Genomic DNA, 254,680 nt, shown 5'->3' with positions numbered 1-254,680 from the left:
TAAAACAACAAAAAAGCTTATGTAACTTGGAGATAGACCTGAAAACTCTTTTTTCTTTTTACTCAATGTCTCCCCATTCACAATACAGACCGAGGGCAGAGGGCCCGAGCTGAGGTGTATATGGGGTGGGTTTACTCCACTTCCTATTTCTGTAAGAATACAGCCTGTGGTAAGCACCAGGAGGCTGACTTGAAAACACACCCAATAGATGGAGGCTAATGCATTTAATATGCCTGCTCATGTTAGAAAGCATTCTCTCCTTTGAGATTAAGTGGTCACCCCAATTCTGATATCACTTGTCATTTTATTTACAATTTAAAATTCTTTTTTTATGGTTTCCAGAAAGCTTTGATATTACTTTATAAAAATTAGTGTTCAGAGGACTAACCGATAAAAAAGCTTCAAGTTGCCCTGGCTGGGTAGCTCAGTTGGTTGGAGCATCACGTTGTCCTGATACCGGTTGAGGATTCTATCCCCGGTCAGGGCACATATAAGAGCAACCAATGAATGCATAAATAAGTAGAACAACAAATCAATGTTTCTCTCTCTCTCCCTCCCTCTCTCTAAAATCAATGTTTTTAAATTAAAAAAAAAATTTTAAAGCTTTGAGTTAAAAATATTCATTGGATTTATAAGCTATTCAAAATAAAATATGGTTATATGCATTTTTGCTTAATATGTATCACTAATTATTGCCAAGTTTTAACAAATCAGCATGGAATTTAGAAGTCAGCCTTCAGATTGGGTCCTGGCATGGACCTCTAGCATTCCTGTCTGTCATAACATATCCAGAGATCTATCCTAGGTGCATCACTCTTTTTTTTTTCAATTTAATAAATCTTTATTGTTCATATTATTGCAATTGTTCCTCTTTTTCCCCCCATAGCTCCCCTCCAACCGGTTCCCACCCTACCCTCTGCCTTTACCTCTCCCCCACTGTCCTCATCCATAGGTGTACGCTTTTTGTCCAGTCTCTTCCCACACCTCCCACACCCCTTTCCCCCTGAGAATTGTCAGTCCACTCCCTTTCTATGCCCCTGATTCTATTATATTCACCAGTTTATTCTGTTCATCAGATATTTTATTCACTTGATTTTTAGATTCACTTGTTGATAGATATGTATTTGTTGTTCATAATTTTTATCTTTACTTTTTTCTTCTTCCTCTTCTTAAAGAATACCTTTCAGCATTTCATATAATACTGGTTTGGTGGTGATGAACTCCTTTAGCTTTTTCTTGTCTGTGAAACTCTTTATCTGCCCTTCAATTCTGAATGATAGCTTTGCTGGGTAGAGTAATCTTGATTGTAGGTTTTTGCTATTCATCACTTTGAATATTTCTTGCCACTCCCATCTGGCCTGCATAGTTTCTGTTGAGAAATCAGCTGACAGTCGTATGGGTGCTCCCTTGTAGGTAACTAACTGTTTTTCTCTTGCCGCTTTTAATATTCTCTCTTTGTCTTTTGCTCTTGGTATTTTAATTATGATGTGTCTTGGTGTGGTCTTCTTTGGATTCCTTTTGTTTGGGGTTCTGTGTGCTTCCTGGACTTGTAAGTCTATTTCTTTCACCAGGTGGGGGAAGTTTTTGGTCATTATTTCTTCAAATAGGTTTTCAGTATTTTGCTCTCTCTCTTCTTCTGGCACCCCCATAATTCGGATGTTGGTACGCTTGAGGTTGTCCCAGAGGCTCCTTACACTATCTTCAAATTTTTGGATTCTTTTTTCTTTTTGCTTTTCCTGCTGAGTGTTTTTTGCTTCTTTGTATTTCAACTCTTTGACTTGATTCTTGCGGTCCGCTAGTCTGCTATTAGGTCTCTGCATAATATTTCTTATTTCAGTCAGTGTATGTTTAATTTCTAGTTGGTCCTTTTTCATATCCTCGAGGGTCTCGCTAAATTTATTGGCCTTTTCTCGGAAATTCTTGAAAAACCTTATAACCGTGGTTTTGAACTCTATATCCAGTCATTTGTTTTCCTCCATTTCTTTCATTTGTTATCTGTTTCTTTGTCTCCACATTTTTGCTGCTTCCCTGAGTTGGAAGAGTAGCTTTGTGTGGTAGCTGTCCTCTAGGGCACAGTGGCTCAGCCTCCCCAGTTACCTGAGGTGGACACTCTTGGTGCACCCCTTTGTGGACAGTGTGCTCAGCCTTGTTGTAGTTAAGTCTTGGTTGTTGTTGGTATCACTGGGAGGAATTGACCTCCAGGCCAATTGGCTGTGAGGATCAGCTGTGTCTACGCTGGGAGAACTTCTGTGCTGGAGACACTCTTATAAGACAAGACTTGCAAAATTGCAAAAGCCTCTGTGCTCAGCTTGGATGGGGCAGAGTTTCAGGGCGGAGCAGACAGCCTTGGTTTCCCATCATCCCTGCCCTATGAGGCCCCTTAGTCTCAGTGTCCCTCAGTAATCGCTGCAAGCACCTCTGAGAGAAAGCTGCCCTCGAGTTTTGCCTGCTGCCAGACAGTCCATTTTCTCCCCAAATGAGTCAGGGTTCCCAGAAACTTGCCCGGAACTGGAGTTCAGTGCAGTCGGGAGCTTCTGTCTCCCTCCCACTTTAGAAAAGTTTCATAATAGTTTTAAAAGTATCCTGCCAGCCACACACTCAGCCTCCCATGCATTCAGCAATCAGTCCGCTCTGCGCTCGCGTGCCTCCAGACCTCTGCCTTCCACAGCTCCCAAGTCTCAGTGGGCTTTCTCTTTTCCTGACAGTCCAGATTCCCCCCAAATGAGTCTGGTTTCCCAGCGTCTCGCCTGGGACTGGAGTTCAGTGCAGTTGAGAGCTTCCTTCTCCCTCCCGCTTTAGAAAGCCAGCTGCACACTCAGCCGTCCATGCACACAGCCGCCCATCCTCTCTGCGTGCGAGTCTCCATACCTCAGCCTTTTGCAGCTCCTCTAAATCTCAATGTGCTTTCCTCTTTTCTTCTAGTTGTAGAATTTCCACTCAGCCAGCTTTCCTGTGGTTCTGGATGGTGTCCATTTTGTCTTTTAGTTGTAGTTTTCATATTGTTGTGTGAGGCAGCAGTTTAGGTGTTTACCTATGCTGCCATCTTGGTTTCTCCTGCATCACTCTTAATAAACATGTCATTTCATTTATTAAGGTGGAAAATGAGGCTGGTCTCTGAATTATTGATAAAAAGCAAGAGAAGAGAATAACAACTATAGCAATCTGAGGGGTAAAAAGTGTGATTAAAGGTATTTGGAGCACACTAGAATGTTACTCATGCACAGAAAAAACAAAGCCATGTTCAAACATGCAAGGAGAGGGCCAGGACAAAACAAATCCCTTCTCTCCCCCAGCCTTCCACCCTCCCTCCAAAGTCTCCCATTAGCAGAGCCTAATGGGAAGCTGTTGGCAACACAGAAACGTGTTTTGTGGCATTTCCACCCCATGTCACAAAGCAAAGTATGAAAGGGTAAGTGTGGCCAGCAGAATAACAGCCCCTAAAGATGTATACATCCTATGTCACCTCCCATGGCAAAAGGGACCTTGCAGATGGGATTGGGTTAAGAATCCTGAGATGGGGAGTGACCCTAGAATCCCTGGGGGACCCAGGATCATCACAAGGGACCTCATAAGAAGAAGGTCAGAATCAGGGATGTGGTGTCTCTAAAAGCTGGGAAAGACGAAATGATTCTCCCGCGGAGCCTCCAGAAAGAACATAGCCCTACCCACACCTCGATTTTAGGCTCTCACCTCCACTGCTATGTGAATAAACGGGTTGTTTTAAGTCACTAAATGTGTGGTAATCTGTTACAGTGATAATGAGTACCTCATACAGTGGGTCTCAAGCAGAGAAACTGTAACTTAATACATGGCACAAATAACTCTTATTCCCAATCTCATCTTTCATTCTACAACTGTGAATGTTCCATATGTTCTTTCAACATGACTCTGCTCCTAGTACAACACATTGTGGAGTGATCTGACTTTTTTCAGAGAACACCTTTGTGTCTTTGTGTCTGAAACATAGCAATTTTTGTATCTATTTTTCCTTTTTTTCCTCTCTCTCTCTCTTTTTAATATAGTACTTTTTGGATAAGACGATATTCTGAAATTTTATCCCAAACCATAAGTATCCATTTGCAAAACCTCAGGAGAGTTGATTTTGGCATTCCTCACAAAGGCATATATTAACAACAACCACAAGACAGTGAGAAGGGAGGGGGACACTTTTAAAACTATTATGAAACTTTTCAATCATACAAAATATGAAGGGAACAACATTTTGAACACTCATGTATCTACTGCTAAGCTGCATGAAATCCTATCAGTTCACAATACTCTGTCAGATTTCTTGAAGGAACAAAAACATTATAACCCTATTGCTCAGTGGTTAGAGTGAAGGGTCTTGGGTTTGACTTCCAGTCAAGGGCATGTACCTGGGTTGCAGGTTTGATCCCTGGATCCAGCTGGGGCACATGTGGAAGGCAACCAATGGATGTGTCTCTCTCACATTAATGTTTCTCTTTCTCTCTCTCTCCCTCTCTTTCTACACCCCTCTCTTCCACACTGTCTAAAAATCAATGGAAAAAATATACTCAGGATTAACAAACAAATAAACAAAAACCATTATAGAGTTGAAATGTCCTGCATACACCTCCATATTCCCAAGCGTGATGTTTTTTACTGCCATGCCATACACATGGATCCATATACTATATATAACATTACTGTTTCTATATTCAAATTTTATAAACATGCTATTATCCTATACATGCTCCATAATTTGACTTTCTTATCCTTCAACATCTGGATAATGTTAAAAATTTACTGTAATGTTTAATGTAATAAAATAAAATGCCTAAAGAAATTGAAGCAGACAATACACCTTTCAAATTATCAGAAAATAAATACATTCCTCCAATACAGATAATACAGTAAAAAACAGAGAAAAGAAACTTCAAAAATAAGAAAAATGACATAAAATATGTTAGCAGAATTAAATACAACAACATTTATTACATCAAAATAAAAGGATCCTAAAGCAAAATCCATCTGTATGTTAAGAAGAGAGATACAGGGGATTTAAAGAGTTGAAATTCAAAGGAGGTGAAAAATATTACCAAAAATAGACAGATTAATTTTGTTTAAAAGGCAGAGGTAGTGCTATTAATTAAAGCAGACAAAGAGATCACTTCAAAATGATAAAGGATACAATTCACAATGAAGACCTGTCATGAATTATTTCTCACAAATAAAACATAAAACAAAATTTTAAAAAAAAACACAAAAATTAAGCAGAAAAAATAACAGAAGATACTGAAGGAAATTAAGCACAATAACAATAGAAAACTATAAGTTAATTCTCTTGAGCTAATTATCTTTGAATCAGCAATCCAAAGACTATCAGTGTATCTCAACTGTAATTGAAAGAGAATGAGCATCAGTGAAATAACATGGTGTGCATGTTCAAAATACATATGACTGGGCTCTAACTCTCACTTATTAAATCTGAACCACCTGACATAAAATTTGAGAGCCATCCTATCTAATAAAAGAGTAATATGCAAATTGACCGTCACTCCAACACACAAGATGGCCGTCCCCATGTGGTCAAAGATTGCTGCCCCCATATGGACACAATATGGCTGCCACAAGATGGCCAGCAGGGGAGGGACCAGGCCTGCAGGGGAGGGCAGTTAGGGGAAACCAGGCCTACAGGGGAGGACAGTTGAGGGGGACCCAGGCCTGCAGGGGAGAGAAGTTGGGGGAGACCAGACCTACAGGGGCGGGCAGTTGAGGGTGACCAGGCCTGCAGGGGAAGGCAGTTGGGGGGACCAGGCCTGCAGGGGAGGGCAGTTGGGGCAACCAGGCCTGCAGGGGAGAGAAGTTAGGGGGGACCAGGCCTGCAGGGGAGGCAGTTGGGGGAGACCAGGCCTGCAGGGGAGGGCAGTTGGGGGTGACCAGGCCAACAGGGGAGAGAAGTTGGGGGGGCACCAGGCCTGCAGGGGAGGGCAGTTGGGGATGACCAGGCCAGCAGGGGAGGGCAGTTGGGGCAACTAGGCCTGCAGGGGAGAGAAGTTAGGGGGGACCAGGCCTGCAGGGGAGGGCAGTTGGGGACAACCAGGCCTGCAGGGGAGGGCAGTTGGTGATGACCAGGCCAGCAGGGGAGGGTAGTTAGGGGCAACCAGGCTGGCAAGAGAGGGTAGTTATGGGTGACCGGGCCAGCAGGGGAGGGCAGTTGGGGGCAACCAGGCATGCAGGGGAGGACAGTTAGGGGCAATTGGGTTGGCAGGGTAGCAGTTAGGCATCAATCAGGCTGGCAGGGGTGTGATTAAGGGGTGATCAGGCTGGCAGGCAGAAGCGGTTGGGGGCAATCAGGCAGGCAGGCAGGAGAGAGTTTGGGAGCCAGCAGTCCTGGATTATGAGAGGGATCCCAGATTGGAGAGGGTGCACCGGGTCTCTAGTCCTATATAATAAAAGGCTAATATGCAAATCGATCGAACAGGGGAATGACTCAATGCAGGAGCTGCCCCCTGGTGGTGAGTGTGCTCCCACAGTGGGAGCACTGCTCAGCCAGAAGCCGGGCTCACGGCTGGCAAGTGCAGCAGCAGTGGTGGGAGCCTCTCTCGCCTCCACAGTAGCGCTAAGGACCCCTTTGGGGATATCTGCCTGCCAGGTACATTCTGCTGGGGAGTGGGCCTTAGCTGGCAGGCGGACATCACCCAAGGGGTCCTGGACTGCAAGAGGGCATAGGCCGGGCTGAGGGACCCTCCCTCAGTACACGAATGTCGTGCACCGGACCTCTAGTTTATATATATAAAAGCCTAATATGCTAAGTGTCTGAGCGATCGGTTGACCTCCCTACCAGTCGCTATGACGCGCACTGGCCACCAGGGGGCAGATGCTCCGACCAGTAGGTTAGCTTGCTGCTGGGTCTGGCCAATTGGGACTGGGCGAGACTGGCCAGACTTGCCCTGGAGCCCTCCCATGGTCCCTCCCCAGCCAGCTGGCCAGGCCAAGGGACCCCACCCATGCACGAATTCATGCACCGGGCCTCTGGTTGCTTAATATGATTTATTTAACAGACAATCCAGATTCCTAATCAGAAAAGCAGAGAATATACCTGCTTCTCAATATCTATAAAATTAACCTCAATAAATTTCAAAGATTCAAAACAGCAGACATATTCTAAGACTACAGCATAACAAAAGCTAAGAGATTTAATTTAAAAAATAAGGATGAAGGGCATCTATGAAAATCCTACAATTAACATTACACTCTATGATGGAAGACTGCATGCTTTTTCCTAAGGTCAGGAACAAAGCAAGGAGATCTGTTTTCAACACTCCCATTCAACATAGTACTCAAGGAGTGAGCAAGTGCAATAAGACAATAAAAATAATTTATTTTTAAAGAGGGAGAAAGGAGATTTAAATACTCAGAAGTTTAAAAAATATATCCTCTCTCAAAATACTTTTTAGTCAGAGAAATAAAACAAAACTGCAAATATTTTTTTCAAATGATCATAAAACCACATGTGAAAACAGAGCTAAACTTAAGCTCTCCTCTGGTTAAATTCCTCATCTTGATTGCTCCAATGATTCACATCTCAACTTAAATTCAGACTCTCAGAAAGGCCCTATTTAAAATTGGTTGCTATCTTATTATCTACTAGTGTCCTGGTGCACAGATTCATGCACATTGAAAGGAAATTAATTAGAAGAAATATTTTAATATTGCTATTTGCATCTTGCTAATGAAAAGAAAATAGGATTCTACTGAGTCTTCTATCTACCTACTCCAGGAATTCTGTGAGGATCAAATCAGTTGAGGCATGGGAAAATGCTTCACAAACATTTGGCTAAACTGTAAAATGTTTGCACCTGGCTATAAAGCAAGTCAGGTTCCTGGGCTGAAGAAACTCCAAGGAGGCTAGTCACTATGGAGAGGAAGCCGGGCATTGCTATGTGACATCATTACCCGGTGCCCACAACAACCATTTCCGGCCTGGGCTGGGCTGTGGGTCGTGTTTTGTGCCATGGAGTCTTAGCAGCATTGGCTGTGATTTGGTGGGGTGTTGCTCTGGGGTGGTGGTGGTGGGGGCCTGTGTCCCACTTGGGGGAAGCCGAGTGTTGGTTTGTCGGCACCAGGCCCAAGGTGCTGTTTATTTTTAAATGGCCAGTGCGCATCATGGCAGCTCCTGTGTTGAGCGTCTGCCCCCTGGTGGTCAGTGTGCATGATAGCTACTGGTCAGACGAATGGACACTTAGCCTTTTATATATATAGATTACCACAGTATCCTGTTTTTGTGCTCCGAAGAATCTACCAAAATCTGTAATTATTTAATTAAAGTATTTGTTTGCTTATTTAACATCTGTCCCTGCCCCTCACTCCATCATGGATCTGGCTACAGAATATGTAGGGCTTACTACAAAATAAAAATTTAGAGGAGACCCTTTCAAAATTATTAATAATACTGAGATGAATATAGGACCTTTCTGAGAGCAGAGTCTTGGGTGACTGCCCAGGTCACATGCACATGAAGCCACCCTGCTTCCTCACCACTGGAATATGTATCTGTCTTACACACAGCCACATATCACCACAAAGAATTCAGGTTCCCTATAAGTGCCTGTTGGTGGGAGGGAAAGAGCAAAACCGAAAAGCAGTGCACTCATGACACCTCGAAGTCAACAATGCCTAAGAGTACGGTGAAAGCCATAGTTGCTTTCCCCAGGAAACACATCTATGCCCCGACACACACTTTGCATCCAGCCCAATGTGGTTTATGGAGTCCTTAAAGAAACCCATCCATCAACCCAGTAGGGTCTACCCCAGAAAAAGGATCTCTACTGAAGGAAATGCAACCATATTCGTGTGATCAGGTCCCACTTAATTAAAGGAGAACTGACAGGCGGTTTTCCTCCTTAGCTCCAGGGAAAAGGAAAGATTCAGATGTCTTCTGAGGAAGAATTCAGAAAACACAGCTCCCTTGTCTCCCTCCTTTCTAATGTGGCATGGACTTTGTACAGGTTGCTCGAATTCAAATCCAAATTCCACTACTTTCTAGTTATGTGACTTTGGGCAAGTTACTTTACTTGTATTTCTATTTCCCCCTCTGTATCATGGGAATAGGAAGAGCTACTATCCCACAGGTTGTTGAGAGGGTTAAATGAAGAAACATATACATGCTGGAGTGGTACCAGGAATACAATAAGCACCTATAAATGTGAATAATGGCAGTGATGATGATGTGCATCAGCACTCTTTGTCTCTACTCTGGTAAGTACACCTCACAGTTGGGACTTTCGAAGGCCACCAAAGGTAGCTCCATCTCTCCCGTACCAAGTCCTTCTGCATCGTATCCCCATCATCTTGGTATCCACAATATTCCCTAACTGATCAATAAAACTGAATATCCCCTGATGTTTAATTTTTAATTATTGTTGAAACGCTTCCAGAAATAGCAAACAAATAGCAAAAGGCAAAACATCACACATTCCCTGGCTGGTTTGGTTCAGTGGATAGAGTGTCCACCTTTGGACTGAAGGGTGCAGGGTTCAATTCTAGTCAAGGGCATGGCACAAACCTTGGTTGCAGGCTCCAGTCGGGGTCCGTGAGGGAAGCAACCAATCAATGTGTCTCTCTCTCCTTCCCTTCTATTCTCTCTAAAAAATCAATGGAAAAATATCCTTAGGTGAGCATGAACAACAACAACAACAAATCACACATAATCACAGAACCATGACCAGTACACTCTGTTCATTTCTGCACATCTCTGTCCGGCCTTTGCACATGTACATATATATTTCAACTTAACTGGATAGAATTACATATACTATTTTGCACTCTATTTTTCACCTTGCATATATATATATATACTATTTTGCACTCTATTTTTCACCATATATATATATATATATATATATATATATATATATATATATATATATATATATATGTATTTCTTAGGTGAGGATTAAAAAAAATAAATAAATTGACAACTGAAAGAAAAAGTTGAGGAAACCAAGATGGCAGCATAGGTAAGCACCTAAACTGCTGCCTCGCACAACAATTTCAAAACTACAACTAAAAGACAGAACAGACACCATCCAGAACCACAGGAAAGCTGGCTGAGTGAAAATTCTACAACTAGAAGGAAAGAGAAAAGCTCACAGAGAACTGGAGGTACGGCAAAGGGTCTTTGTGCGCGCAGAGAGGAAGGGCGGCTGAGAGCCTGGCTGACTTTCTCTGGCGGAAGGGGGAAGGAAGCCCCCGACCGCACTGAACCCCAGTTCTGACTGCACTGAACCCCAGTTCCGGGCGAGCCCCTGGGGACCCACGCTCTTGTGGGGGGAATCTGGACTCTCGGGCGGAGACTCGGGAGCCGGGAAAGGTGGAAATCTGAAGGCGCGCGCGCGCTACTGCACACAAAGGCCGCAGAGGATGCCACAGGCTTTCCCTAGTGGAAGGGAGTCGGAGGCTCCTGACTGCACTGAGCCCCAGTTCTGACTACACTGGACCCCAGTTCCAGGCGAGCCCCTGGGGACCCACGCTCTTGTGGGGGGAGTCTGGACTCTTGGGCGGAGACTCGGGAGCCGGGGAAGTCAGAGGACTGAAGGTGCGCGCGTGCGCGCAAGGGCAAGGCTGACGGGAAGCCAAGACTGTCTGCTCCGCCCTGAGACTCCACCCCACCCAAGCTGAGCACAGAGGCTATTGCAATTTGGCAAGTCTAATCCTATAAGGCTGTCTCCAGCACCAAACTTCTCCCAGCATAGACACAGCTGATCCTTACAGCCAACGGGCCTGGAGGTCAATTCCTCCTAGTGATACCAACAACAATCAAGACTTAATTACAACAAGGCTGTACACACAGTCCACAAAGGGTGCACCAAGAGTGTCCACCTCAGGTTAACTGGGGAGGCCGACCCACTGGGCCATATAGGAAACCTAGCACACAAATCTACCCTACCAACTCAGGGAAGCAGTGAAAATGCGGCGTCAAAGAAACAGATCACAAACGAAAGAAATGGAGGAAAACAAACGACTGGATATAGAATTCAAAACCACAGTTATAAGGCTTTTCAAGAATATCCTAGAAAAGGCCGATAAATATAACGAGACCCTCGAAGATATGAAAAAGGACCAACTAGAAATTAAACATACACTGACTGAAATAAAAAATATTATACAGAGACCCAAAAACAGACTAGAGGAACACAGGAATCAAGTCAAAGAACTGAAATACAAAGAAGCAAAAAACACTCAACCGAAATAGCAAAAAGAAAAGAAAAAAATCCAAAAAGTTGAAGATAGTGTAAGAAGCCTCTGGGACAACTTCAAGCGTACCAACATCAGAATTATGGGGGTGCCAGAAGAAGAGAGAGAGCAAGATACTGAAAACCTATTTGAAGAAATAATGACCGAAAACTTCCCCCACCTGGTGAAAGAAATAGACTTACAAGTCCAGGAAGCACACAGAACCCCAAACAAAAGGAATCCAAAGAGGACCACACCAAGACACATCATAATTAAAATGCCAAGAGCAAAAGACAAAGAGAGAATATTAAAAGCAGCAAGAGAAAAACAGTTAATTACCTACAAGGGAGCACCCATACAACTGTCAGCTGATTTCTCAACAGAAACTATGCAGGCCAGATGGGAGTGGCAAGAAATTTTCAATGTGATGAATAGCAAGAACCTACAACCAAGATTACTCTACCCAGCAAAGCTATCATTCAGAATTGAAGGGCAGATAAAGAGCTTCACAGATAAGAAAAAGCTGAAGGAGTTCATCACCACCAAACCAGTATTATATGAAATGCTGAAAGGTATTCTTAAAGAAGAGGAAGAAGAAAAAAGTAAAGATAAAAATTATGAACAACAAATACATATCTATCAACAAGTGAACCTAAAAATCAAGTGAATTAAAAACCTGAGGAACAGAATAATCTGGTGAATATAATAGAATCAGGGGCATAGAAAGGGAGTGGACTGATAATTCTCAGGGGGAAAGGGGTATGGGGGGTTCAGGAAGAGTCTGGACAAAAATCATACACCTATGGATGAGGACAGTGGGGGGGGAGGTAAGGGCAGAAGGTGGGGTGGGAACCAGGTGGAGGGGAGCTATGGGGTGAAAAAGGAGAAACAATTGTAATAATCTGAATAAAGATTTATTAAAAAAAAGAAAGAAAGAAAAAGTTGAAACAGAATACCTTTTGACTCACCAACTCAATGAATATGATAATTTTTACTAAAATCCCATTTCCTGTTAGTATGCCCATTTATTTATCTTTTCCAAGAAGATGGAACTCCTGGGGCATAGCTCAGTGGCAATTTCCCTCATTAAAGGTCCCTCTGAGATCTAGATCTCATGGCTTTCATTCAAGAATGTGCACCCTGGAAGTCCTCTTCCCGTCAATATGGCGGGGATATTGGTGTGCGGGCGCCGGGAACTTCTCCGCCTGCTACAGCCCCAGCGGCAGTTATATTATATCTTTAGAATAGAAAAATCCATGAAAAGGACTCTGACTTACTCTAAATTGCAGGCTTCTAAGGAGGTCATATCTTTGAAATGGATGAAGATTTCTAGACCTTCAAGGAATAACTGAGTTCAAAAAACTACTGACAAATAATCAGGATAAACAAAAATAACTATGTGACTAAATAATTGAGAATAATTATTCTTATGACTGTTTAAAATATTGTTAATTTTTTAATCTTTTGTTTCCCAAATATAAGGAAAACTAAAAAGCAGACATTCTGTATTGTAGGAACTAACAAATTAGGAACATTCATTTCACTGTACTCCCAGAAGACAAAGATTCAAAGACTACGACAACCCTGAAATTTTTGTCCATTGGTAAATACATTAATGAAAGACTCTTTCCAACAGTGTTAAAGAGACCTTACCTTATCAGGTACCTGACCATGAATGGACGTCTACCCCTATCTCTGACACTCGCCTTCATCTCAAGGATGAGAAGCTGCCAACTATGGAGGAGGTAGACAGCCATCCAAGATGTCAGCAAGGGCCCTAACCCAGTGGTCAGCAAACTACGTCTCACGAGCCACATGTGGCTCGCGAGCCGCAGTTTGCCGCTCTGTTGACTAATGAGTTTGCCGACCACTGCCCTAACCAGTTTGGCTCAATGGACAGAGCATCAGCCTGCAGACTCAAGGGTCCCAGGTTCGATTCCAGTCAAGGGCATGTACCTTGGTTGCGGGCACATAACCAGTAGGGAGTGTGCAAGAGGCAGCTGATCAATGTTTCTTTCTCATTGATGTTTCTAACTCTCTATCCCTCTCCCTTCCTCTCTGTAAAAAATCAATAAAATATATTTTTAATAAAAGATGTCAGAAAGGCCTGTATGCTCACAAATTGATGCCGCTCAAACCTTGTCCTTTTATCACCTAATTGTTATTGATTGAATGTATATAAAATGATTTTTTTTATATATTTTATTGATTTTTTACAGAGAGGAAGGAAGAGGGATAGAGAGTCAGAAACATCAATGAGAGAGAAACATCGATCAGCTGCCTCCTGCACACCTCCCACTGGGGATGTGCCCGCAACCAAGTTACGTGCCCTTGACCGGAATTGAACCTGGGACCTTTCAGTCTGCAGGCCGACGCTCTATCCACTGAGCCAAACCAGTTTTGGCTAAAATGATTTTTATATTGCTACTAGAGGCCCGGTGCATGAAATTCATGCATGGGGGCGGGGTGTGTCTCTCAGCCCAGCCTGCACCCTCTCCAATCTGGGACCCCTCAAGGGATGTCTGACTGCCCATTAAGGCACAATCCTGATGGGATCGGGCCTAAACAGGCAGTCAGACATTCCTCTCACAATCCAGGACTGCTGGCTCCCAACCACTCACCTGCCTGACTGCCTGATTGCCCCTAACCACTTCTGCCTGCGAGCCTGATCACCCCCTAACCACTCCCCTGCCAGCCTGATCAACACCTAACTGCTCCCCTGCTGGCCCGATTGCCCCTAACTGCCCTCCCCTGCCAGCCTGGTCACCCCTAACTGCCCTCCCCTGAAGGCCTGGTTGCCCCCAACTGCCCTCCCCTGCAGGCCTGGTTGCCCCTAACTGTCCTCCCCTGCAGGCCAGGTCGCCCCCAACTTCCCTCCCCTGTAGGCCTGGTCGCCCCTAACTGTCCTCCCCTGAAGGCCTGGTCACCCCCAACTGTCCTCCCCTGCAGGCCTGGTCGCCCCTAACTGCCCTCCCTTGTGGGCCTGGTCGCCCCTAACTGCCCTCCCCTGCAGGCCTGGTTCCCCCCAACTGCCCTCCCCTGCCAGCCTGGTCCCTCCCAACTGCCTTCCCCTGCTGGCCTGATCACCCACAACTGCCCTCCCCTGCCGGCCATCTTGTGGCGGCCATCTTGTGTCCACATGGGGGCGGCCATATTTGACCACACAGGGGAGGCCATCTTGTGTGTTGGAGTGATGGTCAATTTGCATATTACCTCTTTATTATATAGTATTTACAAAAGAAAAAAGAATGGGCACCCTAGCTGGTTTGGCTCAGTGGATAGAGTGTTGGTCTGCAGATTGAAGGGTCCCCAGTTTGATTCCGGTCAAGGACACATGCCCAGGTTGTGGGCTCGATCCTCAGTGTGGGGTGTGTAGGAGGCAGCCAATCAATTATTCTCTCTCATCATTGATGTTTCTATCTCTCTCCCTCTCCTTTCCTCTCCGAAATCAATAAAAAATATTTTTTTAAAAAGAATGTGGCATAAGCCTACTTCTTTTCAAGTAGGACAGCAGAAGGGCAATGTCTAACCATATTTATTTGGCAGAGTGCTAACAAAATGTATTTTGCAGGGAAGCAAGAGAGCTCTAAAATGCAATAATGTGGCTGCTCTTATAAAAAAGCTTTCCCACAGTCAATGATTTTATAGTTTTTTTTGTTTTTGTTTTTGTTTTACTAGTGTGAGGTTTCTGGTGTGTGACAAGGGAAGAACTCTGGCTGAATGCTTTTCCACATTTTTTACAGCTATATGGTTTCTCTCCAGTGTGAGTTCTCACATGCCTAACCAGGGAGGACCTCTGGCTAAAGCAGCCGTGGGCAAACTACAGCCCGTTTGGCTGTTCTATCCGGCCCGTGGAGCTGAAAGAGCGGAGGGTTCTCTTGCTCTCCCCTCCGCTCCTTTACTTTGAATTTATATTAGTTCACACAAACACTCCATCCATGCTTTTGTTCCGGCCCTCCGGTCCAGTTTAAGAACCCATTGTGGCCCTCGAGTCAAAAAGTTTGCCCACCCCTGGGAAAAAGGCTCTTCCACATTGATTGCATTCATAGGGATTCTCACCAGTATGTGTTTGCTTGTGCAAGATCAGGTAAGAACTCTAGCAGAAGGATTTTCCACAGTCTTTGCCTTTATAGGGCTTTTCCCCTGTGTGAATCCTCTGATGCTGGGTAACAGATGAAATCCTGTTGAAGGCTTTCCCACATTCACTGCACACATAGGGCTTCTCTCCAGTATGAGTTCTCAAATGTTGAGTGAGGGTGGAGCTGTGTGTAAAGGTCCTCCCACATTCCTGACATTCAGATGGTCTCTCTCCTGTATGAATTCTCTGGTGTTCACTCAGTGAATGCCTCCAGTTAAACACTTTCACACACTGGAAACATTCATAGAGTTTCTTCACCACATTAGTTTTGTTATGTATTGTAAAAGTTAGATCATGACTAAATGATTTCCCACTCTCTGCATATGTGGACGTTTCAGTTCTTTTGTGTTGCATAAGGGGACAGTTTTGGCTGAGGTCTTTCCCACATTCATTACTTTCGCAGAGTCTCTGGTCTGTGTATCTCATCTGATGATGGTTTAAGTATGGACTAGCTACCAAACACTCAATATCTAGGTCACAGTCAGGGAAGTGTTTTCCTACAGAACATCCCTGTGATAAAACAAGGTCCGTGTTCAGATTACAGTTTTCCCCAAATTCATGCCGGGCAGTAGCCTTCTCTAGAGCAAATGCCTGTAATTGGATTTATACCACTTCCCTCAAAAGCCTCTGGAGGCCCTAACTGGTTTGGCTCAGTGGATAGAGCATCGGCCTTCAGACTCAAGGGTCCCAGGTTCAATTCCAGTCAAGGGCATGTACCTTGGTTGTGGGCACATCCCCAGTGGGGAGTGTGCAGGATGCAGCTGATCGATGTTTCTCTCTCATCGATGTTTCTAACTCTCTATCCCTCTCCTTTCCTCTCTGTAAAAAATCAATAAAATATATATATTTTAAAAAGCCTCTGGATGTCTTCCTGGTTCTCTCAAGGTGACACATCCCCAGTCTTCTCTAGGGAGCTTCATCATATTCATACCACCAAATGTTTCTTCCCCCAAAACACCTTCTTGTAAATTGACTCTTGGCTTTTTAGTCCAATCTCCCAATCTGAAATTAATCGAGGGGACCAAAAAATAAAAAGAATAAAAGAATAAAACTTCTAACTTAAGAATGGTGGGACAGAAATACCTCCAATATATACAAGGCACATGTGGATTCATGTTCAAGTATCAACTTTCAACATGGGGGAGGGACAGGAAAATGAGAGATGAATCAGTAAGCTGGTGTGCTGAGGACAGGATGCAGTGTAAAAAGTTTGACAATGATAGAAAATGTACAAGGAATTGCTCTATAAAAAAGGGGGGAATAAGAATGTCAGAGAGAGAGAAATAATTATTATCAAGAAAGGAGAGAGGTAAGAGATGTAACTAGAAACACAGATAGGATGGCTTCATGAAGGAAATAGGATGTTCTTTTCTCTGCACCCAAGAGGAGAAGGTGGTATGTGAAAGGTGAGTGTTGCTGGAGGATGAACTGAAGGCATCTGAGAGAGTGCCACCAAGGACCTAGGCCTTCTCCTGATACAATTAGGGCCTCTGTGGAGAGATCTCTGACCTACAATCCCCAAGACACTCCCTCCATCCCAATGGCTCCAGTCTGCTTGGTTCTCACCTGAACAGGAGGCTTGGGAAACCTCCCCTCATCCCCCATCACATGGCTTCTCCTTGTTCCAAGTGAAAGACACCTGTGGCCGAAAGACTGAGCACCCTTTCCATAGGAAAAAGCTGGTGTCTTGAAAGATTTGTGCTGGGGGAAGTGTACCATCCTCAATGACCATATCAGGTTTTTCAAGGCTTCTGAAAGAGACAAGAGCACGCTGGAGAAGTGGCATGCTGACCCAGCTAAATTTTTATTTTCTAAATTAAAATATTGTGAATCTTACATTTTCCCCAAAGACCTATAAGTGGCCAAAAAGCCCATGAACAGATGCTCACCATCATTAGTTGCTAGGGAAATGCAAATAAAACAACAATAAATCCCCACTTCCTAACATAGCTCTCAACACACAGCAGATGTTAGATAAGTGTGACTTGCTGAACATGGGAATGAATAACACTGTCCTTACCCAGTGAGGCCAGGTTCCTGCAGGTCTCCAGCATCACCTCTCTGCAGAGCTTCCTCTGAGCACCATCCAGCAGCTCCCATTCCTCTTGGGAGAAGTCCATGGCCACATCCTGGAAGGTCACTAACTCCTAAAAGATCACATCAGTTCTGCTCAAGAAGCGACACCACCACCCATTTTTACAGGAGGAGGGCTGAGGATGGTGGCGCCAGAGAGTTATATGGGACAGGGTGCAAAGTCCAGAAGTCAGAGTCTATCTACTAGCAACTTGTGGGTCCTAGTCTTTGCTTTATAATCCCAGGGATGTACAGACCTTGAGCCCACTGTTAACATGGCCAGGAGAAACATCACATAGGTCTGATGGAAATATTTTGCCCATTTCTTATTGAACTGGTGATTCTAAACCTGTAAGTATGACATCTCCCCTTGAGAATCATATCCTTGCCTTGCCGGAAGCCAATTCCAGCATGTCATAATTGCAAGAGTTTCATCAAAAGGTTGATGAAACTTGGGGACTCAACAAGGGCTGAGTCACATATGTTATCGCCTGCTGGAATGGCTGAAAGGCATTTCCCCCAAACTTGAATAGGATGATGGTTTGCTGCCAGACAGCTCAGGGCATCTTAATCTACATGTTATTGCCTCCTATTGGCCAAACACCTGAACAGCCATAGGCTATTTCCCAATCTGACAATGCTTTTGTACCCTATCCTTTGAAGTGTATTATCACCACCTTGCCTTAGGACAAATTGTGTTAATAAAAAGCAAGGGTCCTGAGACAAGGAGAACTTAGCTCCTTTAGCTAAAGCTCCTCTGACCCCCAATGCCTTTCAAAATTATCTTTCGTCTCTGGACTCATACTTAATCTACACACAGCCTTTCTCCAGATTGCTGAACCCTTCTTAATGCTGGAACAAGAACCCCAGCATATCCTGTTTATTTAAAAAAAAAAAAGAATCTGTAGGTCTGTGACTCTGCCACTCCATGGTTATGGGACAAATAGGTGTATTGCTGACTTTTCCAGGAAATGGCCTCCTGTTCAATGGGAAGAACCATTTCAACCTCACAAGGTTGTAGTGAGGGCTAATCAGTTCATGCTGGTGAAGCACCTGTTATTGATAAAGTCAGAGACCCTAGAAGCCATCCCTAGCAATCCTGTGCAATCAAGCGGACCGTCATTCCACACTTGAGTTTGGTAGAGACTGGTTCTCTCTGCTGCCATAACTTGGAGTTACACATTGCAAGGCACAGAGGGAGCAGGAAATGGGATTTGGTAGCCCTCCACTGACTCACTGAAATGTGTCGAGAGCATTGTTTGGAAAAAGGAGGGGTGAAGGGGTGGGGTATGATGAATATTTAGTGCCTGGCTGGCTATTGTGGGTGCTAAAAATTACCTATGGAATTTTAAAATGTGAGATCCACCTCCAGGAAAGTGGGTGTGTTAGATGCCCTGGTTGTTTTGGGCCATTCTGACTGAAGTGGGAGGATTTAAAAAAAAAAAAAAAAAGGTGGGAAGAGAAAAGAAAGGGCTCAAACATTTCCAAAAGTGAACTTTGAAGTAGACCCAAAATAGTCAACATTTCTGTTGCTCATTCCCCGGCAGGAGGAAAAAGGGTTAAGTTAGTCCCCAGGGTGGCATAAAAAAAGCAGCCTGTTCTCAGACAGCGCAGCTGCAGCCTCCCCCCGCTGGCCTCATTCCAGCTGGTTTCTTCCAGGTGCTTCAGTGTGAACCCCAAGTCACTCACTGCACGGTTGATAAAAGTAGATTAAAAGGGGAAAAATTGTAACGGTGTTGTATTTTGTGGCTATTGCATGTGATGTATAATAAAATTACTATGAAGTATGACAGCGGACACGGGCATGATGACCAGGACTTTGACTCAGGGACAGTGCAGATCTAGGATGACTCTCGGGGTGTTGGTGCGGGGGGGGGGGGGGGTGGATGCTGGCTGGGTCATCTGGGTCACTTACAAACATTCTCGGGGAAGGGCTTGTTCTCCAAGGGGACCACCTGAAACCCAGCTTTTGAATCCTCTGTATTTCTTTTTTAATTTACATTTTTAAATTGAATTTATTGGGGTGACATGGTTAATAAAATTATATAGGTTTCAGGAATACAATTCTATAACACATCCTCTGTATATTGTATTGTGTGTTCACCACCCTATCTCAATTCTCCTTCCATCACAATTTATCCGCCCTTTATCCTCTTCTACCTCCTTCCCCCACCCACCCCACCCCCCGCTGTGCCACCGGGAGTCACCATGCTGTTGTTTATATCTATGCATTGGTTTTTGTTTTGTTTTTGGTTAATCCCTTTACCCTTTTCACCCAGCCCCTAAACACCCTCCGCTCTGACAGCTCTGTATTTCTGATAAGGAGACCAATTGTGTTCCTGAACTTGTGGCTGCCACCCAAAGCTGCAGGGGAGGGGAGGGGAGTCTGATGTCCCGATGTTTGAGAGCTGCTATTCCCCTCGCCCTTCTGATAGACATGCCTTAGTAAGGCAGTCCCACTATTAAACGCAGCTGTCCCTAGCTTTCAGAAGGCTTATTCAGCCTTAAAAAGGAAGACCACCCTAAGGCCCTCGCCCAGTAGCTCAGCTGGTTTGCAGTGGTCGGCAAACTCATTAGTCAACAGAGCCAAATACCAACAGTACAACAACTGAAATTTCTTTTGAGAGCCAAATTTTTTAAACTTAAACTTCTTCTAACGCCACTTCTTCAAAATAGACTCGCCCAGGCCGTGGTATTTTGTGGAAGAGCCACACTCAAGGGGTCAAAGAGCCGCATGTGGCTCACGAGCCGCAGTTTGCCGACCATGGGGTTAGAGCATCACCCTGTAATGCCAAGGTTCTGGGTTCGATCTCTGGTCAGGGTACATACAAAGAATCAACAAATAAATGCATAAATGGGTGGAATAGCAAATTGATGTTTCACTCTCTCCCTTCCTCTCTCTCTGAAATCAATGTTTTAAAAAGGAAGGAAATTCTGCCACCTGCTACAATGTAGATGAACCTTGAGGACTTTATACTGAGTGAAATAAGTCAGATACAAAAGGACAAAACTGTGATTCCACTCAGGGGAGGTCCCTAGAGAAGTCAGATCCATAGAGACAGGAGGTAGAATGGTGGGAGTCAGGGCCTGGGCGGGGGGGTGGGGGGGGGCGTGCGGAGGGAGAGCCAGCATTTAATGGAGACAGGGTTTCAGTTTAGGAAGATGAGAAAGTTTTTGGAGATGAGCGGTGGTGCTTATGCCACCATGCCATGGTTAACATGGTGAATTTTATGTTATATGTATTTTACCACAACTAAACATTTTTTAAGTAAAGAAGATGGTGCTTTCCTGGGCAGCCTTACCCCCTCTGTGGGCAAAGGTGTCAGACCTTCAGGTCTCAGAGGCACTCCCAGCCTAGGAATGAACACCGGTCTCCAGGGAAAGGTGAGCTGGACACAGTTCCCATCACTCCTTGTGCTTACAAGAAGCTCGAGAAGCTGGACCCAGGCACTCATGTGAATTCTCTCTCCTTCCCCACATAGCAAGGGGGCTCCCTTCTGTAACAAGGAACTTATTCCTGGTATATACACTGAGTGGCCAGATTATTATGATCTCTGAATGCATAATAATCTGGCCACTTAGTAGAGATAGAGATAGAGATAGAGATAGAGATAGAGATAGAGATAGAGATAGAGATAGAGATAGAGATAGAGATAGAGATAGAGATAGAGAAAGAGCTAGAGCTAGAGCTAGAGGTAGAGATAGAGATAGAGATAGAGATAGAGATAGAGATAGAGATAGAGATAGAGATAGAGATAGAGAGATAGAGATATATATTAGAGGCCTGGTGCATGAATTCGTGCATGGGTGGGGTCCAGCCAGCCTGGCCAGGGGGAGGGGACATGGGCGGTTGGCCGGCCTGCCTGCTGGTCGAACTCCTGGTCGAGGGGACAATTGGCATATTAGCCTTTTATTATATAGGATATACACTGAGTGGCCAGATTATTATGCGTTCAGAGATCATAATAATCTGGCCACTCAGTGTATTTTCCCTCCAGACACACTGAATGCCTTTCAGGGTGGAAGGAAGTTCCCACTCACTTGGGGCCAGGGGAGCAGGCACCCAGCAGCCATCCTCTCTTCTTGGTAAAAGGCAGGTTTCTGGACAGACAGAGCTGCAGAAAGATATGATGAAGTCCAGACCCAGGCCTGTCCCCAAACCCCAGAACCTGCCCTCCTCGCAGTCAAAAATCAGTGTGTAACTTTTGACTCCTCAAAAACTTAACAACTAATAGCCCACTGTTGACCAGAAGAAGCCTTACTGATTAAATCAATTAACATGTATTTTGTATGTTATATGTATTCTGTACTGCATTCTCATAATAAAATAAGCTACAAAAAAATAAAATGTTCTGTAAAATTACATTTACAGAAGTGTATGTATTTATTTTTTAAGGCCCATATAAAAGTGGACCCACACAGTTCAAACCTGTGTTGTTCAAAAGTCAACTGGACATCCCTGGCTGGTGTGCTCAATAGTTAGAATGTTGGCCTGTGCACTGAAAGGTTGCAGATTCGATGCCCAGCCCAGGTGGGGAAGCATGCAGGAGGCAACCAGTCAATGTGTCTCTCTCACATCAATGTCTCTCTCTCTTTCTCTCTCTCTTCCCCTCTCCCTCCTTCTCTCCCACTATCCCTAAAAACCAATGGGAAAAATATCCTCAGGTGAGGATTAAACAAACAAACAAAAAAGAGTCAACTGGACAGTCACATTGTAGATGTGAACTTGGGGGGACACCATTCAACCCAGTATAACCTCCTGGACCCACATTCTGAAAGGCTCCATTGTGACCCTCACAGGTGCCCCCACCCCTTGCATGTCTCAGATTCCTCTTCCCTTCCTGGCTTCTCCCTAATCTCCTCCGGACCATCTTCTGCCGAACTGCTCTGGCCCTGCAGCAGGAAGCAGCCAGATGGGCTTGTCCCATGTTGTTTATGAGAAACGGGAACACACGGCCCTGGAAGCCCACAGGAGATTCGAAGCTCCCACATGCCCGCAGGACTCACTTCCCTTTCAGGGAAGAGGCGATTCTGGCACCTCTGCTCGGTGGCTGGGCTCTCTCCCTGAGCAGACTTCAGTCAGGCCCAATTTTAGGAAGAATTCTGCTACGGTGGTTAATCAAGAATCCTTCATCTTCCATATCCGATCACTTTTTGTTTTTATAATGTACTAGAGGCCCAGTGCATGAAAGTTGTGCATGGGTAGGGTTTCTAGCGGCAGCCGGCCTCCCTTCCCCCAACCCCCTGGTTGAACTCCCGGTGGAGAGGACAATTTGCATATTAGGCTTTTATTATATAGTGTGGGGTGCAGCTACAGTGTTTGGACAGGTTCAAGCCTTGGACTGATGAGAGGGCACAGTCCTCTTATGGCCACGTGCAAGTCCCAGCTTGGAGGGCAGAGCCCTCCCAGCACAATTATAGCCAACAGCTATAGTTGTAAGCTTGAACCTATGGTCCGAACACGTGGCCCCAGGTGCCTAAGTGATATAGGCTGCAAGTAAACAAAGCTTGATCAGGTGCATGTAGTTGAGTAGGACTGAAACCCACGAGAATGTTGTAAACATCTTGACCACGCCCTTACTTTGCCTCGTGGCAACTGGCTATAAAATAAAGACACGCTTATAGTCGGTGGTGCTGTCTCTCCGTGAGGAAGCAGCGTCCCACTGAGACCCAGCTTTCATTTTCTTGTCTGTCTTTTCTAAGCCTTTCAGCCGCCCCCACTCAGGGTCACTGAACCTGGCTGAGCTGGCGTGGCACATAAGGCACCCTAGGGCTGAGTATGCCATGGCTGTGCCGGCGCACCACAGTATAGGATTTTTATTGCTTTCAGAGAGGAAGGGAGAGGGAGAGAGAGAGAGAGAGAAAGATCAATGATGAGAGAGAATCATTGATTGGCTGCCTCCTTTATACCTCACACTAGGGATTGAGCCTGCAACCCGGGCATGTGCCTGACCAGGAATCTAACTGTGACCCCTGGTTCATGGAATGATGCTCAACCACTGAGCCATGCCAACTGGGCCATATCTAATCATTCTTGATACCTAATAGGGTTCTCTCAATCCACCCACGCAGGCAATGTTAGATCGCCCTGCCTGTAGCAGGAATCCTGTTAGGTGGTGTAGCCATAATCACCCTGATATTTCCCCTTAGCAATTTTCCATCCACTGACCCCACCTACTCCTTGGCTGTAAGTCCCCACTTGTCACACTGTACTTGGAGTTGGGCCCAGATCCACACTAAGCTTTCTTCTCCCCGTTGCAGGAGCTCCTGATTTGAATCGGTTTCTACTGCTCTGATGCTGTCTGGCTCTGTTTCTGGATGACAAGACCCTGAGACAGCCCTGCTTTGTCCTCGCTCACCCTGAGGGAGCTTCCGCCTGCTCTTGGTGATATAAACAGCAAACCCTCACCCAGACTCCTGAGTAATAAACGGGGGTTGTGTACTGAACACCTCCTGTGGGCGTGACCTATATTCACAGATCACCCCCTCAGCCCTAGCCGGTTTGGCTCAGTGGATAGAGCGTTGGCCTGCGAACCGAAGGGTCCCGAGTTCAGTTCCAGTAAAGGGCACATATCTTGGTTGCAGGCTCCTCCCGGGCCCAGGATCTGGTCAGGGCGCATGCAGGAGGCAACCATTCGATGTGTTTCTCTCACATCGATATTTCTCTCATCTTTCCCTCTCTCTTCCACTCTCTCTAAAAATCAATAGAAAAATACTCTCAGGTGAGGATTAAAAATAAATAAATAAATCACCCCCTCAGACACAGACAATCAGCATAGGGACACCCCAGGAAGAATTCCTGCAGACAAGACATATGGATGTGAGCTTCATGACTGGTGAGACTCCAAGGAGAAGGAGGACATCCACAGAGCTCCAAGTCATGCCCCCAAAATATTTATTAATTACTCTCATAGTTTAAACATGTGACTGAAAATTCTTCAATACACCTTCCTCCAGGAGGTGGGTCTAACCTCCCTCCCTTCAGGGTGGACTGACTCAGTGACTGGCTTCCAATGAACAGTGCAGATAAAGGGGAAAAGACTAACTTTGTAGTGGAGACTCCTGACAGGCCCCACCTTCCCCAGGTGATCAAGGTTAATATCATCAGTGATGTTGTGAGGGCATCAGGTGTCCTATATGACATGAGGAGGAGGGCGCCTCACCTCTGGAATATCTTCCCCAGAACCCAGAATCTCAGGGTAATCATAAGAAAACATCAAACTCAATTTGAGGGGCACCCTACAAAATCCCTGACCACGGCTCTTCAAATGTGCCACGGTCATGAAAGACAAGGAAAGACAAAGGCACCATCCAGGTTGGAGGAGCCCAAGGAGATATGACGACTAAATGTTACATGGGATCCTGCATGGGCTCCCAGACCAGACAAAGGACGAGTAGAAAATATGGTGAAATCTGAATAAAGTTTGTAGTCTAGCTAACAGTAAAGAGAACCCAAGTTAATGTCTTAGTTGGTTTATTTTAACTTTATCATGATAAGAACACATACAATGAGATCTATCCTCTAACAAATTGTATGTAAACAATATATCACTGCTGACTATAGGTACAATATTATCCAGCACATCTCTGGGCTTATTCACTGACATTTTATGCCTGCTGGTTGACAATTCCCCACCCTCTTCCCCCTAGCCCCTGGCAACCACCATTCCGGTTAATGTCTTAGTTTTGATAAATGTTCAACAGACATATGACAACATCCTCAATGTCATTAATCATCAGAAAAATACAAATCGAAACTACCATGAGATCTCACCTCACGCCTGTCAGAATGGCTATCATCAATAAATCAACTAACCACAAGTGTTGGCAAGGATGTGGAGAAAAGAGAACCTTCGTGCACTGTTGGTGGGATTGCAAATTGGTGGAGCCCCCATGGAAAACAGTATGGAGGTTCCTCAAAAATTAAAAATAGAAACTACCATATGACCCAGCAATTCCACTTCTGGGTATTTATCCAAAGAAACACACTAATTAAAAAAGATATATGCACCCCTATGTCCATTGCAGCATTATTTACAACAGCCAAGATCTGGTAGCAACCTAGGTGTCCATTTGTGATACATATATACAGTGGAATTTAATAGGTCATAAAAAGAATGAAATCTTGCCATTTTCGACAACATGAATAGACCTAGATGGTATTATGCTAAGTGAAATAAGTCAGAGAAGGACAAATGCCATATGATTTCACTTATATGTGGACTCTAAAAACAACAGAGAAAATGAGTAAACAAAACAGAAACAGACCCATAGATATAGACAAGCTGATGGTTGCCAAAGCAAAGGGAATAAATAAATAAATAAAAGACCCGGCTGGTGTGGCTCAATGGTATGAACCAGGAGGTCACAGTTTGATTCCCAGTCAGGGCACATGCCCAGGTTGCAGGTTCAATCCCCAGTAGGGGGTGTTCAGGAGGCAGCTGATCAATGATTCTCTCTCATCATTGATGTTTCTCTCTCTCTCTTCCTCTCCCTTCCTCTCTGAAATCAATTTTAAAATTTTTTTTTAAATATTAGCCCAGCCAGTGTTGCTCAGTTTGTAGACTTAGGGGTCCTCAAACTTTTTAAACAGGGGTCCAGTTCACCGTCCCTCAGACCGTTGGAGGGCCGGACTATAGTTTAAAAAAAAAAACCATAAACAAATTCCTATGCGCACTGCGGGCCCGGGACGAGTCGGCTGCTAAGCAGGACAGGCAGCGGCACCCGGCGGGCCGGATAAATGTCCTCGGCGGGCCGCATGTGGCCCGCGGGCCGTAGTTTGAGGACGCCTGGTAGAGCATCGGCCTGAGCACTGAGGGGTCTCAGGTTTAATTCCTGGTCAAGGGCACGTGCCTGGGTTGCAGATTCTTTCCCCCTCGGGAGGCAACCAATCCAGGTGTCTCTCTCACATTGATGTTCCTCTCCCTCTCTTTACCCCACCCATTCTCCCTCCCTTCCACTCTCTCTAAAAATCTATAGAGAAAATATCCTTGGGTGAGGACTAACAACAGCAACGAAGAGATATTAACATTTGGGGATGCATTCCCAACGGGGTGCTGTCACTGTTAAGGTGCTATAAATGGGTTCTTGGAGGGGAGGGAAGAGGGAAAAATAACTTGTTCTTTTTATGTATAAAGCACATATGTACATACAGTACATAAGCAGTATATACATAGTATGTCTGTTGTCATGGGCTAAATAGTGCCCCCCCCCTCCATTCACATGTTGAAACCCTGACTCCCAGGATGTCAGAATGTGGCTGTATTTGGCCATGGGGTCTTTATTCCCTCTTTGCCCTTGAGACTTTAAATTGCAGTTCGTGGCAATGGGTCCAGGATTTCATCCCCTTCCTAGCATTTCCAGACCAACTGTCTCACCCTTGCATGGTCCAGTGGACCCTCCTCGCTCGTGGTTGATGTCAGCGGTCCCCTCGGCGTACCTCATTCACCCAGGCCTGTGGTGCCTGGCTCATGATCTTCCCTTTCTGTCTTTTTTTTTTAAGGGGAATCTAATCCCCCTTTTTAAAAATAAAAGTAAAAATCCAGACTCAATGAAATGTTTTATTGATTTTAGAGAGAGGGGACTGGGAAGAGAAACAGCCGTGTAAGAGAGAAATATTCATCGGTTGCCTCCCCTACGGGCCTCAACCGGGGTAGAACCGGGGTAGAACCGGCAACCTAGGTGTGTGCCCTGCCCCCGGAGCGAGGCTCCAGCCAGAGGCTCCAACCAACGAGCCACCCCGCGGGGGTTCATAATCTCCCCTTTCAATGTTCAAACCACCGAAACGCACGTTCTCCACAAGAAAGTCCCAATGAGGACTTCCTCGCAGGGAAGTGGGGAGGCTGGTGAGCTCGGGGTCAGCTGCTCGCATTCGGTAGCAGGCGTGTGTGGACGTAACCGAGCGAACGCTGGGTATCCCTAGAGTCACAATGCTGAGTGGTAAAGCAGGGTCTCCCTCTGCAATGTGGCCATGGAGCCAGGTCACCTGCTGAGGGGGGCTGTCCTGGACAGTGTGGGGTGTTGAGCAGCATCCCTGACCCCCATCACTCGATGCCAGGAGTACCCCGAGTCATGACAACCACAGATGTCCCCAGACATGGCCTAGTGTCCCCGGGGGGTTAGGGTCACCCTCACTTGCAAACACCTGGTCTCGCCCAAGAAAGGAGCCAGAGAGTCCCCCTCTGCCTTTAAGAGTAGATAGTTTCCTCCACTTCCCTTTGATGTTCGATCTCTGGGGACTCACTCACTTCCTAACAGTTTGCCCCCGCGGGTCCGGACTCGGGATCTTTTTCTCAGGCCAGACTCTGCCATGCTGGGTGCTGGGCGGCCTTGGACAAGCTGTCAGCCTCTAGGACTCTCCTCTCTGTCGCCTCCAGAGTGACAGGTGGCGCAAACCCCTCCCGCCCCGCCCCGCCCCGCTCCGGTCCACCAAAGGATTTGCGCGGAACCAGGATCTGGGTCCGAACCGCCCCCGGCCACCTATGGCCTCGTAGCCCGGACGCGGTGTCCGGCCCCTGCGGCCCCAGGTGTGGGCGCAGGTGGCTCTTAGGGCGCCACTGGGTCCCGCGCGTCCCGCCGCAGTGGAGGTGCTCCATGCAGCCTGCTCTGGGTGCCCTTCCCTACTTTACCCCGACTGACGCCCCCTTTCCCCTCGCCCCGCCAGCCCCCAGTTAACTCACGCCGCCCCGCAGCAGGACGGGTGCGCGCGCCCAGGCACTGCGCCTGCGCACCACAAGGCCGCACGCAAGTCCCTCTGTGAGCAGTGATTGAGTCACAGCGCCCTCTCTTGGGCGGAGATATCTACGCCTGTGGCTGCTCACATCCACTGCCCCGAGCGCAAGCACCTTCTGTGCTTAAATAAGGGAGAAAACGCAATGTATTTATAAAGAAACACTGGTCACCTGCCTCCCGAAGGCACCCCCACCGGGAATCAAACCTCCAGTCTGGACATGTGACCTGACCCGAACGGAACCCTCCTCCCTTTTGGTGTATGGGTGCCACTCCAACCAGGCGAGCCACACCGGCCAGGGCAAAACGCAATATATTTAGCAAAATGCCTGAGACATAAAGATTTACCATTAAAACAATAATCATTTTTATTACAATTTATTTGAAAATTATCATAAGATATAATCCATGTCGGTAAATTGTTTTAATGATTTTATTAATATATTAATCTATGTTAATATTCTGTTAAAATAATAAAACTACCATAATTGGTTTATTAATATATTATATATTACTAATTATACTAATATCATATAATTAAATATAATATATAATAAAATGTAATCATCTAATAGGATAAAATCATTTACTGATAAACTATATAAATATATAATTACATATTATCATTGAGCCAAACCATGATGTGTTCTCTCTCTCCATTTTTCTCTTGCTTTTTCTTTTTTTAAAAATATATTTTATTGATTTTTTTACAGAGAGGAAGGGAGAGGGATAGAGAGTTAGAAACATCGATGAGAGAGAAACATCGATCAGCTGCCTCCTGCACACTCCCTACTGGATGTGCCAGCAACCAAGGTACATGCCCTTGACCGGAATTGAACCTGGGACCCTTCAGTCCGCAGGCCGACGCTCTATCCACTGAGCCAAACTGGTTAGGGCTCTCTTGCTTTTTCTCTATAGGGATGGGCAACGGTAGGTTTATAGTTGTATGTGAAAGTTTATTCTTCTACTATTTTTTATTAATTATTGTATTATTTGTATTAGAGCTGTAAACCTACTGTTGCCAACCACTGTATGCACAGTTTTATATATGCAGTAGCTCAAGCCCTCTGCTGTATGTTTTCTATTAGAGAAGAAATGGGGTCCCTCTGAAAATTGGGAGATGCTGACAATGCTTCCTCCATCATAACAGATGATCTCTTGGCACTTGATGGTGCTTTATATGAGATATAATTATAAACATGATTGTGACTTTGTCCTATGATCAACAGGTGCTCAGGCAGAATAGGTTAGGACCCTTTCTCAGTTACCTCTTACCTGTTGCAAGCCTAGATTGGACATTTTGTCCTCAAGGGACTCTGGTTTAAACAGAATAAACATCAGGCAAAAGGCTCTGAAGGCTGGATGAATTTGTGTACCATATGGCATAAGCCAACTCAATAATAAGCATAATGTGTGTTGTGGGATGAATGTTTGTGTTCCCCCCAAATTCATAACTTGAACTCCTAATCTCCCATGTGATTATGTTAAAAGGGAGTTTTGGGGGATGTGATTAGATAATGAGGGTGGAACCCCGGTGATGAGATTAATGGCCTCATAAAATGGGCCCCAGAGAGCTCCCTCTCCTGGTCCACCATGTGAGGAGGACACTGAGAAGTCAGCTGTCTGCAAACTGGAAGAAGTTTCCCACCAGAACCTGACCATCTGGTACTCTGATTTCAGACTTCCAGCCTCCAGAATTGTGAGATACAAACTGTGTTGTTTAAGCCACCTAGTCTATGATAATTTGTTATAACAGCCCAGAGAGACTACAATGTGTTAATTTTCCAACATAACTTTTTTTGGTCTGATTTTTCCAGTCTCAGCTCATGATGTGGAAGATGCAAAGTGCTGCCCAGATTCTCCTTCAGGACTAAAGGGCCTATTTCCCTTCCTGGAAATGCTGCTTTCAGCCTTGCTCAAACAAACATAATAGCAAAAAGATTTTTGCACCCCTATGTTCATTGCAGCATTATTTACAATTGCCAAGATATGGGAACAACCTAAGAATCCATCAATAGATGATTGGATAAAGATTATGTAGCACATATGGGTGTCCCCCAAAATGTATACATACTTTACCAGCTGATTCTATTACATTTTGAAAATGAAATGTATTGTAACAAACACTGCCTTTATAATTATTCATAGAGTGTATACATTTTTGAAACACCCTGTATATACAATCAAATATTTTTTATTTTCTTTATTGATTAAGGTATTACATATGTGTCCTTATTTCCCCATTGCCCACCCCCACCCCCTCCCATGCCCTGACCCCCTTGGTGTCTGTGTCCATTGGTTATGCTTATATGCATGCATACAAGTCCTTTGGTTGTTCACTCCCCCTTACCCTCACCCTCCCCTACCTTCCCTCTGAGGTTTGATGGTCTGATTGATGCTTCTCTATCTCTGGATCTGTTTTTGTTCATCAGTTTATGTTGTTCATTATATTCCACAATTGAGTGAGATCTTGTGATATTTATCTTTCTCTGACTGGCTTATTTCGCTTAGCATAATGCTCTCCAGGTTCACCCATGCTGTTGCAAATGGTAGGAATTCCTTCCTTTTTACAGCAGCATAGTATTGCATTGTGTAGATGTGCCAGTTTTTTAATCCACTCATCTGCTGATGGGCATTTAGGCTGTCTCCAAATCTTGGCTATTTATACAACCAAATATTACTTGGCCATAAAAAATAATGAAATCTTACCATTTGCAACAACATGAATGGACCAAAAGGTATCATACTAAGTGAAATAAGTCAGAGAAAGATAAATACCATATGATTTTGCTTATATGTGGAATCTAAAGAACAAAATAAACAAACAAAACAGAAATAGGCTCATAGATACAGAGAACAAACTGATGGTTGCCAGATGGGAGGGGTGTTAGGGGGTTGGGTGAAAAAGGCGAAGGGATTAAGAAGTACAAATTGGCAGTTACAAAATAGTCACAGCATAGTGTAGGGAACTAGTCAATAATATTCTTTTAAAATATATATATATTTTTATTGATTTGAGAGAGGAAGGGAGAGGGAGAGAGAGATAGAAACATCAATGATGAGACAGAATCATTAATCAGCTGCTTCCTGCACGCCCCCCACTGGAGATCAAGCCTGCAGCCCTGGCATGTGCCCTTGACTGGAATTGAACCTGGGACCGTTCAGTCCTCAGACCCATGCTTTATCCACTGGGCCAAACCAAACAGGTAGTCAGTAATATTCTTTTTTTTTTTTAAAATAAATCTTTATTGTTCAGATTATTACAGTTGTTCCTCTTTTTTCCCCCCATAGCTCCCCTCCACCCGGTTCCCACCCACCCTCTGCCCTTACCCCCCGCCACTGTCCTCAACCAGAGGTGTACGATTTTTGTCCAGTCTCTCCCGAACCCCCCACACCTCTTTCCCCGAGAATTGTCAGTCCACTCCCTTTCTATGCCCCTGATTCTACTATATTCACAAGTTTATTCTGTTCATCAGGTTTTTTATTCACTTGATTTTTAGATTCGCTTGTTGATAGATATGTATTTGTTGTTCATAATTTTTATCTTTACCTTTTTCTTCTTCTTCCTCTTCTTAAAGAATACCTTTCAGCATTTCATATAATACTGGTTGGGTGGTGATGAACTCCTTTAGCTTTTTCTTATCTGTGAAGTTCTTTATCTGCCTTTCAATTCTGAATAATAGCTTTGCTGGGTAGAGTAATCTTGGTTGTAGGTTCTTGCTTTTCATCACTTTGAATATTTCTTGCCACTCCCTTCTGGCCTGCATAGTTTCTGTTGAGAAATCAGCTGACAATCATATGGGTACTCCCTTGTAGGTAACTAACTGTTTTTCCCTTGCTGCTTTTAATATTCTCTCTTTGTCTTTTGCTCTTGGTACTTCAATTATGATGTGTCTTGGTGTGGTCTTCTTTGGATTCCTTTTGTTTGGGGTTCTCTGCGCTTCCTGGACTTGTAAGTCTATTTCTTTCACCAGGTGGGGGAAGTTTTCGGTCATTATTTCTTCAAATAGGTTTTCAGTATCTTGCTCTCTCTTCTTCTGGCACCCCCATAATTCTGATGTTGGTACACTTGAAGTTGTCCCAGAGGCTCCTTACATTATCTTCATATTTTTGGATTCTTTTTGCTTTTGGGTTTTCCTGCTGAGTGTTTTTTGCTTCTTTGTATTTCATTTTATTTGACTTGATTCTTGCGATCCTCTAGTCTGCTGTTGGATCTCTGTATATTATTTTTTATTTCAGCCAGTGCATGCTTAATTTCTAGTTGGTCCTTTTTCATATCCTCGAAGGTCTCACTAAATTTATCGGTGGTTTCTAGAAAATTCTTGAAAAACCTTATAACTGTGGTTTTGAACTCTATATCCAGTAGTTTGCTTTCCTCCATTTCTGTCATTTGTGACCTGTTTCTTTGTCTCCACATTTTGGCTGCTTCCCTGTGTTGATACAGTGGCTTTGTGTGCTAGGTATCCTATAGGGCCCAGTGGCTCAGCCTCCCCAGTTACCTGAGGTAGACACTCTTGGTGCACCCCTTTGTGGGCTGTGTGCACAGTCTTGTTGTAGTTAAGCCTTGATTGTTGTTGGTATCACTGGGAGGAATTGGCCTCCAGGCCAATTGGCTGTGAGAATCAGCTGTGTCTACAATGGGAGAACTTCTGTGCTGGAGACACCCTTATGGGGCAAGACTTGCTTCAGTGGGGCTTTGGTGCTCACTGAGTCTGTCCCCTGAGTGTGTCCCTTATGGATCTGAGGTGTTGGAATCTGGATGGTACCACTCTGACCCCTGGGTACACTGGCTCTTGGATCTCCAAGGAGGTGCTAATTTAGCCTCTGCCTGAGGCCACCCAGCAGGAGCTACAGAGAGATCTGCAGATTCCTCTTCTTTGTTTGGGTTTTGGAGGTGCCCAGATGAGGCCTAGCTGTGAAGCAATACAAGCTGCTGTGGGGCCTTGGCCCTTCTTTTGGATGTTCTGGGTCTCTCTGACCCAGCTGCAGTTTGTTAGGTAATTTTAGATTGCAAAGGGCCAGGCCATTCATATGCAAAAGCCTCTGTGCACAGCTTGGGTGGGGTGGGGTCTCAGGGAATTAACAGGGCTGACCTTCAGCTCTGCCTTAAGAGGCCCCCGGATCTCAGTGTCCCTCGGTAATCACTGCAAGCACCTCTGAGAGAAAGATGCCCTCGAGTTCCACCCGATGCCAGACAGTCCAGTTTCTCCCCATATGAGTCTGGGTCCCCGAGTCTCGCCCGGAACTGGAGTTCAGAACAGTCGGGAGCTTGTGTCTCCCTCCTGATTGAAAAAGACAGCCGCGTCCTCAGTTGCCAGCCCTTTCTGCTCTCGCGCCTCCATACCTCTGCAATTTACTTCCGCAGCTCCTGTGAGTCTCAGTGTGCTTTTCTCTTTCCTTCTAGTTGTAGAATTTCCACTCAGCCAGCCTTCCTGTGGTTCTGGATGATGTCCGTTTTTTCTTTTAGTTGTAGTTTTGAAGTGGTTGTGCGAGGCAGCAATTTCAGGTGTTTACCTATGCCTCCATCTTGGTTTCTCTCTAGTCAGTAATATTCTAATAACTATGGTACCAGGTGGGTATGTACTTATCAGGGGATCACTTCTTATGTCATATAAATGTCTAATCACTATGCTGTATACTAGAAACTAAAGTAATACTGAATGTCAACTGTAATTGAAAAAAAATTAATTTCAAGAAAAGTACAAATATAGTAGTGTATTGAGGTTTCATAATAAATGTAAGAGTAAAAGGCATGACAACAGTAGCCTGAAGGCTAGGAGGGGAGGCATGGAAATGTACTATTGTAAGGTTTGTTTACTCTACATGACGTCTGTAATAACATGTGTGACAAGTTACATGTAGGCTAGTCTCCATTACATAATCTCTAATGAAGCTAACAAACTAGATAACAAACCAAAGAGTCATAGCTAATAAATCAACAAGGAAATAGAATCATAAAATATACTTGGTTACTCCAAAGAAAGGCAGAAAAGGAGAGAAACTGGAGTGAATAGAATACAAACTTAACCCTACTAAAAATCACATTAAATGTTTCATTTCATTTAATTTTGCATAAATTTCTAAAATATTTATGTACACCAGAGAGAGAGAGAGAGAGAGAGAGAGAGAGAGGTGGAGGGGAGTGGTAAGAACCTAAACTAAAGCAATAGCCAAGGTCTTGAAGACATTCTCCTACATTTGTTTCTAAAGCTCTAGTGATTGCCTTTCACGTTTAGATTTATGACCCACTGAAATGGATTTTTGTGTATATGGTGTGAGGCAGGGTTCCAGATTCAGTGTTTTCCATGGACAGTCTATTCACTGAAGAGGTAATTCCACACCATTTGCAGTGATGCCTGTGGTGCAGATCTCCCATGTGTGGGTCCGTTTCTGAACATCTGTTTCTTTTGCCCCATCCTTGCACCAAAACCATGCTTGCTTACTCACTGCAGCTTTCCAGAAGTCTGGCTGTCTAATAATGTTTGTCCTCCAAATGCACTGTTATTCAACATAGTCTTGGCTATTCTAGCTTCTTTATATTTTAACATAAACTTTCTAATCAGCTAGTCAATTTCTACCAAAAAAATAAGTATGCTGAGGTTTTCATTGGGGTTGCAATGAAGATATAGATTCATTTGGGGAGGAGTGGACACCTTATGACCCTTCCAGCTCCATGAACACATTCCATCCCTCCATTCACTCACCCTTCTTTGATTTCCTGCAACAATATTTTGAGTTTCAATGTAGAGCAGCTGTACATCTCTTGTCCAACGTATTCCTAGGTGTTTGATGCTTTTGATGCTGCTATAAATGGTATCTTTTAAACATATAAATATTTCCTTTCCTGAGTACTTACAGCTAATATATAGAAACTAGAGGCCCAATGCACAAAATTTGTGCAAGGGGCTCCATCGCTGTGGCGGCTGCCTTGGCCCCCGCTGCCACGTCGGCCACCTCTGCCTTGGCCCCTGCCTCGGCAGCTGGGGGCCTCTGCTGCCTCTGCCTCTGCCTCTTCTGCCTCAGTCTGCCTCTGCCTCTTCTGCCTCAGTCACTGCCTGCTGCAGCTTCATCCAGAAGGACATCCAGACGGACGTCTGGTCTAATTAGCATATTACACTTTTATTATTATAGATGGGTAAGAGTGTTGGACACTTCACCAAAAAGACATGGATGGCAAATAAACACGAGAATTTGCTCAACATCACTTGTCATTAGGAAAAGGCAAAGCAAATCCATAATGAGAGCTTACTTCTCATCTATAACAGTAGCTCAAATCCACTTACAGAATTTACCCAAGAAAGGCAAAAGCGTGTGGCCACACAAAGGTCCACAACAATTTTATTCATAACTACAGGCCCATTGCAGGAAGATTCCTGCAACAGGGCTTCCTGCGGCGGTCTGCTTCCTTCCCTTCTCCCCCGCCCCTCTTGTTTCCCTCCCTTCTCCCCCGCCCTGCCTGTTTCCCTCCCTTCACCACCACCCCACTTGCTTGCTTCTCTGCAGCTTCACTCCCTTCTGCAGCACTTGGCTTCCTTCTACGCTGTCTTCAGTCTTTGCTCTGAGCCTGGATATGCAAATTAACTGCCATCTTGGTTGGGTTAATTTGCATACCCGCTCCTGATTGGCTTGTGGGCAAGACTTGTGGGCATAGCGGAGGTATGGTCAATTTGCATGTTTCTCTTTTATTAGATAGGATAGTCCCAAACTGCAACCAGCCCCAAGGCAACCCAGATGAATGAATAAACACACATACCTGTATAATGGAATACAAGTCTCTGAGGAAAAGAAATCCACACGAACACATCTCGGAATAATTATCCCCAGCACAAGAAGCCAGACGAAATCAATAAGTAAAGAGGCCACCCTGTGTGATTTCATTTCCATAAAGACAGAAAATTCAAATAAGTCTATAGAGACCTGGGTGAAGGGGTGCTTGTGGGGAGGGGTCTGCAGACAGGCACAGGGAAACTGGGGGTGACACGTGTATCACCTTAATCGTGCTGAAGGTTTCATGAGTACTACCGTGTTTCCCCGAAAATAAGACAGTGTCTTATATTAATTTTTGCCCCCAAAGACACGCTAGGTCTTATTTTCAGGGGATGTCTTATTTTTCCATGAAGAAGAATACGGTACACATTTATTGTTAAATGAAAATAAAGGAAATTTATTACCTGTATACGGTATGGTAGTACGGTAGTTGTCAACACAAACCAGACAAACTGTGAATCCTACAGTATCAAGAATTTACTCATTTATTCAATGACAATCATGTCATCATCTTCTGGAACATCATCATAACAATCCAATTCCTGAATTTCCTGGTGAATTTCTTGTGACTCCATTTCTTTCAGAATCAGTGGACCAAATCTCATGTTTAGCAATAGCACTGTCTTTAAATGAGTACTTCTTGTCAAGGTAGCCTGCTCGCAGTGCATTTGCAATGCAACTGTCAGTGATTTTTTCCCATGAATTCTTCACCCAAGTCACAACTTCTTGCAGTTTAGGTTTCACAAAGTTTCCATGCTGATTTCTCTCCATTCCATTTTCAATGTAGTCATTAATTTCCATGGGTAAATTGTCTTTGAATGGCTTGTTTATTGCAATATCAAGAGTCTGGAGATAGGCCGTCATTCCTGTGGAAATCATTATCTGATCTATTTTTCTTTCGTGAAGAAATGTCTTCATGTCTTTAGCGCGGTGAGTGCTGGCTGCATCCCAGACTAGCAGACCTCTTTGGCTCCCTCGTATAACAAGCGGCTCCCTCCCTTGCATTAAATCGACCCACTTCCTTATAACTGCTTGTGTGGCCCAGGCTTTTTCAGTTTCAAGAATAAAAACGCCCAAAACACGTTCAATCTTTTCCTTCTTGCCCTTAGAAATGATTAAAGGTGGGATTTTAGTACCATCCAGACGAATTGCCAAAATACAGGAAACACGTGCACTTTCGTAAGCAGTGGAGGGAATGTACGCCAAGGAGGCACCCCGCTGTTCAATTGTTGTTTGAGATGATTGGCCCATAAACACTGCAGTTTCATCCATAGCAATCATGTTGGAAAGATTGTATTTAGAGAAGTCAGCATCATCAATAAAGGACTTGAATGCAAGTGCTTGCTTAATAACTTGAGTATCTTCCAACCTAAACAATGTTGTAGATCTTCTTAAAGACAGTTCACTTCGCTGAAGGAAATTATCCAGCCAGTGTTGTGATGCTTTGAAGTCTTCGGGGGCTATGTCAAACTGTGGTGCCATTGCAAGGGCAAATTCTTGAATCTGAGCCCTATTCACAACCAAAGCCTTTGCTCTCCTGTCAACAACCCATTCACAGATCAGGTCTTCCAGCTCGGAAAATAACGGTTGCCGACCTGATCCACACTTGCGCTTTTTAGCATTTCCCTTGTCCACTTGTTCAATGAGGTTACCATACTCTGCTCGCCATTTTCGGGCCAATCGGATACTCAGCATCTTCTCTTTGCAGAAAGCAGTAAGATTTTGGCCCCAAGAGTCTTCCACGATTCCTTTCTTGTACTCCACGGAGTAGCTTTTTCTTTTTGCGCTCATTTCTAGGGGTAAAAAAAAAGGAATTGGGGTATCAAGGTGGGGGAGGGGGATCACTCAAAATGACACAGGGGGGATCAGAGGGGGGAATCAAAATGGCACAGGAGAATCAGAGGGGGGATTACCATTTTAGTAACCCCTTTTGATCCTCCTGTGTCATTTTGATTGCCCCCTCTGATCCTCCTGTGTCATTTTAAGTGATCCCCCTCCCCCCACCCCTGTGCCACTGAACACCTTCACCAGACATCCCCCCCTACCCCTTTATCAGACATTTACCCCCTGGGGCCTGCCTGGGGACTGTCACTGGGCTTGCTGGGGCCTGGATCTGGGCTGGAGCAGGGTCTGCCACTGACTGAGAACCTTCAGTCATCATGAAGGCGGCCGCGAGCATCAGGTAGTGTCACCAGAGACAGACCAGCACTCACCACCTTCGCCGCGTCCCGTCCGCTCTAATCCTCCTGTTCTTCTACACGCATCTGCGAAAGTCTCCTCCTCTCTCCCGCCCCGCGCTCACCGCTCACTCTGACCTCCGCTCCGCCTCCACACAGCAGTGACGTCAGGACTCCGCGTAACGTCACTGGTTGCTAGACGCCAGTTGGGGCGGCCCTAGTGACCAGTTTACAGTAAATTAATTTTCATTCTGAGACAGAGCCTGGGGTCCTTATTTTCAGGGGGATGCCTTATATTTCACTCAGAAGGAAACCTGTAAGTAGGTCTTATTTTCAGAGGATGTCTTATTTTCGGGGAAACACGGTAGTATACAGAATGTCAAAACTTATCACATTGTATCCTTTAAGAATGTAATTTATCTTATGGAGAATTTACTTCCATACGGCTATTTAAAAACATCTGCATCCCTCCTCCCAGACCTGACCACGGTTCTGAGATCATTTGGCTCAGCCTAGATGAGAAGTCAGGAGTCCGGGGCTCCCAGCCCGGCCATGTTTCTGATTCCACAGTCTGGGTGAGTCCTGCCCCTCTGTCTCCTCTCCCGCTGTCTCCCCTGGCTGAGGGGAGGGGAGGGCGGTCTGCTAGATCCCTCCCAGACCAGAACAGATGCAACTCTCCCAAGTACTCCTGCACTGCCCCTCCAGCCCTGATTACCTCACCATTGCAGATCTGAGAGACAGCCATGCAGGGAGAGCGGGGGAGTAAATGGGGGAATGGGGAGGGTTGTCCTCAAAGGCTCCAAGAGGGCAGTCTGCCCTGACAAGTCCAGCTTCAGTTTCTGCCTACTCAGGGCAGGGACAAGGTCAAGAACAGAACTCTGGGTTGCCACTCAGTCTTAAGCACAAACGGGAATTCATTTGGCTCCTAATGGTGACCTTCGGGGGTCGAGATCAGGTAGGTGCACGGATGGCATCCTGGGGAGGCCCCTCACCGCTCTGGTTCCTCTGGGCTGCTGGCCTCACTCTTCAAGTGGCTCTGTTTGCCCAACAGCTTGTATTTACCCAGCTTCAAATCCAGTGAAAAAAGACTTTCTTTTTTCAAACAGTTTCGACAAGTCACAGTCCCAACAGCCCAGCCCTAATGCACTGTTTGTCCACCCATGAACTAACTGAACTCTGTGGCCGGGGAGATGGCCCACACCTAGACAAGTAATCTCTGGGTGGGCTGAGTGGGCCCTGGCCTCATGGGCGGCAGAGGGCGGGATGGAAGGCCCGCAGGAAGACTGGAATGTGAGGATGAGAGAATGGCATTGGCCTGTGGCCCTGCACAGTCACGGTGAACTCGGTGCCCTGGAAGCCATGTGGGCCCCGTCCGTGCTGGAAGCCCACCCAGGACCACACTCACCCAACAGTCTACTCTGAGACTTGAACCCAGACCCCCTGCTGCCCAGGTCAGGCTGGACCCCCTCCCCGCACCACCTGACAACATCAGGGTTGAACGCAAATGTCACGAGATGACTTTGCTTGTGCAGGGACAGAGAGCCGTCCTCACCAGGAAGGCCCTGCATAGCCATCTCTTGCTGGCTGCTGGCTCTGGCAGGCACTGTTGGATGAGGACACTTGGAAGGAGTGGATGCTGGCCCTGATCCTGAGCTGGCCCACCTGTGACAACCTGCAGGGAGGAGGAAGATGAACCGGGGTGTACAGAGCCCAAGTGTTGGCACACCTGCTGTGAGTCCCACTGGCACCACCTGCCCCTTTCAGGGGTGAAAGGAGTGAAGCTACTCGAGCGCACCAGCGTCCTGAGTGCGACAGGGCTGGAGAGAACCTGCTGAAAGATCAAAGCTGAGTGCACATGAAGGCCGGCGTGTGGGCACGACTGGCATGGACGGGGCAGAGATGGGAGGCCAGCAGCCTTAATACCTGACCCCCTGGAGCAGCGATTTTCAACCTTTTTCATCTCATGGCATACATAAACTAACTACGAAAATTCGAAAATTCACGGCACGCCAAAATTGTTTTGCTGATCTGACAAAAAAAAGATGTAATTTTGTTTCATTCACACTGGATGGCTATTGTGTCGGCTGCTGCATTTTTAAATTTGACAATCTAAGGGAAAAGAGGTGAATCCCCCTACTAAATAGTCAGGTATTGCATGTTTAAAAATTCCTGTGGCACACCAGTTGGAAATTGCTGCCCTGTGGGTTGAAGGCCATCCACCAGGGCTACACATGTGCCTTGCCCCTTTGTGCTCAGGTTTCATCAAATCCCAACCAGCAAGTATGTATAAAAATGTTACAAACAGAGAGGAAACCAAGATGGCGGCATAGGTAAGCACCTAAACTGCTGCCTCGCACAACAATTTCAAAACTACAACTAAAAGACAGAACGGACATCATCCAGATCCACAGGAAGGCTGGCTGAGTGGATATTCTACAACTAGAAGGAAAGAGGAAAGCTCACGGAGAATCAGAGGAACAGCAAAGGAGGGCTGAGGTACGGAGACGAGCACAGAGAGGAAGGGCAACTGAGTGCCTGGCTGACTTTCTCTGCCAGGAGGGGGAAGGAAGCCCCCGACTGCACTGAACCCCAGTTCTGGGCGAAACCCTGTGGACCCAGGCTCATACAGGGGGAGTCTGGTCTGTCAGGTAGAGAGAAAGGCACACGGAGACTCAGAGACTCGGAGACCCGGGGGAGCCGAGGCAGGTTTGGAGGCACGCGCATGCGAGTGCTCGCAGAGAAAGCTGAATGCAGAGGTTGCCGCAGGCATTCCCTAGCGGAAGGGAATAGGAAGCTCCTGACTGCACTGAACCCTAGTTCTGACTGCACTGAACCCCAGTTCCGGGCGAGCCCCTGGGGACCCATGCTCCTACAGGGGAATCTGGACTGTCAGGCAGAAACTCAGGGGAGTCGCGGAAGGAGGCGCGCGCGCAAGGGCAGGGCTGACGGGAAGCCAAGACTGTCTGCTCCACCCTGAGACTCTGCCCCATCCAAGCTGAGCACAGAGGCTATTGCAATTTGGCAAGTCTAATCCTATAAGGCTGTCTCCAGCACTGAACTTCTCCCAGCGTAGACACAGCTAATCCTCACAGCCAACTGGCCTGGAGGTCTATTCCTCCCAGTGATACCAACAACAATCAAGACTTAACTACAACAAGGCTGTACACACAGTCCACAAAGGGGTGCACCAAGAGTGTCCACCTCAGGTTAACTGGGGAGGCTGAGCCACTGTGCCCTATAGGAAACCTAGCACACAAAGCTACCCTACCAACTTAGAGAAGCAGCGAAAATGTGGAGGCAAAGAAACAGATCACAAACGAAAGAAATGGAGGAAAACAAACGACTGGATATAGAATTCAAAACCACGGTTATAAGGCTTTTCAAGAATATCCTAGCCCTAACTGGTTTGGCTCAGTGGATAGAGCGTCGGCCTGAGGACTGAAGGGTCCCGGGTTCGATTCCGGTCAAGGGCATGTGCCTTGGTTGCGGGCACATCCCCAGTGGGGAGTGTGCAGGAGGCAGCTGGTCGATGTTTCTCTCTCATCGATGTTTCTAACTCTCTCTCCCTCTCCCTTCCTCTCTGTAAAAAGTTAATAAAATATATATATAAAAAATAAAAAAAATATAAAAAAAAAAGAATATCCTAGAAAAGGCCGATAAATTTAGCGAGACCCTCGAGGATATGAAAAAGGACCAACTAGAAATTAAACATACACTGACTGAAATAAAAAATATTATACAGAGACCCAACAGCAAACTAGAGGAACACAAGAATCAAGTCAAAGATTTGAAAAACAAAGAAGCAAAAAACACTCAACTGGAAAAGCAAAAAGAAAAAAGAATCCAAAAAGTTGAAGATAGTGTAAGAAGCCTCTGAGACAACTTCAAGCATACCAACATCAGAATTATGGGGGTGCCAGAAGAAGACAGAGAGCAAGATACTGAAAAACTATTTGAAGAAATAATGACTGAAAACTTACCCTACCTGGTGAAAGAAGTAGACTTACAAGTCCAGAAAGAGCACAGAACCCCAAACAAGAGGAATCCAAAGAGGACCACACCAAGACACATCATAATTAAAATGCCAAGAGCAAAAGACAAAGAGAGAATCTTAAAACCAGCAAGAGAAAAACAGTTAATTACCTACAAGGGAGGACCCATACGATTGTCAGCTGATTTCTCAACAGAAACTATGCAGGCCAGATGGGAGTGGCAAGAAATATTCAAAGTGATGAAAAGCAAGAACCTACAACCAAGATTACTCTACCCAGCAAAGCTATCATTCAGAATTGAAGGGCAGATAAAGAGCTTCACAGATAAGAAAAAGCTAAAGGAGTTCATCACCACCAAACCAGTATTATATGAAATGCTGAAAGGTATTCTTTAAGAAGAGGAAGAATAAAAAAGTAAAGATAAAAATTATGAACAACAAATACATATCTATCAACAAGTGAACCTAAAAATCAAGTGAATTAAAAATCTGATGAACAGAATAAACTGGTGAATATAATAGAATTAGGGGCATAGAAAGGGAGTGGACTGATAATTCTCAGGGGGAAAGGGTATGGGGGGTGCAGGAAGAGACTGGACAAAAATCGTACACCTATGGATGAGGACAGTGGAGGGGAGGTAAGGGCAGAGGGTGGGTTGGGAACCAGGTGGAGGGGAGCTATGGGGGGTGGGGGGCGGGAGGAGAAACAATTGTAATAATCTGAACAATAAAGATTTATTAAATTAAAAAAAATGTTACAAACATCTCAAAACACAAAAGCTCAGTCCTTTTATTTTTTTAATCCTCACCCGAGGTCACGTTCATTGGTTATTTTAGAGAGAGCAACATCGATCTGTTGCCTCCTGCACACACCCCAACTGGGGCTGGGGTATTAAACCCGAAAGCTAGGTATGTGCCCTGGCTGGGAATCACGCCCACAACCCTTTACAGGGACAATGCTCCAACCAAGTCACCCTGACCAGGGATTTCTAAATGTTCCAGGTAACCTCCACCTTCCAGGCACAGCCCTCTTGGCCACACGGTGCTACCAGCTCTGGACAAGCCCAGCCAAAAGAACACTTGCCCCATTGTCCCAGAGTTTAAGATACAGATGTGGGTTCAGGGAGCTCTATGCTAGGTCTACATAAGGGGGGACGCCACAGCAGGGCTGGTGAGGGCGGTCGGGTGAGGGGCAGGCAGCTGTCCCCACTAAGAACAGGCCACCTGGGCCTTGGGAAGAAGGGTCAGGGTGCTGCCTGACCCCTCGCTCCACTGACTGGTCCTCTTTGCAGAGGGTGGATGGGGGAGCTGGAGGGAGCAATTCAATGGCAAAAGGCAGACCCCTTAGTCCAGGGAAGAAAATGGACTTTTCAGATCAGTTGAAGAGGGGACAGCTATCCATCCTGCTCAGTGATGGAGGACCCTTTCCAAATTCCTATTGCAACCAAAATGACCACTAGGGCATTTCTGAAGAATTACTGGAGAGCCCAGGAGGCCATCCTTCCTCGTGGTCCAGACTTGGCCACATTGCTAATGGCCAGACTGAGTGGCAAGTAGGACAGGGCACACCTGTCTTTCAGTCCTCAAGGTCATGTGGACAAGAAAGGGCTTCCAGCAGCTGTGTCCTAACAGAAACTAGCTTCTGTCAAATTGCAAACCCAGACTGGCCACCGGGCCAGAGAAGTCCAGCACGGGACTTACCACGGGCCAAGGGCAGACAGCGGCTGCTGCACACAGGTGGGCAGCCTCAGCCCCATATTACCCAGCGCTGCACGGGGAGGAGGATTTTCCCAGAATCGTGCTAGGTGAGAGGTTAGCAGGAAAAACTCCTCTTGGTGAGCGACCCTGGCACCCCAGCTCCACACTCCCCACCCCCCTGCTGCAGTCACTCCAACAGCTCAGCGGTCTCCCAGTGACCCACACAGGTCACAATCCAGAATGCTCCAGCACAGACAGAGCCGCCTGCAACTGCCCATGTCCCCCAGGGCTGATCGCCAGGTCAGGGCTTAATGGGAACTCTTCCTAGGAACCAACATCGATCACAAGTGTGAAAACCAACGTTCCACTCTTCTGTGGCAGAAAGGACAGGCATCAGAGAACAGACCAGCAGTCTCTTTTTTCCTTTTTTTTAATGGATGAATTTCAAAGAACCCATTCCTTTCCTAGGACAAATTACCAGGTAGGGAGTATATTAGTGCAACAAAGAGGAAGGCTTGACCGGACACAAGCGCTCCCCAGACATCTTGAGGACAAGCTCTCTTCAGCCCAGGCTGGCCACTGAGGGGGGTCATGGACATTGGCTATGAGAATGACCAGAGAGAATGGCCCCTCTCCCACCCTCCCTGGGACGCTGAGGTGGAGGCCACCATCTCCCACCCTGTTTCCAGGCTGGGAGCTAAGGCACCAGGGCAGTGGGAGCTAGAGCCCCCATCCAGGACTGGCAGGACCCCCGGGCGCATCAGCAGGCCAGCAGCTTGCTGCCCTCCACCTGCAGGCCTTTGCTCAGGAGAAAGGCGTCTTGCTTGGGGTCACGACCCAGGAAGAGCTTCAGCATGATGCTGGCGTCCTTGGAGCCACCTGGTCTCAGGATGCAGCTTCTGTAGTCCAAGCCGACCTGCAGGGGGGGAGAGGGGCGGGGCTGGTCGAGGGTCCTCCAGCATCTCTCCCGGCTCCCAGGGCCCTATGGGTGCCCACATCAACATCACGAGGGAGTGTGTGCTGACACTTTGATGGGGATCTCAGAACAAGTGTGCAAGTGTGTGTGTAAGACTGAATGTGCACACAAGTATGCATGCAGGAACCCTGTCCTTCAGGATAGGAGTGGCTGAGCCTCTGCTGTGACTACACAAAGGGCTGGAAAATTGGCTGAGCCCCTAGCCCTAGAGGGTCTCAGGTGGAGCCCTGAAGAGCCAAAGGAGGCCCAACTCTGCCCCGGTGCCCTGCCTGCCAGGGATGGCTGCACAGGCTCGCAGGCCCGAGGCCAAGGACAACTGCTCTTGGTCCTAGGCCGTGGGGAGCATCACTGGAAGTCCCTCCCGCACCTTGCCATTGAGGACGCCCTCCTGCTTGAAGCGTGTGTGGAACATGTCCATGGAGTACACCTCGCTCCACAGGTAGCCGTAGTACTGTGCGTCGTAGCCGCCCGCCAGGTGGCCGAAGGTCGCAGGCATGTTGGTCCCTGGGAAGACACATGAGGCTATTGCTGTGCCCTGACCTGGTCCGCGACTCGCCCTAGTAAGAGGGGGTTCCAGGGCAGCCACATCAGAGATACTTGCACCCGGAAGGGGGAAACTGCCCTGACATTTCCAGAAAGCAGGGCCAGGTGCCTTGACCAGAGGGCTCACCTGCAAGCTGCCACCGCCCAGGGTTCAATGTTGGGAGACCCTGGGCTAAGTCAAGGCTCGCCCACACAGCAGAGAACATGTGTCGATTAAAACACTTTTGAAGGGTTTTTAAATGCTCAAGAAACAGTAAACCAATGCAACACTATCTACATTAAATCTCAATTACCTTCATGTATGTTTATTGAGTGTGCTGATATGTACATACGTACAAGGACACACAGGCACAGGGAGGATACACATCAAAACCTTGTCTACTGCCCTAACCGGTTTGGCTCAGTGGATAGAGCGTCGGCCTGCGGACTGAAGGGTCCCAGGTTCGATTCCGGTCAAGGGTATGTACCTTGGTTGTGGGCACATCCCCAGTAGGGGGTATGCAGGAGGCAGCTGATTGATGTTTCTCTCTCATCGATGTTTCTAACTCTCTATCCCTCTCCCTTCCTCTCTGTAAAAAATCAATAAAATATATTTTAAAAAACCCAAAAAACAAACAAAAAAAAACCTTGTCTACTGTCATCCCCAAGGTATGAGATCACTCGTATTTTCTGCACCTCCCAGGCTTTTCACAAAGCCATGTGTGGGAGGTCGCCCCGAGGGAGCGCAGGAAGGCACTGTGGACGTGGAAGGGACACATAACCAGTGAGGAAGGATGGAGTCACCCACACCAACTGCCCATCAGGCTCCACACTGAAGCCAAGGACCTAGGAATGCAAAGCAGAAGGGAGGCCAAGGGGCACCTGCTTCACTCGGGTCAGCTGGACTTATAAACTGTCCCAACTCCCTTCATGCAGCGCTAGGTCTTTTCTGACCCAAAGGACAGAGACCCCCTACCTAACCTCTAAGGTGGGCCAGGCCCACAGGTAGCTACCTGGCGTGGCTGGGACCCCAAGGATCTCCTGGCAGAGGCGGGAATACTCCTCGGCTGGCTCGGCAGCCTTCTGTGTGTGCAGGGCCTGGTCCACCTTGGCCAGGACGATCTGGCGCAGGTTGAAGAGACCTAGTCAGGAGGAAGGAGATGGGAGGCTGGCACCGTGCTCTGCCCAGCCCTCCAGTCGGGGCGGCCCAGTAATCCCCGCGGGCATACCCGGGCCTCGCAGGCTGCAGCCTGGGCACCAAGAACTCCCCTTTTTTCCCTGGCCTTGGGGCTGAAGGATAGGGACTACAGGTGGTCCAAGGGCTGGCCGGAGCCTCACAGAGGCGGGGAGCATCAGGACACACCTGTGTTGGCCTGCCGGGACTTGATGAGCTTCTCGAGCAGCTCCTGGGGGATGGCGCTGCCCGTCCTGTAATGCTGCGACATCCGGAGCAGGGGCTCCTTCTCCCAGACCCAGTTCTCCAGCATCTGAGAAGGCGCCTCCACAAAGTCCCGCTCCACATGCGTCCCGCTGAACATGGCAAACTCCGCCTGTGGGATGAGGCAGAGAGCCCGGAATGCCAGACCCTGCTTGGCCAGCTCCCATCCACCTGGCTTATCCAGGCACACAGGTACACGGCACACCTGGGTGGGTGGATGACATCCTAGGCGGGGCCTTTTCTCCCCCCTTCCCCCCACACTGTGAGGCGTGGTCGAGGATGGGGACTACCGAGTTTCCCCGGGCAGCTGCTGGCTGACCTGTCTCAGCCAGGGACACAGGGAGGCAGAGAGCACCCATGTTCCCTGCTGGTCACCCAGCTTCCCTCTCCCACCCACGAAGCCAACACTCTTAAAAAGCCTGTACCCCAAAAGGCCAAAGCCTGGGAACAGTGGAATCTGATGATAGATGTTGGAAGGTACACTGTATTTTTGTCCACTTTTGTGTGTCTGAAATTTTTCCTGAAAAATAGCACTTGATCCAGTGCAGCCAAAACCTGGGTCTGGCAGCTAATCAGCCAAACAAGCTGCTGAGAGATTTAACCAGTTAAGTGCCACGATATTTTGAATTTAATTAAAAAAGGTCCGCCACTTGTGTCTATAGACGCTTATGGCAGTTAACTGGTTAAGGAGTCCTACCCTGGCCCTCGGTGAGGCAGGGAACCTGAGAGAGGAGGACACCTGGTCATATTCATAGTGGTCCAGTCACACACTGGAGTATCACTCAGCCATGAAAAGGAGTGAGGCACTGACACTCACTACAACATGGATGGACCTTGAAAACATGATGCTCAGTGAGAGAAGCCAGATACACAAGACCACGTAGTGTGTGTCCATCAATGTGATAGGTCCCGAACAGGCACATCCAGAGAGAGAGAATGGATTAATGGTTGCCAGGGGTTGGGGAGGGCGTGGACAGAGTGGGGAGTGACAGCTAATGGGCAAGGAAGATCTTTTGAGGGTGATAGAACATTACAGAACTGGACAGTGATGATGGCTGCACAGCTTGGTGAATTGACTAAAAATCACTGAGCACCCAGTTCCCACACACTCCCATTTAGCCCCTAAGTACACTTTTGCTATCAGGAGAAAGGGCTGACTGTGTGAGAGGGGCCAGAGACAAATGCCATGCGCATAGCTGGGTCCCGTGGCCTGGACACCAGGCTGGGGGCCCAGAATACCCAAGTGAGTCCTGTCTCTGCCACTGAGGGCCTCTATGGGGAAGTTGCTTCAACTTCCTAAGGCTCCATGTCTGCCCCTCGCCCTCCTCACTGGGCTCAGTGAGTGTGCACTGAATCCAGAGCCACCTCTCACTGGGCTCAGTGAGTGTGCACTGAATCCAGAGCCACCTCTCACTGGGCTCAGTGAGTGTGCACTGAATCCAGAGCCACCTCTCACTGGGCTCAGTGAGTGTGCACTGATTCCAGAGCCGGCTCTGTGTCTGGGTCCTGCAGCATGTGCTCTGGCTATCATTGCTGGCTTTCACAGGATCATGCAATGTTCCTTAATGTGAGCTAGCAGGTGATAAGGCTGGCATGAACACTACACTAAGCATGTTACATATGTATATTATCTTCACTAACCTAACAGTTCTCTGAGAGCTATTATGGGCTGACTGTGTCTCTCCAAAATTCATATACTGGAATCCTGACCTTCAAGACCTCAGAATATGACTATGCTTGGAGATGGGATCTTTAAGAGGTGATTAAATGAGGTCACTAGGATAGGCCCTAATCCAATATGACCACTGTCTTATAAGAAAAGATCAGGACACAGACACATTTAGAGGGTCAATCATGTGAGGACATGTGGAAAAGCTGGCATCTACACACCAAGGAGAGAGAGTTCACCAACCCTGCCCACACAATGACCTCGGACTTCTAGCCTCCCCCACCAGGACATCAGACATTTCTGTTGTTTAAGCCATCCGTGGGGCTTTGTGATGGAAATGAATACAACAGGGTATTACCCTATCCATGGTAATGCCACATGAAGAATCCAACACGGAGAAAACTGCCTCTAGACCCACTAACCACCAAGCGCAGGTGGGGCACCCCTGCCCTTCTTCCCTGCCAGCCCCTGGCCCCACACCCACCTGAGAGCAGAGCTGGTGCATCACATGCCCAAACTCATGGAAGTAGGTCTCCACCTCATCATGCTGCAGCAAGGAGGGGGCATCCGGGGTGGGCTTGGTGAAGTTGGCCACCATGGCTGCAATGGCGATCTGGCGGCTCCCGTCCTGTCGCAGACATCCAGGCTGCAGGCCAAAGCAGGCTGCATGCCCATACTTGCCTTCCCTGGGGATCATGGGGGGAGGGAAGGGGCAGGTTCAGGCCTGGCTGGGGGTCTGCTCTGCTTGCTACCTGGCCCTGAGGGGTAGGAACCCCAGGCTGGTCCCCAATTCTGCCACTCCCTGACCCTGCATCCCTCAATCAACCCACTTGCCAGAGGAGGCTAACAGACACACTGAAGAGCTCTCAGCAGAGGAGGGAGTGCACACATCCCCAAAGGTATGAACACTCCTGGCCCCCGACCTTCCGCTCTAGCTCACACGCACCGGGGGTAGAGGTCCAGGTAGAATTTCCCGATGACCGTTCCTGAGGCCGTGTCCCTCACTGAGTACAGCTTCACGTCTTCGTGCCACACAGCGGCGTGCTCCTCCAGGGCAAAGGTCAGCCCCAGCAACTCCTGGTAGATGCCCAGCAGCCCCTTGGTGACCACCTGCATGGGGAAGTACTCCTTGAGCAGGTTCTGGTCCACGCTGTAGCACGTCTCCTCCACCTGGTTCATGTAGTAGCGCATGTCCCAGGCATTGATCCGCCCATCGAAGTCCAGGCCCCGCTTCTCACACTCGGCCTTCTTCAGCTCCAGGATCACCGCCCGCTCCTGCTCCCCAAGGGGCTTCAGCTTCTGTGCCAGCTCGTCTGGGGGTACAGAGAGGAAAGGCAAGGCTACCTCCCTGCAGCGGGCACACCAAAGCTGCCCATTCTCACCCCCACCACAGCCAACTCCCAACAAAGGCCTTGGCTTTCTCCAGCTGTCCGGGCCCTGGTGTCCCATGTGGGAAGGATGGGCCTGAGACAAAAGCTCGACTGAGGCCAGCACCATATCAGCCACAGCAGCCCCAGGAGAGAGCATAGGTCTCGCTTTCACAGGGGGAAACAACAGCCACATGTGGGCCACTTATCCAGAGCCTCACACCCCGAAGGGCAGAGCAGGGCCAGTTGCAGGCCTCGCCTCAGAGCCCCAATGCCCAGCCGTGAGGTTAGGACCCCTCAGGTCAAATACAGGGGCCAGAGGAGTCACTGGGACGCCCACCGCAGGGTGGACAGGATGGGCTCTCAGAAGCACCATTTCGTCACAGTCAAGAACAGCACACGGGAGGCGGAGGAAGGCTGGTTACCTAGGAAAGTGGCCACCGTCTGGCTGGTCTTGGCCATGTTCATCTCCAGGACGTAGTCAGCGTGCGTACTGAAGCCCAGCAGGCTGGACTTCTGGGCCCGCAGGGTCACCAGCTCCCTGAGGATGGCACAGTTCTCCTGGAACCAACAGGTGAGCGGGCCTGTGGGTACCGGTCCCACCTGTGGGGATCCCAGGCCAGCACCCTGCTTCCCTAACGGGTCTCAGCAGCTGCAGGGCTTCTCAGGCCCTGGCTGGCTCAGCTCCGCACCTGCTTCCCTCCCTCCTGCCCTCGGCCTGGCTCTCTACATACTTGTTTCTGTCCTGACACACGAGCTATCGGCCCTCGGCTCCTTTTGGAAACACAAAGGGTGTGAACCATGAAGGGTTCTGAAGCCGAGTGGAAAGCAATGAGGGGCCGGGGCTCTCCAGGACGGCCTCCAGGAGGCACTGTGCCCCCCACCAAGGGCCTGGTCCAGGGCTCAAGGCTGCACCACATCTCTACCGGCACCTCTGGGCAGCCAACCCAGCCAACCAAGCTCATGGGGCCAACACAAAATGAAACCCGTCTGATTCACTTGCAAGGAGAGACAGAAGTCCATTCAGAACAGAATACTCACACTGGCACGGTTGGTACACAGGAAAATAAATTACGACTGGGAAATTGAGTGGAGAGCTTCCAGTCACATAAGGGGACTCAAGGCTGGTGGCCAGTAGTGTCAGTCAGCATGCCATGTCCCCTGGGACCTGGAACTCTGCCTATTCCTCCTCCCAACCCCCATCCCCCCACCCCCGGCCCCGCTCTGCCTCTCAGGTCAAGTCTGGGGGCCAGGATGAGAATGATGACAAGGGGGTGCTAACCCCTATCCAGTCCTGAGCTGGCAACACTCTAAATTCACTGCTTAGGCAGGAACATAGGGGACAGCTGAAGAAAAGAGGGCGTCGGTGAGAGAAGCCAGTTATTTATGTGGGATTTATGTGGGAGCAGATGCACCACAGAAGCAGGATGAGCTCGGGACAGACGCTCTAACCCCTGCTCTGATCCGACAGAACAGGCCCAGTGCCTCCCAGTTCCAGACAAGACTGTTCCAAGGACAGAGCCCTGAGGCGGATCCCCACAGCTAGACCCTGGCACCGCCTTCTCACCTCCTTGCATCGACAATTGAAGGCTTCCTCCACCTTCCTTCTGGTCTCAGGTACATGGCATTTCTTTAGGAGAGGAAAATAGTGAGGATACTTGAGAGTGACTTTGAATTTCTCATCCTCAGTCTTTTCCAGAGAGTTCAGGAAGTCCTCAGGAAGCCCTCCTGTGAACCACATTGGGGGTTTTTAAAGACCAGTGCAGACACGGTGGGAGGGCTGAGCTAGGAATGGGACCCAGCAGCCCTGACTATGCCCCCACTAGGCAGCAACACCCCCTTCTCAGTGGCCTACACTGCTGCGACAGCCCCCACTCCTGACCTGTCCTTCTATGTTAGAGAGCTGGGTGCAATCCCCGCGGACTAGCACCTTCAGGGTTCCCACCTCACGGGAAAGGATGGAATGAGCCTTGAACATCTTGAGTCAAAAAGAAGGTGCTCGCCGAAACCGGTTTGGCTCAGTGGATAGAGCGTCGGCCTGCGGACTGAAGGGTCCCGGGTTCGATTCCGGTTAGGGGCGTGTGCCTTGGTTGCGGGCACATCCCCAGTGGGAGGTGTGCAGGAGGCAGCTGATCGATGTTTCTCTCTCATCGATGTTTCTAGCTCTCTATCCTCTCCCTTCCTCTCTGTAAAATATCAATAAAATATATTTAAAAAAAAAAAAAAAAAAAAAAAAGAAGGTGCTCATGCCCAGTTGGTGTATCTCAGTGGTTGAGCACGGACCTATGAACCAGGAGGTCAGGGCACATACTCAGGTTTCGGGTTTGATCCCTAGTATGGGGCATGCAGGAGGCAGCTAATCAATGATTCTCTCTCATCACTGATGTTTCTCTCTCTCTATCCCTCTTCCTTCCTCCCTTGTCTAAAAAATCAATAAAACGTATTAATTTTTAAAAATGGTGCTTAAAGACTAACAGGGATATGGCATGCTTGAATTGGCCCTTTAAAGTCATACTAGGACAATCTTAGCATCAACATAAATAATGACAGCAGTAGACCATAACCCATTGAATAAAATAGGATCTACAGTCCACACTGATATAGATAAACCAATCAATAAATGGGGGTAAGGGAAAGCTCTGACTTATGAGAAAATCAACTAACAAATGTACAAAGATTGATGGAGTTAGTCACCCACCCATGGGTACTACAACTGGTGGGTGGAAATGTGATGGGCAGTGGTCTCAAAGCTTCTCTTGAGAAATGATTGATCATGAAGGGAAAGCTGGTAATTTTACAATGGCAACATCTGGCAGACAATCACCTAATCAAGTAATTAAGATTCATGGGCAGGGAGGGAGCAGTGAGGGGGAGAGGAAAGGATATGTACAGAAATATAGAAAGAGATACGTTGTCTGTATTTTGGTAAAATAACACCAAGTATCCCTTTTGCAAACAGAAAAAAATAAACAAGTGCCACAATCTTGCTCAGCCAGACCCGCTGACAGGGCCAGACCCTGCCAAGCTGGCCAGACATGTCCCAGCCACTGCCACCAGCCCCACCCCGCGAGACATGGTCTCTGAGGCCAGGCAGGGTGAACAATCATCTGCTCCACATGCCGGGGATTCAAGCTGCCCACACAGGAGGCCAGAGGCCAGTCTGACACAGCGAGGCCCTCAGGCTGGACAAACTGAATGAGAATGAGGGGAGGCAGAGCGTAGTGGTGATCAGTCTGTAAGTCCTTGTTCTGGGAATGCGTGTCCATGGGTCTCTGTGTAGAGCGGCCACCCTCAGTGAGGACTCTGCACCCTGGCCACCTCCAAGGCAAAGGCTACTGGACTCACAGAGCCGGATCTTACGTAACATGACGCCACACTGCACGACACACAACTGGTTAGGATACACAGCCTCGTCAGAGGCTCTCACAGGCTGCAGACAGCCACGGGCCTGGTTTTCAAAACTGTCAATGTTGGGAAAGATGGGGGAAATTGCAAAAGGCTGAGGAACTGTTCGACAGGAAAGGAGGCTGACAGGACACCAAACTAAGTGGATCCCGGATGGGAGAGAGAGCACCCTGCGGAGAGCTGACGTGGGAACCTATCTGCACTCTGTTCGATGCTGTTTCCCGAGCGTGACATCTACACCGATGACGCAGGAGAACACCCTCTTCCTGCTGAAGCGCCACGAGGCCGACAAGAAACTCTCAGAGGTTCAGGAATAATACACGCACAAGCATCAGCAGCGGCGGGGAAGCAGAACCCTAGCAGAGGGGAGGACGGGTGAAGTGCGCAGGGTTTTCCACAGCACCATTCTCCTAACTGTCCCAGAGGCGTGAAACTTTTCAAAATAAAATATTCAGGAAAAGGGAAGTGGAGAAAAGAGTAAAAACTAGAAAGGCCACCTAAGCCCCAACCCTTCAAAATTCCCATGTACAGCCAGGCTTGGGAACCACTGATTCAGTCTATCCCCTTCATTTTGTAAGACTTTAAAAAATAAAAATAATAAAGAGGGCTGGGTGTGGATCTCAGGTTGATGTCCCAACAGACTCAGTGGCAAGGCTGAGACTGTGCTCCCACATCCTCACCAGGCTCCTGCCACTGCTTCAGGACATCTCCCATCAGGGCCAGAATCTCAACAGACAGAACACGGCCCTCTCCAGAAAGGACCTAGAACTGTAGATTCCAAAACACCGAGTGCTCCAAGTGAAAAAACCCCCTTGCCCTGGGTGGCAGGACAAAAGCTCAGCCTCCGAAGGAGGAGGCAGTGGTCCTGGAGGGTCTCCCCGAGACCATGCCCCTGAGGCTGGCTGTCGACATGGCTGCCTTCCCCACACAGCCCTCCATGTACCCAGCTCCTCTCGTGTAAAGGGCAGGAAGGTCGTGTCCTCATTCAGGTTCTTATTGAAGTCAATGCACAGGAGACTCAGCTTCTTTTTGATGCCTTTGATTTTCTGAAAGAGAGATAAGAGCCATGAGCAGGGAGCACTGCCATTAAGATACCTTAGGGTTGGGGCTCCCACCGACAGAAGAGGCAGACAAGGTAGGAAAAACAGGAGGTTTTCAACACAAGCACCTGTCTGCTGCACTGAGCAACCTCATGACGCAGGGATTCTGTTTGGGTCCCCAGCCAAAAGCCTTCTGGACCCTCCTACCGAGGAATTATCCCCAGAGTCCTCAGCCTAAGCTTTTGGACATCCTAACAGAGTTCAATGTTTGTCCTTTCAGGGTCCATCTGGTTTTTAGAAACAGTTAAAAACTGACCCCTCTGGGTGAGGGAGTGACACAGGGCACAAAGGAAGCGCCTGGGCCCAGGGTGTGAGTCCGCTGGAAACCCCAGGGCTGCCTGGCATGGGGAGAAAAGAGGGAACGAGGGTGAAGGTAGACGCCACCCTTATCAACCACAGGACCGGGAGCAGCCTCAGTTCCCAGCTGGAAAACAGGGGACACCTCTCTCTGTGATATTGTGACACAATAAGAAATGTGCATTTGGACTTGGCTCCTAAAACCCTTGGAATTTGCTAATTGAAAGAGGCCCAGGGGCACAAAAGTGACAGGAGCCCCTTGCAACCGCAGCTGAGTTTATGTTAATGAGTCCACTTCCCAAAAGCCCCAGAATCACAGGATGGATCAAATTTTTAGTCCCACCTCATTCCCCACCTTCTGGGAGGGGTGAGGGGCTGGAGGTTGGAGGTTGAAATGTCTCCAAGGGCCACTGATTTAATCAATCGTGCAAATGTAATGAAAACTCCCAAAAGGACGGGGCTCAGAAAGCTCCTGGGGTTGGTGAACACATGCAGATGGGGAGAGAAGTGCATCCGGGGGGGCATGGAAGCCCCAAGTCCTTCCCCTTACCTTGGCCTTTGCATCCCTTCTATCTGCTATTGCCGAGTCATAAAATTTTATACTAAACCAGTGATCCTGTGAGTAACGGGTCCTCTGAGTTCTGCCAGCCACTTTAGGAAGTTAATCTAATCTAAGGAGGGGTCATGGGACGCTCCAATTTATATCACAGGTCTGAAGTAGGGGCAGGCCTGTGGGATTGAACCTGACCCTGCGGAACCTGATGCCTTTCCTGGTAAATAGTGTCAGAACAGAGTTAAAGTGTAGGACACCCAGCCGGTGTCAGAAAGTTCCTTCATGTGGGATCCTCACACGTCTGGCATCAGCAGGGAAGCGTGCTGTAGCACTGTACTGAGGGTGGAGGAGACACAGGAGCAATGAGCTTTTCCTTAATACCATTGCAGCCAACGCATGGAGACAACTGAATAAAGTGGGATGCTGGGAGGTGCCTGATTCAGCCTGCAACTCTCTCCTTCGCTGACCCTGAGGAAGCCCCCCATGACCCTGGAGAACTGAGAGCAGGGCAGGTGCAAAGAGAGAGCTGCTCTAGACAGATCTCCCCCCAGAGTTCAGGCAGCATTAGGCCAGAGGATGGGTCCTCAGATGTGTGCGGGAAGGCATGTCCCCCCTCCCCCACAGCTGGCACTCACTTCTTGAGTTTCCTCTGGCAGGTGGAGCCCATTCCTTCGGCCAAGCTTGATCAGTCGCTCCAGGTACCGAACTGCCTCTGGCCTCAGTGAGTCCTTCTGAACTTTTTCCTAGAATAAGAAATCAAAGTTCTATTTTCAGTGAAAAATCACAACAGTGCCAAAGGCTGAGAGGCAGCAGAGAGACTGGCTCACTCAGATGTTGGTGTGGTTAGGTAAAATAGTGCAGCCACTCTGGAAAAGTCTGGTGTTTTCTTAAAAAGAGAAACGTACAATGACTGTATGACTCAGCAACTGCCCTCCTGGGCATTTATCCCAGAGAATGAAGCCGTAAGTCCACACTGAACCTGCACCCAGATGCTTGCTCACGCATGGCACAGGTTGAGACCAGCCCAGAGGGCATGCAGCAAGTGAGCACTTCCAGAGGAATAGTGAGCGGACAATACCCTGCTTCTGAGGTTGTCTTGGGTCCCACAAAATGATACATTGGGGAAAATCAGACAATGTGTAGATGAGGCCTTTTTGAATCATTTCTCACAATTGCATGTGAACCTGTAATTGTCTCAATAAGAATTTCAATAAAAAAAAACAACAATACAGCTTGTGCTTCCCCAGGCCTGCACCTGCACATGCACCAAAGCACACTGATCCTGAGGCCGACGTGTCAGCACATTTAAAGGGAATGAACGAGCCCTAGCCAGTGGATAGAGCGTCGGCCTGCGGACGAAAAAAACCTGGGTTCGATTCCGGTCAAGGGCACATACCTGGGTTACAGGCTCCTCCCTGGCCCAGGCCCTGGTCAGGTTGCCTGCAGGAGGCAACCAATCACTCTGTTTCTCTCACTAGACAGTTCTCTCTGTCTTGCCCTCTCTCTTCCACTATCTCTCTAAAAAAAAAAAAATACAATGAAAAATATCCTTGGGTGAGGATTAAAAAACACCAAAACTCACAAACACAAAAGGGAATGAATGAGCTGCATGAAGAGTGTGTGTAGTCACCTCTACCAGCCCTCCGACATCAGCAGTGAAGTTCCCACTCCTGCTGAGAGGAGCACCGGCTGGAGATGGAGCCCACACTCGTGCTGTGTCACCAGCACAGGTCACTCGAACTGGCTCACCTCACGAGGGAGATAGGACATTATCTCTGAGTAACACCCAGCAAGGTCAGCAAAGTGCAATGACATGGTGGATGTGGGAAAGGCATAAGGAGTCCTAGGATTTTCATACCGTCTTTTTTTCATTTCTCTCCATTTGTCTGTCATTTTTTATTTATTTATTTATTTATTTATTTATTTATTTATTTATTTATTTATTTAATATATTTTATTGATATTTTACAGAGAGGAAAGGAGATGGATAGAAAGCTAGAAACATCGATGAGAGAGAAACATCGATCAGCTGCCTCCTGCACACCTCCCACTGGGGATGTGCCCGCAACCAAGGTACATGCCCTTGACCGGAATCGAACCCGGGACCCTTCAGTCCGCAGGCCGACGCTCTATCCACTGAGCCAAACCGGTTTCAGCTTTAATTTATTTTTTTAAAATATATTTCCTTATTGATTTCAGAGAGGAAGGGAGGGGGAGAGATAGAAACATCAATGATGAGAGAGAATCATTGATTGGCTGCCTCCTGCACGCCCTCCTACTGGGGATCGAGCCCGCAACCCAGGCATGTGCCCCTGGTTGGAATTGAACCCGGGACCCCCCAGTATGCAGGCCAACGCTCTATCCACTGAGCCAAACCGGCTAGGGCTGTCTGTCATTTTTTTAATGATTTTTTAAATTGTGGCAAAATAGACATAAAATTTACCACTTTAACCACTTTCAAATGCACAGCTCAGTGGCATTAAGTCCATTTACACTGCTGTGCAGTCATCCCCACCTTCCATCTCTGAAACTCTTTAGTTTTCTGCCCTTTAAAATCGGGGAGTGCCTGGCCAGTGTGGCTCAGTGACTGAGCGTTGACCCAGGAGCCAAGAGGCTGCCAGTTCGATTCCCGATCAGGGCACAGGCCCAGGCTGCCGGTTGGATCCCAAGTAGGGGCCGTGGAGGAGGCAGCCAATTGATGACATGCCCAATGCCGTGTCTTCGCAACACCCTCACCTGCAGCCAGACGATCCTCTGGTACACGTCCTGCCTCATGCTCATCTCCACGTCAAACTCAGACAGCTTCTTGTCTGCTTCTGTGCTGGCTGTCCGAATGTCCTTGGATGGAGAAACGTGCTGGGGGAAGTCAAGGATATTCCTTTGAACTAAAAAGGGGAGATAATGGGACAAGTGTGAAAAAGGGTCCCGGATGGAAACTGGCAAGTGCTGACCTCATACCCCAGGCACAGAACTCATCCCTATTTGTTGATTTGTTCTGTGAACATTCTCCACACTGAACCCTGGGCTAGGCACTGGAACAGAGAAATGTGTGCTGTCACCCATATCCTCAGGATCTCATAGTCCAAATAGAAAGAGATTTAGCTCATGATACTCCATGTCAAGGACTGTAACAGGGAAGTATGACAAGACCAGGAGAGGTTGAAGGGATTCCATTCTAGAAAAAGAGCCACAGCTGCTGATGGCTCTATTTTATTTTATTTATTTTTCGTATTGATTTTAGAGAGAGAGAGGAAGGGGATGGGAGGCGGAGGGAAGAAAGGAAACAGACATCAATTTGTTGTCCCACTTATTTATGGTTGATTCTTATTAATTAATTAATTTATTTATTTATTTATTTTTAAATTTTAATTGATTCCAGAGAGAGAGAGAGAAACATTCCATTGTTATTCCACCTATCTACGCATTCATCAAGTGATTCTTGTATGTGCCTTAACCAGGGATTGAGCCCGCAACCTTGGCTATTGGGATGACGTTCTAACCCAGGGGTCCTCAAACTTTTTAAACAGGGGCCAGTTCACTGTCCCTCAGACCGTTGGAGGGCCGGACTATAGTTTAAAAAAAAAAAACTATGAACAAATTCCTATGTGCACTGCGGGCCCAGGACGAGTCGGCTGCTAAGCAGGACAGGCAGCGGCACCCGGCGGGCCGGATAAATGTCCTCGGCGGGCCGCATGTGGCCCGCGGGCCGTAGTTTGAGGACGCCTGTCTAACCAATTGAGCTACCTGGTTAGGGCCTGATGGCTCTATTTTAAATCCATAATTTTATAATTTACAGACCACAATTTTATAATTAACACTAGAGGCCTGGTGCACGAAATTCGTGCGGGGGGGGGGGGGCGGGGAGAGGGGGTCCCCTCAGCCCAGCCTGCACCCTCTCCAATCTGGGACCCCTCGGGGGATGTCCGACTGCCCGTTTAGGCCCGATCCCCAGGACTGGGCCTAAACCAGCAGTCAGATATCCCTCTCACAATCTGGGACCACTGGCTCCTAACTAACTGCTCACCTGCCTGCCTGCCTGATCTCCCCTAACTGCTCCCCCTGCCGGCCTGGTCGCCCCGACTGCCCCCGCCCCCCGCCGGCCTGGTCACCCCTTACTGCCCCCCCTGCCGGCCTGGTTGCCCCCAACTGTCCCCCCACACTGGCCTGGTCGCCCCTAACTGCCCCCCCGCCGGTCTGGTCACCCCTTACTGCCACCCCCTGCCGGCCTGGTCACCCCCAACTGCCCCCCCCAGCCTGGTTGCCCGTCACTGCCCCCCCCCACGCCGGCTTGGTCACCCTCAACTGTCCCCCCCTGTGGGCCTGGTCGCCCCACGCAGCCTGCTGCTCCGTCATTTGGTCGCCCCTCACTAACCTCCCTGCCAGCCTAGTCGCCCCACACAGCCTGTTCGGTGGTCCGTTCGGTTGTGATGGTTGCTTAGGCTTTTATTATTATAGATTCACACTTTGTTAAACAGAGAAAAAGGGAGTGGCTATAAGAGCATAATTTTAACACAGACCCATGTGACCAGTAATTCTGTCCTTAAGTGTCCACACACAAGAAACAAAAACACACATCCACACTGAAACCTGTGCACACCTGTTCACAGAAGCAGGATTCATAATAACCACAGAGTGGAAACAACCCACAAGTCCACGGACAGGTGAATGGATATACAAACATGGTCCACCCACAGGGAATATTACTCAGCCATGAAAAGGACTGAAGCACTGACACTCACTACAACATGGGTGGACACAACATTCAGTGAGAGAAGCAGACACAAAAGGCCACACAGTGTGGAATCCCATTTATGTGAAATGTCCAGAACAGAGAAATCCAGTGATAGAGTGGATTCCCAGTTGCCAGAGGAGGGGGATGGGGCTTCTTTTTGGTGTGACAAAAATATTCTAAAATTAGATAATGGTGATAGTTGGACAATGCTGCAAATGTACTAAAAACCACTGGAATATATGCTGTCAATAGGTGAATTATACGGTATAAGAATTATATCTCAAAAGAACGATTTAAAAAAAGCACACCCATGCCGAAATCGGTTTGGCTCAGTGGATAGAGTGTCGGCCTGCGGACTAAAAGGTCCCGGGTTCGATTCCGGTCAAGGGCATGTACCTTGGTTGCAGGCACATCCCCAGTGGGAGGTGTGCAGGAGGCAGCTGATCGATGTGTCTCTCTCATCGATGTTTCTAACTCTCTATCCATCTCCCTTCCTCTCTGTAAAATATCAATATAAAATATATATAAAAACAAAACAGCAACAACAACAAAGCACACAGTGCATTGGGGAGACCTGAATTCAAATCACAGCTTGGTCACTTCCATGGTCTGGATGCAACTCATTGCACCATGAAGACCTCTGAGGGCCAGATAAGGACTGACCTGCTCAGCTGACTTGTATTAAACAGTGGGGCCCTGGGTGGACCTGCTGTTGGCTGCCCAAGAACAGTGAAAAGCACAGAACCAGCATCTGGGTTTGGGATTGGCAGGTTGACATGCGCTGAGTGCAACCTTAAAACAGTGCAGAGTGAGGGGTTAATCTAGGCAGCTGGCGTGGGAAGAGGGGGCTAGGGAAGGGGTTCCTGTGATCCAGAGCAGTCTGACACCCAGCAAAGCAGAGGGTGAGAACTCCAGGCTAAGAGGGGAGGGAACCAGCAAGTGCAAGGCCTTGTGTCCGGCAGACAGCCCAGGGAGGGAGGGAGGGCTGGCAGTGCAGGGCACTGAAGGCCACATCCAGGACTTTGCCTCCAGAAGCACCAGGAGTCAATTTTAGTTTTCCTTAGAATTACTTGGGCCACTGAGTGGAGATGGGGTGGAGTGACACCTAGGAAGTGGGAATTAGCATCCTTCGACCTTCGAGTACCGCTTGTGAGAGAGAAGAAGGGGAGACTGAGGCCCATCTGCCCAAAGTGGGGAAGAGGAAGCAAAGGCAGGACGCAGAGCCCTCACCCCTCAACACCAGCTAAGCTGACACAGTGAGGCCTCCGGGATGCGTGAGAATCCTCCAGCAGGGATTCTCAATGGTTCCCAAGAAAACGACTTTTGCTCAAGATTTGGGGTCAGGGGGTTTCCTGGCTCAGGACGCTTCGCCTTGAGACTCCCCTTGATCTTTTGTCCCCACACCGTCATCCTCTACAAAGGGGGCTCCAGGAAGCAGATGCTGTATCTATTTAACTGAGCACCTCACTCCTCCCAAAGGAAGCAGACAGACCCTAAAGAGGAGAGAAGCCAGCTAGGGGCCGGCATCAGGTTACCCAAAGCGCAGGGAGGCCGTGGGGAGAAGAAAAGCAAGGGAGCCAAGTTGAGTTCTCAGAGAGAAAACAAACACCTCCTGGGACTGGAAAGGAGGGAGAAGGGCTCCAGTTTCAAGGCAGGCACCTGAGCCGGCTCTCAGAGAGGAGTGCTGCTGTCCCCTCTGGGTCCTCAGATGACGTGCTTGTGAGGACGGATCATCCCAGGTGGCCAAGTGGAGCGGGGCGCTCATGGGGATGGGCCACACCTGCCGGTGCCTTTACCTTTGTCAGCACCTTTTGTCCATCACCACCCCAGGGAATGGGTGGCACCACCCCAGGTAAGGGTGCAGGAGCTCCCTGCCTGGACCCTGACCTGGACTTACCTGTGTAGGACACCTCCACGTCAGCCAGCGCCTTGAGTGTACTCTCGTAGGACACATCTTCAAACTTCAGGGAGCCCACCTGGTCGTACACGCACTTGGTCTGCTCCATGAGCTCCGTCGTGAGCTCCGCTATTTGCTGGGCACTCAGGTCCCATCTCAGGTAGTTCACCACGGAGCAGGGGGCTGCCTTGTCCAAGACATCTGCTGTGCAGGCTACACAGAGGACAAAACACCATACTAAGCATCTGCTTCATATCCAGAATTCCAGAATTAGGGTCAGACTAACTGGGAGGGTGGGGGGGGCAGGGGGGACACTAACACTAGTACAGGACACTAGTTCACAGTGTGGGATGAGTGAGGGGGGTGGTGAATGAGGGACAGGAAAGGACCTGTGTCTCTCTGCAGATGAGCAAGGCCCGAGGGCCTTGTGAGGATGCACAGGTTGAACAGTCCTCTAGAGAAGGTGATTCTGCTCCCCAGGGCACAATGATGCCTGGGGACATTTGAGGTCATCAGGACCAGGAGTAATGCTACTGCATCGAGTAGGTAGGGGCCAGGTAGGGATGCTGCTCAACACCCCACAGTGCCCAGGACGGCTCCCCACAGAGAGCGACCCGACCCCAAATGTCAACAGTGGTGAGGTGGACATTTGGTGTATACCTGCATTTCACTCAAAGAATACATTGATTACATGGTGCAACTCCAGGCCTCCCTGGATGTAATATGTGACGTGTGCACTGTATTACCTTTCTAAAATAGGGGGAAACCCTGATTACTGAAACACCCCTAGCCCTGAGAGCTTTTGGATAAGGACTGTGGTCTGTACTAACAGCAATCACTTGACAACTTCCGTGTAAGGTTCAGAGTGTAAGATGTTTTGTACTCTTTCCCTCTCTGAATTCTCAGACAGTGCTGTACTCTGCATTCCATTTGCCTATTTTATGGGTGGGAATCCTGAGATTAGGAGAGTTCAAGTCTCCTGCCACAATGATCCCATAGGCAACAAGTGCTGGAGGTGGGGTTCACGCCCACTGTCTGATTGTGCTCCCACACTGTGAACTAGTGTACTGTACTCACCTCACCTTTGTAAATCTGTACATCTGGTTGTCAGGTTTCCCTGTCCCCTCTCCTCTACTCCACCCTGCACACAGGATTCAAGTTCAAACCTTTCATCAAAGCCTATACCAGGGGTCCTCAAACTACGGCCCGTGGGCCACATGAGGCCCACCGAGGACATTTATCTGGCCCGCCGGGTGCCGCTGGCTGTCCTGCTTAGCAGCCGACTCGTCCCGGGCCCGCAGTGCACATAGGAATTTGTTCATAGTTTTTTTCTTAAACTATAGTCCGGCCCTCCAACGGTCTGAGGGACAGTGAACTGGCCCCCTGTTTAAAAAGTTTGAGGACCCCTGGTACCCACCTGATTTTATACAGCCCATGAACTAAAGGTGATTTCACATGGGAGGTGGTATGTGGCAGCCAAGGCTAAACCATGTGCGCCCTTATATCGCAGTTTGCTGACCCCTGGTCTACATTGTCCAAACTCTACTGAGTCCTGTATGGCAGGTTTGGCCAGCTGGTTTTACCAGCCACACTTTCTTCAGTCTCCAGGGCCTTCCTACAGCTTGTCTTCTCTGTCCTGAGCCCTCACCCTGCCAGTCTTCCCTTCCACATTCCTTTCTCAGAAAGACCCTGTAGATCTGGAATGGCTACACCTGTCCCAAATTACTTGTTGAGTTCATGGATAGATTGGGTGTGGAATGCACCATAAACAAGAAGGGGTTGCTCCAGGAAACACCCAGCTATGCCTCATTTTCCCCTTCTGGCCAGCCAGGAGTTGAGCAGGGCCAAAGTGTCCTGGACTCCCCCTCTTGTGAACACTGGGGACCTTTGCAGGGTGCTGCTGGCTCAAACCTGTGTTTGGTATCTTTGGGGTAGAGTGTTTGAACAGCACTATCAATATTGGGGGCTGGGCCCTGGCCGGTTTGGCTCAGTGTATAGAGTGTCGGCCTGCGGACTCAGGGGTCCCAGGTTCGATTCTGGTAGGGGGCATATGCCCGGGTTGTGGGCTCGGTCCCCAGTGGGGGGCATGCAGGAGGGCAGCCAATCGGTGGTTCCCTTTCATCGTTGGTGTTTCTTTTTTTTTTTTTTTTAAATATATTTTATTGATATTTTACAGAGAGGAAGGAAGAGGGACAGAGAGCTAGAAACATCGATGAGAGAGAAACATCGATCAGCTGCCTCCTGCACACCTCCCACTGGGGATGTGCCCGCAACTAATGTACATGCCCTTGACCGGAATCGAACCCGGGACCCTTCAGTCCGCAGGCCGACGCTCTATCCACTGAGCCAAACCGGTTTTGGCAATCGTTGGTGTTTCTATCTCTCTCTTCCTCTCCTTTCCTCTCTGAAATCAATAAAAATATATTTTTAAAAACCATGAAAAAAACATTGGGGGCTGGGTCATTCTATGGGGTGGGGCCATTCTGGGGTGCTGAGCAGCATCCCTGGCCCCTCACCTACTCTATGCCAGGAGCATTCCCAGTCATGACAACCACAGATGTCCCCTGGCATTGCCCAGGGTCCCCGGGGGTGGTACAATAATCCTAGCTGAGGACCAATGATATATACTAAGAGGGAAAAAGGAAAGCCTTTACATCAGCACAGGTCAGATTTTTTCTGGTCAAAAGACTGCTGCGAACTTTGGAAAAGTCTTTCTGTTTGCAGAGCATTTTGAATTTCAGAAGTGCCAAAAAGGGATTGTAGGTCTGTATTAAATTTGGTGGTAAAGAAGGGCTCCAGAAGCTCAGGAAAGTTGGGAGATCCACATGAGCTGGAAGGTCAGGAAAACCTCCTGAAGGAGGTAGAATTTGAAAAATTTGAGCAGACGCATTCATTCCATAAATGTTTACTGATTACCACCTATGTGCCTGGTCCCCAAGCTAACAATCCTCCAGTGAACAAGGCAGACAACATTCTCTGCCTTCTTGAGTCCTCCATAACCCTAGCTGCAATTACTATTAATGCAATTATCATCATCACCATCGCAATGAGCTGGAGAAAGAACTGGGAAGGACAGGCGGGCAAGGAAAAATTCCAGGAGGCAACACACAACAACCTGGGCGATTTTCTAAAATACCCTAAACAGGTCATATGGCTCCCAATGAAAACCCGTCCATAGTGCTCATTTGCCTTTAAAATAAAAGCTGTAGTCTAGCCAAAATGACCTATTACTCTCCAAATGTGTTACCCGTGTTCCTGCCTCCAGGCTTTTGCCCTCAGGGTTACAGCCAACTGGGACGCTCCTGCCCAAGGTCTTGGCAGAGAGCGGCTTCTCCCCATCCAGTCCAAGCCGAAATGCCACCCCCTCCCAGAAGCCCTCCAGGACTGCCCTCTCTAAAAAAGCGCCACCAGCCCCTGCACTGACTGACCACTCTAAAGCCCTCGCTTGCTTCTTTGCTTGCTGAACATCTGTCTCCGGCTCTGGAACTCCGTCTAGAAATCATGGTCTCTCCCAGAGTGCAACCCCGGGCCCGACCCGTCCTTAGCAGAAGCCACGTGAAGTTGGCTGAATGAGTGAAGCGCTGGAAAAGCTGGTTCATTCATCTGCCACGGAGGGCACGCGGTCCCGGGCTCGCCGACACCTCTCCAGGGCCCCGGTCACTCGCGGGTCACTGGGCTCCGCTCTTAGGCCTAAGTCCCGACCCCCATACGCACGAGAGGGTGCAGGGGGCTCCCGGATCCCGCTAGCGGGGCCGCACAGAGAGGTGGCCGGTACCTGCAGGGGGCTTCATGGCGGGCGGGTGTGCACTGTGATCCTCTCCCTCCACCTGGTCTGCGTTGGTTTGCCTCAGCCGCGTACGCCAGTCGCCTCCGTCCGCTCCGTGGACGCGGTGGCGAGTAAGGCACCCACCCCCGGGCGGGGCCCACTGAACGCTGGGAGGAGGGTATGGCGCAAGCGCGCCCCACTCAGCTCATTCCACCCGTACCCTGCGCGCGCGCACACACAGCGGGAGAAAGACAAACGAGACAGAGACAGAGACAGATGGCTGGCACCTCTAAGCCTCTGAACGTTTGCGGCTCTCTGCTGGTACTTTGCCTGGGCTTCTAGTCCTGGAATTAATTAGTACTGCATCCTTTCTGCCATAAAAGAGAAAAGAAGAGAAAGAAAAGAAACCTAAGCAAAAAAAAAAGAAAAAGAAAGAAACCTAAGCAATTAAGTATCACCAAGGAAGCCTCAATAAACGGATCCAAACTTCAAACAATAGGTATTTTGGAACAGCGCAGTAACCTGACCTATATCTAGTGTTGTGGGTTAAAACAAACAAACAAAAAAATTGAACTGTTTAAGGCCTCCAGAAAGAAAAATTTATTAGAATTAACCTTGCAAAAAAAGAAAGAAAACTTTCTTTTATTTCTGCAGAAGAATTAAAATAATCCAGGGTGATAAAAGTTCATACATCTTAAATAGGATAAAAATGAATCGGGAGAACACTTCTGGCAACTTTTAATATTAGTGGTGGGCAGTTCTGAGTCATCCTAGGGAATTTCTCATCACTCATTCTCTATTAAGTGCACCGAATTTAATTCTACTTGTCTTCATTTTTCACTGTTCCCTGTACCTGAAGTGTTTTTCCTCATCCTCCAAATCCACATTTTTTTTCCTTTACTATTTTTACTGCGATTTCATTATCTTTTTTTTAATTTATTTTATTTTATTTTTTTTTCATTTTTTTAATTGTTTGAAGTATTAAAAATAGTAGTACATATGTCTCTTTTTTTCCCCCATTGACCTCCCCCCACCCTTCCCTTCCCCCTAGTACATGCCTTTACCTGCCCCCCCCACCCAGTGTCTTTTATCCATTGGTTATGCTTATATGCATGCGTACAAGTCCTTCGGTTGATCTCTTACAGCCCGCCCCCCCCCCCACAAAACCTCCTCTCCCTTCCCACTGTAGTTTGACAGTCTGTTCAATGCTTCTTTGCTTCTGTATCTATTTTTCCCCCTTTTCTTTCCTTTAAAAAATCTTGCCTCTGCAGACTAGAAATAAACATATAATAAAAAAAAATGTTTGAGTCCCAATTTCAATGTCCAACAGTTCTGATTCCCCGTTTCAATGTCAAACAGTTCCTTATGTGTACATGTCAGCAATGATATCTGGATGGTGGGCACATGGTGGCAATGCAGGTCCGACCCTCTCTGGTTTGGTCCTAGGCAACCTGCTGCGAAGCACAGCTGCTGACTGCTAGCGTGGCAAGGCGTCGTCAGCGTCTCCCATCTCTGGACTGTTTCTCCTCTTGTCTTCGTGGTTGGAGCAGACCTGTCAATTCCTCTCTGTTGCAGGAATCCACATGGTCTTGGAGTTGTTTTCTGAAAATATACAAACATATTCTCGACCGAAAGTTAATAAAGGAATCTTTTCTATATAATTGATTTGTGATCCTTTTTATTTTTGCCCAAACGATTTTCCTTTGTCTTATTTAGACACCATGTGTGTTTTTCATAGGTGTCTTGCTTTATCGGGGGATCTCTGCCCTTCCCAGCTGCAAACTGTCTCACCAGCTGCGCCTCCTTCGCCAATACGGGCTGGATTCCACTCGTTTCAGCTGCTCCCTCTATCTGCTCCGGGACAAGGCTCAGGACACGTCCGTCTATTCTGCCGCCATTTTGTCTCTCCCAAATCCACATTTTAAAAGAAAGGCCCTCCCTAACCATCCTGGCCAACTTATCTCCCCAATCACAACACCCCATTTTTCTTCAAATCGCTTGCCATTAAGTGAAATTCATTAATTTATGTACTAGTTTACTAGTACATAATCTGTCTGTTGTAAGCAGTTAGACAAGGGTAGAGCAAGGACAAAGGGCCAGGTACAGCAGGTCACCAGGGTGGAAAGCCCAGACAATCAATTGTAGGGTGGGACCTCGCCCCACAGGGTGATTTTTCCTCCTCTAGCATATCAATGGTCAAGCGGTTTGGACCCCCTGACCTTTCCTCCCTGGAGATAACATCTATGCCTCAGTTGTATTTCAGCTTCAGGCCCAGGTAAGCAACAAAACCAGGCGTGGCTGACCTCAGGACCAGCAGCATTGAATAATGACCTCCTGACCTGGTGCCTGCCAATTGATCAGTGGAGAGCACAAACCTGAAAGGACACACCTGAAAAACTGCTGAATATTCTATTGAGATCTTCCCCTGCGACCTCCCCTAAACTCTCCAACCTTAAAACTCCAGTGCACTCTCCCTCCAGGGAAGCACACCCTTGCCTTTCCCTTTCCTCTCCCCTTTTATCCCAGGTACCTTACCATTAGCTTCCTCACTCCCAAGTTCCAAGGGCCTTTTCTTTACCTCTATAACTTGTTTCCTTAAGCCCATTTTTTTCTGGAAATTACTTATTTTTTTTAAAAAATATATTTTATTGATATCTTACAGAGAGGAAGGGAGAGGAATAGAGAGCCAGAAATATCAATGAGAGAGAAACATGGATCAGCCGCCCCCCGCACACCTCCCACCGGGGATGTGTCCACAACCAAGGCACATGCCCATGACCAGAATCCAACCCGGGACCCTTCAGTCCGCAGGCGGACGCTCTATCCACTGAGCCAAACCGGTTTTGGCTGGAAATTATTTCTTCTATCGCTGTGATTTACCAAATAAGTGTTCTCTTAAAGTTTGGGTGTTGGCTCTGAATTCTTTGCTAGCCAAAACCAAAGTACCAAGGTTGCTGAACTCAGGTTTGGCCTGACTCCATGGGTCAGATACCTGATGCCATTCCCACCGCCTACAACACGTCCACCCTGATTCTAAATAATGAGAGCACTTTGCTGGTCTTTACAGTTAGCTTGCAATAAATATTTGTTGACTACTAGGCACCTGCTGTGAACAACTTCTATATTCTCTTAAGTCTTATGGATTGAATGAACGAAAGACTGCATTTGTGGGTGAGTGGGTGAATGGGTAGATGAATAAATGAGCAAAGATAGTGGGTAACAGTTGCTCGCATTTACTGAGCGCCAATAATGGCTCTGGGCGCCAGAGACCAAAACACAGCTGCACCACGTGGCCCGTTCGGGACCACGTGACAGGCTCCACCTACTTCCAAGAGTCCTCCACTGTCCCAACAAGCACCGCTTCACAATCCTGATTTCCGGTCTTCATTCGATCGCAGAGGTCAGTTGCCCTAACGACCCCCTCGTTCCCGCCTCTAAATTGCGTCACTTCCCCCACTCCTGCTTGGACAATTGACGCGCCTGCGCAGAATGAAATCCAACACGAGCTGGTTCCTTCCGCGCAAGCGTCTCGACTAGGGGGCGGGGCCGGGTGGCGCCGCGGTGCGCAGGCGCAGCCGTCGGTGGGTCGGGGTTGAGTAGCCCGAGAGGTGAGTTGGGGGCTTGGCGCTCTGGTTCCGCGGCTGGGGCCTTCCCGAGCTACGGGGCCCGTAAGGGAAGATCGGTCTGGGGCTGTGGTCACTGCACGATCCGCGGGGTGCTGTGTGTGGGCGGTGCAGAGGGGAAACTGAGGCCGGGCGTCGTCGGATTGTCCTTCACCAGCCCTGGCTTCCCTCTCCTGGACCCCAGGCCTGGAAAATACTGGTTCGCAGATCTGTGGGTGGAAAGCGGGAAGTAAAAGCGTCCCGCATGTATTGATCGCTCGCATGTACCGTACGCTGCTGTACAGAGAAACGGTCCTTTTAAATCGGGCTCCTGTTCGTGGGGCTCAGGTCGGGGCTCCTGTCCCAGTGCCGCTGCTCTCCAAGTGGGTGACGTTGGCCTGTCTTTTGACTTCTCAGCCTCAGTTTTCCCCTCTGTAAAACGGGCATTGTCACAGCCCCTGCTTCGAGGGCGAGGGGTTTGGGGAGGGTTCAAGCCACAGGGCCCAGTGGAAAGTGAGAGATCAAATTGGTTAGCAGTTAGTCTTATTTCACACTTAGGGTCTTCTGCATATTGTGCTAGAAGCAGTCTAAATCTGGACTTGAGGACCCGCTGCACACCTCTCCCTGGCTGTGTAAGCTTAGAGAAGTCGCTTCCCCTCTTTGAGCAGCACATCTCTTATAGGGGCTGTGGAAGTATATGCCTCTAGTCTAGGGTCTATGTGAGAGCATTCTTTAATCAGGTTCCTGGTACTTGCTCACTAGAGATGAGTGGTTTTTGTTATTGAGTGTCAGAACATGGGTGTGCAACCTGTGTCCCCGAGTGATATTCCTATTTCTTTTGTTTCTTTCCCTGATTATTTGTTGAGTCTAGACCAGTGATTTTGTACACACACACCCCCGGGGGAGGGGGGTACCACAAATGGGGACATTTGTGGTTGTCACAACTGGGGTGCTCCTGGCACCAAGTGGTTGTGGGGCCAGGGATGCTGCTCAACCCACACAGTGCCCAGGACGGTTCCTCAGAAATTATTGGCCCCAAATGTCAGCAGTTAAACCCTACCCTAGACCAGTGGTCGGCAAACCACGGCTCGCGAGCCACGTGCAGCTCTTTGGCCCCTTGAGTGTGGCTCTTCCACAAAATACCACGGCCTGGGCGAGTCTATTTTGAAGAACTGGCGTTAGAAGTTTAAGTTGAAAAATTTGGCTCTCAAAAGAAATTTCAATCGTTGTACTGTTGATATTTGGCTCTGTTGACTAATGAGTTTGCCGACCACTGCCCTAAACCATTGAGTGATTCTTGAATAGTGGGGCCTCTGCGGGGGTGGGAGGAGTGTATCCCAAGAAATCATATGCAAGGTTTTGTGTGTGCACCCATTTTTGTAGGGAGCAGAAGGAGTACTTTGGAGGTAGTCTCAAGTCAGACTACTTGAGCTTAAAACTGATTTGTGTCTTAGCTGGATGACCTTGAGTGGTGCCCTTATCTCTCTAAGCCTCAGTCTTTCCTTCTGTAGAATGGGAATTAGGTAAAACAACTTAGAGTCTCAGCAAACAGATCAGGGAGCCAAATCCAGCTGAGGCCTGCTTTTTGTGGCTTTTTTGTTTTGTTTTGTTTTGTTTTGTTTTTAAATATATTTTATTGATATTTTACAGAGAGGAAGGGAGAGGATAGAGAGCTAGAAACATCGATGAGAGAGAAACATCGATCAGCTGTGAGGCCTGTTTTTAAAATAAAGTTTTGTGGAAACACAGCCACGCCCAATGGCATACACCTTGTCAGTGGCTGTTTTTGCATTATAATAGCAGTGTTGAGTTGTTGCCACAGAGACCCTGTGGCTTGTGAAGCTGAAGGAATTTACTCTGGCCTTTTTTCAGAAAATGTTTGCGGATCACTGAAATAAACCATTGCATGTACAGCACTTAGTTCAGTGCCTGGAACGTCCTCAGCATTTTTCACCTGAGGTTTATATATCAGTCTTGACCTGGAAGGGCGAGTGACTCTAAACAGTATTAAGCTCTGCCCCAGGTCAAGAGCTGCAGTCTTACTTGATCTTACGTTTTTATGGCCAAGACCCAACTTGGGCTGAGGTGGGAAATGCTCAGTGATGGCTGAAGGAATAAAGGGGATTGTGAGCAGGTAGGCACAACCAAAGGTCTTCTACTGATGAGGAAACTGAGACCCAAAGAGAACGACCTCCCCAAGGAACCTGGTTGTCACTGTTGACAGTGACCTCACATTTTCCTGAGTCCATCTGGATCAAATGCCGCCAAGTGCTGGGGTTAAAAGGAAGTTGGTCTGTCCAGTGGCTCACAGTCTGCTGGCTGAAGACAGGCCTGGAAAGAGCCTGCAGGAGATGCTGGACCAGAGGTGGGAATAGTATTGGGCTTTGCTGGGAAAAGAAGGTGTCTAGCTCTCTCTGAGGAGGCGACCTTGCAGCTTGGTGTCGAGGGAGAATAAGAGTTTTCCGGATGGATCAGAGGAAAGGTGAGTAATGGGTTTGAGTGTAGCATGGAGGGTTTGGGGCCCAGCGGGTGACACACCAGTGCTGAGGCACACACTTATTACATTTCAGGGAGCTTTGGAGGGTTTATAAGTATGCAGGGCAATCTAGTGGCATTTTAGAAGAAAACTTTGGGGAGTGAACACCAGTTCTAGCTTTGGAGCAGCCTTTCTTGGATACCTGCAGTATCCTAAGGTGGGTGGGAGAAGCACCCACAGAAGTGGTGGGCCATCCTTCAAAAAGTGGGTGCTTCTCCTTCTTAAGGTGTGGGGTGGGTCACTCATTTTAGTAAGGTTTGTAATTTTTTCCTTTTATTGATCAGTCTTGGGCAGGGAAATAAAAGGAATAGAAGTTTTTTTGTTGTTTAATGAAAAAGTAGACTGAGAGCTAGAAGGGATTCTGAAGGCGCCAAAGAGGAACTGTCTCTGGGACAACACCCCCCCACACACCACCACAGCCTGGGGCATCGCCTGCTCACCCTTACCAGGCTTATTCTTGTACTCTGTGCCCTGCTCTGTGCCCTGGTGGTGCTTTCTGAGAGCTCATACAGGCCTCACTGTTAGGAGAGAGTAGGTCTTTGAGAATGTTGTCCTGCAGCCAAAGACCTACAAGTTGTGATTGTTCCAAAGACACAGAGTGCCTAGTAGCCATCGAGCAAAAGTGCTGTCCCTGTGTCAGGCTGAGCCCTGCTCTGTGAGGAGCAGAAAGTTAGTTCATCTCAAAGCCATGAGTTAAAATCAAATGTTCACACTGTTTGCTGTCCTCCCTGCTCAATGAGGTGAGAGAAGAGGCAGCAGTTTTTAGGGACCACCTGTGTCAAACACTGCCCAGCCCTCTGCTGTGGACCCACAATCCCTTTTCTACATTTCCAAAACCCAAGTATTCAACACACAGAGGATTTCCCAAAGTTTGTAGCAAAATCATTTGGCCAGAAAATCTGACCTGTGCTGACCTAAAGCCTTAATTTTCCCCACTTAGTGTCTAACAGTGATTTTCAGCTGGGGTGGTTTGGCCATGTCTGAGGACATTTGTGATTGTCACCACTTGGAGGGGGGGTTGCTCCTGGAATTGAGTGAATGGGAGCCAAGGATGCCCCCACAGAGAATGACCCAACCCCCATGTCAGCAGTGCTGAGGGGGAGAAACTCTGCATTAATTATTTGGGAAAATAGTGAATGTAATCCCTGCTCACACTAGACACCAGTATAAGTCCCCAATGGTCAGACAGTATAAACCAGGATGACCCCAGCATCTGTGTGTCACCCCCCCTGCCTCCTCCCATTCAGGCTGTGCATTTAAATGTGTGCAGCCTCCTAGGACCTCAGTAGTCAGATGGCTATGGAACACAGTCTCCTGGGATCCATGGAATCCCCTGACCCGGGGTGTCTTGCCTGGGATGATCCTGCTCCCACCCCTAGCTCCCAGGGAATATTAGATGGATGCCAGGGATGCTGTTAAATATCCTGTAGTGCACAGGAAAGTTCCTCACACAGAAAGTGCTCCACACATTGATAGTGCCTGGGTGGAGAAACCCACATTAGGTCGCTGAATTCTCAACATTTGAAGACATTTGTTACCCCATTTTATAGAAGAGGAAAGTGAGGGCATCGACTGGGACTCTCAGATATGACACAGGGACAGGGAAGGCAACATGTAGTTGGCCTTGGGTAGAATGGCTGGACCTAAGACATTATGGCTCCAGGTCTTGTTCTTCAGGAAAAAGGGATGCTCTGGCCCATCATCCATACACTGGCCCAGGACAGGCTCCAGGGCCCCTGACTTGTTGACACTGGGTGTATGGGAGGAAATCACATCAATAGACCAGGAGAAGCCTAGAGGCAGGCAGCAAGAGTTGCCTTAAATTACTTCAGTGGCGGCAGGAGGGGTGGGAGCAAAGGCCCTGAGATAGAAAGGGTCTGAAGCATTGGAAGAACTGAAATGAGTGTGACTTCATTTTTTCCATTTCCTCAACCTTCAGTGTCAGCCCTTCGAGCCTCAGCTCCATCCAGGAGTGCAGGAAACAGTTTTGCCAAAGATCAGATTTCTTTTTTTATTCTATTCTTAAGCAAACAGCCGACGCCACCAGGAACCTGCTCATTTCCCTGAAAGGGAAGCAGGTCCTCTCACCCCCACACACAACCCAAAACCCAGTGTGAATCTCACATGACTCAGTGCTGGCTCCTGAGGGTCGGCAGGGGAACTGTGCTCAGAAGTGGTGCCCAGGACTCTTAGGCAAAGTCCAGCCGCTCAGCTGTGTGTTCTTTCTCTGCCACCTGTTGAACTTGTGACCTGCTCTGTAAGGCCCTGGCACACCTCCATCCAGTTTGCCATCATAGTGCTGGAGGAAAGGGTGTCAGCAAGCATAAAGGCCCAAGTAGTAAATACAGCTTTGGGGGCCACAAGGGAAAATCAAGTATGTTACTATGTAGGCATTTACATATGTAGAATACAAAAGCCATTCTCAGCTGCGCAGGTAGCTGAATGTGACACTTGACCCGTTTTAGAACAGACTATGCAAAAGGATCCGGGTCCTGCGATCTCAGAGGTTTATATCCTAAGAGGAGGACCTTTGAAACAAAGTTTCTTAATTATAGTAAAATAGACATAAAATTTACCATTTTAACTATTTTTTGTTTGTTTTGTTAATCCTCACCCAAGGATATTTTTCCCATTGATTTTTAGAGAGAGTGGAAAGGAGGCGGGGTGCAGATCGAAAAACATTAATGTGAGAGAAACAAATCAATTGGTTGCCTTCAAGCTGCACGCACCCCAACTGGGCTGGGATCAAACCTATAATCCAGGTGCGTGCCCTTGACCAGGAATCAAACCTGAGACCCTGTGCAGATTGACACTCTAACCTCTGAGCCACACCAGCCAGGGCTAACTACTATTTTAAAGTAACAGTTCAGTGGGTGTAAGTACATTCACATTGTTATGCAACCATCACCACCATCCATCTCCAGAACTTTCTCATTTTCCCAAACTGAAATTTTAAGAGAGAGAGAAACATCGATATGTTGTTCCACTTATTTATGCATGCATTGGTTGATTCTTGTATCTGTCCTGACTGGGGATCGAACCCCTAACCTTGGTGTATTGGGACAATGCTCTAACCAACTGAGCTACCCAGCCAGGGCCTGCCTCTGAATTTGACTCCCCTAAGGACCTCCTATGAATGGAATCACATAGTATTTGTCCTTCCGTGTCTGGCTTATTTCATTGAGCATAATGTCCTCAAGGCTTATCATGTTGTAACATGTGTCAGAATGTCCCTTTAAAGCTGGATAATATTCTATGGTATAGATCAGCGGTCGCCAGCTGGTGGTCCACGAGGTCCCAAAGGTTGGCGACCGCTGGTATAGATGGAGCACATTGTGTTTATCCACATTCCTCCATCAGGGCTTTGGAGTTCTGTCCACCTTTCAGCTACTGTGAGTCATACTGCTCTCTGTCAAGAATATGTGTAGAACAAAAGCATTTTGGGCGTTTGTGGCAGCATGTCTGTCTCCTTGGGTTTAGAGGCCAGCAGATGGCCAGTTTGTTCTCAGGACCCTCCAGCTGGGGATTACGAGTCACCTTTTGGGACTTCACTGTCTTCAAAACAAGCAGGTTGTGGTTGCTCTCCATGGGCCCCTGTGTATTGCCCCCAAGATCCTCTAGCCCAGTGGTCGGCAAACTGCAGTGTGGCTCGCGAGCCGCGGTTTGCCGCTCTATTGACTAATGAGTTTGCCGACCACTGCTCTAGCCTTTTGTCCTCCAGGCTCTGGCCCATCCTGATCCCAGACCTGGGTCCAGGGATGCTCTTGGGCCAAAGATACTGCTTAGTAAAGGCTCATTGTGTCCAAAAATAGAGGGGGAAACTCATAACCATCCCCCAGGAAGAGCTTTCCAGGGTGTCTGTAACTTTCTGTCCAACTACAAGCTCTCCAACATAGCTATTTTAAGTTTGTCCCCTTTTTAGAAATTGAGATGTAATTCACATACCATAAAAAGTAGTAGGTTTTCGTATATTCACAGAGTTGTGCAGCCATCACCATGAGTTCCAGAGCATTCCATTACCCCTGAAAGCAGCTGAGTCCCTATTAGCAGTTACCCCCCAGCCCCTGACAACCACAAACTCCCTTCCTCTGGATTTGCCTGTTCTGGGCATTTCATAAAAATGGAATCACACACAGTGTGGCCTTTTGTGTCTGGCTCCTCACCTTTTAAGAAGCAGTTGATAGATGAGGTTTTCCCGGTACCACAGACAGAGAGCTCGTAGCATGGCCAGCATCACGTGCCTTGACTGCCTTTGCACCACAACTTGTAGGTGCCAGATGCTAGCATCAGCTCTGTGTGCTGTCGGCCCGCTTGTAAAGCCAGGGTTTAATGACTTGCTCTTCTGATCTCTGGCCAGTGACGGGTTAATGATGATAGGGTCAGGAGGCCCACTCCTTGATTTCTAGGGGGCATAAGCTATTCACCCCTATTCATACCTACTGGAGGTATTTCAAGGGACCAAGATGCTTTACACTGTGGCTCCCAGCCATGCTGAGTGGATATGAGGGGCCTTGGGCAGCAAGTAGGTCCCCATCCCGCTCTTGTGTCCTGTCTAAATGGGAGCAATGATGCACCTCGGAGGTCACTACACAGTGGAAGTGAGATGTGCTGTGTAAAGTGCCAGGCGCATCACAGTTGCTCTGGTAGCAGACTCCTCACACGTTTCTTATTCTCACCCAGGCACTAGGGATATCAGGGACTGGTCCCTCTGTGGGGAGCCGTCCTGGGCTCTGGAGGGGGAGGGGGTGGTGAGCAGCATCCCTGGCCCCACCCACTGAATGCCAGGAGCACCCCCAGTCATGAGAACCACAGATGTCTGTAGATAAAGCCCAGGCAGTACAGCACAGTGCAGAGGAACCTGGGAGGCCTGGGAAGGGATCCGTGCCCTGCAGGGCCTGCTCAGGCTATCCCATGATGCCTGTGTCACCCCTCATGTGCCTCGGAAACTTAGGGTTCACAGACCTCCAGGACTCCAACCCATGCGAGGCAGCCCTGGGGAGCCCCAGGCTGTCTCCATCTAGCCAGTGAAAGGGTGAAGACCGCCAGGCCCAGGGCTATGTTGCCCTCCTGTGAGAGCAAGGATGGACTGCAAGGGGTGCTCCACCTACACACATGCCCAAGAGCAGGGGCTCTGAGCCTCATTGCTTCAGTGTCTCATCTGTGAAATGGGATTGTTAACTTTTTACCAGATAAAAGTGGCCAATGTGGTTGGGTGTGGGACACACCTTCTGCAGAGTCCTGCCTGGAGTATGACCGCTGAGTAGGTGGAAGAGTGCGTATCTAAGCAGCCCAGTCCTCATCCTTTTGCCTGGGGTCTGCAGATCCTGAAAACCCCTGGGTGTCATCTCTTCCCATCTCAAGATGGATAACAAGAAGCGCCTCGCCTATGCCATCATCCGCTTCCTACATGACCAGCTGCGGCATGGGGGGCTCTCGTCGGACGCCCAGGAGAGTTTGGAAGGTATGCATGGGCCCCGGGAATAGAGTCTCCTGTCTCCAACTTCGTGCCCCCACTGCCTCCTCCCACTCCTGCTCCTCTTCCTCCCCACCTCCCTTTCTTTCATCGGAGCCTAGAACTATTACAGGATGGGTATGATAGGTCAGCACACTTGTCCAGCCATGGACGCTGCTCCTGTCCTGGTTTCACAGCCAAGACTGCCGAGCCCTGAGCAGGCACAGGACTGAGCTCTCCGGCCTCCTAGCCCAGTGCTCTTCCTCCACCACAAGGGTGCCAACCCCCTGTCACTTTAGGGCAGGCCTTCTATAGGCGAAAAGGAGGCATCAGGTGGCCACAGGGCTCTTGAGTAGTTCCTGTCTGTCCCACATGCAATTGTGTTGCCCCTGGAAGGAGCCCAGTTGTGAAGACTTGGGCAGGGGGTGGTCTGGTCTTAAGCTTTGGGTCCTGGCTGGACTCCTTGGAGGTTCAGCAGAATGTCCCCGGCATCTGGATCCCTGAATGGCACTCCAGGCTGGGCTCAGCTCCGCAGCTTCCCAGCAAGGTAGCACAGCAGTGTGACCCCACGGAGAGCCCCATTGGGCAAGGACAGTAACTTCCCCCACATTTCCTTGCTCTCAGGGCTCAAGGGCATGTCTGTCTGTCCTGAGTTTCCCAAGGCTCTGGGCTGACAAGGAAGAATCCAAACCAGGGTCAAGGGGCACACACTACACAATATGCTCCAGGGTCTCTGCCAACCCACTTGAAAACTAAGCACGAACCCTACCTCCTGAACCTCGGTCATAAACTCGGGTACATTCAGAAGAAAATATCTGTGTTCCTTGCAGTTGCAATCCAGTGCCTGGAGACCGCCTTCGGGGTGACATTGGAAGACAGCAACCTCGCACTCACTCAGACTCTTCCAGAAATATTTGAAGCTGCCGCAGGCAAGGTGAGCTGCGGGGCCGCCCCCATCACAGCCGAGAACAGTGAGAACAGCATGGGTAGCCAATGGTTCCGAAGCAAGTCCCTCCTGGGTGAGGGAAGTGGGGCACCTGCATTGTGGGCACTGGGCCTGGTTCCTCTCTCTCGGAGCTCAGAGGCCCCTGACAGGGAGGAAGGCTCAAGGAGACGAGTTTGGAGAAGGAGGAGGACAGCGGGATTGTCACCTTTTTTCTTTGGGGCCAGGAGATGCCACAGAACCTGAGGAGTCCTGAGGGAACCCCGCTTTCGGAGGAGGACTCGGCGGAGGCAGAGCGCCTCAAAACTGAAGGTGAGAGAAGGGTTCTCTGTCCCCACTGGCACTTCTCCACCTGGACTCCAGAGGCGTGAGAAGGTGGGGCAGGCTGATGCTCTGAAGTCGAGGTAGAGGTGCTGTTGGACAGTAGACGGCAAACCAGCCTTTGAAGACAGGAGTCCAGGTGGGGATGGCTTTTAAGAACACAGATGTATGTGGAGAAATCATAGCCTCACACACAATGGGTGAAAATGTAAGCAGTGCAGCTGCTGTGGAAAATGGTCTGACAGCTTCTCAAATAGTTAAACACAGTGATCACATGGCCCAGCAAACACACATGCCCACAAAGATTCTTGTACACAGATGCTTACAGGAGCACAGTTCATAGTAGCCAAGAAGTATAAACCACCCAGATGTCTGTCTGCTGGTGAACAGATACATACAAGGTGGCCTATCCCTGCACTGGGTTATTACTCAGCCATGAAAAGCAATGAGGCATTGACCATGCTACAGCGTAAATGGACCTTGAACAGATGACACTCAGTGAAAGAAGCCAGACACAAAAGGCCACATAGCGTGATTTTGTTTATGTGAAATGTCTTGAACAAGAAAATCCACAGACCTAGGAAGTGGGTTCATGGTTATCAGGCTGGGAGGGGAGAATTGACTACTGATGAGGACGGGGTTACTTCTCAGGGTGGTGGAATGTTCTGAAATTAGATGGAGGTTATGGTTGCACAACTCTGAATATACTAAAAAGCCACTTAATTGTACGCTTTTAAAGGGTGAGTTGTGTGGTATGTAGATTACATCTCATTAAAATTGGGCTCTATTTCTGAAAAGATGCAAAAGTGACAGTATTTGAGACTTATGTCCCTAAGTACCACAATCAAAGCAGTGACAGCTGCCATCACCAAGTGCTGGCTCAGCCAGCCCCTAAAGACACTTGATGCAAACCGTACCCCCAAGCCTATGCCTGAGTGTTGCATCCTGGCCCCCGAAATCTCACACCTTCAATTAGGAGCTGAGAATGACCCCTCACACCCCCTCAGGTCTCTTATGAACAGCCAGTGTACATTTTTTTCTTTTTCTGTAGGAAATGAACAGATGAAAGTCGAGAACTTTGAGGCTGCTGTGCACTTCTATGGGAAAGCTATCGAGCTCAATCCCGCAAACGCCGTCTATTTCTGTAACAGGTACCTTGCCAGGCCTTTTTGGAGGGCAGGCCAGCCAATCTCACATCCTGGCAAACAGGCTGTTGTACTGTAGGTTACTGATTGCCCCTACTGCAGTCCCAAATACACATAGTGTCAGCCGGTCAGCGAGCTGTCAGTCAGAGTCGATAGTGACATTTAAACTAGGTGGCACCATTCTCTACTCAGATGTGGGGCCAAGAAAATAACCCACAATTTGGATACGTGCACATGCTCGCGACAGCATTGGCAACCATGAGGAACTGCATCTGGCCTGTACTTTTTCTTTTTCCTTGTTTTTAAAAAATTAAATTTATTGGAGTAACAGTGGTTAATGACATTATATAAGTTTCAGATATAGAACTTTATAATATGACATCTGTATACTCCATTGTGTACTCACTACCCAAAGTCTAGTCTTCTTTCTGTCATAATGTATTTGACCTGGCCTGTGCTCTTTTATTTACTTACTTATTTATTTTTATTGATTTCAGAGAGGAAGGGGGAGAGAGAAACATCAGTGATGAGAGAAAATCACTGATTGGCTGCCTCCGGCACACCCCACTCTGGGGATGGAGCTTGCAACCCAGGCAAGTTCCCTGACCAGGAATTGAACCGTGACCTCCTGGTTCACAGGTTGACGCTCAACCTCTGAGCCATGCCGACCGGCTTGGCCTATGCTTTTAAAGGAAAAGCCAAATTACCTGTCACATAGCCTCACTGTACGGAATACTGTGCTAATGAGAGGGACTGAGGGGAGAGCAGGAGGCGGAATCGCACCATCGGTGTGGAAGCCGTGGAAACACAGAGTATAGAAGACGCCAGAAGCATGGTTGCCAAAGATTGTCCACATCACCTCTGGGTAGAAGTGTTTTTGTTTTTCTTTAAACTATTTTTTGGGGGAAGTAATTCTAGATACACAGAAAGTTGCAGAGGTACTTATCTGGCAACATAAAATGGGCCTGAGCTTCACCCAAAAGGAAGAGCCTCCATGGCGGAGCCCTGGGACTGTGGGTTCAGAACCAGGTCCTGACACTGCCGGTCTGCTGTGCAGCATTGGGCCACACCCCTCCACCTCCCTCAGCCTCAGTTTCCTCTGGCAAATGGAATAGCACCCTTCCCCCAGCCCCCCCAGCACCATGTCAGAGCCCACATACCCCTTCACAACCCCATACCCACCCTACCTTACAGATGGGGAAACCAAGGCCTATCCCCAAAGGCTCATCGTAGGTGACCAGTGAGGGATACAACTCTGAACGCCCTGCTTTGTTTCCCCAGAGCCGCCGCCTACAGCAAACTAGGGAATTATGCGGGGGCCGTGCAGGACTGCGAGCGGGCCATCTGCATAGACCCATCCTACAGCAAAGCATATGGGAGGATGGGGTGAGTGCCTGGGCAGGCGCCCCTTGTGGGGCCGGACTGCCCCTCCCTCTGCATCCACCACATTCCTCCTCTTCTGATTGTGTGGAGGGTTTTCTATTCCATTAACCACCTCTCCAACGCCAGCAGTGGGTTCAGCCATTCCATTCAGTCCCGACACCACCTACCTGGAGTTAGACCCCACTGGTGCAGGGTTCAGCCCCACTTCAGACACCAATCACAAGTTGTCACCGACCAACCAGCTATAATAAGGGCTTCCAATGACCCCCCTCCTCAGGATTGACAATTCCCTAGAATGACTCACAGAATTCAGGAAGACATTTTACCTATATTTACCAGTTTGTTAGAAAGGATACAGATGGAACAGCCAGATAGAGGCACACAGGGTAAAATCCAGCATGGTCCTGCATTTTGGGTGCCAGAGCCTTTGTTTCTGTGGAGTTGGGGGTACACCACCCATATGGCACATGGATGTGGTCACCCTCTTTAGGTGTGATTAGAAGGGGCTTATGAATAACAAAGGACACACTGACTCAGGAAATTTCAGGAGCTCTGCCCGGAGCAGCAGGGACAAGGACCTAATACACATCTTTGTCTGACCACCCTGGCCCCTCGGCATTCCATCCTTTAGGCCTTCAAAGCCCTTGGTATTGGGTACCACCACTAGGACACAAGTGCATTTGAATTATAATGTTCATCTTCTTAGTCCCTCCTCTGACCCCTCTTGTGTCCTCCACTGGAGCCCAGACTGGACAAGGAATGGTGACAGTGACATGGAGACAGTTTGAGGTGTGGGGACTGAGGGAGGGGCCAGAAGCTCCTGGGGCCTCTCGCCTTCATCCCCAGCATCTCTCCCCCCAGCCTGGCGCTCTGCAGTTTGAACAAGCACGCGGAGGCCGTGGCCTACTATAAGAAGGCCCTGGAGCTGGACCCTGACAACGAAACATACAAATCCAACCTCAAGATAGCGGAACTGAAGCTGAGAGAGGCCCCCAGTCCCGTGAGTCCCCTGGGAACAAGGGGTGTGCTTCTGTCAGGCAGAGCACAGGGCAGGCCAGGCAGACGCTCTCACAGCTCACAGGCTGAGGGCTGGCTTGACCTGTGTGCAAAGCATGTCTGGGCTGTTAGGGGACCTAGCATTTGTTTAATCGGGTATGAGATACACATTTGGGAATGCCTGTCAGGGAAGAAGATGTTTTTATTCCCACAGAGCCCCAGAAACAGAGAGAACATGCTGCAGCGTCACACGGGGAAGCACCAGGGTCAGTCATGAGGTGAAGGAAGAGGGGAAATGTGGACCAGAGCCTTTATTATGATTTCATGAGAAGGAAGGGGTGATGTGGGGGGAGCAGGCTTAGGTTTTACTAGTTTGAATAATTCCAGCGGTCTCTGGGTAGAGGCTAGCCCTAACTGGCACCTGGCTCTGGGGTGACTAGAGCAAACGGATAGTGGCTGAGTGTGAGAGCCTCATAGAGAAGGGGATGGGAGTGAATAATGGGTTGCCTGACTTGCATTTGAAAGGTGCACTCCTAGGTGAATTATTGACTGTCTCTAGGAATTGGTTACCCCGAGGAGGGCCCATCCATCCATGGTCTGCCAGGCCTCAGATGTCAGAGCATCAGAAAATGAAAGATGCAGTTAACACAGTAGTTTTCCCTAGTGATGGACGGTGGGGCTCCTGCTTTTTATGAAGCCGAGAGAGCATCTGTTTGAGCTAAACACCTCTTAGAACTCCAGATGGGCCCCACATGGGGTATTCTCTCAGTTCCTGGGGCCAGTATCATCTCCCTGTGTCCTGATGCCACTAACCAGTGCTTTCCTCATTCCCACAGACAGGAGGGCTCGGCAGCTTTGACATCGCGGGCCTGCTGAACAACCCAGGCTTCATGAGCATGGTAACTGCCCTCATCTCCCCCAGCAGCGTCCTCGCCCATCACCTGGGCCTGCCACAGCACTGCCTGCCATAGACCAGGGCCACTGATGTGGTACCGTGGACAATGGGGCTGGGGTCACTCTGGGATGGGGGCCTGCCTGGGCACTATGGGGTGTTGAGCAGCATCCCTGGCCCCACCTACTCCGTGCTAGGAGCCCCCCCAGTGACAACAACCACAGATGTTTCAATTGTTGTCTTGTGTTCCCTGGGGCCAGCATATCCCCAAGAGAGACACCCCTCCCTCCCATTATTGAGCCAAAGGACAAATTAGATCCTACCTCTCTTGGCTGAATAACGTGGGAAAACTACGTCCCCGCTGCCCAGCATGGTGTTCTCACAAGGAGACAGTGATAGTGATAGGGCCACGCCTGCAGGTTCAGATGGGACACCAGAGCACTAGGTATCCCACTGAGAGTAGACTCCCCGTTGTGACCTGAGGGGGCTGGTCCCTACACACACATGCCCATTTCTGAGTGATCTTGCTCAGCCTGAGGCCACACTGCTTGCCTACAGGGCCTCAGGGTGCAGGGTCTCAAACTGTCTGGAAGAGAAAAATCCTCAGTACACTGAGGAGCATCTTGCCTCCTAAATTCAGCATAGGTTTACTTTCATTGTAAGCCTATGCCGCAGCAAAAGCCAGGGTCTTTGTTGATGGACAGGGATGAGTACCCGCACTCCAAAGGCACCTGGCTCAAGGACTCAGACTAATAGCAGCCACGCCTTTTGACTTCAGCCACCCAGCCCCTGCTGGTTTGTGTACTTTGACTGGCACGGCCTGGGCCGTGCAGCTTTTGGCAGAGCTGAATGGTTGGAGCAGAGACGCCCTGAAAGCTGACAGCACTTAACCTGTGGCCCTTCACAGAAAGTTAGGCAGCCCGTGAGCAGTGGTCTAGCAGGAAGCTCTTCAGTTCCTACCCCCCTCTCCCTGACCTGGGTTCTGAGGAGATGTCCTCAGTGAGCTGTGAAGGCTCAAAAGTGCCCAGTGCAGTGTTGTTTACTGATAGAGCAAAACGAGACTGCCTGGCTCTCCTAATGTCTTGTGACCCAAAAAAGATCTAAAATACACACACCCAGCAAAACCTAAGGTGCCAGCAAAGAAAGGATAGGTGCCCTGGAGTCTCCTGAAATAAGGGTCCCAAATGGGATCAAAGTGGTGAAACGTGAGTCTCATCTCATGGAGGAAGAAATGGGGTGTAGGGGAGAGCAAGTACATGGGTGACATACTTGCTGTGCTGGAGCAGGAGAGCCCAGGGTGCATGAGAGGGAACCTCAGTCGGAAGCTGTCCTCTGACGATCGGTTTTTTTTCTTCAGGCATCAACCATGATGAACAACCCCCAGGTTCAGCAGCTGTAAGTGACAACCCTTTCCCCTGGGTCTTGTGCTTAAATCTCTTTTTGTGGTAAAACACATAAGATTATTGTATTAAACCATTTGGTTTACATCTCAGTGGCATTGCATGCATTTAATAGTGTCATGCAGCTATCACCACCATTGAGTTCCAGAATATTCCACCACCCCAAAAGAAGCCCCATCTTCATGGTAGTCACTCCCCCTCCCCCCAGTCCCTGGCAATAACTAACCCACTTCCTGTCTGTGAATTTAATTTTTCTGTTCTGGAAATTTCACTTTAAGTGGAATCACACACTGTGCGATCTTTGGTGTCACAGACATTTCTCAGTGTCACTTGGGGGCCAGAGTTGTCCCATTGAGAATCAGTGTCTTTAGGGCAAAAAGCCATTCCTGGAAAAGCGGATGGAACTTACAGGGCTGCCATCAGGGAGAAGGGTGGTGACACAGGACGTCTCTTGCTAGCAGAGGCCAAGGGCTGAGTGGAGCCACTGTGGGACGGGTGGGCTGGGCCATCCTGTCTAAGTCCTAGGCTCTCTTCTTGCAGCATGTCTGGGATGATTTCCGGCAGCCACAACCCCCTGGGGACTCCTGGCACCAACACTTCACAGAATGACCTGGCCAGTCTCATCCAGGCGTAAGTACACCTGTATAGTGGAGACACAGTGGGCAGGCAGGGACACTCCACGTGGGAAAATGAAAATCTCAACGCTGTGTCCTCCAGTGAGTGGGCACACTGCCCTTGAAGGTCACATGTGGGGACGCATGAGGAATGCTGGGGGACATTTCAATGTGATGTTTGGAGAAGCTGGCTGGTATCCCAGCGAGCTGAGCCTGGCACCTCTCTCACAGGGGCCAGCAGTTCGCTCAGCAGATGCAGCAGCAGAACCCAGAGTTCATTGAACAGCTTCGAAGTCAGATGCGAAATCAAACACCCAGTGCCAGCAGCGATGACCAGCAGGAATGACCGCTCACGTGAGTCTCCTGGCAGCGGGGGAGGAAGAGGGGAGATGCAGGTCCCCTTCCAGATGTTTCCACTGAATTTTGCTCCTCCCAACTCCCACTGAGAGACATGGACTGAAACCTCACAGCTTCTGGAAGAGCTGGTCCCTACGTGTGTCTACAGGTGACGAGAATAGGAGGTACTGGCAGAGTGCTTTTCTGTGCACCTGCAGAACGTGTCCTGGTGGCCCCAGTGGATGCGAGATGAGGTGGGCAGGGGAAGGACAGATCTGTATCTGCCTCTCCTTCACGCCCAAGTGTTCTACCTGGTTTTCATGATTTTGGGGTTTTATCTTGTTTTACTGTGAGCAGATGTTACATGTACACTTGCTTAAAAATATACTCGGAGGGTCCCTGGAGACCTTGGCTGGCTTGGTTAGCTGTCCTTGGGCCCCTGACCTCCACCCTGTCTGTCTCCAGTGATTCTGCTCCCTGGGTACAGGTGGCAGGTGGCTTTCTTTATTTTGTTACCTTCCTCCTCACATTTTTATATTAACCATGATTTTTTAAAAATATATTTGTATTGATTTTAGAGAGCAAGGGAGAGGGAGAGAGAGATAGAAACATCAATGATAAAAGAGAACCATTGATTGACTGCCTCCTGCACACCCCACACTGGGGATCGAGCCCGCACCCCGGGCATGTGCCCTTGACTGGAATCGAACCTGAGACCCTTCAGTCCGCAGGCTGATGCTCTATCCACCAAGCCAAACTGGCTAGGGCTTAACCATGATTTTTTTTAATAGAAAAATGTAAAGAAAAAGCACAGAAAACAACTTTAATCTTTCCATGCAAAGCAACGAATGTTAATATTTGGAGTATACTTTTTCTTTCCTTTTTTTTGCCTTAATTTTAAGACAAAACATAGGTCAGTTTTGTATTTGCTTATTTGTTGGAACTTTATCCCCAAAGTACTTTCACCGACATTCTCACGTCTGGGCCCCAGAACCACCTGTGAGGATGACCGTGCGGTTTCTGTGCTTACGCAGCAGCCACAAGCCACGCAGGCAGATTGAATTTAGATCTCACCAGCTGCAGTGATGCCCTCTTGAATCGGGGCGGCTGCCTGGCTGACCACCGCATGTCTTGTCCTTCCAGCCATTCCAGTGCCATCGGGTTCTTCCCAGCTGACTGGAGCCTCCACACGTTCTGCCATTTTCTCCCATTGGATTGCCAGAGAGGGAAAAAGAAAAAGACATTGGACCTGCATGAGATGGATTTTTATGCTTTTTATTTTTTCCTTTCACCCTCACCTCCCTTTTTGTACTCCCTTATGGCTCCCAAACCCTTCTCGAAACAGAGCCAGCAAGCTGTGAACGCAGACCAGCACCAATCTCCAAAAAGCCCAGTCACTAAAGTATTTTCTAGAATATTCCGGAGTGGGGATGGTCCTCGGGGGTGTTCTCCGAGAAGTGACCGGTTTTACGTCCAGCTACGTCCGAAGCCTGAAGCCTCTCTTTGAGTCAGCCTTGGCTGCCTGGACGAGCTCACTGCCAGCCACGGTCTGGGCACCAGTGTCCGCCAGACCCCCAGACCACAGGCTTTTGCATGAGGAACTTTAGTTGCAGGTTCCTAAAGACTTTTCATTTACCTGCGCCTGTCGGGAGCGGGACTGTCTTGGGGTGCCTAGGGCCAGCTTTGGGGACAATCGAGCATTTTGATAGATGTGCTTTTCACCCCTTTTGATCCTCCTTCCCCAGTACTCACACCCGACAGACCACGAGGCAGGTGATCATGACCTTCGGGCCTGGCCCCCAAGCCGTCCCAACCTGCCTGTGTGTTCTGGCCCATGGACTCCCAGCGGGCTCCCCCTCCTGTTCTGGGGCCCTTGGTGTCCCCCTCCTCAGCCTGCAATTGCCAAGCAGGCCAGAGCTGCTCCAGGGAGGGCAAACACAAGCCAGGGATGGGTAGCCTGCCTAAGGTGCAACGCCACCATGGACACCCCTGCATTCCCTGCTTGGGCAGGGTCTCAGGGTGAATCTGCTGAGACCCTGTGCTGACAGCAGTGTTGGAGGCCCCCTGGTGGTCTGCAAAGTTGACCCATTGCCGTGTGTCATAGGAAACTAGTAGGAAGAAGGGCCACCACCCGCCGCTGCAGTCATCACTTGGATAGCAAGGTGGCCCTAACTCTTGAGTGCTAGCCATGGTGACAAGAGTAATGTGTGGGGAATAAATAGACATTGTGACCTCTGCCCGTCTCTGCATTGACCTCTCGGCACCACCCCTGCTCTCCCTGCCTCAAGTTTCTAGAACCCCAGAGCCTAGAGTTTCCACATCATCCAGGACATAAGGAATAACACACTGCCTGATATGACATGACATGACTAAGCTTTTCTTGTGCCAGGGTCACAGATGGTTCCAGAAATGGCAAACCTCGGCTGTCCCATGTTTTTCCCTCACCCCTGACCACAATCACACTCACACACCCACCATATAAGTGATGACCTTAGGGGTAAAGCTAGAATCCTAGGTTCTCAGGGACAGTAATATCATTGTTCATTGCTTTTCTAGTATGTTCTCACAAATTTCACCATTCTGTAACCCAAGGACCCTCCCTCCCATAGCTTCCAGGGGAGAGACCTGGCCCTAGGCAGAAAGGAGCCCAGGAAACTTCCAGGCTTGTCTTGGCACCAATCCTAGGGTTTCATCCCCAAACATTTGTGGATATAGAAAGCACTCCACAGTCACTACATAAACCTTGCATGAATTCTCAGCTCCTATTTACAACATTATGTGGTAGGCACCATCATACCCATTTCACAGGTGAAGAAACAGCTTTGACTCTCAGCTCACCCAGCCCTTGAATGGCTAACCTGGTGCAGTGCGACCCCCAGTTGCAGGTCCTATGCCAGGAGTGGCTGACTGAGGACCCCACCTCTATGTGAAAGCTGCCTGCTTCATCCACAGATGAAGGCTCAACAGTGGTCCTCCCACAAATCAGAAAATCACAAAGTACGACTGCAAATCAGCAGCCCCAGGGAACAGTGGTATGGACAGTGAATGGGGAGGGGGCAAGAATGAGGCCTGTGCCTGTCTTACAGGGCCTTCACCAGGGGTGAATCTGTCAGAATCACTACTGTCATGACTGGCGGTGCTCCTGGCATCAAATGGGTGGGGGGGCCAGTGATGCTGCTCAACACCCTGCCGTGGCCAAGACAGCCCCTCACAGAGAATGACCTGGCCCCAATGTCCACAGTGCTGAGGGGAGACCCTCCACTATGGCAATGTGTGGCACCTCCTACTCCAGCCCAGCAATATCAGCAGCTGGGAGCTTGGTAGAAATGCAAATCCTTGGCCTTCCACCGCCAGACCTACTGATCAGAAACTCAGTGGGTCCCAGTCATCTGTGTTTTAACAAACACTCCTGATGATGCTGATGCCCACCAATCTAGAACCATTGGTTGGGTCTATGCATTCTGAACTTGTTTAGCCAGCCCCCTATGCATTCTGCATTTAAGATAGGCAGCCTGATGTGGCTCAGTGGTTAAGCATAAAACCATGAACTAGGAGGTCATGGTTAGATTCCAGGTCAGGGCACATGCCGGGTTGTGGGCTTGATCCAGTAGGGGGTGTGCAGGAGGGAGCTGATCAATGATTATCATTGATGTATATCTCTCCCTCTCCCTTTCTCTCAAATCAATAAAAGCATATAAAAATAGTTTAAATAGGAGCCCAGGTGATTCCGAGCCACATGTTTGGAGAACCCCACTTTGAGAAACACTGGTGGGAACTTGAAAATGAGCCATACATTCCAGAAGCATCTACATGTGCCTTAGGTCTTCCCAGATGATCTCCATTCCTTCCTTCCTGTGTCCTTCACTGGACGGCCTTGCCCAGCTGCTCCAATTGTACCCCAAGCCATAGGAAAGACCCAGAAACTTTCTTGTTTGGAACTGCTAGCTGAGTGGGAATGGAAAAAAAAAAAAAAAACCTGTCAACAATCTCATCCAAGAAGCCAGTGTCTTCTGTGTGATTTGACAAGTGTGTCATGATAATTACTGCTCCATCCCACATGAGTTAGAAATAGAATATTTCTGAATATGCCTGTCAGAATTGCATTGAACAAAAAAAGAAAAGGCAATTAAATAATGGATTTGGCATAAATCGTGACCGAAAAGGCTTCCAGGAGTAGGATGTGCCTAAGATGTAAGGCAGGGGCTGCTACCATAGATGGAGTTACGAAGGCTCTGTCCTTTCCCATCTCCACAGTTAGCAAGTCTTTCCTGCAGGCTAGACTGTAAAACCCCACCCAGATTAAGTCCCAGGAAGCAACCAGAAAGAAACAAAGTATATCTCACAGAAGCAGGATTCTCAGCTGGGGGCAATTTTGCTCTCCAGGAGACACTAGGCCATGTCTGGGGACATCTGTGGTTGTCACAACTCGGGGTGCAGGAGCCGCCACAGTGTCAGCACTGCCAAGACTGAGAACCCCACCCGCAGGTACTGCCAGAACACACGACCTAGATAAATGTGTCAAACTAATGTTCCAAACCATTTTGCCATCAGCAAAAATTTGTTCACTGGCTCTAGAGTGCCCTTGTAAATCTTTGCAGCAAAGATTTCATCCCATCTTGGGTAACTTGAAAACCCCAAGCTGACGGCTTCCCCTACCCCAGTCCTCCCTGGTGCAAACTGATGATTTCAAAGTTGGAGCAAAGATGGAGCTCTCTGAATGTGACCCTTGTAGATAAGAAGCTGAGGCCACCAGGTGGCACACCAGCTCCACAGCCTCTCCACCACCTAAATCCTTGGAGAGGCACACAGCATCAGGACCAGAAAGATGCCGAATCTAATCATGAAACTACCTAGGTTTGGGCCTAAAAATGATTCAATTCTAGGTATTAATGTGTGGTTCTAGAGCTGGTTTTCCTTTCAGAGGTATAAGTCCTTGCAACCAAGGACGTCTGCTAGACTCTGTTGTGGTGGGACCACCATTCAGAATGTGAATCCTGCCGCCTGGCGTAGCTCAATGGTTGAGTGTTGACCTATGAACCTGAAGGTCACGGTTCAATTCCCAGTCAGGGCACATGCTTGGGTTGCAGGCACCAACCTCAGTACGGGGTGCGCAGGAGGCAGCCGATCCATGATTATCTCTCATCATTGATGTTTCTCTCTCCCTCTCCCCTCCTCTCTGAAATCAATAAAAATATATATTTTAAAAAATATGAATCCTTTCAGTGGTGAGGTTGGAGGATGTAAACCACAAATTCTGCTCAGCTCATAGCTGTTCCTAAGTCTTATAAGCTCTGGTAGATTTGGGGAATCCGTTCTGTATTCTCTCTCTTTTATTATTGTGCTTAATTTTATCAAAATGTAACATACATACATGAAAGTGCACACATTATAAGCAAACAGCTCGATGAATTTCCACAAAGGGAACATACCCATGTCATTAACACCCAGACCAAGAACAGAACTTAACCAGCCCCCCCTATCATGGCCCCTCCAGTCATTACCACCCCAAAGGGCAACTGCCCCATGTTCTATGCTGCAGGTTAGTTTTGTCTGATTTTGAAATGTACACAAATGGAAGCTATGAAAGATAAAACTATAAAGATTGTAGAAGAAAATATATGATTTGGGATAGACAAACTTTCTTAAAGAGAACACAAAGCACTGATGGTTAATTTTATATGTCTACTTGGCTAGGTTACATTATCAGATATTTGGTCAAAATCCAGTCTAGATATTGCCAGAAAGGTGTGTTTTAGATGAAATTAACATTTAAATCAGTCGACTTTCAGTAGAGAAGATTAGCCTCTATTACGTAGGTGGACTGCATCTAATCAGTTGAAGGCTTCAAGAGAAAAGACTGAAGTTCTCTCCAAAGAAGAGAGAATTCCGCATCTAGACTGGATCTGCAACATCAACTCTTCCTTGGGGCTTCAGCCTGCCGGTATGTCCTCTAATCTTCAGATTTGCCAGCCCCCAAGACCACATGAACCAATTCCTTAAAGTAAATCTATCTATCATCTATTTCCCTTATTAGTTCTGTTTCTCTGGAAACCCTGACTAATTCAAGCTCTAACCATCATTTTTTAAAAAATCGACAAATTGGCCCTAGCTGGTTTGGCTCAGTGGATAGAGTGTCAGCCTGCAGACTCAAGGGTCCTGAATTCGATTCTGGTCAAGTGCCCAGGTTACGGGCTCCATCCCCAGTCGGGGCATGCAGGAGGCAGCCGCTCAATTATTCTCTCTCATCATTGATGTTTCTATCTCTCTCTCCCTCTCCCTTCCTCTCTGAAATCAACAAATTGAACTGCACTGAAAGTGAGGGAAAGGCAGCTTGGGGGAGATAGAATAGGGTAAAGGGGGGCTAAATGGTGATGGAAGGAGACTTGACTTGGGGTGGTAAACACACAATACAATATACAGATGATGTGTTGTAGAATTATATACCTGAAACCTATATAATTTTATTAAGCAGTGTCACCCCAATAAATTCAATTTTTAAAAAGTGGATTGAGCATCGTCCCATGCACCAAGAGGTCACTGGTTCGATTCCCTGTCAGGGTATATGCCTGGGTTGCAGGCTCGATCCCCAATAGGGGGCGTGCAGGAGACAGCCGATCAATGATGTTTCTCTCATTGATGTCTCTATCTCTCCCTCTCCCTTCCTCTCTCTCTAAAAAAAAAGAAAATCAATGAAATCATATACACACACACACACACATATATATATATTTTTAAGTGAGAACAAACGTGAGCCATTGAGTGGGTTAGTTTTGTGTTTTACATTTGTAATATATATTTGACAAAAATATAAATTACTCCCATGCTCTAACCAACTGGGCTGGCTACCTGGCCAGGGCTGTCACTTATCTCTTAAGCCTGTTCATTGTGTCCTTCACTGTGGGAAATTTTTTAAATACTCACACAGTCAAATTTTTTGGTAGTTTTTCTATCATACCTTCCCATACACAAGTCTTGGAGCCTAGGACTCTTTCAAAAATATGTCTTGAATGAATAAAAACCAAACACTTATGCAGATCATTCTCTGAGCAGCCTGGTTCTCTAACTAATCATGAATAAATATTGCACCTCCTGAATTCTTCTATAGGAAGGAGTCATCCTGTGGGCATTTACTTGGTGTGCTATTATTACAAGTGATTATTTTTGTTGTGAATTATGGAAACCAGAAAAAAAAGTCAAGGCATTTTGTGTCTAGTAATAAAAATGGCTACCACCTATTGCATGCTAATCATAAAGCAGGCAGAAAGTGGCATCCAATATTAAAAACTCACAGCCATCTCATACTTTACTTCTGCAAAACTGAACTGTCTTTTGACACTTCCAATCTCTGTACCTCTTCCAGTCATTCCTATTTTAGTGAACAACACCAGCAGTCACCCCTGACACCTCCCCCGCTGCAACCCACCCAGGCAAACCAGGGCCAAGTCCTGTCAATTCACCCTCCAAGGTATTTCTCAAATTCATCCACCCTTGACAATGCCTTCATCTAAACTGGCTTCCATTCTTGCCCATATGATTTTTAATGGGTCTCCCTGCTTCTACTCTGGCTCCCCTACAATTCAGTCTTTCTTTACACAGAAGTCACAATAACCTTAAAACATAAATTGGATGATGACCTTCACCTGTTTATTTTATTTTTATAGTTTTTAAAATATATTATTATTTTAAAAATATATTTTTATTGATTTCAGAGAGGAAGGGAGAGGGAAAGAGAGATAGAAGCATCAATGATGAGAGAGAAGTATCATTGATTGGCTGCCTCCTACATGCCCCTTACTGGGGATCCAGCCCTCAACCTGGGCATGTGCCCTGACCGGGAATCAAACCATGACCTCTTGGTTCATAGGTCTATGCTCAACCACTGAGACATGCCGGCCAGGCAGATTCAACATATTTTAACAGAATCGTTTGGTTATTGTGTCAATGCTGCCAATGGGTCAAGTCAGATGAAGACTGTGAATTGACTATTGATATTTTTTAGATGGAAAGAATGGAATGTTGCAAAAAAAAAGCTTGCTTTACTTCCCTATAAAAGTTACCAGACTTATGAAAAAGATAATTGCATTCATTTGTTAACTAAAATCTTATTGTCAGCTTACCCTGAGCCAGCCATGGGAAGAGATACTAAGAATAAGGTGGATAGCCCTAACCGGTGTGGCTCAGTGGATAGAGCGTCGGCCTGCAGACTGAAGGGTCCCAGGTTTGATTCCGGTCAAGGGCATGTACCTTGGTTGTGGGCACATCCCCAGTGGGGGGTGTGCAGGAGGCAGCTGATCGATGTTTTGCTCTCATCGATGTTTCTAACTCTCTATTCCTCTCCCATCCTCTCTGTAAAAAATCAATAAAATATATTTTTTTAAAAAGAATAAGGTGTATAATGCTACAACATGGATGAAACTTGAGGAAATCATGCTCAATGAAATAAGTCAGACACAGAAGGTCAAATACTGTACGAGGAGGAGTCAGATCCATAGAGACAGAAAGTAGATATTGGGTGCCAGGGACTGGGGGAGGACAAGGAGGCTTAATGTCTGGGGTGCAGGCTCAATCCCCAGTAGGGAGTGTGCAGGAGCAGCCATTCAATGATTCTCTCTCATCATTGATGTTTCTATCTCTCTCTCCCTCTCACTTCCTCTCTGAAATCAATAAAAATATTTTTTTAAAAATATATTGGATCTGTCCTGGTTGGTGTGACTCACTTGGATGAGTCTTGTCCCATGCACAGAGAGGTCACTGGTTCGATTCCTGAAAAGGCCACATGCCCGGGTTTCAGGTTCAATCCCCGGTAATGGGCATGCAGGAGGCAGCCACTTGTTTCTTTCTCCCTTTCCCTGATTCTCTCTCTAAAAAAATCAATAAAACAATGGAAACATATCTTTAAAAATAAATATGTCCCAGTTTGGCTCAGCGGATAGAGTGTCAGCCTGCAGACCAAAGGGTCCCGGGTTTGATTCCAGTCAAGGGTACATACTTTGGTTGCAAGCTCCTCTCCGGCCCAGGCCTTGGTCAGGGCTCATGCAGGGGGCAACCAATCGATGTTTTTTTTTCTCACGTTGATGTTTCTCTCTCTGTCTTTCCCTCTTTCTTCCACTCTCCCTAAAAATCAATGAAAAATATCCTTGGGTGAGGATTAACAACAACAACAAAAATATGTCAGATCTGTCACATCTCTGATCAAAACTCTACAATGATTCCCCAATTTCCCTCAAAGTCCTTTTAATACCCTTTAAGGTCTCCTTTTTATCTCCAAATACACTTCCCCACCTCGCTGTGTTTTGGCCACACTGGCATTCTTATACACTCATGCCTATATGTGTATGTCCATGTGAAATGCCATTATCCACTTGACTAACTTCTTCGTATTCAAGTTTTTGCTCAAATGTCTATTTATGGCATCTTAAATAGAATTCCACCACCCTTACTGGGCTCTATTATTCTAGAGCAAGTGTCACCTTCTGATATAATTCTGTTTATTTTGTTTATCCATTATTTTCTTTGTCTTCTCCTAGAATGTAAGCTCCAAAAGGGAGATCTTTATTTTGCTCATAGATGTTCTTCTAGAAAAGGTCCTGGCACATAGTTAATGGAGATGTTGAACCGATAAATTTTCTTCTTCTTCTTCTTCTTCTTCTTCTTCTTCTTCTTCTTCTTCTTCTTCTTCTTCTTCTCCTTCTTCTTCATTAGCAAAGGTGGACATTTATTTGAAGAGCAAGTACAGGCTCCCACGTGGGGAAGGAGAAAGAATCTCACAGCACAGACTCCCACGTGGGAGGGGGAGAGAGTCCCCTAAATCTGCTTCTTAAGCCTACAAAAAGGGCATCAGCAGTGAGGACGCTCAGGGAGGGACAGTCTCCTGTAGGAAATCGTGTCCCGCAGATGGCCAAGGCTCAATCTGAGCGGGATTCAGCACCAAGTGCCCCTGGACAGCTCTGGAAGCCAAACCCTGCCGGAACCGTTCTATTGAGGTTGTAGTTTCCCACCGGAGCTGCCCGGGGCTGTACCTACCGCTTTAGAGGAAACTACTTTTCCGCGTTGGTAGGAGAGGCGGAGTCTCAGGATGAATGGCAGACATTGCAGCCAATTAATGGGATGTCTAGGCCCGCGGTGCTTGGGAAGGCCAATAGGCAGGGGCGTAGGCGGGGCGTGAACTGCTCCTCGCCGACCCGGGCCTCCACCCGGGGCGCCACTGTAGGGTCTAGAGTGGACCGCGCTACGTTTGAGCGGCGGGAGGCACTGGCGGGCGGGCCTTACGGAGGTATGTGTGGGCCGGGGCGGGCCGGGGCCGGGGCCGGGCCGGGGTCGGGCCGCGGCCTGGGGGCGGGGCCGGGGCCTGTAGGAAACTGTCCAGCCCGTTAACCCAGGCCCGGCAAGGCGTCTGCCCTGGCTTCACCTTTATCGGCGAGATCTATGTGATTTGCGGTGGTTCCACCTGCAGAGCGTGAGTTGTCCCCTCTGGGGACATGTGAGCCTCGTCCTCCGCGGGGCGCCTGGTGCCTCGCGGGGCATACTGAAGGCGCTCAATACGTGTTAAATAAATGAATGAATCGTCCGGTTCTCCGCTCAGCCCTTACTTTGAGAGCGTCGAGGCCACCCTCACCCCCACTCCACAGACTGGGTCATAGGGACTCCTAGCAGATATTTATTGGCCGCCTACTGTGTACCTGGCTTTGGGCTGGGGAAAACAGAGTCGCTGTCCCCACAGATGTCGCAGGCGAGGGCCAGTGCGGACATTCCAGAACTTAAATTATGTAGTTCTCTGTAGCACATAAAATGCCAGAAAAATGTCAGGCAGTGGGATGGGAGAGACCGCCAACTGGTGGCATCTGAGCTGAGACCTGAAGAGCTCACTGAAGTGGGGGTTTGGGCAGTGAGAACTGGGAGGTTGGGCGAAAACGTGAGGACAGGGGAGCAGCCAAAGGTCCCTCATACTGACGGTGACATTTTCAGGTCCAGAGGGAAAACTGCTCCACGTTGGCTCATTGAGTCATGTAAAGAAGGCCACATGCTTCAGCACATCCATTTGTTCAGCCAGCCGTTACTGAATCTCTGTTGTGCACCAGGCCTCTGGGTAGGTACAGGGGATACAGTTTAGGGTGGAAGTCGGCCAGGGGAGGCCCTTCTCTGGGGTCCTGGAAGTAGTGACTTGAAAGACAAGATGTCATTGGAAGGTCATAGAGAGAAATGTTCCAGCCTGAGAGTACACCCCACGCAAAGGCCCTGAGACAAGAATGGACTTGGCACATAATAGAGACCACAAAGGCCAGAGTGAGTGTGGTGAAGCAGGAGCTGATAGCCTGGAGCCTCAGGGTAAAGCATTGGGATTTTGCGTGAGGTCTGTGGGGAACCAATGGAACAACACCATCTGATAGAACGTTCTGCCAACAATGGAAACATTCTCTGTGCTGTCCAATATGGTGTCTATTAGACTCGCATGATTACTGAGCACCTGAAATACAGGTAGTTCAGCTGAGGGGCTGAATTTTACATTTTCTTTACTTTTAACGTAAACAGACACATGTGGCTAGTGATTGCTGTATTGGACATCGCAACCATGGATAAGTTTATGCAGGAGGCAGGGATGTGTGCCAGGCCTGGAGTGGGGTGAAGTATGAGGGGGAGGAAGGCAGGATGGGCTTGGTCACTAGATCTGGTCAGATAATCCAATAGCTGATGTGATTGTCCCTGGTGTTTACAGTGACTGGACTGAGGCATGAGCCCCTGGTAGCACATCGTGGGACGGGAGTGTGCATCCACACATGGTTTGGCCCTGCAGTGACCATAGCAGCCCAGGCTGTCACCATGGTGAAGCTGTTAGTGGTCAAAATTCTTTGCATGGTGGGCGTGTTCTTCTTTATGCTGCTGGGTTCCCTGCTCCCTGTGAAGATCATCGAGACAGATTTTGAGAAGGCCCACCGCTCGAAAAAGATCCTCTCGCTCTGCAACACCTTTGGAGGTGGGGTCTTTCTGGCCACCTGCTTCAATGCCTTACTGCCTGCTGTGAGGGAAAAGGTAAGAGCTCCCTGGATGGTCTCAGCCATACAATGCCAAGGGTCTCTGATGCTTTTTCAGCTCTGACCCTGAATTTGGTGGGAGCCTTTACACCAAAGGGTGATGGAAAGTAGAAAATGAATTTGCTGTGTGACCATGAGTTGGTTGCTTTTCTTTTCTGAGCCTTCCCTGGTAAACATGGGGTTTAAACTAGACCTGGGGCTCCTAACCGGTGGGCTCATTCGTTGTTACTTAACCAGACCATCTATCCCTGGGAGCATACACTTTGTACTGAAGCTGGCAGTTGTGGCCTCTCTTCAACTCTTGTATTAGTCAGCTACTGCTGCGGAACAAATGATAACAAATGTAGCATCTTAAAACAACACACATTTATTATCTCACAGTTTCTGTGGGTCAAGGTTTGGACACTGCTTAGCTGGGTCATCTGCTCCAGGTTCTCAGGAGGCAACGATCGAGGTGTCTACTGGGCTGTGGTCTCATCTCAGGGTTCAACTAGGGATGGGTCAATTTCTAAGCTAATGTAGTTGTAAGGTGTGTTGTCAGACTCAAGGCCTAGTTTCTTCCTGACTGCTGTCTGAGAGCTGCCCTCAGTCCCTTGTCCCGTGGGCCTCCCCAACATGGCTTCTTGCTTCATCCTCAAGTTGCAACCTGTGCCTGGATTTCTGACATTCAGATCTGTGAGATGATGCTTTTGTGTTACTTTATGCTACTAAACTTATGTTCCTTCATTACACAGCACAGGATAGTCATACAGTTGGCATAGATGTGGTTAAATTAGAGTCTTGTCTGACGGCTTCTGCACCCTCAGTACCACTTTCAGAATTGCCCCCATTTCTTGCATTCCCACTGTATCACCCCTTCTCATCCTCCTACTTCACATCTGGCCTACTGTAATGGCCTTACTCTTCTCTATCCCCCTTCAGTGCACCTGGCCCTTTCAGGGTCCTCCAGAAACCACTCCTGTGCTGCATCCCTGCCCACAGACTTCCACGCCTCATCAGCTCAGGTCCCTCCCAGCCCTCACCTAGTCGTGCCACAGGAAGAACAGTGCCACAAGCTGTGGCTTTTGTGTGTCTGTCTTGTCTTTTCCAATCCATGTTTATCCCTCTGGATGTAGTTTGTGTTTGTCATGAGCTGGTCTTTCCCCCAGTGAGGCACATGCAGGCCTCCATGAGACATTTAGCAAATGAATGAAATGGCTTCTCAACAGAACTATAGCCTTCTGCTGCAGTAGGGGTTCCCATCCAGGGGTCACTCTGCTCACAAGGAATATGGGGCCATGTCTAGGCACATTTATGATTGTCATGACTGGAGGTACTCCTGGCTTCAAGTGAATGGTCGTCAAGGATGCTGCTTATCACCCCACAGTGCCCATGATGACCCCCACAGAGAATGGCCCTGCCCCAATGTCAACACCTCCCCCAACAAGTTATGACAACCAAAATATCTCCAGACATTGCGCTTCTCCCTTGAGAGCAGGATCGGCCCAGTTGAGAAGTCTGTGTGTGTGTGAATGTGCATGTACAATCACAGGTTGTAATGAAGGTTGTGAGGGAAAGAAGAGATTGGGGCAGTAAGCAGAGACTGGGGTACCTGGTTTAGATAAAGTACTTGGAAATTATATGTAAGCCAAGACCCAAAGCATGAGCCTCCATTAGCTGTGAGTAAAACTGAAGGAGGAACATTTTGGACAGAGCTGGAAAGAGCTCAGTGTGTGCAAGCATCCTTACAAATGCAGGGAAAATTAACCTGTGCTTCGAGGGGTCCACAGCCCACTTTGCTGGACAGTGTCTAAAACTGCATTATCCAGTGTGGCAGCTGCTTGGCATGCCTGGATAGTCAAGTTTCAGTGAGTTACAATGAAGTACAATTCAATATGTTAGTCCTCAGCTGCGCCAGCCATGTTTTAAGTCCTCACACATAGCTAGTGGCTCCCATATTAGACAGCACAGATAGAAAGTGTATCTAGAACATTCTATTGAATGGTGCTGACTCAAGGGATCTGATGGGTGTCTGAATGTGCTGGCAAGCCTTTATCCAGGAAGTTGGAGTAATGGGAAGACCCTGGAAACAGAGCCCCACCTGGATTATATGGAAGCAAACCCCATGCAGGTATTGGGGCCAGAAAGGCTGGTTTATATCACAGAAGTGGAGGCCGGAATTCCTAGATCAAGGTGTCAGCAGGGCTGGGTCCTTCTGAAGCCCTGAGGGGGAATCTGTTCCATGCTTTCTCCCAACTTCTGATGGTGGCCGGCAATCCTTGGCTTCCGACACATCACCCCTTATCTCTGGCTGCGTCATCACATGGAGCATCTGCATGTGTGTCTGTCACCTCTGTCTCATAAGGATGCCTATCATTGGATTAAGAGCCTGCTCTAACTCAGAATGACCTCATCTCAAGATCTTATCTTATGTGTGAGTTTCTTGGAGTGGCAAAATAAAACACCACAGATGGGGTGGCTCAAACAACACTTATTCTATGCCAGGGCTGGGGGCTGGAAGATTGAACTCAAGGTGCTGGCAGGGCTGGGTCCTTCTCAGGCCTCCCTTTTCTGCCTCTCTGTGGTCCTGGTGTCTCTTCCTCTTCTTGGAAGGATGCCAGTTCTATTGGAGTAGGGCCCACCCAACAGCCTCATTTTAACTGAGTCACCTCTTTCAAGAGACTCTCTCCTAATATGGTTAGTTTTGAGGTACTAGGGGCTTAGAGATTTGAATATATGAATTTTTATTTTGGGGGAGGACACAATTCAGCCCTTAATACTTTACATATATCTACAAAGATCCATCTTCCAAATAAGGCCACATTCTGAGGTCCCAGGTTGATGTGTCTTTGGGGGCCACAATTCAGCTCTCTCCGGTGAGGCCTCATGACTCCTTTATTATAGGGTTTTTGTTTAATCCATCAAGGATGAGCCCATCACCCCCTCCCCTTTTACTTCTCATATGAATTGGGTATGTCTGTGCTTTGCTAATTGAACAGTGATGTCAGATGAGCCCTGTTGCATTGGGTCCCTGCCTCTGAACCCCTCTCACCTCTCTCTCCCTCCCCTGTTCCCTCTCTCACATCCTCCGCTCCAGCTCCAGAAAGTTCTGAGTCTTGGGCACATCACCACTGACTACCCACTGGCAGAGACCATTGTGATGTTAGGCTTCTTCATGACTGTCTTCCTGGAGCAGCTCATCCTGACCTTCCGCAAGGAGAAGCCGTCCTTCATCGACCTGGAGACCTTCAACGCTGGCTCAGATGCTGGCAGCGACTCAGAGTATGAGAGCCCCTTCATGGGGGCTGCGCGGGGCCACGCAATCTACATGGAGCCTCACACCCACAGCCACGGGCTGAATGTCCAAGAGCTGTCACACTCCAGCCCCCTCCGCCTCCTCAGCCTGGTCTTCGCTCTGTCGGCTCATTCCATCTTTGAGGGCCTGGCCCTGGGCCTACTGGAGGAGGGGGAGAAGGTAGTAAGTCTGTTCGTGGGTGTGGCCATCCACGAGACGCTGGTAGCTGTGGCCCTAGGCATCAACATGGCTCGGAGCTCCATGCCCCTGAGGGAAGCAGCCAAGCTGGCCATCACCGTGAGTGCCATGATCCCCCTGGGCATCAGTATTGGCCTGGGCATCGAGAGTGCCCAGGGAGTGCCCAGCAGTGTGGCCTCGGTGCTACTGCAGGGTCTGGTAGGTGGCACCTTTCTCTTTGTCACCTTCTTTGAGATCCTGGGGAAGGAACTGGAGGAGAAGAATGACCGCCTGCTCAAAGTCCTCTTCCTCGTGCTGGGCTACACCGTGCTGGCCGGCATGGTCTTCCTCAAGTGGTGAACATCCCATTGCTGTCATTATCTATCTTGGTCCCCCCATCCTGCTGGAGTTCTCAGAGAGCCCCCAGGTGGAAACAGGCTACATTCCCCAGCTCCCTCTCCCTGCATTGGGGAGCTCAGGCCCCCAGCCACTGCCTGCACACAGAGAGGCTACCCAAGACCAAGCTGCACCCTAGATTCTACACCCCCAGCCTCAGGGCAACCCTATTGTAAAATACTTCTCTTAAAGGTATTTACCAAAGCTGTGTGGCCATGTCAACCTGGGCGTGGGGATCTGGCAACTCACATGGGAGGCAGGGCAGGGCATCCACATGGGGTCAGACCAAGATCCTTCCCACACCACACACAAACTGTGGACCAGGACAGGAGCTGTTGGAGGCTCCCAGGCCTCTGTCCTCTGCCCCCACTGGCTCTGTTGCTAACAGAGGAGGCCACTAGCATGGAGTGTCTGTTCTGTGGTTAGATGGGGCAGCTCTGTGCCTCCTGCCACCCAAAGCTTTGCCACTACAGGGACAGGCAGGGTCCTGGGTGCCTCAGGACTACCGTCTCCTCTGCCTTCTGGTGCTGCCCTCCCCCACCCCCCCCATGGGAAGGTTGCCCTACTGGGAGTTGGGGCTGCTGGGCCAGGGTGAGTGTGTGGGTTCCCTGAAGGAACAGACCCATGAGATGTGCTGGCAGGGCCAGGCTGAGAGATGTGCGGGCAGGGCCAGGAGGCAGCTTGGCTATTGGTTCACAGTCCCATGTGTGCCCAGGGTCTCTGGAGTAAAATGGACTCTGCAGGTTGTGGGGCAGGGGCCAAAGACTTGGTTCCCCTCACCAGACACAAACAGAGGAAGCCAGTCCCAGGTGGTGCAAGAGAGCAGAGACTAACTGCCGAGTGCCTGGCTGGTACAAACCCTTGGTGCTATGGCAACCTCTCATTAGCCTCCATTGTTGTCCTGGCAACCTGGGGCATGCCTGGGGAGTGGGAATGGGACGAGCCTTCCCTGGGGGATTTGCTTGGCCTGGCCTGGAGGTGTGGTGGGAGGATGCTTGGGCCTGGTGACCTGGGCTAAGTTCTGCCCAGCCTCAGCTTCTCTCAGCTCTGTCACGGGCTGTTAGGGCCTGTTTGTTATACCTTCCTGCTTCCTGACTCAGCTGGGAGGCTCAGGGCCAAGGTGTGCGCCTTTCCGAAATCTCAAATTGCCTTCCTGTGTCCACCACTGCTAGGAAAAGCTGCAATAGGGCCATTTAAGTTCCCCAACAAGGACAGGTCCCTCTTCCCGTTGCCATGGACTCAGTGAAGCCCTGGTCATCACACTCGCCAGGTTGGGGACTCCAGGAGCATACTGTTGCTAATCCAAAGGTGGACGCCTCAGGGGCTGGCCTGCTGCTACCTGCTCAGCCCACTAGGCACAAGGTGCAAGAGGGCATGACCTTCACAACAGCCCTGGCCACAGCCTCTGTTACGAGAGTCTGGGAGAGCAGGGATGTGTGTTCCAGACCCTTCTCCCTCCCCCTCTCCCCACTTTTACTATATTGACTCCTACCCTGGTGCTGTCAACATATTGGGCCCATTTCTAGAAACTTCTATCTAAAACTTACCAGGGGCCCATCTCCCAACCCCACATGGTCTGGTCCTGATCTCAAGCCAGGAAAATGACCCTGTGCGTGTGGGAACATCATCCTCTGCAGCATCCTAAACCTGATGCTGTGGCTTCCACCTGCCCCACTTCACCCAGGAACTGGAAGGTTCCAGCAGGGTGGGTCACCATGGAGCCACCAGATTCTGGAGTCTGCCTTCAGCTGGGGGGATGGAACAGGGCAGGGGATAGGATAGAGGCATCAGGGCCTGACTTGGAGGTGTGCAAGGATGCTCCCTCATAGGGAGGCTCAGGGGCCCCTGTCCCCATGAATCCAGTGGGTAAGGGGCCCCAGCTTCATGTCCCTTACCCCATCACCAAAAGTGCACACAGCAGGGTCCCTGTCCTCCAAGCAGCTCCCATGCCCACAAGGGGAACCTCCAAGACCATGTTTCCCCTTACTCTGAACCAGCTTCCAGACTAGCAGGCCCAGGAAGGGCATTGCCACACCAACAAGGAGGGAAATCCCCAAGTGTCCTCTGCCCATCCTTCAGTTCGACATCACTGTCCCGGGTCCTGTCATCCTTGTCTCCCCAGCTTGCCTGTGCCTATCCTGCTGGGTTGTGGCCACTCCCAGATGCCCTCTCCCTAGGGTCCCACCAGTCATAGCAAATGTGCTTCTAGGCCCTGTGGTGACACTAAGGCCCTGAGATGTTTGGGGAGCAGGATTGTAGGAAAGGACATGGCCTGCCCCAGTAGCTCCTGAAGGCTACCCCTACTGCCTACAGTGGGGTCCAATGCCAGGAGCCACCATGAGTCAACCAGCTGCAGGGGGGGATGGTGTCTCTCAACCAGTGTGGGTCAGCTTTTCCCACTTTGGCCAAGGATCAGAACATCTCCACAGTGAGGTAGGAAGAGTGGTCGGCCCATCTGGCAGAGGCTAAAGAAAAAACATTCCTGAGGTCTACCTACCAATGGTGGCCAAATCCTTCCAGGGTCTTCTGAGGCCAGCTCAGCAGCTCCACCCCCACCAGCTCTGACAAGGGAGCACTGCCATGTGGTGGCAGGAGCTTAGGCTTGAATAAGACTGCAGGTCGGTTATCACCTGAGGCCCTGGACCAGCACTCAACACAAAACAGGACATTGGCCACAAAAGGCTTCATCCATTTCTGCGACTTTTGACATCAAGGAGACGTCACATGGCCCTGGGACGCAGATTCCTCCTCAGCGGTCTCAGTGAACTCTGGTTTTTAATCCAGGTGATTCTGCCCCCAGGGACTCGGGACCATGTCTGGGCACATTGGTCATCACAAAAGGATGCTGCTGGCATTGAGTGGGAGTGGGGGGTGGTGGGGGAGGGATGCTGCTCAGCACCCTACAGTGCCCAGTACAGCCCCACCCCAGAGAGTGAACCAGCCAAGGCCTTCCACAGTCTGCCCTGCATAGGGGCTCACAGCACAGGCGACAGCTGGATGGAGTCAACTGGGTTCCCCTGCTTGATCTGGAGACAAAAGAAGAAAATTAGAAGGCAGCATCTAGACCTCATGGATTAAATCAACCATAATAACAGTGTGTCGGGACTTCTGTTGTCTGCTGTTTGTGTTTCTTGTGGAGAAGTTATTATCACGGGGCGGAGAAGGGAGAGCACCAATTCATGGGCCTGTCTGCATCTTTAGGGCCCCCAAAGCAGGCAACAAACGGAATGGTGTTTCCCAGCACACAATACCTTCAGACCTGCTCTGGCCAGCAATAGGAGAGGGGCGTGCACCCCAGCTGCCCAGCCTGCGCCCTCTCTGAGCTAACTGCCAGCTTCAAGAAAGAGCCAGTGACCGACCAATCTGGCCTTCCCAGAACCACCTGTGGGTGGGGAAGTGACTGAGGCTCCCAAGGGCAGAGGGGAGCTGCTGTAGGGTGTGTGAGTGGTTCTGTGAAGACCCTAAAACCCTTCTCTGGGCTGTCAGGGTGCTTTGGCCAAATTGGATTGGAGCAGGGATATGCCCTCTGTCCCTGCCACCCTCCAGGCCTCCACAACTGCCTGGGCAAGAACAGCTGACCTGGCAGGCCTTGGTGTTCTGGCTGAGGGCTGAAGTGATTGCTGCATGCCTAGCCAGGCAGGAGAGAACCGGGTGTGGCAGGTGGGCAGTTCAGAGCCCTGGATTTTTGGGTGCATGGGAGACACTGCTGAGGTGCTGCGTTTTGAGAAAAGTACACAGCCACCACGGTTGACAGGTCCTCTCCGTTGAATGACCGGCTGAGCCCCTTGGGCCCCACAAGCTGGCTGCCTGAGCAGGGTCTTCCCCTCAACACTGGAGTGCCAAGTCATTCACTGTGGAGGGCTGTCTGAACATGGATATTGAGCAGCATCCCTGGACCCCACCCTCGTGGTGCCAGGAGCACCCCCAGTATGATAATCCAGGTGTCCCCAGACTGCCCAGTGTCCCCTGGAGACAGGATTGCCCTGGGAGAGATCCAGGGAAGGCAGCTCACATTCCAGGGAGGCAGACATGCTACATCAACATGCGATCAATATCGGGGAGCAATAAGAGGCCCAAAGACAAAAAAGCAAGGTGAAAGGAGGCGGGACAATTTTAGCAGTGTCAATTTTAGCAACCTGGTCAGGGAGGAAATCTGTGAGGGCTATGTGTGAGTCACAAGATGGAAACTTTTCCAGCAGGGGCCAGGCAGGTGGCTTTCATCAGGACCCAGCATCTTCCACCCTGGGTTGGGGTCCAGCTCCTGCAAATCCTGACCAGCAAAATTCAGGCTCATGGATGCCAGCCCATTCATTTTTCCAAACTGGTTTTTGGCAATCTCCTTATTTTAAAATGCTGACACCAAACTTAAAAACAAATGAAAACCTTGGTGGGCCAAACTGCATCTGTGAGAGGCCATTGTGAAGCTCAGCCTCTGCTTTGCCTGCATGATTGCATTAGTCCTGGAGTGCGAGAGCAGAGAGCAGAGAATTCGACCCAGCTGCCTCTCTCACACAGGCACCTATGCTGGGCTGGAGCGGAGGGGAAGGGTGGGAGTCAAGGGGTAAATGAGGTAGCATGGCCCCTGCCTGGAGCATTGAGGCAGGGAGAAGACCTATGGATTGCAAGGGCAAGAGAACTGGGGCTGTGTAGGTGGACGTCTGTCCCTTGCAGTTGAGAGGACTTCTGCAGGTCATGGACAACAGAAGGCCAGGTGCCCGACCCTGAGCCGGGACTCCAGAAAGCCAGAAGGCTGGGTTGTGGCTTCAGAGCCCAATGGAGTTGCAGCCTCAGTCCAGCCTCTTCTCAGATGGGCCACCTCCAGTGAGCCAATTGCCTTCTCTGCACCTCATGTACCAGAGGGGGCACAGCTGGTGACTCCCCCATACACATCTCTATGCTCACGGCCTATGTTGAAGGTGGCCACAGGGGAGGGGGTACTACCGTCCTAGTTTTGGTTGCTGGGGTGGGGATTGGCCTCTGTGCCCTAGGGAGAATGAGGAGGGGACTCTCGGGCCTGTTCTCCCTGGCTCTGGAGGCTGAAAGCCTGGCCTGAGAGCTATAAATAGCAACTGCAGAGTGGCACTGCTGCTGTGCCCACGATCCTGTGTATGAGTCAGCCTGTCCCAGCCTGGGATGACGCCTGCAGGAGCTAGAAATCGGCCGGAGGCCAGAGGCCCAGCCCAGCACCAGCCGGTCACTCAGGAGATGAAGGCAGGCAGGCCATTAGCGTGGTAGGGAGCTGGGCTGTTGTTTCAGCCCCTGTGTGCCCCGCAGCCCCATGTAGATCATCCCAATTGCTCCCAGCAACCCTAAGAGGCCAGACAGCAGTGATCCTCATTCACAGATGGGGAAGCTAAGGCTCAAAGGGGCACTTGGCTGGGACATGGTGATTCAGACCAGAAGTCAGCATCTGTCTGCCCATATCTGGCTGACAGCATCCTGAGATGAAGGGTGGGGCCAGTCCACCCTCTGAGGCACCCCACAGGGTGGAAGACAGGACAGAAGGGAGGTGTGCAGGGTTGGGAGGAGATGAGAAACTATGAGGACTTTATTCATAAAGAGACTTGAATGCCAGGCAGAGAAGCTGGACCTTGACATGGAGGCAAAGGGAGATAAGACCGGTGTTAGAGGAGGGGAGGCTCATGTTGAAGGCTGGGAGTTGAATGCCAGAATGGAAGAAGGCTGGTGAGTGATCCTGGGAAGCCAGAAAGGAAGCTGGTGAGACTGTCCAGGTAAGAGAGGCCTAAGGATGCAGTGGAGGGGCTGAGTCTGGAGAAAGGGGGCCCTTCAAGTCCAGAAGAGTCTGCCTGAGCCAGAGCCACAGAAACAGTGGGTCAGCAAGAATCAAGGAACCAAGAACCAGAGGGACTCTTCGGCTTCAGCTGACTATCTGCTCACACACCACATGATGGGGAGCTCACCACCTACCAAAGAGCCTCTTTCATCTTCCAACTGATCTGACCCCAGAAAGCCCCATCCTTGTGGGACCCTAGTGTCTGCCTCCCCATCAAGAGCCACCTTCCTTTAACAGGCTTGGTGCCTGGGGCTGTCTCACACACACCCCTGGCCTGGCCGCTTCACTCCAAGGTCCTCTGAGATGAGCCTCTGCTCATCCTAGTGGGTCTTCAGGAAGGCAGGGATGATGGCATCTTGTGAGCTTAAACAGGCACACAGTCATGTCAAATGCACGGACACTTCTGAAAGACGCACGTTTATTCTCAGTTATGTCTTTGAGGAAGATAATTATTTTCATACTAGAAAACCAAAAAACAAAAACAGTCCATTCCCTCTAACCCCCTTTGTTCACCTTCCACCTTCAAATGGCTCCACCAGATCCATCAAGGGCCCACCTGCCATTCTCCCGCCCTGGTGGATTGCCCTTAGGTACCATCCCAGGTGGAGGCCCTCTTCACTTCCTTTCTGTCTCCCCCTCCAACAAACCCCTGGGATGGGGGAGTTGTTTCCAGTACATCCCCATTGCCCCAAACCCTCTGGGGCTCCCTCTACCTTCTCACACATCTATTGGGGTTTTTTAAAAATATATATTTTTTATTGATTTCAGAGAGGAAGGAAGAGGGAGAGAGAGATAGAAACATCCATGATGAGAGAGAATCATGGATTGGCTGCCTCCCGCAAGTCTCCCACTGGGGGTCGAGCCCACAACCCGGGCATGTGCCTTTCACCGGAATTGAACCTGGGATCTTTCAGTTCGCAGGCCTACGCTCTATCCACTGAGCCAAACCGGCTAGGGCTATTTATTGTTTTTCTTTTAAACTTTTGTTGAATTTATTGGGCAACATTGGTTAATAAAATTATATAGTATTTATTAGTTGATTGATTATTTATTTACTCCACCAAAGTACCTTTTCTGGAGCCGGTTCCTGTGCTGGACCAGGACCCCCACCAACCCCAGGGTGTCCTGTCCCCCTTATTTACAGTTCTGCCAGTAGCCCTTTCCTTTTGTCTCCGGGGTGACTTCCACTCTCTCCCCTTCATGCCCAGGACCTGGTTTTCCGAGTGACCCTGAACGCGCCAGCTCCCACTCAGGGATCCAGAAGAAGCAGACCCCACCTCCTTCACCGGCATCCTAGTGATTTCCCGGGTGTGCGCGGGAGGGAGTCCGGGCGGGGCTACACGCTCTCGGGGCTTGGCGGGGGGCCTCGGGCTGAGGTCCAGGGCTGGGGATGCGGGGTGGGGGTCTGGTGCTGGGAGCGCGGGGTCGGGTCTGGGCTGGGCTGGGCTGCGCGCGTGGGCGCTGGGGCGCAGGGCGGTGGTGACCTTGGCCGGGGGCGCGGGTCCCTGGGGAGGGGCGGAGCGCGGCGCCCGGCGGGCGGGCGGGCGGGGACGGCGCGGGCACGGCGGCGGCTCGGGCGGGCGGCAGCAGCAACGGCGGGCACGCGGGGGGCAGCGGCGCGGGAGCGGACACGGAGCCGGCCAGCAGCAGCGGCGGCGGCGCCCCAGGGACGAGCGCCCAGGTAGGCGGCCGGGTCTGGGGCCGGGGCGCGGGCCTGCTGCATCCCACTCGCCTGGCCCGCGGGGCCCTACCCTGCGCGCATCTCCTTTGTCCGAGCCCCACCCTCCCGGCCAGCCTGAGGGGCCGGGCCCTCCTCCCGCCCGGCCCAGTACCGGAACCTCTCCCCAGTCCACTGTGCCCTGGCCGGGCCGCCCTCCGTTCCCACCTTGGACAGCTCCCTCTCCGCGTCCTCCCTTCCCCCACAATACCCACAGGGCGCCCCCACGGCCAAGCCAGCCCCTTTCCAGTCCTCCTCAGACCCGCTGTCTGGGTTGGCCGTCCCACTCAGCCAGGACCCCTCCATGGGGAGCCACTTGGGCCCTGGGCCTGTCTCCCCCCACTGCTGCCCGACTAGCCCTCTGGTCCTCTCCACCCAGTCAAGCCCCTCACTCAGGAGCCTTCACTGGTCTGGCTCCCTCCCTTACTACTTAGATCCTCCTCTGGCCAAAGGGAGCCCCTGGGCTGGCCCCCCTGAGTGTGTCTCTCCACTCTCAGCCCCCTAGAGCAGGCCCTCTCCCACCAAGCCGCTCATAAGTCCCTGGTTAGACCCCTGACCCCACCCCCTACCCCCCAATTTAGGCAAGTACCTCCCCCAGGCCCTCCCCTGGGTCCAGCCTGCTTTCTTGCATCTAAGGTTGCTGCAGCTTCCCTCGTTGGGCTCTGGGGACCTAGGGCTGGGCCGATTTCCTCCTGGGGAGTCTCAGGGTGGGCTGCTCTGCACGGGAGGGGAACTCCCAGCTGTGAGGCCAACCAGGGCCAGTTCAAATCCTGCTCTGCTCTGCCACCTCCCTGCTCTGTGACCTTGAGCCAGTGCCTCCCCCTCCAACCCTCATTGCCTGAGACCCCCTCCCCCACTCCTGCCCTGCAGGAGGTGAAGGTGGTTTTCAAATGGGTGCCTGGCATGGACTAGAGGTGACTAAATGGGGGCTCCTAGTCAGAGATCCCAGGCCCCAGAGGGGCCTCTCCTGGAGATACCCTACTGACTGGCCTGGACCCCTGCCAGGGGGTCTGCACCCAGGACAAAGCTAGGGCTGGGTGTGGGGCAGCAGAACTGATTGTCACTGGCCACACCAGGTCCCCAGGCCAGTTGTGGTGGTGCCTGGCTGCACACTGTGTACCCATCCAGAAAGAGCAGTGACTGCAGAGCTGGCTGGCACCCCTTGCCAGCCCCCCACCGAGTGTCCTCTCTTGTGGAGCACTGCCATACATGTCACCATGTCACCAACATGCCTAGCAGCCAATCATGAGTTAGTACTGCTAAAGCTCCTGGGAGTTTGGCTGGCACATAATTTATGGAGTATGTGCCGGCTATTACTTTTATTTTATATCTTTTTCTGACAAACCTGGTACTTTGTGATCATTCAGAACGTGCCTTCCCAGCCAACTACAGGCCAAGTGCTTCATACTCTGAGCTCCTGTGATCAATAATCCTGATCATCCACCCTTATAGAAGGTTTCCTTAAGCCCTGCTTAAGGGCTTTCTCCACCTCCTTCACCGGCATCCTAGTGATTTTCCCTGCAACTCTGGGGAGTGGGCACTGAGTTTCACAGAGAAAACTGAGGCTCAAAGACACCAAGTTTACCTGCCCACATTCCTGCCATCAGGCTCACATCATCGGGTCTTACACACACACACACACACACACACACACACACACACACACACACACCTAGGGAACTTGGCTGAAGTGAGGAAGGAGGAAGGGATGGGGTCTCTCCTGCTCTTTATAAAGAAGGATACAGATGCTGGAGCCAGGCCTCCTGTCTCCCATGCCCATTCTAGGGCTCCTTCACCTCCATCGCTGCAGGAATTGCTATGCATTGTGACTTCCCAAGGCTGATGGACGTCTCTGAGCTCAGGAGAGGGAGAGATGATAAGAGGACCCCCTTCTGGGCAGCTTTGTGCCTGTGAATATGGATACATTGGACCTGAATGGGAGGCCAAGGCAGGCAGACCATGGTCTGGGTACAGAGTTTACGGAGCAGGTATTTTTCTCTTTGGCCTTAGTTTTAATTTTCTCATCCCCAATCTGGATGTGCATCTCTGCCTTTCAGGGCTGCTTATGGGGAATCAGTGTCATGATTTGCACATTGGGGTTCTGGATCCTCCAGCATTAGGATCAAGCTTATGGCATGAGAGCAGGAGAATGGCTTTAAAATGCAGGTGCCCAGGGTCATGGCCCTGGCCAACTGATTAATCATTTCCAGGGCTGAGGCCCTGCAAGCTGCATTTTAAAGATGCCCCACAAGGTTGAGGAGCCTCTGGGCTGATGGGAGAGCAGGGAGCCTGCGATTTTTGGAGAGAGGCACCATGTCACCCACTTTGCAGAGGAGGAAACTGAGGCTTAGCAGCTTGCCCAGGTCACAGATCCAGGCCTGCTGGCTTGTAGGAGCCCACGGCTAAGCTGAGAAGAGAGGGAAAAGCCCATGCAGCCTGGGTGAGTGGCTGGGGGAGCATGCATGTGGGGCAAGGAGTCACCTTCACTTCTCTTCCAGCCCAGAGTCCCCTGGGAAGGAGCTTAGGCCCCAGATTTTGTTGAGGGGAAAAACAGAAGAGGGGCCTGGCTCTGAGCCTGCATGCAGGGCAGAATTGAAAAGTCAGCTAAATCAACCAGAAGGGCCTTCCCAGGACACAGGAGAAAGGCCACCTCCTCTGAGAAGCCTTCCCTCCTGCCCCCAGACCTAGAGCTGTTCCCTCCAGGTCAGGTGGCCTTTTGCATCTGCCACTCCTCTCTGTACAGGGTCAGCCTGGGGTTCTGGCAGCTGGCACAAGCCCTCCTGGCTCCGACCTCCACCCCCGGCGTGGAAGATGCCTGAGCAGAGTAATGACTACCGGGTGGTGGTGTTCGGTGCTGGTGGTGTGGGCAAGAGTTCGCTGGTGCTGCGCTTCGTGAAGGGCACATTTCGAGACACCTACATCCCCACCATTGAGGACACCTACCGACAGGTGATCAGCTGTGACAAGAGCGTGTGCACACTGCAGATCACTGACACCACAGGCAGCCACCAGTTCCCGGCCATGCAGCGGCTATCCATCTCCAAGGGCCATGCCTTCATCCTGGTCTTCTCCGTCACCAGCAAGCAGTCGCTAGAGGAGCTGGGGCCCATCTACCAGCTCATTGTGCAGATCAAGGGCAGCGTGGAGGACATCCCAGTCATGCTGGTGGGCAACAAGTGTGATGAGACGCAGCGGGAGGTGGACACCCGTGAGGCCCAGGCGGTGGCCCAGGAGTGGAAGTGCGCCTTCATGGAGACATCGGCCAAGATGAACTACAATGTCAAGGAGCTCTTCCAGGAGCTGCTCACACTGGAGACACGCCGGAACATGAGCCTCAACATCGATGGAAAGCGCTCCAGCAAACAGAAGAGGACAGACCGCATCAAGGGCAAATGCATCCTCATGTGAGCCTGGGATGCCCACCTGCAGACAGCCCCTGTCCTGGCCCCTGTTCTGGCCCCATGCCTCTCCCCACACCATCCTGCAGCCACTGCCTTCTCCTCCTCTCTCCATCCTTCCCCAATTCCCCTCCTCTCTCTCCCTCTCACTTCCACTTCTCTGCCATCCGCCAACATTCCTGATGGGGACTCCGAGGCCCTGGTGAGCCCTGCAGGTCTGGGGCTCCAACCCAGCTCTGTTGCATCCCTCTGCCTTCTGCTCTGTCTCTCTGCCCCACCCTCCTATCTGTACCCCCCAAAGCCAAGTGCTAGAAATGGCCCCCTTGATCTGCACATGGGAAAATGGGGAAGCTGTCTGTCCCTGTGGGGACTGAGGACACTGGATTTTCCCATCTCTGCCTGTCTCTGTTTCTCCCAGGACCCCCATTTCTGGTCCTTTCCTTTGGGTGCCCCCAGCCAGACCTGTGCTGCCCCACCCATTAGATCACTGTGAACTTGCTGGGAGGGACAAGTTGAAATGCACAGGAACCTTAAATTTTGTTTTCTCCTACTTGGTGTTTAACATACACTCCTTCTACTCCCCACCTCCATCCCTCATGACCTCTGGCCTGTGCTCCCTGCCCCAGGTCCTTGACCACCACTCTCATGTCTCTCTCCACAGTTGGGGGGGGGGCGTGGCTTGCAGGATGGACCTCAGGCCATCAGGCAATAACCACAGGGCCTGTAGCAGTGCCCTCCCAGCCCAGAACCCCACTCCTCTCCCAGCCTGGGCCTGGGGTGCAGGCAAGGGAGGCCCAGGACTGGCCAATGGCCACAGCACAACTTGGGGACTGCCTGGTGTAAAAATGGGGGGCTTTCCTGGACACAGCCTACAAAGATTGGCACAGCGCATCACCACTGAGCCCTAGGCAGGGGTCTGGGGTGCTGGGTGGGGTACCTGGGGCCCTGTTTAGAGGGGTAAGGCAGAACCCTGCCTAGCCCACTTCCTCCCACCACCTGTACCCTTAAAGGGGGACCCCAGGAAGGCTTGTGTCTTGCAGTTGGGGTGTCTCTGCAACCATGAGATTCTGAGTGTTTTGGTGTACATGTCTAGGTATCTCTACACTCTTGGGACTGTGTCTGACAATGACAGGCTAGGGTTGGGGGGTGACCATGGGATGGTGCATTTGTGCAAATTGCTGTGTAGGGGCCAATGTGTCTATATATGTGTCTGTGTGTGTGTGTGTCTGTCACTGGGGTGGTATGCGCACGTGACAGTCTGTGTATTTAATAACATAGGGGTGGGTGGTGGTGTTGTTTACAGGTCAGGATATTTGTGATGTATTACAGCATGAGTGTGGCTGTAAGTGCCTGTGTTTTCGGGAGTGAGTGACGTGATTTATTGGAGAGAATCTGTGAACCTGTTTTGTTCTCACTGTGTCTTACGCTATAGCAAGGTGACTCTCAGCTAAAAAATCTGTATCAGTCAGCTACTGCTGCATAACAAATGACCACAAACTCAGCAACTTGAAACTACACACATTTATCATCTCCCAGTTTCTGTGGTTCAGGAGCCCAGGCATGGCTTAGCCGGGCCTTCTGTTCGGGGTCTTATGAGGCTAGATCAGAGTGCTGCGCAGGCTCCAGTCTCCTCTGAAGGCCTGCCTGGGAAGCACCCACTCCCAGATCCATGCTTCTCTGCAGCTCGCAGTTCCCTGCAGTTGCAGGACCGAGCACCTCAGTTGCCCACTGGCTGTCTGCGGGAGTTGCCCTCATGTCCTTGCCCCTTGGGCCTCTCCCTGGGCCTCTTGCACCATTGGGTGTCAGAAAGCTGCATGTGTATGTGCTTGTGTGCTCGTGTGCACGCTGAGACTGAACTGTGCATGAGGGAGAGAGAGAGAGAGAGAGAGAGAGAGAGAGAGAGAGAGAGAGAGAAGAGAGAGACAGGCCATGTGGAGAGAGGGAGAGGAAAGAGAGACAGGCCATGTGGCTGTCCAGTCATGTGACCACATGGGACTATTGTAGATAAGAGGGACGGTTTGTGTCCAACTTAGTGAAAGAGTATTTATTTTTCTCTTTGTTCATGTGACTGCTTACTCCACAAATGTTTATGGGACACACTATGAGAGAGAGGGAGTGTGTGTGTGTATGTGTGCGCGTGCACTTGTGACTGACAGGCACATGGATGAGTCCATGGAAGAGTTGGTAGCATTCTGTCTGATTACAGCTGAGTCCCCTTATCCTGTGGTAGGTCCAGGACCCACCAGCAGCTGGTGTTGCTCCCTCCCCCATCCCGGGAGTGGTTCCTGGGCCTTGAAGGTGCCTGAGTGGGTGAGGCTGGGCACTGGGTCTGCGGCCCTTTCTCAGGGACACACCCTGATAGCACAATCTCCCTGGGGCCCCACCCCTCCAGGCTTCTCCTGCCTCAGGCCCTGCCCTGACCCTGGGGACTAAGAGGTTCTGCAGCAGGAGGGGGCAGAGCCTGCCCTGGCTATTGGCCTGTCCTGCCTGGGTATCCTTGGGTCTGGGGACCATGCCAGGCCATGCTTGCTGTAATCCTGTTTCTGCCAGTTCTCCCCCTGCATGTGGGTACTCCCACCCCCATTGTGGGGTCTGTGTAGCATTCGCTCTAGAAATAGTCTTTCCTGCAATAAAGAAGTGGATCCTACATTCCCACCAGTGGTCCTTCTTTGGGGGGGGGGGGTCAGCTGGCCATCTGTAAAAGATGAGGACATGAAGGATGGGGAGGTGAGGGATGGAAGGGGTGAGGGACAGGGGTAAGTAATGGGGATGAGGAAGGGAGGGGCTGAGAGGTGGGCAGTGAGAGCCTTGTGGGTGTAGGGAGGTGAGGGATGGGATGTGACAGGCAGAGAGGGCCGTGAGGAAGGAAGGAGAGGCAGGAGCAATCTGGGCTCCAGGGCTTCCGCCTGGGCTTTGAGAACACTGGCCCTGTGTAGCTCTGGCCCAGGCTCCTCTGCACACGTTACCTGGGACACCTTCCCTGGACTTTCTGTGAACTTGGGCAATTCCCCTGCAGGGCTCACAGAGCGGGTGAGTAGGGGTGCTCACAGATGCCTGGGCAGGGGGACTGAGCAGGGAGGGACTGCCCTCCTCCTCACCGCTCCCACCTGCCCCATGTGACTTCTCAGCCTCCTTCCCACCCATTCAGACTAGGCCAGGCAGGTGTCTCAGCAGGAAGAGATAAAGTCTATTCAGGGACAGACTGGGAAGAAGAACTGAGACACCATCCATTCATTTGTTCATTCATTCATTCATCCAATATGTAATAGGCACCCACTATGTGCCTGGCCCTTTCCTGGATATTGGACACAAAGCAATGATTGACTCAAACCCCAGGGTCCCTGCCCTTTCAGAGCTTATAACCAACTGGGGGAGAGGACATCCCCCATACACACACCGAAGAACTGAATCGGGTCATTTCAAATACATGCTGGGAAGAAGGGAAACCTGGACTCCAAAAGTGACATGGGGACAGGAGTCCAGGTGGTTAGGAGGCTAAGCTGACTCAGGAGGTGACATTGAGCTGACACATGAAGGTGAAGTAGAGGGCAGCCCGAAGAGAATGACTTGGGATAGAGCACCAGGCTGGGAGAACAGCATGTGCAAAGGCCCTGAGGCAGGAACCAATGAAGGCCAGAGTGGCAGGAGAGGAGTGAAGGAAGGGTGGTAGCCAAGGAGATCAGAGAGGTAAGCAGGGTCAAACAGGGCCTAGTGTGCTGTGGGAAGAGTCTGGGCTTTTATGACAAGGGCACTGAGATGTCATGGGAACATTGTGGTCCCCATAGGAGACCACACAAGCCCTGATGCCACCACACTTATTTCAATCAGTTGAGGGGAACAGACAGGCATTAAAAGCCCCATCTTACCTGGAGAGGAACCCACGGGGCTTTGGTTTTCCATTTGCTAAAAGGCCCAGAGCTGTTTACAAACTTATAAGCAGGGCCAGGACTAGGTGAGGAGTGCGAGACACTCAACATGGGTGCAAAATTTAAGGGGTGGGGGGCTTGCCAAAAATCTCAGCCATCAAGAAACCTATATTTTTTAAAATATATATTTTTACTGATTTCAGAGAGGAAGGGAGAGGAATAGAGAGATAGAAACACCAATGATGAGAGAGAATAATTGATTGGCTGCCTCCTGCACGCCCCCCACTAGAGACTGAGCCCTCAACCAGGCATATGCCCTGAACCGGTGACCACTTGATTCATGGGTTGACACTCAACCACTGAGCCCACACTGGCCAGCCTTAATGCACTATTTAATGCAAAGGAAGCTGTGGTGAACAATGCATTAATCTTTTAGATAAGGATAGGACCTGACAGGGCCCGGGCTAAGGAAAGGCAAGGACGATGGTTTGCACAAGTGCAGAACCATATTTTGTCTTTCTTGAAAAATTTGGTACAGTATTTTTGTTCATCCTGGATTATTTCAGCATTTAATTTGAAATTTAAAAATATATCATTAATGTATAATATATAAAAATATACCCCTTGATAGCAAGGAATTTGAGAAAATGCTTCACTTGCCTCACCCCAGTCCTGGCCCTGCCTGAAGCTGTGCACCTAGCTGCTGCAGGAATCACCAGACCTTCTGATTTTTCAAAAGCACCTGGAAATCTGGATTTCTTTTTGTGAATTGCCTGATTTTTTTTTTTTTTTGTAACAGAGGGACACAATTTAATGATTCTACCTTTTTGTAGTTTTTCTTTTCTTTTTTTTTTTTTTTACAAGTCATGTGCCATAGCATTTAAACAATTCATCTTTTAAAAAGTACGTTTACAACATCAAAAGAAATCGTCTGATTTTTAAATGTTGGCAATGAATTTAGAATTTTTAAAGGCTGTTTGAACTACATCTCACCCAGGGACCATGTGAGCTTGAGACCCTGTTCAGACAGTAAGCCTGGGGAGCCACTAGTTTGCGACTCTAGTTCAGACAGTAATTCCTCTGAGGATATGTAGGCTGGGGAGTGAGATGGTCCCCCAGGCACTTGGTTCTCTCTGTGGCTGCAGGGGAGGTTCCTACTGGGATGATAGGAGCCCTGGGGCACCCAGCTGGGAGGCGGGCAGCTCTCAGATCACAGAACCTCAGTGTTACACCAAGCTCCTCAGGCCCAGATTATGGTGGCTGCATCCTCCTATGTAAAAAAACTCTTCCCTCCATGAGCTCTGGATGCTTTTGGAGACATACTAAATGTTTTCTCCAGGGGAGCGTCTTAAAAATGCACATCCCTGCCGAAGCCGGTTTGGCTCAGTGGATAGAGCGTCGGCCTGCGGACTGAGGGGTCCCGGGTTAGATTCCGGTCAAGGGCACGTGCATTGGTTGCGGGCACATCCCCAGTGGGAGGTGTGCAGGAGGCAGCTGATCGATGTTTCTCTCTCATCGATGTTTCTGGCTCTCTATCCCTCTCCCTTCCTCTCTGTAAAAAATCAATAAAATATATTTTTAAAAAAATGCACACCTCAGGGGTCCAGGTCCCGCAGGATTCTGGATCATTCCATAAGGAAAGAGGTCATAGGAAATTGAGAAATCCTGGAAATTATGAGACAGGCTTAGGCGAATGAACTTTGGTTTAACCTGAGACTCAATTTCCACCTCTGTAAAATGGGGATTTTATCATTTCTCTTCTAGCCTTATGCAGAGGGTACAACAAAAGGGAGCATTTATTATTAGTGTCCTGTAGGTCACGCGACTGATCAAGAGGGGACATTCTTCCCGCTCTGCAAGCGAGCCCCAACATCTAGGATTTGGAATTCGAACTCGAGCCCCCACTCGGGATTCGAACTCGCGAAAAGCATCACGCCTCCTTGGCGTCACCAAGTCGCCTCTGGAAACCCGCGTGTCGCCCGGCCCGAGTCCCACACAGTGCTCTATTTGCTTATTAGCATAGCCCCGCCCCCCCGCGCGGTACCCGCTCTCGGGTGGCCAGCAACGGTGCCATTCAGCGCTCCGCCTCCAGGCCCGGCTCACGCCCGGAGCCCCGCCCCCTCTCCTGCGCGCAGCCTACTCCGCTGCTCACCCTGCGCCTCGCCCTAGGCCGGGCTCCCGCCGCCGGGGCCCACGATTGGCTGCGATGGCTCCAGTGCTCGCCCCCCGCTCGTCGGCCCCGCCCCCAGAGGGGAGCGAGCGCTGGCGCTCGGGGCGGCGGGTTCGGCTGCGCAGCGGGGCTGAGTCGGCCGCGGCGGCCGGAGTACAGGTAAGGGCGCGTGCGGTCGTGGTCCCGGACAAGATCCGCCGCCCTCATCTCTGCCGCTGGGGGGCGGCCGGGGCGGAGGGTAGGCTCGGGCAGCCCGGGGTGGGGGTGGGGGGCGCAGAGAGTGCTCCCGTTGGCTGCCGGCTTGGGGGTCGGTGTCTGCTGAGGAGGGCGCTGCGGGACTGGAGTTGGGGGTCTGGGCTAGGACTGGGGTCGAGGTCAGCTGAGGAGGTGACTGAAGTTCAAGTCGAGGTTAGCTGGGGAGGGCATTGGGGGTGAGGTTGGGGGTCGAGGTTAGCTGGGGAGGGGATAGGGTTCGACTTGAAGGTGAAGGTTATTTGAGGAGGGGGCCGGGAGTTTAGTTGAAGTGGAGGTTAGGTGAGTAGTGAGCTGGGGATGGAATTGTGGGGTCGAGTTGTCCGGGAAGGGTGATGGAGGAATATGGGGTTTGGGTGAGCTGAGAAGGGGCCAGAGGGCAGAATTAGGGAAGGGCTGAGGGATGGAGGTGGAGTCAGCAGCCCCTTTTAGAAGGGGTCGGAGGGATGTGGAGTTAGGAGTGCATGGGGTGATGAGAAAGAAGGTGGGGCCGAGTGATGGTGGGATAGAGGGATGGCAGGTGTTTTGTGGGAAGTTGACTAATCAGGGGGAAATTGGGTGGGGTCTTCGTTGGAACTCAGTTATAAGGACTGTGGAAGGGATTGGTCCCCTCTTTTTTTGCGGGGGGGGGGGGGCGCTAATCATTTGGTGTAGAAGGGAGGGAGAGGTGGAAACCCCTTAGCACCAGTGAGCTGGAGGAGTTCAGCATACTTTGCGAGGTCTGTGTCTGGGATGTAGGGTGCATAGGAGAGCGTCTTGGGAAGCAGAAAAGGCTGGTGTCGGTGACTGAATTCTCCAGGAATTTTTGGGCTCAGGAGCGAAGAACCAAAGTGGGAGTTTTGGGGACAATGATACTGAGGGATGTGGGCAGCACTTTGGCACTTTATTATTCCTGGGTAACGGGGGTTGCTAGGGGGTGGAAGGTGGGTGGGAGAAGACAGGCTTGATGAGCAGCAGGGAAGAGAGGGCTCCCACTCTTGCTAGGTGTCAGCGAGGCAAAGGCCAGGTTCACAAACCTGATTCTCAGATGCCAAGGTCTCCCCAAGATTAACAGTGTATCAGACTCTGGCTTGGCCAAATGGCCTCTGGGAGTTTTTGTTTACTCCATAAGATAGGAATAACACAACAGTAGCAGGCACCTCATAGGACCACTGGGGAAGTCAAAGTCAGATGAGAGAATGCATGCACCTAGCACACTCCTGGCACATGGCGAGGCTACGTGCAGCATTGATAATAATGTTCTAAATTAAGGTATTTTTTTGGGGGGGAGGGGAGAAAGGTGGGTGGATAGAATAACTGGGTTGTCAGGGAGGGAGGGAAGGAATCAGAGCTTGACTCCAGTTCTTCAGCCTTGGGGGTGCACATAAGAATCACTCCTTGTGCTTTCACACAAAAATCTGCTAAAAGAAAAAGAAGAAAAGTCCCTATTGTTAAAAGCGAGGGGGGGAAATACCAGAAAAAGAAGAATCTGTTTGAATCTGATGCCAGGAGATTCTGAAGGTTTGTTAAGGAACAAGCATGTCTACTTAAGAGAAGGCTGCATGGGACATTCCAACGTAGGTGTCCCCCACAGGAGCCATTCGGATGTGTGCACCCGAAGGAACTGTTGGGCCATGATTATCTACCCTGAGAGACCTGGGTCCTTCCATAGGCTCAGCTGCCTTTGGGGCGGTCCTGGGTACTGTGGGGTGCTGAGCAGCATCCCTGGCCCCCACCCACTCGATGACAGATCACCCCCAGTCATGACAACCACAGATGTCCCCAGATGGCACTCAGTGTCCCCTGGGAGTAACATTGCCCCGGGTGAGACCCCCTGTTATAAAGAAAACTAAGTTGTTTTCTTCTTTAAAAACCACATTCTTACCTTTGATCCTTAGGAAGTTCAGCCCAGATTTGGGGGTTGTTGCTATAAGAGGGAAAAAAAATCACACCGCTTTTAGAGAATTTTAGAAACACTGACCTCTTTCTAGGTGGGTCTTTTGTGCGGCCTTTGACCACTTAGACTGATTTTGAATCTGGGATTAAGTAATCTATTCCAGTCATTGAAAGATGCCAAAGTGTGCAATCTGCTTCCTTGGTTTTGACCTAGAGCGTGAAGCTTGAGTTCTTCAGGGAATTCTTGGTCTTCAGTAGGAAAGATCCTGTGACCGACACCATTGTAAATCCTGGGCCCTATTGTTTGGAGGGAAAGACAACTGAATGGGAAGCATCCTGACACACAGACAATTCAGCTCCTTGTTTACTGAATGGAGGCATTTCCGTTCTGGTCCACCATGTAGTAGTGTAAAAAGCTTCTTCCGTTCAAGCTGTTATCACAGGTTTCTTCATTTGCACCTGTAAACAAATAATCGTCTTTGAAACCGTATTTACCAGATCATTCATATTCTTGAAACTCCGTTGTAATTTCTTGCATAATTTCTTACAAAAGGGTCGGTGGGCCTGCCCTCCAAGACTTTGGAATTTTCTGGAGCTTTTTTAGGGAGGCAGGTGCCCAGGACTGTTGTGTGATTGCTGGATATTGATACACTTATTCTCCCCCTTCCTTTGTGTCTTAACTGACAACAGCAGCTATTGAAGCTTTGTCTCCCATTCACCCCTGGTTGGGTTCTTTAAGGGCTTGGCCTGGGTCCCCTGGGTCCTCTAAGGGATGGCTCCTGGAATCCCAGGTCCCTGCTGATGTTGGGGAGCTTCCCTCTGGTTCCACTGTTTCTTTTGATAGTTCTGGACCTTGATTTTCATCCCTTCTATCGTGCGCTGCCTTTTGGCATGGCCTCCCACTCTTCAGGGTCTAGAGAAAAGTGTTCAGTTGCCCAGGAGACTTGGTGACCTGATGGGAAGCTCAAAGATGCAGTGACATGTCCCAGGCAGTCTCTTCATCTTTCTCCTCCTTGACCACCCTGCAGATTAGCTGAATTCTCTCAGTGTATTTTGTCCTGCCAGCGGGTGGGCAGGAGGCTTTGTGCAGCTCTGAGACTCTTCCAGAAATGGCTAATCGTTCTCCTTGAATACCTTACAAAGGGGAAAGTCATTGTTTTTTACTTTTTTTTTTAAATTGAGGTACAATTTCCATATCATAAAACTCAGTCATTTTAAGCACATAGTTTAATTTTTTTGGTAAGGTTTATCAAGTTACACAACCATCCCCCTAAACCCATTTTATTTTATTTTTATTTTTAAATGGCACCTTTGTTATTTTTTTAAAAATGTGTTTTTGTTGAGTTTTAGAGAGAGAGGAAGAGAGAGGGGGGGGAGAGAGAGAGAGAGAGAGAGAGAGAGAGAAACATCCATTGGCTGCCTCCTGCATGCCCCCTACTGGGGATGAGCCAGCAACCTGGATGCCCCGACTGGGAATCTAACTGGCGACCTTTTGGTGCATGGGATGATGCTCAACCAACGGAGCCACACTGGCCAGGGCTCCCTGAAGTTCATTTTATAACATTCCATCCCCTCAATGAGGTCCCCTGTCCCCATCAGCAATCACTCCCCCTTCCTCCCCATCTTCTCCCCAGCCCCTGACAACCACTAACTCACTTTCTGTCTCTGGATTTGCCTATTCTGGACATTTTATTTATTTTTTTAAAATATATTTTATTGATTTTTTACAGAGAGGAAGGGAGAGGGATAGAGAGCTAGAAACATCGATGAGAGAGAAACATCGATCAGCTGCCTCCTGCACACCTCCCACTGGGGATGTGCCCGCAACCAAGGTACATGCCCCTGACCGGAATCGAACCTGGGACCCTTGAGTCTGCAGACTGACGCTCTATCCACTGAGCCAAACCGATTAGGGCAGTGGTTGGCAAACTGCGGCTCACGAGCCGCGGTTTGCTGCTCTGTTGACTGAGTTTTCCGACCACTGTCATATACTACCCTTTACCTCTTTGCACACAATATGCCACAATTGCCTAATCCTCACAGCTTCCAACTACACGGTAACATTTAGTCTAGGCCAGTGGTTGGCAAACTCATTAGTCAACAGAGCGGCAAACCGCGGCTTGCGAGCCGCATGTGGCTCGCGAGCCGCATGTGGCTCGCGAGCCGCAGCTTGCCGACCACTGGGTTGGGGCTATTCTGGACATTTTAAATGAATGGAATCACATACTGTGTGGCCTTTTGTACCTGACTTCTCCCACTGAGCATCATGTGTCCATGGTTCATCCACATTGTAGCAAGTGCCAGTGCTTCACTTCTTTTCGTGTAGATGGACACATTGTGTTTATCCATTCATCCTTGATGGACATCTGGGTTGCTCTGCTCCCACCTTTAGCATTGAAGAATCATGCTGCTATATAAATGGCTTTTTTTTTTCTTTTTTCTGGCAGGCAACAGCCCACTAAACTGAAGCTTGGGGGTGTTGTCTGGTGTCAGCCCTCTGGATTTTACCTCTCTCTCTTCTGCGTTTCTTTCCCTGAATTAAGTACTTCACTCTCTTACGCAGAGCATCCCGGCTGCTGGGTCAACTTCCAGTCCTCCCCCTTCTGCTGGGTCAACCCCACATGACCAGGGTCTGCTCTATGACACACAGATTGGTTTGTCATTTCCCTGCCACTTTCATCAACTTGTCACCCGCTCGGCAAAATAAAAATCCCTCACAGACTTACCTGACAAGGGAGATACCATGGTCACCAAGGCGATTTTCCCAGGGAGAGGCTTATCCATTGCACTCCCGAAGCGCTGACCCCTGTGATTCCCCAAATGAGGGAGACTCAGCTGCGTAGTTTGTGGTGGTGGGGACTGTGTTCGAGCTCTCCCCTGGTTTTCTCATGTTACAAATGTTCGATCACGTAGTTTTCTCTGGTTGTGGATCAATGCTAATCTTCTAACTAATAATTTTTTGTGTATTTTACTCTTGCCATTGCCTAACTTTTTATAGTTCTTAACTAATTTATTTTTTTTTTGGTATGGGGGGAGAGACAGTAAAAAAAAAAAAGAAGTCCGTCATACAGACACAGCCTTCCTGGCACCACGGGCGTCGGCCCCCTGTACCTTTCCTGAAGACCTTTACTTTGATTCCAAGCACCGTTCCCTGCCACTCCCCCCGCTCCAGCCCACCCCACCCCACTGCATGCCCAGGGTTTCTGGTTGGCTGGGTTGTTGTCTCCTTTGTCTGAAACCTTCCTTCCTTCCTTCCTTCCTCTCCCCAACAAAGGCTGGTTGTGTGCCTATTTTAAGCATCAGAACGTGTGCCAGGCGCCAGGAGCACCCTGTGAATACAACGCTTGTGTGCACACAAGGGGAGGTATGGAGACAGGGGACCCAGGGCCATTCTGTTCCTGGCCCAGCTTTCTTGAGTTGGGGTCCCTGAGGGTGATGGAGATGGGATCCCAGGCCTATATATTCCATCTGTATTTTAGGTACGGATGGCGACAATACGTTTTTCAGGGGGCAGAGAGGTTGGGGATAACACCTGTGCATAGGACAGATGTTAGGTAAAGAGACCTGAGAGAAGCTTAGCACTGACAAATTAGCCAGAGGACAGGTGGGGGGCACAGCCCTGTGTGAGCACCAAGTGGGGGCTGGGTCTTTCCCTGTCATCTCTTGCAGGGTCTCCCCCTGGATATTGTTGACCTTGGGGCTTGGTCATTCTCTGTGGGAGGCAAACCAGGGAACGGTGGGGTGTTGAGCAGCATCCCTGGGCCCCCTCCCACTTGATGCCAGGATGTGGTGCTGAGCAAAATGAACTGATTTGCAGAAATTGCTGCCTTTTTTGGAATTTCTGAAAGTGAACTCTTTGGAGATGATAAAATAGAGACAGTTCATCTTTGGTGTCTGTCAGTTAGTTCGTTGCGAGTGTGCTGTCGTCACTGCGGGCTTGCGTGTGTGCACATGTGTGGTTTCCTGCTATTTCTGTGCTAACACGAGGAGGGACCTGGGCCAGAGGCCAGGGGAACCAGCTCTGCCTCCTGACAGTCACTACTGGTCAGATCTCTTGTCCTTCATTGTCAAAGCCATGACCCCTGCCCTTGTCCCCTTAAGAAACTGCCCAATTTGATGGACACACAAAGTCAGGAGGAACCAGAGATGGGAGGTGAACCCAGCCAAGTCCATGCAGACATTGTGCTGGAGAGACAGGCTGTGACTGGGAGGTCAGAGAAGAAGACCCAGTGCCACCTGCCTTCTCTGTGTCTGAGTGACTTTCTGGGGCCCTGTAACAAAGCACCACAGACAGGGCGGCTTGAAGCAACAGAAGTTTATTCTCTCCCAGTTCTGGGACCCAGAAGTCCGAGGTCAAGGTGTCACAGGGCCAAGCTCCCTCTGGAGGCTCCAGGGGAGGGTCCTGCCTGCCTCTTTCAGCTTCTGGTGGTTTCCAGCATTCCTGGGCTTGGAGCCGCATCTCTCCAGTCTCTGCCTCTGCCATCACACGGCCTCTCCCTGTGTGCCTGTCAGAGAGACCCAGAGTTAGATAGTTGTCAGCATGGTAGAAACAGATTCATTCAGGAGTTCCTGCAATGGGGAGAAGAAAACTTAGTGTAGATCTGGGCTCAACTTTGAGTACAGCGTGGACCCGTGGGGACTTATAGCCAAGGAGCAGGTGGGGTCAGTGGGTGGAAAATCACTAAGGAGAAACATCAGGGGGATTCTGGCTGCACCAGCTAACAGGATTCCTGCTGCAGGCAGAGTGATCCAACATCGTCTGGGGGAGGGTAGGGGGTGAGGACCCTGATTAGATATGAGAGTGGTCAGATATGAAAGATGGAGGGTTGAATGATCAACCACCTTAGCAGAATTCTTCCCAAAAGCTGAGGCCAAGTTGAAAAGTGTGTCCAAATCTTCCTCTTCTCTAAGGACACCCTATTCAGTATGATCTCACCCTAACTTGACTACATCTGCCAAGACCCCATTTCCAAATAAGATCCCATTCCCAGGTACCAGGGTTAGGATACAGGCATATCTTTTTTTTTGGGGGGGGGGGGGCACAGTGCACTGCCCAGAAAGCAGTTGCCTGCAGGGTGAGATTCAGATTTTCCGGTGCCATGTGGTCCCAGTTGCCAAATGTTCTTCCTTTTCCTCCATCCCCCCTTTCTCCACACAAGAAAAATAAAAATTCTCACCATCTCACAGAAAGTGGGGGGTGGGGGGTGGGGGGAGAGGAAGGGACCGTGGGAGGTTGGCCAGCCACGAGAGGTGGGCTGTGGGAGCACACTGACCACCAGGGGGCAGCTCCTGTGTTGAGCATCTGTCCCCTGGTGGTCAGTGCAGTGTCATAACGACCGGTTGACCAGTCAAGCGGTCCACTGGTCGTAAAGGTCACTTAGGCTTTTATAGAGATGGGGGTTTGACTAAATCAGGTCTCCCCTCTTGCCCCATGGCACTGGAGAAATGGGTAGATAATATCTTTGGGGGGGCCACTCTGAATACTGTGGGATACTGAGCAGCATCCCTGGCCCTCACCCTCTTGATACCAGGAACACCCCCAGTTGTGAAAACCAGAGATGTCCCCAGACATCACTAAGTGTCCCCTGGAGACAGAACCACCCCAGATTGTGAACCATTGGGTGAACTATTTCTAATGAGAATTTATGATTGCATTAAAATAAAAAATACGTTTGGTTTTAAAAATAGACTTTATTTTTAGAGCAGTTTTAGGTTCACAGCAAAATTGAACAGTGGTACAGAGATTTCCTCTTTATCCTGTGCCCTCACACTTGCACACCCTCCCCCTTTATCAGCGATCCCCACCAGAGTGGACTTTTGTTACAGTTGGTGAACCTGCATTAACACATCATTACTCAACATCATAGTTGACGGCAGGGTTCACTCTCTGTCTTCTACATTCTATGGGTTTTGACAAATGTATAATGACACATATCCATCATTATAGTGTCATACAGAATAGTTTCATCTCCCTGCACATCATCTGTGCTCCACCTGTTCATCCCTTCCTCCCCCTTATTTTGTTTTTATGGACAAAGCAATGAGAACAGCATAGTCACCTCAAGTGCCTGTTGGGAAGTTGTAACTCGGCATGCTATTGAGTTTTATATGAATTATTCTTCCCCCTTCTCCTCTCTGTAAAAGAGTGCTTTCCAATAGAAACAGGATTCAAGCCTCAAACATCATTTTAAATGTTCGACTAGCCTCATTCTGGAAAAACAAAGCAGGCGAGACTAATTTTAATGATACATTTGACGTAACCCAGTATATCCAGAATAGTATCATTGCAACATGTCATCAACGTAAAGAAGGTGTAAATGACCTTCTTTCCTTTCTTTCCTGTGAAGTCTTTGGAAACTGGTGTGTATTTGGCAACTCATAGATGTTTATTTCTCAGAATGAGATGCATTCCACATGCTCAATTCCACATGTGGCTGGTGGCTGCCATGCTGGATATGGGAGGTGTAGGCAGTGAATAGGGGAAATTTGAGGAGAAAAATAAAATCTCTGGAGGCATAGTGATACAGTTTAGCATTTGGACACCTCAGGGGTTATATAGAGCTACGGAAGTATCTGCTGGTTAAAGTGTAGATTGAGAATCAGAGCATCTCAGAAAGTCAGTTCCAGAAAGGTCCCCAAGGTCGTCCATTCCAGGGGCGGCATGGCCCATGTGGCAAATTCAGCTCATCATATAAAAACATTTTTTATTTTTTAATAGTTTGTTGATTTTTATTTTTTATTTTTATTTTTATTTTTTTTATATATATTTTATTGATATTTCACAGAGAGGAAGGGAGAGAGATAGAGAGCTAGAAACATCAATGAGAGAGAAACATCGATCAGCTGCCTCCTGCACACCTCCCACCGGGGATGTGCCCGCAACCAAGGTACATGCCCTTGACCGGAATCGAACCCGGGACCTTTCAGTCCACAGGCCGACGCTCTATCCACTGAGCCAAACCGGTTTCGGCAGTTTGTTGATTTTTAAAGAGAGAGGAAGGGAGAGGGAGAGAGAGATAGAAACATTGATATGAGAGTACAACATCGATCAGCCTCCTCCTGCATGTGCCCTGACCGGGTATCGAACCAGCAGCCACCTGGTGTTCTGGACGACATCCAACCAACTGACCCACACCGGCCAGGGTTCATCATTTACTTTTATATGGTCCCTGGACTGAGGTGGTTTTTACATTTTTAAATGGTTTAAAAAAATCAAAAGAATTATATGAATTGTGACACATAGAGATTAGAGTTCTTTTAGTTTCCAGAAATAAAGTTTTATTGGCACAAAGCCAAGTGCATTTGTTCACCTGTTGCCTGTGGTGGCTTTCATGCTACCACATACGAGACCATGTGGTTCTAAAAGCTGAAAATATTGATTCTCTGGCTCTTTTGAGAAAACGCCCGTTGATGCCTCTGGTCCAGCATACTGAGGCCCAGCGGTTTCAGTGTTTCATTCTCACAGTAATATTTCTCTCTCCCTCTCCCTTCCTCTTACTCTCAAATCAATAAAAGCTTGTCCTCCGGTGACGATTTAAAAAAATGAGTCTGGTATTTGATGAACTGTGGCATCTCAGTTCAAAAATAGATCACTTTTTAAAATGTCAGTTATGCCTATTATAATGTTACTTAAAGACATACAAACATAAAACTGTATACCAGTAAATGTCTTGTGCTCATAGCTTTTATACCATAAACTGAAAAACAAACTAGTAACTCAGTAAAGCACCAGCCACCCAAAGGCATATGTAGACAGATAACCTTGGCGTCAAGTAATAGGTGTTTTTTCAACAGTGTTCCAAGGCACAGTTTGCCAGGTAGACCATCCATCCCTGAGTGAGGTTTGAAAACCAGCTGAAGACTGTTATAGTGAAGACAAGCTTTTCCTTTAGCTGGAGCCCAGGAGGGTCTTGTTCAACACCAGCTGAACTTCGAATTGCCTCTCTCTCTCTCTCTCAAGAGAGAGAGAGGTGGGGAGAGATAGACAGATAAAGGAGGGAGGGAGAGAGACAGTGAGAGAGGGAAAAGAGAGGAGTCAAACTATTTTTAAACAATAAAAAATGGTAGAGAGAGAGATAGAAACATTGACATTGATCAGCTGCCTCTTGCACGTCCCCTACTGGGTATTGAGCCTGCAACCCAGGCATGTGCCCTGACCAGGAATTGAACCAGTGACCTCTTGGTGCAAGGGCTGATGCTCAACCACTGAGCCTCACTGGTCCGGCGAAACGCCTTTCTCTTTAGTGAGAACTGACAGCTCACCAGTTCTTCCTGTGGGCTGAGTTTTAAATATTTGCAGCAGGGCAAGAAATGGAAGATTTTTTTTTCTTCACATTGTTACTTAATGAAATGTAGAGTTGCTTTTGACTTGAACTTTGGATGGTCGATAGACAGCCGGGCGTGATGGGAGGAAATGGGGCTGGTTGGGGTTTGTGGATGGGCTGGGCATTTTTTTTTAAAAATATATTTTATTGATTTTTTTACAGAGGAAGGGAGAGGGATAGAGAGTTAGAAACATCAATGAGAGAGAAACATCGATCAGCTGCTTCCTGCACACCCCCTACTGGGGATGTGCCCGCAACCAAGGTATATGTCCTTGACCGGAATCGAACCCGGGACCCTTCAGTCCGCAGGCCGACACTCTATCCACTGAGCCAAACCGGCTAGGGCGGGCTGGGCATTTTTTTATTGTTTAAAAATAGTTTGGCTCCTCTCTTCCCCTCTCTCTTCCCCCCTCATTCCCTTCCTCCTCTGTCTGTCAGTCTGTTTCTCCCCATCTCTCTTCATATCTGTCTCCCTGCCTACCTCCCACCCTCTCTTTCTCTCTGTCATTGAAGTGTTCTAGGAGTCTCTCAGAGATGTGTAAAGAAAACCAAAGTGTGTCCATGGTGTCCACAGCTTCAGAGCTGTGTATGTAGGTTTGTAGCGCAGAAGGACCAGGACCCAGGTTCTGGAACCTCAGATTCCAGTCTTGGTTCTGCCTCTTGTTTCCACTGTGGGCAGTGTCCCCTCTTCTCCCCTTCCCTCTCCCCAGGATAAGATTGCATCTGTACCCATCGCTCCGCTGTGTAATGCTGAACAGCACCCCACGTGAGCGTCTCTGAGGAAGGTAGTGGACTGAGTTCCTAGACCTGTCTTTTATTTTATTAATTAGCTTTTTACTTTTGGACTCACTTGATATGTACAGAGGAGTTGCAGAGGCAGTACAGAGTTCCCGTGTACTCTCCCCATGTTAGCATCTTACGGTCCTTTCCAGGGCGCCTTTGCCACGCTGATATATTAACACGGTCCCATTACTATCAACTAAAGTCTGTACTTTATTCAGATTTTCCTCTAATGTCCCTTTGCTGGCCCAGGACTCCATCCAGGAACCCCGCCCCCCCATGTGACATTAGTCATCATGGCTCCTTAGTCCCTCTGGGCTGTGGCGCTCTCCGACATTCCTTTCGTGCCTGGACAATCATGAGGACAGGTCAGGAGTTTTGTAGAATGTCCCTGGATCTGGGTTTATTTGGTGTTTTCTCGTGATAAGACCCTAGTCATAGGTTTTGGGGAACACGGAGGTGAGGTGCTATTCTCATCACAGCCTATCAGGGGTCCTGACACCCAGATGACATCACCCTTAGGATGGCCTTCACCTCCTGGCCCAGGCAGTGTTTGGGGAGTTGGAAACTCATCATTTTATATATGTGGCCACAGACACTGCAGGGTCAGGAGAAACAGCTTCATCTAGTTTGAGACACATGGGTCCTCCCTGTGCCAAATCCACGTAAGTATGTGTGTGGGGGTGGGGTGGGGGGAGGGGCGGGCTTGGATGATCCCACCTCTGGTGACCGAAATAAACTGGACTTGAGTGTTTTAGCACGTGTTGCATAGGTACCATGTGTTAATAAAGGAAGAGCTTTATTTATTTATTTATTTATTTATTTATTTATAAATGTATTGATTTTTTACAGAGAAGAAGGGAGAGGGAGAGAGAGCCAGAAACATCAATCAGCCGCCACCTACACACCCCCCCATTGGGGATGTGCCCACAACCAAGGTACATGCCCCTGACTGGAATCGAACCTGGGACCCTTGAGTCCACAGGCCAACGCTCTATCCACTGAGCCAAACTGGTTAGGGCTAAAGGAAGAGCTTTATATCCAGGGATACGGTTGTGACTCAGGTGGCCCAAGGCTTGGAAACCATGTGACAGCAGGGGTGCCCCTGCCCTGTCTCCTGGTCTGCCGCCTCCCTCAGTGACGACCCTGGATCTCTGGCGAAAGGAGAGGGTTGCTGGAAAGCAGGCTGTCTTGTGGGCAGGTATTTGGTGTGTCCTTTTTTTTTTTTTTTTTTAATATATTTTATTGATTTTTTACAGAGAGGAAGGGAGAGGGATAGAGAGCCAGAAACATCGATGAGAGAGAAACATCGATCAGCTGCCTCCTGCACACTACCCACTGGGGATGTGCCCGCAACCAAGGTACATGCCCTTGACCGGAATCGAACCCGGGACCCTTCAGTCCTCAGGCCGACGCTCTATCCACTGAGCCAAACCGGTTTCGGCTGGTGTGTCCTTTAAAAGTGAAACTGGACAGCCAGGGGTCATCTCCCTGGAGAGGGGGCTTTGGTACACTGAATGGGACCCTTTGTTGCATGAGGCTTGTTCCTCCATGGCCTCCTTTTACTCAGCAAAAATGAAAGGATGTTGCCAGATGCTGGGTGTATGGGACTGTCTCCTGCCATGTTGCCCACTCCCTAGGGCTAGAGTCCTGGTAGTCAATGGATCACACGCCAGACATTGTCTCATTTACTTCCCATCTCCCCGCCACCCCACCCCCAATCTCTGTACTCAGGGCAACATGAACTCCCTACTCACCTCCTTGTGTCCACTTCTGCTCACTCCACTTTGTTCTGTTTTGTGGTAAATTACACGTAACATTAAATTCACCATTGTAGTCCTAGCCAGTTTGACTCAATGGATAGAGCGTTGGCCCTTGGACTGAAGGGTCCCAGGTCCGATTCTGGTCAAGAGCACATGCCTGGGTTGCGGGCTTGACCCCCAATAGGGGCCTTGCAGGAGGCAGCCAGTCAATGATTCTCTCTCATCATTGATGTGTCTGTCTCTCTCTCCCTCTCCCTTTCTCTCTGAAATCAATAAAAATATATTTAAAAAAAATAATAAAGCAGTCGGAAAGCTGAGCCGTTGTAAAACCTGCCCTGGTCGTGCAGTGAGTACATGGTGACTCCAGGTTTCTAATAAAAAACCAACCCATTCCAGTGCTCTTTCCAGCTTCCCCCATCTGTGTCCCCACCTGTAAAATGGGGAATGAATAAAACTTAGCTCTTAGTTATGTCAGGTACAATATGAGGTAATTGCTTGATCTGTGTGTGCAATTATCTGCTCCACTGGTTTTCATCAGCATTGTTATTCCAAGGTGCAACGCCCAGCACCCACATTTCTGACCTTCTACGCCATACTCTCTCCTGCAGACTCATTCCTGTAAGACCGGGGTCTCTCCCTTGGCATTGTGGACTCAGGCTGGGTCATTTTATGTGGGGCTGCCCTGGGCACTGTGGGGTGTTGAGCAGCATCCTTGGCCCCCACCCACTGCATGCTAGGAATACCCACAGTCGTGAGAACCTCGGACATCACCCAGTATCCCCTGGAGGCAGAAGCTACCCCCCTGTTGTATGCAAAGGGATCAAAGCCAAAAAAAAACCACAAAACCCACTTGGAATTTTCATGTGACGTCCCGTTGACATGTCAGAGTGAAACTCAAGCACCGCTCAGAGCTCGGACTGCTGGAACGTTTTGTCTTTAGATGATGTTCCCAAATCTTCTTCCCTAGAAAAATTCTCAGTAGCACATGTGGAAATGTAATTAGCGGCCTTTTTCCTCTGTGGTAATGACACAGATTTGGGTCTGTAATAAAGAGGAACGAGTCCCTTTAGACCTGAGGGCCAGACTGGGCAGGGTCCCCCCAGGAGAACCACCTGCTGAGAATCAGGGCAGGTTGTTCTCCATGGGGGGCTGTCCCAGGCATGTTTGGGTATCCAGCAGCATCCCTGGCCCCTACCCACTCAATATCAGGAGCACCTCCAGGTGTGACAACAACATATGTGCCCAGTGTCCCCTGGGGGCAAAATGGACCCCCTTCCCCTCATTGAAAATCCCTGTGCAAGGAATGTAAGTTTGAATGTAAGTTTTCCTTCGTGCCCTATAGGACCCTAGGAAAATGTTTTCCCTGCAGTTCTTTGCATGTCTAGACCCACACATGTATCAGTTTAGGTCATGGCTGTCCTTCAGAGCCGTCCTTGGAGAGGGGCTGTGCAGGCTGATAGTTCTGGTCTCTAACCAGCTTGGTTTGGTAAATAATGTTCACAGCTTCTTTACCTCTGAGTGACCTGGCTGGCATTTCCTGTTTTTTGTGAATAATATTGAACGTGGCCATGGCACTCTCCCTTCCACGTGGTCCCTAAGCCTCAATTCTCATAGAAGCCAGACTCCTGTTTTCTGTGATGTTTGGGGGATTTAATTAGACCCCTCTGGCGGAGAGCCCATTGTGGGTCTGTCTCCTAGAACGTGGTCTGTTTGGTTCATTTACGAACATGATCAACTGTTAGGGGGGTTGCTGTAGCTGATGGTATGTGTGAGGAATATAAAGCAGTTTGCAATCACATAGCACTTTCCATGTGTTAAAATATCACCAGTCCCCAGTGTGTAAAAATCTGGTTTGTTATCTATTCTCATCTCAACCAAGGGAGAGGCGTTAGGACAGTTCTGCTTTAAGGAGAGTAGTATGATATATATATAACGTATAGCATTGTTTTCTGAATCAGCTTTTCCTTTAGGGGATACACAACAGCACAGCTTTCAGACCCAGTAACGCAGAAAATATGCCTGGTAGTATATATGCCATTGAGTATGAAACTCTTGGGTTATGAATGTTCTCGAAAAATAGCTCTGTTTTCTTCACCACCCCCAGTCTCACATTGAGCAGGTGTTTTCTCCTTTTTCTGTCACCGTGGGAGACCTTGCACTTCCAATAGTGTTGCCATTGTGATGGCCTTCAAGCTGGGCTGCTCTGCTTTTGTATATTTCAAATGTGCACATTTGTATGTTCCTAACGTCTTTCAGATTTTTATCTTTTGAGGGTAGATTTGAATTTGCGAAATAGCCTACATTCGTCTGCTAATGCTGCATAACAAATCACTACACACAGTGGCTTGAAACAACACGGTTTATTGTCTCACACAGTATGCATGGGTCAGGAATCTGGGTCTTCCGCTTGAGGTAGCTTAGGCTGCAGTCAGATTGTCTCCTAGGCTGCGGTCTTATCTCAACTTGGGAAGGATCCACTTCCAAGCTTGCTCACATGGCTGTTGACATGGTTTAGTGTTTCATTGGCTATTGACTGGAGGCCACTCTCAGATTTTTGGCTGTTGGCAGGTGGGCCTTCCCAGCATGGAAATTGGCTTCATCACAGGAGCAAAGGAGAGAGTCTTCTAACAAGATGGGAATTACATTCTCGCATTAAGATAATCATGGAACCCTGGCTGGGTGGCTCAGTTGGTTGGAGTGTCGTCCGGACCGTGGCGGGTTTGAATCCCGGTCAGGACATTCGAAGTTGTTTCGGGTTTGATTCCTGGTTGGGGTGCATATGGGAGACAACTGATCATTGTTTCTCTCTCACATTGATGTTTCTCTCTCTCTCTCTCTCTCTCCCTCCCTCTCTCTCTCTCTCTCTCTCTCTCTCTCTCTCTCTCTCTCTCTTCCCCTTCCTCTCTTAAATCAATAAAAACATATCCTTGGGTGACAATTTAAAAAAATGTTAGCTATTTAAAAAAAAGATAATCATGGAAATGATACCCCATCACTTCAGCCATATTCCAGTAGTTAGAAGCAAGTTACAGGTATCCCCACATTCATGGAGGTGATGACACAAGGCCTGAGGACCAGGAGTGGAGGGGTCATAGGGGGACTATCTTAGTGTGCCGTCTACCTAGCCAACAGTCGGTCACTCAGTGGTAGATAAGGTGGATGGCTCAACAGGAACGGGGCCGGCTTTGGTTTAAAGGGAGATATTATTGCCAAGTCACAGGGCTGTATTTCTCAAGTATAAGATTTCTGTTCTCTCTGAAGGCAGTTTCTGAGGATGTCATGAGATGACATACTGTTTTGAAAGTTGAAAGTTGCTCAGGGTGGCTCTTTGAAGGGAAGGATGCCTGTTTAATTTTGTCATGATACACAAATTGGATTACCTTGCCTTGGATCACCTGGTGTGTCAGTGGAGAATTAGAGACCAACCTTCGTGTGTTAGGAGGGGGACTTGGGATGGGATGAGAGGGCAGGAGGCATGCGTGGAGTAGTCCTGGATTTGGAGTCCCTAGGGTATGGATTGTGTCTGGGCTATGCCACTCAGCAGCTGTGTGACTTGGACAAGTCACTTAACCTCTCTGAACCTCCATCTTCTCATCAGCTAAATGATGCTAAACTTTAGCTTGCTAGATTGTTTAAAGACTAGGGATAATTTATAGAAAGTGTAATAAATGCAGTGTGGGATCCTGGAACAGAAGAGGGTCATTAGTGGAAAAACTGAGTAAACTGTGGAGTTTAGTTAATAGCAACATTGATGTTTTAATTGTGACAAATGTATCCTGGTTCTGTAAGTTGTTGTTAACATTAGGGGAAGCTGGGTGAATGATATGCAGGAGATGTCTGTACTATCCTTGCAACTCTTCTGTAAATCTTAAATTATTGCATAGTAAAAAGTTTATTAAAAAAACACACACACACAAGAAGACTTTATTTTTCACTTTAAAAATAAGTGATAAGTAATAAAAGATAATAGCAGTGTTAAAAGATAAGAGAGCGTGGACAGGATAGAATAAAATGGAATTATCTTTCTCAACAATAGTTTATTAATGTATTTTCAAGAACCTTAAAACTATTTGATGCTCTCCAATCCCATATAGTATCTCTAAAAATAAATACTTAGGGATACATTAGTAATTAGAGATAAACATAAAGATATTCATTATTTTTTAATTTTTTTATTAATTTTTATAGAGAAAGAGGGAGGGAGAGAAATAGAGAGATAGAAACATCGATGAGAGATAAATGTCATCGATTGGCTGCCTCCTGCACACCCCCCACTGGGGATTGAGCCCACAAGCTGAGCATGTGCCCTGACAGAGGATAGAACCAGGACCTCTTGGTTTCTAAGTCAGCATTCAATCATTGAACCACATTAGCTGGGCTCAGCAGCATCTCTCTATATATAAAAGCCTAAGCAACTGCTTGACCTTTTGGCCGTTTGACCGTTTGACCATTCGACCGGTAGCTATGATGTGCATAGACCACCAGGGGGCAGACGCTCAATGCATAGGCATGGAAACATGGAACAGACTGATGAATCTCAGAAGGGAGCAGGGAGAGGGGAGAGGGGAGGGCGGGAAGAGATTAACCAAAGATCTTATATGCATACTAGAGGCTGGTGCACTGATTTGTACACCAGTGGGGTCCCTCAGGGATCCACTTCAGGGATCAGGCCGAAACTAGCAGTCCGACACCCCTGAGGGGTCCTGGATTGCAAGAGGGTGCAGGCCAGGCCGAGGGACCCCACTGGTGCATGAATCCGTATACCGGGCCTCTAGTTATTTATAAAGCAAAAATTGGGAGCAGTCCAAATAGTCAATAGTAAGGAAATGGGCTAATCAGTTATGATACACCTCAGTGTGAATATATGGGCTGCCATGAGAAACCATGTTTTCAAAGAAAGTGCAATGATATGAGAAAATCCAATGATAGAATGTTACTAATAAAAGCCTAGGTGGTCCTCATGCCATCAGACTGTGATGCCCTCAGGCCATCACAATCCATCACCAGGAGGCGGGACTCTGGGACTCAGAGCGTTGGCCCCACAGGCAGGACTCTGGGACTCGGGGCGGGGTCCCGGGTCTCCCGAGATTTCGCGCTCTGGGTCACTAGTGTTAAATAATGATAGAGGCCAAAAAAATGCCTAGTTGTTTTCCTTTCTTTTTTTAAATTTATGTTTTTTATTGATTTTAGGGAGAGAGGAAAAGAGAGAATCATCAATGTGAAAGAGAAACATCTATCAGCTGCCTCCTGCATGCCCCCTACTGGAGATTGAACCTGCAACCCTGGCATGTGCCCTGGCATGTGGTGACCTTTTGGTGCATGGGGTGAAAACCTGCTGAGCCACACTGGCCAGGGCCCTACTTGCTTTTCTTTTTTAAATATGTTTTATTTGATTTTTTTTTTTTTTAGGGAGAAAGGAAGGGAAAGCGATAGAGATATGGAAACATTGATGAGAGAGAAACATCTATTGGCTGCCTCCTGCATGCCCCCCCACTGGGGATCAAGCCAGCAATCCGGGCATGATTCCTGACAGAGAATCAAACCAGTGACCTCTTGGTTCATGGATCCATGCTCAACCACAGAGACACACCAGCGGGGCCCTAGTTGCTTTTCTTATAAAGTTACTTTCTGAGGCCTAAAGCTCAATGTTAAAAGCTTTAAGTTTGCTTTTCTAGAAAAGCTGTGGCCAGCACCCAGTAAGTTATATGTGGAGGCATTTTGTATGGTGCTTGCTTTTTGGGGTACACAGGGTCCTTCTGTGGGGTAGCAGATGAGGTGGCCTGTTCATTGACTGCATGCGACTGCACTGCTGCCTGCTGGGAAGCAGATTCCTAACACTGAGCTCCTCGTGGACTTGACCTTCACAGAGCAGACATTGGATGGTGAACATGAACATGAATTGCTCTCCTACCTGGGTCTGGTGGCTCATACACTAAATCCTGTCCACAGGCCTTGGAGCTTGACCAACCCAGCAGTTTTTTAACTTCTAAAAAATATGTCATGACTATATATTTATATTTATTTGATGGTCACTTTTTAAAATAATATATATTTATTTATTTTTACAGAGAGGGAGGGAGAGGGATATAGAGTTAGAAACAATGATGAGAGAGAAGCTTCAATCAGTTGCCTCCTGCATGACCCCTACTGGGGATCGAGCCCACAACCCAGGTACATGCCCTTGGCCGGAATTGAACCTGGGACCCTTCAGTTTACAGGCCAATGCTCTATCCACTGAGCCAAACCGGTTAAGGCTGATGGTCACTTTTGAGAACAAGGCCATTGAATTTGGAAGACCAATTAAGACTTTTTAACAGCAAATTATAAGGAAATTATGAACATCCTGCAGTGTGTTATGGCAATACAGTTTATAATTTGCAAACTTTTCTTTAAAATATATTTATCTTGGAGAAGTTTTGGATTTATAGGAAAGTTACAAAGATAGTACAGAGCTCCCATCTACCCCACACCCAGTTTCCCCCATTATTAACATTAGTGTGGTACATAGGTCATATTAATGAGCCAATATCAATGCATTGTGATGAACTTAAAAAAAAAAGCCCACACTTTATTCAGATTTCACTAGCTTTTCCCTGATGTCCTCTTTTTATTGCCAACATTTAAAAATTAGGAGATTGTACAATAAAAACTCGCAGGATAATTGGAGTTGCTGATGACACGAGGCCACCTCCTGCGTGGTGGCAGAGCTGGCCCTGGAGCAGTGTTCCTTTCCAATGAGCCAGGTGTAGTCTCTCCAGGGCCCCACACTGCTGTCATCTGCCTGCCCTGGGGCCCACCTCAAACTCATGATCCCGGAACGGGCACCAGAGCTCAGCACTCACCTCCTCGGCCCTCAAGGGGGAGAATTCCTGTGCAGAGCTCATTCCAAGCTGCAAATCAGAAAAACATGTTGGAATGCAGGTGAGCACAAGTCACCTGGGAGCATTTTATGGTTAGTGTGAAGGACATGGGTGGCCATGTGACGCTCAGAGCCACAGGCATCTAGGGATGCTGGGAAGGGGCTGGGAAGCTGCTCAATCCCTTAAATGCCCAGGACAGCCCCACACCGAGAATGACCTGGTCCCAAGGTCAGCAGTTCCTGGGGGAGAAAGCATGGACTAAGGTGACCTGCAGAGGAAAGAATATTCTGTCATTAAAAAAAAAATAATAATCAGAATTGTGTGGAACTACAAAAGACCCTGAATAGCTAAAGCAATGAAAAGAGAAATGAAGCCAGAGGTATCACACTACTTGACCTTAAATTGTACTATAGAGCTACAATAATCAAAACAGCATGGTATTGGCAGAAAAACAGACACACATGCCAATGGAACAGAATTGAGAGCACAGAAATAAGACTACATATATGTGGGCAAATAACTTTTGACAAAGGAACCAAAAACACACAATAAAGAAAAGAAAGGTGCTCGCTTCGGCAGCACATATACTAAAATTGGAACGATACAGAGAAGATTAGCATGGCCCCTGCACAGGAATGACACGCAAATTCGTGAAGCGGTCCATATTAAAAAAAGAAAAGAAAAAAGAAAAAGTCTCTTCAATTAATGGTGGTGGGAGAATTGGAAAGCCACATGCAAATGAATAAAACTAGATTGCAGTTTGCCCTCATGTACAAAAATTAATTCAAAATGATCAAAGACCTAAATATAATATCGGAAACAATAAATTACATAGAAGAAAACATAGGTACTAAACTTATGGACCTTATTTTAGTGAACATTTTATGACTTTGAACCCAAAGGCAAGGAAAGTAAAGGCAAAAATAAATGACTGGGACTATATCAAACTAAAAACGCTTCTGCACAGCAAAAGAAACCATCAACAAAACAAAAGGCACCCAACTGAATAAGAAATTATATTTGCAAGTAATAGGTCCGACAAGGGGTTAATATAAAGAAAATAAAGTATTCATACAACTCAACACCAAACAAACAATCCAATTGAAAAATGGGCAGAGGACCTGAACAGACACCTCTCCCCAGAAGACATACATATGGCCAACATATATGAAAAGATGTTTAACTTCACATCTTTTAGGAAAGCTGTTAGGGAAATGCAAATCAAAACTACAATGAGATATCACCTCGCACCTGTTAGTGTGTTATGGCAATACAGTTTATAATTTGTTAGAATGGCTATTATCAACAAGATAGATAATAAGTGTTGGAGAGGCTGTGGAGATATAGGGACCCTTGCTTGGCTGGCATGGCTTAGTGGTTGAGCATCATCTATGGACCAGGAGGTCACAGTTCAATTACCGGTCAGGGCACATGCCCAGGTTGTGGACTCGATCCTCAGTGGGGGCGTGCAGGAGGCAGCCGATCAATTATTCTTCTCATCATTGATGTTTCTATCTCTCCTCTCCCTTCCTCTCTGAAATCAATAATATATATATATATATATATATATATATATATATATATATATATATACTTAAAAGGATTCCTCATTCACTGCTGATAGAAATATAAGCTGGTACAGCCACTATGAAAAACAATATGAAGTTTCCTAAAAAAATTAAGAATAGAGTTACCATATGACCCAGCAATCCCTCCCCTGGGTATCTGCCCAAAAAACTCAAAAACATTTATTTGCAAAGATATATGCACCCCTATATTCATTGTAGCATTGTTCACAGTGGCCAAGACATTGAGACAACCAAAGTATCTTTCAATAGAAGACTGGATAAAGATGTGGGACATAGATACAATGAAATACTACTCCGCCATAAGAAAAGATGAAATACTGCCATTTGTGGCAACATGGATGGACCTTGAGAATATTATGCTAAGCGAAATAAGTCAGAAAAAGCTAAGAATCATATGATTTCACTCATATGTGGGCCATAAAATGGAAACGGCATAGACACAGACAACAGTATGGTGGTTACCAGAGGGAAGGGGGTTGGAGTAGTAACGGGTAAAGGGGGCCAAATACTAGTATATGGTGATGGGAGACGATTTGACTTTGGGTGGTGGGCACACAATGCAGTATATAGATTATGTATCATGGAAATGTACACTTGAAACCTATATGATCTTAACCAATGTCACCCCAATAAAATTAACTGAAAAAAAGAATATTCTGTGAGTTTCAACATCAGGACCCACAGCTGTGCCAAGGCCACTGGGCTCTGGGAAGATGAGCTGGTGCAGCAGGGCCTGGCCTGCTCAGCACGTTTTACCCTCCGGAGGCTGCAGGGCTGACCTTGCAGAGTCAGGTGAGCGTGGTTCCCAGAGCAGCAGAGCTCAGAGCAGAAGCCCCCGCTCCATCCCACGGGAGAGCGGGCCTCGCTGACAGCACTGCCCACACAGCACCGGGGCCTCAAAGGCAGATGGGATGCTGTGCTGTCAGCCCATCTGAAAGGCTGGGGTGGCCCTTCGTGGGTGGGGAAGGGCAGACCACCCAGCCTGGCTGAGTAGGGGACCCCAAGGTGAGCCTCCTTTACCAGAACCAGGGGGAACAGGCTAAGTTTGTTTCGCTCCCAGGGAGGCTGCCTGTGTTGTCTTCATTCCTTCAGTAAAATATTCACTGAGCACCCAGACTGAGTCTGAAAAGAAAACCCTGCAGGGCCTGAGGTGGTGATGTTGATCTCTCTTTATGAGGAGTCCACAAATTTCTGTCAGGGCCAGAGAGTAAATATTTTCAGCTTTGCGGGCCAGACACACCCTGTCACTGCTACTCAGTTCTGCCTTTGTAAGCATGAACGTGCCATAGACAGTATTTAAGTGAATAGGCATGGCTGTGTTTCAATAAAACTTTATGTACAAACGTACATGGTTGGCCGGATTTGGCCTCTTGTCTCTTACAGATCAGCCTGGCCCTCCTCCTTCCCAGCTTGTGCGCTGGCTGCACACTTGGCAGGCATTGGTTGAGTGCCACCAGGCGCCACGGCCTCCTGAGTGGATGCACCCCATTGTCCAGATCTGTCTGGGTGTCCCGAGGCTTCCTCCAGCAGCAAGGGTCTCAGCCACCATGGCTGGTGCAGGAACCACTCAGCCACCTGTCTTTTCTCCCCCTCCTCCTTCCTTTCATAAGAGCAAACTTCCCCGCTCATTAGCATATCCTGTTATTAGTGCCTTTCTTTCCTGGGTTATATAATGCTGTCATTATTAGATGCTGTCACAGGGACTTCATGTTCCCTCAATCATACTTTAAAGCATTCTCTAGCTTACAAAACTAATTGCCTGTTGGCGCTCCCTTCTTTGCTTTTTTTTAAAAATAAACTTTTATTTTAGAATTGCTTTAGAGTCACAGAAAAATTGGGAAGACAGTATAGAGTTCCCATACATTCCGCACCCAGTCCCCACTATTGTTAACATCATACATCACTCTGGTACATTTGTCAAACAAATAAACCAATATTGGTGCGATCTTATTAACCAACATCTATGCTTTATTCAGATTTCCATCGTTTTCCCCTAATGCCCCTTTTCTGCCCCAGGACTTTACCCAGGACCCCACATGGCGTTTCTTGTGTCTCCTCAGGCCCCTCTGGGCTGTGATGGTTTCTCAAATTTTCCATATGCAGAAACCAGTTCTTACTCTAGGGATGGGTGATAAGGGGACCTGACCTGTGGCGATTTTGCAGATGGGAAACTCCTATCTAGAATGATATGAAAATTTTGTTCAGCCAATTTAGGTATTTTGTTATTTATTTATTTTTCTTTATTTCCATCCCCTTGCACCCTCTTCTTCGGCAACCATCAGCTGGTTCTCTGTATCTATGAGACTGTTTCTATTTTGTATTTTCATTTATTTTGTTTTTTACATTCCACACGTAAGTGAAATCATGGTCTTTGTCCTTCTCTGTCTGACTTATTCCACTTTAGCATAATGTCCTCTAGGTCCATCCATGTTATTGCAAGTGGGTAAGATTTTATCTTTTTTTAAAAATATATTTTATTGATATTTTACAGAGAGGAAGGGAGAGGGATAGAGAGCTAGAATCATTGATGAGAGAGAAACATTGATCAGCCGCCTCCTGCACACCTCCCACTGGGATGTGCCCGCAACCAAGGTACATGCCCTTGACCGGAATCGAACCCGGGACCCCTCAGTCCGCAGGCCGACGCTCTATCCACTGAGCCAAACCGGTTTCGGCAAGATTTTATCTTTTTTATGGTTGAGTAATATTCCATTGTGTATGTGTATCACATCTTTTATTTATTAACATATTTTTATTGATTTCAGAGAGGAAGGGAGAGGGAGAGAGAGATAGAAACATCAATGATGAAAGAGAATCATTGATTGGCTTCCTCCTGCACACCCCCTATTGGGGTTCAAGCCCGCAACCCAGGCATATACCCTTGACCGGAATCAAACCTGGGACCCTTCAGTCCGCAGGCTGATGCTCTATCCACTGAGCCAAATCGGCTAGGGCACATCTTTTATTTTTATTATTATTTTTAAATCCTCACCCAAGGATATGTTTTTATTGATTTTTAGAGAAGCAGAGAAACATCAATGTGAGAGAGGGCACATACCGGTTGCCTCCGGTATGTGCCCTCAACAGCGATTGAACCTGAAACCTAGGTATGTGCCCTGACCAGGAATCAAACCTGCAACCTTTTGGTCTACAGGATGACTCTCCAACCAACTGAGCCATCCGGCCAGGGCTCACATCAGCTGTTGATGGACACCTATGTTGCTTTTAAGCATATCTTGGCTATTGTAAATAATGCTGCAGTGAACATAGGGGTTCATATATCTTTTTGAAGTAATGTTTTTTCTTTGGGTAAATATCCAGAAATATACTTGGTAGATGTGTGTCAGCTCTAATTTTAGTTGTCTGAGGAACCTTCATGCTGTTTCCCATAGTGGCTGCACCAATTGGCAATCCCACCAACAGTGCATGAGGTTCCCTTTTCTCCCCATCTTCACCCACCTGGCTGTTGGTTGATTTAGTGGTGACAAATTTAGATATTTTGGATGCCCTTTGTAGTTAGAGTTTTCTAGATGGTTGATAGAGATGAGGTATTTACTGACAAAGACAGGCGACGGATTTTTCAAGGGGATGGGGAAGCAACAGCTCTCTTTATACTATATGTATTTATATATATTTTATTGATTTCAGAGAGGAAGGGAGAGAGATAGAAACATCAATGATGAGAGAGAATTATTAGTTGGCTTCCTCCTGCATACCCCCTACTGGGGACTGAGTCTGAAATGGGCATGTCCCCTGACCAGGAATTGAACTGTGACCTGTGACCTTCTGGTTCATAGGTCAATGCTCAACCACTGATCCCTATGACCTGGGATCTAATTTCAGGATGAGAGAGTGGAATGTCTGTCTGCACAGGTCCTGGATATGAGCATTTGTGGCTAAAATATTGCCATTTTTTATAGATCGCAAACTTCAGCCCACTAGGAGCTGAATCCAGGCTACCTAGTTTTGTAAATAAAGTTTTATTGGCACATGGCCACACCCATTTGTCTACGACAGCCCTGTTGAATTGTAGGGACAGGACTGTGTAACTTGCACAGCCAAAAATATTTACTGGCTGGCCCTTCATTGAAACACATTGCTGGGCCTCGATCTTGTGAATAAAGCAGGTCATGGAAGTTCTAATACAATAAAGAAGTTCTACTATAAAAGTTAATATATAATATATGACAAAGTCCTAACAATAAAACAATGATGTGCTATTAACAGTATCTCAGGCACTGATTTAAGCATTTTGTAGATTTTCCTTTAAATCCAGAAAACAAACTTGTGTGGGAGGTGCTGCCACCCTCTCCATGCTACAGATTTGGAAACTGAGGGATGGAGGAGGGAGGAATCGTGAAGATGGGACAGACAGTACACCACCGTGCTCCCTTTCAGGTACAAGAATATATGTCCGCACCCAGCCCCTCCTTGGGATTCAGTGTAGCTGTTTTAATTGGGAATGAAGAGAGAGATCTGTTTTCCTTCATATTTTCTTTTTTTATTGTCCAAAATTGTTCCTCTTCCCAATTAGTCACCTGTCCCTTCACAGTCTCAGATGGTGGGGGATACTGCCTAGCATGGTGAGGTAATCTTGTCCCCAGGGACCTGGGTGATATCTGGGGACATCTGTAGTTGTCACATGGGGTGCCCCTGGCATGGAGTGGACGGGGGTTAGGGATGCTGCTCAATACCCCACAGTGCTCAGAATGGGCTCCAAGAGAATGACCCGGCCCCAGTGTCAGCAATGCCAAGGGGAGAGATCCTGCATTAATTATTTGGGAAAAAATTGAGGCCAATCCCTGCTCATAGACGACACCAGAACAAATCCCAATGGTCAGACCATGTAAACCAGAGGAACAACCTCCCCAAACCCCCCATATTACTAGAGGAGAGTCAGGCCAGCCTATAAGGCACCAAGAGCATTGTCCTACTCGGCCTCCAGAGACCTTTAACCCCTGGGGTCAAGATCACTGTGCCCATTTTCCCTGTCTGAGTCCTGGCCAAGCCCGCAATCAGCCTAGTGGTGTTGGAGCAGGGTGTCACTGCCCTGGCCCCCAGGTGCCTTCCCTAGTCCCCAGGCTCTCCTCCCCCTTCATCTGCAGTCAGAGCTAGTCAGGGTGACATATTTAGATGGTTACTGTGGTGATGAGTGAAGGCTGAGGTAATAGCTGCAGTGAGTGCATAAAAGCCAGCGCTGTTTCCATATCCAGCTCCAGCGAGATGAGGCACTCCTGCCACGTGCGGGTGGGATGGCAGTGTGGGAAGGGAGGGGTTCATATGTCCTAGTTCACCCACTCAGATCTCAGAGGCAGGATCTGCAACCTGGGTGGGGGAGAGCTGCCTGTTGCTGGGTCCCTGGCAGTCCCTGTCATGAAGGGCCTGCTTAGAGCAAGGGTTCTCATCCAGGGTGCTCTTGCCTCCAGAGGACACTAGGGCATGTTTGGGGACATCTGTGGTTGTCAGGACTAGGGATCAAGTGGGTGGGGATTCAGGTATGCTGTTCAGTACACCCCAGTGCCTGAAGACCCCCCGCCACATACACACACACACACATAGAGTGCCTGGTCCCCATGGCTGCAGTGCCACGGGGAAGAACCTTACTTTAGGGGAAAGGTGATAGAGGCCATGGATTTATTCAGTTTCAGTAACTTGGTGCTGGCATTGAAGTCTTGATAATTTGTGAAATCCCAAAGGCTTCACTTTCTTGCCCTAGTTGTTCTACAACTCTCCTCTCATTGAGTTTACCAGTCCCACTGGGCTCTGTGTCTCTCCAGGTTATTAGGGCAGTAGAGGTTGAGAAAACAGAAAAATGAAAATGACATTGCTATTCAGTGCTTGACATTAGAAAAATGGAATCGCTGACTAAATGTCTACATGGAGATGCCAGGTGAATCAGTGCAGATGTTGATGTATCAGTTGTCTATTGCTATGTAACAAATGCCCCAAAACTTTTATTACCCCACAGCTTCTATGGGTCAGGAGTTTGGAAGCAGCTTAACTGGGAGGCTTGGGCTCAGAGACTCTAGGGAGGTTTCAGAACACGTGTCAGCAACTCCTGCCTTGTCTGAAGGCTCACCTGGGGCTGGAGGAGCCACTTCAGGGTGGCTTCCTGATGCAGTTGTTGCTGGGAGGTCTCATCTCCTCTCCACACGGACCCCTCCACAGCACTGCTTGACCATCCTCACAATGTGGTAGCTGGTTTCCCCAGAGAGAGTGAGGAGGAAGTCACGACTTGGTCGCAGAAGTGATGTGCTATCTCTTCTGCCACATGCAAATGTCACACAGACCAACTGTGATACAGTGTGGGATGAGGCCACACAAGAGCATGAATACCAGGAGATGGGTCATAGGAGACTGGCAAGGAACTAGCTCTGAAAATAGTCAAATGTGACATTAGTTTATTTGTCAAATGTTCCTAAAGAAAGAAAAGCATACCACCTGCCATCGCCAAGAAATGCTATGTGAAGCGATGGATTTAGTGATTTCACCAAGAAATGGCAGTTGTTGGTATTTTGAGTGCAGGCCATTCCCAGGGCATCCTGGATAGAATTGCAGTTTCTGGAACCATCTTTGGGATGCCTTTTGTCCACCTAGCTGTTTTTTATTCTTCTCAAAGTTTGGAGGACAGTCACGGGGTGGGTGGATGAGAGATATGTGTCCAGTGTCTCCTTTCCACGTGGTGTTGGGGCACAAGGAGGAAGAGGGGCCTCGCGAGAGCTTCACGCCAGGAGGTGAGAGGAATTGAATCTCCCTAACTAGGAATGGCAGGAGGAACAGGTTGAGCCTCAGGCTGGATTGCACAGAGCCTCATCAGTAAGGGGAGAGTGAAGAGGTTGTCTCCTGCTCTGCACCTTACAGAAGGCAGCTCCTCACTGCCCAGCAGATGCTTTCCATTGGCCAAATGGGACTGGGCAGTCATCCACAGGAGGGTGTGTGGGATGATTCTACTGGGGCTTTTCTCTGATATGCCCCTGGGGCCCCCGTGGTTCCTGGAACTGACATGGCTCTGGTGTCAGTCCAGGCCTGAGTGGTTAGGAGATTTTGATCCTCCCATACTATATTGTTATGACACGGGCAGGGGCTTGGAGGAAAAGGGAGGATATCCATTTGGCCAGGACTGACCTAGCTTCTCTCTAGCTCTTTCTCATCACAGCTGTTGAAGAAATCAGCTGGTAAAATGTGAGTGCTTAGCAATCATCTGGCCTAAGATGGGCTCCCTCCCTCTTTCCTCTTAGTTCTTGATGTAACTCCTAATTTATCTGTTCAAGGCCCTCTTTTAATAAACTACTTTTTATTTCTTTATTTTGTTAATCCTCACCCGAGGATATTTTTTCCCTATTGATTTTTTTAGAGAGAGTGAAAGTAAAGGGGAGAGACAGAGAGAAAAACATCAATGTGAGAGAGACACATTGATTGGTTGCAGGGATCGAGCCTGCAACCAAGGTACATTCCCTTGACTGGAATCAAGCCCAGGACCCTTAGGTCCACAGGCCAACGTGGTATCCACTAAGCCAAACCAACTAGGGCAAATAGACTACTTTTTAAAGTAGTTTTAGGTTTATAGAAAAGTTGAACAGATATTAACAGAGAGTCCCATATTTCCACACTCCTCCTGCGCGAGCGCGCGCGCGCACACACACACACACACACACACACACGCACGCACACATTTCCCCGTTATTACCGTCTTGCATTGGCTTGTTAAAACTGATGAGCCAATGTTGATGTATATGTGCAATTATATATGTTGATATATATTACAAGTGCAATTATAATTTTGAAGACCATTACTTAGCAATTATTGTGACCCTGCTTCATGTTTGGGACCTTCCACCAGAGGGTTCCAGCACATGAAAGCCACCATCGTTGTGTTTGCAATGTTATTCTCTGCTCAGAAAACTAGGATTTCTCTTTTGGTAGCACAGGAAGCCCTCTGGAATCTGACTCCAGTTCATGGATCATCAAACTCTTTCTGTAAAGGCCAGAGTGTAAATATTTGTCTCTGCAGGCTGAATGCTCTTTGTCACTACTACTCAACTCTTCTATTGTGTAAAAAGAACATGTAAATGATGAGGGAAGGCTTTATGCCAATAAAACTTTATTTACAAAAGCAAGCAGTGGCCCGGATTTGGCCCACAACCAGAGCTAGCCCCCCACCCCTGCCGCTTTAGTTCATCCTCTTACCTTTATCTAACATTTGTTATCTGCTGGGCCCAGAATTGGGAAATAATTAGGAATTCATGCCTGGGGCCTCTCTGGCGTGGCTTCAAGTCCTGGCTGTGCTTGCACATACCTTGAGCAATTTTGAATGCTCAGTATGGCTCAGTGGTTGAGCGTCAACCCATGAACCAAGAGGTCCCTGGTTCAATTCCCGGTCAGGGCACATGCCCTGGTTGTGGGCTCAGTCCCCAGTAGGGGGCATGTGGGAGACAGCCGACTGATGTTGCAATCTCTATGTTCCTCTCCCTTCCTCTCTCTCTAAAATCAATAAAAACATATTTAAAAAAGAAATGAATTGTGCCTTTGCTTGCATGCTCAGTGGTTAGAGCGTCAGCCCACACACTAAAGGGTCTTGGGTTCAATTACCGGTCAAGGGCATGTACCTGTCCCATCCCCCAGAGTGTGTGCAGGAGGCAACCAATTGATATGTCTCTCTCACATCGATGTTTTTCTCTCTCTCTTTCTCTCCTCCCCTCCCTTCCACTCTAAGAATCAATGGAAAAAATACCCTCTGGTGAGGATTAACAAAGAAGTGAATTACAATAGTTATTATAACTAAATGTATATATATGTGTGTGTGTGTGTGTGTGTGTGTGTATGAAACATTTAGCACAGAGACTGGTACATATGTGTTCAGTAAGTATTGGGACTTTTAAAAAAATGTATTTTTATTGACTTCAGAGAGGAAAGGAGAGGGAGAGATAGAAACATCAATGATGCAATGATGAGAGAGAATCATTGATCGGCTTCCTCCTGCACGCCCCAGTGTTCCATATTTTTTGAGGATTCCTTTAAAAAAATCTCGCATTATGTTATTAGTTAGCTAATGCTGCATAACAAATTATCCCAAATGTAGTGGCTTAAAACAACACATTTCGTATCTCACAGGGTCTGTGGGTCAGGAATAAGGTGTTGGTTTAGCTGGGTCCTCTGCTCAGGGTCTCTCACTGGTTACAGTTAAGGTGTCAGCCAGGGCTGGGGTCTCATTAGAAAACTCAGTGGTAGAAGTTGCCAATTCCCAGCATTGTGGCTGTTGGCTGGATTCAGTTTCTCTGGTCCTTAGTTCTTCTCTGACTACTGGATGGAGGCCACATGGACTTTGCCTGTGTTGCTGATTGCTTCGTCACAGCATGCAGGCTGAGACAGCAGTTGAGTCTGTTAGCTAGGCGAAGGTCACAGTCTTGTGCAGTGTAATATCAGAAGTAATGCCCCCTCACCTTTGCCAGAGTCACTGTCCCCACCAACACTACAGGGGAGGGGATGAGACAAAGGTGTGACCACCAGTAAGTGAGGTCATGGGACCAGGCAGGCAGTAAACAGTTTATTTCTATCTTTTGTTCTGGGTTACAGGAGTGCTTCTCACAGAGCACTTTCTGTGTGTGGTGAGATTTGCATTCGTGTTCAAATTTCAGTCTTTTTCTCAACCCCCAAGTAGATGGTCTTTGCTCTTTCTCAGCGGAGAAAATGGAGCCACGGGACGTAAACACGCAGCCATGAGGTGCCATGCCAGCACTCACACGCTTCTGCCTGACCCACAGTGCCATGTGGTGCCGTCGTCTTTCCCAAACGACTCCTGCCATATAATTAGTGTGGAATGCTGCTTTTCTTCCTCAGAAGAAACCAGTGTTTATGAGCCACCCTGTAGGAAATTCTCATAACACCGACATACTGTGTGTCTGTCATACGCTGGGGCTCCTGGAGGGCCAGCACCATTGTGATATCCTCATCCGTCCCGCTGCCCCAAAGAACCAAACTCACCCTATAGAGAATACACAACTTTTAAATATGTTTTTAAATTGATTTTAGAGAGAGAGGGAGGAAGAGAGTGTGAGGGAGAGAAACATCAATGTGTGAGAGAAAAACATGGATTGGCTGCCGCCTTCCTGCGCACTCCCTACTGGGGATCAAGCCTGCAACCCTAGCATGTGCCCTTACCCCTGACTGGGAATCGAACCAGCAACCTCTTGATGCTCAACCAACTGAGCCACACTGGCCAGGGCGAGAGCACACAATTTATAGGTGTTAATATCTGACAGGAATGACAGGGACGGTGTGTCCCTTTTTTGCTGCTCCATGAGGGTGGGATCAAACCTGGGGCTCAGGTGTGCCTCAGAATCTACCCAGGGGCCCCTGGCTTCAGGATTGATGGGTTAAAGCCCATTCCATCCCACTTTGGCAGCCCACAGGCCCCCCTGCCCCCCAGTTCTCCATGAGTACCCTTTTGCCCCACCCCTTCCGCAGCCCATGAGATTAATAACAGGGTCCTGCCCCAAAAGGGATTTACCCTTCAAGATAAGACAGCAGCTCAGGAAGCTGTAGTGCAGTGTTTTTCCCTCCTCCCGACAGGGTACACTGGGCAGCATTTGGGGACATCTAAGGTCCTAATGATCTCGGGAGCCCGGGCATTAGCCGGGTGGGCCAGGAATGCTGCAGCACCCCACAGTGTCCAGGACGGCCCCAATGAGAACAGCTGCCCCAAATGTAAGCCTGAGGAGAGGGATTCTAAAGGGAGGGAGGGCAGCATTTGCATACAAGATGTTGGTTGTGCAAACCCTTTGAAAAAGTTCTGGTAGCGCTTGGCTGGCATGGCTCAGTGGTTGAGTGTTGACCTATAAACCAGAAAGTCACGGTCCCAATCAGGGCACATGCCCGGGTTGTGGGCTCGATCCCCAGTGTGGGGCATGCAGGAAGCAGCCAATCAATGATTCTCTGTCATCATTGATGTTTCTATTTCTCTCTCCCTCTCCCTTCCTCTCTGAAATCAATAAAACATATTTTTAAAAAAGTTCTGGTAGCTCTGATCTAGAGAAATAGGTTGTGATTTGCTGGCTTCCTGCCTAGATTTGACATCCTGGGTCAGTGGTGGCTGGTTCCTCAGCTCCTTACTGGTGATGGATTCTAAAGGGTCCAGAGCAATCAGATGCCTCCAGGCCTGTGTTGCTTTATCAGGGATCCCCCTAAGCCAATTTCACAGCCCTATTTTTGGCAGTTTCGGACATCCAGGTTTGGGAACTCAGGACCCGGTCACCTGTGCCCCTGCCCACCACCCAGTGCTTGGACACACTAGCTGACAATCTGACAAATCTATTGAATCCTTTCTGAATTATAAGGAAAACAGAAATTAATTATCAGGAAATTAACGAAGGAAGAACCTCAAGTACTCTTGGTTTGAGATTGTAGTTTTTGTCTTCCCTTTTCAAGGTGACAGATGACATAGCTGAAGTCTGCAGCTGAGAACTAGCCAGCATCACCGGCTGGCTGGAAGCCAAGCCTGCGCTCACCGTGCCCTGTGCCCGGCCTATAGGAATGCAGTGGGGTTCCCAAGTGTCAGGGCCATTTCAGGCCAGGTTCCAGGCAGGAAGGGGCCCAACCTCACCCAAGTCTAGGCTCGGCCTGGTCTCCTCCTGCTCCACAGGCTGTTCCCTTAGCACAGGCTGTTCCCTTAGCGCCGACTGGATGGCACATAGTCCGAGGAATTTCTGAGCCCCTCCTGAGGGCAGGCTCGGTGAAAGCTACTGGAACCGCCATGCAAGCAAAACATATGAGATCCTGCCATTTGGGATCTTGTCTCTCTTGGGAGACTCAACTTTGAACCATATGATGCTGATGGGCACAGGGTCTCTCCAGGGGCAGTGGCAGTGTCCTGGGATTATATGGTGCGAGGCGTGCACCCTCTGTAAATATCCTAAAAGCTACTGAATCGGACACTTTAAAAAGGTAACTTTTATAGTATGTGAACTACACCTCAATTTTTTAAGTATATTTTTATTGATTTCAGAGATGAAGAAAGAGGGAGAGAGAAACATCAATGATGAGAGAGAATCATTGATTGGCTGCCTTCTGCACACCCCACGGGATTAAGCCCGCAACCCTGGTATGTGCCCTTGACCAGAATTGAACCCAGGACCCTTCAGTCCGCAGGCTGGCACTCTATCCACTGAGCCAAATCAGCCAGGGCTACACCTCAATTTTTTACAAAGGATGTGGACAGTGGGGCTCATCGTTTGTAGGAAGTGCTGCCTACAAGAGTAAGCGTGAGTCCTTCCCAAGGGCGTTCTTGATCATCATGGTAAATGATGCCGGTTTCCTTGAGGATTTATTTCTCCCTCCCAGCACCTGGGATTTTCTACCCAGAGTGTTCGTTATTTGTGTCTGAGGTTTATCTGCCCTGCCTCGTGGGCAGTTCCTAAGGGCAGGGTCTGTGTGGGGTTTGCAGGCCCCTGAGCACCCTGCTGTTGCCGTCTTGAAATTTGCACTAATTTTTGAACCAGGGGTCCCACGGTTTCATTTTTTCACTGGCTCTGCAAATTCTGCAGCAGGTCCATCAGAGAGGTCCCACTTCCTCTTTTCACTGCTGACCCTTCTGGGGGTGGGGGATTGGGATTCACTCTGATGGGAAAGTGAAAGTCCAGCGGTTTGTCTGGGTGAGCGAGCCCGTGAAGGTCATGGGAACAGCCCGGTGCCAGCTGGTAGAGCTCACAGCCTGCCATTTCGTGGCCCCGGGGACAGAGCATCAGGGATGTGTTTGTCCAGGCTGCTCCCTGTCCTGGCCCAAGCTGGTCTGGGCCAAGGGCAGCAGGGGTGGAGGTCACCTCACTGCTCAAGTCCAAGTCCAAGGGCTCAAGGACCACAGCCAGCAGCTGGTGTCTGCAGGACCTGGGGACAGGGAGATTTGCAGTTGGTAGATGTGGAGGCAGAGTGAGAAACCATTTAAAAATGATTCATAAGACATCCATGTTTGCAGCAGGACAATTCACAACAGCCAAAAGGTGGAAACAGCCTAAATGTCCATTAGTGGATGATGGATAAACAATGTGTCCATCCACACAGTAGACTATTACTCAGCCATGAAAAGCAGTGAGGCACTGACACTTGCTACAACATGGATAGATCTTGAAAACATGATGCTCAGTGAGAGAAGCCAGACACCAAAGGCCACACGGTGTGTGATTCCATTTATGTGAAATTCCCAGGACAGGCACATCCTCAGACAGGAAGTAGGTTAGTGGTTGCCGGGGGCTGGGGAGTGACTGCTGATAGGGACAGGTATCCTTTAAGGGTGATGAAAATGCACTAAAATTTAATTATGGTGTTGGTTGCACAACTTTGTGAATATACTAAAAACCACTGAATCATGCACTTCAAATGGGTGAATTGTGTAACATGAGAATTATCCTAATATATAAAAAGCCAGGGGCCATCACGACTGAAACAACCAGATGGACAACCAAACACAGGCTGCGTGGGGCGACAAGGCTGGCAGGGGGGTTAGTGAGGGACGACCAAATGACTGAACAAGCAGGCTGCATGGTGCAACCAGGCCGGCAGGGGGGTTAGTGAGGGACGACCAAATGAATGAACAGCAGGCTGCGTGAAGCAACCAGGCCGGCAGGGAGTTAGTGAGGGATGACCAAACGACTGAACAGCAGGATGCGTGGGGTGACCAGGCCAGCAGGGGGGTTAGTGAGGGACGACCAAATGACTGAACAAGCAGGCTGCATGGTGCAACCAGGCCGGCAGGGGTGTTAGTGAGGGACGACCAAATGACTGAACAGCAGGATGCATGGGGTGACCAGGCCAGCAGGGGGGTTAGTGAGAGACAACCAAATAACTGAACAGCAGGCTGCGTGAAGCAACCAGGCCGGCAGGGAGTTAGTGAGGGATGACCAAACGACTGAACAGTAGGCTGCATGGGGTGACCAGGCCAGCAGGGATGGCAGTTGGGGGCAACCAGGCCAGCAGGGGGACAGTTGGGGGAGACCAGGTTGGCAGGGGGGTAGTTGGGGGTGACCAGGCCGGCAGGGGGGCAGTTGGGGGAGACCACGCCGGCAGGGGGACAGTTGGGAGAGACCAGGCCAGCAGGGGGACAGTTGGGGGCGACCAGGCCGGCAGGGGGGCAGTTAGGGGTGATCAGGCAGGCAGGCAGGTGAGCAGTTAGGAGCCAGCGGTCCTGGATTGTGAGAGGGATGTCAGACTGCCAGGGATCGGGTCATCAGACATCCCCTGAGGGGTCCTGGATTGGAGATGGTGCAGGCTAGGCTGAGGGGACACCCCCCCCCCCCCGCCCCATGCAAGAATTTCATGCACTGGGCCTCTAGTATCTCAATAAGACTGTCTGAAAAATGGTGCCCAGTTAATTAGTCACTGTTTCCTGGTTTTGATAATGTCCCTTAGTTGTGTAAAGAGCTTCCATCTGGGGAACTGGGACTCTTTTTTACTAACTTTGCAATTTCTTGTGAGTTTTTAATTGATTCAAAAATAAAAAGTTGAAGGATCATATACATACTAGTAGATACTAGCTAGTAGTTCCTGCAAGGCTGAGGCAAGTCTTGGCCTCCAAGTTCATGGGCATGTTGTTCCAGCCCTTTCATCTCTCATCTCTTCCATCCACTGCTGCTTGGTAGGAAGTCCCCCGGGTACCCCTCTTGCCCCAGTGCCCCAGCAGTTCTTGTCCTAATTTGCAGCCTAGAAGAGCAGATCCTGTTGGATAGATTCTAGCTTCAGGATCCCAAAGAGCTTAGGGCATTCCTGGAGCAGTGGCGCCATCTGCAGGTGATTATGGGTATTTCAGTTCACCATCCTGGCCATTTAACTGACAGCAAATTAGCCTAAGCTCAGAGAAAGGAAACAGCACTTAAAGTTTTTCATTGAGTTGTTTTGTTAAGTACACTTTTTATTTTAGAATGGTTTAAGATTTTCAGAAGCGTTTCAATAGTACAGCGAGTTCCTTTCTATCCATCGCCTAGTTTTCCAGTGGTCACGTCTTCCATAATCATGGGTCATTGTGACAGCCAGGAGACAGACAGGTACATTCATGTGAACTCAGCTCCACTCTATTCAGATTTCACTAGTTTCTTCTCTTTCTGCCCCGGGACCCCATCTATGACCCCACAATGCATTTAGTTCTTACAACTCCTTTGGCAAATCTGGGTACCCTAGGGCAGTGGTCGGCAAACTGCGGCTTGCGAGCCACATGCGGCTCTTTGGCCCCTTGAGTGTGGTTCTTCCACAAAATACCACGTGCGGGCGCGCACGTACAGTGTGATTGAAACTTCGTGGCCCATGCGCAGAAGTCGGTTTTCGGCTCTCAAAAGAAATTTCAATCGTTGTACTGTTGATATTTGGCTCTGTTGACTAATGCGTTTGCAGACCACTGCCCTAGGGCAAGAGGTTGACTCAGTCTCCCCTTCCTCCTCCCTGGGGACCATGAGGTTCAAATGATGCAGGTGAATGTCTTTTGTAAACTCTAAAAGGGCATGTAAACATCCAATCCTCTCATTTAATTTCATTTTGGAAATTTATTAGGGATAATGTCATCAATCTCTAATTACCTCTCTTTCAAAAAAAAAAAATCCTCACCTGAGGATATGTCTATTGATTTTAGAGATAAAGGAAGGAAGAGAGAGAAACATCGATGTGAGAGAGAAACATCCATTGGCCGCCTCGCATATGTACCAGGACTGGGGATCAAACCGGCAACCTTTCAATGAACGGGATGGCACTCCATCCAACTGAGCCACACCAGCCAGGGCTCTCATTGCCTTCTCAAATCTACCCTCTCTGCATCCTGAAGCTTCCTATTTGTGCTGCCCCAGTGCCTGACAGAGTGACCCAAAGGCAGGACTCCCAAAATGATTTTTTACTATTGTCTACTCATGAGCTCATGACTCTTCAATGCCAATGTCCACAGTAACACCCAAATTTTTGGCCACATGATGGCCAACTAAAGTCTTACGTTTTTCTTCCAGGGAGCGGACTTTGGTTCCTGGAACCTCGGCGCTGAAGACAGCTCGGCCTTGCACACAGGTTGGTGTCATGATGTTTTTCTTTTCTCTGCATTCACACTTCATGGATTAGAGTTAAGAGGTTGGTTTGCCGTTGGAGCATGTGTCCTCAGCTGTGCATGCCTGACTCTTCTCTGAGGGTTTGTCCTTTCCGCCAAGAGTGCATGGGAGCCTGGCTGGTGTGGTTGAGCGTCGACCTATGAACCAGGAGGTCATAGTTGGATTCCTGGTCAGGGTACATGCTCAGGTTGCGGGCTTAATCCCCAGTAGGGGGCGTGCAGGAGGCAACCGATCAATGATTCTTTCTCATCATTGATGTTTCTATCTCTCTCTGCCTCTCCCTTCCTCTCTGAGATCAATAATTTTTTTTTTTTTTAAAGAGCACACGAGAGTGAGGAATGTCTTCTGCTCTTGGGCTCCAGTCACCCATGAAGTAGTAGGGGAACATGGACTGGTCCCAGTGCACCCCAGGATGGGGTCAAGGCAGAAAGTGGGCAAATGTGCTAGCCTGCTTTCAGCGGTCTTAGCTTAACCATTGACAGGAACAGTGCTAAGTCACTAGATGTGATGAATATCTGAAACACATCACCCACCCTGGCAGACTGGGAAACACCACAGTGGCTTCAGGAAGGTTCCTTTTTTTTTTTGTTATTAATTCTCACCCAAGGATATTTTTCCCATGATTTTTATAGAGAGTAGGAAGGAAGGGGGAGGGGGAGAGAGAGAGAGACAAAAAACATCAATGTGAGAGAGACATATTGATTCGTTGCCTCCTGCATGTGCCCCAACAGGGGCTGGGGATCAAACCTACAACCCAGGTATGTACCCTTGGTTGACCGGGAATCAAACCCAAGACTCTTTGGTGCTCGGGCTGACACTCTACCCACTGAGCAACACCGGCCAGGGCCAGGAAGGTTTTTAACAAGTTAGGAGCAAAGCTAAGGCTCAGGTCTTGTTCTCTCTGCTCCTCTGTTTATCACTGGTCTCATTCCCTAAAGGATTTTGAGTGGCTTGTATAATGTGGGAAGAGGAAATAACATAAAAATTAGTTAGAGACTGCTATGTGCTCTGGGCTACCACTTGCTTGTTGTATTTACTGTAATTCTCTGGTATGTTTCCAGCCCCATTTCTTGCTCCTTCTTTTTTCATAAATGTCTTTGCTATTCTCATGGAGTTTTCTCTTTCATGCAATCTTTAGAATAAAGTTCTGGTTACTAACAAAAATTCTGATGGCATTTTGATTAGGATTGTGTTATTGATAAACTTGAGAGAGATCTGATGTCTTTATAATGTTGGCTACTCCCATTCAGTGTGTGTATTTGTATAAAAAAATGCTGGGAAAGAAGGCAGACCCCAAAGGCAACACATTACGATTCCATTTAGATGAAATGTCTAGAGGAGGCAAACCTGTAGTGGTTGCCAGGCCTGGGGTGGGAGAGGTTAGTGTGAAGGAGCACCGGAATCTGATGGGTGAAGGAAAGGGTCCAGCACTGCGTGGCAGGGGCGGTCACACAACTCCACCAACTCACTAGAAAACCTTTTGAGGTGTGCACTTCAAACGAGTGAATTTTACAGAAGGTAAAGTGTACTTCAGTAACATTAAAACATAAATATTTTAGCCCTAACCGGTTTGGCTCAGTGGATAGAGCGTCAGCCTGCGGACTGAAAGGTCCCAGGTTCGATTCCGGTCAAGGGCATGTACCTGGGTTGCGGGCACATCCCCAGTAGGGGGTGTGCAGGAGGCAGCTGATCGATGTCTCTCTCTCATCGATGTTTCTAACTCTCTATCCCTCTCTCTTCCTCTCTGTAAAAAATCAGTAAAATATATTTAAAAAACAAAAAAAAACAACAACAAAAACCATAAATAGTTTAGCTAAGCCAGAGAGAGAGGCTGTTCCTGAGGCCAGAGACCAAAAGCGGAAGTTGGAGCCTGGTGTCTGCCCGACTTGTTTACGCTCAGCCTAGGTCCAGAGAAGATGTAAAATGTAACTCCTGTTTCACAAAGTTGCCGACCAGAGGGGAGTTTGGTGAACTGCGTGCAGGTTGTCGGGCAAGATTATGGCTGGTGTATGGTCTTTGCAGCGCGTGGACCAGCAAGCCTCCCTCATCCGCTCTCTTCAGTGTCAATGTCACACTGACTTCCTGTAAAAAGAAAGTGGAAATTCAGGCATGTACAGAGAAGGCAGTGACCCAAAACCCTGCCAGTGATGACCGTTGCTGACATCTGGTGAGCGTCCTCCCCGAGTCTCTGTGAATTACATTCACACACTGATTTTAGATACGTAGATTATTTTTTCCTCTAATGAGCTCATTTTTCTTGATGGGCATTTTTTCTCATCAGTAAAGCTAGATTTCCATCTTTCCTGATGTTGGCTTAACAGTCTACCTTATAGAGAAGTTATAATTTATTTATTTAAAATTATTTTATAATTGATTAGAGGCTTAGTGCACAAAATTTGTGCAATCGGGAGGGGGGGTTCCTTAGCCCGGCCTGCATCCTCTCACAGTCCAGGAGCCCTCGGGGGATGTCCAACTAATGGCTTAGTGCTCGCCAGCTGTGAACCCAGCTTCTGGCTGAGCGGCGCTCCCACTGTGGGAGCACACTGACCACCAGGGGGCAGCGCCTGTGTTGAGCATCTGTGGTGGTCAGTTCGCATTATAGCGACCAGCTGTTCGGCCGTTTGGTCGATTTGCATATTAGCCTTTTAGTATATAGGATTTGACTGGTTTCCTCTTGGTTGGCTTCTCTGAGTGTTTATTTTCTTTTCCTTGTTTGCAATGCTCTGGGATGAATGTCCTTGTGTAAATTTTGTACAACCTTGGTTGCTTATTATTTGGGATAAGTTCCTATAAGTAGGTTTGTGGTGGTGGTGTGTGTGTTTAAGTCAGGGTATTTTCATTTACATTTTTTACTTTCAGCCACAAGGACCTCCAGAAATGTACCATTTTTTACTCCCAGGGCCCCTTTTCCTACCATCCCAACTATACAGTTTTCATGTCTTTACCAATCTGACCACCGGGGCACTTGCGTGGCTGCTGTGTCTGGGTCTCGTGTTATCCAGGAGTTCAGCATTTTCTCTCAGGAGCTTCTGCTGTGAGTGGCCTGGCTGTATTTTCTACTCGCATCTGTGTTGGGGCTTTCTTTGTCTCATGGATTTGCATGAGCTCTTTGCACACATTTGTGGGAACTTGCTATATTTCTCCATTTGGACGCTGTCTGGTGCCCGTCACATATGCCACTATTTTTCTGAGTGTGTCTTCCCACTTGGCTGGTGGTGGTTCTGCCGTAGGGAACTGGGACTGTAAATGTGTCCGGACACAAGTGTTCTCCTTTGTATCTGGGAGGCCTTCAATTTTAAGATATAAAAACAGTTCACCTGCATTGTCTCCAAATTGCATATTTTGCACTTAAATCCTTGAGCCTTTGGAAATTCAACTGTACTTGTGGGTCTCCCTGGGGTGATCCTGCCCCAGGGGACAGGACAGTGTCTGAGGACATCTGTAGTTGTCACGATTGGGGGTGCTCCTGATATCAGGTGGGTGGGGCCAGGGATGCTAGCTCAACACCCCACATGCCCAGGAGAGTCCCCCACAGGGAATGACCAGGTCCTGATGTCAGCAGTGCCAACTGGGGACCCTGAACAGTCTGGCCCTGAGGTCTAAAGGGACTTGTTCCTCTTTATTACAGACCCAAATCTGTGTCATTACCACAGAGGAAAAGGGCCGCTAATTACATTTCCACATGTGCTATGAGAACTTTTATAGGGAAGAAGATTTGGGAACATCATCTGGAGACAAAACGTTCCAGCAGTCCGAGCTCAGAGCGGTGCTTGAGTTTCACTCTGATGCGTCAACGGGACGTCACAGAGTAGCTGAAAATTCCAAGCGTTTTCTTTGGCTTTGATTCCTTTGCATACAACTGAGGGTGATTCTGCCCCCTCAAGGGCAGTAGGCCAATCTGGGGACATCTGTGGTCATCACAACGGGGGTTCCTGGCATCTAGTGGGTGGGGCCAGAGGTGCCTCTCAGAGCCCAGTGCCCAGGACGGCCCCATGGAGAGTTACCTGCCCTGTGGCAGCCAAGGGGGAACCCTGATGGAGGGAGACAGAATTATTGGCTGAGCTGGCACCCACAAGCGGGTCTTGCAGGGATTACCAAGGAAACTCCTCAAAGTGGGTAATGCCAGGCTTTCCCTGATTGTTTTAAAAACTTTAATAGTCATTTGTTGAGGACATCGTGTTTGCCAGGCGCTGTGTTAGCCATCCACAGGCATCCTCACATTCAGTTCCCTACAGCACCAGGGGCCGAGGGGCCGGATTAAAGGTCTTTGACAAGCAGAAGATCAGATAAAGGGTCCAAGGGTGTAAGACTCTGAGCAGGGTCTCCCATTACTGAGCAGCCAGCCTCTCCCGCAAGCTGGTGTGTCATTGAGTGAGGGTCACTGCTGCCCGTCCTGAAGGCAGAGCCAGTGCTCTGATCCCATTCTCTGAATTTCTGCAGGTGCCAGTGGGTCATGGGGTTTGCCCCGCGTCGTCTGAAGCTGGGTGACATTTGCCGTTCCCTCTGGCAGCCACTAGGGGGCAGAGAAGGCCCATGGGATCAGACTGGGCCTTGAGCCAGGCGTGGATGGAAATTCATATGGGTGTAGGTGGGTACCCAGACATCTTCAGTCACCCCTTGCCTCACTTGGCGCCCTGTGACCACCTGTTCCTGTTCCCTGAGACATTCTGATTCAGCACCGAGAGTCCCATAGTCACCCTGCCCTGGGGGCCCCCTGCCTCGCAGACACGGAGACTCCCATCTGTGGGTGTAGGAGAGGCAGAAAACGTGGGCTCTGTGGCTTTGGGTGTCTGTACTCCCCCAAACTTACCATGGTCCAGTGGTTGGAGTGAAGGCTTCACGAGGGAAGCGAAGAGGCAAGGTCGGGGATGGCAGTCTCACTGCTGCTTTTGCACCCCCAAGGACGGTCCTGCAGTGACCTGAAGCTCTGGCCACGTGGTACCTCTGCACTGGCCCCGTGCAGCCCCTTTTGGGACTCATTTAAAGACACCAACCCTCAGAAGCCCCTTCAGGCCTCCTGCGTGTGGAACCTGCCTGGTGTCCCCCTGTGGCACCCTCGGGTGTGTGTTACAGCTTTGAATACAATCACCTGCGTGGTTACTGCTCGGCCTGGCTGGGTTCAGGGTGACCCTCAGAGATTTTATTCATTCCCTCAGCAAGGATTTCCAAATGTCTGCCTGGGCCAGGCTCTAGGGCAGTGGTCGGCAAACTCATTAGTCAAACTCATTAGTCAACTCATTAGTGGTCGGCAGTGGTCGGCAAACTCATTAGCCAAATATCAACAGTACAATGATTGAAATTTCTTTTGAGAGCCAAATTTTTTAAACTTAAACTTCTTCTAACACCACTTCTTCAAAATAGACTCGTCCAGGCCGTGGTATTTTGTGGAAGAGCCACACTCAAGGAGCCAAAGAGCCGCATGTGGCTCGCGAGCCGTGGTTTGCCTACCACTGCTCTAGGGAAACAACCGTAACCAGGACAACCCAAGCAAGACGCCTGGCTCTCATAGAGCTGACATTCTAGCAAGAGTCATGGACCCACTGGTGAGGGTCCTCAGACATGGCCCAGTGTCCCCCAGGGGCAGGATCGCACAGTGAGACCCTGCGTACTGGGTCCTCTCGCACTGTCTTTGGATGTGGTTAAGTTTCTTCTGGATGGACCCCGTCGTTGTCTTGGAAGTTGGGAGGACAGCAGGCTGGTTCCTGCCTCCGAGAACAGCAAGCGAGAGCCCCTCCAGCATGGCAGCTGTGCAGTGCAAGGGCTTTCTCAAGGACGCCGCGGGCCCCCTGTCCACAGCGTGCGCTGGCCGTTCAGCTGGAGAGTCACCTGGCTCGGATGTCGAGGCTACTGTGGTGCTAGTTTTATTGTGGTGACATTGAGTTTTGAGCTGAACACAGTGTCCAGAGCTTCGATTTCCAAAACGGTAGCCACTAGCCACGGAGGGGGGCGGGTACTGGGCACCTGAAATGGAGCCGAGAGTGGAAATGACTATATTTTGCATATATTGGTTTAAATCAGTGATTCTTTTTTTTTCTTTATTGATTAAGGTATTACATATGTGTCCTTATTCCCCCATTGCCCCCCCCCCTCAGCTCATGCCCTCACCCCCCTGGTGTCTGTGTCCATTGGTTAGGCTTATATGCATGCATACAAGTCCTTTGGTTGATCTCTCCCCCTCACCCCCACCCTCCTCTACCTTCCCTGAGGTTTGACGTTCTGATCGATGCTTCTCTGTCTCTGGATCTGTTTTTGTTCATCAGTTTATGTTGTTCATTATATTCCACAAATGAGTGAGATCATGTGATATTTATCTTTCTCTGACTGGCTTATTTCACTTAGCATAATGCTCTCCGGTTCCATCCATGCTGTTGCAAATGGTAAGAATTCCTTCTTTTTTACCACAGCGTAGTATTCCATTGTATAGATATACCACCGGTTTTTAATCCACTCATCTGCTGATGGGCACTTAGGCTGTTTCCAAATCTTAGCTATGGTAAATTGTGCTGCTATGAACATAGGGTGCATATATCCTTTCTGATTGGTGTTTCTAGTTTCTTGGGATATATTCCCAGGAGTGGGATTACTGGGTCAAATGGGAGTTCCATTTTTAGTTTTTTGAGGAAACTCCATACCAGGCGTCCTCAAACTACGGCCCGCGGGCCACATGCGGCCCGCCGAGGACATTTATCTGGCCTGCCGGGTGCCGCTGCCTGTCCTGCTTAGCAGCCGACTCCTCCCGGGCCTGCAATGCGCATAGGAATTTGTTCATAGTTTTTTTTTTAAACTATAGTCCGGCCCTCCAACGGTCTGAGGGACAGTGAACTGGCCCCCTGTTTAAAAAGTTTGAGGACCCCTGCTCCATACTGTTCTCTACAGTGGCTGCACCAGTCTGCATTCCCACCAGCGGCGCACGAGGGTTCCTTTTTCTCCGCATCCTCGCCAGCACTTGTCATTTGTTGATTTGTTCATGATAGCCATTCTGCCAGGTGTGAGATGGTAACGCATAGTTGTTTTGATTTGCATGTCTCAGATGATTAGTGACTTTGAGCATGTTTTCATATGCCTCTTGGCCTTCCTTCTGTCTTCTTTCGAAAAGTATCTACTTAGGTCCTTTGCCCATTTTTTTATTGGGTTGTTTATCTTCCTTTGGTTAAGTTGTATAAGTTCCCTGTAAATGTTGGAGATTAAACCCTTATCGGTGATAACATTGGCAAATATGCTCTCCCATGCAGTGGGCTTTCTTGTTTTGTTGATGGTTTCTTTTGCGGTACAGAAGCTTTTTATTTTGATGTAGTCCCATTTGTTTATTTTCTCTTTAGTTTCCATTGCCCTAGGAGCTGTATCGGTGAAGAAATTGCTTCGGCATATGTCTGAGGTTTTGCTGCCTGTGGATTCCTCTAATACTAGTATTTTTATGGTTTCTCGTCTTAAGACTGATCCTGCCCCCGGGGGACATGGATGATGTCTGGAAACACCTGTGGTTGTCAAGACAGGATTGCTCCTGGCATCGAGTGAGTGGGGCCAGGCATGTGTTCTGGGTTCCCCAGTGCCCAGGACGGGCCCCACAGAGATGACCAGCCCCAGTGTCAGCAATGCTGAGGGGGGATCCTACAAGAGCAGGCTTTTCTGCAGCTGAACTGCTCACTCCATAGAGCACAAAAGAACCTCCCTACAGCAGAGCGTGCCTTCCTGCTGGCTCCTGTTCTCGGGGAGTTTCTGAACATTTCTGCTGAAAGCATTGCCAGAGCTTTTATCTTAAGAGAGTGGCCTTTCGTGGGGAACAAACCCTAGTCCTGGCGTGCAAATAAGAGTGCTCGTCTTTCTCCTGGGTAGTGACTGCCTTTGGTCTGTCCTGGGTGTGTTAAAATGCACATTATTATCAGTTCTTTCCCTGGACACATTGTTCTCCTAAAAGGACTGCCAAGATATACAGTGAAAACTTAGAATGTTCTGCTCATGGAAGGTCACGGGCTGCCACCGCCACCTTCCCAACAGAAAACGTGTACAGTATTTATGTAATTATGAGTCTCCTGACACAGCCCACAGGGCCCCAAACCCTCTACCTGGAGCCTCTGGTTCCAGAGACCAAGCCACATGGTGCTTCCGTAGGCAGCAGGCCCTGCTCAGACATGACCTTGACCCCCTACTGCAGGGTCTCATCTAGGGGTGACTTTGCCTCTAGGGGACACTGGGCCATGTCTGAGACACTTGTGGTTGTCATGACTGGGGGTACACCTGGCATTAGGTGGGTGGGACCAGAGATGTGGCTCAGCACCCCACAATGCTCAGGATGGCTGCACCCCAGGGAATGACCCAGCCCCGATGTCAGCTTTGCCGAGGGGGGAACCTGCTCTGTGAGATTCTTGCCTTCTGTGTTGACTCAAGACCACTCTCTTTATTCTTTGCTTTGTGTTATCACTGTGGTTCTCATCCAAGACAGCCATCAGGCCCCACTCTTTTGGATCCTGCAGGCTAAGCTCTCTCAGTAGCCCTCTCATGGGTTAGTTAGTGCTACCATCTGCTTTTACCTGCTTGAAAATCAAGGCCCAGCGAAGTTTACATCCAAGATCACCAAAGAGGGGATCCACTGATGGGGCAGCCAGAACTGGAACAGCCCACTGGCAACAAAGGCATGCCAACTGCAGCATCTGCAGCCACGTGCTTGTTGCTGGGCAACCACTTGAACAGTCAGCCCCAGGGCAGGGGATGATGCAAGCAGGCAGTCATCAGAGAGTCATCAGACTCAAAACACACACAGGGTTGTGACAGTCACATATGACAAGCAGGTGGGGGAGCCGTGACGAGGTGGAGAGGAGCTCATTTGGGGTGGGCAGAAGGGGTCCCCACATCCTCCCAAGGCCCATTCTCAGTCCTGATTCCATCTGAGCTGGTGGGCACTGAGGATGTCGGCCTAGGCTCCTTTCCCTTCCCTCCCACTTCGTTCTTTCAGTCAGCAAATACCCGGATGCCTGGGGAGGGCCAGGTGGGCTGTGCTCAGGAGTTGCGGGGTCAGAGGGCGCAGCTTGGGAGCTGAGGGCTCCTGAGCCACTGTCAGCCCAGTGGAGGCCTGAGCAGGTGCAACAAATGCAGGCCCACAGGGAACTGGTGTGTTGGGAGCGTGTCTCTCATTGCCTTAGACCCATGGTCGGCAAACTGCGGCTCGCAAGCCACATGTGGCCCTTTGGCCCCTTGAGTGTGGCTCTTCCACAAAATACCACGGCCTGGGCGAGTCTATGTTGAAGAAGTGGCGTTAGAAGAAGTTTAAGTTTAAAAAATTTGGCTCTCAAAAGAAATTTCAGTCGTTGTACTGTTGATATTTGGCTCTGTTGACTAATGAGTTTGCCGACCACTGTGCTTAGACTGAATCACCAACTGTCTCTAATTGCCATTGGTGTCCCCAAATTCAAATGTTAAAACCTACCCCCCAGTGTGATGGTAATTGGAGGTGGGACCTTTGGGAGGTGTGATGGTGTGGTTAATAATAAATACAGATTTTGTTCTTCACCCATGGTTCTGGGCTCAAAGCTCCCAAAACGCTTAGAATTCCTGAGCAATGGGAGCATCCCTTAAATATGAAAGTGATCATAAAACCCCAGATGCTTTGCTGTGCTGTCACATAAAGTGTATTCGCTAGCTGTTGCTACATAACAAGTCACCAAAAACATGTCCATTAAACCACACCTGTCCATTAGCTCCTGGTTCCACAGGTCAGAACTGGGGACATGGCATGGCTGGACCTCTGTTCAGTGTCTCAGTGGGCTTGCCCAGGGCTGAGTTCTCATCTGAGGCTAGACTGGGAAAGGACCCACTTCCAGTTTCACCCACGTTGTCAGCAGGATCTAGTTATTTTTAGTCATCTTGCCAGCTGCCAGCTAGGGATGACATGACTCTCAGCACCTAGAGGTGGCTCTTGGGTCCTGTCCTCCTCTATAGACCCTCTCATACTTCCAGTCTCACTTCAAGAAGGACTTTACCTGATTAGGCCAGGCCCACCAACGCAAATTTCCCTTTTGATTTACTCAAGATCAACTGATTTGGGATTTTAATTACATCCTCCCAATCCCTTCTTTTGTACAAAATAACATACCAGGGATGTCTTATCATGTTCACAATCCTGTCTATACTCAGTGGTTCATCTACAGGGATCTGGGGGGCTCTGAGAAGCCTGCTGGCCACACAGAGGAAGAAGGGAGCATAGTCATAGTCAGGGAGATAGGACCAGCGCTGAGCCTCTACCACGGCTGAGCAGGGGGCATCTTTGCCCTCCTCTCTGACCTCTGCCCCTCCCTGCAGGATGTATTGCCAGGACTCTGGGGGGACGACCAGGGTTGGGGGAGAAAAGAGGATGTCGGCCTTGGGGAATGCCCGGCATGTTTTGGCCCAGTTACACCTAAAAATACCTATGGCTTTGACTAATATATTTTTAAAAACCTTTATTTTGAAATAATTGCAAAAGAAATTACAAAAATTTTTCAGGGGGTCCTGAGCACCCTTCCCCCAGCTTTCCCCTGTGGTGGCATCTCACATAACTGTAGCACAAAACCAGAAAATTGGCACAGGGACCATGTGTGTGCAGAGGCCACCACTGTTGATCACATGTGCAGACTGGGCTTTGCCTAAGTTATGAGTGTGCAGGACCACCACACGTGAAGTAGAGAGAGTGCTTCTAACTCATGTATGTGAATATACTTGACTCTACTTAGCTGTACAAATAAAATAGGTCAAAGTGGTAAGTCTTAAGTTATGTGTTTACCACAATAAAAGAAGAAGAGAGGGAGAGACAGATATCAGAAGCCGTGGCAGACCCTCTCTAACTGGCCTTGAATAAAGCAAACAGACACCTTGTGAACTACCTGTGGAGGAGGTCATATGGCCTCTAGGAACTGAGAGCAATCCCCACGCCACAGCCAGCAAGAAAATGGGGACCCCCCCAGTCCTATAGCTGCAGGCAATTAGATTCTGCCAACCACTTGAATGAGCTTGGAAGGGACCCTAAATTCTATATGGGGACTCAGCCTGGCCAATTCCTTGATTTTAAGCTTCTGAGACCTTGAGTAGAGGACCCAGTTAAGTTGTGCCCCAATTCCTAACATAGAAACTGTGAGATGACAAATATGTGTTGTTTTAAACTGCTAAGTTTGTGATAACTTGTTACACAGCAGTAGCTGACTGATACACCTACTGTGTCGCCTTCAGACACACTCCTTCTAAAACCCACCACAACTCTGCAAAGTAGAACTAATTATCTATATTTTCCAGATGAGAAAACAGCAGCAGAGAGAGGCTAAGTAACTTGCCCAGGGCCACATGGTAACTGTTTTGTGATAGTTAGCTGAGTGTCACCAGGCCCAGACCAGGGATCTGATGCTCCAACCGCCCACTGGATGTTTGGTGAGTGAATGATCGAGAGAAGGAACAACTCCTCACCTGACCTCTGAACAGAGAGGCGAGCCTGTGACTGGGACCAGTGACATGCTGGGGACAGTGAACGGAACCTCAAGGACATAATCCTTGTGCCCCGAAAGGAGTAATGATCACATGGGGCTTCCCTGGCTGAGTCATCAAGGGGGTGAGGTCTGAGCTCATGAGCCTCCTGGAATTTAACATGCTATTCCCTGGCACCCTGACTAATATCCCGGCTGATTCAGAGCCCTGCTCGATGAGAGGCCAGCTCCCAGAGCCAGGCACCCTCTCACCCAAGAGACTGGCAAAGCCAGGCAGCAGGAGGAACAGCCAGCCAGGTGTGGGTGTGGGTTCATGGCACCTGGGCTGAGGTGAGAGGAAGGGCACACAGTGTAGGTGGGAAGAGAGGGGGAAACAAGGACTGAGGGCTAGGGCCACACCCACCATTGCCCCTGGCAAACCATTACCAGGTCTCTTGCTTCCAACAGAGGCTGGGTCACTCTCTGTGGGGCCTTCCTGGAAACTGTGGGATATTGAGCAGCACCCCTGGCCCCACCCTCTCAATGCCAGGAGCACCCCTAGTGTGACAACCACAGATGTCCCCAGGCATTGCCAGTGTCCCCTTGGGGCAGAACCGTCCTGGGTGAGACCCTGGCCAAGTGAGCTGATGGTGATGACACTGCCTGAGTTAGAGCAGGTACTCACCTGGGGGGCTCTGTCCAGAGCCTCAGGGAGGCCTTCCTGGAGGAGGTGGTGTCTGAGTTGAGGCTGACAGTGCCCCGGAGCTGATGGAACCTTGTAGGTGGACCCTCCAGGTGGCACAGGAGCAGAGGCTGGTTCCAGGACCTTGGGTTCAAGGTGAGGGAGAGGGAGCGAGGAGCCCGCAGGCACAGATAGTGCTTTATCCTGAGGGCAATAGGGAGCCATAGAGGTTCTAGCCCCACCCCTGGCAACAACTGATTGACCTCCTTGTTTTACAGATGAGGCAACTGAGGCACCTTGGAGGTAAGGGAGAGCACAGGTCCCAGCAGACCTCAGGGCTATTTTCACAAGGTCACTGGCCATGCCAGTTTGGGGGTGCATGTGGGCGCTGGAGCCAGGCCCAGGAAGTGGCACCTATCTTGGTACCTCCCAGCTCTGAGACCCCTGCTCAGGCAGGCACCTCCGGTCTTGTTTCCATTGTGTAAAATTGGAGTGATCGCCACCGCCGATGCCCAGGGTTCTGCAGAGACTAGATGACAACACCAGTTTTACAGGCCTTGTCCCCCCACCCGTCCCTTCTCTGCCTTCCTTCTTCCCAAAGACACCGGAGGTCATCCAGCTTCTCTGGTATCTATGGAAATGCTGGGAATCAGTGAGTGACCTCGGAACCGTCAACAGGTTGGCAAGCCCTGGACTCCTGTTCTGGGTGTCAGCGTTCTTGCCCTTGACCGAGGGCAAGAAAGAAGTAACTGAATCTCGTGGACAGAACGTGTTCCCCGCCCAGAGCCCGTCCCCCTGGGAGTGATCGGTAGGAGTCCACCAGGAAAGCCGGCAGCAGGCGGCAGCAGGCGGTGGCTCTGTGTCCCAGGCTGACCTTGTTTTCCTGTTCCCGGGCAGGAACAGCCTGGCCTGTGGTGTGGATCTCCGCAGGCTCTGTAAACACCCAGGGATGGAGGGCCTGGGGGCCGGGCTCCTTGCCGCCCGCCTGCCCACGCCTCCCTGGGAATTATCAGAAAAGGGTGGCAAATCTGTTCCCTTCCCAGAAGATGCAGGCTTGCTCCGCTGCCTCCTGGGGGGAACTGGGCAGAGATGCCGGCTGGGGATGGTCATCTGTGTTGTGAGGCCCCCAGGAAACCGTGGTTACTCACAGACTGCGATGTTCCTCACACAAAGACAAGGAGCGTTTGGGGCATCTTTCCTTTCTCTCTCTATTGTGGTAAAATACACGTAACATAAAATTTGCCATCTTAACCATTTTTCAGTGCACAGCTCAGTGGTATTAAGTACATTCACATTGTTGTGCACCCATCCCCACCATCCATTTCCAGAACTTTTTCATCTTCCCAAACTGACACGCTATGCCCATTAAACACTAACTCCCTATCCCCTGCCCCTTCCCACCTTCCCAGCCCCTGGCACCCACCATCTACTTTCTGTCTATGGATGTCCCTCTGAGTAGAGTCACACAGTATTTGTCCTTTTGTGTCTGGCTCATTTCACTGAACGTACTGTCCTCCAGGTTCATCCACCTTGTAGCAGGTGTCAGAATGTCCTTCCTTTTTAAGGCTGAGTAATATTCCTGTGTGTGGATGGGCCACATTGTGTTTATCACTCATCTATTGATGAACACTTAGGTTGTTTCCACCTTTTGGCCATTGTGAATCATGCAGCTATGAACACGGGTGTATAATTACCTATTTGAGACCCTGCTTTCAATTCTTTGGGGGAATGAAACACCTTTCGGTTCTGATATAATATCTAGAGCTCAGTCTGCAGGTCCCCTGTCTGCCCCCCGGAATATAAGGGAACCCAACCTGAGCCACAGAATCAGAAACCTGGGCCATGAGGTGGCTTCTCCCTCGTCCACCCTCACTTAGGCCCACACACCTCTAGGGAGAAAAAAATATTTTTGCACAAATAGATATACCATGCTATAAAAATGCAAACGGTACAAAAGGTACAGTGAGTGTGACATTCCAAATAAGATCACTGTGTCAGTCTTAGCCATAATAAGGCACCGTGACAAGGCAGCTTAAGCAACAGGATAATCCCAGTGCTGGAGGCCGAAATTTTGAAACCAAGGTGTCAGCAGGGCTGCTTCCTCCTGAGGCCTCTCTCCTTGGCATGCAGACGGCCAACTTCTCCGTGTCCACACATCTTCCCTCTGTGCGTGCCTGTGTCTTACTTAAAAGGACACCAGTCATGTTGGATTAGGGCCCACCCTCATTTTTACCTTCATCACCTCTTAAAGACTCCATCTCCAGGTACAGTCACAGTCGAAGGTTCTGAAGGCCAGGAGTCTAACATATCCATTTGCGGGGCAACACAATTCAGTTCATGCCAGTGGCCTTCTGAGGTTCTAGGTGGACATGAATTTGCGGACGGCGGCGGGGGGCGGGGGATACTGCTTAGCCCACCTCAGGGAGGTGGATTGGTGCAGTCCTCAGTAAGAGACTCTGGAAGGGTGTGCAGGAAGGAAGGGGAATGGGTCATCCTGGAGGGGGCACTGATTGTGCAAGCCTAGTGCAAGTCATTTAGCTGAGATGTAAGCTCTGACCTTCAAAAAGGTCACTCTGCTGTGAGGGGAGCCTTTACCCCTTTTAAAAATGAAAGTGGAAACTCAGGGTAGGCGAGGTTACCCAAGGTCACCAAACAGCCTCGAGCGGAGCCAGCACTTCCACCCCACGAGTTGGCTCTGTGCACAAGGCCAGCTGCCCAGCCAAGGGTTCCGATAGCGCAGGGACAGCCCTGGAGTCCTCCAGTGTGGCTGGTTAGATTTTTCTGCATCTATTGATATGATCATGTGATTTTTATCTTTCATTTTGTTTATGTGATGTATCACATTTATTGATTTGCGTATATTGTACCAACCTTGCATCCCTGGAATAAATCCCACTTGATCATGGTGTATGATTTTTTTGGGTTACCAATGAGATCAAGGGAGAAATTTAAAAAAAAATACCTAGAAACAAACAAAAATGAACACACAGCCATTCCAAATCTATGGGACACAGCGAAAGCAGTCCTGAGAGGGAAGTTCGTAGCATTATAGGCCTACCTCAAGAAGCAAGAAAAACCTCTAGTAAACCATCTAAACCTACACCTAGAAGAAGTGGAAAGAGAACAGCAGGAAAAGCCCAGCATATGAAGAAGGAAGGAAATCATAAAGAGCAGAGCAGAAATAAATGACTTAGAAACTAAAAAAATTTTTTAAAAATACAAAAGATCAATCAAACCAAAAGCTGTTCTTTGAAAGGATAATCAAGGTTGTGATCTTTTAACCAGATTCATCAAGAAACAAAGAGAGTGGACCCAGATAAATATAATCAAATGAAAGAGGAGAAAAAAATATTTTTGCCAGTGGCCTTCCATTCAACTGACATCACAGAAATACAAAGGATTGTAAGAAAATGTTGCAAACAAATATATGCCAACAAAATAGACAGACTGGGCAAAATGGACAAATTCCTAGAAACATACAATCTCCCAAAGCTTAATCAGGAAGAAGCTGAACACCTGAATAGACCATTAACAACTAATGAAATCAAAGCAGTAATCAAAAATCCAATGGCTTCACAGGTGGATTTTACCAAACATTCAGAGAACTAACACCTATCCTCCTCAAACTATGCAGAAAATTCAAGAGGAGGGAAGACTTCCAAACTCTCTTTATGAGGCCAACATTATCCTAATTCCAAAACCAGATGAAGACACAACAAAGATAGGAAATTATAGGCCACTATTCCCTTCTTTCATATCGTGTTAATCCCTGTGAGGTGACGGGTTTCTTGGAGGCTGGGCCCTGCTCTGGGCTGTACGGGGGATGGGTGAGGCCCATGACTGTGTCTGAGGTGGGGACTGCAAGGTGGAGCAGTGAGCAGGAGACCCAGTGCACAGAGATGAAACCGGCGGCGTCCTGCAGCCAAGCGCAGCATGTCGGCTCTTTTTCTTTTCTTTTTTTAAAGTCTAAAACCTGTTTGTTTTAATTTAAGGAACTCTTTTAAAAAGCAAGCTTTTTATTAGATAATTTTTCTGACATCAGTGCACAATTCTCCTCCTTATTTTCCCGATTTGATAAGTTCAGACAGCTGATAGCCCAGGGAGAAAGGGAATTTGGGGGAGGGGGAATCAGTGCTGAGCTGGACATTTCCAGAACAGTTTTATATTAACCCACACTAGCCTGGATGGAGGTCTAGTTCCCACTCTTTTGGTTGTTGTTGTTAATCCTCACCTGAGGATATTTTTTCCATTGATTTTTAGAGAGAGTGGAAAGGAGGGTGGGAGGTTGGCGGGGGGGAAGACATCTGTGTGAGAGAGACACATCGATTGGTTGCCTTTCTACATACACCCCAACCAGGGCTGGGGATCGAACCTGCAACCCATATACGTGCCCTTGACCAGGAATGGAACCTGCTACCCTTTGGTGCACGGGCCAACATTGTAACTGCTGAGCAACACTGGCCAGGGCTAGTTCCCACTCGTGCTGGTAACTTAGGGTAGAGGGCAGAGGCAGTGGGCCAGCAAAGGCATATGGTCTTTATTTTTTTAAAATTTCTTTATTGTTGAAAGTATTACATAAGTCTCCTTCCCCCCTCTCCCCCCATTGACCTCTCCCAGCCCACTCCTGCCTCCCAGCACAGGCCCTAACCCCCTGTTGTCTGTGTCCATTGGTTATGCTAATATGCATGCATACAAGTCTTTCGATTGATCTCTTACACCCCTCTCCTCACCCTCCCCTGCCCTCTGAGATTGGATGGTCTGTTCAATGCTTCTCTGTCTCTGGATCTATTTTTGTTCATCAGTTTATGTTGTTCATTATATTCCACAAATGAGTGAGATCATGTGATATTTATCTTTCTCTGACTGGCTTATTTTGCTTAGCATAATGCTCTTCAGGTCCATCCATGCTGTTGTAAATGGTAAGAATTCCTTTTTTACTGCAGCATAGTATTCCATTGCATAGATGTACCACCATTTTTTAATCTACTCATCTGCTGATGGGCACTTAGGCTGCTTCCAGATGTTAGCTATTGTAAATTGTGCTGCTATGAACACAGGGGTGCATATATCCTTTCTGATTTCTTGGGATATATTCCTACGAGTGGGATTACTGGGTCAAGTGGGAGTTCCATTATTAATTTTTTGAGGACACTCCATACTGTTCTACACAGTGGCTGCACCAGTCTGCATCCCCACCAGCAATGCAGGAGGGTTCCTTTTTCTCCACATCCTCACCAGCACTTGTCATTTGTTGATTTGTTCATGATAGCCATTCTGATGGGTGTGAGATGGTATCTCATTGTTGTTTTGATTTGCATGTCTCGGATGATTAGTGACTTTGAGCATTTTTTCATATGCCTCTTGGCCTTCTGTATGTCCAGTTTCATAGTGTCTATATATTTTATTGATTTTTTACAGAGAGGAAGGGAGAGGGATAGAAAGAAACATTGATGAGAGAGAAACATCAATCAGCTGTCTCCTGCACACCCCCCACTGGGGATGTGCCCACAACCAAGGTACATGCCCTTGACCAGAATTGAACCTAGGACCCTTGAGTCTGCAGGTCAACGCTCTAGCCACTGAGCCAAACCGGTTAGGGCACCCATTTTTTTTATTGGATTATTTTTCAGGCATATGGTCTTCTTATAAAATATATATTTTTTATTAATTTCAGAGAGGAAAGGAGATGAAGAGATAGAAACATCAATGATGAGAGAGAATCATTGATCAGTTGCCTCCTGCACATCCCCTACTGGGGATCTAGCCTGCAACCCGGGCATGTGCCCTCCTAGTTCATAGGTTGACACTCAACCACTGAGCCACACTGGCGGGGCAATATGGTTTATTTTTTCCCTGATAAAGTAGGTTACATGAGGAGGGTTCAGAGCCTCTTTCACAGTGAAGAGTCTCAATGGAGTGAATAAAGACTAAGGGCACAAAGAGGAAGGGGTCAGATGCTTCCCGCTAAGAACAGAAATACAGTCCCTATAAGAAGTCAAACACTAGCAACTGAACGTGGAAAAACAGGCTTCGTGCTCCATAGGTGGGAGGCTGTCTCAGAATTGACTCTTTTTTCTTAATTCTTCAAGTTAAAAACATTTTAAAAAATAACAGCTCTATTGAGATACAATTCACACCATATAATTCATCCTTTAAAGTGTACATTTCAGTAGCTTTAGTACATTTACATAGTTGTGCAAGCATTGCTTGAATTCCAGAACATTCCATCGCCCCAAAAAGATACCCTGTCCCCATTAGCAGTCACTCCCACTCCCCCAGCCCCTGGAAACCACCAATTCAGGGGTAATTCTGCCGCCAGGAGACACGTGGCAATGTCTGGGAGCGTCACGACTGGGGGTGCTCCTGGCATTGAGTGGGTGGGATCAGGGATGCTGCTCAACACCCCACAGTGCCCAGGATGGCCCCCCACAGAAAATGATATGGCACCAATATCAGCTGTGCTGAGGCGTAACCTGTGTTCATTATTTGGAAAAAACTTTGAGTCCAGTTCCTGCTCACACTGGGCACTTGGGTTTAAAGCAAGTGGCTCCACATTGCTCTCTACTTGGAAATTCAAATGCCCCTGGCCCTAGCCCTCCCTGTCCGTCCTTCCTGAGCTTCCCTGAGCAGTTGTGTCCTCAAAGGGCTTGGAGCCAGGAGGCCTCGAAGCTCTCTCCTCTGTAGCTGAGGGACCAACTACGGAGTCTTCAGGCCTGGTGCAAAATGAGAACATGGGCCCCTTGCTCCACCCCGATTGTGGACGCTGAGAGCAGTGTATTCACCAAGGGGCCCTGGGCACCTACACAGGAAGCCCTCTGGGGACAGGGCAGCCATGTCAGCTCTGCTGTTGAGGCCAGAGAGGGGAGGGCTCTGGCAGTGCATGGGCATTAGGCCCAGGATGCCCCCCTCCCTCCCCCCTCCCTCCTACAGGGCTGTCTCACCCAGGCCAGGCTGTGTCCACCCGTGAGTGCCCTTGTGGGTCCTCCTGCTCCTGCAAGGCCAAGTGGCTGTCCTTGGCGCCCGTCCATGTTTACTTCACTGGCTTGTGTGTTAAACTGGGCTGACCAGAAAAAGGTTGGGAAATAGCACTCTGCCTGCAGGATGTCCCGGGAGGGGTGTTGTTGCAGACCAGTGAGGAGCACAGGCCTCCGGGCCCGTGTTCACCCCTGTGCCTAACAGAAACCTGGGGCCACCCAGCCTGCCCGGCCACTCCCTCCCTGTCCCCTGCCTGCCTCGGGTCTTTGGCTCATTTTCCCTTCGCAGTCAGCGTGTCCCTGACCCGCTGGTGGAAAACAGGACCTGACAGGGGAGGTGACTCACAGATGCTTGGGTCACCCTGGTTTACACCGTCTGACAGTCAGGGGTTTGTTCTGGTGTCTACCGTGAGCAGCAATCAGACTCTTTCCCCCCCTAAATAGTAAACACAGGGTCTGACCCATCAGTACTGATGACATCGGGGCCCAGTCTTTCTCTGTGGGGGCTAACTTGGGTGCTGTGGGGTGTTGAACAGCATCTCTTGCCACCTCCCACTCAAGGCCAGGAGCTCCCAATTGTGACAACTACAGATGTTCCTAGACATTGTCAGTGTCCTGGGGCAGAGTCACCCCGGGTGAGAGCCTTCTGCAGTCCAGGCTGTATGAGAAGGGAATGCAGGGGGCAGAGGCTGCGGGCTCATCCTCTGGGTGCAGCTGGGTTCCCCCCCGCCCCAACACCTGCCAGGAATAGCCAGGGGTCGGGCATAGCCAGGCAGCTGCACTGCCAGGAACATAGCCCAGTGCTCCGCTGCTAGATTTCTTGGCTGTGAAGCAGAAGGGCTTGTGCTTTCCAGGGATTAGGCAACCAGGGACCTTAGCCTCTGGGCTGAGAACTGCAACACACACACCTGCCCAGGAAACTGGGACCTCACAGTCTCCTCACTGGCTCCTCATCCTCTCCTGTCCAGTGCAAACACAGGGTGCTGGACAAAGCACCCTCGCGTCATTGCTATGATTGGAACAAGGCAGGAGGGCCTAAAGAGGAGATCTTGCCTCCAGGGGACACCGGACGTTGTTTGGGGACATCTGTGGGTGTTGCGACTGGAGGTGCCTCCTAGTATCGAGTGGGTGGAGTCCAGAGATGCTACTTAGCACCCCTCAGTGCCCAGGACGGCCTCACATAGAATAACTGGCCCTGATGTCAACCATGCCAAGGGGGACCCTGACTTCCCGCATGCATATTGGGTTGTAATGCTCAACACCCCTGGGAAACTCAGAATTGCTCATCATGTGACCTTGCTTGGGCTGCAGTGTAGGACTGTCTCCCACTCTCCCTCGATTTCTCAAGCTGAGTCATCTCCCAAATGTGCACTCTGGGCTGCAGTGGCCTCTCCGGCCGTGGGACACATGGCTCCATCCTGAGTGGGCCTGCCTCCTGCGGAGGGCTAGGCCCAGGGGACTCACCACTGGGGCGGCTTCCTGTATTGTGCGTGTGACTCCTTTAGGTGTCACTGTGACTGCAGCTCTCAGCAAGCTCCTTGGTGGCCTTGAGAGCTAGTGTTTGATGCGAGTATTTTAGTTCAGGAAACAGAATTCACTAGTCTCAGGGCCTGAGTTTATTTTACAGATGAGGGTCTTCTGCTCAGCACTGCTGAAATGGAGCTGGATCACTCTCTGTGGGGGGCTGTCCTGGACACCGTGGGGTGCTGAGCAGCATCCCTGGCTCCTACCCACTCGGTGCTAGAAGCAACCGCAGTGTACAAGCACAGATGTCCTCACCCTAAACAAATGCAGGTTTTGCAGACCTTCCCCACCAGGAGGGCCAAGACTCCCTTCATGGTGTTCACTGCGACACCTCTACACCTGGGGTCCACCTGACATGCTGATGGGACCCGGCCCTGCGGCCCTTTCAGCCACAGCCGCCAGGTGGCAGCACAACCCTCCCAGTGGATGATGTTCCCGGCTCCCAGTTCCAGCGTCCCAGAAACACCGCAGTCTAGACACCCGCCGGGCGGAATTCCTCTCCCCTGAAGTCAGTCTGTGCGGAGACATTCGTGATCCTCATTCTCGGTCATCATTTCCCACTGTGTGTGTTCGAGGCTGTCTCGCCAGGGGCCGATCACTCAACCGAGTGGCTTCTAAGGGTCTGGGTGTGGGCAGCCCGGACACAGCACTGCGGGGGGAGGACTGCTCAGAAAGCCGGCAGGGAAAGGGGACCCATCCCGGCAGCCTGTATGGACAGTGTGAACTACCACGAGGGCCAGGAAGGTCTCTGGCCAGGCCGGCGTGACCAGCTGAGCCAGTCAATGGCCTTTCTCCTAGCTGGCGCTCAACCAGCCCCGGCTGCCTGCTCTGTGTCTGGCCTTGAATTTCTTCCCTTTGCTGCCTTTTGGAAACAGAGTCTCAGGTTGAATGCTCAGAAGACAGGTATCTGCACCCTGGCCACACTGAAACCAGACATGGCCTGGGAAAAGCAGACCCCTGCCCTCCTGCCTTGTGCCAGCCCTTCTGAAATGGTGCAGCATCTTGCAAAAATTAAAGCTGGTCTTTGGCTTGTTTCCTAGGCCACCCAAGCCCACCTCTTGTGGGTGAGGCCCTTTCAAGTGCTTTTCCTGAAGTGTCATGTCTTGATCCAACCATAGGCGCCTCTGAGGCTTTGGGGGTGGGCACTGGGGCACTGCCAATGTCCCTCTCAAACATTCTAGGGCAGGCAGTCTATGACCCTGGGCTCTGAAGGCCATTCCAGTGTATTAACCCAGTGTATGGTTTGCCAGGGTGGCCGTGACATGGTACCATACACTGGGGGTGGGGGGGGTGGGGTGTGAAACTCAATTAATTTATTCTCTCCCAGCTCTGGAAGCCAGAAGTCTGAGGCCAAGGTGTCTGAAGGGCGGCTTCCTCCTGGGAGGTAAAGGAGAATCTGTCCACGTCTCTCCCAGCTTACAGTGGTGGCTGGCAGTCCTTGGTGTTCCTCGCCTTGTAGACGCATCACCTCTGCCTCTGATGTTACATGCATAGCCATCTATTTCCCTGTGTGCATGTCTGGGTACAAATGTTTTATAAGGACACCAGTCACATTGGGTTAGGGCCACCCTACTCCAAAGGGTGACCTCACCTTAACTAATTATACTGGAAAAGACCTCATTTCTAAATAAGGTCACATTCTGAGGTCCTGGAGGTTAGGCCTTCACCCTATGAATTTGGGGAAGGAACACAATTCAACCCCTCGCACCAGACATTGGACTCCTGTCCTGCAGGGTCCTGGTGGGAACCAGTGCCAGGTGGCACCTCCTGCCTTGCTTTCTGAGAGCCAGGCTCCCCCTTGGCCTGCGGAGGAAGGGGAGCTGGGTGCCAGGATGGACTCAGACCTGGTCTGGCTGTGCTGACCGAGCATGGCTCAGGGCCAGGCAGGGCTGATGCCATGTGCAGAACAAATAATTTTCTAAGAAAGTGCTGACGTGCTTCCTCGAGGCCCCGTCGGGTGGCAGTGTGGCAGAGCATTCCCAGAGGGAGGCTCTGCTGACTTGGGGAGAGGCCAAGGGCCTCCTTGTCTCCCCCTCCCAACACCAGGACTCTTTTCAGAAGTGTCTAGAGGGACATTAGCCCTCACCCGGATGGCACATCCAGCTGCAAGTATTTTGGGGACCACCTGCCCTAACCCTAACCCACATTTTTGGAAAGTTCGTCCTAAGAGCCCTGGGAGGCCCAGACAGAGAAGGATCTGGCTTTATTGAGAAGCTAATGTGTGCCCAGCATGTTCATTCTCCCAGTAACCCCAGTGATGAGGGCTTTGTCATCACTCCTATTTAGTTCACAATGAAATTGGGCCTCGGAAAATAACGCTCTACGCTGTTCACTCCCTCGACCTCTGGACCAATAGAAAACAAAAACAGAACCCTAGTTTGCACCCCGTTCCCTCTAGGTCATTCCGGGTTATAGCATCCCCTTCCAGGTCCTGGCAGCCCAGCTGATGTTAACAGGTGGGACCCTTCTGGGTGCTGGGCACTAGGACCAGCTGGGCAAGTGTCACCACAACCCACCAGCTACTCTGCACACCTGGGATTCTAGAAATACCAAAACAAGGCTCAGAAAGCCTGAGGACCCCCGGCCAGTAGCCGGTGGGGCTGGGATTCCTCTTCAAAGATATTGGGATTCCAAATCCCAGTGCTGGAGCCAGGGTTGGCAAGAGAGGTGCAGGCACAAAATCTAAGGGGGCACCAAATACCTCAGTGATCAAGATAAGTAATGTTTTAATATAAAATAAAAATTAATTAATTTGAATCTATTTTATGTATTTAATCTAATTTATTCTAATTTGAATGTCAAAGTAAACCATTTTAATATGACATTTATTACTTCCATTGAAAATTCAAAACCAATGTAAAAATCCACAAAGAACCAAATTTCAAAATTTTAAATCAAGATAGGATCCGTTCTGCCCAGCTGGCGTTGCTCAGTGGTTGAGCACCGACCTATGAACCAGGAGGTCATGGTTTGATTCCCAGTCAGGGCACATGCCCTGGTTGCAGGCTCGATCCCCAGCAGGGGGTGTGTGGGAGGCAGCCAATCAATGATTCTCTCTCATCACTGATGTTTCTATCTCTCTCTCCCTCTCCCTTCCTCTCTGAAATCAATAAAAAATATCTATAATAATAAAAGCATAATATGCTAATGAGACCGGACCGAGGCAAGCCGTCACGGCTGCGAGGGCCAAGCCCCTTGCATGAATTTCGTGCATCGGGCCTCTAGTATATATATATATTTTAAAAAGATAGGATCAGTTCTATCGATTCTTGCTCTTGGGTCAGACTCCATTATGGATCCCCCATACAGCGGTTACCAATCCTGTATTGGTTTTAAATGCCGGTATTTGGTTCATGGTGGATTTTGTCCTTCGTTTTGGCAATAGTTTGTTAACATATTATTTATCTTGACATCTAGGTTTTTTGGTGTCCCCTCCTGTTCTGTTACCAAGTTGAGAGCCTTGCTCACCTGACATCACTTCCTGTCCTGCAAGACCCACTATTGCCCACTACCTGTCATGCAGGGTGTGAAGATTCCCGTCAGAGATGCATGCACCTGCCATTTGTGAGCAGTTATGCTTCAGAAAAGCCCACTGCAGAGGTGCCGAGTGGGAGGCCTGATCTGGGCCATTTCAGGGGTGCAAAGGTGAAAAGTGTGTCATGTAATCCAGCGATTCCACCCCTAAGTATGTTCCCACAAAAATTGAAGCAATACTCAAACACATAACACACATACATGCACATGTGTTCATAGCAGCACAATTCACAACAGCCCCAAAGTGGAACAACCAAATGTACTAAAGCACATGAACAGGTAAACACAATGTGGTCCATCTATGCTCTGGAATATTACTCGGCCATGAAAAGGAGTGAAGCACTGACACTCACTACAGTGTGGATGGGCCTTGAACACATGGTGCTCAGTGAGAGAAGCCAGACACAAAAGGCCACACAGTGTGTGATTTTTTTTTTTAATATAGTTTATTGATTTTTTTTTACAGAGAGGAAGGGAGAGGAATAGAGAGCCAGAAACATCGATGAGAGAGAAACATCGATCAGCTGCCTCCTGCACACCCCCCACTGGGGATGTGCCCACAACCAAGGCACATGCCCCCGACCGGAATCGAACCTGGGACCCCTCAGTCTGCAGGCCGACGCTCTATCCACTGAGCGAAACCGGCTAGGGCTGTGTGATTCTTTTTATGTGGAATGTCCAGAAGAGGCAATCCACAGAAATGGAGAGTGAGTTAGTGGTTGTCAGGCGGTTATTGGAATGTTTTGGAAGTACATAGAGGTGATGGTTCTACAACATGGTGAATGCACTCAGTGCCACTGAAATGTTCACTTTAAAATGGTTGATTTTATTTTATGCAAATCCTACTTCAATTTTAAAACCAACAAAGGAAGCAGAAGGAAGTGTGGCTTAGGAGCAGGCACAGAGATCTGGGTTGTGTCCACAGGCATGCAGGCATCTGCCGGAGGCTTGGGTACTGGCTGGGCCATCTCGTCCTGCATTCTGCTCACCCCAGGGGGTAGTTGGTGCTCTCCCTCCAAGCTCTTTGCAGGAGCAGGAGTTGCTGGAGGAGGCCCTGAGCACTTTGGCCCAGATGTCTGACCAAAGCACTGCCAGGGTTCCCACCTTTTGACCCTAGGATGCATTCAAGAGGGCACAGGTGTGCCTGCATCTGGGGACACGTGAGCCAGCTGCCTATCTCCAGATGCAAACCTGCGTCACTTACAGATTGTTGTGTGCTGTACCCTCAGCTCCCACAGTTCAGCTGGTCCATCTGCCTCTAATGGGATATCTGCACCCTCCCAGGTGTGCGCGTGCTCAGAGGCCTCCTCGGCCCATGTGTCATTTTGTTTGCAGGCCTGCCCGTGCGTGGCCTGGTGTTTCTATTTTTCACAGGGTAGGTCTTGTGTGGGCAGAACCTTTGCTGAATCAGATCTCACTCTTGCGGTTTCAGTTTTTCTCCTCCTCAGTCTTCCCCTCCTCCTCCCCACCCACTCTCCACCTGCATCTTGTCCTGACTTTTCAAAGTTGAAACTGTGGTTTGCTCTGTGTCATGTTAGGCTCAGTATAACCTTTCTTCTCAAATGCCACCTGATCGGAGGCACTCCCTCGAGGAGCTGTACCTCAGACCCCCAGGAACTTTCTGAGCCCCCATGAGTGCTGCATGCGTGCTGCTGGCTGGGACAAACGAGTTCTGCTGCTCTCGGTGGCATTGTGGCTGCACGTTTTGCTGTCACAGTGGGTGCTGCCTGGAGAGCCTGTCACTTGTGTTTGGTGGCTGGATACCAGGCTCAGTCCTGATACCTCCGTGCAGCCGTGCAGCCGTGCAGCAGGCCGCAGCACTGCTGCTTCCACGGGAGAGGAGGGAGGTGCCGCTGGAATGGGATCCCCAGTGCCAGGCTGAGCTCCTGATGGAGGCTGACTCCAGACCATTTTATTTTCCTTCTTCATTTAAAAAAAAAATAGTCTACTATTTTAATCTTTTTAAAGTGGGCATCTCGTTAGCATTTAGCACATTCTCAGCATTGTGCAACATCACCATACTACCTAGTTCTGGAACTTTCTCAGCAGCCCACACATAGTCTTCTAGTCTTTGTTTTGGGATGTCCTCCAGAAAGGAAGTACCGCCATTGCTCACTGCTGCAGCTTCCTTCTCTCTTCCCAGCTTCTAGAAGCATGTTGCTCCCATGGAGATGTCCCAACTGCTGGCCCACATGGGGGCATGTCCTGTAAGCACATGCATTTTTCCTGAAAAGACATGTTGGCTGGAGAATGGGCCCCAAAGGTATCAGGTCCTGAATCCCTGAACCTGTGAATCACCTGCTGGGGCCAAGGCTTTGCTAATGTGATTAAAGTAAGGACTTTTCGATGGAGAGTTGATCTTGATGAGCCCTAAATGCAGTTATAAATGTCCTTAGAAAAGGAAGGCAGAGGGCAATTGGATATACACCGAGAATTAGGCCGTGTGACTACCAAGGAGGATTGGGGTGATGCAGTCATAAACCCAGGGACACCTGGAGCCCCCAGAAACTGAAAGAGGCAGGAAGGACCCTCCCCTGGAACTTCCAGAGGGAGCACAGCCTGTGATACTTTGGTCTCAGCCCAATGACACTGATTTCAGACTTCTGGCCTCTAGAGCTGCAGAGAATAAATTTCTGCTGCTTTAAGCCAGCAGATCATTGTGATTTGTTATAGCAGCCCCAGGCAACAAAGACAGACCGCACAGAGAGCTTGCATGCCTGTAACTAACTCTACCTAATTCACCCTCAGAGTTCAGGGGCTTTCTTGGGCCACCCTGTGGTCAACTCTTTCTAAGGGGGAGGTAAGCCATAGCTTGACGTCACTCTTCCTACTGTTATCCTTCGTCTCTCTGGGAAAATCGTTTCAACAGGCCACACGTCATTCCTGACCATGGGGAGTGGGAGGCCCAGACCCTCAAGATGAAATGAGAAGTAGGGAGCGTGGGAAAGGCCTTCACACAACCATCAGAGGCAAGAGCGAAAACTTTCATTTTCTCAAAAAAGAAACACCCCTGACTTGCCAGTTCAGTTCCCCCATCTGTGAAATGCGTTGAGATGAGACAAACACTACAGCTCTACAAAAAGCTTTTTTAAAAACCCGTGCACAGTGAATAAAAACAAACGTATATCCTCCTTCCAAAGGCAGAGGCTGCTCCTGCCAGCTGGCCACTCACATTCTCCAGATAGTTGGGTTTCCTAAATTTAGCCACCACCCCACAAGCGTGAGCCCTGCATACTTTCGGGCAGTCTCCACTCCAGGCTCTGAGCTTGCATTTCTGAGCCCAGGATTGTTGGATTCCTCAGGTATCTCCTTCTGGCATATACAGCCCAGAGAGCCACCACTGTCTCCTCTCCAGCCAGCAGGGTGGAAGGAACACGGCAGATCTGCCTTTGCACCTCAGCTCTGCCAGATGGTGCAGGGCATCACGTGAAGCATATGCCCTCTCTCTTTAAAAAAAGAGAAGGTGGACAAGGTACCCTCCCTCACAGTACAATCAGGAGCACGGAGCCGGGTGCCCACCCAGGCCCTGCCATTTTACCCTTGCAAGCCCCTGGACCTGTGACGTCTCTGCCTTTTTTGTGCTTAGCACCTGTCCCAGAGTCTAGGCCAGCCGTGGGCAAACTACGGCCCGCGGGCCGGATCCAGCTGTTCTATCCGGTTCTCTTGCTCTCCCCTCCGCTCCTTTACTTTGAATTTATATTAGTTCACACAAACACTCCATCCATGCTTTTGTTCCGGCCCTCCGGTCCAGTTTAAGAACCCATGGTGGCCCTCGAGTCAAAAAGTTTGCCCACCCCTGGTCTAGGCTCTGGGCTTCAGCCTTTAGCAGGTTTCTCTTCCCCGGCCCTATCCTTCTAATACTTCTCTTGCCCTTTCACCCCTTCTGATTGTTAACTGTCAACCTGGCTATAAAAGGCAATTCTGATCTAAGAGAACTGGGTGGCCCGCTGCCTGGGGCCAACATCGGCTTCTCTGCTGCAGCACAGGCACCGGGGATTAATTTAGACTCTCAGAATACCCTTGGAGGCAGCACATGCTGCTATGATTACATTGTGCTCATGCTCAGATGCTCCAGGGCCTCCCCCAAGGTGTCCCTGCAGATCCACTGCAGCGGCTCTGCCTTCATTCTCTCTGCTGACTCGGAGGAGCTGGTGTAACTTGGAGCCCTCACACAGACTTTTCTTTTCTGCTGGCAGCTTTTGCCTTGGCCCAGAAGGGAGGCGGTAGCTTTGCAAGAGTGTCGAGGATGGGGCGAGGGAAGCCAGAGCCTGCAGACGGCTAAGCCTCGGTCAGAAGGTTCATCCTCTGTCACGTCTGGGGGCCCAGCGGGCTTCCTTCCTGGCCGTGCCTCCAGAACGCTCCTTGAAGGAGCCTTAACGACCATCTGGGATGCCATTGCCTTTTATTTTCCTTGACAGAATCTCACGTGGGGGAGGTGACATCAGCTCCCTTCCTGCAGGCGTCTCTCTTTTCCTGCTGCCAAGAGGCAGGGACACTGGCGGCAGAGCAAGGGCGACAGACACGTATACTGCACGGACACTGCACGTACGCCTGTGTGTCTGCAAACCAGCTGAGCCATAGCTGGACGCCATCACATCGCCATGGCAATACAGGGCCTGGTCCAGCGGGGCGGTCCAATGCTGTTCAGATTGAATTGAGGTCGTCTGGTGTGACTTCATTATGTCCAAGGGCTTTGGAGATGGCTCGAGCCCCAGATGTACCCGGGAACACCCGGACAGACTGGAGCAGGCGGAAGGACCCACTTCTGCTGCACTCGGTGGGTTTGGGCAGCTCACGTGCCTTCTGTGAGCTCATATTCCCGTCTGTGAAATGGAGAGAAGGAATCCGTGTGGCAGTTTCCCTGTTCACGTAATAATGCTGACATGCTGTTTGCGTTGTTCACTCTCATTGTCTCGCGAGTGCACGGTGGAGCTTCCCAGCAGTTATGTTAGTGTGGTGTCACAACAGATTGAACACAGAGCTGATAGCAGAGTCCATCTGTTTCCTGTTAAGCCAGACATGAAGGAGATTCACAGAAATGCAAAACAATGCCGCTCTTCCCCTAAAAAGAAATTTTGGGGGGCTAAACTTTTCATTTCAAAATGTAGTCCTGCTAAAATTATAGTAATAGATAACTTTTTAATTTACGGTGTTTGGGGTCCTTAGTCATTTTTTTAAGACCTATTTTAGCAGTTTTAGGTTCACATCAAAATTGAGTGGAAGGTACAGAGTTCCCATATGCTCCTTGCAACCTCCTCATATGCCCTCCTCTATAATTTTTATCATAATTATGTACATATTTTTATATAACAGATATATTAAGATTTTTAGGTACTACCCAATCATATATTTAAAGTGTACAACTCAGGGGTTTCTAATATATTCATAGTTGAGCAACCATCACCACAATTAAATTTTAGAACACTGTCGTCTCCCACTAAAAAAGAACCCCCTGCCTGATGTGTTTGGCTCAGTGATTGACCATCTACCAGCGCACCAAGAGGTCACCAGTTCCATACCCGGTTAGAGCATCTGCCTGGGCTTCGGGCTCCATCCCCAGTAGGGGGTGTGCAGGAGGCAGACAATCGATGTTTCTCATTGATATTTCTATTTCTCCCTTTTCCTTTCTCTTTCTCTAAAAATCACTGAGAACTTTAAAAAAAAAAAGTCCCCTGCCCTAGCCAGTTTGGCTTGGTGGATAGAGTGTCAGCCCGGGGACTGAAAGGTCCTGGGTTTGATTCTGGTCAAGGGCATCTGCCCAGGTTGTGGGCTCAATCCCCAGTAGGGGGTGTGCAGGAGGCAGCCGATCAGTGATTCTCATCATTGATGTTTCTATCACTCCCTCCCTCTCCCTTCCTCTCTGAAGTCAATAAAAAATACATATTAAAAAAAAATAAACCCCCAATAAAAAATAAACCCCATATCTATTAGCAGTCATTCTCCATTCCCACCCTCCCCAAGCCCCTGGCAACCAAGAATCAACTTTATGTTTCTGAGTATTTGCCCTGTTTTGGACATAAATGGCCTTTTGTGTCTGGCTTCACTCCCTGCACATCATGTTTTCATGGTCCATCCACATTGTAGCAAGTGTCAGTGTGTTCTTCCTTTTCGTGGTTGAGTAATATTCCAGTGTGTTAATGGACACATTGTGTTTATCCACTCATCTGTTGATGGACACTTGGGTTGTTCTCACTCTTTGGCTATTGTAAACAATGTGGACATTTGTTCACAAGTTTTTGTGAACATTTCTCTTGGGTGGAACTGCCGGGCCACATGGAAATTCCATGTTTAACCTTTTAAGGAGCCGTCACACAGTTTCCATTCAACTGCCCCATTTCACATCCCTACCAGCCGTGCACGAGGGTTCCATTTACTCCCCATCTTCTCCAGCACTGTTATTGTCTGTCTTTTTTGTGCTAGCCGTCCTCGTGGGTGTGAAGTGGCATCTCCTTGTGGTTTGATTTGCATATCCCTGGTAATTAATGAGGTTGAACATATTTTTATGATTATTGGCCATTTGTGTATCTTCTCTGGAGACTGAGGAAAAGGATGTGGTGTATTACTTACCTGGGTGTTATTAGGTGGACTTCCTTGCATCACCATGTCTGCTTTTCTATCCTGTCTATTTGTCCTTTCATCCATCCATGCCCGGGCCTCTCCAGTAGCAAGCACCACGTAGGGCACTGACCACACAGCCTTGCAGGATGGACTGACCTGCCCAGGACTATGCAAGTAGGGAGCAGGAGTCCTAGATCAGCCTTTCAGTAGATGCACAATGCACGTTCCGTGAACTGAATAGGCACAGGAAAGTTGCTTGCTCATGTGTCATGAGTTCTTCTAGACCAGAACTCTCTCCTGGGGTGATCCTGACCCCAGGGGACACTGGTCCATGTTTGGGGACATCTGTGGTTATCATGACTAGAGGCCTCCTGGCATCAAGTGAGTGGGGGCAGGGGTGCTGCTCAACCCTCACAGTGCCCAGGACAGTGACACATAGAATGACCCAGCCCTGAATGTCAGCAGTGCTGAGGGGAGGACTGTGTTCTAGAAAGTTCCCCTGCCCTGGGGTCTGAGATCTGCAGGTGTGCTTTGGTGGTCATGCCTCCACTCCTCCTCCCCACCCCTACCCCAGCCCCCTAAGTCCTTGCCTCTTGGAGTTTGAAGGCTCCTTTCTTTGTAACAGATGCCTTCCCACAAGGGCTTCCCTGCGGCCTCTGAACTTTGCTGTTACAGATCAAACCTGAGTTTCAGTGATCACTTAGCCTTAGAGAAATGCCCAGACTTCCTCAAATCTGAGTCCCACTGTGGAGGTGGAACCTGCACACAGGGTTGCCGCGGGCATGTGGACCCAGCACCTGCGTTCTGCATTCTGGAAGCGGGCTGGGCAGCGCTCTCTCCTCTGGAGACCCTGGACATGCTCTCAGAGCCCGCCTGGTTTGTTTGGGTTCATGGTAGCCCCTGCTCACAGGAAGGGGTGGGCCACTGCAGTATTTACTTTGGTGAAATCGAAACCTCAGATCTCCGCGTAGATGTTCCAGAAGACAGACATTCCCTAAGTCGGCAAGGGAATATACAGTGCTGCCTGAGGTCAGCCCAGGACAGTGGGCTGGCGGGCTGGCCATTGAACAAAACACCACGTGGTGTTTGTGCACCAGAACTGCACCTGAAAGCACGCTCCCTGCTCGCTGCCTGCACACGCACAGGGCCCCGTGGCATTTGGTTTTCCCAGCCTGTCCCTCACCAGTGCTCAGTGGTATGCTGCAAACTCAACTTCCCACTTTGGAAATACTTCTCGAAACAACTTATTTCTAGCCAAATCAAGGTGACCTTTCCTTCAGTTTCCAGTTTTTCCCTTTGACTAAAAAAGAAATTAATACAGAAGTGATACTGGCTGAATATAAATCAGTGTTTCAACCTTGTTTTTTCTTTTTTATGGTCACCCTTCTCTCCCAGGACCCTTTTTAAGACTTTCTCTTCTTAATTGCTCATCAGAAAGAATAATGCCAGCAATGGGTGAAGACATTTCATATCTTGAAACGTTATGAGTTCATAGTGATACTTAAAAAAACAACACACCCTCAGTTGTTCAGGTGGCTCGATATCAGGAAAAACTGAAATTCTGGTAATCAAGGAGTTGGTGAGAAAAAATTCTCTTCCTGGGACTCCCATAAAATGTTAATAGCACAGGTATACCACGTGTCACCTTATGTTCTATCTATACAGCAGGGCTTTATGCATAAAGAGAGTAAGATTTTTATGTTTTCTGACTCCTTGAAAATTGATTTCACCCTCCCCCACCCTGTGGAGAGAGAATATATCTATATATATATATACTAGAGGTCTGGTGCACGAAATTCGTGCACTGGGGGAGGGGGGTCCCTCAGCCTGGCCTGCACCCTTTCTCAGTCCGGTAGCCCTCGGGGGATGCTCCAGCTGTCACCTGACATCACATGGAGGTGACTGAGTGGGCCTAAGCTGGCAGTCGGGCTGCCATGGAGGCGGGAGAGTCTCCCGCCACTGCCACTGCGCTCACCACCCATAAGCCCGGCTTCTGGCTGAGCTGCGCTCCCCCTGTGGGAGCGCACTGACCACCAGGGAGCAGCTCCTGCATTGAGTGTCTGCCCCCTAGTGGTCAGTGCATGTCATAGCAACCGGTCATTCCACTGTTCAGTCAATTTGCATATTAGCCTTTTATTATATAGGATAAACCTAAGTGACTGTTATGACCAAACAACCAGAATGACTGGAACGACTGGTCGACCAGTCGCTCAATGCAGAAGCTGCCCCCTGGTGGTCAGTGCACTCCCAGAGCCAATCTCCCATGGCCCCTCCCCTCGGCCGGCCAACCTCCTGTGGCCCCTCCCCCTGGCTGGCCCGCTGATAGGCTTTGATCGCTGGCCAGGCCAAAGGACCCCACCCATGCATGAATTCATGCACCGGGCCTCTAGTTTATAAATAAATCTAAAAATACAGGCACGAGAAAGGGGAATCTGCCATTGCAGACCCGCTTCCCAGAATGTACCACCACTGAGTGTATGGGCCTGGTGGGTGTTCACAATCATTGACACATGCACAACAGGTAGGCCATCCAGTCTCAATCTGCCCTCAGGTTGTAATTATGAGTCTTGGGCCAGTTTCTTGGCGTTCCCTCATTTCTGCTCCCTCACTTGTACAAAGGAAGAACAGGCATTGCATTTGTACAGTGGAATAATAACCATCTATTGTACAGGGTTGTCATGAGCATAAACTTTGGGTAATTGAGGGAAAAAGCTGAGCAGACTGCCTGATGAGAGTACATGCTAAATGCCACTTTTGCTCTTGTCATCATCACTACACTCATGTTATCTCTGAGCTTTATTTCTAGACTTTTCCAATGCACACGCACCCTTGTGGATGCAGGTGTGAAACGATATTGTGTGCATGGCACATTGGTCATCCTGAGCTTTAGCTGGGAGGATCCTGGTGGGTTGGGTCCCTTCATGGTGGTTTGGTTTCTGGTAGGTTCCCCAAATGTGTGGGACCACATTTGAGGTTGGTTTCTTAGCTCCAGGTTTTAAGCTACTTGGGGTAAGAACAGGAATGTGACTGCCAATCCTCAGAAGAGCCCTGTAGACTCAGAGAGAGGTGGGCTTCCTTATTGTGTCTCTGCACAGCAGGTGAGCTTTCTGTCCAGTCTCTCTTCCCCTGAGAATGAGGCCCTAGGAAGGTCCTGACCTTTTAAATATACACACACACACACACACACACTAGAGGCCCGGTGCATGAAATTCGTGCACGGGGGGGGGGGGGTCCCCTCAGCTCAGCCTGCACCCTCTCCAATCCAGGACCCCTGCGGATCGGGCCTAAACCGGCAGTCAGACATCCCTCTCACAGTCCGGGACCACTGGCTCCTAACTGCTCACCTGCCTGCCTGCCTGATCACACCTAACTGCCCCCCCTGCTGGCTAGGTCACCCCCAACTGCCCTCCCATCAGCCTGATCGCCCCTTAGTGCCCCCCTGCCAGCCTGGTTGCCCCTCACTGCCCCCCTCTGCTGGCCTGGTCACCCCTCACTGCCCCCCCCTGCCGGTGTGGTCGCCCCCAACTGCCCCCCTGCGGGCCTGGTCGCCCCACACAGCCTGCTGCTCGGTCGTTTGGTCGCCCCTCACTAACCCATCTGCCGCTCTGGTCGCCCCACACAGCCTGCTGCTAGGTCGTTTGGTCGTTCCTCACTAACCCCCCTGCCAACCTCGACGCCCCACATAGCCTGTTTGGTCGTCCGTTCGGTTGTTTCAGATGCAGTGGTCACTTAGCCTTTTATATATATTTACTAGAGGCCCGGTGCATGAAAATTCATGCACTGGAGGGGGGCGTCCCTCAGCCTGGCCTGCCCCCTCTCACAGTCCGGGAGCCCTCAGGGGCGGGAGGCGACCCGGCAATAGGGGAAAGTGACACCCCATCACACCTCCGCTACTGTCACTGCTGGCAGCACAAGCTTCGGCCGGCCCTGGTTATCTGAGCCTCAGGTGGCCCTGGGCGGCTGGGCAGCCGCCATCCGAGGCTTGCCTGTTCCTCAGGCCAGCCCTGGAGGGCTGGGGGGCTGAGGGGACTGGGAGCCATCATCTTGTGGCTGTGGGTACCGCCATCTTTGAGGGCGGGGCAGTGAATTAGCATATTCCCTCCTCATTGGCTGTGGGTGCTGCCATCTTTGAGGGTGGGGCAGTCAATTAGCATATTCCCTCCTTATTGGCTGTGGGCACTGCCATCTTTGCAATGAGTGAGGATCAATTAGCATAGTCCCTCTTTATTAGATAGAATATATGTATATATTAGTAGTATATACTAGTATATAGATATAGATATAGATATATAGATAGATACAGATATATAGAGATAGATAAAATACATATAATATAAAATTTACCATCTTAAACATTTTAAGTCTCAAGTTTAGTGGCTTTAAATACATTCACATTGCCCTGCAGTCACCACCTCCACCCCCCTCCAGAACTTTCTCATCGTCTCAAACAGAACCTCTGTCCCCATTAAACACTAACTCCTACCCCTCCTCCTCCAGCCCATGGCACCCACCATCCACTTTCTGTCTCTGACCTTATATAACTGGAATCTCACGGTATTTGTCTTTCTGTGTCTGGCTTATATCACTGAGCCTTGTTTCCTCAAGGTTCGTCCACATTGTAGCAGGTGTCAGAACTTTCTCTTCATAGCTGAAGAATAGGTCACTGTGATAATGACCACACTGTGTTTATCCACTCATCCCTTGGACATTTGGGTTGTTTTTCACCTTTTGGCTGTTGTGGCTAATGCTGCTAAGAACACAGATATGCAAATATCTCTTCAAGACCCTACCTTCATTTCTTTTAGGTGTAAACCCAGAAGTGGGATTGTTGGGTCAGATGGTGTCATTCTATGTTTAACTTTTTTGGGAAGCTTCATCCTATTTTCCACAGTGGATGCCCCATTTTGCATTTCTACCAGCAGGAAGATTCCAGTTTCTCCACATCAATACCTGTTCTAAGCCTCATTTTAATCTGTGATTTCAAATTACAAAAGCAAGTACTTACTAGAATATCTAAAAAAGGCATACAGAAGAAGCAGAAATCATGTTTTCCTCTAAAATGCCAGTACTGATTTCAGCCAGGGCTTTTCAGCAAAGCAAGGTTTGCCCTGCAGCTCTCCAGGCCAGGCTGGAACTTGGCAGTGGGCTGCAACCCCTCACTCCTGGACAGTGCCACAGGGTCAGCAGAGTGCAGAGTAGTCAGATCCTGCATGCATCTTACAGGAGAGAAAACAGGACGTGTGGAGGCAGGGTAGTATGTTGGCAAATAGTACTAGCACGTGGGAGTGTTCCTTACAAATCGTGTAAGAAGTGGCAAGGAGAGATTATTTTTAACATCTGCATCATCGGCTCACACAAGCCGTCTGAGAGTGGAATGCTTGTTTTTGAGTCGAATGTTCTGTGCGAGAATGTTTCCCTGTGTCCTCTGAGTGATGTCAAGTTGCTAGGTTACCAAGCCAGTGAACAATGTACAATTGTGTTCAACTTTGAAAAATAAAATAGGTATTGACATTTTAAAAGGATAAGAATAGTATTGGACCATGTTTTACAAGTCCTGAATTTTAGTTGCAATTCTGCAATTTCCATTACATGTGTGAATGGATAAATGGATAGAGAGATAGATAGATAGATAGATAGATAGATAGATAGATAGATAGATAGATGATAGATAGACACAACAAGCTGTGATTCACATAATTCTACCCTTTCTAAGCCTTAGTTTCCTGATCTATAAACATATATGAAAATGATTATCTGCTTGATGAAGTATCTTGAAAAGTAACCTCCTGCTCTCCCTTACCTGCTCTGTTTTTTCCTTAGCACTTGTATTTTTTCGGGTGATGCTTTTAAAGCTGTTATGCTCACCTGACCGGCGTGGCTCAGTGGTTGAGTGTCGACCTATGAACCAGGAGGTCACGGTTCAATTTCTGGTCAGGGCTCATGCCCGGGTTGTGGGCTCAAATCCCAGTTTGGGGCATGCAGGAGGCAGCCAATTAATGATTCTTTCTCATCATTGATGATTCTATCTCTCTCACTTCCCCTCTGAAACCAATAAAAATACATTTAAAAAAGAAAATAAAAACTGCTGTTCTGGAAAAATTCATATGGATAAAGGGCCCAACCTCCTGATAATGTTGTTACCTGTCGTTTATTTTCTGTTAATCTTCACCGAGGTTATTTTTTCCATTGATTTTTAGAGACAGTGGAAGGGAGGGAGGAGAGAGAGAAAAACATCAATGTGAGAGACACATTGATTGGTTGCCTCCTGCACGTGCCCTGTCCAGGGCCAGAGAGCAAACCTGCAACACAGGTATGGGACCTTGACTGGGAATCAAGCCCACAGCCTTCAGTGCATAGGCCGATGCTATAACCACTGTGCCATGCTGGCCAGGGCCCTATCATTTATTTTCCAACAGCTTTATTAAGAACATTTATATACTATAAACTTCACCATTTTAAGTGTACAATTCTATGGTTGGTTTTTAGTATTTTACAGAGTTTATAACCATCACCACAATCCAGTGCCAGAGCATTCTCACCACCCCAAAGGAGACCTCTCCCCATCAACAGTCACCACCCCTCCATTCCTATTCCCAATCCCTGACAACCATGAATCTACTTTCTGTCTCTGTGACTTTAACTGTTCTGAACATATCACACAAAGGGAATCACGTTGTGTGGCCTTTTGCGTCTGGCTTCTCTCACTCTGCATGATATTTTCAGGGTTCATTGTGTTTTCTAGTGTTTTTGCGGTGCTCACAGACATCATACAACCTTCTGTGCCCACGGTCCAGGGGTGCCCCATCAGTGTTTTATTATCCTTACTACTTCCGTGGCCTGGCCATGAGAGTAGGGAACTGGATTGAAGTAATAGAGGTAGGAACGGTGGGTGAAGGTCTAGAAGCAGATGGGAGGCGTTGAGGAGCACAGGAAAGACTGGGAGTCCAATAGGCTTGGGGGACAGCCCAGGCTCCCCACTGTCACACCTGAGCAACTGGGGAGAAAGATGTTGCCAGGAAGCCAACCTGGAAAGCCTGTGGGTAATGATGACCAGCTGGAGGAGCTTATGGGGTGACCAGCTGTTCCAGTTTTCAGTGCTGAGGGTTCCCAGCATGCAGGACTTTGAGTGCTAAAAGCAGGACAAGTTGGTTACCCTAAGTTTGGGGTTGCCAAGAAGCAGCCGAGAACAGATACGTCAGCAGGCAGTTTGGAATGAAGGTCAGAGGAGAATGGAGAAGAAATATGGCCCCTGACGGAACAATGTTCCCATAGGACTGGTGTCCAGCTCCAGCTGCCCTCTGTCTCTACCCTGTTCCCAGCCAAGGAACAGGACCTTTGACCGCCCTGATCAGTTGTTGACTTAAAAAAAAAAAAAAGGCAAAAAGACCTCATGACGTGTTTTAAGAGGTCTGTTTACTACCTGTCCTTCTGCAGACAGCCCATCAGGGGCTTATCTCAGAGGAACTTTTTAATCTGATGCCCTTTGGTTGTCCTCGGGGGAGCTAATTAGGATGTAAAGGCCAGTTGCAGTTCAGCAGGACTCCTGTCGTACTCTCCAGCTCCCTACCATACCCCCACAAAACTTAGGAAAGAGCTGTGACTCCAGAGGCCCCCTAGGTTTCTAAGCAGCCCATTGAGCTTTGTCCCACTGCTGTGCAATGCGTACCAGGGACGTTTTATACTAGATCATATCAACTGCAAGTGGAGACATGGTTCTTGTCCTTCCTTTCCCAATCTGGATATCTTTTACTTCATCATCCTGCCCAACTGCTGTGGCTGGAGCTTTCAGCACAATGTTGAGTGAAAGTGGCAAGAATGGGTGCCCTGGTCTTGTTCCTGGTCTCAGGGAAAAGGCATTTACTCTTTTACCCTTGAGAATGACTGTGGCTGTGAGGCTTCCCTCGGTTCCCTTAATTAGGTGGGAGGAGTTCCCTTCTAGTCCTCCTTGGGTGAGTTTTTTTTTTTTTTTATCACAGAGGGGTGTAGATATTTGTTGAATATCCATCTGCATTTATGGAGATGGTCATGTTGATTTCGTACTATTTTCTGTTGATGCAATGCATTACGCTGACTGACTTTCGAATGTCAAGCCAACCTTGCATTCCTTGGATAAATTCCTGTGCTCGCTTTGGCAGCACATATACTAAATTCCATGTGGTTGTGGTGTGTACTCTTTTTTACATATTGCTGGATTCGTTTTGCTGATATTTTGTTGAGGGCCATAGACGTTTAATCAGTGGGAATGGATTAGGGATGAGGAAGAGGAGGGTGTGGCTGAAAAGCATAGCATGGAGGAGTCTTGGAACTGTCCTGTATCTTGACAGTGGTAATGGGGGCATGAAGCTACACATATGCTAAAGTTGCATACACACACACACACACACACACACACACACACACACACGTGTGTGTGCATGTAAAATCAGGGGCACCTGAAGAGCACTGTGGATTTTATCCATGTCAGTTTCCTGGTTGTAATGGAATGGATATTTGTGTCCCCTGGAAATTTATATGGTAAAGCCCTAACCCCCAGTGGGATGATATTAGGAGGTAGAGCTTTGGGGAGGTGACTGGGGTTAGATGAGGTTATGAGGATGGGTACCTGTGATGGGATTGGTGTTTTTATAAGGAGAGGAAGAGGCCAAAGCTCTGTTTCTCTCCACAAGGAGAAGACACAGTGAGAAGAAGGTCATCTATAAGCCAGGAAGGAGCCCTCACCAGGACCTGACCCTGCTGGCACCTTGATCTCAGACTTGCAGCCTCCAGGACTGTGAGAAATCATGCCTCTTGTTTAAGCCTCCCAGTCTGTGGTATTCGGTTATAGCAGGTTGAGTGGACTAAGACAGTGGTTGGCAAACTCATTAGTCAACAGAGCGGCAAACCGCGGCTCACATGTGGCTCACGAGCCACGGTTTGCCGACCACTGGACTAAGACGCTGGCTGTAATATTCACTATATTATGCAAGATGTTACCATTGGGGGAGGCTGAGGGAGGGATCACAGGACTTCCTGCACTTTTTTTTACAACTTCCTGTGGCTCTATCCTGATTTCAAAATAAAACATTTTTATTAAAAAGGCAGACATTTAATGCAAAAATGACACTGGAGATGAAGAAGATTGCCAAAGCCACGCAGGCTAGCAGACCCAGTGGGTGCCGCTGGCAGGGGAGAAACAGATTTCTGCATGTCAGGTCCTGGGCCTGGCACTGGACCATGCTGGAAGCTTCTGCCCAGTAACAGCGCAGGGCAGAGTCCCAGCACCTCCTCTCTCTGAGCCCCCAAAGAGTTCACGTACACCGCACCGATGATCCTGCATCATTGCTGGTCACCCAAAGCAGGCAGGCAGCTGCTTTATAAGGTCCAGAGGCCTGGAGAGTTGCCTCCTCTTTCCTCCCTGCTGGGTCCCCAGAGCCCAGTTGCTGGCGCTTGAACCCCTGTTTCTTAGCAAGTTCAAAAAGTGAAAATGCATCCATGAAGTTCATGGGTTAATATGTACCCCTACTCAGCTTCTGCACCTCCTAAACTGCCTTCCTCAATCAAAAGTCACTTCCTGGCCTGGGGTGGGGGGCAGGGAGGCAGGGTGGAAGAGGTCAATAGGGGAAGAAAAGGGGACATATGTAATACTTTCAACAATAAAGAATTATTTTTTAAAGAGTCACTTCCTGACCACCACCACCCCCAAGCAAAATCAGGACCCCCAGAACATGCATTCATGACTCTCTGCATTTTCCCTTCGAAGTTGTCATTATGGTGTCTGATTCTGCATTCGTGGGATTATGCAGTTCCTCCTGAGATGGTGAGCTCTGTGAGGGCAGCGCACGTCCGATCTGTTCGCCGTATTCCTGCGCACGTCATCGCACTGATAAAGCGTCTGTGGAATGAAGCCACACCAGAGTCCCCTTTTCCCGGGTACCTGATCGACCCTTTCATGTGTCTCCTCCTCCTGCTTGGAGGAAAGGAGAGGCTGGTGTAGGACTGAATCCTCATTCCGTGAAGCTGGGCCTGGTGAGCTCCCCCACCCACGTGGACGTCTCATCAACTCAGCCCTGAGCCTCGAAGGCCAGACTTCCTGGCTGGTGCTTCCTGAAACGTAAGGCTAGTCTCTCCCCTCAGCACTGTGGACACTGGGGCTGGGTCATCTCTGTGGGGCTGTCCTAGGCATCAGTGGGGTGCTGAGAGCAGCATCCCAGGCCCCACCTACTGATGCAGGAACACCCTTGTTGTGACAACCACAGGCACCCCCAAACATCGTGCATCTCTAGAGTGTTTAAGTGAACGTGTTCTGGCATCGGGCGGTCTTCCTATCCACGGGAAACGGGCTGCTGTGGGGCATGCTGAATGAAGCCATCAGGACGCATGTTGCCAACGCGGATGATCTTTCAAGTAAACTTTTTATGTGTGATAGTTTTAGGTTTACAGACATGTGGCAAAGAAAGGACAGAGTTCCCGTCCACCTGTCACGTAGCTTCCCCTCATGTTGGTATCGGACATCACCACGGTGCATCGCCACTGCCAAGAAACCGACGTCAGTGCATTAATGTTAACAAAACGCCACTGTTTATTCTGATGTCATCAGCTTTTCCTTTATTGTTCTCTCTCTGTCCCAGGATTCCACTTGACATTCAGGTGTCACGTCTTTGTAGGCCCCTCTGGGCTGTGGCAGTTTCTCAGACTTTCCTTGTTTTTGGTGACTTAGACAGTTCTGAGGAGGATTGATTGGTTAGGAATTTTGTAGGAAGTCCCTAATATGGAGTTTGTCTGGTGTTTTTCTCTTGGTTGGACGGGAGAAGGGACCCCAGAGTAAAGGGCCCTTCTTATCTCATCATATCCAGGGCTATGTCACCATGACTTATCACTGTTGCTATTGCCCTTGATCCCTTAGCCAAGGTCATGTTTGTCAGGCTTCCCTGTTGTAATTATGGTTTTTGAGGCCATGTTCGGTTGGATCCAGATGCAGTGTTTATTCTGAGTTCCCCCTGAGGGGCTTGTGAGTATCCATCTTTCTACTTGTTCATCTGAGGAAGTAGAGGCTCAGAGAAGTCCAAGGGCCCCTGAGGGGCAGATGTCAGGACTGGGATGTGCACCTGGGCTGGGCCGCCTCCCGGGCCTGTGAGTGTCCTTCCCACCTCACCCTGTCCCTCAGCCTCAGCTGGGCTCCGGGACCCGAGTCCACCGGCAGCATGTCTAGCTCCTGGCTCGCAGCTTCCCAGGCAGATATGCCACCCCAGGAGGCTTCCATGTGTGGCCCTTGCTTCGAATTTATGGGCCTGCTGAGCAGATGAGAAACCCATCAGGGAGGCGACAGTCACTCTGAAAGGTGGGAAGTGCCCGCAGCCCCGGCACCTGCACCAACATGGGCCCGTTGTCACACAGCTCGGCCTGGGGGCCAAAGCATGTGAGGGTCCTTGCCTCCCCCTCTCCTGAGGTCATTCTCATGCCATCACAACGCCCTCAGTCTAGCTTGTTAAAGGGTGAAAGGTCAGGTTTTTATTTTTAAATAGCTTTTTCCTTATTGATAAAAGTAATACATGCTCTTGTTTTTAAAAAGTTTTCAGAAAATGTACAAAGGTTTAAAAAAGAAAGGATGGGTACCAAAAATCACTGAATTGTACACTTTAAAATGGTGAATTGTGTGATATGTGAACAAATCCCAGTTTTTAAAAATTAGGAAAAGTTCAACTGCCCAGAGATGACCACTGTTAAAATATTACTCCAGACTGACTTTCTGGTTTTTGTAATAGTTTTAAACTTATGGAAAAGTTGCAACATTAGTACAGCAGTTTAAAAATGTTTTTAATTGATTTTAGAGAGAGAAAGAGAAAAAGAAAGAGAGAGAGGGGGAGGAAATACTGATTTGTTGTTCTACTTATTTATTGGTTGATTCTTGTATGTGCCCTGACTGGAGATTGAACCTGCAGCCTTGGCATATCAGGATAACACTCTGACCAACTGAGCTACCCAGCCAGTGCCTTATAGGAATTTTGTATATCCTTTATATTTAGGTATGCCAGCTGTTGCATTCTCATTATTATTATTACTAGAGGACCGATGCACGAAATTTGTGCAAGGGGCTCGGCCCTCACAGCCCCTGCTGCCTCGGCCCTCGCAGCCGCGACTTCATCCGGAAGGTCGTCTGGACAGTCGTTCAGCCAGCTGGTCTAATTAGCATATTAGCTCTTTATTTTATAGGATTATATAGGATTATTATTCTCTGTGTATGTGTGGATACACATGTATATATGTGTATGTATGTTATATGTATATAGGTGTTATGTGTACATGTATACACAATTCTATTTATAGCATATATAGTTATGTAGTTATCTATACACATATAGTTGTATATATGCAGTTATATACGTATGCATCTTAATTTTCTTTGAGCTGTTTGAGGCTAAGCTGGAGACGTCATGCCCCATGACCCCTAACTATCCCTGTGAGCATTTACTAAGAACAAGGACACTCATGGAACCACAGCACTGTCATCAAAATCTGGAAATTACGCACTGACACAATCTCGCCTGACCCGCGATCTATATGCAGATTCTGTCCCTTGCCCCCACACCATCTTTCACAGCCATCGCCCCACCCAGGGTCCCTCGTGTCATTTTCCTTGGATAAAAGGCTAAAAGTAACTTTCACTGTATTACATATGCTTTTTTTTATTAATAGAGAGTTTGAAGTTTTTCATAATGGTCATTTATAATGCTTTCATGGATTGCTTCTGTTCGTTGTTAAAAGTTCATTTTTAAAGTGTTGTGATCATTTACAACTTGCAGGAGAGATGCAGAAACAGTAGAGAGAGTTTCTCACTCCTCATACTGCTTCGTCTGGTCAACGTCTTCCATGCAGTTGCCTGTGTGGCCACAGGCAGAGCTGTGCCTTCTATGAACTGGGGTTCACCCTTTGATCCCATATTTTGATCCCACATCCGTTGAGTGATGAGGAGTGAGTGGGACCCCTGTCAAGGTGTGGGAGGGACATGTCTCATGGTCTCCACCCTCAAGGGCAGGCGTCCCCATAAATACCAAGCAGGAAGACTCATTCTTACAGGCCACAAAGCCATGTGTGCAGCCCGCATTCACGGTGCAGCGGGAGCTCAGCTGTAGGTGTGACTTTGCTGCAGCGGATGGGGAATGCCAAGGATGGGGGGCAGCCCCACCTCCCAGTGAGGAGTTCTCACCCTCCTGTGGTTTGAGAACCCAGCCCACCCTCCTGAGAGCCTCCTGGGCAATTTGCAAGTGAGGGAATTGGCCCCTGGCTCCACAGGCCACCTTCTCCCATCACTCTTTCACCTAGATTGTCCTTTTGTTGTTGTTGTTTTTGTCCCATTCCTGGGGGCTGTGTCCTTAAGAAAAACTCTGTTGGGGGCTGAGAGGGGCAAAATAAGATTAATGTCTTGTCAGGCTGGGATTGCCCAAGAAAGCACTCTGACCTGGAGGACCACAGTGGACTCTGCAAGGTTCTAGGGGGTACATATCGAATCTTCCTTGTGACCTGATTTGGGGCCAAAGAGGACAGAAGAAAGATGAGCCCCCTAGAGGCTCAGGGACGTGTCCTGCCTCCGTCTCCTGCATGTAGATGGACATTGCCTGCTGGCCAGAAAGGGGCTTTGCTGTGTGGATGGGCAGATGTCATGGGCAAGGACCCTGGGGATCAGCGGGCAGGACAGGAGTCTGCTGAGCTGCAGAGTTTGGTCCCCAATCTCCCCACACACATCCCTACATGGTTCCCTTCATAGTTTATCAAACATTTATTTGAATGTCTGCTCAGGGCTGGGCACTGGGGATCCATAGACCTTTAAAAGTCCTGATGTATCCCAGCCAGCGTGGCTCAGTGGTTGAGCATTGACCTACGAACCAGGAGGAGGTCACTATTCCATTCCCGGTGGAGGCACATGCCCGGGTTGTGGGTTTGATCCCCAGTGTCAGGTATGCGAGGGGCAACCGATCAATGATTCTCTCATCATTAATGTTTCTCTCTCTCTCTCTCCCTCCCCCTTCCTCTCTGAAATCAATAAAAATATCCTATCTAATAAAAGAGTAATATGCAGATTGACCATCACTCCAACACACAAGGTGGCTGCCCCCATGTGGTCAAAGATCCTGCCCCCATGTAGACACAAGATGGCCACCACAAGATGGCCAGCAAGGGAGGGCAGCTGGGAGGGACCAGGCCTGCAAGGGAGGGCAGTTGTGGGCTATCAGGCCAGCAGGGGAGGGCAGTTGGGAGGGACCAGGCCTGCAAAGGAGGGCAGTTGGGGGCGATCAAGCCTGCAGGGGAGGGCAGTTAGGGGTGACCAAGCCGGTAGAGGAGGGAAGTGGGGGGCGACCAGGCCTGCAGGGAAAGGCAGTTGGGAGGGACCCAGGCCTGCAGGGGAGGGCAGTTAGGGGTGACCAGGCGGGGGGAGGGCAGTTGGGGGGGACCCAGGCCTACAGGGGAGAGCAGTTGGGGGGGACCAGGCCTGCAGGGGAGGGCAGTTAGGGGTGACCAGGCCTGCAGGGGAGGGTAGTTAGGGGTGACCAGGCCTGCAGGGGAGGGCAGTTAGGGGAAAACAGGCTGGCAGGGGAGCAGTTAGGCATCAATCAGGCTGGCAGGGGAGTGGTTAGGGGGTGATCAGGCTGGCAGGCAGAAGCAGTTAGGGGCAATCAGGAAGGCCGGCAGGCGAGCAGTTGGGAGCCAGCAATCCTGGATTGGAGAGGGTGCAGGCTGGGCTGAGAGACAACCCCCCCATGCACGAATTTCGTGCACCGGGCCTCTAGTTTTTAAATAAATAAAAATAAAGAAGTCCTGATGTAACCTAGCAGAGTGTTGTTGTGTCCTCACATGGAGGAAGTATTGGGGGAGCTCTCTGGGGTCTCTGTTATAAGGGCCCTGACCACTTTCATGGAGTCTCTAATCACTTCCCAGAGACCCCACCTCCTAACACCATCACTTTAGGGGTTAGGATTCAACATATGAATTGGGGGGGAGACACAGTTCAACCCATAACCCCCCACCACCACCCATAAAAGCATATCATGAACCAGGCATGTTACAGCTCTGTGAGTGCTATGAGGGACTAGTGCTCCTTGTCTGCAGGGACGGTTGGTGTGTGCACATCCCGGGACATCAGGCTTTCCTGAGACCCACAGGGCACGTCACACTGCACCCAGCCTCCCTGCAGGTCACACTAGTTGTGAAAACAGCTTGACTTTAAACTTTGGTGATTTTTTAAATTTCTTTCTAGAACAGTATGTGTGGCAAGCAGAATAATGGCCTCAAAGATGTCCCCGTTCTGGTGCTAGGACCTGTGGACATGTCACCACACACAATAAAGGGACTTTCCAGGTGGGATTAAGTTAAGGCTCTAAAGATAGGGATGACCCTGGGTTAAACAGGGTGAGGGGCAGGTCATTACAGGGGCCTCATACGAGGGAGGCAGAGGCAGAGTCAGAGATGGAAGAGGCTGCAGTGCTGGCTGTGAGGATGGAGGAAGGGGCCATGAGCCAGGGATGCAGCGCCGCTAGAAGCTGGAAAAGGCCGGAAACAATTCTCCCAGGAGCCATGGGAAAGACCAGCTCTGCCCACACCTGGGTTTAGGACTTCTGACCTCCAGAACTGTCAGAGAATCAGTGTGTGGTATTAAGCCACTAAATGGGTGGTACTTGTTACGGTTGCCCCAGGAAACAGACACAGAGTTACTGAGAAATTGGGATTTTCGCTTGTTTGGTGACTAGGAAAGCATCCTTTTCCCTCCCCCCTCAGATGGGTGGCCTGTCCCAAGTGTCCTCGAGGAGTGTCCTCTTCTTGTCACATTAAACACAGACTTTCAGGCAAACACTCCAGTGTTTCCCAACTGAAACCACTCGTGTGCCTAGGTCTCAGAGCCCCCAAGCCCATGTCCAGCCCCTGCCAGGTGGCCTGCGCATCCCCTCACCTGCTTTCCTGGCATCCCCCCTTTGGCTTTCTGCTTTCCCTTCTCCCCAGCCACCAGGCTCCTGGCACCAGCCTAATGGCCTCGGTGGGGGCTTGGGTGTTTGTGGGGTCCCAGATGAGTCACTGAGCAGAGATCTGGGTGCCCACCTGGCTGGCTGCTCTGCAGGAGAGAGTAACCCTCCGCCCAGGACAGTGGCCACCGCTGCTGCTCTCATTAACGCGTGACACAGAGCACCGTGACACAGTCATGTGCATGCAGGCAGCTATCTCCCAGCCTCTGGTCTGGCTGTGTGTGGAGGGTTAGGACCCCAGAGTAATGGGTCCCTCCAGAGTAGTCAGTAGTAAGTGGGCGAGGGCCAGGACAGAGGCGTGATCTGCATTCTCGGGGAGTTTTTCCGTCTGTCTCTCCCAGCCATTTCCTGGCCCCTCACAGACAGGCAACACTGGCGCCCGGCCAGGGCTGGTTGTTTTCCATGTAGGGGGTCAGTCTGGGATCCACACCCCTCCAATCTAGGAGGCAGGAGGCACGGGATACAGGCCCACTCCACCTCTTCCCAGCTGTGTGACTTGGAAATTTTTTAACTCAGGGTCTCTCCACCTGATACTGTTGACATTTGGGTCCCGATGATTCTTGGAGGGTGCTCCTGGCATTGAGTGATGGGGCCAGGGATGCTGCTCAAACTCCCCTGCCCCCCCCACCCGCCCCAGTGCCCAGAATGGCCCAAGAGGAAAATGACCTGGCCTCAGTGTCAGCAGTGCCCAGGGGACAGACCCTGTGTTAATCATTTGGGAGAAAAATGAGTTACATCCTTAGGCTCACAGTTGACTCCAGAACAGATTCCCAGTAGTCAGATGATAGAAACCAGGGTGAGCCCAGCATCTGTGAGTCACCTCCTCTCTTCTCCCACTCAGTGTTTGTGTTTAACTGTGCACAGCCTTGTAGGACCTCAGTAGTCAGATGGCTATGGAACACATCTCTGGGAGTCAATGGAATCCTTTGACCCAGCGGGTGTCACCTGGGGCCATTCTGCTCCCAGAGGACACCGGTGATGTCTGGGGACACCTGTAGTTGTTATGACTGGAGGTGCTCCCGGCACTGAGTGGGTGGGGCCAGAGATACTGCTCAATCCCCACACTGCCCAGGACGGCCCCCCACAGAGAGTGACCAGCCCCAGTGTCCCCGGTGCCGAGGTGGTTTACAGGGGTGCAGACAGGGTTTTTTTGCTCAGGTTGCTGGACTCCAGGGTAACAGAACGTGTGGCTGCCCTGCTTCGAGTCCCTTAGGGGACCCTGCTCACTAACACTCTCAGCCTGCAAGACCAGTCGCTTGTTGCACACGCCTAAGCTCAGTTTTGTGTTGGTTTATTTATATTCCACCCTGTTCCATAAAGAACCGAAGTAAATGTTCAGAAATGGGATTCAACCCAACAGGAAAATAGGAGTGGCTTTATAAAAATCGAGAACCCGGGAGAGTCCACACGCTGCCCTCTGCACTCTGGTTCCAGCTCCTCTTCTCTGAGGGTCCTGGGCTGGGGCGGCGGGCTCTGCCTCCAGCTGAATCTCAGCACTCTTAGCCTTAGAGCCTCACCTCCCAAAATGACCATCTTCCATGATGTCAAAGTGCTGCACATGTGCCATAACGCTTTATACAGGGCTGCTTTGCTTTTTAGATTTATTCATAAATATAAATGTGTAATATATATAATACTATGTATATGAATAAATATGAAAATATGCACATAAATGACATTTATCTATATTAAATATATTCATATGTTATATATGTGTTTATATATTAAATGCCTGTTATGTGTTGTAATATGTTAAAATATAAATTTTATTTATATGCATCTTAATGAATGTCAGAAAAAATCTTATTAGATTTATTTATGAATAGAAGTATACAGTACATATAATATTGTGTGCATATAAATACATAGGTATTATATGCATGTATAGTATATACTTATATGTAAATGTATAAATATATTAAATATAGTAAAATACTTATATATTACCCATGTGTTTATATGTGCCATATGTATACATAAATATATGTGTATACATACATTACTTATATATTATAACATAAGCACAATATGTGAATTAGACCGGACAGCTGAACAACCTTCTGGATGAAGTCGGGGCTGCAAGGGCTGAGCCCTGTGCACAAATTTCGTGCATCGGGCCTCTAGTATATATATATGAGACTCATAGTAACAACAACCCCCCACCCTCCCAACACTGGCCTTGAAGGCATCAGCTGCCACATTATAAGAGGATTTGTGGAGAAGGCCAGGACCCCAGGGTGGCCTCTAGTTTCTGCGTGTGACCCTATGCCAACAGCCAGTGAGAACTCGGGGACCCCAGTCCTGAAGCCCATGGAGACAAATTGTCTGAGGGGGCTCCGAGGCTGGCTCTTCCCCAGTTACCTTCCTGGTGAGATAGCAGCTTCCTGGGGCCCTGGGCGGAGACCCCAGCTTAGCTGTGCCCCAACTCCTGACTCTATACTGGGAGACATTAATGGGCAGTGTTTGAGGCTACCATGTTTGTGGCAATTTGTTACATATGCAGCATAGGAAACGAGTACACCAAGACTTGCAATGCTTTGTACACGAGTGAGTGCCCTGGTGACTGTGCTAAGTGAACTCAGAATATATGGACCCCAGGCCCCCGCCTTCCAGATGTGTGAGGGGTGCCAGCAGCTGCTTTCAGCCCCTCTTCCTTCCCGTGCTGGTGGTTGTGGCCACCGTGGGCTCTGCATGTGTTTAGGAGCCGCAGTGGCCCTGCAGGACAGAGCAGACCCAGCGCCCCACGTGCAGGCCGGCGGAGTGCTCTGCTGAACCCACCCTGGCCTGTTTGTTTTTGTTGCTGGCCTCCGGCACTGCCTGGGCTGCGTGCCTGCACGTCACCCAGGGCGACTCGGCCGAGAGCTGGGAAACTCAGTCTCCAAGGCCACCAGCCCTGAGACCCCTGCTCCAGGAACACGTATGTGTGTGACATGTATCTGGGTGTCTGCGTGTGCGTGCGTGCGTGTGTGCGTGAGGGTGGTGTCCCTCTTCCCGGTTTGTTCATCCCCCAAGTGCTCAAGGATGGTTAAAAAAAAAAAAAAAAGACAAGAGTCCAACCAGCATTTCTTCTGGTTCCTGACAACCCAGAGATAACCATCATCCCATAAGCAAAATAAAGCCTGACATACAAACACCGTCTTTCACGGGGCCTTCCACTGGCCTGCGGGAAGGACCATCTACTAGAGCAGCGGTCGCCGCGGACCACTGGTGGTCCGTGAGGTCCGAAAGGTGGGCGATCGCTGTACTAGATGATTCTGAGGTTCAGATTAAAATGGGGCTGAGAACAGGTGTGGCTGTGAAGAAACTGAAACCCTCATGCACGGTGGCTGGTGGGGATGTAAGATGGTGCAGCTGCTGTGGAAAACAGCCTGGTGGGTGTATGGTAATTCCTCAAATACCTAAAAATAGTCCCCATGTGACCCAGCAATTCCACTTCTGGGTATAGACCCAGAGAATTGAAAGCAGGGACTCAAAGAGGTATTTGCACACTGTGTTCACAGTGGCTTTATTCATAATAGTTTTATTCAACAGATGAGTGGCTAAAGAAAACATGGGCTATTCATAGGCTGGAATACGATTCAGCTTTAAAAAGAAGGTCCCGCTAACACCCACTACAATGTGGATGAACCTTGGGGACATTATGCTTAGTGAAATAAGCCAGGCACAGAAGGACAAATACTATGTGATTTCACTCATAGGAGGTCCCTAGAAGAGACAAATCCACAGAGACAGAACGTAGACGGTGGGAGCCAGGGCTGGGGGAGTGGTGGGGAGTTCGTGTTTAATGGGGATGGAGTTTCAATTTGGGAAGATGAGAAAGTTCTGGAGACGGATGGTGGGGATGGTTGCACAACAGTGTGAATGTACTTAATGCCACTGAGCTGTGCATTTTTTTAAAATATATTTTTATTGATTTCAGAGAGGAAGGGAGAGGGACAGAGAGATAGAAACATCAATGATGAGAGAGAATCATTGATCGGCTGCCTCCTGCACACCCCACACTGGGGATAGAGACCGCAACCCAGGCATGTGCCCTTGACCGGCATCGAACCTGGGATCATTCAGTCCGCAGACCGACGCTCTATCCACTGAGCCAAACCGGCTAGGGCCTGAGCTATGCACTTAAAAAATGGTTGAGATGGCAAATTTTATGTTGTGTGCATTTTACTACAATAAAAATGTTTTAATTAAATGAAAATAATCAGTGCCTCCGGGAAAGAGAGGCTCCAGCTCAGCGTACAGCAACATGTTCACCACCGCCCACACTGCTGAGTTCAGGGCGGGATGGCAGGGTGGGTGCAGGTATAGCAGCGACCCCCCGAGAGGGGATAGAGGGGCACAGCTGGCGGGGAGCTCGGTGGGTTTTACCTGGACTTCCCCCAGCACAGGTGTGACAATTCCTGGCTAGACTCAAGAATGGAGGTGAGAGGAAGCACCTCCCACCTTGGGATGTTCCCGGCTCCATGGAGCTGCAGGAATCAGGGCCATGGCCCCTCTCAACAGCTGGTCTCAGCCCCCCCCCGCCCCCCGCCCGAGGTCTGTCACATTCACACAGTTCTTTTCCAGCTTCTTCCAGACTGCGTTTCATTCGCTCCCTCGCATAAAATTTGGCAGGTAAATATTAATCCTGTGCTTAGACGGTTCTCTACAGAGAATGGAGAAGCGATTTGGCCAAGGACATGCAGATGAGAGGAACAGGGCACAAGCAAGGTGCTGGGCCTTCCCACGGCTTCCCTCTGACTAACTCCATTAGTGTGTAAACCTCATGGGGGAGGGGTGCTCAGAGCCGTGATCCACACGGTGTCTGTCAAATTAAGTCTTTCTAGCCAGACATACTCCCTTCCAGGAACTTTGCGCATCAGTACATAGAGATCGCCTCATTTTGTCACAGCTGCGTAATACCTCATTGCTTGGCAAAAGCAGAGAGTAAATATTTTAGGTTTTGTGGGATTGTATTGGTTTAAAGAGAATGGACTTTCTATATTTGATTGCTGGTACCAAACTGGGTAATTGGAAAAAAATTGTATTAGTTTAAAGCCCTCCCCCTGCCCCCCAGCAGAAATTACCAGAAAGTGGGTTAGTGGTTGCCAGGTCCTTGGTCTCCGTAAGAGGGGCAGACGCTGTATCAGGCAATAGTGATGGGGCCTGGCAGGGACAGGAGACCATGAAAGGCCACAGAGGGTGACCGAAACATTCTGCAGAGGCCTGCTTTAAACTCCTTCTCACTGGGAGTGTCTCACAGGGGCTCCACCTGTGCTCTCAGAAGCTGGACTCCCAAGCATCAGAGGACCCTGGGCTGGGTGCCGAGTCACAAGGAGGACACACCCCTGTGTTTGGAAGCCAAGCTTTGCTCCTCTGCCTGCCGTGACTTCTTGGAAAAAAGGATGTGTCTGGTGTTGGCCTGGCTGCTGCTACTTGAAAGAACAGACTCCCTGATTGGCCCAATCTTGGGCCACCTCTTCCCCTCCCTCTTGTAGTTTGGGTACAGAGGGGACCGTGCCCCCCCCCCCCCCAAACCTCAAAATTTACCTGTTCTAGACATTTTGAATAGTGGAATCACACACTGTGCTGCTTTTTGTGTCTGGATTCTCTCACTGAGCTCTGTGTTTTCAGTGTTCATTCACATTATGGTGAGTGACAGTGCTTCACTCCTTTTCATGCTGAGTAATATACCCTTGTATGCATCTGTATCACATTTTATTTGTCCATTCACCAGTTGATGGACATTTGAGTTGTGTTCCCTTTTTGCCTAATATGAATCCTGCTGCTGTGGACATCAATACACCTGTTTTTGTGTGTTTTCATTTTTCTTGGGTGTGTACCTAGATGTGGAATTGCTGGATCAGATGGTAACTCTATTTTAACCTTTTAAGGCGCTGCCATTGCTTAACCTCATAAGCTGTATGTAGCTCAGAGTTCTACAAACTGCAGAATACAACTCTGCAGTTCTACAACTCTGCCTGTTGTTGCAAATAAAGTTTTATTGGCACACAGCACACCCATTACACATGGTTAGTGGTGGCTTTTGCAACTACAGCAACCGAGTTGAGTCCTTGCAATGGAGACCTTGTGACCCACAAAACCAAAACTATTTACTGTTCGGCCTTTTACAGAAAAAACCAGTGTTTATTATTTAGTACTTATATCACACTCTGTGATCGTTCATTTATTTGTCTCAAGAATCCCTCCCATCTCCCCTCCACCCTTGCCAAGAAAGCTCCCAAGGGGCAGGACTTTGATCTTTTACTTCTTTATTTCTATTTCCTGTTGTCTTTAAACATTTATCTACATTGTCCACCCTCACCTTCTGGGAACACTAAATTCACCCATTGAACTTCTGGGCCTGGCTTTCCTTGGGGTGCCTTATGCAGGGTCCACCCTGGACTGCCAGGGGCGTCACCCGAGACCTCTCCACGCAGACGAACTGCATCCCGTTCTCCTGGGGGGATGCTGTGTGTGATTCACAGTCCCCTGGGTGATTCCAAGGTTGGAAAACCTTGTTCTAACTGGTCTCTAATCCCAAATGTCTATAGTTCTTATAAATTTAGTCCTGGATAGAAGGAACCACAGACCTTCCTCCCATGCAAACAGCTTAGACTTATTGAGCCCTGAGGTGCAGGCTTTGCCGGGGGCGGGGGAGGCGGGGGGGGGGACTAGGTACTTTTCTGCATTTTCCCCAGGGCTGTGAGCCTATCAGTCCAATAGTGAGCGGGGACCCTTCTCACTACCCATCTCACTCAGGGCCCTGTCCTATCACAGCTGCAGCCAATTCTTTCTTTTTTTTTTTAATGTTTTCATTTCCTGGGGAAACCATAACAAATGACCACAAACTTGGTGGCTTAAAACAGAATCTATCCTCTCACAATCCTGGGGCCAGAAGTCTGAGATCAAGGTGTCACGGGGCTCTGCTCCCTCCCGAGGCTCCAGGGGAGGTCCTTCCTGCCTCTCCCAGCTTCTCAGGGCTGCAGGCGCCCCTGGGATTGTGGCCAAATCCCTCCAACCTCTACTTCCGTTGTCACGTGGCTTCTCCCTGTATGTCTGTGTCTAAATCTCCCTCCACTTTCTCTTATAAAGACACCAAGCATGGATGTAGGGCCCTAAATCCAGGATGACCCCATCTCAAGATCCTTAACATCATTTATCTGCAAAGACCCTTTCTCCAAATTAGGCCAATGCCCAGCTTCCTGGTGGACGTGAATATGTGAGGGACAGCAGCCAACCTATTACAACCAACAGAGATTATCTTTTTTTAGTTGAGCACGATGCTGTTCTTCCATAGAGCCGTCGTCACTCCCATGTGGTGACCTCGCCTTTTATTTTTTCATCTTTGTGTTTGCACTTGTGTAAGCACCCCACATCCATCTTGGACCAGGAAAGGGTGGGAGGGTAGGTAGGAATGTTTAAATCAGTTGACAGTTATATTGCAATATGTAAATGTATCAGAGCTACACCTTGTACACCTTAAAAACAATGTTGTATATCAATTATATCTCAATACAAACAACATTTTAAAAAGTAAGTTGGCAGTTAACAGTTATGTTTAAAATTCCTACTTAAAGTGAATACACTGAAGGGATTCAAAAATATTATATTAGCGCAGTAATCCTAGAGCAGTGGTTCCTGGAGGAATAGGGGTGGGGCGATCCTGACCCAGGGGACACTGGAGGTTCTCCTGGCATCGAGTGGGTGGCGCCAGGGATGCTGCTTACTTACCCACAGTGCCAAGGGGGGACCCTGTCATAAATGTGGAAAGTGATGGTAGCTTTCAACTGAACAAAAATGTTTATTTATTGGTCAGTTTTTTTATTTATTTTTTATTGTTGTTAACCCTCACCCAAGGATATTTTTCCATTGATTTTTAGAGAGAGTGGAAGGGAGGGGGAGATACAGAGAGAGAGAAACATCGCTGTGAGAGTGACACATCGATAGCTTGCCTCCCTTGACCAGGGCCAGGGATCGATCGAGCCTGCAACCAAGGTAGGTGCCCTTGACCAGAGTTGAACCGGGACCCTTCATTCTGTCCTCTATCCATTAGGTGTATTGGTCAACTTTTTTAAAAACGAATTGGCTGCAGGTGTGTCTCCCTGCAGTTGTGACAAGTTGGGACCCCCCTATCAGGCTGAAGACAGGCTGGGGGGAACAGCTGCTCTGGGTTTTCTGTTGCCTGGGACTCCCACCTCCTGAACGGGCAGAGCCGAGAATGCCCGCAGCCTGGTTTCGTTCTAAGAAGCAGAAGGCAGAGAGACTTCTAAGAGAAGGGGATTACCCAGCGGGCTCCCAGAAGAGCTGCTGAGAATCAACCAGCAGCCCTTCCGGGTTTCAGTTACTGCCTGGGGCAGCTTCCCTGAGGGCAGTTCCCCTTGGGCATTCCTGAGACTTAAAAAGGCAGGTCTATTTTTAAACCCTTCTAGGAGAGGCCAGGCTGAGACCTGCAAGACAGGGGCCCAGGCAAGGGCACTCGGCGGTGAAGCACAGGCCGAGAGCTGCTTCTTCTGGGCTCATCCTGACCTCCCGGCAGCTCTGCCCGGGGAAGGGACCAGACCAGGTCGCCCTCTGCACTGCTGACATCAGTGCCTGGTCGTTCTCTGAGGGGGGCTGTCCCAGGCACTGTGAGGGGTTGAGCAGCATCCCTGTCCCCCCCACACACACACACTTCATGCCAGGAGCACCCCCAGTGTGACAGATGTCTCCAGATGTTGTCCAGTGTGCCCTGGGGGACAGGGTTGCCCCAGGAGAGACCCTGAGCTAGTATTTCCTCTCTCTCCTTTTCTCTCCCTCTCTCTCCTGCATATCGAGCTCATGTTACCAGGGGTTCTGGAGTTTTCCTCCCTTCTTTCTAACAGGTGAGCCAGGAAACAGCATGTGTCTTAGAAGCACTGGGGACGCTGCCTGGCCAGGTCTGCAAAGCCGTTGTAACACCTTCCTCAGCCATGTTGTAGAGAAAGAAGGGAAATTAAACTTCTGACCCACAATAAACACTGAATAAGCCTGCCGTCTCCAGCCCCACCCTGTGACCTCAGCCCAGCCCCCGCCCCCGTGAAGGTTCCACGTCCATAAAATTAGGATAAAATTAGGACAATGGACTGACTCGGGGGAGGACTCAGCTGTGGCCTTGTCAGTCCCATGGAGGTGCTCCTTCCTGAAAAGAGCAGATTGTTCCTGAACCAGAAGAGGAGGTAGCACAGAAGAAAAAGATATCCCACGAGAAACTGAAGAAACAAAACTTAGGGTCCAGGAGTAAATTCAGCAGAAAACAAATACTAATAAAAGTTTTTAAAAAACACCTGTACCCTCTTTTCTATCTTCAGGAGAAAAGCCAGGATAATCCTAATAGTGAAAATATAACATCAGAGTAGTGATCCACTCTGGGGAGGGGGCCCGTGGCACCTTCGGGGGCACTGGAAAGGGTTCATGTCTTAATGTAGGAGACGGTGACAGGTGCATGAGCTGAACAAAAATGCAAGCAGCTATACATGAGTGATCTAGACACTCCTGTGATAAAATGTGTCTGAATCTAGGAACTGTTTAGGGTTTATCTAACTGTCAATAATGGGCAATAATATCTATAATAGTAGTAATAATATAAATGACTAGTGACCGGTGCACAAAATTCGTGCACATTAAAAGGGGATTAATTAGAGGAAATAATTTAATATTGCTATTTTCCCTTTCTCTATAATAGAAGTGTCAGAGATGAAAGAAAATTAATAAAATGTATATGAAAACCTTTCTCCTGTCAGAGTCTGGCGCTCACCACGGGACCCAGAGTCAAGTCCCCGCCCACCCACATGCGCCTCAAAATCGCGTGAGACCCAGACCCGGCCGGCCCACCCCCATTGGGCTAGATCCAGACCCGGCCAGTCCCACCCTTGTCAAGCCCTGCCGGGCAGGGGGTGTAGCCTCAGGTCCCCTGGCCTGGCACCAGGACAGGGGGCATGGCCTGAGGTCCTCCAGCCCAGACTAGGGCAGGGGGCATGCCTTGAGGTCCTCCGTCAAGCCCCACCAGTTGGGGGACACAGCCTGAGATCCCCTGTCAAGCCCCACTGGGTGGGGGGCATGGCCTGAGGTCCTCTGTCAAGCCCAGCCAGGCAGGGGGGCGCAGCCTCAGGTCCCCTGGCCTGGGGCGGGGGCGGGGTGCGGCCTGAGGTCCCCTGTCCAGCCCTGCCGGGCGGGGGGTACAGTCTGAGGTCCCCTGGCCTGGTGCTGGGGTGGGGGGCGTGGCCTGAAGTCCCCTGTCAAGCCCCACCTGGTGGGGGGCGTGGCCTGAGGTCCCCTGTCAAGCCCCACCGGGGCAGGGGAGGGTATAGCCTCAGGTCCCTGCTGATTGCTTGTTAAGGCTCCTTAAGGGAACTTGGCCTCAGCTGTGGGTGCAGCCATCTTTTGTGACGGAGTGATGGTCAATTAGCATATTCCCTCTTTATTAGATAGGATGGTACATCCATAAAGTATAAAGCACGGGCATAAAAGGTCACTAAATGCAGCCTTGTGTCTTGGAGGGATCCTAGAAGAAAACAGACATTTGTGGGGGTGGAAGTGGGGGTGGGGGTGGGGGAGAAACTGGCCAAATCCAGATCCAGTGGAGTTTGACCCATACAGCACACCAGTGTTCATTTCTTTGGACAGCACGTCAGCCTCGGCCAAGCTGGCCGACGGGCATGTGGGAACCCTCTGTGCTAGTTGTGCCACTTGTCTGTCAATCTAAAATTATTTCAACATAAAGGTGTTGGTTTTTTTAAGTCAAGTGTTAGAAGAATTTGTGCTGGCATGGGAAAAGCATGTTTCCCTCACCATGTTAAGCAAGAAGTATTTTAAAGGCAGGTGATCAACCAGGATATAGGACCTGAATGTGTGAAAATGGGTGAGTGTGTGTACCCGTCTGGAAAGAAATGAGGTGTCCGTATGTGATTTCCAGATTTTGTAAAAGCGTAATTGTATTCCTTTCATAGTCATAACGATTCTTGTTATTTGTAACCAACGCTGAATTAGTGACTATGGAGCCACTGCTCCTGGGGGAGTACAAGGTTAGGGTCCTGTGAGCCTCTGGTCACATTTTCCTCAATCAGTAGACACAGACATAACCTTGTTTTACATGTGTTTCTGTGTAAAGACACATCTGACATGCATTGTTGCTTCATTAACATTGTGCCCACGGCAAGCTTCTCTAACACATGCATCTTCTTCATAAGACCCATCTCAAGTCGTCTTGTGCTCAGGAATCCGACAGCACTTCAGCTCTATACTTGGGGGACATTTTAATCACCCACAAAAAAATAAAAGTGTACCCTGGCCAGTGTGGTCGAGCGACATCCCGTGCACCGAAAGGTCGCTGTTTGGATTCCCGGTCAGGGTGTGCGCGGAAGGCAGCTGATCAATGCTTTCCCCCCTCATTTCTCTCTCTCTCTCTCTCTCTCTCTCTCTCTCACTCACTCTTTTTGTCCCTAGCCCTTCCTCTCTCTCTAAAATCAATCAACATGTATTTTTTAAAAATGCAAAAGTCATGGCACTAAACATTGAAAAGGACCCTGGTTTATAGTCTGAGCTGAAACAAGAAGGCAGAGCCTCGGCCTCCTGGTTCCACTTCAGTTAGGCATGTGCTCTGCTCGCGTCCACGAATGACTCTGAGAACCCCTCGAAGGCATATGTACTGGGAATGTTTGTTTGGGGGTTAGAAATAAATTTCAGCAAGTAGGCGAATTCGCAAATACCGCATCTGTGGGTAATGCGCATGGACTCTATGCTTAGGGCAGACTTTTCAGATGTCCGGCACCCCAGCACCCTGGCGTCCCAGCCCAGCAGTGATTCTGGCCCTCCCTTCCCCGCCCCGCGCCCCCCAACCAGGCCACAGTAACACCAGTGCTGACCTTCGGTAGTCGCTGGGGTCCACCTGCCTCACGGGGTCATGGCAGGAACTCTCCCTACTCAGCGCCTTATTTCAGTGTGTGTGTCATCCAGTCCTCCCTTCAGGCAGGGGGTCTCGAACAGGGGTGATCCTATGCCCCATGGGGCCATATCTGGGGACATTTGTGGTTGTTACAACTGGAGGTGCTCCTGGCACTGAGTGGGTGGGGGCCAGGGATGCTGCTTAGCACCCTACAGTGCCTGGGATGGCCATGATGTCGGCAAGGCTGAGGGGGAGAGAGACCCCTGCTTTAGAGAAAGCCACCCCCAGTCACCACCTTCCTGTGGCTGAGACCCTAGAGCAGGGGTGGGCAAACTTTTTGACTCGAGGGCCACAATGGGTTCTTAAACTGGACCGGAGGGCCGGAACAAAAGCATGGATGGAGTGTTTGTGTGAACTAATATAAATTCAAAGTAAAGGAGCAGAGGGGCGAGCAAGAGAACCCTCCGCTCTTTCGGCTCCGCGGGCCGGATAGAACAGCCGAACGGGCCGGATCCGGCCCGCGGGCCGTAGTTTGCCCACGGCTGCTCTAGAGCCTCTGTGACACTCAGGCTGGGCCTACCCTGATGGGCCTCAGGGTAGGAGGTCCCTGCCTGACCTCAGCCACCCCACCCCCAGCCTCTGATGCCACCCCCGCCCCCACCCCAGGTCCACAGTGGTCCTCGGCTCTGACCAGGAGGGGCAGCCCTGGTGCATCCCTTTGTGTAGATGGAAAAATCCCCATTGGTTTATGGAAAAAGCAAATGTTTGCAAGGCAAGAGGGACCAGCTCTCAGAGGCCACAGGGGACCTCCAGAGCTAGAGGGAAACAGCCTTGCTCTCCTGTGGGCCTCGGAGCTCAGGAAGGGGGCTTACATTGGCCGGGGCAGGGGCTTCTGCAAACCTCACCAGGGCAAGTCCATGGTAGAATAAGCCGCAAGGGCCAGCCTCCCTAGCACTGGAGGCTGGTCGACTGCAAGCTTTGAAGTGTGATCCTCAACCAGCAACTCAGGGGCCCCTGGGAGCACAGTGTGGGGCATCCTTCTGGTCAAGCTACGTGCACAGACCTGCAGCCAGGCATAAAGCCTCCTCATCTGCAAATAGAAGGCTGGTGCTGCCCGTGTAGACCACACTGAGCTGAACAGACAGGGTCACTGCCTGCCTCTTCCTCTGTGCCTCAGCAGAAATCAGGAAAGGAGGTGCCCCCCCTCCCCCCAGGTGGTGCATTCTCAAGGCAGTTGGTACGGTATGGAGAGCAAGGTGTAGGCTGGCATGCAATTTCAGGGTTACCCTGGCAGCTGGACACAGTGGCCCCCAGGAACCCTCATTCTGTTTGAGTATCAGTGAGAGTTGTGGCTCTACACAAGTTGTCCAGGGTTCTGCTTGGGGCAGCGGGTCCTGTTCCCTGGAAAACCGGGGCTCTGAAGTGCCTGAGTCCACCCACCCCCGGGGCTCGATCATGGGGACTTCCTTCCTTTCCTGTTGACCTCCTGGCCCTGGGCGGCCAGCCTCAGATCCCTCGCCTTCCTGCGCCCATATACCTGTCACCTAGTCCAGCCGAGGTTAATTGGTTTGCCCCCGAGTTCACTTTTTCCAGCTCTCCCTTTTTCTTTTTCACCCGGCACGTGGCTTCCATCAAAGTAAAAAACCAGACGTGGAAAAACACCACACATTACATTCACGGCTCGATGCCTGGATATTTTGTTTTTCTTCTGCTGGTGCATCCGATGGGCTGGACTTGGGGTCCTCGTGTTCCAAAGTGGAATAATACAAATTACAGAAGAAAACGTGACTCCCCCCCGCCCCCCGCAAAGAAAATAGGATTGTCTTTCTGAATGGATCAGTGTAAGAATAAAGGGGACTTGCCCCCAGTTTCCCTGGAGGACTCGTGCCACATTTTTGGCAACAGCAAAGTATTTATCTGAGAAAAACTGGAGATGGTTAAGTAAAAAGGATTTAACCATGCCCCCCCCCCCCTTTTTAAATTAGGGTAGAAAGGCGCTTCTTGGAAAAACTATAAAAGGTACCTAGCATTTTATCTTTACTTCATGAGCTTGGAATCTCTTGTTTTTGAGAAAAAGGAACAAACAAGCCATAGTATCTCACGCGCGCACGACGTACTGGGCATTGTGTCACCGTGAAGAGAGCTCTGGGCTCAGAGCCAGGAAACCTGAGTTTAGATCGCAGGTTGGCCTCCCAGCCACCATCCCGAGTGGGCGGATGCCTTTCATCTCTGCCACGGAAATAACATCCTGCAGCTTCCCAAGAATGTCACCGAGATTACTAGGCCCCTGCTACAGAAACACGGTGTGCCGAGCCCCGGCGGCTCTGAGATAGATGCCGATTACCTAATGTGAGGGAACGTATTCCGTTTCTCCTCTGATCCTTTCCTTTTCCAAAGGCCTCAGCGTGCCCTGCTCTCCCTTGAGTTACTGGGTCTTCCCTCTTTTTTCTCCATCATCCAGGCTAGCACTCTGCCAATGTCCTGACCTTTTCAAAGAGTCAGCTTCTGGTTTCATTGATCCTCCTCTTGTTTCTCTAGCCTTCGTTTCGTTTTCTCCTCTGTGGCGTTGTCATTTCCTTCCTCTTGCTGGCGCTGGTTTCACTCGCTCTTCCCGTGCTAGTAGTCCCTTAGAATGTGAAGTCAGGTGGTAGGTCCGAGACCGTCCTGGACGCAGGCATTTGCAGCCTGTGTCGCCCCCCCGCCCCCCCCGCCTCCCGGGGTGTGCTGCCCTCACTGCATCCCTGCATGTACCCTTCAGTGTGTTGCATTTTCCTCATCATTCACAGTGTTTCCTACTTTGCCTTGGGATTTCTTCTGGGACCCATCGCTTGTCTGAGTGTGTCTAATTTCCTTGAGTTCCGTGACCCATTTGGGAAGGAAAGGGCATCGGGACATGTTTCTCTGTCTAGGACATATAAGCAGCAGGGTAGCTCGAACCGGTTTTCAACCCAGGATTATCTCAGGACCAGAGTGGTTCAGGCAGACCTCCCTGCAGGACTCGCTGGTGGGGTGCAGGGAGGGCTGGTTTGGGGGTGGGGAGCTTAGCTCTGGAGCTCATGTCACCTCTCATACTTGTGAGGGGGACTGACACACCCTGGTCCCCTGGCGGGCTCATCATTCATCCTGCTGAAGGCTCACTTCTCTCTAGCTTGTGCTTCTTGGGCCTCAGTTACTTCTGAAGGTGCTAGGCCTCTGCTTGTACAGCCTGCACGTGTCGGAGGCAGAGCTTCAATGCGGGGGGCGGGGGGGGGGCGGGAAGTGTTGAGGAGCCAGGCACTCGCCCTGGACATAGAATTTAGGGAGGGAGGGGCACTGAAAACCCAGTCATAGCCATAAGTTGTATCGTAATATAGCAATAGTTCCTAAAATTCAAAATTAATGCCAAAAGAAAAATACAGTGAGTATTTTATTATTTTTTAAGATTTTACATTGATTTTTAGAGAAAGAGAAAGGGAGAGGGGAGAGAGAGACAGAGAAACGTCGATATGAGAGTGAAACGTCGATTGGCTGCCTCCTACATGCCCAGTACCGGGGATCCAGCCTGAAACCCGGGCATGTGCCCTGATCAGGAATTGAACCGGCAACCGTTCGGTGCATAGAATGACACCCAACCAACTGAACCACACCGGCCAGGGTGAAGGTAAAATTTTAAATAAAGGGGTGGCTTCCCTCTCACCCTAGTTCTTGGGCCTCAGTTACCTGTCTTTAACTAAGAATTTGATATATGGCTTGCCATGGATGATTTACATTCATTTTGACCTTTTATAAAAACATGGCATGGGCCGAAACCGGTTTGGCTCAGTGGATAGAGCGTCAGCCTGTGGACTGCAAGGTCCCAGGTTCAATTCCGGTCAGGGGCACATCCCCAGTGGGAGGTGTGCAGGAGGCAGCTGATCGATGTTTCTCTCTCATCAATGTTTCTAACTCTCTCTCTCCCTCTCCCTTCCTCTCTGTAAAATATCAATAAAATACGTTTTAAAAAAACAACATGGCATGGACGTATGAACCATCATGATGGCTAAGCTTTTGGTGCCCCTTAGATTTTGAACCCAAGGTGAGTGCCTTACCTGCCTCACCCCAGCCCGGCCCAGCAGTAACAGTGACTATGAGTGAACACGATGATGATCTGAATTGTGGCCACTTCCCTATGGTTACCAGAGGCCACAGTCACTAGTCCTTTCACACTCTCCATCAGAGAAGCACAGAGACACACCCATTTTCCTGACAGAGGGATCAGGACTCAGTTGCCAGAGATCCAAGAGTAAGTGTGTGTGCCCCTGCAAGGACCTCAGTGGAGCTACCTGGGCTCAGGTGTCAGGAGAGCAGGCTCAGGCTGCGGGCCGAATGCTGTGGGTTTAGGTCCCTGAGGTGCAGCGCCTGCTGGTGGAGACGACACAAAGCCTCAGCCAGCTCCAGCTGGGCTGTGGCTCTCAGGGAGCACTGCGCGCCCTGGCCCTGCTCCCAAGCAGCCATGCCCGCTGTTGACCACTGTCCCTTTCCTTCCTCACCCCCCTCCGCTCCTTCTCTATCTGCAGCTCCCACTCAGCGACTTGGCAGCCGTTCATCAGGCACTGACTGTGGGCCAAGCCTGGCTGCTCTGTCTTAGTCCATTCTCATGGGATCCTCAAGGAACAAATTTCCTTATCCCCATTTTACAGGTGGGAAAACTAAGGCTTATCAGCAGAGAGATTTGGCAAGGCCCACTGACTGTGGACAATGGGGCCAGGACGTGAGTTCATTTCTCTCTGACTATAAAGCACTTGGCAGTTCTTATAAATCAGGGTTCTCCAGAGAAACAGAACCAACAGGCTGTGCATATACAGAAAAGTTTATTTTAAGAACTTGATCATGGAGGCTAGCAAGTCTAAAATCTGTAGGATGGAGAACTAGGAGAGCTGATGGTGCCGTCCAAAGGCCATCGCTGGAGAATTCTTGGGGAGATCTGTCTTTTGTTCTATTCAGACCTTCAACTGATTGGACTTGGCCCACCTGCATTTGGGAGGGCAATCTGCTTTACTTAAGGTCCACTGGTTTAAATGCCAATCCAGGCATACCCTCACAGAAACACCCAGAATAATATTGGACCACATATCTGGGCATCCTATGGCCCAACCAAGTGCACATGTAAAATTAATGATCACCTGGCCTCCCAAGCTGCCCAGCCACTTGCCCATCTGGACGGGCACCTCAGAGCCTTCCAGAGCTGTGGTCACTTTCCCTGCGAGTGTCAGCATGGGGACAGCAGCTGGGTCTCACCAGGCCACCATCCAGTTGTAGACCTAGCTGTGTTCTTGCCTGGAGGGTCAAATGGGAGAGGACCTGCTTCTTAGTTCCTTCAGGGTACTGGCGGAATATGTTTCCTTGAGGCTGTAGGACTGTGGACCTTGTTGCTTGCTGCCTGTCAGCTGGTGCCTGCTGTGGCGGTCTCCCACAGCACCTTGCCAGGTGAGCTTCTTATACACAGTTGCTCACTTCATCAAGACAGCCAGCACGAGATCACATTTCTGAATTCTGTGTATTTTTCCCACTTCCTGTGTGCCGGTTTTGGCCCAAACCATTCTTCCTAAGTCTGAGTAGTGAGTGCCCAGCCCTGAGGTAGCCACTGCTCCCCTTTCCAGCGAGAGCCCCATTAGACGTCAGCACTTCCGGGTGGCCCAGGGCTGGGTGGCATCTCAGCATTAACGAGAAGAGGCGTGATGGAATTTGGACAGACGCGAAAGGGGATGTCAGCATGAGCAGAAGCAGACACTTGGTTTCATTGTTAGAAATTCCATGTAGGCCATTGAAGCCTTATTTCAGGGCAGAGGCCTCTGGGCTACCAAGATAAGCTCACTTTTCCAGGGGGGTTTTCTGCAAATCCAGAGCTGGCTCCCTGCAGCCCTGTGGTGGCCTGGGGACACCTGGGCATTGAGATCCCTCCCTCCTGGTCACTGGGGCGCCAGGTACTGGGATCCTCAGCAGGGGCCTCTGCAGTTGCCCTTCTCTGGAAGGTTCCACCAAATGCCCAGCTTAACACCACAATGCTGATGTAGCTCCTTCCATCCTAATCATGTCCCCAAATGAGGATGCAGCCCAGTGACACCTCCGTGGTGGCGTCTCGAAGCGACCTCTGCCTACACTGGCAGAAACCTGCATCCTGGACCCAGACTTTTGCTTCTATGCTGCCCAACCCTCACATAGCTGTGTTTCAGGGTCAAGCTTCCAGCCAGACACAGTGGTTTGGCACCCAAGTAGGGCCCCATCCAGATGTCCAGGGCAGGGAACCCTGACATTTGATCTCAAACCCTCCTGTCCATACCTGGTGGGCATCTGGGGCCCCTCAGGAGGTGACCAGCCTGGACACTGAGGATTCATGGCATGAGCCAGGAGCAGGAGCCTGGAAGCCACATTGGTAGCCTTAGCCCACCCCAGCTTCTCACCTGAACCTGGTGGGACCAAAACAAGGAACACATCTCACAGGAAACCAGCTCATAGGATGGGACATTCCTCAGACCAGGGTTCCCCTTTGGCTGCTGACACTGGGGCTGTGTCATCCTCTGCGAAGAGCCATCCTGGACACTGTTGAGCAGCATCCCTGGTCCCACCCCTCAATTGTGATGGCCACAGATGTCCCCAGACATCTCCCAGTGTCCCCTGGGGGCCACCCAAGTGAGAATCCTCTAAAACTTTAATTAATCACATTGTTGGTTGGGTTATTGTTTGGGATTTTTTGTTTTGTTTTATTTTATTTTTTCTGCTTTTCATTTTTCACATGAAAAATGTCCCTACTTATAGCTAATCCTTAGGAAGAGTCTCTCTGGATCTGTTTTATTCGGGACTTTAACAACCTCAGAGTGGAGTGGGCATCCCTGGAGATCACACAGATGCCTGGTAACCAGCAGTCATCCTGTGATATGGTGCTGCACCTGCAGTGCATTGCTGACCAGCAACCCAGACAGAGCCCAGCACAAGAAACTCCAACCAGTGACCTGGCTCTAGATCCGTCCTTGAGGGCATGTGTGCCTAGGGCAGTCAGGCAGGTGTAGTCAGGTGCTCTGCCCTGGCTGCCTGGTCCTGGGGGCCCCTGTCCTAGGAGAGAGCTTGGCCCTGAGAACAGAGTGAGTTCCTCAAGGAGCGTCCTCGGTAAACACCTGCAAGGTGGCCACCAGTCCCTTCTACGCAGGTGCCCAGCTTCCTGGCCACGACCCCCAAAGACAGCCACGTCTCAATCCCCAGGATCTGTAGACATGTTGCCTTACATTGTAAAGGGATTTTGCAGGTGGGATTAAGTCAAGGACCCTGAGATGGGGACGACACGGGATTACAGGGTGGGCGGTGTCATCACAAGGTCCTCATAGGAGGCAGGCAGGAGGGTCAGGGTCCGGGATGGCAGAGGCTGTGCTGCTGGCTGTGAAGATGGAGGAAGAGGCCACAAGCCCAGGATGTGGTGCCTCTAGGAGCTGGAAGAGGCTGGAAACGATTCTCCCTGGAACCTCCAGAAGGACCAGCCCTGCCCACATCTGGCGTTAGCCCCCAAACTTTCAGAGGATGGATGTGTAGTTTTAAGACACCCAAGTTGGTGGTAATTTGTGACAACAGCCACAGGAAACAGATATGGTGCCCAAGAAATGTCCCAGGAGCTGTGGATACACGGGGAAGGGTTTTAGTGCAGCCTGCTTGTGCACAGACAGCAGGCCGGGCGCTTCCCAGAGGGGATGGCACTTCACAGGCCTCTGCAGGATGCTTAGGAATTTGTCCAGGCCCAGATGGAGAAGGATCTGTCTGAGCCAAGGTGGGAGGGCCTGCATTTCCTCTTCTCCCTTCCCAGCCCTCCTGCCCCTGGCTCCCAGGCTGCACCCTCACTGGGCCAGGGTGACAGCACATCCTCAAGTGCCAGAAGCCTAAAGAAGTGCACGACAGGCACTCGGCATCCTGGCCAGCCCCAGTACCAGGCTTGCAAATTCTCACATGACTGCAGTCATCCTCTGAGTGGACAGAGAAAGCCTTTTCTGCTGCCCGCACATCAGCTGCAGCGTCACCCTCCGTCACCCTCCGTCACCTCAGGCTCATTGTCCGCTGGCGCCCACAGCCGCTTATTCCCGGGCTCCACGCTCCGTGCCGCAGGCAGTATCTGCCCGCTCTGCTGCTCTGTTTTTCTCTGGCTTGTGGGCACCTCATTCATTCCCTTTTCTCTGGCTCTTTCTAAATATAGCTGCCCGGGGACTAATTTAGCCTGCACACAAAGGGACTGGTGACAGACAGAATCACAAGACGCTGTTCTCAGCGCGGTGCATGCCTTTTCTTGGGAAGTGTCTGCCTGACAAAGTCCCCACTAGGGTTTTACAGCCTCCGCAGTTCCACCAAAAGGCCCTCACGTGGCCGCCCTTTCCCACACTGGCCAGGGTGACCATGACCCTGGAGGAGCTGCAGGCACAGGAGAGGGGATAGGGAGAGGCCTGGTGTTTGGAGACCTGGGGAATATCAGGGGTGAGGACAGAGGCAAAGGGTACCTGCTTGACCCCTGGCTGCTCGGGGGTAGGGGCATCAAAGAGGTTTTGTGTCTGCCTTGTACTGAAATTCAAGTGCCAGTGCAGCACCCATATCTCTCTGTAGATCCGGTGAGCCTGCTGGGGGCTAGAGGACAGCCCCATCCCAGCTGCTGGGGACACAGTGAAGAATGTGCCCCTCCCTGACTTTATTATCCTGGCATGTGCTGTCCACGCTGTGTGCACATTTCTACAGAGTCTAGGGCAGGGTCTCCCCCTTGGCACTGCAGACATTGGGGCTGAGTCGTTCTCTGCAGGGCCGTCCTGGGCACTGTCGGATGCTGAGCAGCATCACTGCCCCCCACCCACTCAACACTAAGAGTAACCCCCAGTCGTGACAGCCACAGATGTTCCAAGACATCACCCAGTGTCCCCTGGGGGCAGGACTGCTTGGGGTGAGACCCCTGTTCTAGGGGCTTCTGTGACATGGACTGTGGCACAAAGGTTACCCCCGGAGGTGTGCAGAGCCAAGGCCTTGTGCACACAGTAGGTGTGCAAGAAATGTGCATTGATAGAGGTGCATGTGGACAAGTGTCTGCAAACACAGCTCCCAACAGTACTTCAAAGCTGCTTTTCTCCCAAACCCCCATCTCATTTTATTTTGGTTAGGGATTTTTTTTTTTTTTCCCTCTTTCAACAAAACATCCTCTCTTATTCTGATCACAGCGTGCCCAAGAACAGTCAGCCCCCTTGGAGCGGGGAAGAGCCTGCATCCTCACCCTGCACCATTTGCCCTCCTGTCGAATCTGGCTGGAGGTTTGTGTTTGGGGGCTTTGAGTTTTTTTCTTTCCTATTTAATGACAGGCAGGGGTAAGTGTCTGAATGCTGGGCCCTGGCGGGAAGGAATTCAGAAGCTCAGTGTGAGCTGTTAAGCTACCAGTTCCGGAAGTTTTAAAGCAAAATGAAGGCTGTTCTCTCTGAAGACAAGGAGTCGCTGATGCCGGCCTCCTCCCCTCCCCTCTCAATTTGCTGCCAGGAAGCGTGAGTGAGTTAAGCACTGCAGCCCCCAAGGACTGCCAGCTGCAACCGTCCTCCCCTCCTCCCCTCAAGGCCACCTTCCTGGGCTCTGACTCACCGGGCATGCCGGTCACTCAAGACGTGAGGAGCATTGTGGAACTGCTTGGAAGCAGCCAGGGCTCTCTCTGGCTGGAATTCCCTGAGGCCTGTGCCATCAGGGATGAAGTGCATGCATCACTCAGGTCCCCGTTTACAGGAACCACAGGGAGTGGGTTAGCCCACTAATGGCGAAGCTCTGGCTGTAATGCTATCCCTGCACCTCAGGGCTGCTATAATGGGAAATGGGAGAAAACACATATGCTGCACACTCACTTCAGTGTCCATGCTCAGCAGCCAGTAGTGAAAGCCAGCAATTACCATGTGACCGACGCCCAGCGCAGAGGCTACTAGAAAGACTCCTGTATAACAGTGAGGAGATACCGTTCTGGTCCACCTGGCCTGTGTAGCTGCTATCTGGGTTGCATAACAGACTATCACAAACTCAGCCGCTTATACCACCTATGTGCCAGTCCATGGTTCTGGAGGTCAGAAGCCAGGCCATGCCCTGGCTGGTGTCTCTGCTCAGGGTCTCACCGGGCTGCAGCTGAAATTCTTATCTGGAGCTTGAGGTCATCTGAGCCCATGCAGATGGTTGCAAGATTCAGTTCCTCACATCTGCATGATTGGGGTCACTGTTCCCTTGCTGGCTGTCAGCTCCTAGCAGTTGCCGCATTCCTCACCTGCTGCCCCCATCTTCAAAGCCAGCAACAGAGGGTCTCCCTTGCATTGAATGCCTTTCAAGCTTTAGATCATCTCTGCTCCCTTTTAAGGGCTTGCCTGATTAGAGAAGGCCCACCAACGATTATCAGCCTTTCTTAAAGTCACCAGTGCCACCTGCCAGGGCCTTGGCCTGGAGTCCCACCACACTCTAGGAGAGGTGATTGCACAAGGTCATTGGGGTCATCATAGAGGTGTGGCTGCCACACCTTGTCTCAGCTTCCTAACAGGCACACAGGCCCTCATGAGCCCTTGCTAGGTTGCTGGGGAAGGTTCAGTGTGACATAACAGGCGTGGAGAATGCCTGTAATTGCCAAACCGCCCCGAGGAGAAGTAGGGGTCCTCTTGTACACATGGTCACTGCACGCGACAGGTGAGATTGGGCTCTGACTCAGGGTGGGGCCTGAAACCAGAAGCATACTACCAAAAAAACCCTATTTCCCATCTCCTGTGGTTCCCCTTCTTGTCTTTTTTTTTTTTTTTTTTTTAAGATTTTTATTGATTTCAGAGAGGAAGGTAGAGGGAGATAAAGATGGAAACATCAATGATGAGCGGGAATCATTGATTGGCTGCCTCCTGCACGCCCCACACTGGAGATTGAGCCCGCAACCGGGTATGTGCCCTTGGCCAGAATCAAACCCGGGACCCTTCAGTCCTCAGGCCGATGCTCTACCCACTGAGCAAACCGGGTAGGGACCCTTCTTGTCTTTAACAGCGAACTTCAGGAAAGAAGTGTGGATGTGAGGGCTCTCTTGAGGGGTTCTAACCCAGCCTTCCCTCAGGGGCACTGGGCCATGTCTGGGTACATCTGTGGTTGTCACTCCTGGACGTTGAGTGGGTGGAGACCAAGGATGCTGCTCAACATCCGCAGAGCCCAGGAAGGCCCCCCAAAAAGAATGATCCACCCTATTGTCGGCAGTGGGTGGAGGTAACCCGGCATCGTCCCTCCTACGCATAACACTGGTTAGCCTATGTGGAGTACAGAGAGCCACAGGCCACCTGGGCTCGCCAACCCTCCTCATCCGGGCCTGGAGGTCATGCTGCTTTGGAAGATGCATCTCTCTGAGACACAGAACAGTCAGGCGGCAGGTTGGTGGGAGAACTGAATCCAGAACCCCACTTTTCTCATCTTCCCGTGCCACCCATTTTCATGAACTTGGGAATGAGTGTGGGGGAACCCCAACATGGAGAATGTGCCTCAGAGAAGAGGCATGGGCTGTGGCCTCCCCAAGGGCCAGCCTGTCTAACATGCAGTCTACAGGGCTGTCTGTCCTTCAGCACACAGATTTGACCACCTGCTGCAGGCAACCCCCGGGAAGCCTGAGCTCAGTCCCAATCTCCCTTCTTTCAAACAGGCGTGGGGACAGCCGAGCCTCGCTCCAGGAGGGGTCCTCAGTCGGCACCAGAACCAGGAGCTGCTCCTCAAAGGCCCTTCTTGCCTTGTCTCAGCCCTGCCAGGCACATTTTTCACATTGTTTTCCTTTTATGCAGCCCAGCTGGCCAACTTTCAGAAGCCTCCGCTGGCATCCGGTTCTTTCTCTTCTGTTAAGCAGCGGCTCGGCTTGCTTCGCTTACCCAGCAGGCTGGGCGTGGCTCTCGTCCCGCTATGAGAGCTATGTGCGGAATTCGGAGGGATTGCTGGCATTTTTGTGTCTCGCTCTCATTGTTTCCTGTGCAACTGGAAAACACCTCAGAGGGTGGAGATGGCATCACGGCCCACAGAGGTGCTGAGTCAGCTCTCTTGGGTCTCCGGGGAACTCCAGCCCCAGCCCAGAGTCTGAGTGGCTTCTGTTTCCCCAGTTGAGACATTCCCGGCAGGTTTGAGCTTCTCTGGATGCCCAGGGTGTGTGCCAGGGTGGCAGGGAGCAGATCCATTTTCCTGGCAGCCCTGGAGCTCCCAGGGCCCTGCAGGGGCTGTTGTCTGCATCTTGGCTTTGTACCTCAGGACACCGAGGTTCAGAATGCCTGCCCCCAAGAGGGAGTTGGTACCTTTTTGCCACGCATCCTCCTGTGGGCAATCGGGACACACAGTCCAGTGCCTTGGCAAAACCCAGAGTCCAAATGGCATCGTAGAGCCTACTCCACCTGAGCCTGTTACTAGAAAAGAGAACAGAAATGTGACCTTGAGAAGCCCTGGCAGGGGTTCTCCACGTCGTGCAAAGGAGTCGATGCCTTTCAAGGGACTCACAGGCTTCCCAAGAGCACTCGGGTGGCCCTGTCAACAGTGTGCAGGAGAGCCTGCTCTGGTCCTTGGGGGAAATGCCCAGGACTCAGAGAGCCTGGCATGGCTGGCAAACCACTAGATGGGAGGCATGAAGCTAAGGCTTTTCGCTGTTAAATGTCACTCATGGTTTTCCCTGACCCTGGTGGCCGCAGGACTCTCCCAGACCCAGCACCCCATATCTGTACTATTTTTAATTCCATTTCTGCAACTTGATAGCTGGGTGACTTGGAACAAATCACTGCCTGTCTCTGAGCCTCAGTTTCTAAGGCTGCAAAATGAAGTTAGGACAGAGCAAAACCCCTCAGCTGCTGAGTGGTAAGAGGAACTGACTGAGGAGACATGGGGACACCTGGACCTGGGTGCTGTCACCCTGGCCCTGGTCCAGTTGTGGCGCATGGAGATGAATAGCTGTTTTTTTCAGATGATGACTTCATCTTTTCCTGTGTGTAGAGTCACTCAATTCAAATAAGATGTCCCTAGTAAACTCCTAAAGTAATACTGAGAACTCCAATCACTGGAATTGAATCGCCAAAATAGTGTAATAAAAAATAGCACTTTAAAATTGTTAAGGCAGATGCACGGAACATCGTGGATAAACTGGTTGGAGTATGCGACAAACTGGCCAGAGTTGATGGCTCACGATTCATGTGTGTTCCAAAGGCTTTCACTTCCTGTTTTCCATGGGAACTTTCTCATTATTTCATCAAGTGCCTTTCCTTCCTCTTCTTTTATTGGTTTGTTTTCAGTCCTTCTCGATGTCCTGCTTTTAATCTGGGATCATTTTCCTCTAATATCCTTTTATTTTACCTTTAATAAGGCAGGGCAGCTGGTGAGAAAGTCTGTTCTTCATTAAAAATGCCTCTCTTGGCCAGTCCAGGGCACGCACCACGGTTGCAGGCTCCTCCCCGGGCCCTGGTTGGGGCACCTGTAGGAGGCAACCAATCAATGTGTTTGTCTCACATCGATATTTCTCTCTCTTTCCCTCTCCCACTCTCTTAAAATCAATGGAAAAATATCCTCAGGTGAGGATTTAAAAAAAAAAAAGTCTCTTATTTATTTTTTTTTATTTAGACATAGGTAAAAATTTTTAATAAATATTTTTTATTTTTGACAGTATTATAGATTTCCCTACTTCCTTCCCTCACCCCTGCCTTGAAAATGTCTTTCCCCCTCATACTTGAAGTTTGTTTTCAGCAGGCCTAGAATTTTCACTAGAATTTTCCACCTGATTGTTGGCCCTTTTTCTTTGGCAGCTATGCTTGTTTATTTGTTTTGTAATTAACTGATTTTATTAAGGTATAATTCATATTTAGTAAAACGAACAGATCTTACCTATACAATTTAATGAATTTTGACAAATATATACACCTGTGTACACCAACACCTCAAACAAGATACATAACATGTCTAATGTCTGTCTTCGCTTGCTGAACAAAATACTTTTGAAAGTCACACATGTGACTCCATCTATCTGTACATCGTTCTTTATTATTGTGCAGTCATAGTCCATGGTATGCATGACCACAGTTCATTCATTCTCTTGTTGATGGGCATTTGTGTTGTTTCCAATTTTTGCTATTATAAATATAAAGACATACAGACATCTTGTACAAGTATTTTTGTGGAAATACATTTTTTCTAATGTATCTTGGGTAAATCCCAAGGAGTGGAATTGTGGGTCATAGGTTAAGTATGTGTGTAACCTTATAAGAAATTGCTAAACTTGTTTCCCAGAGTGATTGTACTATTTCACACTCCATCAGCATTTCTGCATCCTCCCCAATACCTAGTATTGATGGTCTTTTTAATTTTTGCCACTCCGTTAGTTATGAATCAGTCTCTCATATCTCTCATTGCGGTTTTCATTTCCATTTCCCTGATGGCTAGTCATTGAGCATCTTTTTTTTTTGTTGTTAATCCTCACCCCAGAATATCTTTCCATGATTTTTAGAGAGTGGGAGGGAGGGGGAGAGACAGAAAGAGAGAAACATCAATGTGAGAGAGATACATTGATTGGTTGCAGGTGCACCCTAAACCAGGGTCAGGGATCAAGTCTGCAACCAAGGTGCATACATTTTCTTGATAGGAATTGAACCCGGGGCCCTTCAGTCCAAGCGCTGACGCTCTCTCCACTGAGTCAAACTAGCGAGGACACATTGAGCATCTTCTCAGATGCTTACTGGCCATTTCTCTGTTGGTTTCTAAGATCCTGCCAGAGGGTGTAGACTGCAGGGGTCCTCAAACTTTTTAAACAGGGGGCCAGTTCACTGTCCCTCAGACCGTTGGAGGACTAGACTATAGATTAAAAAAAAACTATGAACAAATTCCTGTGCACACTGCGGGCCCGGGACGAGTCGGCTGCTAAGCAGGACAGGCAGGCTGGATAAATGTCCTTGGCGGGCCACATGTGGCCCACGCGCCGTAGTTTGAGGATGCCTGGAGAGCTTGTGGAATATGCGGTCTTTTTTAAAATTTTTTTTTTTATCAGTTTTGGGAAATTTATCTATTCAAAGATTTCTTCTGTCCCATTCTCCCTCTCCTTCTTCCAGACTTCCAGTTACCTGTGTATCAGACTTCACTGCATCCTCTGCATCCACCTTCTGTGCTGTGTTTCTTTCCTTTGTGTCTCCAGGCTTCGTTCTGTATATTTCCCCCGCCCGAACTGTCTTCCAGTGCACTAATGTTCTCTTTAGTTGTCTTCAATGATACTATTTACTCCATTGTGGGGTTTTTTAAATAAATCTTTATTGTTCAGATTATTACAGTTGTTTCTCTTTTTTCCCCCCATAGCTCCCCTCCACCCGGTTCCCACCCCACCCTCTGCCCTTACCCCCCCACCACTCTCCTCATCCATAGGTGTACGATTTTTGTCCAGTCTCTTCCCGCGCCCCCCACACCCCTTTCCCCCTGAGAATTGTCAGTACACTCCCTTTCTATGCCCCTGATTCTATTATATTCACCAGATTATTCAGTTCATCAGATTTTTTATTCACTTGATTTTTAGATTCACTTGTTGATAGATATGTATTTGTTGTTCATAATTTTTATCTTTACCTTTTTCTTCTTCTTCCTCTTCTTAAAGAATACCTTTCAGCATTTCGTATAATACTGGTGTGGTGGTGATGAACTCCTTTAGCTTTTTCTTACCTGTGAAGCTCTTTATCTGACCTTCAATTCTGAATGATAGCTTTGCTGGGTAAAGTAATCTTGGTTGTAGGTTCTTGCTATTCATCACTTTGAATATTTCTTGCCACTCCCTTCTGGCCTGCATAGTTTCTGTTGAGAAATCAGCTGACAATCGTATGGGTGCTCCCTTGTAGGTAACTGACTGTTTTTCTCTTGCTGCTTTTAATATTCTCTCTTTGTCTTTTGCTCTTGGCATTTTAATTATGATGTGTCTTGGTGTGGTCCTCTTTGGATTCCTTTTTTTGGGGGGTTCTCTGCGCTTCCTGGACTTGTAAGTCTATTTCTTTCACCAGGTAGGGGAAGTTTTCTGTCATCATTTCTTCAGATAGGTTTTCAATATCTTGCTCTCTCTCTTCTTCTGGCACCCTAATAATTCGGATGTTGGTACACTTGAAGTTGTCCCAGAGGCTCCTTACACTATCTTCATATTTTTGGGTTCTTTTTGCTTTTCCGGTTGGGTGTTTTTTGCTTCTTCATATTTCAAATCTTTGACTTGATTCTTGAGATCCTCTAGTCTGCTGTTGGATCTCTGTATATTATTCTTTATTTCAGTCAGTGTATGCTTAATTTCTAGTTGGTGCTTTTTCATATCCTCGAGGGTCTCACTAAATTTATCGGCAGTTTCTAGAAAATTCTTGAAAAACTTTATAACCATGGTTTTGAACTCTATATCCAGTAGTTTGCTCTCCTCCATTTCTGTCATTTGTGACCTGTTTCTCTGTCTCCGCATTTTGGCTGCTTCCCCGTGTTGATAGAGTGGCTTTGTGTGCTAGGTGTCCTATAGGGCCCAGTGGCTCAGCCTTCCCAGTTACCTGAGGTAGACACTCTTGGTGCACCCCTTTGTGGGCTGTGTGCACAGTCTTGTTGTAGTTAAGCCTTGATTGTTGTTGGTATCACTGGGAGAAATTGGCCTCCAGACCAATTGGCTGTGAGAATCAGCTGTGTCTACAATGGGAGAACTTCTGTGCTGGAGACACCCTTATGAGACAAGACTTGCTTCAGTGGGGCTTTGGTGCTCACTGAGTCTGCCCCCTGAGTGTGTCCCTTATGGATCTGAGGAGTTGTAATCTGGATGGTCCCACTCTGACCACTGGGTACACTGGCTCTTGGATCTCTAAGGAGGTGCTAATTTAACCTCTGCCTGAGGCCATCCAGCAGGAGCTACGAGAGATCTGCAGATTCCTCTTCTTTGTTTGGGGTTTGGAGGTGCCCAGATGAGGCCCAGCTGTGAAGCAATGCAAGCTGCTGTGGGGCCTTGGGCCTTCTTTTGGCTGTTCTGGGTCTCTGACCCAGCTTCAGTTTGTTAGGTAATTTTAGATTGCAAAGGGGCAGGCCATTCATATGCAAAAGCCTCTGCACACAGCTTGAGTGGGGCAGGGTCTCAGGGCAGAGCAAACAGCTATGGCTGATCCTCAGCCCTGCCCTAAGAGGCCCTCGGGTCTCAGTGTCCCGTGGTAATCGCTGCAAGCACCTCTGAGAGAAAGCCGCCCTCAAGTTTCGCCCACTGCCAGACAGTCCAGTTTCTCCCCGTATGAGTCTGGGTCCCCAGAGTCTCGCCCGGAACTGGAGTTCAGAGCAGTCGGGAGCTTGTGTCTCCCTGCGGATTGAAACAGCCAGCCACGTACTCAGTTGCCAGCCCTCTGTGCGCGCCTCCATACCTCTGTGCTTTACTTCCGCACCTCCTCTGAGTCTCAGTGTGCTTTTCTCTTTCCTTCTAGTTGTAGAATTTCCACTCAGCCAGCCTTTCTGTGGTTCTGGATGATGTTCGTTTTGTCTTTTAGTTGTAGTTTTGGAGTGGTTATGCGAGGCAGCAATTTCAGATGTTTACCTATGCCACCATCTTGGTTTCTCCATGGTTGTTGTTTTTTTACAAGTGTGCACATAACATATTTTCAAAGAGTATTTTCCATAGTAAGGTTTTAAAAATAGAAAGTAAACATAAGTATTCTGTGGGACTATGTTCAAGGATTGACAGATTTGGGGGAAGAAACTCTTTTTTTTTTTTTTAAATAAATCTTTATTGTTCAGATTATTACAGGTGTTCGTCTTTTTTTTTCCCCCCATAGCTCCCCTCCACCTGATTCCCCACCCCACCCCATGCCCTTACCCCACGCCACTGTCTTCATCCATAGGTGTAAGATTTTTGTCCAATCTCTTCCCGCACCCCTCACACCCCCTTCCCCCTGAGAATTGTCAGTCCACTCCCTTTCTATGTCCCTGATTCTATTATATTCACCAGTCCATTCTGTTCTTCAGATTTTTTATTCACTTGATTTTTAGATTCACTTGTTGGTAGGTGTGTATTTGATGTCATTTTGTTATTCATAATTTTTATCTTTACCTTTTTCTTCTTCTTCCTCTTCTTAAAGAATACCCTTCAGCATTTCATGTAATCCTGGTTTGGTGGTTATGAACTCCTTTAGCTTTTTCTTACCTGTGAAGCTCTTTATCTGACCTTCAACTCTGAATGATAGCTTTGCTGGGTAGAGTAATCTTGGTTGTAGGTTCTTGCTATTCATCACTTTGAATATTTCTTGCCACTCCCTTCTGGCCTGCATAGTTTCTGTTGAGAAAGCTGACAGTCGTATGGGTGCTCCCTTGTAGGTAACTAACCGTTTTTCTCTTGCTGCTTTCAAGATTCTCTCTTTGTCTTTTGCCCTTGGCATTTTAATTATGATGTGTCTTGGTGTGGTCCTCTTGTATGGGGTTCTGTGAGCTTCCTGAACTTGTAAGTCTATTTCTTTCACCAGATAGGGGAAGTTTTCTGTCATTATTTCTTCTAATAGGTTTTCAATATTTTGCTCTCTCTCTTCTTCTGGCACCCCCAAAATTCGGATGTTGGTATGCTTAAAGTTGTCCCAGAGGCTCCTTACACTATCTTCATATTTTTTATTCTTTTTTCTTTTTGTTTTTCTGGTTGGGTGTTTTTTGTTTCCTCATATTTCAGATCTTTGGTTTGATTCTTGGGGTACGTTGATCTACAGTTGAGTTTCTGTATATTCTTTATTTCAGACAGTGTATGCTTAATTTCTGACTGGTCCTTTTCCATTTTTTTTGGCATTCTCATTAAGATCCTTAAAGGTCTCACTAAGTTCCTCAGCGGTTTTTAGAAGATTCTTGAGTAACCTTATAAATGTGGTTCTGAACTCTATGTCATCCAGTAGTTTGCTTTCCTCCATTTCTTTCATTCGTGACATGTTTCTTTGTCTCTGCATTTTGTTGCTTCCCTGTGTTGATGGAGTGGCTTTGTGTGGTAGGTGACCTATAGGGGCCAGTAGCTCAGCCTCCCCAATCACCTGAGGAGTACACCCCTTGTGGGCTGAGTGCAAAGTCTTGGTGTAGTTAAGCCTTGATTGCTGTTGGTACACTGGGAGGAATTGACCTCCGGGCCAATTGGCTGTGAGGACCAGTTGTGTCTATAATGGAAGAACTGCTGCGCTGGAGACACACTTATGGTGCAGGACTTGTTTCAGTGGGGCTTTGGTGCTCACTGAGTCTGCCTCTTGAATATGTCACTTATGGAGGAGTTGAAATCTGGTGTCTCACACTGACCACTAGGTACACTGGCTTCTGGATCTCTAATGGGGTGCAGGTCAGCTACTGTCTGAGGCCACCCAGCAGGCGCTACAGCGAGAAATACAGTTTTCTCCTCTTTGCTTGGGGTTTGGAGGTTTTGGAGCTGTCTGAACTGGGCTGCAAGTTTGCTAGGTTAAGCTGCTATAGGGCAGGTCATTCATATGCTAAAGCCGCTGCTTGGAGCTTGGGTGGGTTTGTAGATTGTGCAGGGCGGGGTCTCAGGGTGTGACTAGGCTAGGGCGTGGCAAACAGCGATGGCTGCCAGTTAGCCGCTCTGCGTCCCACACCCCAGCACAGTAAACAATTATTCCTGCGCAGCCCTGCAAGCAAGCCAACCTCACTTTCCGACCCCACGGCAGACAGTCCAGCTTCTCCCCGTAGGAGTTTGGGTCCCCCGTGCCTCCCCAGAAACTGGAGTTTGGAGTAATTGGGAGCTTGTCTCCCTTTGGGTTGAAAAAAGCAGCGCTCCCAGACGCCCGTTGCCAGCCCGATTCGCGCGCCTCCGTACCTCAGCTTTTCAGCATTTGTGCACCTCTCAATGCTGTTTTCTCTTTCCTTCTAGTTGTAGAACTTCCACTCAGCCAGCTTTCCCGTGGTTCTGGGTGATAGACGTTTTGTCTTTTAGTTGTAGTTTTGAAATTGTTGTGCGAGGCAGCAGTTTAGGTGTTTACCATCTTGGATCCTCCCCTCGAGAAACTCTTTATATACTATTGTGGGAACCCCTTTTCACGTCCCGCGTGGTTCAGGGTTCCAGTTCAGGGTTCGGGTTCTGGAGAAGGCCGCACACAAATGAAAAGAGACTTGGAAAAGTATTAATTTGGGAATATTGGGGGCCAGGCGGGAGCCCAACTCTAGTGGGAGGACTACCACCCCACTCTGGCTTTGCTATCCCTTTTATTAAGGTTATGGGATACACTCATATCCTTTAGGCAGGAAATTCCAATAATAGCCAATCAGCAAGAATTTACATAGAGTAACAGGTGGAGGCTGCTTCAACTACCAATATCTCAACTAAACAATGAGTGATTAGCTCCAACCTTTCAGAGCATTTAAGGTTGACCAGCCTTCCTGATTCCCTTTCCACATCTATTAGTGGGACAATGATCAGTTTCCGGCATACTATATAATATAGGTGTCCCAAAAATGTATAAACACTTTGAATAATTATTAATTCCAATGGGCTAAATCTGAAAAGAAAGAAACATTAATTGAGCTACCAGCTGTTAAGTGTGTGTACATTTTGGGACATCCTGTGTATATATACTCAGGACAAAAGCAAACATTGTAAGAAGTATAAAAATAGACAAAAAGATATAAACTCAATGTATTTTGGTTGAAATTTTAGAGATTTTTTTTCTTCTCTTTCCCCTTTACTTCAAAAGTTATAAACACTCTGAAGCAGCATGTATTGTTGCACTTTTGACGTCGTGTTGTACAGTTAATGAACTTGAGAGTCTAGATGACCAGTCCTCATCTATTTGGTCTTCCCATTCTTTTGTTTCTTCTTCGATTAATAAAGGTTTTCTTAGACTGGAGTATGATAGAACTGGGGTTAGCTGATGACAACAGAGCTATCTAGTTTTTCAACAAGCAAGTTACACATACTTTGCATTTTTCCAAATTCAGTGAATATAAAACAGACCTCTGCTTCCATGTGATCAGCATTTTCCACTCTTCTGCAATCCTTTGTCACCGTTACATTTTCTGCCAGTCTTGATGTGGCTTCTTCTTTATATCCTTAGTTTTAGGACTTCTGTGCAGCTAGATTTCAGATGTTCTGCATTATAGCTGTTCTGTAATTTAGTTGTAATTTTTTCAGTTGTGGGAGGTTCCAGGTACTGTGTTTACCTGCACTGCCTTGTTGACTGGAACTCCCCATTGTGTTCTTACATTTCAGATATTAGCACTTTCTACATGCCCATGGGTTCCTTCTTCTATAGTTTCCTATTCTCTGCTAAAATTCCCATCTCACCTGTGTATCTCTTTGAACATAATTAACACAATTATTTTAAAGTCTCTATCAGCTCCCATGCATAGAACCCCTGGAGCCTGTTTGCCTTGCCCATTGTTTCTGTTGATTTGTGTTCATGTGGTCTTGTCTCCGTGTGTGCCTGGTTATTTCTCACTGTGTGCTACACATTGTGATTGCAGACTTATTTGCAGAAATCAGTTGAAGCCTAAGACGATGGTGTTTTCCACCGGAGAGGATTTATGTCTACTTCTGCCCAGCATGGAGAGCCGCGAGCCACCTAAGGTCACCTCAGTCCAATATCAGACACTGAGATTATTCAAAACTGAACTACAGTCGCTGTCAGTGCCTGTCTACTTCTGTGTACCCTTACGCTCAGAGTGTAGCACTTTGTTGTCCCAGTTCATACCGAGGGAGGTTCACGGAGCTCTCTCCCCTTCGGAGGCCCTGGATCTCAGTCTCATGCCCCTAGCCTCGCGAGGTTAATAGAGGTATCACCCAGCCTCTCAGCAAATCCTCCGCTCACGAAAAAGTAACCTCAAAAGCCGGGATCTTGGGCTTCCATCCTCCCCCAGAGCCTGACAAGGAATTCTTCACCATCTCAAAACCCTACAGCACCTCAAACAGCTGTTCCTCTGTTCTGTCCAGCTTATCTGGTAGCCCTCAGCAGGGCCTCTCCATATCAGCCAGCTCACTCACCGCTGTGCAAGCTGAAATCTACAGACACAGATTTTTTTTTTTTTTATTGATTTCAGAGAGGAAGGGAGAGGGATAGAGAGATAGAAACATCAATGATGAGAGAGAATCATTGATCGGCTGCCTCCTGCACGCCCCCGACTGGGGATCAAGCCCACAACCCGGGCATGTGCCCTTGGCCGGAATCGAACCTGGGACCCCTCAGTCCACAGGCCGACGCTCTATCCACTGAGCCAAACCGGCTAGGGCCAGACACAGATTTTTATCTCAAGTCCAGGTGGCGTAGGAGGAGGCCATGAATGTCGCTCGTCCTGATCTCAGAGCCACAGAATGACACACCGGGACCCATTCTCGGCTTTCAGAACAATCCTGTTATGTTCTGGTTGAAGAAGTTAAGACCCAGGTCAGGGCAGACCCAAGTTCCCACTTCCAGACGCGCCCTGCATGTGGGATCTTCGGGAACCAGGTCTGCCTTTTCCCCAGGGAATGAGGTCCCTGGAAATAGCCCTACTTCTTCCGGAAACTTCCAGGAGAGTTTTGCAACTTGGGGTCACCAGCGGCTAAAACATGTCTAAGTGTGTCCAGAAATGACATGGAATGGACTTGGGTGTGGCTGTCATTATGGACTCTGGGAACTCAGAGCAGAGCTGGAAGGAATCTAATCTCACCTTACTTTATGGCTTGGAAGGGAAGAGATTGGCACAATTTGAGTCAAACATGAAAATGGACTCTCAATTCCTGGCTCTCCCACTAGCTTCATCCGTTCTTATTTTTCCTATGATCAACTTCAAGCTCTGCCTAGTCCCCCTGAGCAGGTGAGGGGAGTGGCCATCTTGGTGCAGCAAGCTCCTTGAGGAGCAGGATTCCCAATGGCTTCCAGCAAACCACCCTTCCACATCCGCTGGGCACAACATCCACGTCATCTGTCTCTTTCCATCTCTCCAGCAGTTGTGTTTATATTTGGCAGTTTCCACAGGTCCCTGAAAGAGGTCTCTCTCCATAGCTGCTGGTGGGACCTGGTTTGCCAGCAGGGAAGGGGTGTTGCTCTGAGCATTCCAGCAGAGTTCAGAGAGGGGAGGTAACTTTCCCAAAGCCACACAGCTTTGGGGTTGGGGCAGAATTCAGATCTGCTGCTCTCCATGGCGCTTACACCTTCCACTTCTCTGCTCTTGCCCTCTTCAAATGAGTCGTTGGTTGAGTTGAGGGAAAGCTCTGGCCTGTCTGTGGCTTCTAGTCACAGAGGGTTTGGATGCTAAGAAAATGAACCCCCCTTTTACAGCAAGCTTCTGTTTTCATTCAGAACTATTTCAATTCAAATGGAACCATTTCAGTTCCCTAAAAAAGCTCTTCGCAATTGGCCTAAATGAGCCTCTTATAGTTGCAGGTTTTCTTCTGCTAAGGGAGTTCCTTAAAGGTCTTAAGTTCTGCCCCCAGGGAACACTGGGGGTGTCTGGGGACACTGTGTTTGTCACAACTGGGGGAGCTCCCAGCATTGAGGGGGCAGAGCCAGGGATGCTGCCCATCATCCCCCAGTGCCCAGGACGGCCCACAGAGAATGACTCAGCCCCAGTGTCAGCAAAGCCCAAGGGAGAAACTGTTCTAAACTAGTTGTTCCCCCCTTTTTCCATCCCTGCAGCCCCCACTGAAGGAAGCCTTACTCTCTCCATAGTTTTGTGGGTTGTTTGTTGTTTTAAGAGTGAGAGAGCGAGGGGAAGGGAGAGAAAGAGAGAGAAGCATCGATTTGTTGTTCCACTTATTTATGCATTCATTGGTTTCTTCTTATATGTGCCCTGACCAGGGATCCAACCTGCAACCTTGGCATACAGGACAACGCTCTAACCATTGAGCTACTCGGCCAGGGCTCCATGGTTCTGTTTCATTCTTCTGTGCATTGGAGCCTCATGTCTCAGCTCTGGTCTACACTATTTTGGGGGTGACTAGCCTCCCTTTTATCACAGCTTCACAGGCTTACAGGGGGCGGGGTGGCCTCATTGTCCCTGCCTTTGAGACATGAGCATGTTCAGTTCTTCTGTGCAGCCAGGTTCCACCTGCTGTGACTTCCTAGCCCTTCCCTGGGAGGCCAGTCCAGGGCCTGGTGGCATTTGTCAAGGTTCTATTTTTAGGCTAACCTCACCCCAAGTCTTGTCCTCAGGCTCACCAGGCCTGAGCCAGCCTCTCCGCAGAGGCTGAACCCAGAGTTGAGAACGTGACATGACCCGTGACCGCTGCCAGCAGCTCTGACCACCTCACCCCTCCCTCCCAGAGCAGTCTGCCCCACCCCCAGCTTCCCCAAAGCCCTGCCCACTGCTCGGGCCTTTGGAAGCTCTGCTGGGCCTGGGCAGGCCCTGCCAGGTCAGGTGCCTGCTTGGTCACATGCCTCCTGTGGAGAGGCAGCTGGGGAGGCGTGTTCCCCACGCTGACTCAGCAGGCTCCTGTTCTGCCAGCCTTGGTCTCATCCCGGAAGGCATGGTTGGCCCATGAGTCAGTGACTGGCTGTGACACCAGCCAGGATGAGGACTTGAGTCTGCTACATGGTCTGCGGTAACTTGGGTCTTCTACAGTGTCTGGATCTTGGCATCTTAGCACTCTCTCTCACACACACACACGTATGCATACATATACACATGCACACTCACACACATGTATACATGTACATATACACAGGTATGCTCATGCGTATCGCATATGCACATATACTCACACTGACACACACATGCAACACAAACATATGCATATACAAGCATGCATGATCACATACACAGGCAATCACATACACACGTGCACACACATAACTCACACTTACATGTGCATCCACACACATACACAGCACAAAGACACACACACACACACACACACACACACACCTCTCTGGCTGCTCTCTGGGGCCTGGGTTCTCACCAGAGGAGCCTCTTGGGGTACATACCAGGCACAGAAAGCCAGCACCGCCTCTGGCTTAATGCTCAGGAGGGAGACCACAGCTGGGTGGCTGCTCGAGGTGCCGGGGGTCCTGGGGTTCTGGTGGACACACTGGACGCTGAGCAGGACTCCCGGCCTTCCAAAGAAAACACTCCCCATGCCCCCTCGTTTGTTCTCTGTGCACATCTATATTTAGCGCTGAGTAATTTAGGTATTTTTGAGCCAAAGCAGGGAGGTTTTCCCTGAGTTGGATGTTTTGTGGCTGCTTTGAAGCTCTCTGCTGAATCAGAGCTCTGGAGGCCCACACATGGGCTCTGTGCACCCGGGGCAGACACACTCGGGCCTCCTCTGACCCAAAGGGGGCCGGGTGTCTGTGGGACTCAGGGAGCAGGCCGTGTGGAGGAGTGTTTTTAACTTTGGTGGAGATCACTATAGATTCACATGCAGTTGTAACAAATCAGAGAGAAATTCCTTGTAACATTCACTCTGTTTTCCCAAATGGTAATTTCCCCTCTTTATATTGAATTTATTGGGGTGACATTGAATAATAAAATTATATAGGTTTCAGGTGTACAATTCTATAATACATCACCTGTATATTATATTATATTATATTATATTATATTATATTATATTTATTATATTTATTATATTTATTATATTTATTATATTTATTATATTTATTATATTTATTATATTTATTATATTGTATTGTATTATATTATATTATATTATGTGTTCACCACCCCAAGTCAAGTCTCCTTCCATCACTTTTTACCCCCCCATACCCTCTTCCACTCCCCTCGATCCCCAAAATGATAGTGTTTTGTCAAAGTCCCTTGTCAATATCACAGCCAGGATTTTGCCGTTGATATAGCCCGCTGACCCTATTCAGATTTCTGCGGGGTTTGTGTGTGTATATTAAGTTCTATGCAAGTTTATCACCTGGGCAGGCGCATGGACCCACCACCAGCCAAGATAAGCCCCATTTCCAGCGCCATGGAGATCTCGTGTCACCCTTTTCCCCAGGCCGCAACCCCAACCCAGCCCCAGCAACCCCCCATCATGCCTTCATCCTCACAACCTTGTCATCTCAAAAATAGCCCATAAATGGCACCATACAGCTTGTAACCTCTAGGGATCGGCTTTGTTCACTCAGCAGAACTCTCTGGAGCACCGTCCAAGGCATGTTTATCAACAGTCCACTCCTTTAGATTCCAAAGAAGAACTTTTTTGAAAATCTGCTTTTAATTTCTGTAGCCACCTGGCTGTCCTGACTACCAAGCAGACAGTGATGCAGTGTATGGTGACAGAAAGAGAGTGTTAGTTACCTGGTTAGAAGTCGGCCTGGCTGGGGCAGGGACTTCCCAGGACTCTTGAACTTGGATTCTGCACCCTGTACCCCAACCCACCCCTCGGGCACTATGGGGGGTTGAGCAGCATTTCCGTGTTTTAAGCCATCCAGTGGGTGGTTGTCATGGCCACCCCAGGACGCTAATAGAGGAGCCTGAGTTCCAGCACATCGGAAAGCTCTGGGAACCCTGCAGAACCAAGCGGGCTCCCTCGGTCTCTGGCAACCACTGTCCCGGAGTTTCTGACATAAATTCCCCCCACCCCCCAAAGCCACCCCAGAGCAGGGAAGAGCCAGCACTTTTTGCTCTGCCCCTGCCGCTGGCAGCAGGTGTGGAAGCCCAGGCCATGGGCCGGCTGGTTCCAGAGACAGCCAGGCCTCAGGTGTGAGGTGGGCCGGGAGAAAGAGCAGAAATCTGTACCGGGCGCCCACATACACAGGACCAGCCTTAGCTTAATCCTCAGAGCTGTGCCTGGCACATGGCAAGACATTCTCTGTGAGATTTTCCTGAGGAAACAAACGAGTGAATGAAGGAAGGAATGAAATAGCTCCAGCCCGCCCTGGCCGGTTTGGCTCAGTGGATAGAGCATCGGCCTTCGAACTGAAGGGTCCCAGGTTCGATTCCGGTCAAGGGCACATGCCCAGGTTGTGGGCTCGATCCCCAGTGGGGGGTGTGAAGAAGGCAGCCAATCAATGATTCTCTCTCATCATTGATGTTTCTATCTCTCTCTCCCTCTTCATTCCTCTCTGAAATCAATAAAAATATATTTTTAAAAAATAAAAAAGAACTTTAAAAGCCACTAAAAGAAAGAAAGAAAGAAAGAAAGAAAGAAAGAAAGAAAGAAAGAAAGAAAGAAGAAAGAAAGAAAGACAAACAGCTCCAGCCCTCCAGAGAGGGGTGATACCTCAGGATCCAGTGTGTGGTGTCCCCCGTGATCTGCCCTGGACAGCCCAGGGGCCTCAGCCAGGGCGATCTGCCCCTCAGGGGAGACTGACTACATCTGGTGACAAAAGCAGTCCTCCTGACTGGGCGTGCTCCTGGCATCAGGAGGGTGGGGCCAGGGATGCTGCTCAACACCCTGCAGTGCCCAGGATGGCCCCACCCCAGAGAGTGACCCAGCCCCACTTCCAGAGACCCTGGGGAAGGAGCAAGGGTCCATCCGAGGAAACTGGTACTTTTTCCTGCCAAGTCCCTCATCTGGAGCCAACCAGGAGCCATGCATTGGTTTCATGAACTCCTGGGGACCCTTGATGGTCACAACCAGAGACTGGCCACAGGAGGGAAGTGGGCAAAGAGGGATTCAGCCGGGCCTCCCCTTACGACCTGAGGGCACAGACAACGTGGCCAGTCCCCAGAGCGGAGCTGCAGGGTGGGGGGCGGCGGGTAGCCAGAGAGCTCCCAGAATGGGGGGCGTTCTGCTTCTCTATCCTCAGCTGCATGAGGTCCTGGGGCCTCCCAGCCGGCTCACGCTGTCTGCTTCCCCCACAGCTATCTGGACGACAGGGCCAGAGCTGATGGCAGACAATGTCAGCCACTAACAACATCGCCCAGGCCCGAAAACTGGTGGAGCAGCTCCGCATCGAAGCCGGGATCCAGCGTATCAAGGTGAGCAGGGCAGCAGAGGACAAGGGAGAGACACACAGGCGGGGGGCGGGGGGCGGGGGGTGACAGGGGGAAACCCATAGCCCACAGCGGCAGGAGGATGGGCTGGCCCTGCAGCTGTGCCTTTCGCTGTGCAACCTCAGGCCACCCAATCTCTCTAAGCCTCAGTTTCCTCAGTAGAAAGACACAGCTGATAGAAAGCCACCCGTGGGTTGTGGTGATCCCATTGCCACAGTGATTTGTAAACACTGACCTCGCCCCCAGTCCCTGGGACCCTTCCTCGGAAGCCTCAGTGAGGCCACCTCAGGCCCTGCCGGAGGACAGCGTGAGGCAGGCATTTTCTTCCGCTCTGTCCCCTCGCCTCCCTCATGACCACAGAGGCAGATAGGAGAGATCGAGCTTCTCACTGCCTGCTTTCTTCACCTCGCGCTGTGTGAATTTTTTGAAATAAGCATGTTTGCTCTCTACGCTAAAAAAAGAAAAGGACAAGCAGTTTCTGTTCACAAACACTTAACCCATCGGGGACCAGAAGCACGCAAAGCATAATAAAGGAGTGCAGCATTGCACCGCCAGCTCTGCAGACAGATTTAAAAAATAATAATTTGCATAATATCCAGTTAACCATTTATTTTGAAGTGCACAATTCCATGGCATTGGGTGCATTCACAATGTGCAACCATCCCCTCTGTCTAGTTCCAGAACGGCCCATCACCCCAAAAAGAAGCCCTGTCCCCCTTAGCAGTCACCCTCATCCCCCTCCACAACCCCTGATAACCACTAACCCACTTCCTGTCTCTGTGGGTGTGCCTGTTCTGGACATTTCACATAAATGGAATCACACTGTGTGTGGCCTTTGGTGTCTGGCTTCTCGCACTGAGCATCCTGTGTTCAAGGTCCATCCACGTTGTAGTGAGTGTCAGTGCTTCCCTCCTTTTCATGGCTGAGTGATATTCCAGGGTGTGCATGGACACTTTGTGTTTATGTAGATGAACTGGGAGTATGAGGGGACATCAGGACAACATCCAGGGCACCATGTTTCCTCCTCTCCAAGGACATGGACAACGGGCTGCTTACATAAGAAAGGTGCCCAACGCTTTCCAAAGGCACCTTCTCACCAAGCCCAGTCCACTTTGCAAAGGACAGTGAGGAAGCTCCAAGAAGCTGTTTCCTGTCCCAGAGCCCAGCTTGCAGACAGCTGGTGAGTACCAGGGAGTCTCCAGCTAGAAGGCCCCAGTGCTTTGTGCTTCTGGATTAGCCCTGCTCCAGCTCCCTAGTGGTTAGTCAGGGATCGCCAGAGAAATAGAACCAATAGAATATGTGTACATATCTATATAGATACAGATACAGGTATAGGTACAGGTATAGATACTAGTATAGATATAGATATATAGATATAGATATAGATATAGATATAGATATAGATATAGATATAGATATAGATAAGATATAGATATAGAAGAGAAATGCATTTTAAGGACTTGGCTCACGCCATCATGGGGGCTGGCAAGAGTGAAGTCTGCAGGGCAGGCCCGCAGGCTGAAGACCCAGGGAAGAGTCAGTGTTGCAGCTCGAGTGCCAAGGCCGTCTGGAGGCAGAATTCTCTCTTCTACGCAGGGACCTCAGTCTTCTCTCTTAAGGCCTTCAACTGATTAGATGCAGCCCCCTACATGATAGAGGTTAATCGGCTCTGCTCAAAGCCGATGGATTTAAATGTTAGCGTGATCTATAAAGCATGTTCATAGAGACACCTAGAGTGGCGTTAGATGAAACACAAAACCACCTACCAGCTCACGTATTTGTTCAGACTCGCTTTCCTGAGCATCTGTCGTGCCCCAGTCGCTGCTGCTGGTCTCGGGGATTCATTAGGAGGGGATGGCCCGGCAAGGCGCACGCAGACTCACACCTGAGGGCCAGGCGGGAGTGGTTTTGATACCACCACCACCCCCCACCCCCCTAGCCTCCACCAGCCACCAGCCAGTGGGAGTGGGGGAGGGCTGCTGCAGGGGGCCAGGGAGTGCCTCCCAGGAGGTGGCTGAATGTTCCAGAACTCTGCACATTCAAAGCATTCCTTCAGGCTGAAGAAAGAGCAGGGCCGGTTGAAGTGGTTTTCCTTTGTGAGTGGTGCCAGCTCCCAGCCTGGTGGAGCGGTGATTCATCCCACCCCTTTGATGTTCAGGAGCAGCGCCCCCCCCCCCACTTTGAAAATGGGGAGGCGGGGAATCGGGAGGTAACCCACTCTCCCTCTAGTCCTGCCTGAGGTTTTGCATCCCTGCCCCCCACCAAAGTGGTGACCGGAACCACAGAGCATCAGCCTGCCTGCAAGGCCAGCCGGCCATGGCCTGGCAGAGGAGAGGTGCCCACGGTCTGGATGTGCGGCGGTGCAGTGGCCCTGGCACTGTGGGCAGAGCCTTCCTGTCAATACCAGGGATGGGCGGGGGGGGCCACAAGCTGGAGCCACAGCATCAGCTATTTTAGGGCCCGGTGACTATTTCTGTCCTCTGGGAGGGCTACTTTCCAAATAGGACTCTCGAAGCCAAGCTCCATCTGCTCATCAAAGGCAGCTTCCCAACAGTGGCCACTGTCATCGTCTCCGGGCAGGAGCATCCCCCAGCACAGGGCGGGGGGGCGGGTGTCCTTGGCGTTCAGGTGTGCAGTGTTGCAGACCCACCCAGCAGCCCCTGCACAGCTCATTGCCCTCTGGCCTTACAGGTGAGAAAGCAAGGGGCTGAGAAAGGGATCCCTCTGGGCAGACAGCTCCTGCCCCTGGGATGGGATCCAGGGATCCACAGACATCCTGTTCACCCTGACCGAGGGTACCTGCAACCCAGCCCCCCAGCCCTACGGGACAGGCAGAGTGGGGTGGCCCCTGTAGCGCTCCCCAAACGCATGATCAGGAGGAATGGGGCATGTGGTCCAGAGGGCACCCTTTGAAGTGACCCTCAGCTGCCCAGATGCTAAATGCCAGGTTTCCCCCATTCAGCTTTCCCGGGGACCCTCCCTTCGCCCCCTCCTCTCTTGGGGGCTCTGATGCCGATGGTCCTAAGGGTCAGTGCCCGCACTGGGTCACTGGACCCCAGTGGGTTCAGGGTGCACAGATAGGAAATGCAGGCAGGCTGGTCTTGTGCTCCTCGATCATGCCGATGACTGAGCAGGGGTCTCACGGTTCAGTCATTTCTCGTGTGGGATGGCGTCTCAGGCTGACTCCTAAAGAGGCTGCATCTCATTCTGACCTTTTCTTTTCAAAATCTGGGCAACTCCTGTTGTAGGAGGCTCAGTCCTTCTTTTTCAATCTTTTAATAATTGTAGTAAAATACACAACATAGCCTGATGGGCATGGCTCAGTGGTTGAGCATCGACCTGAGAACCAGGAGGTCATGGTTCCATCCCGGTCAGGGCACATGCCTGGGTTGCAGGCTCACTCCCCAGTGTTGGGGGGAGGCCGGGAGGGCATGCAGAAGACAGACAATCAATGATTCTCATCATTAATGTTTTGATCTCTCTCTCCCTCTCCCTTCCTCTCTGAAATCAATAAAAAAAAAATTTAAATACACAATCTAAACTTTATCATTAGTGGTATTTAATATATTTGGTGCTGTGCAGTCATCACCTCTATCCAATTCCAAATCATTTCATCATTCCAGAAAGAAACCTTATCCCCATCAGTAATTACCCTCCATCCCCTCCCCCAGCCCCTGGCAACCACTGAATTCACTTCCTGTCCCTGTGGATCTGCCTATTCTGAACATTTCACATAAATAGCATCACACACCGTGTGGCCTTCTGTGCCTGGCTTCTCTCACTGAGCATCACGTGTTCCAGGTTCATCCATGTTGTAGCGAGTGTCAGTGGCTCACTCCTTTTCCTGGCTGAGTCATATGCCAGTGTGTGCAGGGACACGTTGTGTTTGCCCATCATTAGCTGATGGACACTTGGGCAGTATCCACCTTTCAGCTGTGCTGAATATGCTGCTGTGAACACACATGAATCAGCCTCTGACCTTTTCTCTCTCATCCTTGTGCCCACACTCAGGTCTCCAAAGCCTCATCAGAACTCATGAGCTACTGCGAGCAGCATGCCCGGAACGACCCCCTGCTGGTCGGAGTCCCTGCCTCTGAGAACCCCTTCAAGGACAAGAAGCCTTGTGTCATTCTATAGCTTGGTTTTCTTCTGTGTTTTCTCTCTCTCTGTCTCTCTCCCCCTCTTTTTCTCTCCCCAAACCCTTTTTCTCTTTCTGTCTCTCCATCAGGGCATCATTCAGTACGTAGTCAAAGCAAAGCATTTTGGGTCCCTGAAACTTTTAATGCCAAAAGAAATGTAAAACGTTGCCACCGCCCAGATGGAGTAAAACGTACCCACTGGGTAACGATGGGTTTTCAGACTGAACCGCGCAGCCCGCAGGGCCTGGCCGAAAGATGGATGCTGGCTGCACAACTACTTCCAATTAGGGGGAACCGAGATGCCCAAACGATGCGGTCGCCATATTTTTAAACTCTCACTTGCCATTGGAGCTGTGGCCCAGAGCCAGGCTGCTCAGAGAAGGGAATGGAAGGGGCCCTGGCCACTGGTCCCGGTGACCGGGGCAACCTGGCCGGCTGGCCGTCCTCACACAATTGGCCACTTGTAAAAAAACTTCTGCTACAGTGCTTTTTCTTTTTTAAAGCAGAGTGAAATTTGGGGCTGGGGGCTATCATGAACTTTCCAGGAAAAATCTCCTTATCATTTAAAAAGCTGTTCTGTACTGCTGAAGTCAGGTTTCCATGGCCAAACGCCTGGCCAAGCGGTGCTGTGTAATGATGCACAAGTGGACTTGAGGGGCCAGGAGGGGGCTTGGCCTGGGAAACGCACCCGTGTCCCCTGTGTCGCCAAGTGTCACCCTGCTGTATGGCGTTGGTTTGGCATGTGTCACTGGAAGCCACGCGTGACCACGCCCCTTTCCTGGGGACCCCACCCATCCCAGGAAGTGTTTTCAGCCACTTGCCCTGGTCCCTGGAGTGGCCAGCTGGGTGTCGTTTTGTTTTAAGCACCCGACATTGATGTGGGCGAGTAGAAGCTGTGATCATATTAGGCTCTTCAGGGTTTTTGTTTTATTTTGGTTTTTCTCCACTTTCACTTATCGCCATGGCCGCTATTATTCAAACAGAGCTGCAGCCTGGTGGGCAGGCACGGGGCGGGCGGGGTGTGAAAGGGTGTGAAATGGTCTGGAGTAGCTGGGAGGCCTCCGAGGCTCTCTGCTTGCTTCCACACCCCTCAGACCCAGAACTCTGGCTGGAGAAAGTGAGTTGTACTCTGGCACATGAGTACAACTCATCCCTCTCCCCAACAGCCTGGGCAATGTGATATGTCGTGGAGTCCAGGCTTGGGGACCCGGGGGGGGGGGGGGGGGCGGGGCTGGGGGGGGGGAAGGAGGCTTTTTTTAAATCACTTTTCCTCTGTTATGACATGGACAGTTAAAGGAGTAAGAGGATGAGGCCCCCTCCTCCCCTGCCAGTGCCACCCATGGCTGCCAGAACCCCATACAGCCTTGAACTCAGGGGTTCCCGCCTGCCCGGTGATGGGGCCAGAGGCAAACTGTGGGAAGAAAGGAGCCCAGTGCTGCCCCTGTGGCCCCAATGGACGTCAGTGCCTGAGGCCGCGCCAGCGGGGTCCTGGACAGCCGCCAGGCCCTGGCCCTCACCTCACAGCCGGGGCCAAGGCTCTGATCCTGCCAGAGCTAAGAAGGCTCCTGGATGACCCTCCATCCAGCTCCCACAGGGCGCGGGGGGCGGGGGGGGGGGGAGCTGGCTCTCTCCCCGCGCCCAGCTCTCCCCAGCCGGTCTGGGAGCATCAGGGGCCTTGGGGAGCCCGGCACTTCCAGACCTGCCGTTGGTCAGGAAAGGCTGTGAGGCAGCCATGCTGCTGCCGCCTTTCACTGAGGGGGAAGCCTGTGCCCGGGAGCCTCTCACCGTCCCAGCACCTGTTCTAGGGTCCAGTGGGAGTGACGCCCAGAGGGCAGGGAGCAGCCTGCAGAGCGAGACTTGGAGACCACAGCTGCCGGCCCTTCCACCAGCCATCTGGTGACTGGTTACTAGTGCGCCCCCTTTGCTGTGTGACAGAAGCCTTAATCCCGTGAGCCTGCATCAGATCCTTGCACGCCCATCCTTCCTGTGCCCTCCACTGTCTGGCCACCAAGCCCCAGAGAGGACGCAGGTCCCAATCTCGCCCAGGGGCCCAGACCTCCCCTTTCTCTGTGCCCCCTGCCTGCCGGTCATTCTAAGCCCTGCCCCACCATGTGTCCGGACCCCAGGACTCCGGAGAAGCCAGTGGAAAGCAGAGCCAAGGGCCCTGGCTGAGGGAGGTGGGGTTGAACCCGAGTTCGTAGCTCCATGGCCTGCTATGGGCTCATCCTGCCAACATGTTCCTCACCCCCCTCACCCCCATCCCTGAAGCAAACTCCAGCCTGGGCCTGGGGAGGCTTCTGAGCCAGAAAACCTAGGGTCTGAGTGGTCTGGGTAAACTGAGGCCCAGCAAGGTGAGGACAGTCAATTTTCCACCCTATTGCCCTACCTGCTCAGGTGCCTACAACCTCCGACCCCAGGGAGGTGGCGATTGGCTGGAGTCCCACTGTGGTTTTCTTTCTAGCTGAGAAAAAAAAGCAAAGTTCCTTTTTCTCATTTAGAGTAAATCTCGCTGTCCATAGTGTCACCTAAAGCAGCAGGGCACTCACAACAACGTATACTGCTTGTGCGTTCCTGATAAAGCATCCGCCGCGAAAACGTGGCTTTCAAGGCGTTTGGGGCCTGGAAGTGCCCCCCGCGTTAGGGAGCTGGTGGTGGTGGCAGCACAGGCCTTGGGGAAACCAGCATCTCCAACTGTGTGTGTGTGGTGGGGGGAGACGCAGAATTAAGGACACAGACACAGAAGGCAGGCATGGAGGTGCAAAATCTCTTCTGCAGTCAGTCGTTCAGTGTTTCCGGTGGCCAGCCCTCCTGGCCTGGCCAAGCCCCTGCTCTGGTGACAGCCCCGTCCACCCCCCCACCCAGGAAGGAGCTAGACCACGCACCCCTGCCCCATCCTCCCAGAGGTGACTCCCAGGCCAAGAATGAAGTGACTCGGTTGTGACCTCCAGCCCCAGGGGATGTAAACCCGCTGGGCTGGGCGGAAGGTGCTGCCTTTCCGGCTTTGATGTCCCTGCCACTGGCCCAGGACAGCTCTGGGCCTCCAGGCAGCTCATCCGTCTGGTGAAGAGCCCCCTGCCCGCGCTCTGGGCCGCAGGATAAGGCCCTTGGTGTCTCACTCTCTCACCCCAAGCTTCAGTGACCAGGGGCAGTTTCTGGCCCAAGTGGAGCCACCAAAAGACACTCCTCCTTCAAGAGCACTTATAAAGAGCCAGCCTGCCACAGGTCCCCTGAAAACAAGCCATATGTCGGACACTCCGCCCTCTTCCTGTCCAGGGAACCCGTTACCAAGCGTTGTGACGTGCTCCTGGTCTTAGAAGCAATCTGGTTCTGCTGGGTTCTTCCCCATCTGCCTTTGGATGCCTGATGGGTTTTATTTCTGATTTAAAAAAAAAAACTCTAGGTGTGTCACACCCACTTTCTCGCAGTATTTTAATATTGTGTGGAATTGTCAATACAAAGTGAATTAATCCACAATAAAAAGGCTCACTGCTCCTTGTCTCCAGTCTGGGCCCTTCCTTCGCTCCCTGGCACTGCTGGGAGGGTGGGGCTGCCCGAGTTATCCCCACTCCCCTACCTGCGCCAGGAAAAGGCACCCTGGCTGGAACCCACTCCAGGCAGCAGCACTCACCAGTGGCTTTGGCACTGACGGGCTTTGTGATCTGTAGCTAGAACATGTAGGGGAAAGGCTTTTTGCATGAGCCATGTGCCCACGGATTGGGAGTGTTTGTCTGGCATGGCCCTGTGAAAGGCTCAGAGCCTGGGGAGATCTTAATCTCACCCCCATTCGCCAGTCACCCATAAACCACCCCGACCAACAGAGAGACTCCAAGGAAGACCAGTGAGCCGTGGCCCAACTCATACCATACCATAAAGAGTTAGCATCCTATCTAATAAAAGAGTAACATGCAAGTTGACCTTACCTCCACTACACCCACCAGCCAATCAGAAGGGAATATGCAAATAAATCCAACTAAGATGGCTACAGCCACAGAGAGCAGGAGGGAAGCTTGGGTTTCCCTGGCAATGGAGGAAGCCAAGCTTTCCACCTGCCCTTGCCGGTCCAGGCCTCCCCTCAATGCTACAAAGTTTCAATTATAGAAGATAAATAGCCCTAACCGGTTTGGCTCAGTGGATAGAGCGTCGGCCTGCGGACTGAAGGGTCCCAGGTTCGATTCCGGTCAAGGGCATGTACCTTGGTTGCGGGCACATCCCCAGCGGGAGGTGTGCAGAAGGCAGCTGATCGATGTTTCTCTCTCTTCGATGTTTCTAACACTCTATCCCTCTCCATTCCTCTCTGCAAAAAATCAATAAAATATATAAAAAAAAAAAAAAAAAAAAAAAGAAGATAAATAAATCCCAACAGAAATAGTGGCAGCATGGAGCTGGAGAGAACAGGAGGCTAGGGTTGCCCGCGGCGATGGAGGAAGCCAAGCTTCTGCAGCCCTGGCCTGCTTTGGCCTCCGCTTAAGGCTACAAAGTTTCAATTATAGAAGATACATAAATCCCAACAGAAATGGCTGCCACCATGGAGCGAGCAGAAGGCTTGGCTGCACTCCAGGCTACAAAGTTTCAATTGTAGAAGATAAATAAATCCCAGATCCCAGGGCCTCTGCTTGGGTCGCCGGGAGGCGTGGCCAGCCTGCAAACCACTACAGGCCCCTCGCCCAGGCCGCCCCACGCCCCAAGGGAACCCCCACCCTGCTCCGGGACACCCTTCAGAGCAAACCAGCTGGCCCCCACCCATGCACCAGGCCTCCATCCTATCTAATAAAAGAGTAATATGCAGATTGACCATCACTCCAACACACAAGATGGCTGCCCCCATGTGGTCAAAGATCCTGCCCCCATGTGGACACAAGATGGCCACCACAAGATGGCCAGCAGGGGAGGGCAGTTGGGAGGGACCAGGCCTGCAAGGGAGGGCAGTTGGGGGCAGTCAAGCCTGCTGGGGAGGGCAGTTAGGGGTGACCCAGCCGGCAGAGGAGGGAAGTTGGGGGTGACTGGGTCTGCAGGGAAGGGCAGTTGGGGGGACCCAGGCCTGCAGGGGAGTGAAGTTAGGGGTGACCAGGCCTGCAGGGGAGGGCAGTTAGGGGTGACCAGGCCTACAGGGGAGGGCAGTTAGGGGTGACCAGGCCTGCAGGGGAAGGCAGTTAGGGGCAAACAGGCTGGCAGGGGAGCAGTTAGGCATCAATCAGGCTGGCAGGGGAGTGGTTAGGGGGTGATCAGGCTGGCAGGCAGAAGCGGTTAGGGGCAATCAGGAAGGCAAGCAGGCGAGCAGTTGGGAGCCAGCAGTCCTGGATTGTGAGAGGGATGTCTGACTGCCCTTTTAGGCCCGATCCTGGTGGGATTTGGCCTAAAAGGGCAGTCGGACATCCCTGGAGGGGTCCCAGATTGGAGAGGGTGCAGGCTGGGCTGAGGGACACCCCTACCCCATGCATGAATTTCATGCACCGGGCCTCTAGTTTTAATAATAAATCTGCAAATGGGTGATTCTGACCTCTAAGTAGAGAAGAACTTTCTCTGTATAAAACATTTGTAAATTCAACTACATAAAAATTATCCCTTGTGTATCAAAAATTAAAAGATTAAAAGCAGTTCAAAACCCAACAAAATTATCACATGACCCAGCAGCCCCATTTCTAGGTATGTACACACAAAAGCATTGAAAGCAGGGACTCAAGGAGGGATTTACACTCCCATGTTCACAGCAGCATGATTCACAACAGCCAAAAGGGGGACACCACCCAAATGTCCATGGGTGGCTGAATGGATCTACAACCTGGTGGCCATACACCAATATTTTTCAGCCTTAAAAGGGCATTCTGACACCTGCTGCAACACAGGTGAGCCTTGAGGACATTATGCTCAGTGAAATAGGACAAATGCTGTGTGATTACACCATGAGGTCCAGGAGGAATCAAATTCACAGACAGAAAAATGGTGGGAGCCAGGACTGGAGGAAGGGGTGGGGGATTAGTGTTTAGCAGGGACAGAGTTTCTGTGTGGGAAGATGAGAACGTGCTGGAGATGGACGGTGGAGATAGTCATATGACACTGTGCGTGCACATAACACCGCGGAATGTGCACTTAATAGTTAAACTGTTATGTATATTTTACCAGAAACAAAACAAAACAAAAAACCACCTTCCCCAACATTCCCCTGAGGCCTCAAATGTAAAAAATTGGCCTTGCTGAGGGCACGGAGCAACCAGGACTCACAGCTTACTGGTGCTGGTGAGAAACGCCAGCACCACTTTGGGGAAAGGTCTGCAGTTTCTTATAAAACTAAACACACACCTCCTCCCTGACTCGGCAGTTCCACTGTGTCTGCCCAGGAGAAATCAAAACGTGTCCACAAGTCTTGGGAGGAATGTTCAGGGCAGCTCTTCTCATAATCGTCACAATCTGGAAACAACTCAGGTGCTCACTGTCAGGTGAGGTGAGTGGATAGACAGACTGCAGTCCATTCAAACCCCAGAGTCCCACCCAGCAGCATGTAAAGGAGTAAGCTAACACTAAGGCCATCAGCCGAGCCACTCACAAAACTTCCCACCAAGCGAAACCGAGAGGAGAGCCTGTGATCCCGGGTGTGCAATGTTCTAGAACTGGCAGCCTGCGCACAGGTTGTGCTGTCATGAGAATGACCCCCAAAGACGTCTGCATTCCTAATCTCCAGTGCCTGTGGCTGTGTCACCTTCCCTGGGGTAAAAGGGACTGCACAGGTGGGATTAAGTCAAGAACCCTGAGGTGGGGACAATGCTTGATTCCCCGGTGGGCCCGTGTTCTCAAAGTGTCCTCATGAGAGGGAGGTCGGAGGGTGAGCGTCCGAGTTGGAAGAGGTTGTGCTGCTGGCTGTGAAGACGGAGGAAGGGCCACGAGCCAGGGATGCGGCACATCAAGAAGCTGGAAAAGGCAGGGGAGAAGCCAGTTTGAAAAACCTGTGCTATATGATTCCAACTCTAGAACATTCTGGAAAAAAGGCAAAACTATGGAGGTGGTTAAAAAGATGAGGAGTTGAGCCCGGTCCGTGTGGCTCAGTTGTTGAGCATCAACCTATGAATCAGGAGGTCACAAGTTCGATTCCCAGTCAGGGCACATGCCCAGTTTGCCATCCCAGTAGTGGGTGTGCAGGAGGCAGCTGGTAGATGATTCTCTCTCATCATTGATGTTTCTATCTGCCTCTCCCTTCCTCTTTGAAATCAATACGAATAGATATTGCTTTTAAAAAGATGAGTTGGGAGAAGGATGACTAGGGGAGCACAAGGGAACTTTAGGACAGTGACACTTCTGTAGGACATGGTCGTAGTGAAGACAACATACACTTGGCAAGACCCACTGAACGTAGTGAGCCTGTTCACTGTGGACTCGCTGCATGCAGTGAGAACACAGACACCCTGGCCCCACGGAGCAGGCAGCGTCCGGCCACGTGGTCTAGTGGAGAGATGCTGGCATTGAAAGGAGGGAGGGTATGACCTTGTCCCTCACTGGGTGGGAGTGGCACGCCCAAATGAAACACATGTTGCCTCTGCAGAGAGTAAACAAATTCAAAATGATCTTCAGAAGCCTTGTGTTCAGGATGCTTATTAGAGAAGACTTTGGGGATCAAAACATGTGGGAGGGAGCAGAGTGACCTCAGGCTTCCCCAGGGGATGCAGGCCTTTGTACCCCGGTCTTGAGTAGCCATTGGATGGGCTGCCTCCAGAAGGCTGTGACCTTAGGCCAGGATGCTCTCTGCAGCTGAAGCAATTCCTGCAGGGGCTGACAACGGAAGGATCCCCCCTGACAACACTCCCAAAAGCCAGGGCAACTGGTCCTTCCTTAAAGCGATGTGGGCAGTGCATCCCAGTACCCACCAGACTCCTCTGTCTTCAGCGTTCATAGCTAACATTCTTCTATACATAAACATTTGGCACCAATCAACTCCACTAAAGAGAAACCTTTGGAAATGACTGACACAAATGAGGGAAAGGTAACAGAGTAACACCCACCAACCTTCACATTGCACACATTTTATTTATAATATTTAGAAAGTCTGTTTTCATACCAAAGAAAGGGTAAGTGAGACTCTCATAAGGCTGTGGTGTAGAAGCAAAAGTGTTTATCTAAGCAATGACTTTAATCCCGTCTCTCGGGACTTGCGCCTTTGACCCACTGCAGCTCCCACTCCCTCCCAGTGGGATCTCACGTCCTGCAGAAGCCTGCCTGCTCTCCAGTTCACACCCTCCTGGCTAGTCCCCGTGATCCTGAGAAAGTCCTTCACAAGTGATGGCTGGGCTCTGGAGCCCAGGCAGCCAATGAGGCGGGCTCAAGATTCAGTCCCCCCAGGGACCAAAAGAATTGAGGGGGGAAATCCCACATTTGGAACCTTGAGGCAGCCACAAAGTCTCTAGGATTGGGGCGGTGAGGGGGGGGAGTTCCCCCTGGGTGGCCACATCAGGCTCAGCACTTTCTGCAATACACGTGTGGCTGATCTGTGGGAGCCAGCACAGGGTTTACAGTGGAAAGAGTGATGTAAGGCCTCGCCGGCGAGCCAACCCTAAGAATGTGGCACTCTTTCTCCACAAAATTTATCGCTCTGGGAAGAACTCCAAGGCCCAGGTTGAGAAAGTAATGTTTCCTCTGGTCAGAATGGCGCAGTCTGCCGGCCGACACAACATGAAACAGGGTGAGGTGGAGAGCTGGGCTAGCCAACAGG

General features: G+C 49.4%; 5 protein-coding genes across 7 annotated transcripts; 4 read left to right on the top strand and 1 right to left on the bottom strand.

Moving 5' to 3' along the window:
• Positions 1-44,203: 44,203 nt before the first annotated feature.
• Positions 44,204-65,641, bottom strand: THOP1 (thimet oligopeptidase 1). Its single transcript, XM_080673034.1, has 13 exons — positions 65,503-65,641; positions 61,728-61,940; positions 57,835-57,983; positions 55,734-55,841; positions 54,092-54,194; positions 51,311-51,471; positions 50,169-50,304; positions 49,323-49,689; positions 48,861-49,062; positions 46,633-46,819; positions 46,283-46,411; positions 45,115-45,251; positions 44,204-44,687 (listed from the first exon to the last, which is right to left on the bottom strand). Exons 1-13 carry the CDS (start codon positions 65,516-65,518, stop codon positions 44,532-44,534), a joined length of 2,064 nt encoding a protein of 687 aa, XP_080529160.1. The 5' UTR covers positions 65,519-65,641; the 3' UTR covers positions 44,204-44,531.
• Positions 65,642-68,963: 3,322 nt separating this feature from the next.
• On the top strand, positions 68,964-87,349 carry SGTA (small glutamine rich tetratricopeptide repeat co-chaperone alpha). 2 transcript variants are annotated; one of them, XM_080674252.1, is made up of 12 exons: positions 68,964-69,101; positions 76,953-77,092; positions 77,914-78,017; positions 78,254-78,338; positions 79,399-79,498; positions 80,774-80,878; positions 81,737-81,875; positions 82,708-82,770; positions 84,121-84,158; positions 84,704-84,793; positions 85,009-85,131; positions 86,257-87,349. In XM_080674252.1, the coding sequence occupies exons 2-11, from the start codon at positions 76,993-76,995 to the stop codon at positions 85,121-85,123; spliced, it is 939 nt and encodes a 312-aa protein (XP_080530378.1). In that variant the 5' UTR covers positions 68,964-69,101; positions 76,953-76,992; the 3' UTR covers positions 85,124-85,131; positions 86,257-87,349. The 2 variants fall into 2 exon arrangements, with proteins under 2 accessions (XP_080530378.1, XP_080530379.1); XM_080674253.1 differs by having other exon boundaries at positions 69,030-69,101; positions 76,821-77,092.
• Positions 87,350-95,170: 7,821 nt separating this feature from the next.
• Positions 95,171-104,093, top strand: SLC39A3 (solute carrier family 39 member 3). Of its 2 annotated transcripts, XM_080671753.1 has the most exons (4): positions 95,171-95,386; positions 96,079-96,199; positions 96,827-97,140; positions 100,219-104,093. In XM_080671753.1, the coding sequence occupies exons 3-4, from the start codon at positions 96,931-96,933 to the stop codon at positions 100,951-100,953; spliced, it is 945 nt and encodes a 314-aa protein (XP_080527879.1). In that variant the 5' UTR covers positions 95,171-95,386; positions 96,079-96,199; positions 96,827-96,930; the 3' UTR covers positions 100,954-104,093. The 2 variants fall into 2 exon arrangements, with proteins under 2 accessions (XP_080527879.1, XP_080527880.1); XM_080671754.1 differs by lacking the exon at positions 96,079-96,199 and having other exon boundaries at positions 95,270-95,386.
• Positions 104,094-108,336: 4,243 nt separating this feature from the next.
• DIRAS1 (DIRAS family GTPase 1) lies at positions 108,337-114,550 on the top strand. The gene is made up of 2 exons (XM_080673839.1): positions 108,337-108,464; positions 111,244-114,550. The coding sequence occupies exon 2, from the start codon at positions 111,312-111,314 to the stop codon at positions 111,906-111,908; it is 597 nt and encodes a 198-aa protein (XP_080529965.1). The 5' UTR covers positions 108,337-108,464; positions 111,244-111,311; the 3' UTR covers positions 111,909-114,550.
• Positions 114,551-117,991: 3,441 nt separating this feature from the next.
• On the top strand, positions 117,992-249,476 carry GNG7 (G protein subunit gamma 7). The gene is made up of 4 exons (XM_080677076.1): positions 117,992-118,093; positions 155,349-155,406; positions 241,715-241,831; positions 245,858-249,476. The coding sequence occupies exons 3-4, from the start codon at positions 241,751-241,753 to the stop codon at positions 245,981-245,983; spliced, it is 207 nt and encodes a 68-aa protein (XP_080533202.1). The 5' UTR covers positions 117,992-118,093; positions 155,349-155,406; positions 241,715-241,750; the 3' UTR covers positions 245,984-249,476.
• Positions 249,477-254,680: the final 5,204 nt, after the last annotated feature.

Source organism: Plecotus auritus, assembly GCF_963455305.1.
Source record: "Plecotus auritus genome assembly, chromosome: 6".
NCBI lineage: Eukaryota > Metazoa > Chordata > Mammalia > Chiroptera > Vespertilionidae > Plecotus > Plecotus auritus.
The sequence above is the reverse complement of the archived record's forward strand: the minus strand, read 5'-3'. Positions and strand labels throughout refer to the sequence as shown.

Coding starts and splice junctions, on each gene's coding strand:
- THOP1 (XM_080673034.1), bottom strand. Junction 55,842..57,834: donor AGAGGATCGTCTGGCTGCAG/GTGAGGGTGTTG, acceptor TTCTTATTCTAG/GAAAAAGTTCAGAAGGACTC. Junction 46,412..46,632: donor GTCCCGGCAGGCCAACACAG/GTGTGTCCTGAT, acceptor CCTCCTGACTAG/GTCTCTTCAACCTGCGCCAG.
- SGTA (XM_080674252.1), top strand. CDS start 76,993: ATGGATAACAAGAAGCGCCTCGCCTATGCCATCATCCGCTTCCTACAT. Junction 81,876..82,707: donor TGAGAGAGGCCCCCAGTCCC/GTGAGTCCCCTG, acceptor TCATTCCCACAG/ACAGGAGGGCTCGGCAGCTT. Junction 84,159..84,703: donor AACCCCCAGGTTCAGCAGCT/GTAAGTGACAAC, acceptor CTCTTCTTGCAG/CATGTCTGGGATGATTTCCG.
- SLC39A3 (XM_080671753.1), top strand. CDS start 96,931: ATGGTGAAGCTGTTAGTGGTCAAAATTCTTTGCATGGTGGGCGTGTTC. Junction 97,141..100,218: donor TGCCTGCTGTGAGGGAAAAG/GTAAGAGCTCCC, acceptor CCTCCGCTCCAG/CTCCAGAAAGTTCTGAGTCT.
- DIRAS1 (XM_080673839.1), top strand. CDS start 111,312: ATGCCTGAGCAGAGTAATGACTACCGGGTGGTGGTGTTCGGTGCTGGT.
- GNG7 (XM_080677076.1), top strand. CDS start 241,751: ATGTCAGCCACTAACAACATCGCCCAGGCCCGAAAACTGGTGGAGCAG. Junction 241,832..245,857: donor CCGGGATCCAGCGTATCAAG/GTGAGCAGGGCA, acceptor GCCCACACTCAG/GTCTCCAAAGCCTCATCAGA.